This window comes from Hetaerina americana, unplaced genomic scaffold (genome assembly GCF_022747635.1).
Source record: "Hetaerina americana unplaced genomic scaffold, ioHetAmer1.1.p SCAF_89, whole genome shotgun sequence".
Lineage (NCBI taxonomy): Eukaryota > Metazoa > Arthropoda > Insecta > Odonata > Calopterygidae > Hetaerina > Hetaerina americana.
The window spans coordinates 1,240,294-1,477,183 of record NW_027287527.1 but is presented as its reverse complement, the minus strand read 5'-3'; the positions used below and the strand labels follow the sequence as shown (position 1 = coordinate 1,477,183).

General features: G+C 40.8%; 4 protein-coding genes across 7 annotated transcripts; 2 read left to right on the top strand and 2 right to left on the bottom strand.

The window, feature by feature from the left end:
- Positions 1-29,632: 29,632 nt before the first annotated feature.
- LOC139698579 (AF4/FMR2 family member lilli-like) lies at positions 29,633-136,267 on the top strand. The gene is made up of 17 exons (XM_071597422.1): positions 29,633-30,104; positions 31,574-31,657; positions 33,361-33,501; positions 45,921-45,975; positions 95,309-95,339; positions 119,790-119,838; positions 120,482-120,537; positions 121,688-121,994; positions 123,180-123,317; positions 124,372-126,290; positions 127,527-127,932; positions 128,904-129,226; positions 129,480-129,674; positions 130,321-130,398; positions 130,513-130,609; positions 132,214-132,742; positions 133,694-136,267. Exons 1-17 carry the CDS (start codon positions 29,646-29,648, stop codon positions 133,801-133,803), a joined length of 4,977 nt encoding a protein of 1,658 aa, XP_071453523.1. The 5' UTR covers positions 29,633-29,645; the 3' UTR covers positions 133,804-136,267.
- Positions 136,268-136,503: 236 nt separating this feature from the next.
- LOC139698578 (uncharacterized) lies at positions 136,504-163,982 on the bottom strand. 4 transcript variants are annotated; one of them, XM_071597420.1, is made up of 10 exons: positions 163,935-163,982; positions 158,514-158,585; positions 155,440-155,627; positions 153,838-153,904; positions 152,699-152,953; positions 151,248-151,349; positions 145,700-145,917; positions 145,251-145,308; positions 138,509-138,754; positions 136,504-136,656 (listed from the first exon to the last, which is right to left on the bottom strand). In XM_071597420.1, the coding sequence occupies exons 2-10, from the start codon at positions 158,555-158,557 to the stop codon at positions 136,569-136,571; spliced, it is 1,266 nt and encodes a 421-aa protein (XP_071453521.1). In that variant the 5' UTR covers positions 158,558-158,585; positions 163,935-163,982; the 3' UTR covers positions 136,504-136,568. The 4 variants fall into 4 exon arrangements, with proteins under 4 accessions (XP_071453521.1, XP_071453519.1, XP_071453520.1 ...); XM_071597418.1 differs by lacking the exon at positions 163,935-163,982 and adding an exon at positions 161,069-161,178 and having other exon boundaries at positions 158,514-158,597; XM_071597419.1 differs by lacking the exon at positions 163,935-163,982 and adding an exon at positions 161,069-161,178.
- A 3,543-nt stretch (positions 163,983-167,525) lies between these two features.
- LOC139698575 (proline-rich protein 5-like) lies at positions 167,526-174,579 on the bottom strand. Its single transcript, XM_071597414.1, has 4 exons — positions 173,935-174,579; positions 170,639-170,815; positions 168,974-169,142; positions 167,526-167,694 (listed from the first exon to the last, which is right to left on the bottom strand). Exons 1-4 carry the CDS (start codon positions 174,577-174,579, stop codon positions 167,549-167,551), a joined length of 1,137 nt encoding a protein of 378 aa, XP_071453515.1. The 3' UTR covers positions 167,526-167,548.
- Positions 174,580-212,685: 38,106 nt separating this feature from the next.
- LOC139698576 (myeloid leukemia factor-like) lies at positions 212,686-227,471 on the top strand. The gene is made up of 5 exons (XM_071597415.1): positions 212,686-212,870; positions 214,018-214,237; positions 218,209-218,295; positions 219,754-219,955; positions 226,531-227,471. The coding sequence occupies exons 1-5, from the start codon at positions 212,824-212,826 to the stop codon at positions 226,755-226,757; spliced, it is 783 nt and encodes a 260-aa protein (XP_071453516.1). The 5' UTR covers positions 212,686-212,823; the 3' UTR covers positions 226,758-227,471.
- The last annotated feature ends 9,419 nt before the right edge of the window (positions 227,472-236,890 follow it).

Below are 236,890 nucleotides of genomic sequence, written 5' to 3'. Positions count from 1 at the left end.
TCACTATCTGAAACTAAAATGTCCAACAGGTAAATAACGATTAGGTCTATCGATTGGGATCAAATCACTATCGATTGAAGCCTGTCATCGATTTTCATGAAGCATTCATCAATTTTCAAATATACGGAGTCACTGGAAGGAATTATATTTTCATTCAGCAGAGGAAGATTTAAATTATTTTTTTTCTACAAGTGATCCTAAAAACTAAAATTAGCCGTGTAAAAGTGAGCCCTAAAAAGCGTGTGTATTGCATACATCAGGTGGACAGAGCAGTTCGTTCCTTTCTTTGTTCTGATTATGATTCACCAGGGAGATTTGGTACCCGAACAAATTGCACAGATTTGGCAGAAGCTTTCTTTCTTAGACACTTAGCTTGCATTAGCCAATGGTCTTATTCCTATGGGCAGCGCGGTAGGCAAGTGGGTAGATCATTCCTAGAGGGTCCTGGGTTCAATTTCCCGTTGATACCCTTGCACAACCCTATTTTAAATTGTAAATTGTGCGATTTAATGGTAGCTAAAACTTTGTTGGCGACGGAATGGTAGGCCAGGGAATGAAAATAAGTATTGCGTCCTTGAGTTCGGTCGGAAGTCTTCCTTGACATATCGAAATATTATCAATAGTTCGCCTGTTCCGGTGGCGAAGGGTTTACTTCTTCGCATTCTATGTCATAGATTGCGGGTTGGTTTCCATAAGTCTTGTGTGTGTTTTCCTCCACTCTCTACGAGCCCTTGTTGCTATTACATGCTCATAATCTGACATAAAGGCCAAAAATTGTCCGTTTTTGGGGTAGTGCTTAGTTGAAAAACACCATCAGTCAATGTTGATTATCAGTTGAATAGCGTATTTTGAAATATTTTTTAATGGTGGAGGAAAGGAGTTCGTTGGGAGAAATCCAAATGAGGCAAAAGGATGCGCACTGATTTGATTGGTGATGGAATTTTAAAGATTGTATTCAACAGATTCTGGCGAGATGTAGTGGAAGTTAGTTATTATGATAAAGGCAAATTTGAAGATTGTGATAGAGGGGAGAACGTTGGGCAAGCGAGGAAGGTGTATTGGATAGGCTCGTTGTACGGACTGAGGGGAAGTAGAAAGCGTTCGGAATTGGAGGAAATTTCATTTTAATAGTATGGTTTGTCAGTTTGATTTATTATGAGAGGTAAGGAATATATTAATGAATAATGCATCCATCCAAAACCTACCGTAAACGTTAGGAGGCAAAAAGTTGTAGAGTGCACGAGGATGAATCAATCATTTTTTGCCTAACTTTGTGGAATTGTTCCATGAAAAATAATGTCAAAATAAAACTTTGTAAATCCGCATGAAAAATAAATTTCTATGCATTAAAGTTTATTTTTCATGTGGATTTACCGTGGTTCATTTTGACATTGTTCATCTGTAAACGAGGTAGTTGCACGTATATCGGGAAATGCATTTTCTTCATTCTTGTGAAGGTTCCCAAAGCGAACTCAAGTGCCGCTATTTGAGCGTGGGACCCCGCAAGGAAGGAATAAATAAATATCTGGACGGGCTGACGGGTGTCCGTCTCGTGTACGTCCGTCGTCTCGCGAAGAGGCGCCCTTCCCCCCCCCCCCCCTCCCCCCGACCCAAGAGCCTCTTCCGCAGTAGTATATATCCTGTCGGCACAGCACGAATCTTGTTTTTCGGCGGCGGCATGGCACCGCCTCTATCTCCCTTCCTCTCTCATTCACATCCCCGGTAGCCGTCCCTCGGCCCCCACATCCCTCCTTTCCCCCTGCCCCTCATTTCCCTTTCCCCCTGCCCCTCATTTCCCTTCATTTTCCCCCGTTTCCTCCATTTTCTCCATCCCCACCTCCTGCCCTCCCACGAGCCTCTGAAATTCCCTTCCACTCACCCACCCTTATCTCCGTCCCTTGCTCTTACCCTCTCACTTCCCCCCTTTCCCCTGTCAACCCGTCGTCGTCACTCCCCCCACGACTCCCATTCTCCGTCTCCTTCCGCTCCCCTTTCCTAGTTTACGGGCCCCGACGCCGTCGGAGAACGCGCCCACCTCGCAACCTTGTTTTCGGAGCGAATTCCGCATCTTTTACGGTTAACAGGGTTGATGCTACAAGGCCGGGGAATCTTTCCGGAGGGCGTGGGTGATTCCGCGGAAATACTTCGGTATTCGGAGAGTTTAGTAGCGCGTCGGGTCACGTTGCTTTGCTTAAGAGGTCGATGTCTCACCGGAAGTTTTTTTTTGTGAACGCAGTCGTGGTTAATATTGGAAATATCTCGGTAGAGCAGTGCGCTTGGGCCCAGCGGTAATCCTTCAAAGTTTTGCAGTCCTGGGAATTCCGTAAATTTCTGACCAAAAGATGCCTCGAAATAGTTTTCTGTGAGTAAGTATGCTTAACTGCTATGGATGTATCGACTTCCATGCCATAGAAAAAATGGCGGGTATATACGTCCGAGACCAATATTAAGTAATGTATCGCATAAGATTCAAGGTGTGAATCTTATAAATGGTGTACGGTGGCATTATTTGGCTGTGTTCATTGTAGGTTAGTTATAGGGTTTCCACTAACATGTAAAACGAAAAGAATTGCGCCCTACTGATAAATTGCGGTTTATCTTGAAAAAAAATTTTTTTTTTTGATCGTATCAAGGAATGCTAGGTGCCGTGCTGCGTAATTTATTAATAAATATCCCTCGTGTGGCGAATAAGCAATTCGGTCACGATTGCCTTTTACTTTTATTGCGTATACGTTCTAATTGTTTTATTTTAGCCATTTAACCTATGAAGTATGATTTATTGTGAACTTTGTTATTTTGAGAAAAAGTTCAGATTTGCCCATTGGTCCTCTCTTTGCCTTTGTACTAGTGAATGAGACTACGGGAAGATTTATGAGACCACCTTTCGTTGAAGATGCTAATAAATTTTTGATGCGACTCCAATGATGCCTTCTTCACCCAACGCTATCGGTATTCTTGTTCGCTAAGGCTACTTCCTTTGAGGATGATTCACTACCTGTGGATTCCCCGTGTCGATTAGCGCGTAGGAAATCAGCCACACTGTGCGGAACGAGGTATGCGAATAGATTGTATCACTGAATGCAAGACGTGTTACTATTATCTTAGCGATTGCTGAGAAATTACATTCAAATAAATGAGTGAAATCAGTGTTGAATCGTTGATTTGTTAGGGTAGTATTTAGAATATGGTATTTTATTACTTAATGCTATGGCAACCTTGGTATTTACTAGTTACCCAGCATTTGGCTATCCCTTCGTTGCTTTGTTTGTCCAGCATACGGACTGGGGCGTAAGAAAGCCTAGAGGCTGAATTGAAGCATGCTTATTCAAGTGTTTTCTTTAAAATAAATAATTTCAAAGCCCTCGGGACACAGAAGTACTCAAAACTTATTTTTTCCTGAAAGATAAACGTTTTCCGGAAACATTTTTCTCATAGAAACGGGCGAACTAGAGGCGGTTGAGATCAACGTTGTTTTCGTTTTAAGAACGACACTTAGCCATAGATGGATCCTTGGGGGAGGGAGTGAATAGTGCCGTATGCTTGGGGAAATTTTTGGCTAAAATCAAATTGAAAATTAATATTATTTATTACTTGAATGGCCGACACCACTTATGAGTGAAACATGCTGTCCCCCAGCATAAAGTTGTCTATTAGTGCGTTGCGGCCTAGAAATTAGTGCGATAATTTTCAAATTGAATTTGATTTTCAACTTTCATACGCGATTGTAGCCCCCCTTAGGGAATTTCTAGATCTCCTGCAGTGCGTAGCACCGTTACCTGCAGCGAAAGGCGACGATGAGCGATCAATTCCGATTAACTTTCACTGTCGGATCCGTCCCATTCCGTTCGACTAAGTGGACGGCTTTTGCCTCACTTCCAGTCAAGTCGAACCTCCCACGCGTTGCTCTCTTTTTTTCTCTTTCCGTCGTAACTTTTACCCCTGCTTTTGTATCCTCTCCGAGATTAAGATTGGCGCGGCTCCGCCCCCTCCCTCCCCTCTCCCCGAGGTAACCCCGCCGAGTGACAGCTCCCGCTGCCTCGGGGGAGGTGGCTTTTGAAAGGTGAGGGGTGCCACAATGTGACAGTAATGAAAATTAAGGGGTCTCCGTATTCCAAGTCTCCTCTCCTTCCGGGCGGTAGAAAAATCAACTCAGGCGGGGGAGCATTGGGGGTAAGGAAATTCCTCTTCGCCGCGCGCCCGTGTCGTGGTATTTCGCCGTAGCCGCGTTTAAATACTCCCTCTTCGCCCTTATTTTCCTCCCTACTCCACCCCTCTCATCCTTCGTGAGCCTACTTGTGGTTTTTCGAGCCCTCTTGTTGCCTTCTTGGATGTTTTCTTCCGCGTTGTTTTTTTTGTTGACCGCGGCGGTCTTCTCTCCGGCTCCCTCGAAAAATTTGGCTCGTTTATTTATTTCCGGATCAATCCCTACTCCTTAAGTTCGGTCCGTTTCACCAAGGCTCCGCAGGAACGAAGCGCCGGGCACACGTTCGGGCGTGGGTCCGTTATGATACGTTCACACCGAACGCTTTCCGCGTGTCTCGTTCTACCTAGCGCATGCGCTACTCATTGATGCTATGCTCACACTCGGGCCTGGCCTGAGAAGGCGCAGGGAACACTCGCAGGAGGCTGGTGAAAGGAGAAAATGAAGTTGCGTTTCCACATCGAAAGCCGCCAGTTGATTTAGATTGAGGCCCGTACCGTGAGTAGTTCTTACAAAGCGAGCCTTTTAACTAAGGCAAACGTGAGAACGAAGGTAGGATTTCTGCACGAGAGTGGTAAGGCTCTCGTTTTCGAAGGGAGGCTGCACGAAGAAAGCGAAGGTAAACAAAGGTCGGTCCAGAGTTCCCACTTCGTTTTGGCAGCTCAAACAAAGGAAGTCTTCGAATGCGAAGGGGGCATTTTTCCACTCTCTCGGTACGAAGTAGGCGCGATCACGGCAAACGAGTGCGAAGGCAACTTTAGATAGGCGACTCTCGGTACGGCAGTGGTCAGGCAGTGATATGGGATTATCAACCTTGCTAGAAAAATATATTACCGGCGGAGATACCTGAATAAAATTGAACCACAGGGCAACAGCTCGTTTAAGTAGAGACGGAAAGAGAATTTTTTTGAAGGATTATACTTCCTATGGCCTGGGCGACGGAGTTGCCAAATTTACGAAATCACGAGCGATGCGCTTCCGATGGTTTTCTTCATGCGAAGCGCACGTTGATGACGGGTGCGGCTTTCTTAACTCAGAGGCATTATACTCGTCATCGGGTAGCGTCTGGTGTTGATATTTCTTTGCCGTTTTACTGCGGGTGGGTTCTCGATGGCGTACGCCTGGCGTGAAGCATTCACGTGACACGGAATGCGAAGCTCGTTCGGTATGAACGCACCCATTGGTGTAAAAGGCCGTGTCAGATTCCGGCAAAAATTCTTAACGCATCGTGCAAATATACGTACCTCCCTAAATGTTCTTTCGTGGAGACGCAAAACTGATTTTATTTGCTTGGGAATATAACCACGGAAGCACAAAAACACTTTTGACTCCCGATGAATTCTTTTTTTACGGCGAAGCGATTTAAAGTTAAATATTTTTCAGTTTTTGTCCCGCGACTTTGAAACACATTTCAAAATTGTTGTTCCTCTCAGCTTTGCCCTCCCCTAATGTGCTCCCTTTAATATTTTTCGTTTTGAAATTTCAAATGCCTCATATTCAATTTATAGTCTAGAAGTTATTTGGGGTGCACCTGTATACTAAGTGGTTTATATCGGGGGAGTATGAAATGCATCGATCATTCATGAATGGTTTCCCATGGCCAGTTTTCTTGCAGTGCACCATGCTGCTTGGAGCGGACTTTAACCTGCAGCCTCCAGTTATGCCCTAGTTATTAATAACTCATTCAAGCGAAGTATTCAACAGGTGGTTATTTAAAGAGATTTGTTGTATGCGTTAGCCAAGTTCTAGTAGGAATATGACTAATTAATTTCGTAATTTCAGTGAGGGAAACGTGTACTGGTTTATTACTAGTCTTGCGCGCTTTTCTTCACGTATTTCCACTGTCCTTAACCCCAATTTAGAACAGACATTGACTCACTGCTTTCGCTGGTGGCCGTATTAATCCCGTCCCCTATGTTTCTCTTACCTTGGCTTCTCCGAAAAAGTAGTACGAGAGATACAATCTTCCAACATTTTAAGATTAATTTCCAGTATTTTAAGATTAATAATTTAACGTTACGTTCCGTAGCCAGTAGTGATCCCTAAGTTATGAGCATTTCAGGAAACCCGATCAGCGAATTGCTTTTTTTTCTTTCATCACGTTTAGGTGTGATATTGCAACTTTGTGGTCACTCCACCATACCTATGTGAAAAAGGTAATTCGTGTGGTATTTAAATCAAGGTCAAATTTCACGGTAAACATTTTCCTGTTGACGGAGAAAAAGAGTATTCCACCTCCCGGTGAATGTTGGCAACAAAATAAAGCCCGGCCCGCGAATGTTTTTTAACATTCCGAATCAAATTAACGATTTTTCCCATTCTCTGTTCTTCCCTACTCAAAATCCTTGAGTGTCCTCTCCATGTATTCTCCCCCCCCCCTCCAAAAACCATAAATAAGAAAAAATTATAAATCGGGTTTCTGTCGATTCCTTTATTTAAACACAAGTACTCAAAATATTATTAAGGGAACTATTTCGAGCAAAGTCGAGCAAGTTATCCCAATAATTGTATACATATGTGGGATGCTGAAGGGCCTAACGGAAGGGAGAATAATATAGCTACTGTAACGGTGTCACTCTTAATTATTTTCTAAATACGAGTATTTGAGTAGTTATCATTCAACCTGATTGAAAGTCATCGCTGTTTTTTTCTCAAGGAAGATTTTTCAGTGAAATGATCGGCAGGGAACAGGATAATTTGCATAGTTGCTGGAAAGCAATCCTCGGATTGATGACCCTTGACGACTAAATATTTCGAAGTTCCCGGAGATGTGGCTGTAGGGAGATCTGGATCGCTTGCAGTTGGTGGGTAATTGACAAGTTAGTGCTATTGGGTCATCATCATCATATCAGTATCAGTAGTTATCAATCCTTGGATTGGTTTGACGTAGCTCTCCGCTTGATATTTCCATGAGCCGAGCTCTTTGTATGTTCATCTTTATAGCTTTCAATGTCTTTCACGAGGCCTTCGTGATCGCACGAGGAACCTTTGTTTTTCTCCTGCGCTTTGGGTTTCCGGCCGCAGTGGTCTTCAGGGGGAGTTCTCTATCGCCTCAAAACACGCCCAATGAGTTTTATCTCCTCGCCTTATCGGAGTTTTCCATAAGCTTCTTCCTTCGCCCACTCGGCGTAGAACTCCTGTAGTCATTCCTTCCATCCATTTCGTCGTCGTCGCTTCTCCGCGGCACCTCATTCCGATTGTCTGCAGTCTTTTCTCGTCTCTGGTCGTCTGGAACTTAATGCTAAACCTTGTGACCACTTGTCGACACCTCCTCCCCCACTCTAGTTACGTTACATTGAAAGCTGATGTAAGTGTCGGCTAATCCCCAACGTTTCAGCTAATCTGGCGTAAACCTTATTCGCCCCCCCCCCACAAGGATTACCTTTTATATTTTAATGTCCTCACCCCTTTCACTCCCTTTCCAACCGTTCTCGTTTAATTCATTTTCTCTCTTTCGATGTCTCTTTTCCATCCACGCCTCGTTTCACTCTGCAGTGTGCAATCTAGTCTCTTCCACACCCACCGCAAGGATTTTGTCAGTTTTTTAGTGTCGTTCATTGACTTTATCTTGTGCTGTATTGGATCCTCTCACCCAGTTATTTGTGTTTCCTTCATGGATTTAAGGACATTTATTTTTATTTATTTATTAGTACACCATGAGTAGCAACATAAGCCATAAGATAAAAAATACATAAGTTAAAATAATGAATCACAACAAAACGATGCAATAACAAAATGAGCTGTAACATTGGGGGTAACGGGAAAAACAATAACTTGCTTTGGTTTTGATGATGTTAGGGGGAATAAATCTTGGTTTTTTAAGAAGGTGACGCTTTTCTCGTCATTTTTACACCACCAATGCCTTTTTCTCTCTACTTTCAAAAACATTTCTTCAATTAACTTCGCCTCTTTATTCCGTTTTCATTTTATGTTGTATTTAAAGATTGTTGAAATGTGCGAAGAGTCGAATCCTGATAAATTCAGCTTAACGTTTTTCTTTCTTCTCCTCCATCGTTCAGAGGGTGTGCAAACATTAAACTAGTAGATTGGAATACCACCTCTGCTGGTTGGAAGTAAGCTGGGTCCCAACCCTTGAGAAAACAATGTCTATCGCCCATTAGCGGGTTCAAAACCAATCCTCATTGAAGCTCGAAATTCCTTCCAGTTCCGTACCTCTTGCTTTAAGTTTAACGTAGGCCACGCTTGATCCCTCTTCGCGATGTAACACAACAAAACCGGGTCCGGAGACCCTCCCTTCCCCCGGGGCTGTCACGTAATTTATTGACCATCCCTATGTTGTCACCGTACCAGTCACGCATCCATAGAGGAATGCGGGCGCAATCGCTTTTTGTGAAAGTGATTTTGCAAATTTGATAAAATTTTAGACCGTGGCTAGACGTTGGATAAGCGGGGTAGAGGAAGGAAATGAATTGGCCTTTTTAGGCAGCATGAGAAAGCAGGGAGAAAAAATGCGACGGGAAGAAGAATGGAACAATATAGAAGAAACAAAAGGAAGTTCTCGCAATCCTTGAAAATAAATAGACGTTCGGGACCCAGAATGAATGAATTATACTTAACCGAGTAAAAATTTCAGTTAATTGATGAGCACAACATTTGTTATGACGTATCGCAGTCATCATTCAGTGTGCAGAATTCTTAACAATTTGTTTATATTTGTTTATATATATATATATATATATATATATATATATATATATATATATATATATAGTTTATATTTGGAAATAATGGGGTAGGCTTCTAACACCCCCCACTTTCACCCAATTCCTTGAACCGAGATTTGTACTCGCCGCATCAAACAGTTGCATCGGTGCTATCATAGAATTACTCTATAGTTTTGTGCCGCTTCGAGCTGCAGATTTTTCTTTTAGCTTTCATAGATCTTGCTGTCTCGCCAAGTCTCTCCTATTTGATTTTGAGGCGTCAGGGTGTCGCTCGACCACGGCGATGTTTCCTTCGGGATGCTGAAACTCGTCTTGAGGAACCTGGTGAAGTGGGTGCAATTCTGAACACCAGAGCTGCAGTAACCCCGATGCGGTGATCCTCTCAACTTTCCTTCACACAACCCCTCCCCCCTCCTTCCCGCCCTCCTCCCACACCTCAACCCCTCCCGAGACTCTCCTGTTGTGTTTTCTCCCGTCTTCCTATTATTCGTCGACCTCTTCCCCCACCACCGCACTCCCCTCGCCCCCCTCCCACAACCTACCCCCCCGGCCTTTTTTTCCTCCCGTTTCCTCCTTTCCTTTTCGCTCTCCTCGCCTCTCTCTCCTTCGTCCCCTCCGCACTATACGTCGGGCATTTTGTCGTCGCCGATGCTCGTATGATTTCGTGCAAGGCGTCACGTAGTTGCGCGGACAGGCGCGCGGGGCGCGAGCGGAAAGCCCCCCAGCGCCCCTCTCCCCGTCGCTCCTCCTCCGCGTTCGTCCCCATTTTCAAGCCCGCCTCCCCCCTCCCTCCCTACGGTGCCGCGTCCAAACAAGTTGCTTAAAGGTGGCCGGGTCGATTTTTTTTGGGTGTGCAGTGACTTGGCTGAAATTTGACAAATAATTTCTTAAAAAGCCTTCGGTGTCTTTGAATACTAGCGTCTTGCGTTAAGCTGTTAGTTTTTTCTTGACTGGTGATTTGAAGAATTTTTAAGATGTAACCATCGCCGTCTTGGTTGTTAGAGATATTTCTGATTTTACGGAACGCTCCGCTTCGGTAGTTCAAGTGAGAGATGAAATAAGATCCTGTGTGTCACGTATTATTATTTTAAACTTCATGTTCGTGTGCTTAAAGCTTGCACTGGCAAACAGAGCGCTGGACTGGAAATGTATGCTCTAATTTTACCGTTTGTATCATAAATAAAATTTTTTATAACACTCACTTTGTCTCTCCTTGCGCCATATAAGCTGTTTGAGTTGCCAAAAATTGGAGAACCGTTCTGGGCCTCTTGTTTAAGGTGCTCATGTAAACGTTTGCTAACGATTGACTTAGCAATGGCTCTTACATCTTGAAGTTTCTCCCTAGACTTGAGATCGGATGTTTTAGGGAAGGAATCGATTCAATTAATGTTATCTTGATTCTCTACATTTGAGAAGTTACTAAAATCGAGTAAATGAAAATCACTTTGGATTGGCCTCAACATTTAATCGTATCTATGGAATTTTCTCTAAGGCCAGGTGGGCGGTGTAGACTTTTTGGACAGCGTGTGCGATATGCAGGTAAGAAGTTTGAAGAAAAAATAAATGGTGGAGGTCGAGCATAAGGAAGCACACGTGGTACGTAACACTTCATTGTTGTTATTGGACGCTGCTCTTAAAAAAATTGATTACTTACGATGATGAGATGGATGCGGACCGCTCTTATTTATTCGCCTCGGATGAGTTTTCTCTGGTGTTTCTAGCGCAAAAGAGCGATTTCCTAGAATCGGTAATTAGCCTCGAAAAATCTCTTTTTCGCCCAGTGTTATTAGCGTCGGGATTCTGTCGGTATCGCAATCCGATCGATTAACAAACCTTGAATATCATGTACCCCAAATACCCACAGATTTAACTGGCCGATTTTTATCGGATTACGTGCCAAATAGACTTCACTTGAAAGGTGGGTTACTCGTTAAAAGAACTACCATCAGCGTTCCTCATGTGGTGTCAGTGGTGAAAATAACTCTAGAGATCTCCGAGGATTTTATAAAACTCCCACAGTAGAGTAAATTGATGTTTTCATCAAGTTAACATTTACTGCATAACTGTGTGTAAATAAAATGAATGTAAGTATTTAAATAAAAATTGCAATTCACCCTGTCCATTACTCCGATTTGGTCAAAAAAAATCGAATTCACCCAGACCCCGACGAGAACGGCGGTGTATACTGTATCCAAGCATCGAACTCAGCCGTATTTGATAGTGAACTTGTGTATAGATAATGTGTGGGTGCGTGGTATCCGTAAAAGCCTTGCATTCCAAGTAGGCTCCTGTGGGACTCAACTTCCGTCCGAAATGCTGCGTCAGTCGTAGTCACTCGAAAATCGAATCGGAATCCCCCGTCTCCGGTGTGCATGTGTCATACAATGGCGGGGCATCGGAAGGGGAGGGGATGAAAAGGTTTTAAACGCGATGGGGTCGGTGGGAGCTTCCGACTCAAGGATCTTGTCTTTTATTTGTCCGTCACGCAGCGGGTCACCCCTTCTTTAGTATTTCCTTTTGTCCGTGCGTCGGGCGTGTAACGACCGCCCGTTTTATAAAGAGGTATCCTACCGCGGTTTCATTGCCCCTTGGTGTTATTAAAAAAAATGAAAATGGCAGGTGGGACGCGGATCCCTAGGCGGACGATTCACGCGGGGTCTTGAAAGTGTAACGGTGCCTACCCCCTGGGTCCATCAAATACCTTCCATGGCCTGTAGGCTAGATTGCCTACTAACTGCCCACCGATTCGGGTGTATGGTATGGTTAAGGCTATTCACATACTTATCTTCTTATATAGCCTATGCGTCTAAATCAGCGTATCTAATGTTGTATCTACGAGTAGGAGGGTAAATCCTGAGCGCGCGTGCGCTTTGGCACTCACGAGGGTCATAAACCCGAGTGAAAGAGTGTTTGTTTTTATTTATTTTTTCTTTATTATCATTTTCCTTTTTATTTATTTTTTATTATATCTTTATCAAATTCCGCCTTCTTCCCTATTGTGTCCGCGAATAGTACAACCATAGGTGTAATACTTTTTTGTTTATTTTATTTTAACGGCCGTAGGAACGGTCTCCATTCTTTACTTACTGTTTCCTTGCTGACATTTGATATTAAGTCGGGACATTCGAAGTGGCTCCGTTTGAATTTTAAAATTTAATTCGACACTACTAGTATGATTTCTGTGCCAAAAGTTTTAATGATTAACCCACTCATTTCCCTGTCTTTTTCTGTTTGTCCTCCGTTTTGCTCGGAGGCAATGGATGCATCGTTGAAAATTGTTGGCAAATAACTGGTTAATCAATCAAATTTGTATGCGCTATTTATAGAATGCAATTTCATTGCATTCTTGTTCAAAAGGGGAATGACTGAACTTGCCTGATGCTTTTACGACTCAAAATTTAAATGCGATTCCTCAATTGCACCATTCATGGGCCACCAATTAGTTACTTCTGGGCACGAATAGCTGTTTAAATGGAACACATTAAACATAATGTTTCAGAAGTTACTGGATTCAATGTATCAATGTCTGTAACTTAATTTTTATCGCCGATAAAATATAAAATCTCAGTTTAATTTACTCAGTACGAAATACCTTTAGCAACCAATTCCTCAACTTGTCGTATGGCTTGAAATAAAATTTTTATTCTTAACTTTTGTGCTTTTTCCTTTTCATTTTCTGTTCTTTTCTTCTTTTTGTTTTACTCCTACTCTTGGATTCACAGCACACATTTTGTAGTCTCTGCAACAAAACAATATGGCGGGAGCGCGCAAGTTCAACGATATCGTAGACGGCGCTGCTTCACGCTCGAGTCAAACACCGTGTAAATAGGTTAGGATGCCTCGAAATTCAATTCGTCTCCCGAATTAGGCTCCAATGTTGCCTGTGCTCATTCTGCTGCAGCCATAAGGCACCGAGATAAGAATCGCGTAAGAATACTCAAAGCACTTGATGTCATGCCCTTCGCAAGAGGGGCCAAAATGCTCCCCGTGGTTGTTTTCCAGGCACACACTCCAGCCCGCGGTGTTGTTCTCCGAGCGCGGCTGCGATTATGGCTTCCTTGGTTATGTAATTTTTATCTCGCATTCACACTCTCTCGTGTTTCGATGTATGTTTTTTTCATTTTGTTTGCCATCGATCAGAGTGGCACTAACGGTTTAAGGTCGTTACCATCAGCGGCGTGGAGCGGGAAGCGGAAGTAGGAGTGTGAGGGTAGGGAAGGGGCTTCACAGGCGGAAAGAAACCCGGCGCTCTCCGTTAATTCAATTCTTTGCCTACCCTCAGAGGTCACCCTATCAGGTGCAGGAGGGCTGACCATCAATGGGCGAAAGATAGTATCGAATCGTCAATGTTAAACGTTTCGCTGAAGTAACAATTCTCACTTCCAATATCATTGCTATTTCAACTAACAAAAGTGTTTCGAGTACCTTATAAATCTTACTCCCCAAATGGTAATATAAGATTGCATTGCTTTTATCCTAAATTACATTTGTTCTGATTATTAATGAATGCTTCGAAGAACTTTCGGGAGTTGCCGCAACAGTAACTTTTGACGGAGTCATCCGCTAATGCTCATTATAATGCACCATTACAAAGTGTAAAAATCATTGTAGTATCATAAAATTTCATATTTGATTCTAGTCCAGGCGTATAATTTTTATGCTTTGAATTTTCTGCATTAATTAATAATTACTTATTTCTTAAAATCATTTGACCATTTACATAGTTAATTGTAGTTACCTAGTTTACATTTTACATCCGGGGAAATATTATGGAATTAAAGTTTGTATAATTGCAATTTTTTTAAATTTCCAAATTTGAAAAATGTCTCTGCGGAATATGATTGGCGCCGGGCGAGGAGGTCATCGCACATACAGATGCTAATTCTGAAAGCCTTTCGAATCCTAATTTTTGGGCGGCTTAAAAAAAATGGAAAAACTCTGAGAAAAATGTGAAGGAGATAACGTGGGAAAATAAAATAAACTCCCCGAGATAATTTGTTTTTCTATTTTTTCCCAAGGACTTATTGAACTACCCACGTATATCCCATCTGCTTAGTCTTCGGCTCCTGAAAGCCTTCCATTTCTTGAACTACAAGTTAGACTTCTTCCGAATCCTGCTTTACAAAGTCGTCTTCTATCTTATTGAATCTGCTATTCTCTGGAAATTTTACAGACTATATGTAATCCTTCCTTCGGCCACTCTTGTTCTTAATTCTTCTTTAGTTGTTCATGCCCCATCGTAAGTCTTTAAATACTTTCTTTCCCTCAACATGGTCGTTGCACTCCAGTATTCGATAAATCGGTAATGTAGCCCGGATCTCTGTGAGAGGTTACATTTTTATGAAAACCGTTACGATAAATCCGCCACCTCAGTTAAATTAACCCCGAACTTCAGATGGATTGGGAAGAGTAGAGCCTACCTCGTGGGGTTAGGGTGGGCTATTCGCAGTGGGCAGTTTCCCAGTGGCGCCTGCCGTTGCCGAGGAAGATCTGGGACCCGTTTATCCAAGCTAGAAGTTTCTCTGAGCTGGAATTTGCATATCCTCTGAAAAAGATGAAAGAAAGTCATTAGAATATAATATGAATCATTCTGAAAGACCCCTTTTCTGGGTAATTAGTTGTGATACTTGTGAGTTGATTTGCAGCTTTGAGAAACAGTCCCCTGCCACTCGAAAAACCACGCAGCTTGGACGAGGGTGGTGTTTTGCAGAGGCATCACCCGGAATCGAATTTGCAACTGTTGTGCCGCGCGAGGTCCAGAGGATGCTTCAGTAGTTTTTAAGTAATCAATTTAAAATCAAGTATTAAATCGTGGACTTAGCGGTTGAAAGAAGTGTACGATGAAAATTCTGAATGGTAAACGTACGATTGAAATCAACGGGAAAATTTTATATTCCACTGATTTATTTGATATGTACGATCCTAGTTTCGTCATCCTCAGTCACACATCTCAGACACAAGATTTTATGTACCGTGGTGAAGAGGGGGCGGGGAGTAGGACACAGTGGGTTAAGGTTGTATATACTCTTGTATCCAAGGCAGTGCACCTGTAGATGTCGCTAATTGACGAAGCCCGACTCACGCGTATTAAATACATTTTGTGAGTACAAAGTTGTTGATTTAATTACAATATGTTGCAATTACGACAAGTGACGCCGGAAGCCATTAAGTTTATTGAGTGAACACAGAAGAAATAAAACTTATTATCTTTGTTTTGCCGTAGAATTTTACCAATTGGATTTTATGTGCCGTGATATTTATGAGGTTAAAAAACGCTGCTGTCGCGCGATTGGACTACAAGATGCCATCACATACCCGTTTTAAAAATACTTTTCTACATTAAGAGAGAGGTTAGGTTACTGTCTATGCTAACCCACAGGTTCTGATGTCCTTTATCAATCTCACCTAGTTAACCCCTTTTACTCATGCAACGGTATACCGCTACCAATTTTACCTGGCACCAAGTATCATCATCCAACGTCGGCGTCAATATTAATATGATTATTTCCGAAATCCCTATTTTTGACAGGTTATCGTATTGCTTATTTTAATTATCAAGTTACACAAATAGACTATACTAATGTATGTGGTAATATCGGAGTCAGTTTTACTCTTTGAGCACAGACGTCTAATACCGTATCAAAATTTGTAAATTTTATGAAATGAAAATTTTGAAAAAATCCTTAAATTAAAAGTGATAAAAAAATGAAATGCGGGAATGTATATTGAATCGATGCATGCGATTTTTTGTTGCCTATTTGCTGCAAAGAAAAAGAGTGCGTTTAATGTATAGCTGAGTCGAGTTATTCTCCGATCGCCTTCAGCTTCTCGCGGAGCAGGAAGCATTTCGCGGCGAGAGGGGGGAAGCGTCTCTTTTTCTCTCGGATGGGAAGGACCCGGGGCCGGCGAACCTGAGGAACGGGGGGCGCTGACCGCCTCCTCCCCTCTCGATCGCCATCCCCTCTCCATTCCCCTCCCGAAGCGCTCCGGACTCCCCCAGCTTTCACAATTGCAAGAGGCGCAGTAGCAAGAGTGTCGGGCAAACATCGTGCGTGTGTTTGTGCCGTAACTAGGGCGAGGAGGCCGACTGGGAGGGGAGGATGGGAAGGGGATCTCCCCGCGAGGAAGTGGTGGTGGTCGGATGAGTCTTAGGAAGAAGAGCTTTCGCGCCCGTTGAGTGTGAGAAATCCTATCATCCGGCGGCAACGGCAGGGCTCTCTCGCTCCCTTATAAATATACTCCTCCGTCTGTTCTCACGCAATCCGAAGGGGACAGGTGGGGGTGGTTTTTGGTGCGTCAATATTATGCCGTGCGAGCATGAATTTTGTTCAGTTCTTCGGATGCGCCTATTTTTTCTCCGCCGTCCTTTCAATTACCAGTTTTTTTCGTGTGAAATACAAGGGTAATTACAGTAAAACTCTTTGGAAGGCTTTCTCCTAGTTAACCGTTCGGTTTTTAGCGGCGAATCAATTAGTGGTTGGTTTTCTTTCCAATGCGACCAAAAACATTAAGGCTTTGGCTGTGACTATGACTGCACCCATTTTTGAATTCACCGCTTTACCTCATCTCTTTGTAATGTATGTTGGATGACTTTCCGAAGAAACGCAAGGGTGCAGAATCCCAATAATCTGACAGTAGTTGCCGAAAAATATTAAATGAGGGGCCATTTTCATGAAAATATTCCAGCAAGCCAAATGCAGTGCGAGTGATAGAAAAAATTGATTTGCGACATTCATGAGCAACACAAATTCCAGCTTCGAGGAAGAGCTTCCGATCTCACCACTCCCCACATCAAGACATCGCTGCTTTCATTTTTAGTTGAATTGTCTTTTGCCTTACTCTGTTTCCTTCTTCAGCCCTCCATACTTTCTAATCCTTTTAGTGCCATCCAAAATGCTTGTTCACGTCATCCCTCTACTCCCGTGTTTTCTCCCTTTTATATGACTTCAACCACTCAGTCTCTCCTCCGCCCATTTTATTTGTCGACTTCAAATGTTTTGCTAAAAACTTTTCTCTTCGTGAACACAATCTATGTATTACCGCTTTGTTTTTCTTCCTCTCTATCCAGATTAATTGTTTTTCATGAACGTCTCCATTCCGTCCACAAACCCTCAATCGACTCTCAACCCCCCTTTCTCGAAAAGCAAAGTTTTCTGAGTCATATAACCCTGTGATCTGTATATTATACCCTAAGCTTGTCTTTTGTTTACGCTTTTAGTTTTCCATATATGGGTTTGACAAAAAGGTCACTGAGATGGTCTATGAGAATGTGTTCGCCAGAGTGGAAAAGGTTCCTGCTCTCGCGAGGACCAGGCCGGATTTCTTAAAGAGAAACAAATTGCCTTGCTCTCAAGGAAGAGAAACACGTATGCAGCAGATCAGCCAAGGTTAGGTGGATTGGCTCGGGGGAAACGGTAGAATTATCGACTCCGCTGCTTTTCCTTCTGGGTCGTCGCCAGTATTTTGACCCGTTCGCTAAAAGACGAAGCTTCCTTCGCACGGGGAATTTCTCTGACGCGCAGTTCTTCCAGGCCATAGCAGGTGCCATTAATTATTTCCTTGAGATTCCCATCACTGTCATACTCCCCAGCATTCATAACACCACCACTCGAGCGTTATTTAATCGAGTGTCGAAGCCTTCCCATGACGTGAGGAAAATCGCGGAGGGAGTAAATAAGCTCGCTCGAATCGGGATTTTGTAATCCTCCTTCCCCCGTCTCCAAATGATCAGGCATGACCTTTTAATTCCGCTCTTCAAGCCGAAAAAAGAGAAACTGCTTCGGGAAGGGGATGGCTGGCGTATCCGCTTATTGTTCGCTCCCCTGGCGACCTCGTGAACTTTCTCTGCCATTCCGGTGTCTTTATCTCAAAATTGTTCCTCTATTGTTCGGATATTGATTTCTTGACCCGAGGATTGGAACGTTCATGCGAAAACAGGGTTCGAAAATGCCTCTCTCGCCGTTGGTGTGCGCATTAATGTCATTGGTGGAAGACTCAATGTACATGGAGTACTCTATGGCATGTAAATACGTTAGTGATGCATTGGTAGATGTGTTCAGGGTAGTCACTCAGTCAGAAAAAGCGGCTAAAAGGCTGCAGTTACTCAGTTTCGTCAAAATTTCGGGAAAAAAATGGAGGGAAAGAAGCAAATATTTTTTATAATTCGGGAGTATGATGAGCAAATCGGGAATTCCCAGTGAGAGAGAGATCTTAATTTAAGGTGTGTTTAGTTTGCTGTTGTCTAACGCTAGTGCCTACCGTGCAAAAACCCAAACTAGAGTTCGATTGATTTCAATAATATCAATGACATGCGAAGCGATTAGGGATGATCCACAAAAAAAATACCTGGCTACATTTTTAAAAATTCGAGAGAAGAGTTTAGAAAATTGGAAAAAAAACCGCGCTTTGGAATCAAGGAAATGAGTGGCTACCCTATAAATGAAAGCCGCCTTATCAAGCGACAACTCGCAATTTAAGAAAGCCAAGGAAAATAATCATTTATCGCACAAAAAAGGGATACTCGGACTGAAAATATTTTTTCCGTTCTCCGAACGCCTTGCTTGAGTCACAGCGTGAGACGACGAAGTAATTAGTCGGGCGGTTTCTTTTTTTCATGGGTACCACACCCGCTTTTAAATCCAAGGACGCGGGTGCGGTATGGTTATTATATAGACTGTGGTAGTCGTGTTCCTGGAAAACGCGATGACAATCGAATGTACACAGGGTAGCATCGCATCCGTAATGGCATGAACATATTTTTGATGCGAAATATATTTGGGGAATTGATGCTTTGATTCCTTGTTCTTCTGAGTTCACCACTCGCCCCTAGGCCATCCGTCCTACGAGTATCGCGTCCCTTGGCTATTCTACCACTCTACTGACTTTCCACCCCGAGGGCCTCGGTTCGAAACTCAGTGGTGGCAGAAATTTTTGTGGATATCCCGATCCCTACTTGGATGCAATGTGAGAAGCATTTCAAGTGGTCTACGCTGTCGTTCGGATGGGACGTTACTCTGTGTGGACCCCTTGGCGTCTTAATTTTATTAAGAATAGGCTCAATTCCGACGATGGATTTCTCTCTACTCTTCCTCCATACCCTTAAATTGCACAACCAACCAAATTACCCACCTATCCTTAATTACGCCAAAGACCTCGGGGTTTTGGTCGCCTCCCCTTATGGCTACTAATACGTGCATTATATCGCGTTCCGTTGACGTGGCGATTCAATATTCCGGGATTTCGTGTCGACGTTGCCGCTCTCGCCCGCCCAGGAACTCGTTCGTCTTGGGAGTTCACATCCGCTCGTCTCTTCGTCGACTCGCTCGTGTAAACATGGCGTCCACCCTGGCGCGAAGCTGTGAGGTCGGAGACGCAGTGACAAAAGGCACGCGAAGGGCTTCCATTTGCGCTGTCGCGAGTCCCCCGCCCTCAATGTTTACACGGGCTCTCGAAAAAGCGTTTCACCTCGGATTATGTACCTTCCCCACCCACCCCCTCCTTTCCCTTTAAAACCATATTTCTCATTCTTATTTTGCGCTTTGGGATTCCGCCTCGCCGGCCTTGAGATCCCCGGAGCTGCCACTGCACACTGCCGGGCGCGCCTGCCCGCGCGGTTATCCCCTCCCCCCCCCTTCTCCCTCCCGGCGGTTCGACACAATCCCATTAACCGAAATCCCCCCGTGATGACCGCTGTTTATCGCGGTGTCATTCGGTGAGGTTTGGCCCCCTGGTTCGGTCTTGCCGCGGTGCTAATAATATAAATCGGGAGTCCCGAAGGATTGTTTTTATCCCGTGATCGCCTCGTGTATGTGTGCGCGCGGCCGAGTTCCCCCCGACCTCGGCTATTTTTCGCTCTCTCGCTTCGGAGTTTCGGAGGAATTAGGTTTGTGCGAAGTTCGAATTTGAAGATCGCAGTGCGATATGCGAGATCGCATATTTCATGTGGGCCTTCGTTTTTCACGCCCTCATCATGGGTCGTACGATATTCATTTTCCAAATCGACCATCTATTTCTGATAAATACCGAGTTGGTGACGATGTATCGAAATGGGGATAATCATCTGGTATGTTATCATCTTCTATATTAGAAAAATAAGAAATATTATGACTATATTGTTCGATTTACTAAAAGAACATATCGTCTTATGATTATAGCTCTCATATCAAATTTCGTTAGTATATTCTGTATCGAATGTGGACATTAACGTCCATAACGTCTAATTGCATATAGTTATCGTCCCTCAGTATATCAGTTAACATAAATTTACCATTTATGCGCAGTCGATTCGAAAAATATCGATTCAACGTCGAGATATCGTAATACCCCTCTGTCCTAGTCAGATTGCCGCTATCGTATTTTCTGCGATTTCATTGAAACGTTTTACGATTTTTGCATTTGTAACCCGCCAGATATCGTATCTAGGGCGTAAACAGATGCCCCTCTAAATGTCTTTTTGTGCCATCTCCCTTTATATGTTTCGTCTTACGCTTGAGTCGACTTTTAAAGTGACATAGCGGGCCGAATTATGGAAGTGTTGAAGAAAGAAATGATATACTAGGCCTTACAAGAGAAAGTTCTCGTGATACGTAGAAGTAAACAGTCGTTGGGGGTTGTCCAAATCAAGCTGTAATAGGTACGAATGATTCGCAAATGAAGTCAAATTGACGCCGTTCCGGGATGCATCACATTGCTCGATATCGCAAATCGGGCATCGGAAATGGCAGTATATTTCAAATCCCGGAGAGGACGACTCCGGGGATGGGAGCGACGGGAAGTGGAGCATCGCTCGCGCTGCAAAAGCCCCCTTTTCCCGCGGTGTGTGGCGTGTAGGATGATTTTCATTTTCAAAGGCTGCGGGCTTCCGCGCCGGAAACGAAGCCGTCGTTATGGGCGGTTTCCGGCGCTCGCGAGCCGCCGCGCCGTGCCAGTGGGGGGGGAGGCGGTAAGGACGGGATGGATTGTGTAGGTCTCTGCTCTCAGATGGACGCCCCTCGCGTGCATTCCGTTGCAGGAGATTTTTGAAGTTTTCGCGGGTGGGAGGACGGGGGGTGACGCAACGGTAATCTCCCGTATTGTGAATCAATTTTCATTTTTCAAAATTCGCACGCCGGGTGGAAGGGGGTGGGGAGGAAGGGGTTGCTCAGATTCGAGCTCCACCACGTTTCGCGTGGGAATGTTCGCAATAAATGTGTTTGCCGGATTGAAGCGTTCGTCTGGACGTCGTGGGAATCATGCTGAGAGTCGAGGGAAAGGTATTTGTGGGAAACATTGTTGATGGCCTTAAGTGATAGCATACATTTATTTTTTTCGCTGTAGACTTTTCGCACCAGGGGAAAATGGCAAGGTTCGATTAATTATGAAGTTTCGGGGAGAAAATCGCGTTGTTTCCCCCTAATTAATCCCGTCTGGCTTGGATTCATGAAATGTTAGATGAAATTCCGAGCCCATTCATGATTTTTGGAGAGCAGAATAAGGTCACAATCTTTCCCAACAGTTATGCGAAGTTGATAATCGTGTAGTGTAAGTTTTCAATGTGTTTATAACAGAATTTGTCCGCTATGAAAATTATTGGCTTCTTTTTGGTGTTCCTTTCCCACTTTCCCCGAAAAAATGGCGTTTCATTCTCATGCAGATCCAATGCTCAATGATGATGCCCAATGCTCGTGAATGAAACTCATCTCCAAGGCAAATTGACCCTTTGATAGCTAATAATTTCCTCCGAGTAGTTGGTTGAGGTAATTAATTAATGAGCATTATTTTACGAAAAAAATCGGTATGCTTGTTTACTTGTGCTTAAAAATTTTAAAGATGGTATTTCTTGTATTCTCTCTTATAATGAGAGAACTGAACTAAAGAACTACCGGTGATTCGTCTGCGAATTTTTTTATGAGAGGCGTCGATTCCCGCAGCGCGGATGCTCCTTCGTTTCCGGTTAAAACGAGTTGTTGTGCAGGCAAAGTATATAAAGAGTGATGCATACGGAGAATGTTCGTACGAAACCCGCCGTCCATGCTGTACAATGTTTGCAGCCCGATTGTGCAACTTCTTTTCCTTAGCTTTTCCGGTGTTGTCCAAGCAGGACTTATTTATTCGGTCAGCGGAGAGGTATATAAATCTTGCCTTCAATGGGTGAAGCTTCCCAGTATCTATTTTCGTTGAGAGCGTTCCCAGTCAGCCGACAGGTTTCATGCTAGCCTTGCTCTCTCTCTCCGTTTTCTCGTCTTCGTCTCTTAATCCCAGTCAATTTTGTATTTTCCCCGCGGGGTGAGTCGTACGGGTTACTGAAATTCGACCCGGCGATTTAGCTCACCGGCAGTGGGATCACTTTAAACAAGGGGAAATGTTTCCGTGGTCGCTCTTCCAGGAAAAGCTTGCATTTGGCATTTATGGCGATATTTTGCATTTCTTAGTTGCTTCATTTTATCCGTGACATTTGATCGCCTTGTTCACGCGCGTTGTAATGGGAGAATATTTGTGGAATGTACCTGGTAAATATTTTGTGTATGGTGATATCCTAACAAGTAAAACATTGGATTGCCAAATGTATACTCTCATAAATCACCTTTAATAGAAATTTCAATCTGAAGCAATTGAAGTCCGCCCAGAAAACATAAAAAAATACAGAAAATACTTAGTACGTGCGTCCCATAATTATTATTAGAAATTATTATTTGGGTGGGTCGCTGTAGTCCAGGGGGTAGAGGGTTGGACTAGTGACCGGGAGGGCCCCGGGTTCGATTCCCAGGCAACTCTCTGGGCACCTGCAGCTCCACCAAAGCTATGTGACTGTTCGGGTACCAGATCTTCTGGTGAAACCATAATCGGCATAGGCAAAGGAACTGGCCGCCCTAACCTAATGTGTGAATTTCGCACGACATCGGGCTAAGTACTGGATGAACTCTACCTTCACCTACCACACCGACCTTCGGTTTGATAACTGTGTTTATGGTTATATATTTTTGTGTCAAGGAAGCAGTTAACTTCGGAATAAGGCGAAGTATATGTTATTTGCATTTGTGAGACGGTAGATTATTCGGTTCCAGTCTTAAGTTATTCCAACAATAGTTGTCAGTGTTACAGTATTGCATTTATTATACATATAGTCTTGAAGATATTGAACCGTGTCTTTCGTAGTAGTAGTTTTTATAGTGTTTATTTCTGGACGCTCAGGGCAGGAAAAGGTGGAAAGGTGGATTTCCTTTCGATCGCGCGTGAGTCGTGAGATCAACGCACTTGCGTGCGAGAAGAGGAATAATTGCTATCCGTTGGCTCCCGTCTCCATTATTAATTTTCCAGTGAGGGAAACTCACACTCTTTCTTTTTCCCTTAGTCGTTACCGTTGGAATCCCGTTTTTTCGGGCTTTTTTTTCGTCGCCGAAGACGACAATTTCCCACATTTCAGTCCAGCTACACGGAAAGTGAAAACTCGTGTGCTTTCGGTTTTCCCGGATTTAATAATAGACGCAGTGAGGATTCTTTCGGCTCTGCTTAGAGGGTGTCCCTGCTGGTGAAATTGAGGCCACTGGGCCATCCAGTGCGTCATTGAATTAGAAATCGCGCAGAAATGAATTTACAAATATTATCGACTGTTGAGAGGGAAGTAAATTTCAGGAATGGTGTCAATTAAGTATACGGAGTGGGAGAGCATGATAAAACGGCAATTATTTTCACGCAATTGAGTTGGATTCACGCAATAGTTGTCACTCGTGAAGAAGGAAATGGGGTGGAGTGGGTGGGTCAGTGAGCGTTCCGAAGATGTCGCGAGAATGGTGCACGTTCCCTTACGTGAAGAAATTGAACCTTGCTGCTTCTGTCGGTTGATAAATAAATGTTGAAATCAGTGTTTTGGGGTAATTATACCCGCTTGGTGGATTTTGAAGTCCCCTGCAGTTTGTGTGTTCACTTAGGTCAATCGAAAACCAAATCCTATCTGTGTTGTATGCGTCTTCGCTACCACTCTTATCGCATTGCTGATTTCTCCAGCGTATTGAATATCGGCAAGTCGGAAGTCACGCGATAGAACTATTTGGCAGAGCCTGCATTTGCCCTACGACGTGAAAATCAACCCACTTCATTTGTGCCCCAAGTTAAATTTGTCGTTCATATTTCTTTCTATTGGAATACTCTGGGAATATTTTATTCATAATCCTGTCACGGAATGATAAAACAGTTTGGTATTTAAGTAAAAAAGTTGAAACAAGTATTGATTCGTTGCGATGTTTATCACAAGGTCGTCCAATGTTGTCTTTGATCGCTCGACAAATTACTTATTTTTCGCCGTTGCAAAGGGTTGTGTCACACGTCGTTATCGCTTTCTAAAGTATGTAGCTGGTTTCATTTTTCGTCACAGCCACCTGCACACTTTCACCAACAGTTGGGTGCATCATAAACGACCGTAGTAACCGCGAATAGCGACGGCGTATAGTCAAAGTAGGGCAGGAAGAATTTGTTGTGCCTTACGCTGTACCTTTTCCCATCGCCTACCCCGCTCTCTCTTTATCTCTCTCCTTCTCCTCCCAATTGAGTACCTCGGTGTATGTAGAGCACTGGGCTGATTTTTAAAGCTCGCAGTTGATGCGGCTGTTAACTCCCGCTCGCAAATGTCACGAAGTGATCCGCCTGGGGAAAATTACATGTAAGAACGTAATTCCCTCGTTACACCTTTCTCGACTGACAGGATTTATATAATCCGGAATGCAAGATGCTTGGACCTTATGTCATAAAGCCCTCCCCCCCCCCCCCTGCGGAAAGTGAATAATATTTCTTATTTATTGACGGGAACCCATCCATCCTGACATCCATCAGTCACAATGGTTATTCATCATCTTTGACAGTCTTGAATTATATTAAAACGTGTAATATCGGTTTTACTTGATCTTCGGATGAATTGATGTACGAGTCTTTTTTTTCAACTACTCGTTTCAGGACTTTTTCCACTCTGGAAAATACATTTGTCAGTTTCTTCTTCATCTCTCAATTCTGTCTTTTAAATCAAATGATTTCTCGTGTTTTTATCATAATTTATGATCATTCTTGGCATAAATGAATAAAAAAACACTGAATCCAAAAAAATTATAAGGTCCCCGGGTTAGATTTCAAAATATTTAAAAAAATGTAAATGTGTTCATTTTGGTAAGTTTGATGCGTAATCGCCCAGAGTAATTGATACATTACTCAGGGTGATTGATTCCGGGTGCATCTTGGGTGCATCAATCGCAATTTTCTTTCGTCAATTATTTTACTTCCGCATTTCATAAGCGTTGTATCTCCTGAAAGGTCGGGAAAAACTTTCTCACACGATGACATGATGTACCTAGTAATCAGTTTTCAATGGCAAATGGTAACCAACACGCCATCGATAACCGCCTTCTGAAGACTAGGGCAAAAGAAAGGGCTGCTGAAGATAATAAGTATCACGTGCGAGCAAACGACTCCTCTATGGCTTCATTGAGACCACATGATGAGTCTTATAAACCGGTTTCGAAGACGGTCGTTGATTTGTGGGAACTAGCCACCACCCGCGTTCATTCCCCACCCCCTTCCGCCTAAAAGGGAATTGATTTAGACTAAACATGGTGCAGATAAATCTTCTAGCATCGTAGGAAGCCATCGGGGGGTCGGGGATGTTGTAGTTCCTGGACGATAGACGACCGGCTTTCTTAGGGGTGCATAGCGATCCCATCGTCGGTGTTGCTTCTAGAGAAAAGCAGTCCAAAAGTTAAAAATGACTTCACATTGAATTTTTTTGTTGCCAACTTTGCCGGACCTCGGTTTGTCCCCCCAACGTGCCGTCGGAAATCGTAATCAGAGGGGAGCTCAAGCGTCGAATTCCTCAGCGGGTTACACTTCATTGTAAGAAGACGTTTGATGCTGTCATGAAAATCTTTTGACGTGACTAATGTCGACTAACCTACTATGCCCTGATATGCCGTTCGCCCTGAGACGGGAGTGACGTAATGGATTTAATGGCCATATCTTGTCAATGCTCTAGAGAGAGCCTCGACCTCAAACGTTCCTAGAATTTCGAACTCTTGAATGTGTTTTGAAAGAGAGGGAGAGAGAGAGAGTTCCAGGAAATGTGTCTCTTCGGGGAAAGAATCGAGTGTTGATGCCACCCACTTCCATCTTATTGTTAGCGAGAACTGAGCATAAAGCTTTTTGATGGTTGGGCCGCACCCCTCTTACAGCTTGTAGACGTGAAATCCCGGGGGGGTGGGGGTAGGGTAATATTGCGAACTTGCGAATTGGAAGCATATTGAGTTTACGGTATTTGTATGAGGAAAAATATTGCTACACAGTATCCATGCAATCTATCATCATATATATCGTGGGTGAGGAATGGCTAGCACTCTACGGGCTACCGACCGGAGGCCTCAGGTTCGATTCCGGCTGATACCTCTGGGCACCCTCAGCTATACCCAAGCTCACTGATTTTCGGGTATCGGATCATTCTGGGAAACCGCCGGCTGCGCGGCGTTCGGTTTGATTGCTACGGTTGGTGGTGGTTATCACAGTGTTCAAATCATTCTTCTTTTGTTTTGTGTGTGTGACCTTCGCAACCAGTCTTATGACTGGTTAGTTTGTGTCGCGTTCGCGTTGTTTGTTTCCTATTTCCGACCCGGAAGGTCGAATTGAACGTTTCTGTGACTATAAAAGAGCACGAACCAATTTTTCCGAATCCGATAATCCTTCTTGCCCCTGCAGAAAAAGATAAAAGAGGTTCGTGGATTATAAATAAATGACTAGGAAGCGTTGTCGTTGAGGAAAGACGATAAGCACAATTTGGAGGCTTCTGAATGGTTTGTTTGCAGAAGGATGGAGAAAATAAGATGGGCGGAAAGGGAAACCGACGATTAAGCTCTGGGCATACTCTGGACATATTAATTCTAAGGTAGGGAAAGTGGAGGGAGGAAATAAATAATGAGAGGAAGTGGGATGCTAAAGATGATGACATGGGACGAATTTTGGGAAGGTGAGGTAGGGGGAGGAAAATGAGGTATCTTTTACGTAATGATTGGAAAAAAGATGGTATGCTGAGCTAGAGAATGAGCCCTTGTATAATATTGTATTGAGATTGAGGATAAATTGTGCCCTGTTAGTCAGGATTCAGAAGTACAGCAGTGTTTACTGTCAGGGTCTTTCAAAAACCTTTCGAAACGCGGTAAATAACTGCTAATAAGAAAAAACGTTAACCACTCGACAGTGGCGCGGAACTGATGACGTCGTCGATGCCTAGAGAATCGATGTCGGTATTGGAGAGGCGATTCCTCTCTCCCCTCCTTTACGAGAATCGGTCCATCTGAAGAGGGCCTCGAGGAGTGTGAAGAACGGGAGAGAAGAAGAGAGGGGTGGGACCAAACACTTCTTTTATTAGACGCGCCGCTGCGACGATACCGCTCATTTGGGTGCGAGCCAGGGAATGCGAGGTCGCGAAAGTTAGCTGTCAAAGGCATCCAATCCTATTACCCTTACCCCATTTTCCCGGCTGCCAAGATGATTTTCTTCCCCCGCGCTTCCGAAGGCGAAGTGCAGCGGGGATTGTCTTATTTCCCTCCCCGCCTCTCCCTCGACCACTCCCGCCCCCTCCCGCGCTGATAAGAGGCTCGAAGTCAAATCGCGAGAGGGGTAAAATGATAATTAAAATCCGACGTCCGAGATGCACCCGGTGTGAATTTGCGGGGGAGTATCGGGGGCCCTTCCGCCTAAGTCGGTAGGGGAGGTAAGCCATGTGCCGGCCGCGTTTCCACGGAGCCGTGACTAACAAAGTAATCCACACTTTCAAAGTAGGCCATCGTCCGTCCAAGTGGATCCGTGGGTGGGGAACATGAGCGTATTTCCTCGATCATGGAGGGAGGGATGGAGATTATGAACTGTGATGCCACGAGGCGATTGTGTCTGGTGCTATGAAATACCCGAAATGGGGGTTTTGAACGAGGTGGGATCATTATGCCCACCCGCGATGAATTAAAGAATGGAAATGCATTATTCTGCAAGGTGTGGAAGAAACGGCCCAGTGTGATTTAAGCTAATTTTTGGAATTCAAGTTGAAAAAAATTATTAACATCACGCTTCGAAGTATTTAGTTTTGTTTGAAATTTGAAGGTATCAGTTTTTGAAAATTAAGTTTGCAAAGTTTTGTAAAAAATATATATATCAGGGGTTTAAAGTGCAAAATTTCTAATTCTCCCCATGGTCATTCAGGCAAATGGAACTCTCTGCCCCCCTTTTTAAATCTCTTCGTTACATCCTTGGTCTGGTTGCTTGTCATACTATTTCTTTCCTTTAAAAACCTTCATTCCATTCATCAGAACTATTTTCAATTTACCCATGCATCATTATTTATTGAAATACTGTCTTGCTATTGTTTTTTGCCACTTATTACTCGAATGCTTATCTGATATCCTTGGTAAGTGGTTTTCAAAAGTATAAAAATAGGGTGTTTGGCAAAATTGTTACCAGAATGAGTGAAAAAAATCATTCCATTGGTGACACCGAACCAATGGTAATTTTGTCTTTCTTCTTTAGAGCTACAATTTGCTAATTGCTCTTGCATGATATTATTATTTATAATTTTTGCCATAGTGAGATTCTGCACAATGCAGTCTCTACTGTGCATATTCAATTTATGATCATAGGAATATAGCATGTAAGCAACATAGTATATATATATATATATATATATATATATATATATATATATATATATATATATATATATATATATATATATATATATATTGAATGCAGTGAATAAAATTTTGCGCTGCCCATTTGTATGACTCAGTTTACCCAAAAAAATAAACCCTATCGAAGAGAATTTTTTTAATTTTCTGTCATAAATTCTGTGGGGAGGGACTTTAAGGAAGTAGTAATTACATAGATAGATAAGAGGTCTTTATTTGGGCGAAATTGAGACCAAATGGTCCCTTCTTCCATTTAACCCATAAATTAGTAATAGTAATTAGTAAAAATAGCAAATATTTTTGTGACCTCATCTCATAAACTCATTTTTTATTGAAATAAAACTATCTGAGTCTTGCTTGAATTTTCAACTTATGTGATTGTTTTGGTGTGGATGCCATGACTTGATTAATTGAAAAGAGGAACTCATTTTGCTAATGCATCTTTATTTGAGGGATGGTTTATTGTTCCCAGTTGGTCAAGGTGAAATGGCCATGTGTTTATGGTTTAAAAAACTAGATGAATGGAATGGAAGAAAATTAGTGGTAATATGCTCCTATATTAGCATGCCAAAAATAATTGTCATTTGTGATTGCAGAATATAAATCATAAGTTGCTGTGTAATGTTCATCATGACACATTGGAATGAATTCTCCTTTTGTGTTATCAATGTGTCTCAGTGAGAACTCTAGAAGGTTCCCATTCTGAACCCTAACTGAGAAAATTCATTCTAAAGCAGGAGAGATCATGTAAATAAAATTATATAGATAAAGTGTAGAACAGATTAAAGATTTTAATTTTCCTATGGATGATAAGGAATCAATAACATTGTTAGACAGCATTAGGGAGAGAAGTATTTTGTGTCAAAAGTCAGGTGTGTAATCACCCCCTGCCATACATCCTAACGGTGGCTGTTAGGGTACCTTTCATGTACTCTTTCATCTGGTGCTCATATTCCTCACCATACACCCCTGCTTGATTATGTTGTATATTTAGCTGTGGTTTTGCCTTTGATTTGATTTTTAGGTTGAAATTATTCTTAATTTCTTCTTCTCCCCCAGGTGACTCCATCAGACAGCATGACGAAAGAGATCCAACGCAAGCTGGGTCACTTTGAACACGTCATGCCGCACCTGCTGGGTGAGCCCAAGGGCCTCTTTGGTGTGGACCAGCCCTTTGAGAGCTCTGAGTCTGATTTGGCAGCTGCCTCCTCCAACCACTCGTTGTCAACGTCTGCACCCACGCCCGAGTTCTCAGCGCCCAAGAGGCCTTCGATTCCGAGGGCACATGTGGAGAGCAAGAACCAATCAGTGCCTTCCCGAATGCCCAGTGGCTTCGTTAAACCCACCATAGATAGCAAGTACAATTCAAGAGGTAGCCACACTCGTCCCAATGGCGGTCCCATAGTTGCCAATGGGGCATCAAAACTCTCACCCACCCACCCGCCTGCTAACTCTTCCATTCCACACATGAGTGCTCCAGGGTCAAGGATAAAACAAATTGGAAGGGGCCTAACACGTTTCAATGTGGAACCACAGGTGAGGATCATTATGTTCTTTGTCTTTCATCCTAGTGAGGACCCTGCCTATTCTCTCTCTGTTCTTTTTCATTGCGGTCAGGAAACTTAAACCTGTGAAATAGCTGTAAATATTTGAGAATGAATCAAACTTTCTGACGCTAAGAATTTAAGTGCTTCGTGGTACTTTTTGAAAGGCATAAAGGTAAACATTACAATGGGCTTGGTTATAAGGTAGTAAAGGCAGTTGTGTGTAATCAACCCATGGACTTAAATTTGTCATGTGTGATGAAATTTTAATTCTTGTTTTTGTGGCATCAAATCTCTAGGTTTCTTATGACTATCCTAATATTTTGTTAGTTAAAAATGAAATTCTTTTCATATTAACTGTAATCTCATAGCATACAATACACCCTTATTATGTTTTGGCAAGTAACATATCAATATGGTCAATAAGAGTTTTTTATTTAAATTATTAGGTTTGTTTTCTATAAGCAACAAAACCTCTTGTTGTCAATCAATAGAGGATTATATTGCCTTGAAGGTAAATTGATGTAAATTGGATAAAAGAGATCTGGAATCAAAAATTAAGCCCTTTATTACCCTTATTTTTAAATATTTTTTTGCTTGTTTGTGCATACTTTTAGTCAATGTGGATATAGTTAATATGAATCACGTGTTAATGGTTTGAGAAAAACTGGCCTTTTCGGCGGCAAGTGACTGCTTAATATAAGAAAAATTTTCTGTCTTTGTGAATTATTGAGCGGTCATCATTTTCAGGATTCTTTAAAATCTCAGATCTCCAAGTGCCTCCTGAGGGGAATATGTTAATCATTTTCATTCAGGATTTTTGAGCTAAAGCTAATAATTAAGAGGTGTGTTTGTCTAGTGTTGCCTATCTATTTCCATCATTGTATTCTCCTTGGGAACAAAATAATGAAGCCATATCAAAATGTACTCTCTTTTAAATGGCAAAAATCTCATTTTATGATTGGGTATAGGTTAACTGCCACTTTGTTCTCCAAGTGTTTTTCATGATGAACTAAAAAATTTAGTGTGGGAAGTAGTCTGGTTGTATTTGTACTCCGTTTTTAGTCTTTACAAATCACTTATGCATCAAAGGATTTTGCTCATGTTGTTTGCATAATATGTCTGTTTTGGAAATGAAAAAGCTTGCCTCATAGGCCAACCAAAATTTAAAGCTAGAAAGATGTCTTTTGTGTAATTATCCCTGTTATTACAATTAATATACTGGGAGGAACAGTGAAAGAGAAAGTTACTTATGTGAAAAATGATTGTATGTGACAGGGGCCACCCTATACAGTTGCAACCTCATTGTTATAGTTTTCAGTGAAATGTACTCTGATACAATATTGAAGTGTATGCATGCTATACAATTAGTGACTTTATAGAATGGCTCAGTTTGGGTCCTTAGTTGTTGATATTGATATTTTTCATTGAGTTTCTGTTTCTGTCTCCCCTCTTATTTAGTTACCACCTCCTGTTGCTAGCAGTATTTCTGGAGGCAATGCTGCTTCTGGCAATGGGGCGGCTGAATTGGAACACATACTTAAGGTTTGCACAATCATTTCACCATTATTTCTATTTGACCAAGACTGAATGAGTCAAAAAGCAGAATTATTCCTTGTATTGTCTAAAGTGAATCAGTCCATATTAAATTGTAAAATTATCAGCACAGGTCTGTGTGCTTATCGTTTTAAAATTAGTTTTTCCAATTGTTAAAAGCTATAAATCGCTTTTCGCATAATTTTGAGGATTTTCCATTTATGTTTGATCATTACAGCTGTAGGAAGTAATCTCAAAAAACTTTTTATTGCCTTTATTTAGTAGTGCATGTACACATTTTCATTTATAAATGATGAGCCTTGTGCTCTTCATTTGTAATGGCAGCCGTGATAAATTGCAGCAAAAGGAAGTTATTTTTCTTACCATTGAAAATACGCTTCAATTTAAAAATATATTCAAGTGTAATATTATTTTCTTTCCTTCGTCTGGCATGGAAGGAGAAATACTTCTCAGTCAATGATATTGAATGTAAACGTAATTTCTAATTTTAAAGGTAAACTGTCCGTTGACCTCTGATAAGATAATTTCGTGGAAGGGCTTTTAATAGTCAATTTAATTGCATTTCTAATGCAAATTCAGCCTCATTGTAATTGGTGTATGTGTGTAAAAATCTTATTTGTTTGTTTTATATTTGCGTGTTTTTGTCCTTCTTCAACATTTCAAATCTCTTACAATTTGCAATGAAAGATAAAATCTATGACTGTAAATAGTTTGCTATTATTGGGGAATTATGAACAAGATTGTGATTGTAGGTATAAAATTCATGAGGAAATTGCATCATCATTATCAATGAAATTTTTTCATTTCTATCGAAAGCCAAATGTATCTTGCGGCTAAGCTTAGTGTAATGGCTATGGAGTTATTTTCATCAGGAATATAATTCAATTATACTTGATGTATCCATTCAATTTGAGAACTCTGCTGTTTTAATAGTTAACCTTAAAATTCTGATGATACTTCCTATTGCACACATGAAAATTCTATTCTTATCGTGAGTTCTTGAGTGATTTATCTCTCATGCTCATTCTCGGTAATTTTATGTATCAAGTAACTTACTGGAAAACGTTTCATGCATAATTTATCTATGTAAAATTCAAGGCATGAACTTATTATAAGGAAAATCACTAGAAGTCAATTTGGACTATACCTGGTTTCACTTATTTCTACAAAGTATTTCATGCCTGTTAAATTTTCCATTTTCCTTTACACCTCAGGAAAGTCAAACTGGTAAAACCTACAGTATTTGTATTTTTTAGACGAGTATTTCTTATTATTTGTTTGTTGTTTAATAGAAAATAAGGTTAATAAAGGATGGTGACAAATGGTGCCTATTGCATCAGCTTTCTGTCTTCGCTATTCTACATTTTATGTCAACATTAAATAATAATTTCTATTGGTGATTGCTCTGATTTATACGAAAAATGTTCATTCGGTGTAAAATAATGAACTGTGGTGTCATAGCATAATTTTGTACTTTATTTGAAAAACAATTTTTTTATAATTGGAAGGCTTTACTACTTAAAAAATGAATAAAATTTAGATGAAAGTAAAAATTTAGCCCTGCATTATACCATTATTATTGTTTCTTTCATAGTATGTGTAATGGCCATTCTGTTCTTGGTAAATGATTTTTCATAATTATGTCCAATGCATAATGATTGTTAATGCATGTTGTATTTTTCTTTTGTTAGGAAATGACTCAAGTGATGCCCCCACTCTCTGCCATAGCCACACCTCGCAAAGAACCCAATGACATCAAGTTCAACTTCAACTTGATGCCAAAAACCAGGAAGGCAGTTAGTCCACCTCCTGTGAAATCTACAAGCTCATTGGTAAGACTGGAAATAAATCACATTGATCATTAGTGTCTCACACAGAGCTTAAGTATTTTAAATCTCATCATCATCGAACATTCAATCAATAGAAACATTATTTAAGAGTATGTTTTTTGCCTCACATAATTCTAATTTCTTTCCTCCCGGAATATATTACTGAAGATTTTTCAAACCATTGAAGAATTGTCGTTGTGTCCCTGAGAATCTTCCTCAAGGATGCAGATACTTTAATTTCCATTTAACCCTATGCAATGAACAATTTTGGATTATCTTCAGTCTCTGGTATAAAGAGTGTAGGGTGTGATGGGTTGTGTTATTGGAGACTTGTAGAGAAATGTAGCAGTGGTTAACCTGTGAGTTGAATCAAAACTTACCATAACCAGCAGTCTACCATTAATGACAAATACATGGTAAGTCACAGCCTTTCTCTTGCTGAGATTTCATTCTACTTCAGAAAACTTTACTAGCATTTGCAAACAAATAATTCTTACACTTTGCTTGGATGACATCCACTTCAGATGTTGTTCAATCATTGTTAGGCAAACATTTTTTCAAGTTTTCAATAAAAATTATCATAAATGAAATGAGAATTCAGGCCTTTTCTTTTGGATAGAGTACTCTTGCTCATCTAAATTTTTAAGAAGAAAAAACAGTGAAATATATTTTGTGTTACGATAATGTAAAGTTAGGCAATAGCATAATTAAATTTGCATTTCATGACTTTGCATTTCGAATCCCATGCATGAAGTCCCTAGAGGTGGATCAATTCCTGTTTTTTTTATCTCCAGCACCAATTCCTTAGGCTGTCAATTTTTAAATTTTTTGATTCTGTAAAATTAAATATGATTCACCAGAACACATTTTAATCTCAACCTATGAAATAATGATGCATTTGGTGCTAATGGGGATTAAACTGTTGTTGAATGGACAGAATTTTCCTTAATGTTTTGTTGTGTTTCCTGATTTTTTTGTGGGTTTACTCTTCCTCTCTTATAGAAGGACTTTATTTCCAATCTTACACTTAGTATATCGTTCATTAACAACATCACTATTAATATATTTCCATTCTTCTGAAGACATTGCAGAAAGCTAAGGATATGTCATTGCATTCTTTTAAATATTGAACAATCACAATTTCAACACTTTTTCTATATTCTTGAAAAAATAAAGAAAATAATTAAGATTGAATCACAATAATAACATTTGGCTTCTTTCAAGAGCACTGCATTGCACTAATAGTTTCACATTACGTGTGTAGTACAATGTTATGGTAGTGAAAGATCTTTCAGTATCCACACCTGAGAGGGTGAAAGATAATCAAAGTACCATGTGTACATGTTCAGCTCGGGCACTGTTTTTGGGCTAGATGAAATGAAAAAATTACTGTGGTGAAAAAAATGTTGTCAATTAAAAAATTTTTAGTAAAACTGAATGAACCATATGATTAATCAAATATTGATTGGGTTTAATATGCACAGTCCTTCCCATTGAAACTCGTCTCAGCAAGTAATTAGGACAGGGTGCTAACAAATGGGACAGATGCCGTTCTTGCCCAGCATTTTTGTAAATCACCTCACCGTTATTAATTAATGACGTGTAAATCAAGGTTTTATGCCTCTGCCGCAGTGAAATTAGAGTATGCTCTGCTTCCAAATTGCTTTGCCAATCAAAATGCTCTCCATGCACATTTTCTGCTTCCTCTGGATATGTTGCATTAACCCTCTCTCCTCCCCCGCCATGTCTAGTGCTCCCTCATTTGTTATCCTTTTTATCTATTTATCTTTTCTATCCTTCTCCACACCCTCATTTTTAAAGCCTCCTATCTTCAGCAATAAAGTTTCCAAGCCATATATCCCGTATACTCAATACTGTTTTCAATAATTCAAGATTTTCATCTTAACTTAAGGTCCTTGTTGTCCACTTTTTGTTATTCACTGTCAAAGCTTCTTAACCTAGCAAAATTCTTCTTTAAATGGCCTTCCTAATTTGCCTATTTTTATCTAAAACGATTCCTAAATTGGTAAACTTTTCTACCAGTTATAGTATTTGCCCTCAAATTTAGATTCTTACCCTAGCCTTCCTATTTCTTTGAGAACTTCATTGCATTTGTTTTCCTATGATAGAGTTTAATTCCAGCCCTGTGGCACTGGTCTCAAATTCCAGCAATGGCTGTAATCCCATGGCTGAATGCCAAACTAAAGCATTATCACCTGCAAGTGTACCTAATTTCACTAATTTCACCCATACTTTTATTTATACCTCCAGCCCCTCTCATGCCTCCCGTGACTCAATCCCTTCTTACCCCCATAACATTGCCCATCCTGATTCTCCATCAGCGCTTTAATTCATGACTGATCCATTAACATGTTTACTCCTACCATTATATAATTCAGTCTAATTTTCCCCCAAGAATTCATTTGGCCTCATCCTTGTCCTATTTTCATGATCCTCAGTACTTACTACCTTTGCTCAATTAGAAATCAAACTTGTTGCCCTAGAGTATGTGAAACCTGTGAAATACTTTTCCATTGCATTCATTAATTCAAGATTTTTTCTATTGGTATTCTACTATTTAAGGAAGGTTTTGGATAGACGCTGACAATGCAATGGTACAATGATAAGTTTCTTTTCCTTTCGTAGCTAAACACAATATGACATCTGACATAATAAACCTTTCTTCAATTCCTCATTCTTCCATCCTGTCTTAATTCTTTCCAATATGCTTGTCCTATTCCTGCCCCTTCCTCGTTTGCCTAATGTCCTGCCCACTATCACAATCTTCAATATCCCATCAGTAATCAGAATGCTTGATAACCATCTTCCCCTGACTCCTTTTGATTTCTCGTGCCATGCAAAACCACGCTCCATATTAAAGTTCTGATGAGTGATTTCTCGACTCAATTCACTCCCCCATGTGTAAGTTTATTTGCCAAACACAATTCTTCCTCTTATGCCCTAATTGCTCTGACCATTTTTGTCCAAAACACTTCCAAGATAGGTAAACTGTACCACCTGCTCTAGTTTATGAACACCTGTTTTGATTTTTCTTTGCTTTCCTCTTTCTCAAAAACTGCATAACCTTTGTTTTGTTTACATTCATTCTCATCCCATGTGTATCACACTGACCCTCAAAATTCACTTAAGAATTCTTGCAACCAATATTGTTCTTTAATCCTAATTACTGACTTTCCCTTTTTTGGAACAGAAATCAATACTCATCTGATAAAATTTTGAGGCCAAATTCCCCCCTCATAAATTCTAAGAATTAGTCCGTAAAAACTCTTCCATGTTTTCCTAAACGTTTAAGTAGTTCTGTTTCAAAGTTATCTAACCCCATGGCTGTATATGATAACAATCCCCTTATCCTCTGTGTTGCCATCAAGTGTGCTTGGACCCAAGCTATCCTCATCTACAATTTCAGGTGTACTTTATGGCAAGATAGAGGGGGTGCGTTTGGGGAATAGAAATCAAATAAGGCCGTGGGGATGGATAACATTCCCATTCATTCAAGATATTCTACCCAAAGTAAACTTTCCATTATCCTTGCTATTCCCTTCCTAGTACCTCAAAATTTTTATAAAATTACTCTTAATATCTACTCTAATTACTTAATATCCTAAAGACAATTAAATGCTTTGAAATTTTGATATAATTGAAAAAAAACAAGTGTGAAATACGTGGGGTTTCTTAAAAGTTTTTAATTTCACTAAATAAAAAGTTATCTATAATATTCAAAACATTTTTGTACCATCCATACTCTCCCATTATCCCTTGCATTTATTATCCATGAAAATTACTAATTCTCTGTAAAGGCAAGTATTATACATAGCTTTACTACGCAACAAAAACAAGTCATTAATTATCTACCCAGCATTATTTTTATTTGGTATCGTATGACGAATATGAATCTAGATCAGCGATTCTTTGTCAAAAATTATCATTTGCCAGTTATTTGTTTTTTTCCTGGCTTTGTGATTGGTTTAGCTTTCACTGAGGAAAATATCCCCTGCTGATGTTTCTGTGTTTTTGTTAAACTCTAATTCCACCCTCATAAAAATGGCTGAAAAAAGTGAATTGAGGCAAAGGAGTCTCTATCTTGCTTTTTGTATCCGTTTTTATGCCAACAGCATTTTCTGCATATTTGTGCTATCCATGTTTTCTAGTTATGATCATGCATTCATAAACATGGATGTTTGAGAGTGAACTGTATTTAAAAATAGGTTTTGGGTGGCCCTTAATGACTATTTATATTTAGTGTTTCGATAATTAACTCTATCTTTTCCGTAGATAATTTCTTTCTTCATAATTTCCACCTTCCTTCATTCTATTTAAAAGGCTTGCTCTCCTCATTCCTTAACCCTGCCTGCCCAACATTCTCTAATCTATCTCAGGATTTGAATTAATACTGAGAAAATAGTTATCTGTCCAATTTCCTCTCTCATTTATACTTAAGATGAGACCATAAAAATGCTTATATATTTTTGTATATACCTGGGCAGTTTTTTTTTCAACTTCGGATGGGCCATGAAAAAAGACTAATGAATATTTCAAAATTATTGTATCACTAAACTTATGGTTACTTTTTGACACAATCCCCTTGATGATTGAGGCATTTGTCATACCTGTGGACAAGCTTTACATTACCCTCTTCATAAAATATTTCCGCCAATGATTTAAAGGAGTCTTGATATTGTCTTGAAGCTCCTCGTTGGTTTGGAACTGCTGCCCCATTATCCACTTCATCAAAACAGGGAAAAGATGGAAGTCACTCAGCATAAGGTCAGGGACTGAATGGTGGGTGGTTGAAAATTTCCCATTGAAATTGCTCAAGGAGCTGTTGGGTTGCACCAGCACTCTTAGGAAGGGTATTATCATGAATCAGAACAACTCCAGAAATCAGCATGCCTCTTTTGTTTTGAATGACTCTCTGCAAATGTTGAAATGTTTCACAATAATCAGCTGTATTAAGTGTTGTTCCCAGCTGCGCAAACTCTACATGAAACACCTTTCTCATCCCGAAACACCATAGCCATACCCTTTCCATTTTTGAAGGTTTGTTTGATTTTTTTGCTTTGTTTGGTGAATTTATAACTCTCCATTGTTGTGATTTTTGCTTAGCTTCGAGTGTGTCATATTGAATCCACGTCTCATCTCCGGTCTCAATTGATTTCTAAAAATCTTCTCTATCAGCTAATAGTCAAGGAACATCAAACCTGAAGTTATTCGGCAAGGTTTTTGGTTGTCAGTCAACATTTTTGGTATCCAGCTAGCACAAATGTTTTGCAGCCTAAATGTTCCGTACTGATAAGAGTAGAGAGAATATCTTGAAACTTCCAGAAATTCAATGGACGAAGCACCTATGGTGAACCTACAGTTTTCTTTAATCACTTCGTCAGCTCGTCATCTGTAGCTACAGACTTGCATCTTTGACCCCCCATTCATCATGCACATCAGTTCCCCCATCAATCGATGTTCAACACCATTGACGCCCAACACCATCACTCATTAAGTTTTCTCCATACACTTGGCTCATTCTTCTATGAATTTCTGCACCACTATACCCTTCTGCAGGCAGGAAACAAATAATACTTCGCAACTCTCACTTGGTGGAAGAATCAATTGAGGCAGGCACGTTTATGTGACCGCTACTATGCATAGACTGATGACTTAAGCTTGGCAGTGACAGAGAGTGTGGTACGGGAGATGCTCTGTTGCCTACTAGGCACACCACCTGCCTGTCGCTTGTCTGGCGTTTGTGCTGTGTGATCAGCAGTTGAAAGAAAAACTGCCCTTGTATTTTAACAGTTCTTCATGGATGTTATCTATGCATATGGTTTATTTCAGTTGTCTTTAATACTTTTTCAATTTCATGATGAAGTTACGTAGACCTAAGCTATCCACATCGACGTGATGCTCTGTTTCTATGTCAAAATCTGCCTAATAGCCCTACTGTATGGTGATTCCATCTATTCTATGGCAATTGTAAAGTTTCAGCTGTGTTATATTGTGATATTGGGGCATAGAGAAATACCTACATCAAGAATTTCATATGTGCTGGTATGAATGTATGTATTTGGGTGTAGAACTTATGGTTATACATCCCAAGGAAGGATGATTATATATGATAGTGGAATTGGTCTGTAATTACTGGCATAGTCCATGTTTTCTGCATTGTGTACTGTTGGCAATATAGGCTTATTTGCAATCCATAAGGTTTCGGCTAGAAGAGGGAATTAAAGTTAGCTGGAAACAATTTTGAGGAGGGACAGAATAAAAGATATAAATTACTATATTACTCAGGCTGACAAATCTTAAGACTATTATTAGTCATTAGGTATGCTTGGATTGTTTTATATCATCATAAATAATTTTATGGTGGTGCCTACCTACACTACCAATGCCAGGTACAAAGTTATGCAGAAGTAATGTTTTCAGGAGCATATTATAAACCCATTAATTCTTGATGTGAGCTGAACAATAGAAACTGGTCTTTAATACATAAAAGCATTTAAAAGTCATAGTTAATATTGAATACCTTTGAATGATTTGTATCAGCAACTGCAACAAATGACAAGCTTGCAAATGCAAATAGTATGTATCATAAATATGGGTAATGTTAACACAGAGGTGTGGTGGCTAGAAAATTGAAACTCAGAAGTTCAAGACCATATAGAATTCTATGAGCAGTTATTGAAGGCGAGCCAGGAAATGGTTAAATTCTGTGAAAGAGTCACTGTCGTCAACCACTTGCAGTTAGGCTATACGGGCAGGGAGAATCAGGATGAGAAAATGCACGAAGAAGATATTTTTCCAGTTGTCCGATTTTCTTCAAGAAATAATTAAACCACCGCCTATAGACAATACTGACATATACACTGTGCCACTAGTATAAAATAACCAGAATTAGAGCTTGTTATCGATGATGAAGTGACCTATCAAGACCAAGTAAAAAAATAGTCTGTGAAACTCACTGAAACAATCTCCAAAAAAATTATTGCCCAAGTTAAATTTGGGAATAGAAGTCCCATCACTCTAATGCCTATAGACGTAAGAGGTGTAGATATAAGCAAAAGTGACCAAGTAAAATTCCTTAGATTCATACAACACAGCATGGGACAAAATGTTTGAAAAGTTTGCCGAGTGCATTGAGAAAGAATTGGCTTCATCGAATGATTAAAGAGGAAATTTTTAATGAGTGGAAGGAGTGCAGGAAAATGTAACTTTCTTATTTTTTAAAATTCAAAGGATAGCTGCCAGGTTTGGTTTGTTTTCATTTGAATGAACCTACATTTTTTTTTTAATTTTATGAGAAAATCACATGCCTCCATGGGCATGTGATACAACCCTCTTGTGTCACACCACTGGTCAATTGCAGGGTGGTGTGTAGGTATTCACTTCTTGAATTCAACAAGGGCTGCTTCAGGATGTTCCATTGCATAAATTCTTGATATTTTATGTTTTAATTCTGGGACCCAATGTTATGCTTTACTAAATACAGCCACATCTTTTGCGGTAGAATGCTCATATCCCTCTTTTCCAACTTCTTTCATTAATTCCTCTGCCTTATTATTCCATTTACAACTTCCACCCTCCCATTTTTTAGCGTATGCCTTGACAAGATACCTATCTCCATGGTCATTTAGCACAGTGAGTTAGTTCTACCCTAAGTGTCTTCAGTATAATATGCCTTTGGTAATTGATGTTATGTTGGATGGTGATGCTGCATTGAAATAACGAGGCTTTTGCAACAATGTTTCATGTGTCTACTTTACATCTAGTTTGAATTTTCCCTATTCAGAGCGTTCATTGCATGGAATATATTTTGTGATTCATTACTACATTGTTTTTAAATGGAGTTGAGTCTCAGTCTTCCAATGCCGATGAGAACTTAATTAATTTTTAGGAGCAAATGTTTTTGCAACACTAGTATTTTGTATGGAAACATTATGTAAAGGATTGAGTTGCAAAAATCGTGAAAATATTTCCTATCTACTCAATGTGCATCAAGCCACTGTAAGGGTATGGAGGGTATTATGCAACTAGTTTCTATGCTCTATGGCCTTTGCTAAGCTGTTTTTTTATCAAATGAAGTTATGTTAAAAACTAATGAATAATATAAGTTTTTATTGAGTATCCATTATCACTAAAACTTTCTCATTTCAATCTGAGCTTTTCTGTGTGAAAAATCACAAAACATTGAGAGCCCGCCATTGAATTAGTTAAGTTTGCTTAGACATCGAGTAATGTTGAATCAGCTTTTTCAGTAGCAACACCTTCAAATGTAGACATAATAAAGGTAACATTATTTTTTTTATGGATAAAGAACCAGTGGTTGCCAATTTGATGATGGTAATGTTAGTGAAAGAAATACAGCAAACATTGGCATTTTGGAAAATTTTGAAACTGTAGATAGTCAAATTATCTTTAATGTTTCCCCCATTAAATCAATATTTTTACTATACCATTCCAAATAAATGGGATTTAACTCTAGTTGAAACCAAGCTTACCAACTTTTCATGCATAAAGACGTTTGGTAGTACTCCTTCGGGGTAATCGAAGCAATAAAAATTAGGATTTAGACATTCATTGTCATGTTTTGAATAAACTATAAATTTATAATAAATATAATTTTGAACTGTGCTGTTTTTAGATATGCAAACACAACTTGTGCTCACTGTTGCCCTCCGCTGTTTTCCATCCTACAGCTAAGTAAGGTGAAGCAAAAAAATAGCATATTATTCTTAAGTAATTGTAATAATTGCTAGAAACACAAGCTTGAGAGTAAGACTCTTCTTATTAAATCAAACATGTACTTTGGTACCCTTGGGACATCAGCAATATCAGTCATTTAGGAAACACTGTTCGTAATGGGAGACAAATGAAAGGTAGATTTTTAGGTGTTGTGTCAGTAACGAGATGAGATCTATGAATCACAAAAAGGATGGATTTTGGATTTAGATAGGTGGAATTGGGAAATAGTAGAGCTAGGAAAGAGAATCTGAGGAGAATATTTTTAGACCTACGGTGGCTACTCTCGAGTCAGTGGAATAATACTAGGTTTGATAAAATACGACATAGAAAGCAGAACACGAAAGCTCATAGAGGGTAAGCATTTTGTTCTTTGAGAGATTGTGGAAAATGTAACTCAGTAATTTGATTAATTGATTATGGAGGCCTTAATTTGTTACGTACAGTCAGTGATATTGTCAAGAAATACGAAGTATATTTTCCAGGGTAATCAATAATTGGAGGCTGTATTAAAAGTGTGCTTACATTTAGAGAAATAGTAAATATACTAAAACTTAATTTTTAACTGTGATAGTTCTAATTAATGAAAGTTAATTTTAATATCCAACTTATGCCATGCATATGTTATATTTCTCTTATATATTAGTATACTAGGAGAAAGATGATGGAAGGTGTCTGTTATGCGATCATATTGTGCTCTACCAATATAACCTTGAGATAGCTTAATAGTGAACAAATTCAATGGTACTCAGCTCAACATTTTAGAACTTCATGATGAAAATGGAAAATAAAAACTTAGTTTTGAATATAATTCAGTGGAAAAATTATGAATTATTTATTTTCCAATGAAATAGTTGAAATGATTTCCAACTAAAAATGTGGCATCCAATGCTTTTTGTATTTAAATGGGGCAGCCAGTGTTTTAAGTAGGATAACATGAAAAAGAGTACCATCAACGCTAAGTAATTACAGCTTTGTGTTGCATTTATAGACGTCGGACATGATTTTACAGAAGAGTTATATCCACAAGCCCTGGCTTGCAATCCACGTAACAGGATTATTAGAGAAAGGAGGGAGTGCTTGCCTGTCACCTAGGAAGCATTTCCTCAATCTGTCATCAACATCACCCTCTTGAATTTAATTAAATGAGCTTCAAAATTATTAAACATTTGAATGCTACTTTAGGCCCAATGCCAATCCTAAACTTAATGTGTCATGATGGTTATGAAGGATATTAGTTAATTTAAAAAATTATGAATAGAAAAAAGTTGTACTGAGTTGTAACAAGCCATGATCAAAAAAAATGATGAAGGAAATCTAACTGTGGATTAATAGAGAGCTGAAAACTCTTTTTGAAAAAATTCTAAAGAATTTACATTCAATTTGCACTCACATTTTAAGTACTGGCTGCAAGTAGAGAAATACCTTCAAACATTAGATTGTGAAAAACATTAAGGTCTTTTTGCCATACAGCCATGTCATGTAGTATGGTTACCTAAGTTGCCAATTATTTTTTTCCTGAATGCTGAATGTGTCACAAGCAGGAAACCCCAGGCATCTGGTCAGATATTAGCCCTGCTTTCTTTTTCAAATAACTGAGCACAGTTTATTATGTTGACCATGCCCTTTGGATCTATAATTTTATATAAATGAGGCTGAGAATTTCTACAATGACCATTCCAGGTTACCAAAGGGTCAACTCATTTGAGGAATAGTGGTATGCTTGTAAAAATATCATGCTACAACATGGTTGAGAAGTGAATGTTATTGAGTGCATTTGTCATAGTTTTTATTGGTTGAATCTGATGAATAATAAGGTTGCTTATACAATGGCAAGTAGTGCAAAGTTTTAACAATTTTTAGGAACAGTTATTCTGAAATGCAATTAGTATTGATAATAAATGAGAAAGCGTAATAGTTTTTTTCTTCACCAATAATCCATATACATCAGCCATAAGATTTCATCTGAATTTCCTGTACCTGTTCATAGCATCTTCACTTTGACCATTGTGTTCAATTATCAGTATATAAATGGCAGACCAATGAAAATTGTTTCAAATGTTTGTACTGATTCACTCGTCAAGCTATTAAGTTTTGTAATATCATCATATTTTTGCTGATTCACTCATCAAGCTACTAAGTTTGGTAAAATCAGCATGTATTGATTCAATTTCTGTCGCAACTGGGTATATTTTTTTCACCATCCATTAAAATAAATCGGTAACTAAATTGAACCAAAGAACGCAAGGTACCGTTTTCCGCGCCAGAATTGATAAACAGAAATTAGAATTGGCAGAGCATACTATTAAATTAGATCTTGAGCTAATTTTTTGTCCTATCTTTGTGGCACTGAGACTAGCATGGCCTTCGTGAATGTTTCGGTGATATTGTTTTGTTTAGGGACAGAAACAACAACTTGAGAATGTTTCATCTTGAGTCACAGATGGGTTCATCTGTAAAATTCCACAGAGTTCATGGAGTTAGATCAACCTCATTTATCTCATATACCGGAGATATTTATCCATTCTGTGCATACCTCCACAATGGTTACAGTTCATATTTTTAACATAATTTGTCATGTTATTTTTACTGAAGTATTTCATCCTGTGACCCTTAACAGCCAGTATATCCATTCCTTTCTCTTTTGTTCTGTCTTGACTACATCTTGATACCTTGGAATTTATCGGGAATGATGTAGTGTCAGCTGCTTTTAGCGTCCTGATATGAGTTTCTTTACAAGTCAGAATGCTGGGAACCCTGGCCAGAAATTGTCTCATTTTTGATTAATGCACCAACCCTAATAAACATCAGAGAATAAGAAATGTAATATTCATCCTTCCTACCTTTGTAACTACACTATAAGTGCTTTATCAAAATAAGTTTTCGTTGTTTTTAAATTCAAATTGTGCCTGAAACTGACATATCATCATATCCACCTTTTCAAATGCTACTTGTAGTTATATTGGTTAGAAATACGAAATCGTAAATATGGCAATTCATTTATCACAATGTATTTCAGGTGAATATTAACTTGTTGATCTTCACCATCCTTATATTAAGCGTATGCTTTGATATGTATTTGGAATATATAAGTTCTTAATTTGATATTACTTCCCATGTTACCTTTGAAACTCAGTGCCTTGTCTCTCAAAGAGATAGCATTTCACTCTTCTATGGTGAATTTCAACGTGTCATATGTTTTTTAGTCTTATACAGGTATGTCAATGTTCCTGATTTTCTTGATTGCAAACATGTATGCAATGATGCAATAATAAATTAATTTTATGTACTATCACAATACCATAAAATGAGGGTCGAGTTCCGAACCGATTTTGATTCCTTTTGTCCTCGAATCACCCCTGATTTAGTGGAAGAGTTAAATCAGTGGTGCACAAAATAGTCTACACGGAAGATTACTGGTAGGATGGAGTGGGGGAAGTTGATTTGAAATGTCAATGAATATAAATATGTAGGTAGATTTATGTATTACTGGTGTATGATGCTAATGTTGAAATGGTCATCACGTTACCTGCATAATCTCTATCTAGTCTATGTATAGTCAGAATCACTGCCAGGAAAGGATTACTGTATCTATTCTTTGATGATCTGTGCATGGCAAAAATTAGTCGTTGTCAGTCATTAACCTAATTTGTCTTTTTTTTTTACAGATTCCAGAATCCATTTTACAAAATCCTCCTCCACCAATTGAGCCCATCATGTCTCGTAAGTATCAATATTTTATTTATAAAATTATAAACTTCTTCCTGTTGTGCAGTTTTAGAATGTTTTTTTTTCCAGTTGATGCTTCTATAAAATTGCTAAGCCGCATTCACCTTTCAATTAACAAAGGAATGTTTCATGTGATGTTAAAAAAATATATGGTGATGTTGTGTGAACCTTACCTCATGCATTTTATGAATTTGGAGTTATGGGTGATCTAGTAGTTGATCATTACAGCCGACCACCATTTTTGGAAAATGTTCTAGGCATCAAAAAACTCTTTTAATTGCATAAAAGGCAAAACAAATGAAATTATTGTGGTCAAATTGTTATAATCAATTCAGCACAATTGATGTTTTGCCATTGATAGGCGGAGAATACGTTTTAAGAGCATTTTTTTCATTCACAAATTCATTTTTTGATAGAAATAATAATTTTTTTGTCAAATTAAAAACATTTGAACCACATTAAATTAAATGTGCTGTAGTTAATTGATTAGAAGAAGGTTAATTATTAGAGTCGTGGTAAGAAAATTATACTTTTTTATTAAAATATGGTAATTATTTTTTCTTATTTATATGAATACAGTGTGGTATTTCCATGTTAATGCCATGGCATTAATATTGAACTATGAAGTGAAGTGGTGCAGTTAATAATGGAATTCCATCAGATGTAACTTAGCGGAAGTTATAAATCAATATTTTCAACCTCTTGTTGATTGTTGGTAAAAAATTACTGGTTGACTCGGTAGACATTTCCTTGTACTGCCACAGAGTAGCATTGTTGTCTTACTGGCAAAAGAGATGAACTATATTTCAAGTTGACAATAGGCATTGAGAGGGAATATTGCGGCACTTGGTATATCTCTTTCATTAATTCAGTTCACCTCTGTAATTTCCTTTAGTTAGTTGCTCCATCCATTTCAAAAGTTTGTTAATAGTGTATGTATCATGTTTTGTGTACTTGTTTGGCCATTTTAGTCAATCTGTGCGACCACTAAGTTTGCATTTCTCTTCTTTCAAAAGCAATTGCAAGGCCTGTAATGAAATTTCCTTCTGCATATTTAAGATCATCAAATGGCAAATATTTTCTTAACCTGCCATCAAAATTTCCATATCAGTATTTATTTTTTTATTTAATTGAACGCCCTTTATGTGTAAAATAATTTTTTAAACTGTCAATTTCCATCTTGAGAGGTGATTGATGCCAATTGTGGGTGTAAAATAAATTGTGCCTGCATAAGCGTTTCATGGCTCACTTCCTTGCTGACTCTGATTACTGCCTAAGAACTCGTTTCTGATTCCAAAGCGTCATTGTCCCTTAGTGTTTGTTGAACAGTGAGTTGTAGATAAGATTAAATTGTTTTTTTTGCGGGGCCAACCCTCTGGGCACCAGTCAATGAGGCTCAGGTTGGAGTTAAATATTTTCGGTGAGCTGTGGATTCCTTTAGGCGAAAGGGTTCCGTTCGTAAAATCCCTTTATGGTTAATATAATGAGGTCTTGAACGAAAAATATGTTGGAGTGAAACGGGAATTATGCCGAAACTGTTGGAAAGCAAAGAAAAGAGAAGGTCAAACAACGTGATGACAGCAAAAAATCCGGCAATTGTTGGATGCTATAAGGTGGTTTTAAACGTATCTATGCACAATTCATAGCCATAAAGGCCGTTAACGACTTAGTAGAAGGTATTAAAATCTGACGATCTAAATTAAGGTTGCATATGGAAACATGGTTCGATCCAAGATCTACTTGAAACAGGTACGTATACTTAGGTTGCAGGTGCGAAAAAATCCGCCTTAGCTATTCAAATCAAGTTACGTAAATCGTTGTTCATAATGGTGTTCTGTGTGTACAGATACATACGGCATTTCCATTAAACGGCCCGTCATATTTTCCATCAGATTCTCGTATCACGTATCCACGATGCAGCGTGCTAAGTATTTAATTCAAGGGATTTTTTTTGTTCACCCTGATTTGTTCCACTTGCTTGCCATGCGTTCCGAGGCATTTGTTTATTTCATTAATGTAATTTATTCCTTGTTGAGCATGTTCTGGAACTGGAATTTTTATGGTTTAAAGTTATGTGGGTGGGGGATAAAAGTTTAGTCGATGAAGCAATGTTATCTTTCCGCCAAACGCCTGTTGCGCTCGTATTTTTTTACCCTCGATGTTATTGCAAATGGCCCCATTGCATGCTCCTGCCGTGCGCGTTCAAAATAGTTTCCCGAGGGTGTGCTAATGGTTTTCCTTCCGTTTGAGTCGCTGGGAGAGGGCGGGTGAGGAGAGTTTTAACTATGAATTCGTTTGGCCTTGGGGATTTAGGTGTCTGAACCCTCCCTGCATATCAATTTCTTCGGGAAATGTTCCAATTTCAGGCTTCCCACCCATTGTTTGCCCGATGCAATGGCACTGGGTTGGGGTATTGATCCCCGCTCTACCTCCCGTGGTATTTTTTTTCCTCTCCACCGTTTCCCGAAGCTCTCGCAGACGCCGTCGCCGTAGACTTCGCTTAGCAACATAGGAGATTTACGCCCCGGAACACTGTCCTCCTCATCCGTACGCGGCAGTCCGTGACGCAGCCGGGGCGGCGAGGAAATTCTTATTGCCGTTCCCTCGGGAAGATTTCCTCCGTGGCGATCCGTCGTGGTCGATGACGGTAGTCGTGCGTATTTGTGGATCCGCGCCGTTAAAAATTACCAATCCCGACGAAAAATCAAAGTTCTAGGGGGACTGGGGAAGTGGGGGGAGGAGAGCATTTTCGCCCGTTTTATTTCGCGAGGCCATGTACGCCCGCGCGCGCGAGACGGTTTCTCTGATGAGTGTTTTATTGACCGCGAGGCGGAGAAGGACCACGTTAAGGTTTTGGCGTCGTCTCCCCGCTAGCTTCTCGGTCTTATCGCGGCCATTTCGGAAAGGCTCTACGATTCATTCCACCCGCCCCCCACGCCCTTCCTCCCCTCCCCCCAATTTCCTCGGTCCATTTGATACACCTTCCTTTCCCCTCCCCCCCTCTCCATCCCGTGAGAGTCGTGCATTTCCTCCGTCTTTCCTGTTCAATCATCTGAGGCCTCCTCAGTCGTCCCCCGCCTTCGACCCCCTCGCTTCCTGCTTCTGACTTCCATCCGCCCACCGCGGTCTTCCCATTCCTTCCCTCGCCCCCGCCTGAGACCGTAATTGCTTTCAATTTGTGGTGCCACCGAGTACTCGCCGTAAACTGCGAGGTCCCCGCCGCTCCTCCCTTCAGCAACTTTCCCTCATCCCTCTCGCGTTTTGCCAGTGCGAACCGGCGTTTGCGGTGTAATGAATTTTTTTTCCGTCCGCGGCGGGCGGAGTCGTCTCGGTGCTTATCCGTTAAATTTGTGGTGTGAACGCGTGTTAGGTCGTGGGAGACATGCCTTTTTGTACGAAAAGCGATCGACGGTCAAGAGACGCGGCAATGCTAATTGTCTCGGGGGACAGTTCTCTCGCTCGAGGAATTGGCGGGTGTCGAGTTTCATCCGTTCTGTCGTTGAAGTTCGCTATTGCGTCAGTCGGGACGAGAGTAGTTCCGTCGCTTGTTTGCTCCTCGAAAAATACGCGATCGTCGAGAGAGTACGATGAGGCGGTAACGTCCAGAAGATTAACTCTGGTTCTTATGTGTGGTAGATTTCCGGTGTCTTCCCGTCCTTAGCTCTTACGAACTCATGTTTATAATTTTTTTTCTTCCTAAAGTAGTTGAAGGGTCCATTGCACTTAATCATCCCTTTATGAAAATTCAGCCTTTGTTCTCCGTCAAGTCGGAAAATTCAATATGTCTTGGGTTTTTTGACAATTCGAGGTTGCGTTCAACTCGAGGACCTCTCTCCGTGTGTTTCGCCGTTTCGTCCGCGGTGACCTAAAGCTAAAAGGAAGGATTGGCTCGAATTAAAGTAATGGGATTGTGCAATGCCTGTGGTTTCTGTCGAAAGAGTTATGGGCGTGATGAGGCGATCCCTCGTCCATTACAAGTCATCTCCGCTTGAAATATTTTTTTGCCCGAGCCTCCAGAATAAGAAGACGCCAATCGATGCTTTTCTTCCCACTCCACAAGGCCCCTTAACCCCCCTCCCTCCCCGCGCCCTGCCCCCGTCTCTGCGCGCTCCCCTCCCGCTCGCGCTAACCAACGTTCTCTCCCCCCCCCACTTCTACTCACCCCCTCAGGACTCGACATACGTGTGGACGGCACGTTATCCCTCCCTCCCCTCATTTAAGCCCGACTCTGTTGAGACTCGGAATTTCGAGTATCGAAGTGCGATGTGTTTTTGTAGCATCGCAGATCCGTCCAATGCGGGAGAACGGTTGTTACGATGTAGAATAGCGACAACCTTCTCGTTTTCCGATTCGATCGAAGTGGTGCTATTGGGTAAGCAGGATTACATATTCGATTTCACTCCTGAAAATCGTACGTTTTCATCTTCTCGATACTTACGTAAAAAATCGATTGTTGATATTGCAATTGCAATATCTCACATTCTAGATTTGTATCGCACTTTCAGCGACGTGTATAACATGACCGGTAGCTCGATATCGGAGTGCGGTGTAGTTTGAATATCGAGCGTTGCAGTAGATATATCGCAGCATCGTATAGCCCTTCCCTTCCTGCGAGATCCAGTTTCACCCACACCCCTTTACCGCCAAATCTCCCTCTCCCCTCCCCCGTCTTGTCAACCTCAAACCTTCCCCTTCAACCTCCACCTCCTCCCCTCCGCAGTAATACGTTAACTACGTCACAAACCATGCTCGACAGCCAACCCCACTCCCTCGGACCCATCCCGCCTCACTCCATCCCCCTCCGTTGTTGCATTCCCGCCGCCCTCACCCCCCAATTCCCCTGGACAACCCGCAAAACCCTTCTTTTCCGCATGTTCCTCGACCGTGCTCTGACCCCCTTCCCCGAGCTCTCATACTCCCTCCTCGGTCCTCCTCCTTCCCTAACCCTTGAAAAAAAAAATTCCTCGCTAAACTTCCCTCTAATCCTCTGGGGGGGGGCATCCCTCGTCCCCGATCGCCATTTCTCCTTTCATCTCCGTTTCCTTCCTCTCCCCAGGCCGCCCCTTTCGTCGTGCCCCCTGCCCTCTCCACCCTCCCCCTCCACAATCCAAGAGGGAGCGAGAACCTTGGGTGAAGAAGGGGGGGAGAACCATGCCGTCCGCGCCTTTATAATGCAAGCAACTCCTCTTTCCCTCCCTCAGCGTCCCCCTCATTCCATTCCGATGTACTGAGTGCTCACGGATACCGTTCGGTCTTTGGGCCTTTTGGTCCGGTCTTCTTTTCTTTCTTTCTCTCCTCCCCCCCCCTCCCTACCTCTGGTGATGGCGGACACCGGTCTACCGTCCGCATGCATGAGAGGTTTGGTCGTAATTTCGCCCGAGCGTGAGCGTCGCTGCCATTTCGTGCGAGCACGGTCGGTTCGGGAGAAGTTCGACAGTTGGGTGGCCGCGCGTACAATTATGGCTGCGTAAGAGCATCTTCCGCTCCCCGCCACGAGGTGGCCTTGCGATATTTCGAAGTCCACGCAGCACCGCATCGCACTGTTTCTATGCACTTAAAGAAGTGAACTTCGCGATATAAACTAGCATTTCAAACACGCCTCTAATGTTGAACAAATGTATCGCTGGCGAAGGGAAGAAAATGCATGTCTAATTTCACCCCATTTTCCAAAACAACGGACGTACTTATCGTTATATGCATGTAAGTGCATATACATTCATATATACATGTACGTATCCTTTCGATATCATCAATCATGAGGTAGAGGACATATGAAGTTGAATACACTTTATTGCATTGTTGATAGTTTGGTTATTTAGTGTCGTGTTATAGGCAGGCCTTATTCTCTGTGCCCATCAAAAGTCTTCCTTGAACGGCAGGGGACAGCCAATAATGCACAGCAGTACGGCAGTATAACGCGAAAGGTATTAGTTGCAAATGGAATGAATGCCCGTATTTTGCATTTCAACAGCTATGCGTAGAGTTTCGAAATTATTTTACACGGCGTATCAATGTACATATTTGCACAGTTGCGACTGGCTTGTTGTGACTGCCGAGTAGGTGTAAACAATGGCATAATTATTTTGTCGACGAAATCGAAACATTATTATTCCCAATTGGGGGATGGAACTGGAGATATCTGCGTTTCGATCTGGGAGAATCAACCTCGTGGGCGCATATTTTGTTATACATTGGTTCGTTGTGGTGTTATTTCGGATAAGGGAACTAATCTTTGTTTTGTAATAAAAAACGAGATTCCAAAGGGGGAGAGAAACGTGTGATTACATCAACCCTAAGGACTTCCAACAACCACCACCACCCCTCGACATTTTTTACTCAACGGCATTATTCGTTCCGACGTTCCTATCTGCTCCACACCTTTTGAGGATGGAGCGTCACTTAGCAGATGCAAGCTAGTCGTTTATGAGGGGTTACCTCACGTGATCTTTCATGGAAAGGGAAGGGACCGGTAGACTTAATTCGACGCAAGAAACGCCCATACATGAATCGTGAGGATTCTGGCGTGTTTTTTAAAGTAAGACTTAAGAGTAACATCGCTTTTTCACTTCCTTTCTCTCGTCATATTTCGACCGTATGCTATCTGTATCCTAATATTCGTCCCAAATTCTGACCTTCGGACAGATTTTATGCATGAACCCCATGGACGTTCTCTTGTGAGTGATTGGATGAGGAAGTTATTTTAATCCTAGAGTGTAATCCTTATTTGAGACTAGAAGAAAGGCAGGGTGATGAGCAGTCTAAATGACACCATTTTACTAAGTCATAACCGTTGGGGAACAGTCGCTGTGTCAAAATTTCTCTGAAGATTCGATGGTGCGCCACAGAGAGAGATAGCAGTTAACGGACGTTCCAAGAAGGCGTCGCTTTACTTTCTCCCGGCGGCGTTGTGACAGGTTGTTAAATATTCTGTAAAAAATCCTCTTGAAACGAGCTTATTACCATCAAAATAATGGAACTACGAACGTTGCAGATAATGCACTCCCAGGACTGAATGACTTAAATCCATGCACTTCCACAGGGTCGATGGGCCCTGCCGTTGTCTTAACGGCTCCCCTTTTTACTCCTTTTAATTTATTTAATTCTAATAATCAACGTAATTTTTTAAATTACATATTTTACTCCCATTTAATTCACTTTTCTTCAAAGTTAAGCCGATAATCTTGTCGATATTATCTTAAATGCTCATCGAGGGAAACGTTGGGATGTTATCATTCCAGTCATCCAAGCAGTACTTTCCAAAACTGTAGCGTTCCTTTTATGGGTCATGACTCACTTGCATGAGTTTGCAGGGTAACTAAAGGTTAAACGAATATCTTCACTAGTATCCTTAGAAAAGTGCATAGGCCACGTAATTAGAGAAGCTATCCGAATCGCGTGGATGCGCGAAGTAATTTCCTCTCGTGCCGTTCGAAACTTGGGGATTGACGTATCGCTGGCCGTGGAGAGTGTTGGTTGCTTTCCCCTCCATTTCTATCCTTTGTTCGGAATAGATTTCTATCGCCGCACCGCTGGAAGGGAAACTCTGGGCAAGACGCTTAAAAAACTAGGTAAATACGTCCTTTTTGTTCTTTAAGGAATCGGCCTTTTTTTAACTGACTTTTTTTTTATTAACGGCGAGTGTTAATTTGTAGCCGGACGAAAGCTGGAATAGATATTGGCGACCATTGGAAACAATGTTCGGCCGTGCAAGGTAGATAGATCCCGCGTGAGTTTTTAACAACCCCGTAATGCCCTCGTTAAAACCAATGCTTGCTTCGTAAACGTAGTGTCTGTTCCACTCAATATCCTCTCGTTTCTTCCCTCTCTCTCCCTTCCGCGTCGTCTTCCCTTGGCGTCCTTCCGCGCCCACCCTGCCGTACTCGGTGCCCCTCTCCCCCTATCTTCCTCACCCTTCTCCCCACCTTCCTGAGCCAGAAACCCTCTTCCCATTCTCTCCCCATCTTCTTGGATACTCCTCACCCTTCCTGGCTTTCCCTCCTCTCTCTTGATCCCCTTTCCCCAAAGAGCAGTCAGTCCTTCCCTCCCTCTCTTCCTTCCATTCCCCCCCCCCATACTCCCCCGTATAGACGGTCCTCTTCCACGCTTCGTGTCGCCCCCTTCGTGACCTCCCCCCTTCTATCTATCTCCCCCTTTCTTCCCAGCCAGTTCCCCCCTCCTGCCCCCCATGGGCACTTTCGCTCCTCGTGGTAGTGCGCAGCTGCCACTCTTTCGCCACGGCGCTTCACCGGAAGGACCCCTCTCTTCCCGCCCCTCTCTCCTTCTTCCCTTTCCCCTTTTTCTTTCACTCCCCTCCACCCGCCTCTGGACGGGGGGAGCGTCCTGCTCGCGCGCAGTAAGCGAGTGGAGTGGCGCGCGGCGTGGTCTTCTTCTGTTTGTGTGTCGTATTTTGAGTGAGGGAGAGTGTGTGTGAGAGAGAGAGAGAGAGAGATCTCGCGGCTGAGTGAGTGTGTGTAATGCGCGCCAAAAGTGTTTCATCTTCCTCGCCGCCGCCGCGCTTAGCGCCACTCTTGTTGTCGTGGGATATCGGGGAAGCTCGTCGCGGCGGGCAGTCGTCGGAGGCGTCCCGGCGGGGAACGAGGAGCGTGCGCGTGTTGCCGTCGGCCGTGTGACGTCTCGCCCTCGGTGTTATTGCGTGCGTGTGTGTGTGGTCTTCTCTTCAGCTCGTTCCACCCACCCCTCCTGTGGTGTTCTGATTTTAAAAAATAATATAATTGAGTTTCGAAGTAGGAGGGAGGAGCGACTTCGTCGTAATTTTAATACACTCCCCCCTCTCTCCTGCTCTGAATTGTTGTTATCTGGATGTAAAGGAAAAATAGGGAGAGGGGGGATCTTTACATTCGGGTGTGGGGGGGAAGTTCTGTTTGGTGTCCTGGTGCCGTTGGATGGTGGTGGCAGCGGTGTCTGTCCCCTCGACTGCGCACTCCCGCGGTACCACGGGGGCGGTGGGAGGGGACGGAAGTGGTGGCGGCACCGGCAGTGGAGTGGGAGGAGTATACCACGCCCTCGGAAGGAGGATCTCCCCACCTTCACTCATGATTCGGACTTGGTGGTCGACTGGTAATAAGAAAATGCCTTAAAAATCTCTTTCTCCAAATCTTTTCTTTTGACTTCCCTCTCTCTCCCGAACCTTTCGTCCCTCCCCGTCTCTTCGCTGCTGTTGGCGCCCTCTCTTAATCTCCTTCCTCCTCGTAAACTCGACACTTCCATGCCCTCTCCCCTCCCACGCAGTTCTTCCCCTCCGTCCCTTCCCCCTCCCTCCTTCCCTCCCAAGCTCCCCACCCTTTCCCGTGAACACGACATCGACGAGCAGCGGGGCGACCTTCGGATCTCACATTAGAAATCACAACATCTCCTTTCCCACTGGCGCGAGTTGTTTGTTATCGGTCGGGCGTTAGTACATTTTTTTTGTTGCTGGCGCGCATTGTGCTCGGAGCGGCGGAGTGTGAATGCGTTGTTAACGGCTTCGTTTTCTCCTAGCATTCATATATTGTGACGTGCCGACGCTGGTCATGACTTAGTATTTTTTTCTGTCTTCTTCATCTTTCCGAACTATGGGGATATTGACGTTGGCAGTGGCGTGCTTGGTTTTATTTTAATGATTGATTTTATATATTTTGCGGGTAGGCGTTACGATGTTAATATAGCGATTGAGGTGTAATTCAAGGTGTTTTTAAGACAACTTAAGCAAATGATACGAAAGGCAGTCGTGACAATGGCTTGCACTAATGGGGGCCTCGAACGCAATGATACCCGTCAATAATTCTTGGTATTAATCTATTTTCATTAACTAAACTTAAAAAAAAACCGAACCAATTATCCGTGCAGTTGAGGTACAATGTTGATTTGGATGTACATTTTTTAAGGACCCGTTATCCATCGTAAATTGAGCCGTGGATGGATGTAAAATAGTTAATATTTGTTTGGGTGGCGATAAAGAATAACTACAGATTTCTGTTTCTGTTTACGGTCGAAAAAATGCATGAAAAAATGGTAATGATATTAAATACTTGCTAGGTACCCGTACAATATGCTATCTGCTCGGTCCTATCTCGGCGAACGGCGTGTTTGCTATAACGCATGACGTCACAGCTCGCAAATCATTTTGGCGCCTGGCGCGATCCTTGAAGAAGTGCGGAATTATTATGTAGATATGCATGTTGACGGAAGCATTTAATGCCACTTATACACTAATCGATTTCATCAGAAGCGCTCGTTTTCCATGCATTCGATGGCACTTTCCTGCAAAGCCCAAATCCCAAAGTTATAAACTTAAACCGTTAGCAAAATTGTAATTTTGTTCAACTAATGTTTGTAAAATTGCGGGTTGTTGATATAGCGGCTGTAGTTTTCCCTAAAACAAAATCGAATAGGTAGTCGGAACGGCTAATTGATTCGATGGCCACGGGGAAGAGAGCTGCGTCTAATACGCGAGTTATTCGATTTTGTACTGTACTAAAACCATTTCTTAAAAAAGGGATTCGTAAGCCCAGTACTTGCATTTTGCAGTGACATTAGATGGGTTGTTTTTCCATCTAGTATCTTGAAAACTCATAAATTAAAGCGCTTTTTTTGCATGTCGCGTTTTATTTAAAATTGAAATTTTGTCATAATTGTCGTGGCATTTGAGGAGTAATAAGAGAGGGATTGTGGGTAAGCTGATTTCCCTTGTCGCACTTGTTACTTATCACGCATGTGATACAGCTATCTACCATAATCCGGGGCAGCGAACTGGCAAAGCCAGGTGGTCGTGTTTTCACCTGCTCACTGTCGAGCTCGTTTTCAACAATTTTTCGTATTAAAAGCGTGTACATTTGTTTAGTTTTCTCCCATAAGGCCCTCATGCATAGAGGTTCCTGTATCATTTCTTTTCGCGTCTTTCACGTACATTTAATCGTATGATATAGCCTAAGCTGTTGTATAATTTTCGAATAAGCATATCATTACCACTAAGTTATTTGCTTTTCTTCATGCTGTCAGCAGCCACATAACTACTTTTCCGGGCGTCCTAATCTCGATCTCAAGTTCAATGTATTTGTTGATGTTCTCAAAGTTAGTTAGGTTATGTTCTTTTTGTTATTATCTTCTGGTTACATTCTTCGGTCACCGCTGGGTCTTTATTTGTTGTAGAAACGCGTGAAATCTTAATAATGATATCGTATACAGCGACAGCGATATCTTGTATGATGCACTGAAGGATTAAGCGACTTAATTGATGTTTTATGCTGTCGGGAATGAGGTATCTAGGTGATTTTATCAACGAGGCTAATTTTATAGGACTACGTAAAGATTGGGTATTATTTCAGTTGAAAATTACGTCAATGCGCCTATTTTACACTTATCTGTCCCTGAATTGGCGAGAGTTTATTTGTAAAATTTGTCGTTAGAAACGCAAGTAATCACGCCAGCCCAACAGCCGCGTATTACGAATTGCATGTTCGCGCGGTGCCTCTCTTTAAATTGAATTAATTTCGAATGACTGTCGCTGGGTGAATGGCGCCCATTATTTACCAGGACGCAACCGCTCTTACTGAAACGAGTTCAAATGGGAAATGCCTCGCCCCGCGTCTGGGATGTGATCATGTAAAAAACGTACATACATTCGAAGATCATGCCGCGGCTTCGTGTGCCAACAGGTCGAGTCAGCGGCAGAGTATGCTAATTACCCTTCCGGCCTGTCCGCTCTCTGAAATTCGCCTTTGTATTGCGCGAAGCAGTTCTTTTCCGGCCGACCACCACGCTTGCGTGGTCGCACGCCACTTCTCTGAAGAGCTTAAGGTCATGACTGCTTATTGATTGGCCCTCCTGATACGAGAGAAGGGAACACAGCGCTGTGTTGGTTTTGCCGTGTGGATAATCTCAAAATGGTTCCGATAAGACCCAAGCTATCTGATTTGTGAGACTCCTCGGTATCGATTTAAATTGTTTTGTTTTTGTTTTGGTGGACTCATGAGGTGGGAGGAGGAATGCGGTTCTTAGCCCAAAACGATCGTCACCTGAGGGTTCGTATGCTAGCGGGGAATATTCGATCGAGCACGATCGCGGCAGCCAGAATTACGAAGGACGGATCTCAAGACCCTTTCGTCGCTCTGGCGGCTGGTCTGGACGAACTTTGACCTCCCACCATCGGCAAACTGAGCGAAAAAACGAAACGCGCGTAATAAAAGCTGTATTTTAGTGGATATTCGGTTTACTTGTTCTAGATCTCCATCATGCACGCAGAGCGAATTTTCTGTGTAAATTTTTAATATTATATTTGTTGGTGAGTTTAATTTAGAGCAAGGGTTAAAATTTAATGTGGGCATTCCATGCCTCGCAAATGTGCAGGCAGCCTTTTGTCGTAAACATTTAGCCTTTGTTTGGAGCACCTCGAAGATATCTCCATTCCGAAGCGCCATATCTTCCGTCCCAATCTTATCTTTATTGGGTAGTGCTCATCTAAAATGTCTTCCGTTCCATATTTCCAGAGTAGTGTGTGTGCAATGTCAGTTTTCTCCAAGGACACCAGCCAGTCCTTCCGTGACGTCTTTCCCTCGTCCTTGTGTCGAGCACTTCTATTTTCGACCGGTGCTCGCAACTTTGCCCCTAATGTTTAAGAGTATTTTTTCCACTTAAAAGTGGTTGAGCATTTTATTGTTCCAGCTTGTTATTTTTTTCTCGCTTAATGTTTATTGTGCTCTTTCAGGTGTAAGTATCAATTAGTATTAAGTTGCAATTTCGGTTTAATGTTAGCGAATTTTTTCGCGGACGACTCGTTCTAGGAAGTCATTGGCCCTCGTGATTTGTGACGTTGTTATTGTTGTTGTTGCAGTGTTGGCGTTGCGCGTCCGTCAGCTGTTTTCTTTCTTTACGAGTACAAGTGCGTTTCCGCTGACGGCATTTCGTCATTACTTCGAGAAAGGATAAGGCACGGAGCGTAGAGAACACTCCATTCTCTGCACTCTACGGAATAAGGCTAGACCCCATTCAGCAGATTCCAAGGTCGTGGTGTGGAGGACGGATCGCTGTACGCATGCAAACTAGTGGCGTCACCACGGCTGTTCGCTTCAATCTCTTCAGCATTCCCGAGCGTCGGAAATCCGCTCACAAAAATTCATCTTTGCGGGCCGCGACTCACTAATGTAGCCGTTGGCAAAATCAAATGTTTCGGACGAGAATTCGCAGTGTAGCTCAACGGAAAAGGTCGTAAACATAGTGGAATTACAGCGCAAAAGAAATATAGGTTTAAAAAAAATGAATTTTTTAAAATATCACATTTGATTATAGCACGCGACCGTTTTCGATATCTTATCAACTGGTAATTATAATTCGTTCAGGAACGTCGTATTGTGAGAAAATTCTAATGAGGAAGTTTAAAGTCAATTTCAAGATTTCAAAAAGGGGCCTTCATGTTTATCTTTTGGATTCGCAGATTTTCCCCATGATTGGGTCTAACGTTTTCCTTATTCTTATCCCCGAAAATCAATTTACAAAACTTGAGTGTTTGTCTCAATTCTTTTTTTTTGCTTCTCTCGTAGATATTCGCCGGGGAACACCCGTGAACTGCAATTATCACCGCTTGAATATTACATCCCCATCGAATTCAATGCTTGACAAATGATAAAATATTATAAGCTAACTGGAAGGGTCATTAACCTCGCGGTTAATTATATGTATTTTCCCGGAAAAAAATAACCCACAGATCCTTCTTAATTACCACCTACAGTTTTGCAGGTGAAGATTTTCGTTAAGTTCATACAAGATTTCTGCATCGTCCGAGCACGCATTAACCAGGCATAACTGTTTATGAAAGCTGTACTCGCGTGATGGCCTCAGGATATTTTAGGATAATTTGCACACTGAGTCGCTTGAGTCAGTTCTCCGCATTAATCGTTTTCAACGCGTCACATTTGTCATTTTGCGTTTTTACGCGCCAAATTAAAAAATCTTTTCGGTTTTCGTTACTTAGAGAACACGTTTCGGCCTCCGCCCAGGGAATAACAAACATGGTGGGAGGAATGTAAGATTATTAGGGTGGGCAAGGGAAAGTTGACGCTAACCTACGAGAAGTCTTACGAGTGTTAGGTCTTCTATCCGTTGCGGGAACTGGTGATCTTAAAAATTAGATAACATTTCATTTTCGGGCATTTAGAACCGCGGTACGTGGTAATCCATAATTCCGTTATGGTCACAAATTTTTCGAAGGCAAAAACGTTTTCGTATATCGTGACAAGTATTAAGTGAGATTTAATTAGACAATCAGCCAAGGGGCTGCAGTCATTGTGAACGAGAAAATCCGTGTGGTAGGTTTGGGATGAAAATCAATATAAGCAAAAGAAAAGGCTTCGAGGTTTTCAGGAAGGAGGAAAGTTGAGTTAAACGTCATAATAGAAAGGCATCAACTAGAGCCAGTGGAAAAACGTTTACGTGTCTTGGAAGTGTCATGGATAAATATGATCACAATATTAAGGATATAAGAAGAATAACTGCGTTAGACAAAGGAGTTTCGCGAGGAGGAGAATATTGATTCATGAATTTTAGTAAGTTGCTCAAGAACAGATTAGCGAAAACTTTCATGTGAAGCGTGGTTTTGTACGGTGCGGAAACATGGTCGTTAAGGCAAGAGGATAGACGTATCTTTATGGATGTTGCGGAGGTTATTGAGATTTGGGTGTGGAGGATGGAAAAGGTAGATCCGACGAAAAGTGAAATTAAACGAGGAAGTGCTAGGCTTGGTGTGGTTGGGACGACTTTGGTTGGAGTATATTCAAGAAAGGTAGGAGAGAAGAACGTAGAGTATTTTGATTGAGGATGAAATGATGACTTAGACGGTGATAGAAGGGAGGAATCTAGGCAAGAGGAAAATAATAGGGATGTCGAACGGAATGAAGGGAGATGGGAAATATGCGGAATTGAAGAGCGGTTTATTGTAGTGTATGGTGTAAGCTCATGGGCGAGGCTAGGGAATGTAGGAGTGCAGCCTTTGTCCATTCAAAACATTCAGTAAACGGTACACGAACAAATGATGATATTGTTGTGTCCGGCCGTCAAGGTTCACTTTTCATCGTGGTCTCACCCGCTATTGCAATGCTATGGTGAAATGATTCCCTCCCTTAGTAGTAAGGCTCAATAAGCATGTGGACAAGTACCCTAGGATTGCGAACGCAATACATTCGTTCACTACGAACATGTCCCTCGAATTGTACACAAGTTGTCGCGTGAAATCTCGGAATTTTATGGAGCGGCTTTTAAGTTCCCATGGGCGGCGTAAAACCAGAAGGGAGGGTGCAGAGGGAAAGAGGGGCCTGGCGGCATCCGCCTGTCCCCCCTTGCGTCTCCCCCGTTGCAACGGGTGTCGTCGTTCGGAGGGACGCTAAGACAAGGTCCCATACGCCACCTTACCTGCGTTCCCACCCGTCCAATCCGAGATTTCTTAAGAGTCGCCCGAATTTCCAAACAAAAACGCTTCACAAAGGGGATTCGGTTTGCGCGGTGTTGCCAACTCGGACAAGGATTCGTCTGTCGCTGGGTGCGCCTCCGGGATGGATTTACTGCGCGGACGAAGATTGGCAGAGGATACCTTCTTGTGGACCTGCAATTAATTATTTGACCCTTGCATGCCGCATATATCACTGTAAACCTAAATTATTTAACACCTTTTAGGAAAACAGTAAAGCAATGTGAAAAAAAGTGTCGTAGAAGGTGTTATTGTAGGTTAGGGTGTAAGGTTTTGCCTTGATAAGCGGGTCTAATAAATGTAGCGCCGTTCTCTGTGCACCCTAAACTGACTTTAAACGGTAGACTACTCTATGCTTTGAGGAAAACTGAGCGCGAGATCATATACGAAAGCTCTTCGTGCGAACCTGCAGCTGTTTTCCCAGAGATTCGTGTCAGTTCTAAGGTTCTCGGTTCTTTGACCCGTGGCGCCAGTCCACAAAGCAAGCGGCTGGTTTAGGAAACGACTTAAATAATGGAACATGGGCTTCAATGAGCTGGCATTGGGAGTTGAGGTGGGCTGGTTTAGTGGAATGGGAGTGGGCTTGACCGTCGGCGTTCGTCGAAGACCCTTCTCCGCGTAGTGCGAAGCGACGTGTTCGCGTTTCTCGGATTCCGCACACACCCTATTCCGGGGGGATGGTAGACGCTCGCTTGTGTTTCAGCAGGAAAACATGATTTCTCGCCTTTCTTGCCGACGTCGTGGGGGTCGTACGATCTTGTAGCTGAAGCCATCGCATCCGAAATATTCCATTCTCTTGTGTATTTTAAGGGACGAATGAGATCATGTTCTGGAAATTTCTTTCAATTTACGCTAATACCGGATTTTAATTCGTTGTTTGTGGTTTTCCTCTTGCATACGTGTTTTATGTTTTGTTTTTTTTTTTATAATTTTTCTTGCTATACTTCTGTCTCTCTTGAGTCTAACTTTTCACTCAAATGAGTTGTTGGAAATAACGTAGGATTAACCTAGCCGAACTACCTGTGGGTGCGCACACAATTGCGAAAATTTTTGCGGTGGCAAAAATTCATTTTTTCTGGACCAGGCTTTATTGGCCGTTCACGTACCGGTCTCAGCTAATGATGTTTTTCATCCTAAAATTCTCGTAACTCGTTCATTCATGTTTCTAGTAGTCGTGGATTTTCCCTTCTCCTGTCATTGCTACTGTTCTTTCTCCCCCTCACGTTGCACTAACCGAAATACCTGGACGATCTCTCTATGTACTCTCCCAGTCCCGATTATTGTGTTTAATCATCCCGGTATTAATTGTCTTTACCTTATCCGATACCATCATGTCTCACTTTTCATTATTAGGACTGGTACAACATGAGTGGCAACCTCACGATGTTGTGGCTGAATGAGTTTTCACATTACAATGGGAAGAGCATTTTGGAATTCAGAAAATTGCTGAAGATTACAGGAGATGTAGCTTTACGCTTATTGATTCGACCAACTCGGTCATTGTTAACGAATTACGAACATTTGGGCAGCTGTTGTATCCACGAAAAAAAAGGGCGAGCTTGACAAAAGAGCGTCGAATTGGTCGTAGATAGCGTTAAATTGCCCATGCCGATCGTGCGAGTCACTGCTCCCGACGCCTTAAGGTTTCCATGAAAATTAGTGTTTTTTTGTGGGCAGTAGGGAGTGTTGCGTCATTGTTCTCTAGCGTCACACTCGACGTCAATTAGTTGATTTGCTGCTCTTCGGGCCTGTTTCCCCACGGCGGCGCGATGATGTGTGTTCAGCAAAATTAAATTTTTCCTGTTTCGAGGGATTTGATATTTATAATTCACCGGCCAATAATCAAATCGTCGTGGTTGCTCAGATCGCCATCTCCTTTTCCTCGAACACTTGCCCACAGGCTTTTTCAGTAGTGCTTCCAGTAGAGCCCGTAAGACGCGCGCGGCCGCGCGTTTAAATTTAAAATTCACGGCCTTCAAACGCAATTGGGCGTCTGTCAACCGTTTATCACCTTGTTAAAGGGTTTATAATATATATTACATCATCGTCGCGCACTGGAATGCACCATTGGCCATTTGCCGAGGCAAGTCAATGAAATACGTATTCGTTTTTGATTTTGGAGGAAGTGTTGAGCACTTAATATTGAGAATTGGTGACGTGCCAATACTGTTCTCGATGCAGTAATGTTATTTTTTCGGGAAGGGTATGACGGGAGCACAATTAACTATTAATAGCGAGCGAAATACTATTGAATCGTGATAAAAGTTGACCCTGGGTCCGACGAAAACCTACCGTGATCGGTAGACTATTGTTTTTTGAAGTGTGATAAATTACTTGATATAAGCCAAGGTTAACCGGGAGTATTGCAGTAATTTATGCGTAGCGATTTAATGGTATCGATTCATAGTATTAAAATTTTAATGGCCGCGGCGGCTGATGCCTCGGATGTGGCATGTTAAGGGAGATCAACCAGTCCGTGTTTGTATGTATTTGCCTTAGAAAATATGCCATCGTGGAGAAAGTAAAAATTGTCTGCCAATATCTTTAGGGAAAGGCTGAGAGAGTTGTCACATTTAATACGTTAATGGGGTTGTGTCCATGTTCACCAAGCTTGGAGTTAAGATACATTTAAATCACTCGACAAATTTAATGCTAAATTCACATTTTTATTTAAGATATTTAATCGGAATGAAGAATATAATTTCCCAGAGAATAATATTATATCGAATATTATGTAAACACAATTGTATATATATATATATATATATATATGTGTGTGTGTGTGTGTGTATATATATATATATATATATATATATATATATATATTAGTTGTCGCAAAATTCCTTAGATTAACACATCATACCATTACTTCCAGCGTGGTTTTTAATTAGTTTCGTTATTTCAAGTACTTAGATGTAATTTTCGTGCTTACACGTAACATTAAATTGTCCGCCAGGGTATATATGCTGTTTCTATGGCGTCCGGGGGTTCACACTTGCATGACGCAGTTTTTGAAAACCATCGATATGAGTTAAATACGGATCTGGGGGCAAAAGTTGCATTAGTTCCTCGCCCATGCTTTTGCAATGGCAGATGTAGTATGACGGAGTCGATCGCTTGCTTGTCTTGCCCAATGACAAAGGGATTAGGGGAGAACGGCTTCGGGAGGCCGAAAATAAATTTCCATTGCAAACGCGATCTTATCACGGTCTCACGTGCGGTCTTGTACCGCGATGGGGAATTGGGGGGGGGGGAGTGAGGTGGGAATCTGGAACGAGAACTGGGTTTGGTGTTTTTCTCTCCATCGAGAGAGCAAATTCCTCATCGAAACATGATGGATGCCAGCTTTGCCAACCCGACCTTGTTTTAATCAAAATGTTCGCCCGCTACCCGATGGGTGGCGTGTATCACTGCTGCGAGGACGGAGCCTAATTGGAAATTCGTGACGGTCGCCGAAACGCGAGTTTCGACGCCGCAGCCAGGGGTACCTGTCCCACGCGATCGAAACGGTAGCCGACCGCTCGGGTCGTTTTAGTAGCAAATAGGCCCAGGAAATGGGAAATTTGGTGGGAAAATGGCTGAAGAGGAGACTGAGGCTGGTAAACCGTGGGGCGGTCGTCCTTGTCCGAAAATTACCCCCCTCCCCCGATGGGAGTGATGCATTTTAGGAATGGTCATCCCTTTTTGTATCATCAACACTTCTTCCCGTCCCCTCCCTAACTTTTGTCGACGGATTGACTCTTTACGTTCGGTCGCCTAGGTCCTGTTATCGAACGGAAGGGGCTGTAGAGAGAAGTTGTTTTCCCCTTCTTCTCCGCTCTCCGTCTGCGCACCGGAAGTTGTGCGATCCGATTGAATGAATTCGAAGTCAAGTTGACTCGCTTCGCGGAAGCTTGCGCGTCCGGCCATGCTTTGTGTGCATACAAGCCTTGCATATCTTCAGGTGTGGCCGCGTGTGTGGAGTTGGCAGCTATTTGCCACTCTTGGACATCGCAGGTCCGAGTCGCGTTGTTGATATTCCGTTCTTCCGCCATCCTTTCACATTCGCGGCGAATCTGTTTCGTTGCACGAGCTACCACATTTTACTTGACTTTCTATCAAGTTCGGCGACGACCTCGCGTAATAACCATGCCCCTTCCATGATGCTTGTATACTCCCATATCAATTGTCGTCTAGTTTTTTTAATTTACGTTCTCGCGTTCTGAATCAACAACGAATATCTGGCGGAAATGTTATTTATTGAAAGTGAGTAAATCATATTTTTTCTAATTGCTTTATTCAAAACTCGTTTGTTCTGATTTCGCGCGTATTTGTTTTCTTTGACCGAGATGGAACTTGAATGAAATTTTTCCTGCAATGGAATTTTGAAAACCGCGAAAGAGGTAATTTTAATACCATTCCCTTGGTTATCTTTTATTATAACATGTAATTTATCGAGTATTATTGGTTACTTAAACATTGCCACTTTTACCATTCTCCAGAGCGTATTTGGATTCCATTGGTAATGTTGCTCTAGTAATTCAATCACGGTTCGTGCATTCTAAATGTGCAGTATGACGAAGTGTGTATTGAATTATGCAATTCGCCGGTAACCATCCAGAAGTTTTAACCTTGTTTATTATTTGAGCCATTTCGGTTATCAATTCGTTGTACTGCACTTTTTTCTGAGATAATTGTGTTGCGCCGTTCAGTATTGATTTTTTTTTCACTTCGAACGTGATCCTTCATATCGTCGGATGGAATTAATTCCAGCCGTGAGCTCATCCGCAGTTCAATATGAATTATGGAGAGCGCTCAAGGAAAATTATGATGGGGCTATAAGGCGATACGCTTACATTAATTCCGATGATGAGTCCGTTAGCTGCCAACCGGCTCCCGGTTTGGTTTTGGTAGGGGAGGGCGGTAGCTGCACCACGCTGACTCTCCAATGGAAACCTGTTTGTGCGAATGATCGCCTCCTCGGGGAGGGGTGCGACCAAAAATATCTATCGTTTCCCCGCAATCATTTCGCGGTACTTTAAAAGCGTTGTCGATCAGTGCTTGCCCGAGCAACCCTAAGCCTGGGCGGCTAAATTTAGTGCTATCTATTGAAACGTCTGAGTGTTTTTTCACCCCGACGCCATTGATTTATTTTTAAGCACTCGAAACTTTTTACAGTTTTGTCACTAGCCTTTGAATTATGGTGCGGGGCTCGGTCGGACTCTCTCCACGTAATTGGCATTCAGGTCGGATGTAAATTGCCACCGAAGCACGTGTTAACACTCCGTGAAGGGTTTCATTTAAATAAAGGGCCTCTCACATTCCGATCCGTTTGAAAACACCTATATTATAGACTAATGAGTGAAGGACGCCTTTCTCTCTGTCCGTTAACACGTAAACAATAATAACAACAACGTTCGAAATGCCATTATGAAAGTTAAAAAGAGTAATGGGCCGATCGTTAAATGAAGCGAAAATGAAACTTAAATATTCAGTCGCATAAATGAGTCAGATTACTGAAACATTTGTACGGCAAATATTTATTGCATTGATAAAATTCTTCTATATCATGGATGTGTGTGTTTATGTATGTATGTATGTATGTGTGTATATATATACATATATATATATATATATATATATATATACACATATATATATATATATACACATATATATATATACATATATATACATATATATATATATATATATATATATATATATATATATATATATATATATATATATACACATATATATATATACATATATATATATATATATATATGTCGATTAACAATTTGAACATTATGACCAAGTTATAGTATATTTTAACTAGATAAAAAATACTACTGACCAGGTTTCTTTATATTTCATCGTCTTCCAATTGAAACCTGGTCGGTTATATATTTTTATCCTGCGTAAAAAGTGATATTGTTTGGTTACTTTGAATTAAATTATCATCTGATTATCCTGCATGATATAATACGGAGTGTTGTACATCGGCTTGTGGTTTTTGAGATAACGGGCACCGTACAAACACATAAAATGAAACCTAAGTGAAAATCGAGCTCTTAGTCAGTCCTTTTGAGACTTTTCAAACATTTGATCTCGGTGCGAATAGCGCCTCAGCCTTCTTCTGTTATTATTTAGTCAAGTGAGTTGTGTTTCCGCTGTTATCCGTTTGAGCGTTATGAACGCGATTGTAACTCGTAGTACTGCTTGGGTTGCATTTTAATATGCTCACTCTGTTCAGTTGTGACAACGCACAACTTGGCACGACATTGATGCATTGTTTTCGTTCGTGCTTCTCAAAGTGTCCCGATGGTTAGGTTGCTCTATCACCTGCTTCACTTTCGCCATATCCTCAAAGATAGCAAAACGTGTTTGACAGAATTTCCGCGGGGCAAATATCGCCTGTGTTTCGCGGGGGGCTGCACGGTTCAATAAAACTATCGGTTCGTGCCCGAGCAATAATTGTATCCAATGCTATGGCTTAATTTGTGGACAGCCTAGCCGGCTGTTGTAAGTGCTTATATTCGTATTGTTGAATTAGGTTTAACTCCCTTTCACGCATAGAAAGTTTGATAAGAATAATAGGGCCAAAGTGATCCGACTGCAAAACTTGTCACTAATTTGTCGAGGCTTTCACGTGATCAGATAATTTTTTACCATGAGATGTAGAATATTACTATATTTTTAAGTTAATGCATTTCACCATTCTCCCGTTTCAAAGATAAAAACTATTGTAAGTATGTCGCCGAGCAGAATTTTGTGGCGTGTGTAAATTACGTTTTAACATTCGATTGAAGCCATTTTGAGTTCACGCTTACCTTAAAATTGCGGAATATGCGCGCGTGGCAAAAAGCCATAAATGATTCATTTTGGCGTGCTGAAGGAAACAAATTTAACGAGTTGAAAAGAATCAAGAGAATCATCATGCATGGTCATTCCATTGGTTGCGCATCGCTCCGTCTGTTTCCCGAATGCGAGGGCTTTTGTTAATTCCATTCGGTAGCATTGTATATCCAAGTAATCATCTTGTGGAGTTCTTAACGAGATATTGATAAAGAGATGAACTATATAAGTCGATTTAGTTGAAGATGGACTATTGGCGTAGTCACGACGTCAAGACAGTCTGATAGTAGGCGATGGAAATGACGTCAGTTATGTTAAAATTACTCGTAAAGATGCTAAAAGACGGTCTTCCTATTTTTTTCAATCAGAAACCAGTTAGTTCCTTGTGTTTCCATTTCTTTTTTATGTGCTCCCGTACACTATTTACAAGTCTCACCTGCGGTGAAGTATACGGACATTTATTCAATGGATATTTTCGACATGTTCCTCCGAGTCCAACGTTAGGACAGTAAATACTTTTTGAATTCGGATTACGTAACGTCCGAAACTAAAAAAAGAGTGAACCCGAATCCCAATGCACCTCTTTGTTCTCTTTTCATTTTTTTCCGCCTCATCTCAAGGTTATGCAGCAGGTCCTCGCCACCAAGGGCGGAGGAGGGTTGAAGAACCTCGCCAAAATTCAGGCAGTCATTCATGTTTAGTAGGTGGTTCTGAATCATCCTGGTATGCATCCGGTCTTCCCTGCTAACAATGAGCGCGGTGGAAATGCCAAGATGGCGTTTTGTTCTCAACCGCAGCGTCTTAAATATAGACAATCACAAGGTGTCGCGTTCTTCTGAAAACTTCCTTACGGCGTTTGGCGATTGCATGTTAATGGCATGAATTCCAATGGTAGGATATACACCAGAAGCATAAATTTGGAGGATGGATTTTTTAGTTTCGGCGGGGGAAATATTTCTTGAGGACTTGGGTATTTGGTTGATTTTTTATGATAGCTGAAAGGTAGTAAGTTTTTTTAGCGAGTGATTTTTGCGTAGCCCTATGTGGAATATGAGCGATGAATTGAGTTCAAGACTTAGTGAAATTACATTTGTGATGATGAGAAAGTAACGCAGGAGATATAATTTCCGTACCGCTGAAAATATATTTATTCTTCAACTGGTTTCATTACACTGTAGCATTTTGAAGAATCTTATGGCAGGCTCTCAGCAACCTCATTAATAATTGCTGAAGAAGCTAAGAGTGTAGGGGAGCTATTTGCAGAACGAGTGTATTTTCTGTAGACTCGTCTTCCACGTGCTATTTCCCTGAAATTAGTGTGCATCAGTGTAGATCTGTTTTTAATATATTATTGCGATTTGAAATTCGTTCTTATTCTTTATAATTCTTGAAAACGTGAAAGTGTTGGAATTTCCCATTTCTTATTATCACCAGACTTTTCGTTTAATCGGCTGCTCTCCATGTTCGAGATGAAGTATTGTTCGTAGTTAACTTTTTTGAGTTCTTAAAATGTTAAAACGTGCAATATTTTTATGTATACGTTACAACACGCTTTCGACATTTTCCCCGCAAAAAATACCGAAATGGGTGGGAGAGAGCTGCGGGAAATGTTCTAGCGATAATTTCAAAACTCCCCCAAGTCTCATCGGAGAAGTCTGTTCTGAATTATTTGATTATGGAGTGGGCCGTGATGCAACGCTCGCGATAAATGGTTGCCATTAAATGCCATTTCTTATCGGGAGTCGAACGCTGTGGCGCCCAATGGGTGGGTGGTTTGTTAACATTAACTCCCCTCTCTTCCGCAATTATTTCGTTTGCGCCGTTGAAGATGACCAATCTTCGACTATGAGAGCCTTCGCTTGTTTTCTAATCGCCTGAAACTTTTGTATATATGGCCGTGTTTATTTTAGATCTGTGGTAATATTGCGTTCTGATATTAGGTGCATTTTTTAAGAGACCGTTGAAGACTCTTTAGTGTTGAAAATCCATTTTCTCATTGTTGGTCTTCATTTTTAGCTCAATAGTCTGAGCTTTAAAATTATATTTGTGCGAATTTTGTCTTCGAACAACGTCGTGAAAATTGTTCATGTTTTAATAAGTAAAAGCACGCTCATAAGCCTATTTTTTCCGGGTAAATTCAATTTCATCCGGTTACTCAAAGAACGGTGTTTGACATCGAGTGTGATAAATTACTTTTTATGTTACAGTTTCTTGTGTCATAAGTTATCTATTTTTTGATCGGTATCATTTGAAGGGGTTTGATGGCTTAATTACCGCACTCTCACGAGTGGACACTCGTGATTCGGAGACTATCTTGTTTGGTGGTTTCTTCTACTTCTACCTGGTACTTTTGCAAACACACCGCCAGGGTGTGTGGTAGGGTATGATTTCACCAGGCGTGCAACATCTAAAAGTAAATTATTCTTAATTTTTAGTCACAAAGTATGTTTGTGAAATAATTAAAATAATGTAGATCATGGTAAATAAAGGTCCGTGCTCCACGTTATCCATTTTCTACTTACACGAGAGGAGCTGCTAGTTATGTTTTAGGAAGTACTACTTATCTGTTTGCAAGTGCGTACTGTCAACTTTAAATTTCATGCAGAATTGTATTATTAAGTGTTTTATGTGATTATTTTAGGCGATTCATTTATCGTCGGTGATTTTTGTTGCGATCTTCGCAATTCATCTTTCCCCGCCAAGTGCTATGCAATAACTAGGGGTTCAGTGAGGACTCTCACTTTTATTGATCATATTTTTTCTGAGCGTCTTCTTCCGATCACGGAGGGCCACTCGGCCGTGGCACTTGGAAAACTGTTATTCTCCGTCAATATCGCTTTCAAACCGTTAAGTTGAGAAAATAGGTACTTCCTTCCCTCGATTATCCTTCTGCATTTGCGATTACGCTTCAACTACTCGTTGGTCTTTGATATTATCGCCGTGCCAACGTTTGAACAAACGAATACCTTCCTATTGACCCCAACCATTTGTTATTTTCAAAATATTTCCACTATTTCGTGGTTGTAAAATTTTATTAAATTTTTTATTGTCGCTCCCCGACGTCTGCATTAGAGACCTCCTCCTATTGTTTTGAGCATGCATTAATCTCTTCAAGATTAAATTATTCTCATTAAGCTATCCCAGCCACCGTTTTTTTTCCCGAAACTCTCTCACTTCACTGACTGAGGTCGTCCAGGCCCTCGGAACGTATCGAGAATGCCGGCGATATTCATCTGTACTCGTTTTCGTCCCGAGGCGGCCGGGAGCGGCGTGATGTATGTTCGTAGGAATTAGTCAAGACTCTTCTGAGTTGGTTCAAGTCGATATTTTCATTGAGTCCTCGAAGATGAGCTGGGGTGTGATAAATGCCGAATGTCCATTAAGTTCACCATAATTTTGTGGTGTAGGCTATTTCTGTGAATGAGGCGACCGTCATCGCGTGTCCACCAATTGTGTGGAAACGCTCGCAGAAATGTAAACACTGAGAAGAATCGACTTGTTTGGTTGAGGAATTATATTGGAAAGCATCGCGGTTTTATTCCGTCAATTTTTTAACCGATTGGCAACATTTTTCTTTGAGGAATGGTGTGTTCATCTCGGAATGGGAGAATAAATAGGCCGTGAAAAATATCGGCGTATGTTCGATGCCTTAAATCCCGCTTCCTGGCAAAGGAGCCCTGGCGACATCTTTAGTGAAGCCCTTGGATTGAAAAAAATTGAACTTTATCCTATTTAATATTAACAAAGTATTGATACGGACATAAATTTTGATGATACCATTCTGCTATATGTTAGGAAGGTTTTTCGCGTCAGGCGTAAACCGTGCAGTGCACGGAAAGTCCTCCTTTCCCGAAGAAGTGTTGATATCCGTGGCTGTTTTAAATATTCACAGAAATGTATCGCAGATTACGAAATATTTTGCAATCTTGTCTCGGTAATAATTGTCCCCGATACGCCATTGATGCCCAAGAAGATTTGTTTCATCGGAGCGAAACATTAGAATTAGGCCACCATCGTTTTTGAATAAAGATCATTATTTATGCACGGGATTCGTGGAAAGCTATATTTTTTTGTAAACTGTCATTCTTGTGATTAAAGAACATTGGAATCGTGATTTTTGTGTGTCTTTCAGCTGTGAAGGAAATTCTTTTCCTCCGGTTGGGGATTCATTTTTTACCAGCGGTCCACAAAGATTCCTGCTCATCTTCCTTGGATCATGTTTTCTAAACTTGCATAAGTGAATGACGCATAGGCGTTAACTTTGGCAAAGGTTCCTACCCGCTCATGTCCAAGAAAACCGCGAAGACTCATTTTCGTAAGTGCGCAGTGATTTCTTCGCATGAATGACAGAAACCCAGCCATTAAAAATAAAAATAAATTTACCGTTGACATTTTTTTGAAGAGTCGAAAAAGCTCCCCGGATTTAGGAGTGAATATTTCCATTGAATTTCGAATTGAAAAAATGTAATAAATGTTGAGCATCCTTGACATTGAATGCTTGATCATCGCTTGGTCTCTGTTTTTGATGTGGTTGTCGTTCAGTTTATGTTCTAGTCATACGCAGCAACGAGTGCCTGTTCGTTTACCACCCGTTAATTTTAAAGTTTCAATTAAACTCATCAAATGATTCTTTTGAATTACATCCCAGCAGCTTTATTCTCTCACGTCACCGAGTAATTTCAGAGATGGCTCACCAACAAGTTGCTATTGGTTTTATTTGGTTGAATGAGTTCTCCAATTATGTCTCATTTGCCGACACGTTTACCCCGACGCAGTCACGCTTTTATAATTCCTGAATTAAGTTTTAGTGTGCTAACATATTCATTACACGTTGAACTTCATATTGTTCAGAATAAAACCTGCCCAATGACTGAGAGAAGTGAAGGTTTTTTTTTCAAATGAAAAGCCGAGTGACTAACGGCGAACTAACGTGCTATCCTATCGGGGAATTTATTTGGCATCGCCTCATTTATTTTGTTTCTGCGGTTTTAAAATCGTTTTTTTTCGCTACCTGTTTCGACACGTGCTAGACGTAAAATCCGGCTGGGAATTTTTTTCTCGTTGGAACCTGGGAGGCCTCGTTTTGGTACGTGAAAAATATTAGTCCGGGTAGACCGAGGACGATTTGGGTGGGGAGGCATTTGGAAAAATCCCGCGGTAATCCTTTTGGAACGTCGAAGTTTATCGTTTCATGCTCGCATGCGAAACCGGATTTGTTCCTTTTATATATTTTTACAAGTATGTCGTCGCCTCTCACGGACGCAAAAGGGAGGCATTTCAAGGAAATAAATTTTTGCGCATTCCGATTTTTGCGGTAGTATTGACACGTCTCACGCATTGTTTTGGTGAAACGAAGGCGATTATTGCCCACCGTCTTAGGATCCGTGCGGAAAGGGAAAGAATTCCTTCGCGGTCGCGGAGGTGTGAACGGAGCGATTTCATTTCCACGGCGCCGTTCTCCTCGTGATCTCCCCCGCGAGGGTACGCTCTTCGCTCTCGGCTGCAAAAACGGGACGCGCTCGCGTCGCCGACCGTAGTAAGTTGGCCGAGAACCAGGCTGTCGTGATTCACCACCCCGTGTTTATTTCCACGGTGGATTTTTATTCGCGCCGGTCGGAAGTCGGAAGACGTTAGCGCTCGGCCCTTTTTATATCCCCCTTTTAATCAAGTCAATAGTGAATAACAAGACTCCTTACCTGGAACCTGTGTGGCATTCCGTTTCTTATTTATTTCTCCTGAAAAAAATCCACACAGCAGTTACAGAATTTCACACGACATCTACTATGTTCATGTGTAACCACTTTAACTCACATAACTCAGTATCTTGTAACACGACCCTGAGTCTCAATGATTAAAGCGTAATCGGCAACTTAATGATAATGCTTTGTGCTGAAACCAGTCGCGTGTGAAGTTATGCGACTTTGACCTGCAAATATAGATAAAACTGTGAATAATCATGAAATCAAAAACCAGAAGATCCTGAATATTTTTCGTTTGTCTATTACTTAACCATGTTTAGTGTTTGTAAGATTATTATGCTTCAGTTTAGTTCTTCGTTTCCCATTCCTGCACACGGCAGCGTGATGTTGAAAATTTGATTTAAGAGACTCGGGTCGAAGTATTAGTGGCGGTAACTTCCCATGTGACGTTGCCAACGGATGTATGTGTATACCGATGGTATGTTCGTTGGATGTCGAAGATGTCGTATATTATTGGGTGTCGAATGTCGGTGGATGGTGATGCGGATATCGGATATCGTTGCCTCGACGAATGTCGATAATGTCACACACACCTCCAGCTCCCGTCCTAAACAGCCCATGCCAAACCCTTTTTGGAGTCTAGCGGGGTATGATGTACCTTCAGGTAGCCTTCTTATTCCTTCGACTGTTCTTTCATTTATTCATAACATCTTCTCATCGCTCATATACTCCGCGATCCCCTATAATTCCACGCCTTTGTTTTTTCTTTCATTAATGTGTATTGTAAACCTTGCCTATGTCAGGTAAAAATAAAGGAAATTGCAGCTTTTGTGATTCTGTTTTTTTAGTATTTTAACTACCCTGCTAGTCACCGCTAGGGTATGTGGCAGGGGGTGAATACACCGGACTAATTTTGTGCCGAATATTTTCCCCTTCTTTTGGTCGGACGTTATTCTGATCCCTTATCGTTGATGGAAAAAATTGAATCATAGGTCTATCAGTTCACACTTAATCTCTCTCTAATTTATTGGGCATAATCTCACCTACGACGGGCGTAATAATACATTTTTAACATCATTGCTAAAGAGACATCTTTCCAATTTTGAATTTTCCTTGGGTGAATAATTATAGAATATTACGTAATTTTAAAAATTGCGAAGTCAGACTCTTAGTAGAAAATATATTTGTAGGAAATGTATTTGTCAGAAACTTGAGGAATATGTAGATGATTAGTGTGTGCAGTACTGAAGTTGTTCATTTTTTGACCATCTAAAAAGTCGATGATTACGAAGAAAGCAAAATATCCACAGGACTGTTGAAGGAAGGAAGGAATCGGTTGGCTGAACCAAAACCTCATGGTTGTCGCGTGTGCCACTGGGGCCTTATTTCGGAATGACTTCCTCGGAAAATGGCCAATGAGTCCTTCCTTTCGGATCATTGTCCTCAGCAGATCTCATTTCGTGAATCCCCCAGTCTAATTAATCCTCGTCACTTCGAGTCCTGTCGTCTTCACTGCCGTGGGAAAAATTTTGTTTCCAAGGCTAGCGGTTTTTTTTCACAATCATCCATTTTCCGTCGTCTTGAGTCGAGGCAAACTGACGAGAAATTTTTTAAATGCAATTCCCTTGCTATCGCCCTCCTGACGTTGTTTTCGTCGTATTCGCATTATATTTTGGACGACCGCTAGAACGGCGGCGTTTCCGAGCGAGTTGGATCAAGAACGAGGCCGCGTCGTCCTCTGGAGAGGGGAGAGTTCGAGGAAGCGCGCGCCATCCGCGATGTGAGTCGCACCAGTTAGTTCCGTATGGAGGAGAGCTCTCAGAGGAGTTCCGTGACGCTCCTGGGGAACCACCTCGTCGTGGTCACATGGTAGCCATGGAAGGACGAGAGGGGAAAAAAAAGACGGCATAGAAGCGGGCCGGTTTGAAGGGGTCGAATCTCACCGTCTGAGAATCTCGCCTCGGCACTAGACATGAATTAAGAATCGGCGGAGATCATTGACTGTAATCGATTCGGCCCGGGGTCAATCATCGTGAACGCTCAGTGGCTATATCAAGCGGAGGCGGAAGGAGGGGGGGTGCGGGCATTGCGTCACCGAGGGTCGCCGGGCAACAGTTGCCGTTTCGGCGAAAAGAGCCTTCAATTTCCCGCCATCCGATCGGGTCGTTCCTGTGGACTCCCCGACATACGGAGGGAAACCCTTCTCCCTCTGAACCCCCCATCCTCCGCCCCGGCGAAGGGTCGATTTTTATATACGGGGGTTGTTTTCATGGAAAACGAGATTTGAGAGGTAAACAAACGTAGCCCAGGCAGTGGAGTAAGGTTTTTTTCCAGATACTTCGGCGTCCCCTGCGATTCATCGGGTTGTTGTAACTCCGAATGTGAAAAATCCTGGAAATGGTTCCCCTTTTACTGGAGGCTTTTGGAATCGAGAGAATCGGGAATATATATTAAGCGAAGGAAAGAATGTACTTATACTGAAAATGCCATTTTTTTCCGGTGGTTCATGTGTAGGAAGTATTTCACTTCGGAGATTATCAGTGAAGTCATAAAGACAACATGGTGGAGACTTCATTACAAGGTGTACTTTTTTCGTCAATACACGTTGTGTGGTTCCTAGTTTCTGGTTTTTGAGGAAAGAGGATGGGCGAATTAAAAGGATAATTGTTTAGGTTTGAGAAAGTGAAAAGGATGGCAGAGTAAGAAATGTCCATAGGGAAGAGGGGAAGTTATTGGGAAAATTCAAAGGAGAAATAAGTGCATGTGGGAGGTGTTGAGAAAGAGTGAGAGGCCGTGATGGGGGGTTGAATGATGGAAGCTGAGGAAGAGAACAGGGATGTAGATGTCACGTGGGGCGGTATGTAGGAAGTGTTAGGAGTCGAGGGAGGAAATAGTTGATGTGAAGTGTTTATGTTATGAGGAAGTGCTTCAGAAGCGCATGTCGTTGTGCGATAGTGTTCCGAGACCATCCGAAAGCACTTGATATTCTATCGACTTATTGAAATGTAATGAAATAATTGACTTTGTAATTCCACACACTTTTGTGTGGAATTTTGTGGTGGAAAGTGTGTGGAATTACAAAGTCAATTATTTTATTACATTTCAATATGTTATGCAAATTCCATAAAGTTACGCCTGAGGCAACAAATTCTATCGGCTTGTTTCAAGGATAACGTATTCTGGGAGAGCCAATGCCCAATCGGCAGCGGCGACTACACCCGCTGTTCGACGCGTTATCTGAAATAAATGAAAGCAGCCGTTCTTTCTCCATCCCATGGTAACAGCCTATGAAGTAATTATTTTTTCCAAAATCTGGTACTAGTTTCGAAGGAGAAATGCAGGAAAGGCGTATTGAAAGTCGATTCCTGACAGTTTTTATTTATATTTTCATTATTACCATAATCACCACTATCGTAATAGTGATGTGTTTAGTTTCAAAATTAAATTGTTTTTTTAGTTAGTAGCAGATCTTATCCCCTTATTAAAACTTATTCTTTGGCCACAATTAACAGAAATCATAAATTTACCAAATTGTGGTTTATCCATACCCTTTGTTGAAGATATCTCTTTCGTGAAGAATACACGTGGAAATATTCACCTTAACTTATTATTATGACTTTAAAACATAAGTTGAATCGGTTGTTGGGCGAAAAACTTAGCTTGTAGCTGTATAAGCTTCGATTATAAGCGATGAGGAGGTGCTAACGGTAGTATTTCACTAATTATAAAGCATGCTCGGGGGCGATTTCCGCTCGGATCAAAAATATTATTTTTAACCTGAAGAAGTCACGTACAACAATACGTCCGGAACTAGCAGTTCTGTTGTGATACAAGATAAGAGTTCTTCCAGAAGGGCGCCATCCAGCGGCGACAGCGTAAGAAGAGAGGCCGAAGGAATGAGCTATGCCACTCGCCCCCTCAAGGCAAAGGGTTGGGGATGAATGGGATGATTCATCACGTGCAGGTGATAGGGTGAGAAAGAGAGGGACTCTTTGTTCGTTAACATAAGAGACCTTCGTCGGGTGGGGGCCTAAGTAAATACATAATATGATCGTCGGCAGCCTTGCTTGAATTATCCATTCAAGGAGAGCCTAGCGCGCGCTGGAATAGCTGGCGAGTCGCGCAATCAATTCACTTATATTGAATAATCCTCCTTCCGCACAAAAGCGGCCCAAGAGTTCTTCTGTCGCCTGTCGCCGTGGTCGCTTGAACTTGGGGAAATTTCATGGAAACCAAATCGATAGCCCCGGGGAGAATGCAGTCGACAGTGTGAGACACTCGCAAGGACGGGAAGTGGGAATGTGGTTTTTGATTGGCGCTGCAGCCTTTGGGCGGGATTAACTTTCGCGGGTTTTTATTTCTGCCGATGGGAAGCATTTGACCGCATTGGGGGCATTGTTTCTTAGTTGACGGAAAGGGATGACTCCCCTCCTTTCCCCCCTCACCTCCCTTGACACTATTTGGTGTGTTACTCGTTTGTTTTTACGTTTCCCCATCATAGATTTCGTTAACCAATAATTTCCAGCGCTATGACTGGACAATTTGCCTTTCCGCGCGAAAGCTGAGTGATTAGTGAGGTATTCTGAAGAAGGGGGCTTCCTTCGCCGAGAATATTTCGAAAGTGTTGAGGTTTAACGATTAACTCGCAGCACTTCGAAAACGCATTAATAACCTAGCTTGTTTTTGTCCCTTGGAAAAAAGTCATGCGTTTGAAAGAACTTTCCCAGCACTCGTGTGGACGAGAGTTGAGAAAGAAAGTAAACCTTTGGAGATGTCGATAGGGAAGAGACTCGAAAGGACTCAAGGGAAACCAATGTAATTTGGTAATCAAATTTGCGTGATTTTCCGCAAATTTTGCCGTTTCGAAGGTGTCACCCCTCCCGTTTTCCATTAAGCGACTTTCCGGGGTCCAAAAAAAAAATGTTTGCAAGTATTCCAATCATCCGCGAATTGTTTCATTTTTTTATCAGCAGAAAATGTGCGGTGGGCTAGGAGCACTCTACTCTTTATTCTCGTAATTCAAGCGATGTATAAATGGAGCCACCGCTCGCTGATCGAGCGGTTTCGATCGAGTTTCCTGCGATATTCCATTTCCACCGTCAGAGCTATTGCGTCGAAAGTATCACTTGGGTGGTGCAGGTCGTGTGCTTTCGACCTCGCGTCCGTATCGATGTCACGAAATCGATACGATGCGTACCGCCGTGAGCATCCATGTGGTTCAAATGAGGACGAAGAGGAGGGTGAAGGTTGACAGGCCGTAAAAATATCACGAAAAGTATCACGGTCCGGATGTAAATGCGCGGAAAATGCGTTGTTGCTTTTTAAAATGGGTTTCCTTCCATTAACAATCACATAGTCGACACGTACAAGCTATTGTGATATTCAATTTACATCATGCCACAATGCTCGGATTCGAACATTTGTCCATTCCCCCCACCTCAACCCGCTTTAAAAAAGGGATCATCTCAATGGGTTTCACTAGTGGCTCTCCGAGGCCAGATATCTGCCCCCCCCCCCCCAAATCCACAATTTTTTTTAATGGATGTTGGCGTGTTTCTATGCTGCACCCTTCCCCCCCCCTTCCCCCCACTTTCCACCTTGTGTTTGGTGTTCACATGTGACAACTCCCCGTACGTTTTTGTTGCCCACCCCGCGATTATTTCCGCGGCGCGACCCCCTGGACTGCCTGATTGCCGGAAAACGAGTGTGAGGATCGAGGGCGATAAACGATGAACGGGCCGGACTCTTGCATTGCGGTAATGCTCGGGAGGAGGCAATGCGGCGAAAGAAGAGAACGAAACGGTGGGGGAAAAAAACAACTCGATGTGCGGAGGCGGTGGTTTTAATAGATCTCTCCCTTGACGTAATCGGAAACATGCGAGAAACTTGTAACGCCGCTCCGTCTCCCCCTCTCTCTTTTTTTTGTTTATTTAGGTATTTCCTTTTTTTTGTTCTTCAAATTCAACCTTCCGATTGCTCGCCAAGGATGCTCGACTGCGATTGGGAAAGAAACCGGTGTGTGTGTGCGCACCGTTCTCACGAGCGTTTGGTTCGCAATGGATTTCTTCGCATTTGGCGGCATGCGGGCGATTTTCTCACGTTTCGTCGTTTGCAAAATCCTCCGCTCCCGGGAAGCGTTGACAATTTTAGTGTCATGATTCGAGTTGTATTTTTTTTCATGACTCACCCGTTCCCTATAGGCGGAAGCCGCTCGCCGGTAAGGACTTCATTAACGCGAAAATCCCCCGGATGAAAAGTGATCCATTTTACTCCGTTCAAAAAGAATGTTTGGATCATGAATTTCTCAAGGTTTATTCTACTCGTATTAGCGTTAATTACATATTTCGATCCTATTTGTCGTGACATTCACGTCGACTTGTGCAGAGCATAACGTTCATACGACAAGTGCAGTGTATAAGAGAAATTGGGGCCTTAATGCTACAAGTCACGTGCAAGTATTGCACAAACGGTCGCATTAAAAGCAATGTCAATAATTTAAATATCTTATCTTATAAATTGTTTACAAGTTCAGTGTTGACACTTTTATTGTAGTATTAGTTATTTGGGAAGGCGACCGACGGCTAAGTCGGTCGCAATGTCGGCTATCACCTGAAATTACAGGGGGGTCGTAAATTGAATTCTGCTATATGAGGTACGATCCTGCCCAGTTCGTACAGACGAGTTTGTTTCCATTTACTACGTTCCCCTCAACATGAGTTACTGTTAGCCTTAGTGCAAAGTCAGTTTGCGAGTTTTCTTAAACAGTATTGGATGCAACGTATGACCAGCACCCTAGGTCATGTTGTTACAAATGATAAATATTAGGTTGCGACGGATTTGCTAACGTTGTAAGGTTCTCATTTGTGCAAACAACAAGAGCTTGTAAATTAACGTGTTAGCCGCGGAAAGGCAGGTCCCAGAGGTCGGTCACACGTCCCCAAGTGTTACAACAAACGCCCACGTCACCGTCTCATCTAATCTTTATCGGGAGAGAGAGAGAAAGAGAAACAGGTCCGAGAGGAAGAGCGGTCGCTTTTATTTGTTCGGCGTCCCATGGTGCACGCGCGTGCACGCCTATTGCGTCCACGCCGGGGCGCTCACGCACTGTTTTGTTGTAGGCTCAGGGGGCCGTGGGGATGGATAATGGCGGCCGTGTGCCCGCGGAGGGCTCGTTTCGTCCTTGCTTATATTCTCTCTCTTCTCTCCCTCCCTCTCTCTCTCTCTCTCTCTCTCTCTGCCCGCTGCTGCTGCTGCCGTCCGGGAAGCCTCTACCCGAGGGGCGCCTCTTTAAGTATGCGGCGTAGCCTTCCTCCCTCCACCCACTTAGCCTCCTCGCCCAGGGTCTCGGCCAAAGAATTTTCTACCACCCGCTCTCTCTCCCTTTCCCTCTGCAACTCCTCCCTACCTCACTCACCCTCCCTCTCGGCTCCCAATCCTCCTCCTCCTCCTCTCAAGCTCGTTTTTTTTCGTTCACCTCTGTCCCTCTCTTTCTCCCTCTCTTTCTCCCTCCCTCCCTCCCCGCTCCCCGTGCCATGTCTCATCTCACGCGACTTCGCGTGTTCCCCGGAGACGGGAGGAGGTTTCAAATTTTGTTTGGTTTGTTATTATTGTTGTGCGCCGGCCATGTTGTCGGGGCAGGTCGCCACCGGTCTGTGTTGTCTTCTTCCACATTGGCTTTGTGAACTCCGAGAATGTCGCGGGACTTTTATTCAGCAACGTAGAAGAGCGGCGGTTTATATATAGAGTTCGTCTTCTCTTTGGATTGATTCCGAGAGTATTTAATTTATTATGTATTTTTTCTCCTCCCCATCTTGATGATTGAAGGCTCTTCTGACGTAATGGTTCCTACCATTGAATTAGAGGAGGAAGTTTTTCCCTCCCCGATTATCGCGCTTCGAAATGTTTCCTTAGGCCATTTTGGGAAAGGGACGCGCGTTTTAGTTGCGCTTTCGAAATGTCCTCGCGTATACGTGCTCGGGGTGATTGTTTCGTCGAAGCGGTGGTTTTAACGTCAACGAACGTGAAACCTAAGGTTTCAAGTGCAATGTTAAAACGAAAGGGTGGGCGCGAATTATTTCACGGCTCTACATTTAACTCCGGTTTTTTTGTGACACTGGCGGTCGTGTTCCGGAAATTGAGAATAATCTCTCAGCGGTTACTTTGGGCGAGTCAAAAAAAAAGTCGACTCCATTGGAGTTAAGTTTTTGACGTAGTGTTCATAAACGAATCCTTTTCATCGAATGTATTGGTAACCGTATTTGTTAAAAAAAAACCCTGAAGTGTTTATGGGAGCGTTTAGTAATTATGATGCGTGTAGGAGCTATCATCATGACCTTTTCCGTGAAACTCAGTTACAGTTGTTTTTATCGTTTTACTCGCGTAAGCGTTGTCTACTGCAGGTTGTATGGTGTTCGTGTATTTTTATTTGTGTTTCATGGATTAGGAGCCCTCTCTATGTTTCCACTCCCATGATAATCGGAGTGAGGTAGCATAACTTGCGGCTTCAATTCGTTCTCTTAAAATCCTTTGTACCTCGCATTGACAATGGCCTCATGTAATCTGGTGCGCTATGCTATCGACCGTTGCCAAGAGACCAGTTGACTTTCGATTGGTAGCGTAGTGGAAGGGTACCGTTCGCAGGCGACCAGTTCCCGCTGGATCGTTAACTCGGCTTTATGGTAGACCAACTGGCCGGCAGGCGGAAAAACACGAGTTCAATGCTTGGTGGTCGCCTTTATCAGGAGTGAATGCTCTTTGGTAACTCAGTGGATTATATTATAGCTGTCCGCAGGCTAGTGATATTTACAACAATGTTTAGGTGTCGTGTGGATAATCGCACGCTTAAACGGATCGTTATTGCCGAGTGTAGCGCGACGTCATCTCCAATATTTACTGTTGCGTTGGGATGGGGACTATTCCATTCGCCACATTGCGGTATATTCTCGTTCAGTTCGCTTTTGCGAGGAATATTATTTTCGCACACGATTCGCGAAATTCTCGTTACAATCCTTATTTGTTTTAGCACCACGGAAACAACTGCGTAATCATTCCTTAAACGATTTGTCACAATTTTAATTGTGCTTCTATTTACCCATAGGTTCGTAGACGGAGCTAGCCAAGATCTAAATTCTTCGGGTGATGTTCGCTGCCGTTTTTCTTATTCTTTATTTATTCAGCATTTGAAAAATCCACGAATGTGCTCCCTTTGCCGAACCTTCGACACCGAGTAATCCATAGTATAGGTTGTTGATATTCGTATCATTCCGTTTGTACTTGTATACTTAGTTCCAGTAGTATCTTCGACCTGAGTCGTAGATCTTCGATCATTGTACTGTGATTTAATCATGCTTATCGGTTTTCCAGGAAAAGGAATCTGAAAGTTTGCATTCACCTAAACTCGGCAACAACGGTATGATGTTAAAGGTTGAGAAAAATCAATATATACTAATTATTGAACCCAATGTAGTAAAAACTGGATAACGATTAAAAAATACATTTGCTGTCAAAAATTTGCTTCATTATGGCTGGGTTTTACGGTTAAATAGTCCATAATATGCATAGGTTCACTGATTAACAACGGACTACATAAATCGATGCGCGAACAGCAGACTTATTAGAAGTTGTCTACGGAGGTTGGCTAAACTAAAACTGTATTAACATGTGTGTGTATATGTATTAGTGTATGTATATATATATATATATATATATATATATATATATATATATATATATATATATATATATATATATATATATATATATATATATATATATAGAATTAGGCAAAATACAGAATTAGGCAAAATGAAGTACAAAGAATTGAACAATAAATTGAGGCGGGCAACAAATAAGGCAAAAGACGCATGGTGGAAGACGCAGTGCGAGGATATGGAAAGTCTCCAGAGGAAGGGTGAAATCGGTGCGCTGTACAGCAAAGTTAAATCGTTATCGGGAAATAAGAAAGCTCTGCTAACAGTTAGAGATAAGGCGGGTAAGGTAATAGTTGACGCAAGAAAGATCCAAGAGAGATGGAAGGAGTATATAGAAGAACTGTATAGTAAGGAGCTTAGACCAACAAAGTTAGACATTGAAAAAGAAAATGACGTAGAGGAAGACAGCTTAGGTCCAGGCATACTAGACAATGAGATAGAAAGGGCATTAAGGGATATGAAACTAAATAAGGCCGTGGGGGTAGATAACATTCCCGTGGAACTTTTAAAATGCTTAGGAAAATGTGGGAGGAAGAGGCTATATGGGCTGATCCGTAGCATTTATGAGGAGGGAATCTGGCCGGAAGACTTTGTGAGAGCAGTTTTAGTTCCGATTCCGAAAAAGGTAAAGGCCACGGCATGTGAGGACTATAGGACAATTAGTTTGATATCCCACGCAGCTAAAGTTGTTCTCAGGACCATAAACAAAAGGATAGAGAATAGGGCCAATGATTACTTAGGGGATGACCAGTTTGGGTTTAGGAAGGGGAGAGGTACGCGTGATGCCATTGCAGTAATGAGATTATTAATCGAGAGGAATATAGAACACAACCAGGATGTATTTGCCTGCTTCGTAGATTTCGAAAAAGCGTTTGATAGAGTGAATTGGGAAAAAATAATGAGTATATTGCAGAAAATAGGAATAGATTGGAGGGAAAGGAGGCTAATCCGCAACCTGTACATGTCTCAGACTGCTCAGGTGCGGGTGGGAAACGGGGAGTCAGGATGGGCAGTGTTAGGAAGGGGTGTAAGGCAGGGTTGCCCATTATCACCGTTGCTGTTCAACCTGTATGCAGAGGAAATGATCAAAGAGGCATGGGAAGAACTAGAGGTAGGAATGAAAGTGGGCGGGGAATTCGTAAAATCAGTTAGGTTTGCTGATGACCAAGCTTTAGTTTGTCAGTCAGCCAAGGGGCTGCAAGCATTGCTGAGTGAATTGGAAATTCAGTGCGACAGGTATGGGATGAGAATCAACATTAATAAAACAAAGGTTATGCGATTTTCTAGAAAGAAAAAGGGCAAGCTTAACATTAAAATAGGAGGGCAAAAACTAGAGCAGGTAGAACAGTTTACGTATCTCGGTAGTGTTTTGGACCAACACGGTCAAAGTAGTAGGGACGTAAGGAGAAGAATTGCGCTAGGCAAAGAGGCTTTCACGAGGAGGAGGGAGTTGATGACGGGGACTTTGAGTAAGGATGTTAAGAAAAGACTCGTAAAAACTTTGATATGGAGCGTAGCTATGTACGGCGCGGAAACGTGGTCATTGAAGCAGGAGGATAGACGTAGACTGGAGGCTTTTGAAATGTGGGTGTGGAGAAGAATGGAGAAGGTGAAATGGACAGAGAAGAAAACAAATGAGGAAGTACTTGGTATGGTGGGCGAAGTGAGGGGTTTGTTGGGAGCAATCCTATGGAGGCAGGAAAAGTGGATGAAGGGGGTGTTGACCGGCAGTGGGATGTTGAAGACTGTGATAGAGGGTAGAATGTTGGGCAAAAGAGGAAAGGGAAGGAACAGGATAGGGATGTTGGACGGGATGAAGGGCGGAAGAAAGTACTCAGAGATGAAGAGGGACCTGGTGTAGAGTAGAATTTAGGGTTGTGTTTTGTTAGTAGTCACAAAATATTTGTTTGGTAGTTGTGTCCATCGAAAAACCTACCTTAACCGGTAGATTACCTTATAATAATATATATATATATGTATATATATATATGTATATGTGTGTGTGTATATATTTATATTTGTATATATATATTTATATATATGTATACGTGTATGTATACACACACACCGCATATCTCACAGAAAAGAAATACATAGCAAAGGAACGCACCATAGAAAAAAAAACGGTTCGCGTTTAATATTTCTGTGGCCTCGGTTACCTTCATCTGAAATTATTCGTTTGTCGATGATTAGGTGGCTGTGACTACTGAAATATTAAAGGTAGGTTGTGTTTTTTTTCCTTTGAGTGTGTTCCTTCATTGTGTGTTTCTGTATGATTGCCCCGTTAATTCGTGCGTTCGGTATCCAGCCCTAACTTTTAATCCTGCATCCTGCCAATGTTGCCAGTAGCGGGAATTAGGTCTCTTGTGTATGCTCTAGATTAGTTTCCCTCTGTATGCATGAATTATTTTAGGGTTCCACGCGTATTTAATATGAGTCGTCCGCATTAAATTGATCACAATTTGCAGTATTCGGCGCAATGATCATAGATTCACTGTGTTACTAGAGGTTAATGGCAATCCTGCGAATTGAATAGTTTGTGATTGACTTGACTGCTCCGTAATCATCCTCATTACGTATATGTTTGTATTTTCTCGATTTCATTTTCAATAACGCATGAGTATTTTTCAAGTTAGGCATGCTACATATGTATTTTGGCCCTTAGAATAATTCATTTATGATGTGAACTACACGCAGTAGAAGTGTAGTTGATAACGTTAATTAGTCAGTGTGAGTAAATTATTAATTTGTCGTATTTAATTTCGTACTGTGGCTAAAAAAACACTGAGAGATGCATTAACAAAATTAACATTTGTTCGCGAATGGAATGTTAATGAAAGTTTTTATTAACAATGCTCTTTTATCAACAAAAGCTTTTTCAAAATTTTCAACAATGTCATCTCGTGATTTATTCGATCCCGGTGTTTTCGCAGTACTTCTAATTAAATGGATGTGTCGCGTGCGGGAGTGAGTGCTCTCCACTCTTCCTTTAAAAATCGATCGCATTGCAACTCCACCACGCGACAAATCACCTAAGCTCGCGAGATCTCGTACATTACGGCGTCGGGAGGATGGGTTGGGGGCGGAGGGGGGGGGGCGTAGGGACGTGTTATTTTGCACGGAGCGGCGCGCGCGCCAAAGCGACAGAAATGGGGACGAGGATAAGTGAACTGCTTCTTACATCCTTCCTAATTCACATCCTCATTCACGATACTTGCGTTAACGCGATACAATACTTATGTTCTCGAAATATGGCGGTGTGTATGGTACGGCAGAATTGGTTGGGTGCTGCGCCTTATCTTGGCAGGCTATTCGGGGAACTCTGTGGCATTTTCTCCCGCGCGGATGGCAGGCTTGCGGATTTGAGCCGTACGAGAGTATTGTGGTCCACATAACACGGCCGTGGTGGTTGTGAGAGTGGAGGAAAGAATAGTGCTTGCTACGTATTTTTTTTTCGTTCCGGGACGTCAGAATTAGAAAAAATGAAATTTCAACTTCCCGTCGCAATCATCCGGCGAAAACTATTTTTATCCCATTATTGTTTTTTTTAATTTCGTCTAAAGGAATGTGAGTACCGAAGTGTAGGACGTATAAGGCAAAGCGATAAGTAGTATATCAATCCCTCATGGTACATAAATGGAACTTAATTTGAAAGCTTAGACAAAGAAAATTGATTTTATTACGTATGGGCGCGTCGTAGTGGTAGTGAAAGCCATAGTCAACATGCGCGTATTTCAGCATTTGAGTAAATTATCCCCCTTAGGAATGGTATTTATAATTTAATATATTCACATGCCCATTGTATTTTTAATCTATTGCCTGTTAAATCTATTGCTTATTAAATCAATTGCATTTAATTAATTCCTAAATAATTGTTTGCGCAGTGAAGTCTTAAGGGATTTAGACAACCACTAGAAACATGTGCAGATATTAAGGCTGTTGAAAGGTTTAAAAACGTGTCCTTATTTTGCTTGCCATTGTCTTAGTACTAACAACACGAGTTGTGTCATTAAATTCTGCATGCCACTCATTGATTACTATATAAATAAGCTGGACCGGCGGAATTATTATTCATTCATAAATTTCCTCATTTCCCTCTAAATCCTGAGTTTGCACGCGGTGTGCAGCGGGTCAGAATCGAGCAAATGAGGAACGTTTGTCGGGTCACTTTACCCGGGGAGTTTGTCCGGCGGCGTCGGTGCGCTGAGCCACAATCGCAGGAAAAGTATATCTATAAGCGTTTGTTATTAACTGAATCGAATTTTCAAAGACTCTTGCGGGGTTTTATTTTTTATTTATTATGTGCCTTGACTTCCTTAGTCGTTAATCATTTGCTACGGCATTATTTAAAAAAAATCACGATTTTGGCGGGATTTTGGCCATCCGTGTCGAAACTTTGTGGTATGGGGGACCCTACCCAATGTGCCTATTGTGTTCAGCAGCTCATGAAACCCGATGTTTTCTGTCAATATTGACCCCTTGAATACCGGAAACAAACGCCATCAAATCCTTTGTTGGTTAGGAAGGAGAAAGAGAGAGAGAGGTCATTGCTCTTAAGAAAAGGAAGAGTGTGAAACGAGGTTCTAACACGGCCCACTTAATTTCTTGAAGTGATATCTTGCCGTAAAGTCTTTCTCAAGCCTAAGCCTGTGCTGGATGGAAGCCTGTGGTGGATTCCAGTACGAATTAGTTTTTTTCATTATTTTAATCTTCCCGCAAAAGCTCATTAAGAAATAGAGTAGACCTTTCGGTTCTCTCTATCTCTCTCCTCGCGGATGCGGAGTCTGAAAATAATTTTTCGATTCTGACTTGGAAATTTAATGAGTGGGACTCACAGCGATTCACAGCCCCATGGACTCATTCAAGGGTAAAAGAGTGAATTGCCCTCGTCCCACCGTAGAAATTCTGAGCGCTCAAAAGTACGTGTATTTCATTTTAAATATACGTAGTCCTTGATGTGCAGCGTGTTAAGCTTTTTGTTCCTGGCAAACGTGATCAATCGCGTACAACTACTTCCATTCGCGCTAGTATATAATCATTGCGTAGAGTAATAAATGCTATTGGAAAAGTCTATGAAGAAAGGTATGCCCCCCCTATTAGGATGAAAGAGAGCGACAATGGCTTTAAAGCAGGTCTTAGGATATCGCAATGAACCTCTATGTAAACTCATCCTTCCTGTTTTTCGTCCGCCAGTTCAGAAACGCTTGGTGCTAAAAAAATACCACCAATGTAATTAATTACCATATTAACTTTTTGTAGTGAAAATGTGAATTGAACTCGTGTCGCACTGAGAAATGTCGGATGTATTTTGTTCAGTCATTAACAGCACAAGTTAAGTCCCAAATATTTCCACTTCGACCTGGTCGATTATTAATTTCATATGATACGATCTTTGATATTCACGTTAAGATAACCGGAAGAAACTTCGATGCTACAACAACATACATTGTTGGGTGCACGCTATTAGAGATTTAAATTGAGTAGAGCATTGAAAAAAGAATCGTATCGATCGTCACTTCGTGAAAAGGTTTCGTCATGAGTCTGAGCAGGGACTTGGTGAATCGGCAGAGGAAGAAAATTGTTTAAACGACCCGAGAGTCGATTAGGGTAATTTTATAACCGAAATCCCGTTTATTTTTTCACATACATTTCTCTGTGGAATCGGGTGATCCTTTCATCTTTACCGTTGCTGTTTTAATTGAAGTGTTCCCGAAAAGACGAGTATGATTGGCGGGAAATTTATTGGTGTCAAAAAAGAATCCGAGGGGATCGTGACCGGATAGACTACGACGTGTGTCCACCCATTCCCACCAAACAATTCCGAAGTCGCCGCCGCGTCCATCGCGTACCCGTGATTCAATTTTTTTTACCTTCCCCCTCACCCCATAACCTCCCCCCGTGGTTTCCGTAGTTTGCTTCCCTTTTGGCCGAATCTTTTGACGAGGTTTGTTCCGAGTACCAACACTGCACCGTCGCGCCTCGTTAGTCCCTCCCCCTCTCCTCCCTCAGATGGCGTTAGGACATTTAGAACATGCGGGGCATAGGGAAGAGGAGGGGGAGGGCAGAGTGAGGGGGGTGGTTTCAGGGGTTTATAAGAGAACCCCGTTGTTTATCGTACGCCGCGGAAGCGATTCCCGCGTGGGCTTGTTTGTTTTTTTTATGCCCCACCCCCTCCCCGTCCTCTGAGCGGGTGCCGTGGCCAGCCTTCAAAGGGGGTTGAAGGGGAGGAGGGGGTAGGATTGGATAAGCGGTAGCCTATTTGCATTTCACTCCACGCGAAGGTCCTTTTGATCCCCGTTTCCGCGACTCGGTGCAATGGTTCCCGGGAGGAGGAGGGAGGGTGTAAAAAAAGGGGGCCGCACTGCTTCGTCCAGTCCTCTCTCGACTCTCTGTCCCCTTTTGTAGTCCAGTGATTCGGGGGTAGTGTTTTGTGCATTGCATTGTGCACCGGTGCTTTCCGTAGCTAACCAGCCTATTATTAGAGCCGTTGTAAAAGTGCGGCCAGGCTTTCTCTCTCATATCTCTCTCTCACTCGCGTGCCCGAAAGTGTGGCAGAACTGCGGGAAGTGGCGTCAAATCGGCCGGCCGGGTCGAGGACTGCGAAGTGCGTTCCAAACCCGTTCCTCCCGTGCTTGAGTCCGCGGGGACATCCTTCTTTTTTTAATCCACGCATATTTAAACTTAAACCGGAGGCATGCTCCCGTACGGGATTTGACGGGACTCCGTATTGCTCGTTCGTATGTGCAAAGCCTAGGTAAACGCTGTGTCGACGCGACCGTCGGGAAAACTTTTACAAGGTCAGCGGACCCAAAACGTACCGTTAACCTGTAGCGTGGGAAATGTAATCGTGCCATACCGGAAGCTAATAATGCCCGTTTGATCCAGTGGCACATCCTTTGTACGCTACGACTTCCATTGGTTGTCGCGTTTCGACCAACCGCGTGATAATATTTAGGAGTAATCTTTATAATTGCCCCTGAAATGGAGGGGGTGTGTTTGTGAAACGTGCATTCTGAAACTCTTTGTTTGTTGTTTTAAGGTTCCTATTCACCTGTCTGTCCCGAGTTACGTTGACTCAATACCCTGGCCGAGGAGTGTTTTTGTAAATGACCCTACAGACATCTTTTGGAAAGAATAATTCGGCTCGTGGAGAATAATGGTTATTATTATTTTGGTTATTGGTCATTTGGGAAATTGCGCTGGAAATTTATATTCACACATCAGGGTCGGAGAGCATACTTCCTTTCCCGGTGCCATCCATAGTTTTCCAGTAAGATATGGTACCCGGCAAGTGAAGCTGATAGTGCCCAAGAGGTGTCGCCTGGAATCGTACCCGGGCCCCACGGTCAGCAGCCCGGCGGTGTATCCACTGGGCTGACAGGCCTTGAAAAATAAATTAGCTGATGAATTTCGATTTTGGTTTTTGTGGTACAACTGATCAAACCGTAAAGCAAAATTCTTTACGGTTTGCGCAGATTCAAAACCGTAAAGCATCGTTTCCGTAGCAAATAACGAAATTATTTAGGATATGTAGGCATAGCTGCGTAGGATTTCCAGCAAGCGAATTTCTGCGAATAATAGTGATCATTTTCGTTAAGTGGTACGATAGGTAACCAGTGCCTGCCTGAATTGACGTTCAGCTTTTAAGAGCAGCGCGACAGATCTCAGGTGTTCCTCTCTGTTCTTAGTTCCATTCTGCTGTTTTGTGGAAAACATATTCCTGCTGTTAGAGACTTCACGTTTGAAGGAGCCGGTAAGCATTAAGGCTCTTCCGATGCATAAGTCATATCGTGCCGTTGGTGTGACATTGGGAGTAGACGTTCCGGGGTGAGCATTATTAGGTTGGAGAGCGTGTTCCCAGTTATTACGCTGTTGTAAACTGTTGCGCCCAAGTTTATGGTGCATTTGAGTATCCCCTCGAATGGTTGGCGTGGACGAGGCGCCGGAGACGATTGCCACATGCCCTCTTTGTCTTTTCTTCGCCTTAAATTCAGATTAGCTCCATTTACGGCCGCCGGGTGTGTCGCAACGAATTCCCTCCCGAGTTCAGCGCGAGGAATCTCCTTCGGGGACGACCAAAGGGGAGTCAGGCGGCCATCGGAGCTGTTTATCCTGCACTCGACGCCATAACGATGAGGCTTTGCACGGAGCGCGGGGGATGCGCCATTTTGCCAACAAATTTGCGCCATTTTTGATGCGTCGTTTCGGCTCGTCGCGAAATTAACATGGGGCGCTTCAATGTTCCTTCCTGCGGCACTCGCTAATGTGCGCCCTACGTCGGTGAGGAGGGTGGCGTGTTTCATGATACATCTCCTTCGTCACCTTGGCCCCCCTTTTTTATATATCATTACTATTAGTTTTTGTCGTCCATCCCTTTCTGCCAGAAGTCTTTCACCCGTCGGAGATCTCACCGCATACGTTCTATCCGCGATATCACCGCGGGGCGTTTCCGGCGCAGAAATGTCTCCACCCTCTTCCCTCCTCGTTGCGTTTTTGTTTTTTTCCACTTCCTATTTTAATGTCGTGTGTTTCACCGATGACCGTTGGCGTTGTGGTGTTCCTTTCGCGCGCGCACGTGTGTGTGTGTGTGTGTGAAGGGTTTCTTTTTTGTTATTTAATGTTTTTTAACGTACGACTGACTGCCTCTCTCCGTTTTGGGTGGAAATGTATTCTTTTCCTCTGTCTCTCTCCCTCCGACCTCTGCTCTCTCCTCCCCACTTTGTAATTCCAACGCAGCACAGCTCTTCACGGGCGATGCACTCACTCCACCGAAACCCCGGGTTCCAAACCTCCCCCCTATTTGCCGTTTCTCTCCACACAACCTCTCACACCCCGTTTCCATCATCCACCCCCGCCCTGCGATGCCGGTGGAACATGCCTTCGCCGCCCCCGCTCGATGGGGAGGGAGATCTTTTTCCTTTTTTCTCCCCACAATTATGGGCCCTGGGGCCCTGCACGATTTTTTCCCTTCTCCATCAACAACCCCCCCCCCCTCATTCCATTCCGTCGTTTCAAGTTCGCGCAGAATGGGTAGCGATGGGATCCATGTTGCATTCGGCGGTGTGCGTGCCCGGGCGGGGAGGGGAGAATTTCATTTGTTCGCCGTAACTCCGTAACCGTCCGTTTTCGGCGGCGGAGGGTTCGGGGGGGGGGATGACTGAGAGAAGGTTGGTGCACCGACGGAATGTCAATAAGAAGTCGGGGGGTGGGGGGTTCTTTTTTTCCCTACCCTGCGTGAAACTGTACACTTTTGTCTGTTGGATCGAGGCAACTTCCAGGAATCTGTTTCTTTACTCCTAGATCAAATGGGATCTGTTTTCCGTCTTTGTTTTAGTATAAGAATGAGCGTAGGGCAGGGCGAAACTCACAGTTCGTTGGCTGCAGTGGACCGATTACGGTAAAATTCCCGAGGGCCGCATTCATCAGACTCGGCCTGAGATTTCACCAACAAAAATCAGTGCTTGATCGACAGTGATTTCCTGATTTGACCATTGCTTCACCAGCGTGATTTGACAGTGATCAGTTAATTGGAAATTTGCTGTTTTTACCTGAGTGCCTGCTTTTATAACTGCCGTTACCTTACCGATTAGCTCGACTCTTCTAAAAATATGTTTATAGTCAACAATAAGTGAGAATAGGTGACGTTATTATTACTAATCAGCAATCTTAATAAAGTAATGATTTTTAATTTTGTTAAAGTGCTTATGAATCGGGAGGATTTCGTTGAATCCGGTCTTAAGCACACATCAATTTCAAATAGAATACGCGTTTCGGTCTTCTTTATTTCTTGTAAACGTAATATCAATTAATCTATTCGTGTTTACTGAAAGTATTGAAGAAATATATTTTAGTGTTGTTCATGACTCGACTATATGATTCCTAGGTAATATGAACACCTATGGCAACCCAAGAAAATTTCCCCAGGAGACTGAAAACATCACAAACGGAAGTGTAATATCGAGCCGCAAACAACGAGGCAGAGATATGATGCCTCGTTATTTTTTGCATGGGAAACTTTCTTGGCTCGTATGCTCTCCAAAATGGGAATTTCTAAGCGTCCTATCACAAGGAATCCTTCTCAAAATTCTCTCCATGTGCATATATAGACGCTTACCATTTTGTATTGTGCTGATGCCCAGTATTCACTTCCTTAAAAAATAATGCTTAAGCCATCTCAAGACAAAAAAATTCTCCGCAATCCCCAAGAAGCGCGATTGATTAATGGGCCACCTAATTTTCTGGGTGTTTTATTTACGGCTATGGTCGAACGATATGTGGCTCGACGGTGCAGTTTCTCTTTAGTTTTCCCGGGGGGAGCGGGGTCAATCGAAGCTGCCGAAGCACGACAGCTTCGATTGACCTCGCGCGTCATGAAAATCGGGAGAGCTTGATTGGATGGCCGGAATAGGTGTTGGTTGTCGCCTTTGTGCGCCTTTTATTGCTTTGCGTGTTGAGGAAACTTGGCCTCTGCTCTGGGTCGAGTCTAGTAGACGTGTATATTGCACAACCCCGACACAAAATGAGGGAGGGAGACTGTATATATCCCGGGAGTCAACAGAAGTTAAGCAGTCCTCCGCCGCTCACCATCTTTTATTCAATAGCAAAGCAGCCGTTTGGACTTCACGGTACGGTACCTGCGGGGTAGCGTGCGGAGCATGTGGAGGCCCGCCGAGGGGAAAAGAGACAACAAGAGTGGTCGCTATTGGTTTTGAATTTTTTTCTTTCGCTCGTTGGAACCAATCGAAGGGCGTCTCTGGTGCCTTATGGCTTCGCTAGACGTTCCCGGGGTCGGCATCCGCCTCTTGTCACCACTCCACAAAGCGGCCGCTAAGTGTTTAAGCAGCGAAATGAAAGGCAGGCCCCGGCTGATGCCGGTCACTTTGCCCCATGTAGTCGATTCCGGCGCGATCTCTTTATAACATGGATTAAAATCGTTTATGTCGTCATGAAAAATTCACACGAGATAAATCCGTGCATTATAAGTTTAGATGCTGGCGAAAGATTCCGACTCTACGTGTTATTTTACGCCTAAATTAATTCCATTCACTTTTATGTTCCAATCTTATCGAGATATCTGTACCTGGGAAGGAATTGGATTACTTGCTTCCGTGGATAATAAATGTAACCCTGCGAGTCATAAAAGAGTCGATCGCATTCAGTGAGATGCTTGAGTTCATGCCAGCAAAGATGGATTCGTTGTTGCGAAAGGTGGTTTAACCTTGATTGTGGCGAAACACTCGAGATTTGCCATGCATGTACGAATACATACCCGTTTCCATGGCAAATGATTTGATTTTTTTGCGGATCACTCGCTTAGTGTTCCCCACTTGTTTATTTATTCACTCGAGGAACTTGTTTTGCTGTGGAGCAATTAGTTGTAATTATGGTTTAATGTATGAAAATGTAGCGGCTATGACGAAATGGAAGGACTTCTTCATTGGCATTCATGTTCTCATGAAATGTGAACCTTGGTTTTAATTTTTTCTCTTTGTCATTTCTCTTATTGTTGCCCACTCAGTCAATGCGTGTCTCATATCAATGCACTGCATATTCATTGATTTATTGATGTTTTTTCCTTCTTTGAACCAATAATCTGAAAAAAATATTTTTCTCTCTCTTTGCAGAGCGGGTGGTGGCGCCAACTCCTCAATCATCGTAAGTACCCACAGGAAATGTTTCGTTTATTTTTATTGTGATGCTTCGGGAAGTAAATAGAAGCGGCGCACCCCGCCCTGAGCCCAGGGCATGTGCCATTGCTCCAGCATATTCCTCTTCAATTACGTCACTACCGTCATAGATGTCTCCATGTTTCAGTACAGATTTCCCTTGTCAACCGTGTTTTTGATAACCGTGTTATTTGCCAATGCGCGACCGGTTTGGTGATGCTAATCAACCGTCTATTTCACCAACGTGAACCTATTTCTTGGCCAAGAAAATGCCGAGAGAATTTCTTTATGGTAAATTGCATGACTGCTGGGACTTAATCTCACTAAAAGAGGCCTTCTTGTTTTTTTTTTTTTTTAAACCTCCGAAGCAGCGCAAAATGGTGATGGTGAGGCGGCGTCGAAATGAAAGATGATTTAAACAACTATTTAACAGGCCACTGGATGGGAATCGGAAGGAGGAATCAAATGTCACGTTAGCGGAGTGGATTTGAGTGGTGGGTTCGGGAGGGGAGCCCTTCCTATGGGGTCGCAAAAGAGTGGCCCAAGTTCTCTTGGTAGCCCTTCGTGACGCCAACTGTTGGAAGTATGCTGGGGTACTGGCCTCCGGGGGGCGGCGTTTTTGCATTAATTGCTCGAATATTATTATTATTATATTAATCTCGTTGCAATTAGGCAATTTTCCTGGTGGTAACCTCCTGCTGTAATTCTCCTGCTGGTCATTTTGGTCAAAGTCACGTTCACAGCAAATGTCATAATCCAACGCCCGGAATCTCTGCCCTCACAATGTGGAGTTATTGATTGCCGATGTTATTTCTCAATCAGGCGATGGACTTTTTCACCAGTTTCAATTCTTTTAACGCGTCCACCGGTGCTCGGCGAGGAACTTGACGTGAAATAGGACGCAATGTGGATTTATATCTCTCAGGCCCAATCTGGTCCCGCAAAGCATAAAGAGTTGACATCAATTTGAAACATTTATCAGTCAAGGGGAATGGTGGTTATGCCTCGTCGTCAGGGTAACATCTATCCAGGGTATAATCGGCCGTCTGGCCAATAACTGTAGCATCATGAATTGGAAAGTTTTCATTTTTTTAGAATTTTGGAAATGATTGGGTGCGTGTATTTAATGTATTTTGCAATTAACAGCCGATGACAGTAAATTATTTCCCGTCAGGCCCGACGAATCAGATCGAAATTGTTTCGAAGTAAAACTCTAGTCTGTGTGCACATAGAATATAACATTGTGGAAGTTAAAAAGGTGTTTTACATTGCAATTAATTATTCATAAAACGGCTCTCTGTACTTTACGCCTCCGCTTAATTATTAGTCACTGGAGTTGCTTATAGCAGTGTTGGGACGTACTTAGGGATCAAAATTCGGGACTCAGAACTTTCCCTCCGTGTCCTCTTTGTTGAAATTGGAATATCCGAACTTCATTCTCGTGTTTTTCAATCTCGTTGGACATCCCTCGAAAAAAATGTTATTTTATCCGGGTTTTTCCCCTATTAAAGAACGGTACCATGCGTCTTGAATTAGTTGGTCAAATTTTCGATGACAGGATCATTAAAAAGAAAACCGTCGTGAGAAATATTCGCTCTTCAGATGATAAGATGCGAGGATAAAAGGGTCCTCGCGTGACGATCCTGAAGAGAGATCTGTTCCGCTTTTACGAGACTCCTCGTGGTTGGATGAACGGTCATTATTATATTTTCGCGTTCGTGCCGTGTTAGGGAGCGAATCTCGAAAGGGACGCCGATCTTGGCACAGATGCTCGAAATTACAAGAAAGTGGTTGAAAAAGTCGCCCCGCGGACGACTGTTCCAATGAAACACGCATATTTTCGTCGAATAAGAGCATTCAATAACAGCTTTTTTAATTTTTGATAACATCGTGTTCGTGCGGCCAAGAGGTCGCCCCTCCGCTAATCGGATGTCTGTGGAATAGATTGAGGGGGAGGGGGGCTGCCGTGAGAGAACTGAGATAACTACATGAACTAATGCATTAACATGGGGGACATCATCTCCCGGGGCATGGGGTTATTTCGCTCCCCCCAACCGGGACATCGTTAAGCACTCTTCCCCAGAAGGGGAAGTGGGCTGTATATTTTCCGGATTATACCCTTTGTGTGTTTGGTTAATTCTGAAGCGCGTTCCTCCGCGGAAGTAGAGATATATCTGAGTCGATCCATTTTCCCAAGTTTCTTCATTTGCGCGGTGCGTGTGGTAAAGCTGTTTTTTTTTAATGCGAAAACGTAATTGAAGGTGCTTGAAAGGGTTGTTCATTTTCTCCCGGCTACTTTTCCAGGTCCCCCTTCGCCTTTTGCCGGTGTCAGGAATAAAAAACATGTTTGTTTTCACGATCGAATCTCGGCGTAAACGATGTTTTTTGCACCATTGCCGCGCCCCCCCTTTAATTTGGGGACGCGCGCGCAGTTGGCTGGGAAAAAATATGATTGCGCCCCCTCGCCGCGTTCCTTGCCCCCGATATGTTCCGCGGTGGAAGTGGATCGGTCGGGGATGTTCGTCGGCGCGTTTCACGGGCGTGCGCTTACGCGCGATGGCGAAGGGATCGGCAGGGGAGAGCGGAGAATGTCTCTTGAGCGGAATGCTTCGCCCTCGCCGCTCGTTCAATGGTTGCTCCTCTAAACCCTCACTGGATAGAGAGAGGGAGACACGCGCGCGCGAGGATCGTCAATCGATATCCGCTGAAAGATTTGGAACGCGAACCCTTTGGGGCGGCAGAGAGAGAGAGTTGGGAGAGCGGGGCGGGGCGCAGGCGTCCCCGGTCTTCTCTCACCCGTGCGTGCGCTTGGGGGCAGGGGGAGAGATTTTCATCGCGTCCGAGCCGGCCGGCACTGTTCCGGGGGAGGCGATATCCACGCGCGTTCCCGTCGCTGCCGGCCGGCCGGGCAGATGGACGGCCGGTCGCCTTTCAGACTCCCTCCTGGCGTCCATACGTGCGCTTTCCCCTCAGGGCGGAAGGAATGCAACCTCCGCCATCTCCTCGGTTGCTCTTTTCTTCGGTGAGGTGGTGGCGGGATGGAAGAAAAAATGAATGAAAAGTGTTTGGATGTGGTGGAGGGGAGAGGAAGGAATCAATGACAAGCACGCTACACATGTATGAAGACGTAAAGAAAAAGATGGTGCTGTACTCGAGGATGATGCGTTGTATTCTTCTTGACGTATTTTTATATTCAAGAGGGTGGGCATAGAGGCACTTGAGATTTGTGTGATTTGTGGAGAAGAATTGGGGAAAATAATTTTTAATGTAGTGGGTGGGTAAACGATAGTTAAACGCATGATGAGTGAAGAGAGAACGTCTGTAGGTGATGCACATCCGCAAGGAAGAGGGAATCGATGTGAATTCGTGAAGGAGCACGAAGAGAAGCTACGAATTGTACGGTTCTGAAAGCTGATCTTTTGATGCAAGAGGTTGAGGGCAGGGTATGGATCTTTTGAGATCTATCTGTGGCGAAGAGTGGATAAAATAAGTTGGCTAGTGAGTAAGACGAAGCACAAAGAGGAAGGGAGGAATTTCCTGGGATAAATTCGAATAAAGCAGGAACGGTAGCTTTGTGAGATATTGAGAGGTAGTGGGATATTAAACTGGGGAATATTACTTGAGCGGGGAGAATGGAGGAAGAGAAGTGGATTTTCTGACCCCAGAAAGGGTCGTAGAAAGAAAGTATTAGAAATCTAAAGGAAAAAATAAGGTAGGGCACAATAGTTCTGATGGAGGAAGTCCTCGATTTCTTAGAAACCAACAAGTCTAATTCTGATCGGTAGACTGCCTATGTTAATGGTGACGGAATGATGGTAGTTGACGAGCTCAAGGTTCTTCGTGAGTCGGCGATGTCGAAATATTCAGGGTCCCAACCTCTTTCGTGCGCGTTGACAGGAGGGACCTTGAACACCGTAAATGAATCGGAAATAACCATTTATTTTGAGAAAAATATCAGTTATCGTTTCGATATTTATCACTCAGTCGTCGCGTGCATTCCTAAATAAGTATACTAGTAGGTGCAGTATGTGGTAATTAGTTTTATAAAATCGGTCAATATTAGTTTTAGATTCTTGTATAATATCAATTTCATGCCTCTTTTGTAATGTTGTACGCAAATTTGCTATGCACTAGAGCGATATCAGTGAAAATGTGATAAACAGTTAATGAACAACTGGACAAGGTATTTTTGTGCGTATTAAGTACGCATTGTTAAAAAAATTAATGTGAAAATTCCAATACGATTTACTGCCCATGTATCTAAAGTGAAAGAGAGTTTAAAAGATAATATATTTTTCTCCCGCCTAATGACAGTGAATTTTTTTTCTACATTAATTCTTCTTCAAAATTTCAGAGTATATATTATGGTGTACGTTTCAGGGAATATAATAGTGTGTAATAATAATAATATAGTTTGTGACGAATAATTCATTGCAAATTAGCTTTGACATTCAAAAGTTAGCCCCCATTGGGTGGCTGCTTTTCGGTAAACGTCAGCACTTCGGAATCGACGGCATTTGACTATTTCTTCAGAGTTGTCAAATAAAGTTGCGCAGGAATATCCCAAATGTTTCAATCCAGCATGTTCAGTTTTTTATCGGTCAACACGAATCGTGCCCCTTCTTCATACGGTCACGAGCTGTCATTTTTTTTAAATGATGTGTTACACTTTTCATTTCTATACGGATTACTTCACTGTACGTATTGGTTTTCTCCGTTTGAAAAATTAACCGATAGTGAACGCTTTATGCGTAAAACGCATTCTATTCTGTCGATGATGCATTTTTTTGCACTCGAGAGGACATGTTTGTTTCTGAAGCACAGAGAAATCCATTGATTAGAAAAAATGTGCCGTTGTGGTGAGCCGGAACGAACGACGAGATCGCAAGTCTGGTTCGGTTACACATTCCGATGTCGCGCGAAAACTTGTTGGATCAAGATGCTTCGCTTGTCGGGGTTTTAACTGCGTCGCACCGGTGCGCGATACATCAATCTCGCGACCCGTGAAGGGATTAACCGCGTCACACCTTCATGATGCGTTAATGCGCCCGCACGAAAACACTCGTCGCAGCATTGATGCCCGCGCCCGTTTTCTTTTTTATTTTCGTTGGGCACATTGTTTGCCTTTTCGTTTTGTGTACCGGAAGCCTATTGTCACATCGGATACCAATGTGCGTATGTTCAGGTCTGCTGACGGTGTCCCTATCCTCTTCGGATGGTCATAATATTACCCTCTACCGGACCAAATAATGTGAAAACAGGCCTCGTTCCTGGGCAGCTAACTAGCTATATTAAAGTGGTTTATCCAGGCGCTGAAGTTCGGAATACCTGGTTATTCTAAGCAAGTATCGTTAAGGATGTTCTAGAAACCGAGAATTCTGTCGGAATACCTCGAAAGCAGAGATGTGATAAATTGATGTAGCCTAGTCGCTAGGAGTCGCATAAAATATCTCGAAATATCATCTTGCAATATAATGACAAAATAGAATTATTCATAGAAGACGGAAACAATTTAACATTTGTTTTATCGGTCTTAGGCTTGGTTGTCCAGTGCGTAGAGCGCCGGGCTACGTACCGGAGGGCCAGCGTTAGATTCCCCGTTACGCCTTTGGGTACCTTCAGGTTCACCCATGCCGAGTGAATATTTCGGCTGTCGGATCTTCCTGGAAAGCTATAGGCAGCACGTGAACCGACCCACCCACCTATCTTGATTTGTGAATTTCACACTCCGTTTAATAAGGTCTTAGTATTTTGCGAGCTTCATCCTCACATATCTAACAACCTTTCGGGTTTATTACCGTGGTCACCCATGCCGAGGCGTGTTGTGTCCGCGAGGGAGGAGTAAGGGAAGGATAGAGTTTTTTTTCAATTAGATGAATATCAGTATAGCTTCGGAGAAATCCGATGAAGAATTGTCGAGGTGGTAGTAGTAGTATTATGTAATTAGCATACAATGAGAAATAATCGGACGGCGCTAGTAAGTTGCTTGCGATATGATGATTCATGCGCAACTTCAAAACGTTTTGATTGAAGCGCAAAAATCCGATGTGGTCACAGCGTTATATTAAGCCAAGGTTGATTCTAAAATGTGAGTTGTTCAATTCGATCCAAAGGTTTTAGGACGAAAATGGAAACGTCATTTTGATAGCATGACAAAGAATTGTTTGTTGAGACATGAAGCCACGCTGTAAATATTGTGTGACAGGGTTCGCAGCTGGACGCCTTTCATACATAACGACACAATGGTCGCGCTCTTGAAAGGGACTCCAGAGTTGGGTACCAGAGGGGGGTTTTCGTCCCCTTGAAGGAAAGCAAGACCGAGGATTTTGTAAATCTGTTCTCGAGTCGGGAATGATCAAGATGGGGAGCCTGGGACAAGGCGGCGGAAAGCATTCCGTTTGCTCCAGTATTACGGTGCGCGCATTTCCCTCGTTTCCCCTTGATCCTTTTACGTCTGCTTCCCCCTCATTCGTTCAAGGATGCAACAGAATCTCGCTGCGCAGTCGTCCTTTTTTATTTTCATGCCCCTGCTCCATCGCGTCGTTCCTTTACTCCCTCCCCCCACCCCCCTCGCTCCTTCGATAGGCGGGTGGGACGAGGAGGGCGTCGGGGCGGGGGCGTCTCTCGTCGGCTGCCGTCCGACGTGCCGTAACTCGTGCCGGGGCGTTCGCGGTGTGCAGCGCCGTGACGACGCGGGGAATGCGGCGCGTCACCGCGACGCGTCACGCGAAGTTTGGTGTTGGGCGATTGTTCGCCTTCCAGAGTTCAAGAGGGAAGTAAGATATTTTCTTGGAGATGCGTCTGGCTCGCCTTGCGATGCACCTCGATCGTCGTGGATACGAAACCAAACCACTGTTATTATTTGGTAGTCAACCATTTGAGGTAGGTCTGATGGACACAAAGATAGCCGCCGCTTCTCAATCCCGCATAACAAGATTCAATTTGACTCATTGGGTCCTACAATAAACCCTTATTCAATTCCGCATACTTTCCACCTTCCGTCATTCTTTCTCTCCTCCCCTCCACCTCGCCTGACCCACGTTCTCCCCCCTATCACAGTCTTGAACATTCCGTCGCCCATCAAAATACTCTGAATCAACTTTTCTTGCCTCCTTTGGACTTATCCCAAAAAACCCGCTCTCCATCTCACCACGTCTGATACTTCCCCGTTTGTTTTCCTTTCCGCCCATTTTATTTTTTCCATCCTCCGCACCCACATCTCGAAAGCCTCCGTACAATCTACGTCTATCATCTTGCATCAACAGCGACCCAGTTTCCTCGCGCAACAAAACCACACGCCGTATCAAAGTTCAAACGATTGTAATCAATTAAAACCTTGGTTTTGGTGGGTGAGGAATTTCTGTAAAGATATCGTGAAATCACTCTGCTTTGGTCAAGCTGAAGGTGGGCCGATTCACCCGGATTTTGAACCCAAGATTCCTGTCAATGGTCGAATGCTGGACCCACTGGGCTGACATGCTACCCAGGAAATAGAAAACATCTTAGAGGGGTTCCGCGTAGATGTTTCGGTGTGTTCCTTGTCATTGTGCCATGGGTGGAGTTGGCGGGGCATTATTTTATTTGCCCAATTAACCTCCCTCGATTTCTATTTTTGACTTGATAGAGTTTATCTTGTCTATGTTTGGGATGGAAAGGACAAATGGAGCTTCTTACGTCATGTATTTAGACTTTATAATAAACAATATTTCCTTAACCCGTACGTTTAACGGATTAAGGAAATATTATTTAACATAATCAGTCTAATTATTGGGATGTTGCTGCATACTTTTCATCGTGTGAATTACGAATAAATTCGTGGAAATACAATGTTTACATCGTCAACTACAATGCATCTTACCTTGAAAGCTTTAACAAGGGCGTTTAGTTATGGTACGTAATGTTTTATTTTGAGTTAATAGTTATTGTCGCTCGGAAAATTTTCAACTGCCGTGATCCCGAAATGTGTGTGGAGAAAATTGATTCATTAACTCTAACTGTGTGGCAGTGTCTCTCCATGTTGCCCGTAGCTTCTTTTCCTTCTGGTCTCACCAATGAATATGAGAGCAAAATTAGTTAATCTGTCGCAGCGTTAATTCCATACGATTCGTTTTTTTTATCTCGTGGTTTAAGTCGTGCGTGTAAATCTCCCCGATTCCCTTGTGCCCAACCGTGGATTTCGGATAATGACGCGACGCTTTTCTTTCGCTCCTGAAGATATCCAACGGATCAAGGAGCTTTTCTCATTATCTTGTTCAATGCAGCTCGGCTTCAATTTACATGAAATCGCCGCCACCGTCCGCCATCCCGTATTGATAGCAGATGCCTGTTGTCGGTGACAGGAGTTAAGTGAATTCGAAATGGAAGAAAGGACAAAATATTTAAATTTACTCTTTTGACGTCGCAATGGTTGCTATATTTTGCAGTCGGTGACCATCATATGTTCACAAAACAGCCTTATTTTGACGCATTGAGTGATGCGATCCCTTTACATGGGGAATATATAGTCACAACATCCATCAACCAATAGATTCACGTCAAATAGGTCAAAGAACGTGACATTTTATGCTTCCTAAACGCTTTTCAATTGATAATTTTTGGCCGATGCCAGGGTCTCCGCTGAATTTCCATTTACGTGAATCTACACCCATTACCATAACGTTTGGTATTTTCCATCCATTTCCAAGATTTGAATGTCAACGTATTCTAGTGAGTGCAAGATGGCAGTTGCCTTTGGAATGGCAGGTGAACGCTTTGCTGTTGAGCTGAGTCATAGGCGCGAAATGAAACTCGCAATCTGTTTCGAGAAAACAATTCCTTTTTTGTTTTAAAAAGCCCAGTGTGAACTAAATGTGAAAAAGTCTTGGATCGAGTTGTTCATTGCTGTTGAATGTGGATCTACTTTCGAAAGAGCAGGGTCTCTCGCGCTCTCTCAGCCCAGTCGCTTCCCACAAAATTTGTCGCAGCTGCATCATTTACGTGCCCGTTCTTAGGGAGGATGGAGACCCTAAATAAGGAAATGGTGGCAAGGTTTTGAAGATAGCCCATTGAATAAAACGTTTCAGAGTTTGACTTTATAGTCGAAGTTATTCCTCTCTTCCAAAAAGGATCCAACCTCGCAACGGCAAATAAATACAGTTTGTCTTGTTTACAAATACAACGGATAAGACTCGAGACGAAGTAGAGATATATTTAGATACGCACGATGTTTAGACACACACACACATATATATATATATATATATATATATATATATATATATATATATATATATATATATATATATATATATATATATATATATATATATATATATATATATATATATAATGATACGTATATTTGAGAGGGAGGCGTGGTAGTCCAGTGGATAGAACGTCGAGCTACTGCGCGGAGAGTATGGGTTCGGCTCACACCATCCTATAGCCTATCCCCCTATCCAGACCGTTTTTTCCGGGTAGCAGATCATCTTGGGAATCGACAGGCGGCAGAGAAGGAAACGAAATGACCCTCCTTAGTACCCTATAATGTGTGAATGCCGAACGTCGTATAGGGATTAATATGAGCTGAGTTCTACCATAGTTGTGGTTTATATTAAATAATGCTATGATTCTTAGACTTATTTACGTTGAAAGCCCGGTGTTTTTTTGTTTTTACAAATATCGAAAATGCTCGTTGCCCTAAATTTTTCACCATCACGCGTTGTATTTTATTTCATGTCAGTAAGTGTGTATTTTGGACCACCTCCACGCACAAAAGTGGGGCATTCAATTCTGTGAGGAAAGTGGACGAGCGGAGATAGGAGGCGGTGTAGGAGTGGAAATAAATGGATGGGAGAAAATAAACTCAAAAAGAACGTGGCAGAGGAAGGTGTGTTAAATAGGCCTGGAGAATATTCGAGGGAGAATGGGATGGAGGAAATATTGGCTGTTGACGGTTGTGGTAGAAGGGAGAATGGAAGTAGTAAGGTAAATCGGGGAAGATAGTGGGAAACATTTAGTACTGCTATAATGGAATTAGATTGAGAAAATAGTGAGGGGAAAATATGTATTAATTTCTTGTGAGTCCAAAAAGGTACGCAATTTTTTTCAAGTACCGTCACCCCCTGCCACACGCCTTGGTGGTGGCTTGCAAGGGTCTAAGAAATGACAAAATACAGCGTGAGACTTTTTACTGTTGTAGGAGTACAATAAGATGAAACGAAACTCGCATCTTTGTTGAGCGGATGCGTGGACGCCGACGGTGTGCACGTGTTGAAAACATCTCGCGCGATGAAAGTGGTAGATGCCAAGCAGCGAGAATTTCGTTGTGCCGTTTCGAAATTGAAGGCGATTGAAACTGGGGCGAGTTTTCGGATAATACCCCGCAGATGCAATCGGACAAGGTTGCCCGTGAAGTCGGCCGGGAGGTGGCGCGATCCTAAGGCGCCCCTGGGCCACACCCTTCCCTCCCCAGCTCGCCTTCCGAACACCTTTCGCCCTCCACACACCTTGCCTCTCGCAAACCAGCCGCGTGCGGCAAGACGCGGAAGTGAAGCCCCCTCCCCCCTGCCGCATACACCCCCCGTTGGTCTTCTGGGGCTCTGTAAGAACCGAAAAGGTGGGCGCCCGAAGAAGGCTGTTCTTCTTGTTCGGCGCTGGGAAGAGGGGGGGGTGGACGGAAGTCGTTGGGGGAGAGTCCCGGCGTGGAAGAGGAGTGTGGGGGAGGGCTGCGGGGAAGACGTGCCTTAGGGCGGCGGGAAGGGTTGGGAGGGCCCGTCGGCTGATAATCGGCGGAAGCAGGTGATCTACTTAAAACGCACGTGCCCACCGACGAGAGAGAGAGAAAAAAAGGTGGCAACTTTTAAGTCCCTTTTCCTTACCAAAATCGAATTGGTGACGGTTTATTCCCCTGCCGGTGTCTCTCGTTGATGCCGAGATGAGCATGATCTCAAATGGGGGAAATTTATCAATCTAAAGATGAATATTAGGCACGAAAAAAGGACGTGAAACAACATTAAATTGTTAAGTGCAACTTCAGGGTGGTCAGAGTTGATGTAATTGATATTTCTCTCTCTCGAATAAGCAACAATCGGCATTATTCGTTACGTCATGGCAACGAGGGTGCGGCGCGACGAGTTATTTAGAGTTGCCTCCTATGGTGCGCTTTTACGGGGTTGAAGTATCGTAGAGGCCTGTAGAGTAAAAAAGAAATTTGTCCTATATGTCTTCAGTGTGTAAACATCATTCCCTATGGCTTCTCACATTCCGTAGGAAATGGTTGGAGGTAAACTCTTAACCTTGTATGTCAAACCAACCTTATGCAGGCAACCTACCTGTATATGATTGCTGAAATTTTATTTTGGTTGGTTCTTTATTGCACCTAAATTGTGCGGGTAACGGTGACAATAAGTGCACCCACCTAATAAGCCGCCGGAGTATACAGGAACAAAAACCAGCCAAGTTCATTTCTAACTAAGGTGCTTTAGAATCGGTGGAGGCTTCACCTGTAGGAATTCTATTTACCCTTCGACGCGCCATTGGTTCGGCGACGTCAATGGCGAGTGATGTGACGAAATTTGTTTACGAGAGGGTTATATTTAGCGCGAGGTGGATTGGCAGTGTCGTCAGTTGATCGCGTATTATCTTGTGGAAAGAAATCCTATGCGTAAGTCGAACCGTAACGCGGTGTTGTGTTTTGAAGTGAGCACCAAGTCAAGTAGAAAGAATTTTGTCGGCGTTTCCATGAAAAGGAAGTTTGCGCAGTCTGCATATTTAGCGAACTTAGCTACCGTTACCTGGGGAGTCTTGATGTAGGCGTCGTGATAGGAATCATGCTTTCCGCTGTGGATGCCTTTGGATTTTAGGTTGGCGTGTGTGACTTTCCTAATTTTTTGAGCGAGTCCACAAAAAAATAAAGAGAGCCCATTAATGTCATTAGCGTTCGATTTGATCTTTAAAATGCGTGAAACGACCCGAGGGCGATTTATTTTAATTTTGACTTGAAATGGGCGGGAGTGGGATCCACACAAGCGGTAAAACAAAAACGAATTGTTAAGTGCTAATTCGTAACGTAGGTAAGACCAGTTATCAAACTTATTACTCGATGAATAATGAGATTAGTAATGGAACTTCTGTATAAGGAACGTAGTAATCATTGGCTAGACCAAGAATTAATTCCTTTTTTGGTAATTGTCTTCTTTCAGTTTCAGAATATAATCATACAGTCAGAATATGAAATTGATCAATGTGGTCCACCTTTCGTCGACGTATGTTTTTTTTAAGTTGCTCCTCGTAAATTCTGCTGCGCAAACCATCTCATTTCGTTAAATAAAGTTAAATTGAGATTCGGATGCGTAGTTTGAGCGCGAGAGCAGATGTTCCTTCGGGCATTCCGCCACCGTTCTTCCTATAACGTGGCATAGGGAAATGCGTTCAGGCCATCCGGACTGAAAGAATGAAAGGAGCGGCCATTGAAAGCAAAGGAACGAACGTGTGGAAATGAATTCCATCATAGGTAATGCTTGGCGCTGCTTGGAGGAACCAAGGATCGTGCAATACGCTGAACTAGTCCGCGTGACGTCTTATTTATTTAATGGTTGCCCAACTTACACCTTAATTTCGACATCGATTCCCCAACTTGGCCGGCCTTGTGCTGCCCTCTGAGGTCGTCGATAAAAACCATGGCGTATTGAAGGAGCGGTGAGTTTCCATATATTTTTCCGGAAGAAGAAGAAAAATGTGTCCTGTTAATGCCGCCCACCAAAATGGCCATTTAAAAATGTCCTTACGTTGTTTTCCGAGGGGCAATTAAGACTTGAGAGCGAGTAAAATTTTACGATTCTCCTTCGTGCGGTTTTTTTTTAGATAGTCATGCCTGAGAAAGAAAAGCAAGGAAGATGGCGAAGTTAGTTCTACTACTTTCCCGGTACTCGGACACATGTCGCGCCCCCATTATTTCAAATTATTCTCAAAGAAATTTTTATCAAAGTGGCTGAAATGCATCAAATTTTAAGGAACCTCACTGCTGTAATTCTAAAGAATGCAAGTCATGCGCATGAAAAGGACATTGTATGAATTCGAATGGCATTGGACGATGACCAGAGAATTATTGCATAAATGTCGTGACGACGAGCTCTCCACTCGTTCCATATTATTTGGAGTGAAAGTAATCACCAGCGTTACCAAGGAACATGGTTGTATTTGTAAGTGACTTTATATCGCTGAATACAAAAATTTCTATTTACTCGGCTACCCAGTTTATCGCGGGTAAAAACTACATAAAATGATTGAATGTTAAGTTAATATCAGCTAAATTTTGGTTTGCGATTAAGAGAACTTGATTGACGGTCAGATAACATAATAATTGCGCCTGTCATTGAAATGTTTCGGGTATTAAAATATGATACTCTTTAGTAATTCTCTCGACTTCGGGTTACCTAAATCCTCGCATTTAGGCTATCTCCATGGTTAGTAAGAAGAAGAAAGTAATTCACTTTTATGTCAATTTGAGGACAGCGGATTTTATTCTCCCCACTTTGGTTTTTTTAAGCACGTTTGCTGTGGTTATTTGTTTTATATTGGAAGGTTTCGGTCAAATCGAGAATCGCATGGATATCTCAAAGATAAGCTGTAATTGCATATTAGCGTCGACAAGAAGCCTGGAAGGCTTTTGCGGCATCGTGTTTCGGACGGTGTTTTGGGAATGATTTTATTGTGAGGGCGATGATTGTTAATCGGTGGTAATACTTGGAGGAAGCTTAAGAAAGGAAATTGATAGATTTAATTGCTCAAGGCGTCATGTCCATTCATTCGGCGGTCCTTCCATCGGGTCTTTAAGAGCCCCTGCGTGGGAGTAATCTAAAGAGATCGACTCTTAATTTTCGTATTATGCTCGGGTGATCACATCTGCCGCCGTGTGTTCAAACGATTATATCCGCGTCGGGATAGTATGCACGCGAGTGTTTTTTAGGCATCGTACCAACCAGAGTTTCCGACTCGCTCGCGAAAGCACGTCAATATTGTGTGGTCTCTCATATATTTCCTTCCATTTGTTAACTGCACGTCTCGATGCATGCGTTCTTTATTTTTGCATTCGCATTTCGTTGACCCAGTGTAAACTGTCCTTTTCCTGCAGCATTTCGTTTCACTCGAGCACCCCGAATGTCCTGCCCAACCTCGGAAGCCTTCAAACCTGTCTCAGTTTGACCCTGCTATCCCATCATGCATCGCTCCCCCACCCAGCAAACCCTCACCCAGCAAACCCTCACCCCCTTGCTCCCCCCCGCTCTCCTATCCGCTATACCCTCGCTCGGAGTCTTCGATCCTTCCGGTCCGATCCCCTTGCGTCAACCTCTCCTACCCTTTTTACCCCCTCCCCTCTTTCCCATTTACCACCCTGGTATCACCCTATCGCCACCCTATCTTCCAAGTCTTCTCTGACCCTCCCCGAGTCCTAGCATCTCGTCCCATATCTAAAATACCGTGGTTTAAGCAAGAGAAGAAACGGAACGGTGTAGCAAGGCGAATGTTGTGAGGCCATTACGAATGCGCAGTCGGCCATGTTGGGTTGGTGGGATGTGTGGTATGTGCGTATAATACAGGGCCGATGGAAAGGAAAAAGGGGTTTTGCCAAGAGGATTTAAGTTCACTGCTAATAATAATTATTTGAAATAGATAGTCGTTCTGTGTAGGTTCTCCTCACGTTCGCATAATGATCAAACCGACGCGATTGTTTTTTGCTTAATAAGTGATTCACTTCGGTCTCACTCTCATTTCATGTAAACGGTGCACTGGCGGTCGCCTCTCGGGCATGTGGCAGAGGGCAAGCTAACACCAGACACGCAGCATAAAAATTAAATGTTAGTTACATATAGCTATATAAAATAATTCCGATGATGGATATAATTTTTGCAAGTTTATTTGCGTGCATTGCTGCGTCTTACGTTAAAAAAATTTCTTTACGCAAGCGAGACGAACTATTAGTCAGGCATACAATACACTAAAACAAAAAAAATAATAGCCACGAATTGGCTGGAAAGGTTAAAAATATTTATATGTATATAACTCCGGCGGTTTCAGTTATTCTAATCCCTCGTCGCTCGGGTAAAAACGGCGTCAAAACTCGACTATAGCATCAATATATTATCTTCAAGTGAACTATTTTATCAGAAAGAGTATTCCCTGCACTCCGTGCTCTCATTTTCAGCTGTCCCTCAAGTTGAAGGTGGCGAAAACAGGTTTTTAAGTGACATTGACAGATATTATGGCTTGTTCTTCGTTTTATTCGCTTTCGAAATCCAAGAGGGGTGGAAGGGGAGGGAATTTTGGCGTCTACAAGCTTCCCTAGAGCTCTCCTACCTGATAGAAGGAAGGGTTTGATGTCGACGCGAACCCCTTGATGTCACTGGGAACAAACGGCGCGCGGACTTTGAATACATGCATGCATGTACAATGCGGCCGTCTCTTACATTACCGCGTTCAGATCCATCCTCTTCTCGTAAGACCTTTGCCCTGCTATCTCTCACGCTCGCCAGGGTAGTGTCCCTTGCCCCGTGCCCTTCCACCCCCCCCACTTCTCCCCCTTCACCTGCGTCCCCCTCCTTAATTTCGACCCTCTGGGTCTCCCCCCCCCATTAAACTCCGCTGTCCAATCCAAGACCCTCTAATCTTCCGAGTACCTCCCTCAACTTCCCGTCTACTCGTGATCTAACCACTTTTTTCCGGCTGCGAAAGGGGTAGCAAGATCGGTACACGTCGGTTCATTTGTAATTATATGTTGAGTCTATTCATTGGAGATTTATATTTCACGATTGAAAAGAAAAATGAAGAAAAGAATAAATGGATTGCGGCAAGGGAGAAAATAATCAGGTGGATTAACCTCATCTTGAGACGTAATGAATGTTAAGAATTTGGTTGGAGGTAACTTGCCACGAGGCAAATGAAAGAGCGAGGTTAATAATCCTTACATCAAACAGAAACTCTCAGAGTGGACTAGGAGCTAGTAAGAGAAAGGAGAGAGTGGGAGCCCCTAGTTAATCAATCTCCCGATTGAAACTACTCTTACCGACGATGGTCTACTCATTCAACCATCTACGGCTCTGGGTTTTTCCATTTAGGTTTTGAAATAGTTTATAAATGATTGGGTTCATAATTTGGCCGGCTGCTTTGTCTCGAATATGAATCAACGATCAATCATATAATCACGTTCGCCTCTCTTTCCAGGGAACTTATTCTTCATAGTTAATGAGCGATTATTTTTCGTTCGTATGTATTTAGATGCGTAATTCTCAGGGTTGCTCTGCGAAATGAGCTTATTTCGTCGTCCCAGGCTCAACTTTTGAGAAGGCAATTAGTTGTGAATTGAGTCACGCGCTTTTTCATCCCTTACAAGAGTTGTTTAACATGACTCGCGCAGTTACCCATCTCCCCAAGACTTGTCAACCCCCTCACTCCCCCAACCCTTCTTGATAACGCTGGATACATTTGTAGATCTCTGTATGGTGCCACACCCGGTTCACAAATGAGGAAAGCTTGGTAAAGTCTGAATTTAAGGTGATTTATTCTACCCAGGTGGGTCGTGGTAGTCCATGGGTAGAGCGTTGGACTACTGACCGGAGGGCCCGGGTTCGATTCCCGGACAAGCCTTTCTGGGCAACTGCAGCTCCATCCAAGCGATGTGATATTTTGGGTACCAGATTTTCCTGGAAAACCATAGCCGGCACAGGGAAAGGCACTGCCCCCCTACTTCGATATGTGAATTTCACACACCGTCGGGCTTAGTACTGGGTGAACTCTATCATCACCTACCAAACCGACCTTCGGTTTGATTTCTATGTTTATGGTTTATTCTACACAGGGAATAAACACGAAGTTCTCACCGCGTCTCCCACTCCCTCTTATTTTCACCTCTTCTCTATATTTTTGTTCGAATTTAAGGTTACGCAAAAGTTTATAGAGTACAACTTTAGGGAGATTAGAAGTGGGGTTAAGCCAAAAATGGAAGGGGAAAAAGGGTGTACTAGCCTGCATCTAAATCTCACCCTGCCAAGCCACGGCTAGGAATGGAAAATGTTAACGATTATAATTATGGAAATTAATTTTGCAACACGTAATACTATATGCTATATTCAAGCAAGTACTAGGTTTCCCAGCATGAAAAGTCACGATGACGTTGACACCTACTCGTTCGTGGACAAATTATATTTAATACCTTCAGGTTCTACAATTAATTTCTCTAATTTTCTTTTCATGAACGCTTTTGAGAGAGAGAATATTCTGTAGGGTAATATGCATGGGACCAACTCTTTTGCGAAATATAGCACGCTCGCACGAGGTGTATAGGCGAGTTGGTATAAAGCTAATTATTTGCTGTGTTAGCGTCTAGAGATAGTTTGGTCGTCTTCCGACTAAATCACAGTTGGACGCCTGTGAGTCACACATGCTCTCGAAAAACTGTTTGGCAACGGCTAGATAGGGTTCTCGAACTAACCTTATCGCGTTTAAACGACCCTCCGTTTCAGGAGCTCAAGGACCACGTTTATTTCCCTCTGCTATTATTCACTCCTGGTTAAAAGTCTCAGAGATAAAGCCTCATTTGTCTCATCTTTCCAATCTCCTCTTTATCTCGGGAGGCAAGCCCGTTGTGGCTGAAATTCTATGCGAATTCTGACGCAGTAAGGAAATAGTGAAAGCGAGCTATGGGAAGTGCTTCGTGTAAACATTGATTTGAAGTCAGATTTACGAGGTAAATCCGTGCGTGCTGGCTTTATATTCCCGGGTCAACCGTACCTGATTATGAAGCTTTAAAATCCTGTTTTGCCTTAGACTCTGCTAAGAGTGAGTAATGCTTCTATTGCTAATTCCTCTCATCTTGCCTATACCTCCACAAACTTGCTTGAATGGCGCGAGGCAGTGTGAATATATTGCATCACAGACTTTTAACCTTCTCCGCCACCCTCGTCTCACCACATGCGACACTTGGTAATACATATACTACCTTGATCAATAATTTCCCGGAATTTATTCAGAAAATTAAAAATACAAGTTTATTCATCTAAATCTATATTGTCCCCTTCAAAGTAATCCCCATCGACTGCAACACACTTATGCCAGCGCTTGATCCAATCCTCGAAACATTTTTTATATTCGGTTTTCGGTATGTCCATCAGTGCTTCCTGCGATTTTTCCATTACTTCCTCTCGGCTGCTAAAACGCGTTCCCCGTAATGGTTTTTTAACTCGATTGAACAGAAAGAAGTCACAGGGAGCCAAATCAGGTGAATTCGGTGGCTGTTGGATGGTATTTGTTGCATTTTTCGTCAAAAAATTACGAATAATGATAGCACTGTGCGACGGTGCGTTATCATGGTGCAAAATCCACGAGTTTTCTGCCCACATTTCTGGTCTCTTTCGGCGAATTGCTTCACGCAAACGTCTCATAACGCCCAAATAATACTCTTTGTTTACTGTCTGGCCTTCTGGCAAAAATTCATGATGCACTACACCGTTGTAATCCATGAAAACCGTCAGCATTGCCTTCTTTTTTGACTGAAAACGACGTGGTTTTTTTGGTCTCGGCTCATTTGGTGAACGCCATTCACTTGCCTGATGTCTGGATTGCGTGTCGTACTCATAAACCCACGTCTCGTCTCCAGTAATGATCCTTTTGATGAATGTGGGATCGGATTCAGCCTCGCAAATCATGTCTTTTGCGACGTCAACACGGTCTCTTTTTTGCATGAAATTGAGGTCTTTTGGCACCAACTTTGCTGCTACACGACGGAAACCCAAATCATTAACCACAATGTCTTGGGCGGATCCATAGGCAATGTTCAAGTCCTCCGCTATTTCTCTGATGGTTAATTTGCGGTTATTGACCAACATTTCTTTTACTTTATCAATTTTTTCACCGACTTTCGATGTCGATGGTCTGCCACTGCGTTCATCATCTTCGATTGACTCACGACCACTTCTGAACCGCTCGTGCCACTGGTAAACGACCGTTTTTTTTAGAGAATCGTTGCCGAAACACTTTTCCAACATTTCCAACGTCCGTGCGCCACTAAATCCGTTTTTTACGCAAAATTTAATACAAGTTCGTTGTTGCAAATTTAAATCCATTTCTGCAATTGTAAAAAATCGCCAACACACACAGAGATAGATGTACTCTTGGCTACGTAACTTTTGCAAATGTCAAGTTATGACACTAAGATTTAAAGGGAATATCAACAACAGATGTACCAATTTAACAAAAAAAAACAGAACTCAAATCGGAACGATGGGAGCGCCACACGGTGGTTATTCCGGGAACTTTTTGATCAAGGTAGTATATGTATATATATATGTATATATATATATATATATGTATATATATATGTATATATATATATATATATATGTATTGCACCCCTTACAGTATTACGCCATGCCGCCTTCCTCTTTATCCCTATATGAGTTAGCAAACAAGATTTAATCATTGTTGTCAACCGTAAAGTTGACAGTCCGCCCACGAACGCATTTTGAGTTGAAACGGAGGGAACCTAATTTGATTGGTAGGTTTCGCGTTTTGTCGTGCAAAGTTCGAAGAACCCTTTGTGGAGCCAAACTTCCTGTTACGGACCCTTTTCCCAATGTTACACTTTGACGGATTCTCCCTTGTCGGGTGCGACTTTCTATTAACCGCATTAAAATTCTATTAACTGTGGTGCTTCAGCAGTCATCAATGCCGATGACTGTATTTTGTTGATGGAAACACCAGAGCTACCCAGGGCCCGTTTCACAAAGCTATAAGTCAATACATGGACATTCGCTAAAACAGAACCTTATATCGGAAATCTGTTCTGCTTGGTGATCTCGTCATATCTTCAGAATATCCGTGTGCTGTAACGTTATTGCGCGCATGTACGTGCGCGCAATAACATTACATAAATATGTTGTTAAAAGAGCGCTAACCCTTAACCTTGAGACTCGGGGACCTGACGTCCGTCCGGTATCCGGCGGCCTGGTGTGCCGCGTGAAGATGTTGCCACCTTTACATTAGTGCTGACACAAAGAGGCGTATGCTTATGAACACCGAGAATAATTTTACTGGAATTATTCGAACTCCGAAATCGTAAGGTAATGCTTTAGGTGGCGTAATGACCCTCGGTATTGTTGCCCCGACGAGGGAAATGCTTCGTGCCGTCACATTAATTCCCCGCGTCGTCGTCGCGTCCGCTTAGGATAAACACTATCCTCCAATTTACAACATCCCGCGACGCAGCATCTATTTTTGTATCGCCTTTCACGGCCACGTCGGCAGCAATTAAAAAAAAAGTGCATTATTTTTCGGCATTTCTTATCTCTGCGGCGGAAGTGGAGAGAGAAGCGAACCGGAAAGGACATGACGCCTACTTGACGAACGATCGAAGGAAGTCGATGGGTCTAGTTTCTCACGGCGGACGGAAGCGTCATCATCATGTTGTTTAAGCCGCGTCTCAATCGGATGCGTGGCCGATTGAAGTCAAATTTCAGTCGTAGTTCCCGATTCCCACGCGGTTCGATCGTAGCATTCCCGGGTTTATCCCTTCGAGTTATCGCCGGTTTCGAGTCGCACCCAAACGAGCGACGATCCCCTGCGCGCGAGAGCGGCTGGTGTGAATTGGTGTACACGGGTGCGACGTAGGTTGGCGTGGTTGGCGGGAGGAGGGGGTGTTCGGCTATCGATCGCTGGGGTCCCGGGTTCCAATCCAGATGATGTGTCTGTGCATACTAGACCCAGTCAGTGCGTGATTTTCTGAACACGGAAACTGCGGGGAAACGCTGGCGGTTAAGGGAAAGGAATCTGTTTTCGTAGAATAAAATCTGTTTATATTTTACTAGCCGTGCATTACCTACCTGTAGTGCGATGTGGGATCCTATCCCATTCGGTTATCAAAATTAATGCCGGTTGCACTGGCAAGCCTACCACTGTGTTCTCATTCGGTTAATACATAATCCTAATTGTTGAAGTAATGCCATGTTCAAAATAGATTTGAAGGCATAATGAATGATGAAGAAAAATTAATTTTTAAATTTTTAATTATCTTGCGTTTACACTACTGATTGCGTTACAACTGTTATTAGTGGTATTTAACGCAGTCGCAGGATAACCTTTGGGTTAGATGGTAGTCCTAATTACGTAACTATAGAGATAATGTAAATATGACTGCATTAGTGGTAAACCTCCTACACTGACCGTTAAGCTTTTAGTGGAAAATATATTCTGTAAGTAAATGGTAAACTAATGTTTAAAATGAAGTCTCCTCGCATGCTAAAGGGCAGAACGTGCTTCCGTCAAAATGGACAATTCATTTCGAAAAAGCCATTGTGCGTCTGGTCATTGATTTTTGTCGTCCCACTTGTTTTATTGAAAGGCTCTTAGAATTTTACCCTTCCAATTTTCATGTAGCTATTGACCTCAACAACGATAAACTGTAATTTTTTTCCATTCGGAGTTATTGCCAAAACGATGATGCTTGTCGTTGTAAGGCTGTGCTGAAATAATTCATGATTTCGCATGGGCGATTTTTTTGCGTGGTGATTTCCGGGAAGTTCGCGATGTGTAGCTATTCACAAAACAGATTGAAATCTGTGCATCATCATATGTCCGGGGATCGTTTCGCTAATTGTCTGCGTACTTGGATCTCATGGCACGTTTTCCTTTTTGATTGAATCAGCGAATTCGTTTTGGCTAAGATGTGGTATGCCGCGAACCGATGTTTTCCTGCCGTCAATTAATTTAGCCACACATCCGTGCGCGTGTTTAGTTTGCGATTTTTGCTGTCGCAGAAACATCCCATTATTCCGGTCTCGCGTCACATTCCGGGAAATCAAGGGAATTCGGTGGAAAGCGAATCGCAAAATTTCGCGTCGCGACACTTCGCCCGGAGAGGAATGGCAGTCCTTAAATTTATCGTCCTCGAGGATGAATTCAATTATTCCGGGCCAAGGGCGTGGAATCACGTTTCCAGCTCGCGTTTCCGGACCCTCTTTGCCGTGCCCAAATCCGAACGCTCTCCCCGCACTAAATAATAGTGCAGTAGTCGAAGGTACGCCTTTCCATTGAGAGGAAGTATGGGACCCTACTGGTCATTGAACTTGATCTTCAAAAACTCATTCGTCTTCAGTTGTCTGCAATTTTTTTCCCGTCCAAATTCCTAGTAACAATATCAATCCAATCACAACTGAATTGGTGGAAAATTGATCTAAGATAACTGGATACTTAAAAAAAAAAAAAAATTACCCTCTTTTTTTGTTGGGATTTGCTTTTTTGTTTCAAAAGTTTTCCTGTTTATACCACAAACTATACTTCTACGACAATCGTTACCACTCAACAGTTACTGAAAAAAATTCCTCGGAGGTTACGCTAACATCATTCCGGATCACAATGAAGATTGAAGACATAGTAAAATTCTCGGCAAGTCGCAGAATTTTTCCTCTCACCAAAATGATATCGCAATCGATTGATTTCAATAAGTAAGGTGAATTTATTGAAGCATTCCATGATTCTACTGTTCCACAGACGTTGAATTATATAATCTTTATGTCGTGCACTTTGAATGGTGCTGAAATCAGTTTTTAAAACCACGCAATGAATTGGAAAATGTGATGCGAATGTTTTAATATTCATTTATTCGGCGTGTGGTGAAAAGTGGGAAGAGGAATCATGTCATAAGAATAAATTTTCCTAGAATGTTTATTTTTTTGATCGGAAATGTTAACTATTAGTTCCCCAAAGGACTTCTTTTAGTCAGCATCTCAAGGAATATTCACAGTCTTGAGTGAATGTTCTTAATCTGCGAAGGTTTAACAATTGACGATGCATAGCGCGGAATGACTGCGATTTCCAGTTTTTCATTTAATAATTCTGGGCATGTTTCGAAGTCTAACAAAAATTATTTCTGTTCATATTTCGATCTGATGATAGTTATCCGGGAGTGTGTCGGAATAAAGGGGGGGGACGTAATTAATTGGACCAACATTTAGCATTATTGAAATTCGGTTTTTTCGTCGAAAAAAAATTCGCCGAAGTCATACGCCACCATTTTTGCGAACTACCTGGGAAGATACCTCAACCTTCGTATTCCATTCTCCCGCCTTCATGATCTGATATTTTAAAAACTGCATTAGACATCCTTGGAAGAAAAAGCACATGAAGTTAATCAGGAATTGAAATCCAGTGATTGACTAAGGCCGAGGTTGATTTATTGGAAAATGCCCTAGAATGGGGAAGAATCGCGGAGATAAGGTAATAGTTTTTACATGTGTAAGTTTTCAGTGATGACTAAATTCGTGGCTAAAGCACAATAGGTATGAGTAAAAATGCCGTTTGAAGTGTGTCCCTTGGCCAAGTCGGCATCCGGGGATGCTCAATTTTTTCACTAAGAGTTAAATATATTGTTTCAGTGGAGAACGACTGTTATCACCCACCCCCTTCAACCTTCTATCAACTTCGATGTTGGTATCTTGTAATTATGTTTATTACAGTTGAAATTTTCCCGGTGGCGGAGAAATTTTTTTCTATCTTTATTGAGACCTCATGTGGGGTAAAAATTGAATCCGTCAGTCGTAGGAGTGAATACTCAATTCTAGTAGTCACTAGTTTTTCTACCATTAGACTATTTGGACTGCGGAAACAAGTACGTGTCGGGAAAAGCAGGAATGAGCGCAAATTTATTAATTGTATTGTTGATCGTACAAATAATAAATTTAAAAACCCGATTATATCAAAATGACAGCCGTGCTGATCATTGAGACAGTAGTAGCGTTTCTGTGTGTGTGTGTGTGTATACCTTTCGGAGTTTCCCCTTCCCCCAATCGTTTCTACGGAACAACCCCACCTGCCCAATTGGACCATCCGCCTCCCACCCACCGAGGTCTGCCCCCACCAGATTCCCCAGTTTCCCCAACCCCCTCCTGTCGAGTCTACTACCTCAACTCCTTTCGACTTATCATCCCGCCCATCTCCTCGTCTTTGCCCATTCTAGCTCACTGCCCAACCTCCCCGGACGTTCGCCCTCTCGCTCCCCCTTATCACTCGTTCCCCGTTTGGTGCCTCGCGGGGCTGTTTTCTGGCGGCTTGGAGCTCTTAGGTTTTGCCTCGCGTCCATCGTGTGTGACAGTTGGATTACTCGCCAGTGTGAGGGGGGTCTTGCATTCCCGTTCTCGGATTTTGACGTGTTCTCGACGTTGTTTACCTCGGGCGAAACCCGATAATTACGCCTAGCGAGTGCGTTAGTCCCTTAAATGACTAAACTACTGGAATTGAATGCTTCGATCTCGCTTTTAGCGGCACGGTAATTCTTCCGCCTTTATTTTTCAAAGTGGGCCACTAGTAGTACGATTTTCAATGAAAGAATATCCCGGTTATATTTCTAGTTTTAATGTTGCTGTCGTTCTTTGGTTGAGTTTTTCCTGATGTTGTTTTTTTCTTCTTCTCTCAGGGACCTTGAGAGGGACCTCAGCCTCTCCGAGGACAGCGATGACAGTGAGGTGAGTGTGCATATCGTTGATGTTTTGTTAAATTTAATATTGGCGGGATACATGTATTCAATTAACTTCTTCAGACTGAATTCTGTTCAATGGCGCCGCTGTTTAGTCTTCTGGAAATTTTTGTGGGTCTTCATAATGGTTGAAATCGTTGTGAATTATTCATCAAGAGAAAGCTTGGCAAGTTGTGTTAAGCTTAAAATACTTGGATTTGATGCGCATATATTTGTCAGTACTTTAACATTGGTCATTCTTTTGTTATTGGTGCTCCTGACTTACATTAGTCATTCTTTTGTTATTGGTACTCCTGACTTTTAAATCGCCCGCGAAAGGGTTGTTTTGGATCCACGCGCAATTTCTCGCATTCCTGGGTTTTATTTGGGCTTGTGTTATATGGGGCCCATGGATCCATCCGACCCCACTACACAAATTGAATTGACTGAATTGTTCACGATCCACATGGGTTAACTGGAAATCAAAAGTCACTTAGAGGCGTGATACTAGTGGCACATTAAAAAAAACCCGCCACTGTGTAATGGGGGATTCAAATTAAAATTTGATAATGGCTTCAGTTTTGCATTGCTCAAATTCTTAATTAGCAATTTTTGGGAAGCTCATCCATGTTGTTTCCTCTCTTTTTGTGTAGGCACCCCCTAAAAATGATAGAAGTGGAGCCTCAACAACCAAACATAGTGATGCCTCGTAAGTATTTAAAGAATTTTTTCACCTTTTTCTGTGATTGTTAATTGTTTTTAATGCATATATTTGCTAATAAATGGGACCGAGTTGTTCACTACGTATTACCTCCACCATTATGCTTGGTGATATTTTCTTGAATATTCCTCCCGATGAGATATCTTAATAGTTCTCAGTCATTGTTGTATCTGCATATCAATATTTATGAACTAATAAGTTAGTGAAAATGAATTGTAATGTCAATTACCAAATATTAATTGTATTTCCAGTTCTTCTATGATTTCTTTGGTTATGTTTCTCACATATTGTGCAATGAAACAGTCATCCTTTGTTTATCCACGAGGATTTTTAAGTTACTCTCTTCTTATTAATGACGTTACTCTCCCATGACTGAAGTAGTCAGCCCCCCTTATGCTTTTTTGCATAGTGAAGTTGTTAGTTCTATTACATTTTATTGTATAATTCCTAACATTTAGCCTCACAAAAAAGTAGGGTTTGCATCTCATTTTTTGCAAATGTAAAAGTTAATTAATTCAAATCTTGAAGTTAAAAGATTATTTGTCACAAATATAGTTTATTTCCAGTAATGCATTCTTAAACATTAGTAAAATCATTTGGAACTTATTCTTAAATTGTGATACACACATACACCCCCAACATGCCCTTCCATTTCCGAGTTGGCACTGCCAAGAAAAGTCGGGCCTTAAGTTTTGAAAGAAGACTTACTTCCTCTTGCTTCCCTCCATGCTGCCCTATCCTTTGGAACTTACTTCATTCTTCCTTGTCACATTCATACTTTGTTTCATGAATGGTTTCCTTTTCCCTAGCCTTCTAATAATCTTTAAAGTATTTGACTGCATTCACCCATATCATTCTCGGTCCATTCCCTCACTCAAACCCTCTGGTAACTCCACCCTCAATCTATTCTTTCAACATGACCCAACTAGCAATGGCAAACATCTTTCATACTTCTCCATTATCACTGCATCCTGCCTGCATTCTTCTATGATCCACTTGTTCCTCAGTTAATCTCTTTATTTTTCCACTTAAAAATTATAAATTAAACAATCACTCTTTGATTTCACTTCAAGAACCCAGTTTGGATACTTGTGGGAGAAGTTCTCTGTGCTCATTTTGAATTTCCTTTAAACTCCAGGTCACTGTCGAACAACCCCTTAATCTCGAGGTCAGTGTTAAATCCTCCTGCCCTCCTGGATCGCCTGCCATCACCAATTGGTGAAGGATCCATCGGGGATGGATGTGGGAAAGTGCCAGCAGTTGAGGACCCTGGGGGGGGTGGCGGTGGAGGGGGCACAAGTTCCTGCTCATCGTCATGCACCACAAGTGAGGATGAAGAGGGGGAGGTGATTGATTCACCGGATGAGGGGCCTTCGCAGTGCAGGACCCCGAGGCCCGAATCTCCTCGGTCATCCCCGCCTCAAAATCCCCCACTTGAAGCAGAGGTATGTGGTGCCTAGTTGTTGCAATATGGGTCAGATGTGCATCATCATTTGCTGTCTAGTGATTGCATTTAAGGTCACCTATGTTGCTTGTGATTGAGATCAATATCATAGGTCTTATTTTGTTAAATTTCAAGTATGTAGTATTTTTGGAGATTGGGTCAAGAAATGTTGGTTGATTTGTTGGTAATGGTTTCATGTATAAATCGAAAGGCTGAATAGTGTTCTGGTCCTCAGCATTTTATTTAAAATAAACTGAGATCAGGATGTCAAATCTCCATAATTGTTCCAACTTCAGTGCAGTTAATGCTATGCCATTGTCCTAACCTTGACTATATTTCTCTCACAAATGAAGGGGGATTGAAGAACATTATTGGCATAATTCAAGATTGTCTAATTGAAGAAATAGGAATATAAACTTCAGCATAATAATATTAATACTTTCACACTTTGCCTTCTGAATTTTCTTAGACTTCAAAGTTTATATAACACTTCTTTCATTTGTAAGAATCTTCTTCCATCAAATGAAAATGTCATTATGAGGTAATTTTTTTTGTTGATGATTGCTGCAGCCATAAGCAGAAATATTCTCTAATCCTTGATAGGATTCTGAGAACATCTTATCTATGGTATATTGGAATAATATGAAATACAATAGTACATTGCCATCATATTAAATTTGTCCATTTTTATTGGAGATTACTGGGGTTATGGAAGCTACTTCTGCACTTTATTTAGCTCTGAATTGAAATAGCTGTTGAAATAGTCCTTTTTATCAATGCATACATTTATTGCTAAACCTGATGCATTGAAATAGTAAATATTTGATGTCCAATAAGTAAAATCCATGAAATTATAAACATGTAATATTTGCAATATTACATGGCATGCAGAGCAATTGTTCTGTAGAGAATAAATTTTTTCACATATACTGATCAGATATTCTTTTTCTTTCCACATTGTAGTGATGGTAACTCTCATGTGGTTTTTTTAACAACCAGAGAATTTAAATGGAAGTGATGCCTGATAAATGGTTGCTATCCTACTCTCGCTTGCATTTGCTTTGAAGTCAGGTGGTTAATTAAGATGTTTTAATGTGGATGATTGTAGCCATCGCAAGGGTTAAGCATGTGTTGATGTCGAAAATGGAGATCCAGTCACAAGAATCTTGGACTCTGTTGTTTCTAGGAGGAGGTACAGCGCCCGCAATGGAACTTGCGCTACTTTCTCAACTCTTCCGTCACACCAACCTCATCCTCTGGTGCGCAGAACGGGAGATCCCCACAGCCACCATCCACCAATACAACCCCTGCCAAGTCGTCTCGGGTGAGTTCTGTGCAAGGGCTCCCTGTCTCTCGACCAGCTTTAGACTTTGGCTCCCCATATCATCGTTCACTCCATGCTATCATTTGTATCCTCTTTTATTTATTTCATTTTCATTATTAACTCTACCACGCCTCGTAACCATTCCTCACCACCACTTTGTATCATCCTTCATTTGCTTGTTTTTTTTTATTTCTTCCAAATTCCTCTCGTCACTCTCATCATTTCATTGGGGTCACTTTCCATAGCATTGTTCAATGCTCAAAATATTATTATTGTTGTTTTTTGTGGCATATCTTACAAGTCTCATGTCACTGTACCTCATTTTAAACTCTTGCTGCTTCAGACTTCAGTTAGTAGAAATGTTCCATTGAAAGAAAGCAGTCTTAATGTTCTACCATAATGTTTCTGCGGAATAATAAGTTTGTTCTTTTTCGATGAATATCATCCCATTTTGTTTCCTGCTGCTCTTCTGTTTTTTTCAGTCACTCAAGTTCATTGCTTTTATTTTCCATCTGGATATTATAATGAGAAATTCATTTATTCATTTACATCCATTACTTTCCTTTATTCCAGGAGGAATAACTACGTTTTTATGTAAACGTCGGTAAATTTGTTAGATTTAAAGAATCAGGTAGTTAGTAGGCAATTAGGTGTCAAACCAAGTTACTTATCCTTCTACTTTCAACCATTAAAGTTCTCATTTTATATTAGAATTTTTAAAATCATGAGGGAATCATGAATACGTTATTGTTAGTCATTGAAAGTACTGGTAATTATACGAAAACTTAAGCAATAGAATTGTAAATATGAAGAAGTAACTAGTTCATATTTTACATTCAATATTTACCTTTTAGTTATTTTTTTTGTAAACTTGGGAGAGAAATTCTAATTGAGAGAAATTCCATCACCTTTTGGTTTGCTTTGAAATGAGCTTCTTACTGAAGTTCTCATAATTCACCTGATTCCATATAGTATTCATTTGGATAATGCAGAGTCCCTAATTTCTTAGCACCATGTGGTGTCACATATTTATGTTTTGTTAACTTCCCCACAGCCACCAACTAAAGAGACCTCCAGCAAAGGGGAGAAGGAACAGCACGTCACTAAAGGGGGCAGGGGGCAGGACAGGTCGGAGACGGAAAAGAAAAAGAAGCAGCCGCCTCCCCCACCGCCGCCGCCGCCCAAGGAGGAGCCCGAGGAAGGGGAACTAGAGGACGGCGACACGGATGAGGAGGAGGAGAAGGAGCTCCTGGATGAGGTCAAGAAGCCCCCAGAGCCCCTGCTCTCGGCTCTCTCCGACTCGGACGACCAGGTCCCCGTGCGCGGACGGAGGTCTTCGGGGCCCAGGAGGACTCCGGTCACGGCGGTGAAGGACGACGAAGACGGTGAGGCGGTCCAGCCGGCGACCAACCGACGCACGCGAGGTGCGGGCCGCCCCGGGGGACCCCGACCGGGGCCCCCGGAGCCCTCGAGGGTCCCTCCGCCCAAGCACCCACCCATCTCGAGCGACTCGGACGATTCCGACTGGGAGCTGGGGTCACCGCCGCCGCGATCGCGGAAGGGCGCGCCCCGCAACCGCGGAGCTGCCGAGCCGTCGCCCAAGCGGAGGCGCCGGAAGAAGGGCGCGGCGGACGGGGAACGGGCATCAGGGCACCGGCGGAGGGGCGGTAGCACCTTGCGGGTGAAGAGCGTTGAGGAGTGCCTCTCGTCTTCATCGTCAGCGGCGGAGGCTGTGGAGGGTGGAGGAGCGTCGAACCGGAGGGTCGAGAGTGACTCGGAGGATGTGGACGTGGTGGTGGAAGTGGGCAGACGGACTCCGGGCTCGTCCCGGCCCTCGGTGGCGTCGCCGCCGCTCGCCGCGCCCCCTGTGACGCCCAGAAAGTCGCCGCGGGGAGGCCGGGGGCACGCGTCGGTGCGACGTAGCCCCCGCGTGGGCTGGACAACATCGCCGTCCCCGTCCCCGGTGCGCTCGGACCACGGTCCTCCCGAGGGGGGCGTGGTCAGTGGGGGTGCTAAGGGCGTCGGCAGCGGCCACAGGGGTCGGGGCAGCGGGAGGGTGCCGGACGAGGACGTAGTGGAGGCACCGGCCGCCTCGCAGTCGCACCTGGGCAAGGGTAAGGGGGGGAAGGGAAAGAAGGAGGAGAGCCCGCCTAAGTTGGACGTGGATGGGAAGGTGATCCAGGACAAGAAGAAGAATGACACCTTGATGAAACTGTTCTGGAAGGGAGGGACGACGGGGGGTGGGGAAAAGGGTGCTGGCATGGGAGCCAAGGGTGGGGCAAAAGGGGGCGCCAAGGGTGGCGCCGGTGGGAAGGGGGGCGGAAAGGGGGGTGGGAAAGGGGGTGGGAAAGGCGGTGGGAAAGGGGGAGCCAAGGGTGGGAAGTGTGGTGGGGGTAAATCATCATGGGATTCAGTGAGGACTGGGGAAGAGGATGTTGACCCTCCTGAGACGAAAGCACCATCGGATTCCATAACAAAACCCCAGGTGTTGCCTCCCCCACAAATTGAAGTGGTGTCCCCCAAGGTTGTGATAGCTCCCTCCCCAGTTTACCCCACGGACCTGAGGCCGCGAGATGAAGTGTTACCTATCCCTCCCCTCTCTTACACCGAGGAGGGGAGGCCTAGTATCATCTGCAGGATATCCCTGACAAGACTGGATTCTGTTCTGCCTCAGCAAGGTGCAGCTGCATGGACTGAGAGTGAATCCAGTAGCAATGCAAGGTTGCTCTCGCGCCTGATGGAGTTGGCAAGGGGCAGCTCCAAGAGAGAAGCCTTGTCCCCGACTGATAATGGTAAAAGTTCTCTGTTGTTTGGGGGGCGTGGCAGTTCAGAGGAGAGGTTGGACTTAATGGGCAACATTCAGTCAGTGGAGCCAATGGATGTTGTTTTGCCCTCTGAGAAACGCAGGCCAGCAGTTGTTGAGGTGGAGAGTTCCAGTGCAGCTGTAGTCACATCGTCTGAACGAACAAAAGGGTTAGTGGCCATTATTGTCTTCTTTTTTCTTTATCCCTTTTTAATTCCCTTAAATATTTTCTCCAGTCATTCATGCCCTTTGCATAATGGTTTGTATGGAAAACATGTGGTTCCCTTAGATTACTGTTATAATTTTAATTAATTGCACGAAAAAGTTATTTTCCTGTTTTGATATTGAATTTGGGATGAAAGATAGTCTCATTTGTAATGCATGTATAGGATTTTTTTAACCCCTATCTTAAGGGCATTGCAGTCCCATGACCATGGATGTTATGACAAATGGTAGTTTCCTATTATTCTGAGGTTTTATAATCAGATTGAAAATTAACCAGAGTTCCTATTTTTCTTTTTTCTAAGCATTTTTGGTACATTTATATTAACAACAAATGCATTTGGAGGAAACTATGTAGAAATTGGTGTTTACATTTTGTATTGTATCTACTCCTGTGTAACATGGAGTTCTTTTGTCCGCAATTGCTATTTGTTTACATTATAAAATAAATATGATGAGAATAAAATGTTAAGAAGCATTATCGCAATCTTTCATGATATTTGATTCAGATATGATTCTGGAAAATCTCTAAAAGTGAGGAAATACTTAAAGTAAAATATTAAGACATTCCAATTGAAAAATAATTCAAATGCTTCGTTATTAATATAATAATTTTTGATTTTGTTTTATTTTCAATGGCATTTTAAGAATTGCAAGTTTTGAAATGAAAATGAACATAGGAAATTATCATCAGGTTTTACTTTGTTTTTATTTACGTTCGTCATGTTATTTTAAATCACTCTATTAAGTTTTTACTCTCAATTCTCATATTTAACTGACTGTGGTTACAGCACTCATAAAGGCCAAAGTGTCAAAACAATGGTTGGTTAAATAAATTTAATGTGATAAAATCAGTTGCCGCAGGCCTCATAGCAGGGTGCATGAGAGCCTTGGGGGGAGGCTTAGTATATGGCGTGCTCCATCTTCACCCATTAAGCCAACCTGTGTGTTAATTACTCTGTGGTTATGGTTCCATTAATTTCAAATCAGGTTCTGAAGTACTAACGTCTTTGAGCACCATACTTATGAATATATTTACTCGTAAGCATTGAGACTAGGGTATGTATATGCATGATATATGCATAGTCTCAAAAGCATCATGGTCACTACATTTTGTGCTTGCAGCGCTTAAAACCTAGCAGTCGTGCCATGCATATTAGAATGGTGTCCACTTAAATTTTCAGGGAGGGTATTTCAAGGTTAGCAGAGGATGATGCTACTCCAGTGTCATCGCGGTTGCAGCCATTGAGTGGGGGGGGTGCCAGGGAGAGGAGGCCAAGCTCTGGCTCGGTGTCTTCAGCCTCAACAACATCCTCAAGCCGGGTCTCTCGTTCGTCGGGGACGAGCCGTCGCAAGGAGGGTAGCGTAAGGTCATCTCTAGGTGTGGACGTGGTCAGGCCAGGGGGTGAGAGTCTTGGTGGGGGTCGAGGTTCCCTGGAGAGGAGTCATCGCAAGGAGCGGGAAAGGAAGAGGAAACACCAGGATCACTCGTCTTCATCGTTGGGCATTCCACACCATGCGGAAGGGGCTAAGAAGAGGAAGAGTGAGGAAGTGGCAGAGGATAACAACACATCAACGGTCTCTAGTCGGGTAAGCAGGACAGTGTCGATCCACATTCGCTGGCTTTGTTTTTCTAAAATTGGTGGTAAAATTGCTTGTGTTCAGGTTGGAGTAGTGTTTGTTGGTCACAGGGCCCTTAAGGTTTTAATTATGGATATTTTAAATATCGTGAATAATGCCTTAGGAAATATACAGTTTCATAGGAGTAATTGTAATGTAAGAATTTGGAAGTAACATAGAGTTTTAAAAAAATTTTCACATGCCCTGATTTCCTTTGAGAAACAATTAAGACATTTCAAATGAGGTATGTTTTCCCTCTGTTGAGTTTGACTCAGCAAGAGATGATTTATTACAGATTTAATAACTTCAATTTTGAGTTTTGAGCATTTATTGAGATTAATATTTAATGTTTCATGAGTAATTACACTTGTATATAGGTTGATTGCATTGATATTAATGTATCTCTCTTGGAATACCTGCCCTTAAGGATTAATAAATACTATTTAATTAATAGTGTCCGTGTTTTGACTTCTGGTCTTAAAATTTTTTTTGAACAGTTCTTAACAAAACATTGGTTTTTGAATCAGCTTACCAAATACAGTTTGTAGATAATCATGTGTTTTTAAACGCTTCATTCACATGGTATAATTGCAATGTGACATTGTAATGCAATGCATTCAGTATAACTTGTTGTTAGTATTTGAATTCCTTATGCTTTTGACAGCCATTGAGGGTATGATGAGAGTTAGTTTTTGAAATAATGGTGTATTGTAATAATTCTTAACAGAATGGTAAAATTAGCTTTAGGGAAATTTTTGGAGCTGGATATTAAAATGTTTGCAATTTTTAAGTAAAAATGTTTGATCAATATTAAGGTGATGTGGTAGGCTTTGAGATACATGCCACATTTAGAGCGTTTCTGTCTGCCATGGTGCATCTTGTTAATGCCAAAACTGAACCTAATGGAGAACGTTCTCAACATTTGTTTTTCTTCAACTCAGGTCCTCATGGAACTTGGACCACGGCCAAGCGCATCGACAGATGCACCATCCACCAACCATGACCGGGAAGGCAGTTTAAGTTGTGTCACGGATCCTGAGGTACCGTGGGCTGAGGAGTCGAGGGCTCATACACCACCGTCTCATCTTCCGGACTGCTCACCTCACGTGCTGCCTTCATCTAGCAACAAGGAGGGTGTCGACAGTATGTGGAGGGATTCAACCACTTCCCACAGCAATCGCACCTCTGCATCACTCCCGTACCAAAAGGTTTATCATTCGTATTTTGAAAGGTCCGAGGAAGACTTCCCAGAGTTACAAGAAAGGTAAAATGTTCTTCTGCACTTCTTTATTCAAAATTTAGCTTGGATTATATTTTGGGCTGTTTCTGATCATCACAGAGTCAAAATTGAATGAATTTTGTTTTAAATTTTGAAATATTTTTGCTATTACTGTAACGTGTCATGGTTGAAATTTTGGGATTTGTAATCTCAATAATTTTTTTTGAATGGTCAGTCAGTGTTCTTGCAAAACTTTGAACATTTCCAGTAGATAACCAAATTTTATGTTCTGCTTCAGGGACCAGAACAGGTACTTGACTGAGGCGAAAAGACTCAAGCATGGAGCAGATCGTGAGACTGACCATACAGCCCAAGCCATGCAGTATCTGGAGGCAGTGCTGTACTTTCTCCTCACAGGAAATGCTATGGAACATGAAAGCATAACAGAAAAAGCTGCGTTCACCATGTACAAGGACACTTTGAGCCTTATCAAGTATGTATATTTGTTTATTCCCACGTGAGATATCTAATTATGAAACTTTTTTTTAGCCCCTTATGTTTATGTTATTCATATTTTTTTAATAATCCACCAAAAGGAAAAGGTTTCCTTACAAAAGAATTTTTCACAATTGAAATAAAATTTTTTTTAATTTGGTGTTTGTTCCCATCAGTGCCATGGTTTGCATTATGCCTTGGTTTTTTAACACCGAAAATTTGCCATGAGTTTCATTCGATATGGGATATGTTGCTTTGGAAATTGAAGATGAAATAAATTATTTAGTTGTGAAACTTAGATGAATGCTATACTTGTTAAAACCTGAGTATATATGTTTCAATTTTCTATTTATGTTACAAAGTAACTGTTAATGGTGTACTGAAGCTTTTTGTTGAGAAGATGTGATCCTATAAAGTGAAATAAGTGGTCAAATTAAAATCCTATAAAAAATAATTTTTTTTGTAATTGTGGCAAAATAATGTTTTAGAAAACCATCAGATAAATGTCAATACTTAAATCTCATGTAGCGTTGTTTATTTGATAAGTTACCATAAAAAGAGATTAAATTAACCTAAACAGAAAAATTTTAGGGTAATTTTCAAATGTCTTTAGCACTTGAGATAACTAACTCTTTTGTTTCCAGATATATCTCATCTAAATTCCGAAACCAGCAAAATAACTCTCAGCAAGGCAGTATAGACAACAAGCTGGCAGTATTAAGGTATGGCTTTATTCTTTGTCAATTATGTAAGATCAAGTGAAGACTTCATGTGTGAAACGTACTTCATGCATTGCTCTTACGTGGAGTCTAATTGGTTTTTTCTCCTTGATTTAGTCTTCGGTGTCAGTCTCTCCTCCATCTCAAGTTGTTTAAAATGAAGAAGCATGAAGTGAAGGAGTACCAAAAGATCTTAGCAGAATATCAGCAAAAGGTAATTCTTAGTTTTTGCTATCTATGGCTAATGCCTATTGATAACTATGCCTAAATATATTGATGTGTCCTAGAGTGTGCTTGGTTATTTCTCCTGATGTTTTTTCAAGTCATGGGTTAATTAAATAGCTGTAAAATCTATAAGGAAAGCTGAGAATGTTATCCGCAAGAGAGATAATGAGAGCTTAACAAGGTAAGGGAGAAATAAAGGTATATTGCCTAGCATTATGGTGAGCATGAAATTCTCTGTGGTGTCTTTCTTTATGTTCACACATGCATTAAATGCTTCATTTCGTTTTGCAATATCATTATTGTGACCAAAGACTGTGCATCTAATCACAAAATTGGATAGTTTGAGTGCATGGAGGCATGTGTGTGCAGAATGTTTACATTGCTAATTGCGACTCATGTTAGCGGAGCATTAACTTATGTTTAATGAGGCTAACCTATTTTGAGGGATAGTAAAAGTTTGCGAAGCTTAAATCAATGTGGGCCAATGATTATTAGACTTTTGATGCGTGGGATATGAGTGGCATTCATTTAAAGTAACTCTCAAATTTTTAATTCTTTGATACCGTGAGATAAATAAAGAGTAAAGATGTTGAAAGGCATGCACGAGGTATCTGTTTCTAAATGTAATAGTGTTATTGTGAATTGTTGAACAAACTTCTGTGCTCTTTCTACAGTGGATCCAATAGATGAGTATTTGATGAACACTTTAGTGGTAGTCACATTCTACCTTATTTCTACCCCTCATTGTTTTGATTAACTGGATGTGTTTATATAGGTGCTCCAAGAAAGGTACAGCTTGTGAAACTATGTACATTGGAATCGCAGAAAAAAGAATTTTGAAATTTGACTCAGTTCCTCTCTTGTAATTTGATATCGAAAAACAATACCCTCCAAACTACAGAAAAAATCATGATAATTATTATGGAGAGTTGCACAATGCACATGGTGAAGGGTAGAGGTCTAGGAATCCATAGTTAAATGTCTCAAATGATCATCTTGGGGATTATTTATTCTTAGAAACAAGTTGTTTTACTACATTGGTGTATTGGCTCCCCACTAGCTGTAAGATAGGCATAATTAGTCCCCAACCTTTGGGAAATTAAATAAGGGGGAAAGGTAATAAATTGATCACATCCAATGTGATCCCTCTGTGCAACCTAAACTCAAACCTGTGTTTTCCCAGAATAATGATTTGCCAGCTCTTTTCAAACGTGATTAATTCCTCAAGTGACATGTTATCTTCTGCCTTTACTATTGTATGTATATTGCATTGTAAGTAGGGTGATGGGTTGTTTTTGTCAGGAGATATTTATTTGGTAGTTGTGTCCATCCAAAACCTACCGTAACCGGTAGGTGACCTTAAAATTGCCTTGTGTTCTTTGTAAAGAAAATTTGCAAAGTTATGTTTGCTCACCAAAATGGCCAAATGTATTATTTATGCAAAATGCATTATGCATATGTTTTGTAGGTAGTGCATATGTTATCTGTGGCAAAACAGGCTGTAATCATTGTGCATTGCACTTATGGCCTCACGTGGTTCTGCCTTGACTGTAATAAATGTTATTTTAAGTGCCCAACTGTTTCTATTCATAGCCACCAATGACTGCACCACCAACACTGCAGCAACCCCTACAAGACCTTCCAAATGGTCAGGCTGGGGGGCATCACTTGGCGGGTGTCTCGTGTGCCTCAGCACAGTGTGGAGGTGGTGCCCCTTCCCGTACCACTGGCACTCCCTCCCCCCTGTCGCCCACACCATCACCAGCGGGGTCGGTGGGTTCTGTTGGCAGTCAGTCGTCTGGGTACAGCAGTGGTGAGCTGGCGGTGGGTGTCAGTAGAACGTGTGGTCCGAATGGGGTTGGCAGGACACCTCCCCCACCCCCACCGCAGGGGGTGGTGCCATATCCACACAATCAGGCAGCAGCATCTTCGTCATCGGGGATCCTGGGTGGGGGCCTGCCCCCCCAGCAACCACCGGTGGCCAATATGGGGCCCTGCGTGTCAGTGCCCCTTGGCGTTCACAGTGCCATGCAAAAGCAACACCAACATTTCAGCTACCTGCTTAGCTGCCATGACTTGTGGGAACAAGCAGACAACTTTGTCTACAAAGGGAACTCGAGAGGTTAGTCTCTAACTTCTCTTCTTTTGTTGTCTATCACTCCTTGAAACACTGAAATGTTAAAGTGACGACATCATCTTCACATTTTCCAAACCTTGGTGGAGGAAGGATTTTCAAGCTTTGTCAATATTCCAAACTTAAGTCTGTTCTCCTTGTTTAGTTTGTCACTGAGGTGGCTAAAACAAAGTTCATGGTCCTAGAATGAGAACTGACTTGGGATATTATAAAATAGTTGACGCTCTTTCAGCAGAAAAAAAAATTGAAACCAATCATGTTAATAAAGGGAAAGAGAATTAAACTCAAAAGTAAAAAAAAAAAAATTTCAAAATGTTTCAGTATGTCACCGCAATGAATTGTTTTTGCTGGGATAATTCAGAATTCAAATCAGTTTATTCGTGACCTTACAGGCAACGAGTTTCAGAACAGTCATCACTAATAAAATAATGAATGAAAGCATCCAGTTGTAGGTTTTTCAGGGATCAATTTCTTATCTGCAATAGTGTTAATCTCATAACAGGGAAGGCTTCCAATTCACTGCCCACCCAGTAACTTGTACTCCCAGCTTGTGCACCAATTTCAATCAATTTCCTCACTATGTGTCATATGAGTATTAATAATTTTAAAAACTTTTAAGTAATACAGGATTTATTCGGCTATGGATTATCCCCTCAGAAAGATTATTAATGATAATACTGGAATGTTGTGGAAAAAGACAGCTGTTCAGCTTTAAGGTTACATTTATATCATGTTAACAATTAAAAGCATGTCATGAATCCAATTTGGATAGGAAAAGATTCATTTATCGCACAAATGTTGAAAGAAAGAGTCCTCTCCATTAATCTCTGAATTAATCATGTGTTAATTGGTACATAATCTGTGTAACTAGATTCCCTTAGTGGTGAAAGTGATGTTCTGATGTGTAATCCTCGACTCTCTGCTCTTTGTCTTTCCCAGAATTCTTTATGGAACTTGACCAGTGTTATGGGCCTTTGACCTTCCACAGCTCTCTCCATCATCTGGTAAACTATGTTCGACTGGGGATAAGGAGGCTGAAAGGTGTATAGTACCTAATGTACTGCAGTGAACCCCACTGGAGTGACCAGATGAGAGAGTGAGGGGGTGATAGTTCAGGAAAAAGGATAAATGAACACAATCACAAAGAATGCTCTGTATATTTTTGTACATATTAAAAAAAACTGTAGTGTTGATTGAGAGTTCCATGTTGACATGTCAGATGGGGGAGCTGGATTGGGCGTGACTTGTAATGGTGTGCTGTGAAAGCCATGCCGTGCCAGGCAAAAGAAGTAAACCTCTCCGTGCCACTTGTCATCCATCCCTCCTCGATGGGTGATGCATGCGGCATCACCTCTGTACAGAGAAACACCAACAAGGTGGCTTTACAAGAAACACCAATCTTATAATTCTGTTCTGTGATTTGGTAACGGGAGTTGAAGAAGAACCAAGACCCTAGCCATGAGAGAGAACTACAAATTGACTCCTTTTTTTATTCATTCGACAATTGCATGACTTTGAAGAAAGAATTGTCATAATGGATTATGAGATAAAAACTGTTAGCGTGTGAATGTGTCAGCATGGACGTGAGGGAGTGTGTGTGTGTGTGTCTGCATGCATCTGTGCATAATTTGACTGAGTCAATAGAAAAGTTATTATTTATATAGGTTTATACACATGGCAGAAATGTGCCACCACGTTAACAAGGTTGGTTTTGGCATGGGAAATGGGTTGTAATGTCGATGAGGAGGGGGTATTGTACGATGACACTTGCAATGCTCAATATTTATTCCCAAGACCTCCATGAAATAAATGCAAATGACCCTGAAAATTTGATTATTTGGCCCTTCTTGCTCGATTGCTGGGTGCAAAATTTTTTTCTGCTCTGTGTCTCAAATTACATGAATTTTGAATTAAGTTCCTCATTGTATGACACTTAGTTACATCCTGGTGTTGCCATTAAGCATTTAAAATTTTGTTTTCTCATGCTCCGAAAATTATTTTTGAGGGATTTTAAGAAGTTTTATGTTGATCACATTATATGTGTATGCACAATACATGGTAACTATTTTTTTATTTAAAAAAATTTAGAACAAGTCTGATGATCCATGGAGGCTTGGAAAGAGCTCCTAGTTATTTATTCATATTTATTGGCTTTTGAGTATTTATTGGGCAGTTGACATGACGAACCAAATCCCTCCTCCATCAGTGCAGTTATCCTTAAGAAGAACCATGTCAGATGTGCCGCATATGGGAAGAGGTATTTTTCTCTTGTGCCTTTGTGATTTAGCCATGCAATATGCAATGACATTTGACTGCGACAAAAATCCAGTGTTTGTTTCAAAATGCTTGATCCAGGGCACTAGTTGTGCCTTGGCAGTGAAAATACTTTCTTTTTGAGGCCCAACCTGAATGACTGATTTTGAAAAAAAAATCCATTATTGTGAAAAAGAGCAATTTTGTCAAGAACTGAAACATTTTATTTTTGTGCTTTACTTAAATTTTTGGTTTTTTTATACGTTGTTTTAGGTCATTGATTTAGCACAAATGCCTTAATACTTGATCATCAGTGTTTGGAAACCCTTGTGACAGGTTTTTGACATTGCCCGAATATCTCATTCTCTTGCTGGATTTTCCAATGGGATCCAGGTAGATTATATATATATGGTACTTAAATGACACTTGAGTGCTTTTTATATGCATGCATTTATGCGTGTATATACATAGATGTATATATGTATATACTCTAATATTTATATACGTATATATTTATATTGATATATACATATATATATGCATGTATATATGTATATGGGAGGCAATGGACTTGAAGGGTTACCTTAGGTTTATTGTTGTTCTCTAGTTGTTTGGTCTAAAAGATGGTTTGGGTCATTTACCAATTCATCAGTCCCGAAATGATGTAAAGGCTTGGCTATCTCATATGATACCTTGGCCCACATATCTCATGGGTGAAATTGAAAAGTACATACAGTACCAGGCCAACGCTTTCTCAAATAATGAGCATTTGATCCAAACTTTTAGGTAACTTTTTGTTGATGAATTAAATGGCATATTTTTATAATCATACTCAGCTCACTCAATTTGTGTGTTTGAACTAAGGGATAAAAACTAGGTCACTTGGAGACAATGTGGATATTTTTTTTTCCTTTTGGGATTCCCCCCCTTTAATAAAAAAAGGTCTGTATACAAAGTATATGCACACACTATCGAATCAACTGTGCCTGACTGGAAAAAAAAATGTACTGTACTTTGCCATCTGTTCGGCTGGGACTCAATATATTTATAAGCAGATTGATTAATAGCAATCCTGTTTTTTTTAAAATATGAATTGACTAATCGTAAGGGCATAGAAAGAGCCCAGAAATGGTTATCAAATTGAATGTATTCAAAATCTTAAAACGTTTTGGTACAGTATATATATATATATATCTGGGGCCTGCACATAACAGTTGCTATATGGATGCTGTTGCCTTGGTCCCATAGAGGCCAATCAATCAACGAACTGCCCAGGATGATTTTGTTATTTGAAAAGGGCATAATGGTTTTACAAATTGAGGGATCGATGACGATGGGTGTGCCGGAGAGTATTCACAAATGAAATTACAATTGCCGAGAAGTGACCTTCTTGTATTAAAAAACAACCAGTACCTTGTGCATAGAAATGAATACATACAATATGTAAGACAGAAAGAGATCATATATTTCATCCATGGAGGATCAAAATTGTTTTACAAATTTATTATATACATGTAAATATATAACCATTATTTAAAAAATTATGATTGTTTTTATTATTTCAATTGTCTACATCCCACAGGTCGGAGTAAGCATCGTTGATACCCTTCTTGAATATGGATACTGGTGTATATTTTTGTATCACAAATCTGAAAATGAATTGAAATTAATTTTATTAGTATATTCTCAAAATAATAATGAAATAATAATAATAATATGGAAACTCATTATTAATGCCAGGAAATTAGTTAGCCCAAGTATTTTTGTAACAAGAGTCATCCATAGTTTTGTATTTATAAAAACACCTCTTGTATGGTTGTAGGTCAACACTGAAAGCATCTTTTTATTTTTCTATAGTTTATTTTTGAGAGCTTGAACAGTGGTTGTCAAATTGTCAAAGGATTTGCTGTTGCGTAGCGGAGTCTGATTCAACTCAAATAATACAGAGTGGATATTTAAATGGTTTTGCAGTAGAAACTAGATTGAAGATGGATGCTAATGGATGTAACAATGATGACAATTTTTAGCAAGGTAATAGATAAGAATAGTTAGATGGCTTAGTTTGCATTATTTCATTGCATCTACTTCATTTATTTTGTGACTGCATAGTCAGTTTTACATAAGAGGGCATAATTTTCATTTAAGGAATTCAAATAGAAGGCATTTTTCAAATAAAAGTATCTGGTGAAAGGTAAGAATAACATTTCGGTTAGGTTAAAAAGGTTTTTCGGTTAAAAAAAATAGGATTTTGGCATAGAAGGACTTCTTAATGATTTTTGTTACATTATTTTTATCACCACACTTATCTAAGATTTACTCCACGATCTTTGATGAAGAATGCTCTTTGGGTAGTGTTGTGAAGATGTCTCTGAATTCTGTTAGAATTTTGTAAGATTGGTCACCTACTCACAAATGCTACGTGTTAATTAGGCATCAGAATCGTTCAACTTGAATTGGTGGCCGTAAGAAATTGGTAGTCTGGTGCTATGATTTTACTGCAATGTGAAAGAATGCTGTCAAGTAATCATAATCACTTAAAATTACATTTGTCATCGGTGCTGTCTTGTTATTATTTCTACAAGTTACCCAGTCTGGTGGTGAAGTTAGGTGGTTTTTGATGAACTATGAGACTAAGCACTGCTACTTTTCAAAGTGTCACCCAGCATGACACTAAATACGTTAACTCCGACCTTAGGTGGAATAATTTCCTAGAACATGGAAACATGCTTGAACTGTGGTAAATTTTAATTCAATGTACATTAATTATCACAAATACTTCCCTCAAACACCTTCCTTTTTTGGTTGTTCTGTGGTTGAGTCATGAAAAATTGTACAAATGGTATATGAATCCGGAGGGAAAAAAATGAGCTGCAAATTGCTTCCTCTTTGTTTTCCAAAACATGAAGATGTGATGGACGCTCAAAAGTTAAATTGATTGGGGTATTATTGAAATTTTTTATATGCAAACTTTTTAAATAATATATTCACATGTTGTAACATTAATTATCTTCTATTCCTGAAGAATATATTTCCTACTTTAAAGTACCATTCATGTATAACATTTGACAAGAAAGCATAGAAGGCATGTGCGCATTGTCAAGAGTGATTCCTTTTAGTGCACTTTACCAATGGGATGCAACCACATCTCTATTTACATGACTGATAGAATGTTTCAATTAATCCACTTAAAATGCATTCAAAAGTTATTAAGTCATGAAAAAAAATGGTAAGTAATTTCACAGGATGGGGCATTGTTTGTTGCAGGCAGAGACTGCCGCAATAATCCTAGAATATATGAATAACGCTTGTCACTCCTCAAACAGTTTGGTATTATTTTGTGTTGGTGAAAATGTTGTGCACGTTTTCTCATTAATTTAATTTTGCATATTGGAAAAGATGTTTTATGCTGTATTGTGGTTAACTATTTCGGCTTGTTTTCTATCTGGAGATGGCAGTTTTTCAATAAATGTCATAGGTTAAAAATTTGAACAGTGTACTTACAAGTCGGGGAGAGCTATTGCTGCATTTGTAACCATATAAGCTGCTTCATATGTGATTTCATCCCCCAATTGGTATACTGAAGCCACATTTGCCAGCTTGAAATTGGCAGGGAGATAGGCTAGTGGTATATCAACTGCAGCAGACCATATAGCAGGATCTGGCGTACTTATTGTGACATTTAGTCGATGCCCCCGGGAAATCAAGTTGTAAGGTGCACTGTACAGCTTAACATCATATGGGCCATAGCTGTGAAAAAATTTCATTACAAGTAAATCAAGATCATTGATAGAAAAATGAACGATTCCTGCCACCATTGGATTGACCTTAGGGTGCAAGCATATTCATACATAGTTAGGAGGACTATTGTATAGACTCAAAGTCTTGTTTCCTCCATAAAAGGAATCCGAACAATGAACAATAGTTAGCCAAATACTTGCTAATCATTACTTAGGAGATTGCAGTGGCCATGCGATAGACATAAAATGAGAATTAATCCAAATGACCTCGGCTGTCGGTCACCTCCCCTAAATACTACCACTACTACTTAAGGAAATTAAGGTAATAAGATTCTCAAGAAATATGTATATATATTTATGTGTGTGTGTATATATACATATACATATATATATATACACACACACATATATACATACACATATATATATATATACACATATATATATACATATATATATATATACATATATATATATATACATATATACATATATATATATATATATATATATATATATATATATATATATATATATATATAAATGCTTTCGTAGACGTAACACGGAAGTGTCGAATAGTACAATATACAGTAACACACAATATAGAAACACAAAAAAAGAAGAACACTCACATGTTATTTCTTGATATTTCGACGGAAACAATCTGTCTTCATCTGAAGATATAGAAGTAATGACTGCTTAAATTGTTGAGGTGAGGGGTGCGAGAGAAAGGGAAGGGGGCCAGGGGAAGGGGAGAACGGGAGGCGAAGGAGGGGTGAGAGGAATGGTCGGGGAGAGGAAACAACGGCCCTAAGGAGAATCTTTCCCCCAGGGACATCTCCCTCCTTTCCCCTTCCAAACCTTACACCCCTCACCCCTCAATTCCTTCATCTCCCAACTCAATGATTCCTCATCTCTGTCTTTCACCTCAACCATTTCATCCTCTCAGATTACCTTCCTCGATGTTAATATTTCCCTCAGTAATAACAAATTCCTTACCTCTGTTCACACCAAACCTACTAATAAGCAGCAATACCTTCATTACAGCAGTTGTCACCCCTCCCATACCAAGCACTCCCTCCCTTACTCCCTCTCTATCCACGGTCACCGCATTTGCAACCATCCCGAATCCCTTAACAAATACCTTAACAACCTTCACCACTCCCTCCTCCAACGAGGATACCCTGATTCTCTCCTCCATAAAAAAATACTTAAACATTCCTACACCCCCAAGCATGCCTCAACCACAGACTCCCAGCCTTTCTCAATCTGTACTACCTACTTCCCAGGCATTCAGTCTCTCAAATTCATCCTCAAAGACCTATTCCCCATCCTCAAAAATCACAACACTTCCTCCAACCTTCTTCCCAAATGCCCCTCTGTCACCTTCAAACGTCCCGCCAACCTAGCAGATATCCTCAAATCCACCTGGCTGCTCTCAAAATCCCCTCACACCCTCAGAGCCATACCCACTCCATGTCATCGAGCAAGATGCAAAACCTGCCCTATTTTCACCATTCCACCCCACTCCATCCCACCATTTAACTCTCTCCCGCCCTTCCCCTATTCCTCTTGCACTTCCAAGAATGTTGTTTATCTTCTTACCAGTAAACTCTGCCCGTCCTTTTACATAGGCCAATGTTCCACACCACTTAACATTAGGATTAATAACCACCGCGCCTCGTGCAATCCCTCCTCCCTGTCCGCGGGTCTCCCCATCCCTAAACATGCTTCCCATCATAATACCTCTTTCAACCAGTGTTACAATGTTTCCGTCCTAGCGTCCCTTTCCACATCCGATAACCCTATAGAATTAAAAACTCTTGAAATGGCATTCATTTACATCTGTATGGCCTATCAGCATCTGGGCCTCAATGTCGTTCACTGATGGGAGTGGCCTAAAATTGTTACTTTATGGAAGCAAAGCATATCGGGGGGTGGACACTGTGTTTTTCCGAATGAGTTTTGGTGCACGTTGCCTTTGTTTTGACTTGTGAGGTCTTGATCAATACTTTGTAGGTGGAAACCGGGGTCTCGTATGTTACAATAGTTGCGGTGAGCATGTTGTTCTATTTTCCGATTTTGTGTCAATTCCACCCCCTCCCTCTCCCTTTCCTCTCCCCGACCATTCCTCTCACCTTCGCCTCCCATTCTCCCCTTCCCCTGGCCCCCTTCCCTTTCTCTCGCACCCCTCACCTCAACAATTCCAGCAGTCATTACTTCTCTATCTTCAGATGAAGACGGATTGTTTCCGTCGAAATATCAAGAAATAACGTGTGAGTGTTCTTCTTTTTTGTGTTTCTATATTGTGTGTTACTGTGTATTGTACTATATATATATATATATATATATATATATATATATATATATATATATATATATATATATATGTGTGTGTGTGTGTGTGTGTGTGTGTGTGTGTGTGTGTGTGTGTGTGTGTGTGTGTGTGTGTGTGTGTGTGTGTATATATATATATATATATATATATATATATATATATATATATATATATATATATATACATATATATATAATTATTATTATTAGGTAATCTACCGGTTAAGGTAGGTTTTTGGATGGACATAATTAATTACTAATGAAATAATTTGTGACCCCTAGCAAAACGCAGCGTCTGTTTCTCAAAGAGGCGGCTGCAATGGCATCTGACCCCAGTGGGGCGGCCAGTAAGTGATGGTGTCACGTTAAAAACACTATTGAGGAAGGCAACGGGAAACCATCTCAATTATCATTCCCAAGATTTAAATGATGGAACAAGTAATACACGGGTAATATATTTCTTAGCAATGTATGCATATATTAAGCTATTGAAAAACAGTAATGAAATCTTTAATGTTCAATTGCATTTAGATTGGCTGTTGATGAGACTTGATGTGACTTGTGAAGTATGGACTTCAATCTGGCCCATTGATTTGAGCATAATGCCATCCCTTACTTATAGTGCAAATTATGTTTTTTTACAATTGGAAAGTTCATCAAAGAGGTATGCAGAACACCAGGACTTGACTGACTGGCCTGAGAAAAAACAAGTCTACTGTTCTATAGTTCAGATGATGGAGAATGTGAACTTGGAAGATTGTGGTATAGGATTCAAAGGGGGATCGAGATGGTGAGGTTGCTATTGTACTGGCTTCCCACCCAGAGGGCCCGGGTTCAAATCCCGGCAGTGTTGAATATTTTTCAGTGGTAATTCGATCCCTACTTGAGGTGCTTTGTGGAGGGTACTTTGAGTGAGTACGCCATCCGTCGGATGGGACGATAAGCTGTGGACCCCTTGGTGCCTTTCGTAAAGAGTAGGCTAATGCCGATGCCGGGTTTCTCTCCACCCTTAATCCTTTCCTGTCCATTCCTAATGGTGCAAATGACCTCAGCTGCCGGTCGCCTCCCCTCAAAACTACTGGGATTCAAAGGTAATCTTATTGTATTAACTTTTCCATAACTTAAGATATACATTCCTGAAAATTTTCATCATTTCATGAGCATTATTCTTGCACTCTTAAAAAAATTAAAATATCAAAAGATTTGATGACCCTACAAGTGTGCACTTTCTGAGACAACCAATTGAAGTGAGTGAGTGAGATAATCATAAGGTCTTAGAACGGAGATTCTAAGACATTAAATGAAGAATACAATGTGTCTTTCCACTGTCTTTTATTCACGTAAAACTAGTTTCAAGGAAATCTTACACCAGATGGAAAAAGGAATGAGGATGGACCAGTGGGAAGAGCTGGAAATCGGGAAGAATTTAAAAACGGGTCATTTGGTAAACGATTTATTGTTTGAATACCTCTCCCCAATCCCGAAAGTACCCCTTTCCTTCACAGAAAGACCCAACAAACACCCCACCCCACTGTAAACCAACCAATCACCTTTCCTGACGCTTAACCCCCCTCTCCCCCCCCCCTCCCCATTAATGCCGATCACAACCCCACTCTCTTTCCCCTCCTTCTCCCCCCTCTCTCACCCACCCCTCCTCTCCCTCATGAATGGTATATAAATGGACTGCGACTTGATTAATTTGTACCTGATGATGACGCTTGAGCGTTGAAACTAGTTGTATGTGAATACAGGACAGTGGAAAGATACATTGTATTCTTCATTTAATTAACATGAATTTCCACAAAGTTGAGCTGGGAATAATTGAATATTCTAAGACATTTCCATCCTCTCCCCCTGGACCTCTTAATTCCATGTGTTGCCCAAAATTCACCAGCTTAACAGTCCAGGCTGCCCAATTGTGTCATTAAAAATCCTCCAAAGAAAGAATTTTCATCTTCTTGGACTACTGTGTATTTTCAATGCCTTATCCGTTCCTTGCCCACCTTCATCCAGGATGGTTATGATTTCCGCAACCATCTGCATTCTATCTCATTTCCATTATTCAAGCCTATTCATGGCCACTGCCAAGTCACTTCAGCATGCACATGCTCTTTTGCAAGGGTGATTAGCCTCCCTGAAGTATTTCTCCCAATACCTGCACCTCATTCGTCTTCAACAAAGTTTCTACTGTATATTTCAAAACTCGTATTCACAAAAAAATGTTTCCCACTCAATAACCACTTCTTTCAGACAAAATTCACTGCCAACGGTGCCATAATATTAGCATATGGTGAATTCTTCATGGGCCAACTAAAATATGCTAACTTTCTGAGTAAACCCTCATCATTGAAGTCTCTTTACATTGAAGTCACCTTTATTATCTGTATGGTCAAGATTACTTTAATGCTTTATTTCAATCCTAAACTCATTTTTCTCCGAAACACCCTGTACTTGTAAAACTGAGAAATAACCAACTATGTGTATAGGATAATGCTGCCACCTCATTAAGACCAAATGGTCTGATCCCAAGCTCCCAATCCCAATATAAAAGAAATCGAATTATTACATTGAAAAATTAGCAGCTACATGCACAGTAAAGTTTATTCATGGTATGGTCCCATAAATTTGTCATCACTGCCGGAAAATTATTTCTGCAGTTATTTTCCTGGAATTTTCACTTTCCTTTTACACAATGTCATCTTCACTTCTATGAGGTGCAGTACTTATTTCAAATTTTCAAAAGACATGATAACCTCACTTGTATCTTTGTGCCATGACTTTTTCAATCATAAAAATTAGAAATCAACAACCATTTCATTCTTCTCATCGTGATACCATCATGAGTTGGTGCCTTATTACCTTAATTTCATATTCAAGTGGAGGTTTCAGTGAAAGCTTTGATCATGTAGGAGCACATGAATGTAAATTTATACTCCTGTATATTATTTTCATTACTGATGGTATTCTACCAGTTATGGTAGGTTTTGGATGGACACAGCCTATACAATTGTACAGCAATAGGTACGTTTACTTGCCTCTCCTAACAAAAAAAACCTGAGATCAGACGCTAGAGTTAGTCCCTTCTAAATTCTGCATACTTCCTTCTTCCCATTATTTTATCCTATGTACCTATCCTATGCCTGACCATTCATTGCCTGCTTAACATTCTTTCCACTATTATTATTAGGTAATCTACCGGTTAAGGTAGGTTTTTGGATGGACATAATTCTAATTAAATAATTTGTGACCCCCAGCAAAACACAACATCCTACTTTACATCAGGTCCCTCTTCAGCTCTGAGTACTTCTTCCCACTATCACTCATTAATATTTACTTAGCATTAGTTGGAAATATAGTACTTTTTTTGGCCTTCACGTCGGACTATTAACAATGGGCACAATTGCAAACACCCAGTCCCTAGGTGGAGGAAAACCCACCCGGGTGGGAATTGAACCCACAACCCTTGGGTTGGTAGATGAGGACTTTTCCCCCTGCCACTGGGGCTGGTGGGCTAACGGGCACAATCTTAAATTGCCATCATCAATGAAAATGCTCTGTATCCCTGTATATTCCCTGTCCTTAACATCTTCCCAACCTTCTAAGCACCTATTAAAACTAATTTAGTCCTCTTCTGTGCTGCTAATGTAACTTTTGCTTTGGTAGGATTTCTTGAGATAACACATATGGAAGCCTTGCTTCTCCAGCTGCTGTGGATGATAGAATTTCAGTTAAGAAAGCATTATTGTGGAATTTATCTTCTTTAATGGTGTTCTTGATTACTCAGAATCACTTCCACTGTCAATCTTTTACTTATTGATACTATGATCAATCAATGTGTAGAAGCCTGCCATAGTTTCTTTTATCAATTTTTCTGAACTATCTTCAGATAATGTTAATTTTTATTGCTGAGAAATTTCTTGGTTTGGTTAAAATCCTATTTCAAAACTTAATTTATCTGTATTCTTGAGAGAAAATGTTTTGTGTATATGTGTGGCAAATTGTTGATTGCACTTTTGCAGGAATGATTTGGCCAGGGGAATTTAAGATGATTCACTTTAATTTACCGATAAAAATTGGTCGGTTTAAGGGGACATGCATACCTACCTGCTAACCTCTTGCCTGATAGTAGCTAGCATTTAATTAATTCCCTTTCATCAGTTGTTACTTACGGACTAAAAACTAGCTCCAAAACTTTTCTTTCTTCATTTGCAAGATATGCACGTACAGCTGTAATTAAAAGAGATTTTACTATTAGAATAATAGTTTTATTAAGATATTTTCTATGGTCTCCTATTGTAATTTTTATGCTGTTGCATAATTAGTCATTACTGACAGTATGGTCCTAAAATGAGGATAATTGGAAATTTATAATTAATATGTACTGTTAGAGTGTTTTTTACATCAAAATGTTTAAAAGAAGTATTGCATGTATATTTTTTTATCCTCATATAGTATGCATGTTTTTATTTATTTAATGCAAAATACTTTTTTGTGAATATGTGTATATTTCAAATACATTAGTATTTTAATGTTGGAATTATAAGTGGTTTTATCAATGTTGATCATGCGTTGCCCATTGGTTATCCGTGATTTCTTTTAATTCATTTTTGTGGCTTACTCTCATATGAATCCAAATTAACATCAGTTAAGGGATCGTCACTTGATCCACCAAGTGGAGGTGCCCCAGCATTCATGTAAATTGCTGACAGTTTGAGGCTCAGCCAAGTATTTTCACCCTCACTTCTGCCTTCCAAGGTCAAATTGGCATGTGACCTTGATGGTTCTAGGCCTCCAATTGTGCCAGTTACAGTTACAAGCGTTGTGGTTGGTGAAGACCTTAAATAGTAAAGCATTTTTTGCATCATGTACATTTCAGCAGGAGGAGAGTGAGTCTTATGATTGATAGTTTGGAGATGGGGGTCGTTCAGATGTATGAGTCAAGTGTTGTTGAGTGGTTGGGATAAACAACTATTCTGTAGGAGCAACACCAGCCTGAAATTCATCTTCTATGTTGCTCATGGCTTTAAGCATGAAGGGAAAAGAGGGGAGTTCATGCTCCTCTTCACCCACTAATTGATTTTTCGTGCTCTCAATAAAATTTTGCATACCTAAAATATGAATAGATTACATAAACTTAGCCTTTTAACCAAAACAAGTACATGTGTGGAAAGCAAATGGATTTTCTCCAAAATGAGTTTTGGGAAATTGAGGGTTTGAGAAAGCTTTCCTTGTCTTTGCACTTCTCATCCCCTTATTTCTAGTTTCTAGTGTAGGTATAGGCTTTGGTTCTTGAGATTCTGTGTACTCTTATAGCCTTCAAGTGAGTGATGGCAGTGATTGTTGGCAGAGAACTGAAACCAGCCATATTAATGTATTAATACCCACTACTATGATTGAATATTCAGCTGTGGAAATTTGTGAAGTGTTGGTAAATGGAATGATAAATAACAATAAGAATGGACTTAATCCTAACAATATTGACTATTACAATTCCTATGTCCTAGCATTCCATCAATATTTAATTAGTGTTCAGTCTTTATTTTCCTGTGTCAACTTATTAGGAAAAGTAGAAATAAGTCCATCCCCACCGGCATGAGGTCACATATCTTTCATTTTATCTGATTGTCTTAATCTTCTGATAATTAGAGTGGGGCATTAATATTTCACTTTATTTCTGAAGTACTCATGAACTCCCTGTCAAATTCATGAGGGGATACACTGCAATACTTTTTGTATGTTTTATAATGTGTCATAACAAATAGAAAACATTACATTTTAGCATTTATTTCTTTTCTTTTAAGCGTCAATTTTGACGTAGAAGTCATCAATTATAAGCAAACACACTAATTATGAAGAACAAACAAAATATGGCCCATACCGAGAGTTATATGACTAAGGAAAACTTATTCTTTGCTTGCCATGAATCATGGCTAATAAAGGTGAAGACCTTAGAGTCTGCCTTTTAGTATGAGCCTAAATTTCAACAATAAACTCATTAGATATGAATAATAATATACACATTAAAGCAAATGAACAAAGTAGAAGAAATAATCACAGTATAAAAAATACAGTAATCAATCCTAAGGTCGTTTTGGTAGATGATGGTAGAATTCACCCATTATTAAGCCTGACGGCATGTAAAATTCACTCATCAGAGTAAGGGGGCCAGTGCCTTTTCCTGTGCCAGCCTATGGGTTCCCAGGAAGATCTGGTGCCCAAAAGATCACAAAGCTTGGGCGGAGCTGATGGTGTCCAGAGAGGCTTGCCGAAGAGTTGAACCCAGGCCTTCTGGTGAGTAGTCTAACGCTCTACCCATGGATTAACGCAACCCAACCACACTATATTGTAAGAATATTAGTTACTATTCAAGTATTCATTGATGGATTAAAAAAATTCTGTCAATGGCTATCTATGCTTTTAATTACCAATTAAAATCAAGTATAGGTTGAGCATGCCTAATTTCTAGAGATTGGCACTTTACGCTATAAATAATATAAGTTGCATGGTGGAGACCAATGCGTTGAGGATGACCCCAAGTGTTTGGACCACCTAATCACGGCACCAGCAGACTAACTTTTACTCCTGAAAGTGAAATCTTCCCTCAAAGGACACCATCATGGGACCCTGAATGCCATCAAAGAAGCTTGTACGCGTACCCTTGAGGATGTTCTGGAACCTGCCTACCAGGGAGTCTTCGAGTTGTGGAAAAAGCGCGGTCAAAAGTGTGTCGATGCTCAAGGAACGTACTTTGAAGAATTTTAAGGTATCGTCCAATATCTGAAAGCTATTTTAACGAAACTTTTCCCAATACTTATTATACAAGCCCTTAATGGCTAGTGAGATAAAACTTTGTCATAAAATATTAGCATGAGAGTGTTGAAAGAATCATGTCATTAATTTACATATCATGAAAACTACAATTTAAGTCAAATGAAATTTATATTAATTTTCCAGTCGTCACTTTTGCTTAAATGCAAGTGTAGGAATTTAGTTTTATATTAAAATCACCTAGCTACCACCAGCCTAATGAATCAACATTTATTTGAGGTTGATCTACATTTTCTCCTAATAAGTCTTGCCTGACTTGATGCTCTCTAATCTATCTAAAGTGTTGCATAACCCACATCCTTTAATCCAAAAGTTCATCTCTCTGCTTCAGTTGAGGGTTTATTATAATCACTAGTTTTTATGCTTGGCAGAAAAGTCTGAATAAAGGGAAAGATTAACTTTTTGCATTTTATATACATTTCATCACTATCTATTACGACTTTGGCAATTGACTTTGGCAATAACTTAAGTGTTCTCAAATATTACAGCAACAAAAGAAGTTGGGTGATGTTTGGATGTTTGAGAAATTCCAACTGGGTCAGGAAATTTCAGTGGTCATTGAGAAGTAGGGTGGAGGTGGAACTGAGGGGGTGGGGGGCCCAGTTTCTGCGTATAGATAAAAAGCCCTGAAATTTTTCACTTGTTTTCAGAACTTTATTTAATTGCCTCCATCTGTAATTGCATATAATTGGAGCCAAACAATATTTTTATTATATTTTTGGTGTGTTTCTCGAATAAATCATCCATGCTTTGAATCAGAGACCCTCTATTTGGTAGTCCGGTCGTCTACTCACTAAGTTAACATAGTACCATTTCATAATTATGTTCATTTATGGACTTTCTCATTTCTGCATGGCCTCTGTTGCAGCGGTGGCTTTCTCACCTTCTAGGTAACAGCTCTCGACTACCTTTTTCCATCCAGGAATTGCATTAACAGAATCATTCAGCAATCTGTTTTAAATATTCTGGCTTACTGGAGTAGTAAATAGGGAGGTTTTCTTTACTTAGGAGTGCTTGAGAGCTTTTTGGTAGATATTTTAGCATTGAAAATATCTGTATTTGGAAATGTGCATGAAAAAGATTACCACCAGTTTATCATTTAGGTTTGCCATCAGAATCACAGGTCTTTGAGACCCACACTTGCCTTGATTCTTTCACTTATGATGGATCTTGCTGGGGCTGGTGTCTATTATAGAAGATTATTATGTATTTGAACCATCTGATTGAGATGTATTTGCCAAAACTAAGTCAGTCTTCCAAATATCATGTGAGGGTAAATTTTCTTCTAAAGTAAATATCTTGTCTGCAGTCACGAGAATCACTGAGAGTTCATATTTTTTTGGTTGATTGATAGGCTTGGGTTATTTTTAAGGCATTTGAGTTAGGAGTTCATAATACATTCCGCCATACTCTCTCACTATGCAAAATATTTCTCTTCCCTCACCATTTTGAAAGAATTTCATGATGTTTGGGTGGCTCTCAGAGATTATGATGCCAGTATCCCAATGAGTACCTTGCAAATCAGTGGCTGGGGCACTTCATGAGGCAGGTTCAAATATAGCAAGAGACAGCAGTGGCAGATCCATGGGAGGGGCCATGTCCCCCATTCCCCCCACCCTCAAAGTGGCCTTCCTTGATATACTATTTTGATTAAGTTTCAATAAATTGTTTAAAATTATGAAAAACGATAAATTTAGTATAAACCAAACTTTTACTAAACTGTCAATTTTTACTAATTATTCCCTCCTGAAGTTGGCCCTGCATCTGTCCCTGAGATATTGTATGTATTTATTCTATTTGGAAGGTTCCTATATTCCTCAAAAATCCCCCCAGGAGTACTCTCCTTGGGTTACACATAACCTGTTCAATAGTCTTTTACAATTGCTTGATGTTAACCTTTCATACCGGCTTTTTCACAAAATGGCTCTATGACCTCATTTGAGTTGTTTGCTTGGTGGGATAGAACAAGATGGGGCATTTAGTGGGTGACTTAATTTACCTTAACCAATATCTTCATCTGTGTAATAAGAGGGTGGCGGATAAGCTTTTTTTCATGTATTTCTCTGACTGGACAGAGATCAATTAACCTCAAACATACTAAAAGCATGTAGCACCCAATCCAAGGAATACTTGGGCTGATGAATTAAAAAACAATTGGCTGAACATCAAAGATGTGTTTCTCATTTCTGCATCCTAGAATGCCTCCCATAAAGAGCCACAGTACCATCATGCATATTTTGCTTAATATGGATTTAGCTAGCGGCTAATAATTTTGTAACTTTCTGTCAAAACATTCCTATTTCCATGCTTTCAAGAATAAGAATGTCTACCATGGATTATTCATGAGGGAAAATCAGTAATTAGGTCACAGATAGGTGTTTAAAAAACTCTGTGAACTACTCACCTGAAGTCCATTTTTATTTTCAACATAATCTCCAGCAACATTTAAATGCAGTTGAACAGTTCTGAATTTTTTTGAGCTGAAAGCTTCCCTTCTTCTCGCCATCTTAGAATTATTATAATAGGTAATCTACTAGTTAAGGTAGGTTTAGGATGGACACAGCAACCAAATAATTCTCTTGTCTGTTTCTAACAAAGCACAACCCAACATCCTACTCTACAACCAGCCCCTCTTCATTTTTGTATTCTTCCTTCCTCCCTTCATTACTTTGGATGCACTGCTACTATTCATGTCTAACAATTATACTTTAGATCTTCAACTTTATTTTAGAAACATATCTCTTGTTTTTTTGAAGAATTTTCTTTATATTCACATATTATTTGATTAGGGGGACACTGCTAAGTCCATGAATAGGTATTTAGAAAAACATGTAGGGAAGGAGAAGTACATTGAACCAGAGATTGATTTAATAGAATGCACATGTTTTTTAGACAGTGCTAAGAAGTGCCAAGTTCCTTGAAAGAACATATACTGTGTAGTTAATTCAAATTTCAACTACAACTGAGTTTTGACTGGTAGATTACTTCTAAAAACCGGAAGCCTTATATGATCATATTGATTCCTTTTCAGTATAACATATACAAACTCAATTGTATTGAAGATATGTGCTTTAAATTGATAACTTATATTGTTATAATCCAGCCTCAGTAAAACATATTTCTTATAAGAAATACAACATTTAATTCCTCCAAAAAACTTATTTCATGTGTTTATTGTAAATTTGGAGACCAGCTGAGCCAATGCACTTTAGGTAACATCACAGAATACAATAACATACACTAGACTTGAAAACTCCAAAATACATTCAGGACACCATGTGGAAATGAATAATTCACAGAGGGGTAGACAAGCACATGAATGGTGTCAGTCAACTCACGCCTTCGCCAAAGAGCTTGGCCAAGCATCGGAGATGCTAGCATCATTGTTTCCTGGCTGCAGCAGCTCAAAGTTTAGGGGTTTAAAGTAATCCAAGCGATGGCTGAAATTGATGGAGAGTAAAATTATTATTATTACATTAGTGAATTGGAAACATTGATATATGTCAAAGCAGTCAATTTTAGTAATAATTACATTTGTATCAATGCCTATGCGGCTAATACATTATCTGTAAAATATATCTTAAATATTTTAATTTTTCCACCACACTAAGAGCAACTGAATAAGTGATAAGCAAGAAATCATTAAACGTTTCCTTGAATCCTCTATAACAATGAACTCCTTCCTAATCAGTTTTGTCTGGAGTGTAAATTGGTAGGCCTCTTTCACCTGAATCTTCATAGACTCTCTTTTATGGGATACTTAGAGTACCTTTAAAATTTGACTGATTGATTTAGTATCCCATTAGATCACAGTACAGGGTCCGTACAATAAGTATCGTGACTGGTTCGCTGTAGATGGGGTTCCGACCATTCGGCTTGGTAGAGGGGTCCCCCACCACTCAGCTGCACTTTAGTTCAGTCGCCTCCGGGCATGCATCGAGACAGGAGGTGGATTTTTTATGACGTATGATTGTTTGTGGTGTCATCGCGCCAGCATGGAGCGAACCGTCGAGCAATGCTACGCTGTGAAGTATTGCATTAAACTTGGGCAGGCTTCCAGTGGGATTTTGACGAGTAGCAGACGCGCTGAACTAAGTGTATCGAAGCAGGAGGAATGTATTCTCAAGATAATTAAGTAATTGTAATGATAACTGCAATAAATTTTGATTTCTGGAACCAGTCCTGATACTTACTGTACGGACCCTGTAAGTTAATGAGTCCAACAAATAACATTTTTTTCTACTGAGATCTTTTACATATTTTGCTAACCAAATGTTCTAGATGTTTACCAGTTATTTTCAACATTGCTCATCTTAGTGCATACATATTTCAAAGTGCCATTTCTTGTATCAGGGCAACTAGATTAGAAATATAATTATTTCTCATAATTTTGCTCTGCATGCTTCTTGTGTGAAGAAGAAAGCAAGAGGAATAATGTGTTGCATAGCTCAAAAGCATGAAGTACAAATGAAAATTGTTTAATTAAAGGCAGCAGAAATAAAAAACATTCAATCAGGAAGATAGATACAAGAATGGACACACTTGAAAATATCCATTCCAATACTTAAAGAAAAGGGAACCTTTTTAAATTTATAGGAGAGGGGAGAAATTTATTTACTAATAGCTCTTGGGTGCAACCCTTGGCAGGCTCACAGTAAACATAGCCCTGGGCAGATCTCAAAGCTCAAACAATTACCTCGTGAACCAAAATATTTGTTGAGCATTAAGAAACATACATTAAAATCAATTAATTGATAAGCATGCAAATTGAATCTCAATAGAAACTCACAAGTCTGCATTTTCGTACTTCCCCCTGGGAACAGGGAAGAGAGCTTCATATCTTCTGGGATCTCCCTCAATGCTGGTGACATCATGGATGGCATACCCATTGAACCGTGTGACCTTAGGTGGGAAATATTTAGCCGGTATGATGGCTGAACCATTCCAGCGATTTCCATTTATGGATGCAGTGAACACGATTGGGAGAAGTTTGCGCACAGAGTTTTTAACACCATCGAGGAGTAGTACCAAATGCTGCCCCCACCTGTAAAAGACATCAGAAAAATTTATAGGATTTTTAGGGGGGGGGGGGGGAGTTTGGGAGTGTAGGGTTTGGGAGGGTAAGTTTTGAGAGAGTAGGAGGGAATGAAAATTGTGGAGGGTGGAGTGTTAAATGCCTGATGTTGATTCCCAGAAAATGTTAAGTATCTAAGAGGCATATGTATGCCTACTTTAGTAGTCATTAGTTTGAGTGGAGTGTCAGGAGATGGGAGAGATGTTATAGAATTGATTAAAGGGAGTGTTTTGGTGGGATTTGTGCTTTAAGATTGGGAGCATCACAGATAGGGAAGAATATTTGCAGGAAGTGCAGTGAATATTTCATATGGATATATGTAGATATAAGGGAAAATATATGTACAATCGAACAAATATATAGCTTACAAGTTTTGATATTTTTGCTATAGAAATCAAAGCAATGGTGTTATGGGTATATTAATTGCTTCTTCAATTTTAAATATTATTTTTTATCATTCATTCCGGTATTGATAGAAACGAGAGTTTAAAACCATTGACAAATATATTCATAAAAATGACTTTTCACTTGGCTTTTTGCATACTTCATGCATTATTGGTATCCAAAAGAATATATCAGTTGGTGCTTATTATAGTTTAGGCATTATTCAAACGAGGCAACTTGCATAAAAAAAGCATTCCAATTAAGAGTGGAAGCATACTATGATAGATTTGCAATAAATTTTCTTTGGCATTCATTCATTAGGTGTAATCCACTAGATTTACACTAATGAAGTACAATTTCCAATCAAATGATTGCTCACTATATTAATACGTTAAATTCATTTTTTTTCTAGTCTGGATTTGTGCGACTCCCAAATTTGGAATCTAATGGCTGGTTAACAAATTACTCACGGGCAAAGTTCCACCTCAACATATTTCGGCTTGTCTGGATCACCATCAGCAAAAAATACCTCCACAACTGTGAATAAAATGAAAGGTCACAAATTATGATTGTCAGCTTCAAATTAGATGCTCGAATTTTCAAGGTAAGAATTATTTTCTTATTTTCATATCAGATGTAGATGTAGAAGGTAGTGATTCTATAATATTTTAAATATATGTACTAGTCGCTGCATTTTCTCTTTCATTTTTTTTAGATCTTTTACTTCTATATCATATTCAATTACTATTGTTGTAGTAATTATCAAAGATAATGTATGATATTAGCTTTTACTTTTAAATTAGATTTAGGTGATTAACACTTGTGCCAAAGTTTGTCAGCCATAATTTTAAAACTCTGGGAGCCTCCAAAGTACACAACTCCTAAAGAGCTCAATATTTAGGAACCTCTGTGCAAAAATTATTCTAACCAAAAGAGAGGCTAGTATTTACCAAGTGGAAGTAACAAATGAATCAAATCTTTGAAGGATATTCATCTATATCTACATCTACACCAATACCCTGCAAGCCACCATGAAGGTGTGTGGCAGGGGGTGCAGCACCAGGAGGAAAGGGTAAGGGATGAGGGGGTTAGGGTTTTTCAAATGGATGGGGAAAGGTAAGGGGAACCTGCAAAAAAAATATATAAAAAAAGAATAATAATAAAGAAAGAATAAAGATATTGGAGCAATTAGTATTACAGGAAAAGCCATCATTTTTAGAGAGACTGTTCAGGCATTAAAATGCACTCCTATACTCCCTCCATCGCCATAGTTTTAACTTGAAAACCATTCCAAATTCAAAGCTAATTCTGTCTCTATCCAGGTTTTATTGACACTTAAACGCTCAGTTCCTACGACTATGATATGCTATTTCGATGCAGCAATGATGATGAATTTTAGACAGTCAGCCTAAGGTTAATCTGAGGATTTACAGTACTAGGCCAGGTGGCATTCTGATAAAAACTAAAAAAAAAAAGATAACGATGAGTGGCCTAAGGGGCGTAGCAAGGTTTCTATAAAAAGTATCGAAAAACGTTTGGGAAAAATAGATTTATTTCAGACATTGCGACAATGCCTCAAAATTCTTCAAAGTAAGGTCCTTAAGCATCAACAAGACCAGGACAGAGTTTGCATCTATCCTTTAATAACATATCCTAAATCTTTACGGCAGCCAGAATGGGTTCGTTGCTGAATGTGAGTACGAGGTTGCATTGCTGGTTTCTTTTACAATTACAATTAGTAATGTGGCTAATTTGATACCTAAAAAATGGCCGATTATAAAAATCCAGTTAGAAAGTGTGGTCTTTAGACAACCCAATCAGAGATCAATTGAATTGAATACGGCCCTCGGGCTACGTAACCTGAAAACTGACTGGCCGTAAGCGACGAATTTTTAGAGTGGAAACTTGAAAAGAAGAAAGCCACCACTTATGATTTCGAAGTAAGGTGAATGAATTCTTGTAATTTTCCAACACGGGAGATAGTGGAGTACCCGCACGTTAGTACCGAGATAATGACCCGACCAGGACAATAAAAGAGCACAAAAAAGTAATAATCAAGTTCAGTCACGCACCTTCATATTCCCAGAGTTTGTCGAAGGGCTTTCCGACCTCCCCTCCGGGATTTCCCGGCACTCCGAAGAAGGGGGCGTCAACCTTGATCTCCACACCTTCTTTCCCCCTTCCGACCAAGGTCACGGCCACGGGATCGTGATCCAGGGGTCGATCATCCCAAGTTGTCTTGATCTGGTAAGTCATCTCGCTAGCAGTGCAGAAAAACAACAAAGGTAAGCTTTCAGTTCGAGGTCATGAAGGCTCCTTTTCACCGAACCTGTGCCCTTCGTAAGAATATCATGATCATAGCTTCCAATTTTTTCTCGTCAAGTGCATGAATATCACTCAATTAGACTATCCAGACCGTTAAGTACGCACGCCTTATGCATTCAATGTCTTGGAACGCTTCAAATATTTCTCCTTAAAGGGGTTAGGCGGTAGAATAAACACCATTGTCTCAATCTCGCCCCAATATAAAGGATACCATCTTATCCCTCTCTGCTGATCGTGGGCACTAGTTCGGATTTATGCTAGGTTTGCATAGATGAATATACAGACAAAAGAAAACGGATAGTTATACTTCCAAAGAGTTCGTTCTGTTTATAATAACATTTTCCCGAGGGAGTAAAAGGTCAATGGTCAACTGTTCCGTCGGGCGGTCGTGAAATGCGGACTTTGGGGAAGCAGCAGAAGGATAGGAATGTAACTTTTGACATTAGGGTATGGATGAGGATGAAGAGAAAAAAATTGGCGAGAAGAGTAAGGAATTAGGAAGTGCAAATTAGAGCTAGTTAGGTCAAAACGCAATTGAAAACTGTTCGGCAGAGAAAAGAAAATTGGATCGACCAAGTGGGAACCGGATTTTCCGAAGAGAGAGGGAATAGTAAAAGGCGACGAGGAAAGGAGCCTGAAGGCGATGATGATAACAGATTGTTGTGAGAGGGGGTTTATAGAGAAACCGAAGAGAAGGCTTAGGACAGATGGAGACAACGGAGGTGCCCGGGGCACAATGATGATGAACTTGCTGAGATCAAATTTGCAACCTTTCCCTGTTTTGACCAATTTCCTTCGGGACATTGGTTTTTCAATTGCATTTCCGGACGGAAATTTACGCGTAAACGTTCAATTCATGCGTACTGAGCATCATATTTACTAGATCACGAACATCATGTACATCAGCACTCTGCACGCACGCACACGCACAAAATCCGTCCGACGTCAAAAACATATTCCTAAGGATATTGGCATAAGGAAATGGATGAGGCAAACACAGTTCAATGAATGTGGAAGAAAATGGATTCCATGCGGAAAAAAGTTCTGAGCTTGAAACGTTTTCCTTCTTGGAATCTTATTCCTACCATACCCCTTCTAACCTTGTGTCCATACTTTCTCTAGAAACGTTTTCCTTCTTGGAATCTTATTCCTACCATACCCCTTCTAACCTTGTGTCCATACTTTCTCTAGACTTTTTTCATACCTACTTTATAAAAATTCGTCCAAAAAGAACAAAAATTGGATGAAATAAGCTCTTTTGATTAGCTCCACCACATTGCATAAAATTGATGGACAGTGATCAGCATGGAATTCCTCCTTAACGGAACGGAGTATTGGCATGCATCGTGAAGACATATTTTTTTCTAATTCCATGATTGATTTCTTAATATTTTTATTTTACCGCTTGGCTGTTCGCTGATAACCAAAATAGTAGTGTTCGGGCCTCCTCCTCCTCAAGTTATTCTTCTCGATATGGCGGGCTTGGATTAGTGATATTCAATTTATATTTCATTTATCATTATTTCAAAAGTGAAAATTGGATATACCATTGTGTGTGTATACAGAATTTTTTAAGAACATCAATACGCTGACGAACAGCTAATTAATCATCCACTTCGAACCCATGGGCATATTTATTCTCATGAAAAGTCGGCAATTGTCCTTTGTGTATGAACCAATACGGGATAGAGTGAAATGGTGCATATTAAAAGTAAATTATTGACTAATATTCGAAAGCGAACTGCGAGTTAAATAAAATATACCATATAATAAAAAGCCCTATTTATCAGTTAAATTTTTACCTTTGAAAGCATGAGGATCAAGCAGAAATGAGTTTACTCATACTCTGTTCATTTTATGTCAAGTTCAGAGTCATGCAGTTTTACGACGGCACTATGCTCTTTCTCAACCAACAGGGAACTTGTGAAGAGCCTCGTTGACGAGCTTCCTTTCAATATCAAACGCTCAGAGAGTGCGGGAGAGAGAAAAAAAAAGAGATCTTGAAATTTGACAACATAAGACTAGTGAAAAAAATTCCATGTGATGTCCCTGGATATATTGCCGAAGCAGATGCGTACAAGGCGTAAACCATATGATGTAAAAGCGTAGGAACAAGATGCGTATCGGCTAGCTCGGATATTGGCGCATGCGCTTTCGTTAGGCTGTCTCAACCGTCTTGGCCAGCGCTCAATATACGACATCGTAAGCCCGCCACTTTTTTATTAGTGGCTCTGATACCGTCTGGTTTTGAAGAATTATTCTCGCCTAAATTTTCAAAAATTTCCAAATATTTATCACCGAAAATGAAAAATGCCTTCCAATAACCCGCATCTTTAGGCTCCTCCAAAAGATAAACTTTTTTGTTGGAATATAGTATTCGTTGTTCCTGTAAGCTAACGTTCGCAAGTTCGATTTTCGTAAAATATTTAGTAAAAACTAGTCATTTCAAAGAGAAAATACATGCATCATTAATGAAAGCAATAGTTGATGTGGAGAAAATGAAAAACAACAATTTCTGAACAGATAAATGGCTAATGCTGCCACGTAAAAATTAAGACTAATGAAATAATGAGCAGTTAATGAAGGATAATTTTGTTTTAGAAAAGTTATAGCAACATTTTAAACGATTTTGAAAAGATATGAATTCAAATGTCACCCAAAGTCTTCCAAATTTCTTTGGAAATATTTTTAACTTTTGATTGTAGGGGCATTGAAATTATTCTCGTCCAAATCCGCACCCGTTCTCCTCACTCCATGGGCAGGTGCTTGTTTCATGTTCATAAGGATGGGGTGAATGAAAAAATAAACCAGGGTCACTCACCTGTTCTGGGTGTCGTCGCTCTGTCCGACCGTAAAGGCGACCATTAACAGGAGGATGAGAAACGATGTATTCCTGCGAGGAAACCTGAATTCATTAGAAAAAGATTGCAATAAACGAGACAACAGTAATAATTGAAAATGGGTAGAATGTTAAGGTCAACCAGGGGAAAAATTCAAGGGATGGGGCACCGATCTCCATTTGAAGAACATTTCGGAGCATCGACAGTCTTTATGCGTACTTCAGCATTTCCGAATGAAAATTTAGCGAATAAATTATTTTCAATGAAAGGATGGACGGAAATCGTATCATTAAAACGTTGTCGGGCTTAAATGTTGCAATTACTACCTCCATCTAGTAAAGTTAATTTACTCTCAGACCTAATGGGAAAGCATGTTTAGTTATCCACCCAGTAAATATGTAAATACGAGTATTCTCAAATTTGGTACGTCGTATGTGAGAGGAGAGCCCTGTATTTTATATGAAAACTTTTGAGAACGAAAATGTGCTACGAGTAATAAGTTCTCTATTGGTCAAACCATTAACTTTGCCTCAGAAAGACTCGATAGGAACTTCAATACCGAAGGGCATATTTTAATAATGATCACAGGAGAGCGAATTCAAAGATTATGTAGATTTTACGTCAAAAAAAGAAATATGCGCATTGATTCATAAAAAACGGTCAAATAATAAGTCATAGTTTAGTTCTTGAGGAATAAAAAGTGAATAAATACGAATCGTGTGTAGGTAGCACTTTCTCACGAGTTTTGGCGAACACTGTTAAAACTAGAGGACAAAATCCAACCCCCTAGGAAAAACATTATCTTATTTTTCATATTTTTTCAGATGAATACAGGGCCTGTATAACTAAATTTAGGGTAGCATATTTAATTAGTAAAAATTGATTTTTATTCAAATTTAAGTAAGTGTTTTGGATTTAAATATACTCAGTAATAGTATTAACATCAGTGTTATCAACCTAATAAGCTTGTACAACTTTTTTTCTCGGCCATTACAGACCTTTTTTGAGTCCCAATGCCATTTATTCCTAGGAAAGGGTGAGACTTAATAAAGAAACTCACCTAAAGTCTTGTCAAAAGTTAACTTAATTTCTTACAAATTATTATACATAGAACTGAAAAGGAACAATGTTAGCTTTTTTAAATGTCGCAGTATTGAAAACCCTCTCTTACGTTATTCAATGTACCATCGTATGAATTATAGTCAAATACTTTTCTAAAATTTTACCCAGTTGCTTAATTTATCCTCCAAATGAATTGAATTTTAACTAGGAAAAACTTAAACAATTAATATCTAATCTAGTCACTAAAAACTTTGACGAGGAATGGAACAGTCGTTTAGAACGGAAACATACATTAATGCGAGATGACAGGCAAGGACATTTTGAGATGTTAATGACGAGGAGGATGGAAATTGTAAAATGTACAGAAAGGAAAACGAAAGAGGAAGTTCTAGGGATGGCGAGGGAATTGTTGAGAGAAATTCAAAGAAGATTCACAGCGTTTCGATGGAACTTCGTTAGACTCTGATTGAGGGGAGAACATTCGGCATGCGAGGTAGGGGAGGAAAAGAATTAGGTTGGATGGAATAGAGAGGGAGGAATACTTGTTAAATTGAAGAGGGATTTATTGTCGTGTAGGGTGCCACGTTGTATCGTGCTGGGTGAGGCTTAGAAATGTAGCAATGGTTGGTCATTGTGCCCATCCAAAACCGATCTTAAACGGTAGGCTATCATTAGTATTAACCTAGTCTAAAGTTCATAACTCTTGAATGCACGGTGGCAATTTGATTTCAGCTTACATTTATCGTATACTGTTATCACCCGTTATTGCAATCGAACAGGGATTTAAAATTGACTACCCGCATATAATCTCTTTTTCATCAATGATAGAGGCGGAAGCCTATCGAAGAGTATAATCCTTCGGAATAAAAAAACGTTATTTATTATCTTAGAAAAGTTGTTGCGAGCATTGTGTATACATAATGTTTCTCTCTAGATAGGATCCATACGTGTTGATTGAACCTATAATTTTCAAAAGTGGTTCAATGTATATGGACGTTAATGTCATGTAATGATCTCGTTCAAACAGGAATGAAACGATTAGTATCCATTAGCATAAACAGGTGCGAGGCCGCAACAGGGGTAAACATCTCATAATACTAACACTGAGACGGAAAATACTACCGTATCCTTATAGTGCTTTAGCGCATCCCGACGGCAAAATGAAATACATCGAAATAATCAAAAGATTTCCTACACGCTAGGGCTTCATTTAAAAACACCAACATTTGGGATTTATTCAATCGAACGCGAACTGGTCCAGGTAAGTAGGTCGATAAAGAATTCGCTGCGATATAAATTAATCGTACGCACCCGATCGCTACGACAAGTTCTCGCAAAGCGAAGGAAAGGTTACTGTTTCAATTCCTCCGTAACTACCATTCTCCTCTACTGACAATTAGAAAGGTAAAATACGAATTTAAACTTACAATGAAGGGAGAGAACGCCAGCAGAATTATTGAAATCGTTTACTTACATGGCGGCGCTGAGCTGTTCTAACGGCTGTGAGATCCCGTGAAAGGATTTGGTGGATGTTATCTGATCGACCGACCGTTCCTATCTGGCTGATGTTTTCGCCGGCATAACCTTTTTATCGCCTTATCGTTCCTCGTGTTTTTTTTCAAACGTAATCTCGACCTCATCAAGAACCTGTTTTAAATTCAAAAGCATGAGCCTCTTGCCAGCAACCCACTGATTCATTTTTTTTATTCATCCGTGACCACAGGAGAAACCCTTCACCTAAGTAGATCCTTTCTGCAGGACATTAAATAATTGGCGTAAGTTTAATTGGCTTATGTATGATGTAATGTTTTATGTAATGGAAAGAAATATCTGCGATTGCATAACTTTGAATGGGATGGATCACAGAAAGTTGATATGCGATTATTTACGAGTCTAGAATTTATCACGCGAAATAAACATCCTTGACATGTAGTGCCAATTCCCGGGATTTATTTAGCAAGCTCTTGAGGGATACTTTTTATATGCAACTATTCTTAGTGCATCCTTATCTGACCATGGCATACTATCGATGTGAGGTGATCTGACAGGCCAAATGTATTTTTCATCAACTGAGTCATCTTGGTGTCAATGAGTTTCGGAATGCATATAATGGGAAGAAGTTGAAAGGAGTATGTGCGGTCTGCCACACCGTGTGCACTATTTCGATTTTTGGAAGTAGCGAGAATTTTTGCCCTACTCCAATACCGTTTGTATGCAAGTGTTCACGTTTTAAAAAATGCTCACAAATCCTAGAAATGATTTTGTCCTCATTCAATGCTCCTGCTGCGGGGATTTTTTTAGTACCTTGCAAGCCACCACCAGGGTGTGATCACACACCTGGCTACTATTGGCACAAAATATTCCCCCCCTCCCCCCTAGCGGGGTCGGGCAACGTCATTCTGATGCATTATCGTTCGCGGGAAAAATGACATCTTAAATCTATCTGCTCTACAATAAATCTCTCTGATTGTTTTACGCGATCTCTCCTACCGTAGTAAAATTGAGCTAATAACAAATTTTCAGCATCACCGCTAAAAAGACATCCTTTTAATTTATGTAACAGATTTGATCTGCAATTTAACCTACGCTCCTTGAGTTATTTATTCCCACCCTAATTCCTCAAATAATTTTGATACGCTCTTCAGTTTGCCATGACAACGTTTCACATATCTAGCTCCTCTACGCTGGACGCGATCCAAATCGGCAATTAATCCAACTAAATGAGGATCCCATATACTACGAGTACAGCATATTCTAAATGATGCCTAAAGAGCGAAAGATTTGTTTTGAACCTTTTCTTCAAGTTACCATAATACTCACCTAATAAATCCAAATTTGTTGTTAGTTTGCCCACATAATCCCCGTGTATGTTTCACCCAGAAAAGATTGTGAGTGAGGGTAAAGCCTAAGCATTTATTCGAGACTAATTTCCATTTCGGTGTTTTTGATTCAGAAGGCATTCAGGAGGGAATCTCTCCCTTTTCCAAAAACTCATCACTATGCACTTTTTTAAGTGTAAATGTAATGGCAGAGTGTCGCACCAGCTTAGTATATCATTTAGGTCATCTACCAAATATGCTTCATATGCTTTATCCTCGGGAATACGGATATCGGGTTGGTGTGATGGTCAATGGTCTTCCTTCCCATAGAGTTCGGATTCGAATTCTGACGCTGGTGAAATTTTTCAGAGATATCCTAACCCCTACTTGGGTGCTATGTGGAGAGCACTTCAAGAGAATAAAACCTTCCATCGGATGGACCATCCAACTATGGACCCCTTGGAGTCTTTCTGCAAGAGTAGGCTTTCGCTGGGTTTCGCTCGACCCTGTATTTATACATTCCCTGAAAAATGCTATTTAATATCCATCTATCCCCAATGGCGCTACATCCACTCTCGTCCGCCTACCCTAATAACTATTACGACCGCTTTGCTAAGCTTCAAGCGGACCAAAATTCATAGGGTTCGAATTTCATCGTGAATTATCTGCGGACGAATCATTAATTGCATACCTTAATTTTCGTTAGAAATCAAGTAGCGCGTCTACCGCAATAAATATGATTGACTACGCAGTATCTTGAGTAGCAGACTGTTGTTTTGGTACAAACTTGGCGAATGAAAAGATACCAACATTGACAATTAGATTTATCACTGTTATTAATAATTCTTACATTTATAAACGAGAAACTTCATATTTCTTAGGTAATCTTACCCAGTGATGGCGAAAGCGTCGAACCAATGAGGATGAAGGATCCTTCCGGCACGGCCAAAGAAGGACAGAGTAGGCATGTTTTCTTAAGTTAAGCGTTATAAAGCACCCAAAATGGCGTAAAGAAATAACTGGTGTGACCTAAATATTTTGGTGACAACAGCTTCTGTGGGGCACAGCAGTTTTCGTAACGACAGCTTAATCTATCTATCGCTGGATATAAAAAAAGTCAGCGATTTCCACCGGTAGAAAAAGGTTCGAGAGCATTCGCGATTAACTACAAGAAGAGAAACACAATGGTCGCAGAGATAAAAATTCGTTATGAGTGTGATTCATAACCAGAAGCGACTTCCGCACTCCACCAAAAACTACAGTAATTCTAAAAGCATCTGCGAGATTTTACTGTCCACCAGGCATCGCCGACGTGGTGGAATCTGCTGGCAGTTTTAAATGAGACGACCGGGTGATAAGGCTGGCTAGAATTTGTCGAAACACCACTGCCGCTTAAGGACGTGTTGCTAGCAGAGGCAATTAACGCCAAAATCATTGCCGTTCGCCCGCCATGGGTGTGAAGCAACACATTATGAAACTTCTTAGTGTTAGTTATCCGTTAGTATCAGTCGTATCGATTACCTGAAGGACGTTAACTGCTAATGGGTTGGTAGTACGCCGAGACCGTTGATACAAAGTCGAATCACAGAGTATAGATACACGAAACTCCCTCTGGGCATACTGTTTCAAATGTAATTGGTTCTAAGTCTCATACTAGTACCAACTGCAGCAAAAGATGGCACTTAATGTCTCGAATTGGTCTCTATTCCTAGACTTGCCCTTGGAGGCCGATTCTCCAACTTAGCCGCACGAATAGCAGCAGGGCGAAATGTAAGAGGGGCGGCAAAAGACAGAAGGAACTTCCTTATTAATCTTTATCTTTCCTTTTGAGGGGCTTCTTTTCTTCTTGCCCTATGCTTTGAATTAGGTTTTAATGTATGGGCCAACAGGTGGAGAAGAGGGAGACCTTTTGTCTACCCTGTTGGCGCCGAGTTAGTGCAAACAATGTCTTTAGAAATAATGCATGGTCTTTGATTCACTGTGTATCGAATGAGTACCTAAATTAGCTTGACATAGAAAACGAGCCAAAGGCATTTTTTTCCATTTTGTGGGAAAAAACAAACATATTGATTGGTTATTTCAGACAGCAGCCTGTACACTGGGAGTACCACTTACATTTGTAAACTACCTAACTGCAGGGGCTTATATACGTTTTTTTCTCTTGGAATGAATAACTTCAATAGTTTATTGGTTTCATTCTTTTTTATGGCCAAGGCATATTTCAGTTGTACCTTTAGCTTTTTTATCTATAAGTTAAGGACCTAGTAATGTGAAAAGGGTGCAGGCAGTCGGATCCCAAAACAATGAAATAACCATAAACATTTAAAGACAAGAATAAGAATAGTTCAATAGACAATACCTTCAGGATCCTATGAATTTGCCCATTTCATCATGTGTTTCCAAGTACAGCATTATCTGTAAAAATATTTGGCTCTTGGTAAGCTCTATAATATGTGCAAAACTGGATTGTGTAGTATAAGGCTTTTCTTAGAGTAGGTATGGAATTCTTTTGCTACAGCTTCCCTAAGAGTTGTTTGATCTTTAATACATACCATATACATGCCAGAATTATTTCCCTGTGGCTCTGAAATAAACACATCAAGAATATAATAGACTAAGAAGATGAAATCACTCTCTTTGACCTCTATATTGTTGTCTCTGCCTAGTACGCCTTTCATCAGGGGCAGGTACAGTGGGTGAGGGGTTGATGGGTTTATGTATACATTTGTATCCACAGTTATCAACCTGCAGGTTGGTTTTTACTTGTATGTGTTTTTGAACTACTTGAATCCCATAATCATGGATTGTATTGCCATTTTTGAATGAACATAGCTTTGCCCATGACCACAGTCTTTACCCAACTTTACTCAACATTACATGACTAAGTGATATAACTACAAATATCAGCAACTGCTGTTGCCAAATAAGGAGGGGTGGTAAATTGTGTAATAATTTGTCATTATTTGCAAAATGATATGGGTATTATTAAGTAATCTACTGGTTGAGGTAGGTTTTGGATTGATACAACTACCAAATAAACATTTTGTGACTCCTAACAAAACACAATCCAGCAACCTACCCTACATCAAGTCCCTCTTCATCTCTGTGTACTTCCTTCCTCCCTTCATCTAGTCCATCATCACCATCCCTATCCTCTTTTCCCAATGCTTTTTCGAAATCTACGAAACAGGCAAATATATCCTGATTGTATTCTATATTCCTCTTGATTAGTAATCTCATGACTGTAATGGCATTGCCCGTGCCTCTACCCTTCCTAAAGCCAAACTGTTCAGCATACAAAATCAAACTTATTGTTCTTTAGTTCTCACATTTGACTGCCTTTCCTTTTTTGGGATAGGATACTAGAACTGACCTGAAAAAGTGTTCCAGCCAAGTTCCTCCATAAATGAAATGAAATAGTTCAAACAATTCTTCCCTCTAGGTTTTCCCAAACCCAGTGGTTTCACGTGAGGGTTATCAACCAATGGCTTTATTTGATTTCAATCCCCTTAATATGTAAATACTATTAATGAAAGTGAATTAGAACCTAAACCATCCTCATGTATGTCACATTCTCTTTCCATCACTAAGCTTGCTCACCTAATGACCACATACAGGGTTCGTACAATAAGTATTGTGACTGGCTCACTCTAGCTTCAACGAAGCTGTGGATGGGGGTCCGACCAGTCGGCTCAGTACAGGGGTCCCCCACCACTCAGGTGCACTTTAGTTCAGTCACCTCCGGACATGTCTTGAGATAGAAGGTGGATTTTTGTGACGTGTGATTGTTTGTGGTGTCATCGTGCTAGCATGGAGTGCACCGTGGAGCAACGCTACGCTGTGAAGTTTTGCATTAAACTCGGGAAATCTGGGTTGGGGACCCTGAAACTCATTAAACAGGCTTAAAGGGATGATACCTTAAGCCGGACATGAGTTTTTGAGTGGCACAAAATGTTTAAGGAATGCTGGGAGCTCGTCAGAGACAAGTTGGATGCCCAATGACTGCCGAACCGAGGCTCGGGTGGCCAAAGTGAAAAAAGTTTTGGACTCTGACAGGTGTTTAACCATCGCTCTTATCAGTGAGGAGACCGGCCTTTCAGTCGAAACTGTCCACACCAATGTAACAGAGGATCTTGCGATGAGGAAAGTGTGTGTGAAGCTGGTGCAAAAAGTCATGAGCAAGGAATAAAAACTGTCGCGGGTGGAAATTTCACAAGAAATTTTGGACTGCATCCAGGAGGATGAAGATTTTTTTGACAACTTTATTACCTCAAAGGATAGCTCAAAAGGAGCTCAAAGGATATCGGTTTGATTTCATTGAGGCAGTTCAAGCGGTGATGACAAAGGCTCACAACAGTATTTCGGAAACCGACTTCCGTGGACTTTTGACAAGTGGCAGACGTGCTGAACTAAGTGTATCGATGCTGGAGGAATGTATTTTGAAGATTACTAAGTGATTGTAATTCATTTTAATTTCTGGAACCAGTCCCAATACTTATTGTACGGAGCCTATAGGCCCTCAATATATATTTCTTCCATTTCTCTTGAATCTTCCCTGATTCATTGTATTAATTTTCCTGAGTTTTCTTTGATTCTTTGCATAGATTTTCCTTTCCTATTTCCTAACTGAGCTTTCACCATCCTGCATTGTGCACCAATCTCACCTTTCCTATGAAAACTTTCCAAATTCTTGCACTACATCTTCCACTACACTTCTTTCACCCTATTAGTTTCCCAGTTCATGTTATTATTCAAAAGTTATATCATAACATGCGTAGTCAATTGAATTTATAAGGCGATGTCAATTTCCATTTCTCAGTCTTAGGCATTTGTATTTTTTTCTATGTAAATTATTTGCATGTTTATTTTTGTAAATTCATCTAAAATAAAGACTGTGAACTGTAGGTACCTAAAACAGCAAAAATGCGTCCACAAAAATAAAATGCCATTCAGGAAGCCAGAACAGCATTTGGAGGAAATTATTTGAGACAGATGGATTATAATAAAATCATTTGAAAATTTTATTCTATAAATTAATTCAGTAGAAACACAACATATTTTTCAGGTACAGAGAACAACATAAACTTTGATTCATTAGATTTCCATATACCACTTAATTTTATCACATTTTATAATTACAGATCATAATGTGTATTGTTACGGTGGAGAGTCCTCTTGTGACGAATTCGATCTGCTGAGAGGGTGAATAATTCACTAAGTGTCTCTGCATGTCCCACTCCAACAATACACAATGGTCGATTTAGACGGCGTGGATCAACAACTGAAATGGAGAATAATGAATGCCTATCAGTAAATTTGTTTATTCAAAGGAAATGGGGGCATATTACCTATCACCACTAATGAGGGCAAGAATTTTCAAGTGCCTATCTATCACAAGTATGGATTGTTTTCATTTTTACCTTTCTTTGAATATCAGTAGACTGACAATGATACATTCGAAAAGAAACTGCAGTAGATTCTGCAACAGTTACTTTAAATAAAGTCATCCACTAATGTGCATAACAATGCAACAATTTCAAAGTATTAAAATCTTTTACCTTGACCAGGATTCGAACCAAGATCCCTCTGATTGTTTTAGTCAATTAAATTTTCTAAAATTTCAAAGTGTATTAGGATGTCTTGGTAGCTTAATTGGCTAAAGCACTTGTCTAGACAACGAGGGATCTGGGTTCAAACTTGTTTCATCCGGGTTGAAATTGCTGCATGGAAAAGATGCATTCCTTGAATGCTATGACATTTTCATAAAAAAATCATGTACAACTGATATTTGAAGGCATTCATGAGTTAGAAAATGTAAGATAAGAATATATGTGGGCGGTGTGGTTGTATAAAAGTATGTAGATAGTATATATGACAGGTAGTAAGTAAATATGTGATAGGAAAGTATTTAGGATACAGTTTGCCAATGGTTAAAGCCCTTATGCCACTGGCAACCAAACAATGCTGCTCTTAATGGTGATCCTGGGAGTATGTATATTTTTAATATTACAACTACTTATTATATTAATTACACAACTTATTATAAGTGTTAACATAAATTTTATTTTTTGTCAATTTAAGTGAAGCCCAAGGCAAATTAGCCAAAATCTAGTGCGGTTTCCGGAAAAAATTTGTCAGTGAAAAAAAAACACAATATCGATATGATTCTTCTGTGTATTTATATAGTTTTACCTATGGAAAATTCATTGTAGTCATGACTTAAGCTAAAAAAATTCTAAACATCCCAATGCTTAATCACAGTTGTTTTATAAACAAAACTTCAGTCATAGAAAGGAAAGGTTCAAGCCTATCCTCTGCCAAAAATGTTACTTGGAGAATTGCTGATTTTTTCAAATGATCATTTCTAAAAAGTTTAATCAAGATGGTTTTGTAAAGTAGAAAGTTGAAAATTGATTTCTCAGGAACTAAAATGAGAAATTCAATTGAGTTCAATTTGTACTCTTAATGCTTTCCTTGTTTTCATGAAAGTAACAATCAGAGCTTTACAGGTATGTTCACTTTTTTTATAAATATCTTTTGCTGATTTGCCATTTTCTTACCACTTGGCCTTCGCTTGTGAATAACTTCGAGCTCTTGTGAAGGTTTAGATGGTTCTGGATTACCTCCTTCATACAGCCCCTTGAACCCAAGGTATGGTGTAATTGCTCTTGCAACCAAATTTTCCAGCTTCAAACGTTCACTGCTGGGAGGGCAAATTTCATTGACTCCCTGGAAAAGGAAATGCAAATAGCTGTAAGATTAGGTAGTACTAGAATTTCATATTGAAACCTAAGCTACTTGACCATAGGTAACATAGTTGCAGCAGAGAGAAAATGACTGAGGGACTGAGGCTAGTGAAGGCAGTTGATTAATTGAGATAAGGAAGGGAATAGCAACAGGGTAGGAAGGTGACATTAGTAGAGTGGTGTAGTAAGGGGGTGTGATCATGCTGCAGCCCCCTCTCCTCCTCCCTCCTGAATTTTCATCCTGAAAGAATATTTAACAGTTTTTATTGGAAGTTAGTGCAATGTTCATTTTTATTATCTTGATACATTTACCAGACACTTTCAAAGAGGATAGTTTAATCATATTACATGTTTTGTAAATTTTCCATCCCATATCCTTGTAAAATATTTAACTTTAAAAATATTGTAAGTCATAGATCTTAAGCTTAGGTTTAAAATTTTTGACACCTTTAAAATGCCTAACCTATTCATACCTAACATCAAGTGCGTATTTCCCATTCCCATTTTTAGTGAAATATTTAACAATAAAAATATTGTTTTTCATAGATTTGAAGTTTTCATGGTGTGCTATGTAGCTGATGAGGTTGTTTCCAAAGTTTTGCAATAAGTGGAGCCATAATAAGCTCCGCACACACAGACAAATCTTAATAGCCACCACAGCAAGTTGTTAATAACCTCACCTGAATGGGGGAAATGAAGATAAGTAGGTGCAGATGGGAGAGAATATTGCCACGAAAGAATTGAGCATACACTGTTGAGAACCTTTGAATGAGAGAAAATAGTTCTCTGAGTACAGTGGGGTTGGAAATGAAGAGTCAGTATCAGCCCTTCAGTCTTTTTTTTTTGCTCCCAGGATGTCTCTGGTGGTCCATATGTACCCCTTTGGGATTCTAATAATTCTTTGACTTATCATCAAGTTTCCCATAGGTTGAACTATCAGAGTTGACACAACATGAATGTCTGAGGTGGGACTCCAACCCATGTGCTTTGGGTCAATAGTAGGAATATTTCCTACCTGACCAGTGATATTTACTCCAATGTTATTTACTAGGGAGTTTGCCTGTAGCCACTCATTCAAATTATCATTTCACAAATTAATTGATAATACAGTCCAGTCAATAAAAATTGGCAGTGAATAAAAATCATATTAAAAATTTAGGTTCTTCACCAAATCCAAAAATTAGTGATGTGATTGGTGAAAAGTATGAAGTATTTTAACAATAGAAAAATAGTTTTATGACTAAATCTTCATGTCAAAATACAACTGTGCTGACATTTTAGGAAGAATTAAAGTCTTGATTATGATTCTCACCCTCTGCTTTGGAGAAATGTGAGCATATTCCATCATTGGAACTGCCTGCTTAATATCCCTCCCCATTTATCCCTTTCCCTCTTCCCATCATTCCAGAAGTGTAACTAGGAGATAACAAAGGAATAGGGGATTATGAGGAAAATTAAGCATGAAGCATGGGTATTTACCTGCAAAATCAAAAGCATCTGCTTTATCACTGGTGGTACTTCATTTTTTGCTGCCTTGTATGTTTCTCCCACTGGTTTGTATCCATCCAGAAGGACCTCAAGTTCAGGCTTTAACGGAAGGACAATGTAGTCCCTAAACATTATTAGCCCAGCCTGCCGGATGCCTAAATTTCTTGACTGCAAAGCAAGGATTCCATAAGTTAAAGCCATTGCACAGTTATTTGGAGTGAATTGTAATATACTAAATTGAGATTTTTAAGCAATAATATAATGACTTATTCTAGTGAGACAATAATTTTGCCTCATTTGTAACTTAGTTGTGCTATTAGCTTTACAGCCACCTCACTGAGGAATAGATGCTGTGTGGACTACCTTTCATGTGGCTCCTAACCTGCGACCTATCTGGCATGGGTGGTCTTACCAATAGCAATAATCAGCAACAATCAATGGTGCCTATTTATTTGATCCCACCAGCAAAGCTCTAGGGGTCATCAGAATGCATGAGCCATTCCACCATGTCAAGTTTGTCGTCCATGGGGAGGGCACATGATAATAAAAAACTGATTTTTTGAAAAACTTTTTGTTCAATGAGTGATAAAAAACTGAAAATTAATGACAATATAAAATACATATTACACACTAAGCAAGATGAATAGATTGGAAGTTGGTGTCTACTACATCTGGGCCAATAGTTTATGGGGACTGATATGAGAACATTTATACCCTATTCAAACATTTGAGTTAGCATATAACATTTTCATTCATAGTTAGTTGTTAACAGTTTGCATGAGTAGAGTGAGCCATTTCAATTTACTGATTATTTCCCTTCATTTATTTTTTCCGCTGAGGTATCACTGCATTTTCAAAGGAAAATACATAGATACCTTATTGATACTACCCTATCTTCTCTAGAATTTATCTGAGATGTCCCACTCCATGAACTGGGCCAAGAATTAGTTTCAATGGGTGCTATGTAATAAAAATACATAATCATCTGGAGCGTACATTATAGGGATTGTTCAGGTCAGAAAGCATCAACCTACGGCATCATGGATATCTAAACACAAAAAAAGCCAGATTTTAAAACTGTCATTTCTTCGAGAGCCTTAGAACAACAAAAATTGTCATTTATGCCTCAAAATTCTCCTTTACTTTTAGTTGAAAACCCTCATAAATGTCAAAGGCATTTTGTAACTGGAGACTTAAGTACTTGTTTACAAATAAAAATGATGGAAAAATGGCCACAGATTGATTAATGGCCATAAAATGATTGAACCCATATGGATCATATGATAAGACTGAAGGCTCGAAAGATAGTGTAGAAGAAAAGAATGAAGTTTTATTGTGTGATAACTGATTGAATTTCTTTTGTTTTCAAACATTCGTTTTTAGGACAGATTATAGTTAAACGAAGTAAATTTAGAAATCATCTCTTGATGGGTAAATTTAAGTCTTTCCCTCTAATTAGGCCATCAATGAAGTTTAAGTGATACACAGAAGTGCCTAGGTCACTGACGTGTAACTTGCAAGCATAAGATAAGAGATATTTATGGACTCTCTTATATGATAACTGAGTGTGTTTTGATACCATTAACTGGTGCTCATAATGGGATAGCCATGGCAGGTGACAAGGTCCAAGTTCAATTAATGCCAACAACTATATTCCAACCATAAATATGACTTCAATGTATGTACATAGCAGCAATCTACAATTAATGCTTGTAAAGTGTTTCATACACACCCCGATTAGAGTAGATTTTCAACATCATAAATAATGAGGCAATACTTTGCACGTCACAAAATGAAGAATTGAAAAGGTATAACAAGGGAAGGTAGGATAAAAATATTACTGTTGAGTGGATACCTTTTAAGAGATTGGTAACTTTTGGGGGGCTGGTACACATTGAAAGACATCAGGACTTGTTTTCCAATAAAAAATTTCAAGATCAAATTTATAAAATATATGTATTCAGATTGGGCATACTTGTTGTCCATGTATTATTATCTTCTCAAATTAGGCTCATTAAAACAATTTTATGGCAATGGGGCTCATAGGTGAAGTGGAGAAGAGAAGGGAAGCCAATCTGGTGAACTATTAGACACCCCAATAATATTTCACTGTCAAAATGATATTACTAAAAAATGCCTTCCACTTACTTTTGATTACTCATATAATAAATTCAGATTGCAGAATTTTTCACTGGGAAATTTACATGAAGGAAAGATGAAGTATCAGTAATTGCTTTCAAGATTAACCGTGAATATTCATAATCAATGGTGCATATTTATTTAATCGATAACATATAACACATTTAAGATAATAGTGTCAGTATGAGCTGCCTTGTCTCAATGGTATATGGGTATAGTGGTTAAATACATTTAGGTATCAAAATTGATGTAACTATTGAAGATGGCCTTCAAATCTTGGATGAGGAAAGCCATTGGATTCTATTTTGAAGGAACCAATTAGATAAATACACCCAAATTTCATTAAATTGGGCACAAATGGTATAGCTAAAGGTAATTAGAAGCAACAATGAAGAATTTAACAAAGATTTCTTATGAAGAAGGAAGTTATTACATGAAAGAGAAAAATAATGGATTGCTTCTTGCCGATGATAAGACAACAGACTCATAAATATTACTTTTGTCTTCAAATACCCACAGAGAATTTTAGAAGATGGGAAAAGGAATTCATAAAAGAAATGCTTAGTTTATTGAGGAATTAGGGCGGCTTAACATTGCCAGTTGACCTCAATTACTCATTAACCATATTTATTTTCTTCCTAATCCATCTGAAAGCAACAAGCAATTTCATTGCTCATAAGAAGTACATAACTGTCAATTGGTAAAGATGTGTAAAGTGGCATTTTCTTGAATGCCTAAGAGTTACTGACACACACCAACTGGGAACTAATGTTTGTCAGCATTTCATGATTATTCCATAAGTTATTGCCAGTCGTTTGCTTTGATTGTGACTAATCAATCTTAATGCTTATGTCACTACCTCAGTTTGCTTGTTTGTAGAAACTGCAAATTTTGTTCTCCTGATTCTTCTTTAAAAGAAGTTTGGTAAGCACTGCTAACATTAAAATCAAGTGTATTTGTTTTTTAATGAATTAACCTCTCATTGTTAAGAATTGTCAGGTATTCCATTTGTCGTATTTGGAATAATAATATATTCAGGAACGTTTTACTAGCGCTTTTCACCACGAAAATTGTCCAAAATAGCCGAAAAAGCGAAAGGGTAAAGGTGATTTGTGATCTGTCAAATGTTATGACCTAATCTCCCTCACCTTGACCTGGTAAAAGATGGCTTCCAGCAACGTGAGCGAATGGGAGTAGAAGTGCTCCCACGTGGTGGACAGCTCCGCGGACAGTTTCCGGGCGTCCAGCTCTCCCTCCACCGCTCCGTCGGCTGCCCTCCTCTCCGGTTCCGTGCCCTTCGGCATCCCGGTGCTCTTCCTCTTAATCTCCGCGAGCACCTCGGACGCGGCCACCGGCAGGAGTTTGTCCTTGAGGTACTCGAAGATGAACGCCCCGGCCTCCGTCCTGAGAAGGACCCTCACATCCGCGTGCAAGGCAGAGAGCTCGCCCTCGGCCAGGGGACTAGCGGCCTGTTTGTTCCCCCTGTGGCAGTACCGGACCACCCTGTCGACGGCGCTCCGAATGTTGGCCCACTGCGCCCCGCACTGGCCCTCGCTTCCCCTCGGCACCCCTCCGTCATCTTCCTTCTGACCACCATCCGCACCCTCCTCCTCGGGTAGCCTCGTCAGGGAGTAGCGGAACATGGGATCGAACGACCGGAGACCCAGGACTTCTTTTCTCAGGAGCGTGGCGAACGTGGGGGTCCGCTTGAGTAACACCGGAAGCTTCCTCTGGGTCTCCACGGCAACGAGGGTCCCCTCTCCCTTCGGAGACGGGCGAAAGTGAAGAGGCATTGTTGTCGCTGGCTTTGCCTCCTGCGAAGGGGCGACCTTAACCCACACCGCCGAGGCAGATCCTCAGCGCAGTCGGCCCCCTCCGACCTCCTGAGTCACCCTTGTACACCCCCCTCCCTCCGGGTTCCCGCCAGGGATGATGATTAACCTGTTGCGTCTTGTTATCCCTGGGTCAGGTTTGCACATTCAGAGGCCGACGCCAAGGGTGGACGTAATCTTTACGGAGGATGAGCGGTCAATTAACACGCTCTTCCTGTCGATACGGGCCCACGGCGCTCAGCGGAAAAAAAACTCGCAGGGTATTCCTCCAGATGGATAATACTCGTCGTCTGAGCGATCCCATTTTCCCGCCAATTTCAAAAGAGATCCTCGCTGAGGACCTTAAACGAGAGTCGTAATCCGCCCAGTTTGGCGATTAGCCTATCAGTTTATCCCTGTCCAGGCGCGCGGGAAACGGACTGGGAGAGATAATAGCTGGATAGGGTTCGTTGGGTAGGGTGATATTTTGACCTCGGTGACCGAGCTTGTGGGTCAGTTCATAGTCGATTTCGAAGAACGCCCATCCTCGCCGTCGTTGCGTTGGTTTGTATCGCTATTGCCTGGCGTTCGTGTCCCTCTGGGTTTTGATAGTTTGAGGGTAGAGGGATCGGTGGGACGTAAAGGAGACGTCGCTTCGCCCTGATGTTTTGACTGCGGCAGGCGGCTTGTTAGTGTTGTGACTCACTTCCTCCCACGCGCCGCCGTTTCTTCGACTGATGCAGATAGAGAGAGCACCGGTTTCCGAGGAGCCCTCGGGCGGAAGGAGTCCTCTCGGAGTCCGCTATCTCCGTGTGCACTGTGGAGATGTGTGCATGCGTTCCGTATTTTTTTCGGGTCCTCCCTCTCCCTCCCTCCTTGCCCCTCGTGAACTGTTTCGAGAGTTGCGCAGTGTGGGTGACTCCTCTCTGTCTTGCACGAACTGGGGTGGGGGGATTCGAAGGAATGGAGCGGGGATTGGGCGGCATTCGGAGGGGCTGGAGGCGTATATCTCACATGGGTAGGGAGGAAAGCGATGGGACTGGTTGGTAGGAGACAAAGAGAGGGACAAAGGAAGGGTAAGAGGAGGAGATAGTGACGGAATGTGTCGTCCTTTCGACCTTCTCTCCCACTACCCTCGCCCTTTCCACTTTTCTTCCCGTAGTCATTTGCACCCCAACCCCCTATTCCCTAATCCCCCCCCCCCAGCTTCCCAAATGCAACGGCCGATCCAAGGGACATTCTTCAAAGGGGGGAATGGATAAAATCCGCCAGTTTTGTTTGCATCTGCGAACTTTGTGCGTGCTTCTTCAATCAAACGTTCGTTTATCAGCAAATATTGGTGTTTGGTAGTATCCATGTTGTTATATCTTGTTTAGCAAAACGACGTCTCGACCAACTTGGCTGTTTTCGAATTGGTCGTTAAAAAAGTAACATAAATAAACGCCTATTCCTGTAGGAGCCTGTATTTTTACGTTTGGCGAAATCCGAAGATTGCTTGACTGTTGCAGTCCGCCGCTCTCCTTCGTTTTCTGATGCTTAACTCCCTAAACGCCCTGAAAGATCTCTCATAGCGATTCTCTAAGCGTAAAAAGTTGTGGAGTATCGCATGAAAATTCGCAAGGAAGAAGTGATAGAATAATTCTATTCAAGTCAACCACTTATTATTTCTGGGATAAAGAGATTTTCCCCTCCCCGGACTATAACCTTGACGTGGTGGAAGGGCTTGTGCGTTCCGATGACCCTTAGAGCTGTGCTGGCGGGAGTAATAAAAATTGCTCGTGGTAGGGTCACCCATGCCAGATAGGTCGAAGGTTAGGAGCCAGACGAAAGGTAGTCCACGCAGCGTCTGTTCCTCAGTGAGGCGGCTGCAATGGCGTCTGATCCCAGTGGGGCGGCCAGTAAGTGATGGTGTCACGTTAAAAACACTATTGAGGAAGGCAACGGGAAACCACCTCAATTATCATTCCCTAGAAAAATATGATGGACAATAGAGATATTTTGAGTCCTGGCAACCACGGGGCCCGGCCCAATCGGCCGTGTGTCGTGCCCGGCAGCGGGGGAGGCAAGGCTTCCGCGGTCGTCATCCCACGAAACCCTTGCAAGGGAAAACCAGCAGCAGCAGGACAGAAGACGCAGGAGAAGAAGACCACATTAGTTAGAATAGGAACGTGGAATGTTAGGACAATGATGAGGACAGGGAAATTGGAAAATGTTAAGCGAGAGATGGAAAGGGGAAAAATAGATATTTTAGGTCTATGCGAGGTGAGATGGAAAGATAGCGGGGATTACTGGAGTGATAAGTATAGAATAATATACAGCGGCGGGGACGAGAGCCAACGAGGGGTTGCCATTGTATTAAATGAAGAGGTAGGGAGAAGTGTAGTCAACATAGAGCAGGTAACGGATAGAATACTACTAGTGGAGATAAAAGCAGAACCGACGAACTTAGTTATTATTCAGGTATACATGCCACCGAGCAACCATAAGGAAGAAGAGGTCGATAGGATATACGATCAGTTAGAGGACATGATCGCGTGTGTTCCTGCAGGGAAACATTTGATAGTGATGGGGGATTGGAATGCGACGGTAGGCGAAGGAAGAGATGGTGATGAGGTGGGGGACTACGGTTTAGGCACGAGGAATGACCGCGGGGAGAAAGCAGTTGAGTTCTGCAGGAGACAGGGGTTAGTTATCACCAACACTTGGTTTAGACACCACAAAAGACGCAGGTATACAAGGAAAATGCCAGGTGACTCGGGAAGATATCAGCTAGATTATATCCTGGTTAGACACAGGCTTAGGAACAGTGTGATAAATTCGCACAGCTTCCCGGGAGCGGATGCGGACTCTGACTACAATTTAGTTGTTATGAAATGTAGCGTACGTTTCAAAAAGATAAGGCAGGGGCGGCGAGTTAGAAAATGGAATGTAGAAGCATTAAATGGGTTGAAAAGGAAGGAATACAAACGTGCGGTAGAGAAAATCATGGAGGATGGTAAAGGGCTTATAACTATCGAAGAAAAATGGGAAATGATCAAGAAAGGGTTGTCTAAAGCCGCAAAAGACACTATTGGAACCGTTAACGCTAAAAGGACTAGGAAACCATGGATCACGGATGAGATGATCACAAAGATGGATGAGCGGCGAAAATGGAAGAATATAAATACAGAATTAGGCAAAATGAAGTACAAAGAATTGAACAATAAACTGAGGCGGGCAACAAATAAAGCAAAAGAAGCATGGTGGAAGACGCAGTGCGAGGATATGGAAAGTCTGCAGAGGAAGGGTGAAATCGGTGCGCTGTACAGCAAAGTTAAATCGTTATCGGGAAATAAGAAAGGAAGAGCAATGCTAACAGTTAGAGATAAGGCGGGTAAGGTAATAGTTGACGCAGGAAAGATCCAAGAGAGATGGAAGGAGTATATAGAAGAACTCTATAGTAAGGATCTCAGACCAACAAAGTTAGACATTGAAAAAGAAAATGACGTAGAGGAAGACAGCTTAGGTCCAGGCATACTAGACAATGAGATAGAAAGGGCATTAAGGGAGATGAAACTAAATAAGGCCGTGGGGGTAGATAACATTCCCGTGGAACTTTTAAAATGCTTAGGAAAATGTGGGAGGAAGAGGCTATATGGGCTGATCCGTAGTATTTATGAGGAGGGAATCTGGCCGGAAGACTTTGTGAGATCAGTTTTAGTTCCTATTCCGAAAAAGGTAAAGGCCACGTCATGTGAGGACTATAGGACAATTAGTTTGATATCCCACGCAGCTAAAGTTGTTCTCAGGATCATAAACAAAAGGATAGAGAGTAGGGCAAATGATTACTTAGGGGATGATCAGTTTGGGTTTAGGAAGGGGAGAGGTACGCGTGATGCCATTGCAGTAATGAGATTATTAATCGAGAGGAATATAGAACACAACCAGGAGGTATTTGCCTGTTTCGTAGATTTCGAAAAAGCGTTTGATAGAGTGAATTGGGAAAAACTAATGAGTACATTGCAGAAAATAGGAATAGATTGGAGGGAAAGGAGGCTAATCCGCAACCTGTACATGTCTCAGACTGCTCAGGTGCGGGTGGGAAACGGGGAGTCAGGATGGGCAGTGTTAGGAAGGGGTGTAAGGCAGGGTTGCCCATTATCACCGTTGCTGTTCAACCTGTATGCAGAGGAAATGATCAAAGAGGCATGGGAAGAACTCGAGGTAGGAATGAAAGTGGGCGGGGAATTCGTAAAATCAGTTAGGTTTGCTGATGACCAAGCTTTAGTTTGTCAGTCAGCCAAGGGGCTGCAAGCATTGCTGAGTGAATTGGAAATTCAGTGCGACAGGTATGGGATGAGAATCAATATTAATAAAACAAAGGTTATGCGATTTTCTAGAAAGAAAAAGGCCAAGCTTAACATTAAAGTAGGAGGGCAAAAACTAGAGCAGGTAGAACAGTTCACGTATCTCGGTAGTGTCTTGGACCAACACGGTCAAAGTAGTAGGGACGTAAGGAGAAGAATTGCGCTAGGCAAAGAGGCTTTCACAAGGAGGAGGGAGTTGATGACGGGGACTTTGAGTAAGGATGTTAAGAAAAGACTCGTAAAAACTTTGATATGGAGCGTAGCTATGTACGGTGCGGAAACGTGGTCATTGAAGCAGGAGGATAGACGTAGACTGGAGGCTTTTGAAATGTGGGTGCGGAGAAGAATGGAGAAGGTGAAATGGACAGAGAAGAAAACAAATGAGGAAGTACTTGGTATGGTGGGAGAAGAGAGGGGTTTGTTGGGAGCAATCCTATGGAGGCAGGAAAAGTGGATGAAGGGGGTGTTGACCGGCAGTGGGATGTTGAAGACTGTGATAGAGGGTAGAATGTTAGGCAAAAGAGGAAAGGGAAGGAACAGGATAGGGATGTTGGACGGGATGAAGGGAGGAAGAAAGTACTCAGAGATGAAGAGGGACCTGGTATAGAGTAGGATGATGGATTTTGTGTTTTGTTAGGAGTAATAAAATATTTGTTTGGTAGTTGTGTCCATCGAAAAACCTACCTTAACCGGTAGATTACCTTAAAAAAAAAAAGAGATTTTCCATTTTATACGGGCAAAAATCTTGTGAATGCATTATTTTATTATATGAATAAGCCATGTGTAAATATGTTTGCTCATGTTTGTGTTAGACTGACATTTTTCCTATAAAAAACACTAGTCCAGGAAAGGCAGAGATTAATTAGGGGACGGAATTGTGAGCTGCAAAATGTTTACAAACGATTAAAAAACCAATAGGGAACATGGTAGTGGAATTTCGCCGTATTACTAATCAAATGCTAGCATGCACGTTATTGGATACATTTCTTACTGCATCTTTAGGTGCAATTATTTGTTAGATGATAGTGTATGTATTTGCATGAGAGTAGAATGAAAGGATTTTTGCATGAATGTATATGCCACTGTGGGTATAGTTTTGTATGCATGTGTTGATTTTGCATGTTGTTGTCTTCCTGTTTACGGATGGTGACCTAACACCCCCCGCCACACGCCCTTTCGGCAGCTTTCGGGGTATTATTCAGATGTAGATGTAGAAAAATTTGTTTTTAATCTCCACGAAAAACGGCTTTATGACCGACTGTGATCTCGCTCACACTTTGATATGAGCGAAACGAGGGCAGTTAAAGCAGCGGCCTGCGAGGTATTATGTAAATGTATGTGAAACACTTGCATCTTTGACGGGTTGCCGTCTTACCCCGCTTCCGTTTTCGGCAGTTTTCTTGCCTCAAGTTCATTCCGTCCTTGGCAGGTTCCTCTATATTCAGAACCAACAGCTTGCTCCGTTCTGTCGTTCGTATGCATTCACACCATTTTTTACGAGAATAAATTCTTCCCTCTCCCAGTCAAGAGCCTTTTCCCCGATCAGTTCGTCCTCCTTCCGCCTTCCCTCGACACATAGAGATTAAAGGGCGAAACTGAAGAGATAATGAGGAGGACTCTTATCTCCGTGTGATGTATGTGTTTGTACTAATAAAGTTATACCTCCATGGACGCCATAAGATAAAGCAGAGAGACCCAAGCTTGTTTGGAAATGAAATCATTCCCGGATGATTTAGGACACTCGTCCGCGACCTCTAATGCTTTTATTGAGCCACGTTTAACCATTTGCCCAAGCGTTCTTATTATTGGGGCACGATCGTGACGATTCCGGGATCACAATCCAAGATTTGTGCGTAGAAAATGTTCATCCAAATATACACTTTTATCACAGCCTGACATCTTCAATTTATCAATTCCCTTCCGGGGCATAGTTTCTTAACCTTATTTGAACCCCATACGCGTTTAAAGAATTGAAAAATCATGACTCCAACGGCAGAGAAATGCGCATGAGGGAATGGTATAATATTTATTCTAATTAAATTTATTTATCGGTTACTTAGTATGTATTCAATCAATATACGTAGATTACTGCATAAAAATTTCAGAGCGCCATCTAGGAAACTTGGCATTAAGTAACTTTTCAACAATGAGTTCGAATTTCCTTGGATGAGCATTTGAAATTATATACGTTTACGAAACGCAACTAATGTTAATATAACGCTATGAAATTTCACAATTGGTATGCTAAACGGGCCCTGGAACAGACTTACACTTGAGTTTCGACTGATATATCCATGTCATCTAATATTTCCATGATATCGCAGTTCATGAGATAAGAGTGAATCTTATCATTGGCATTCAGATTGTTGGATGCAAACTTCACGTGAAAGAAAAGCGACCTCGAATCGGTGGCCTCCGTATTTTAAATCCACAAATCACCCTGCAAACCTCCACGAGGATGTGTGGCGGGGGGGGGGGACTACCAGTTATTAGAGTAATTAAAGTAATCTACTTTTGGCGACGCGTCATTAAGAAAACCGTTTATGTTTTTTTTCGCGGGCAGCGACTAAAAGAACTTTGGTACCATACTACTGTCTTTGCTAAAAAAAGAGAGCTTTCTCAACAAACACAGCGGGTTGGTTTTGTTCGGAGCCTAGTGGAAAACGTTTCCCTTTCGGAGACTCAAGTTGTAAGCGGAAAACGATGTCGTCGTGAAGTGGTGATAAGAAACCCTAGTGCGTGGACGAGGGTGTGGGCTGTCCATCTATTCTATCCAGTCACCTGATGATAAACACTTGTCCATGCTGTGGCTCTCCTCCATTTCTCTCTCTTGAAAATCTTGTGTGCTATGAGTGGAAAGTTTTTGGTTAGCGGCGAGACTTTCCATTTTTAAGTCCCCACGGAAGAAAAAAGCATCGAACTTGCGTTTCGGTACATTTTTATACACACATAAAAGGTATTCGCCTTTAATTTACCCATAAATATGCACTTATAGATGAACGTATAGTGCATACACATACAGTTGCATGCCTACCTACATTGTTCAATAATGGGTGTGTTTGACTGAAGCCTTATATTTTGCCTTTTTAATAAAATTCATGGAAGTGACTACGTGAGACTTTTTTAATTATCCATACATCTGTATACACCTTATGTAATATACATCTGCGTAATACCCTGCAAACCACCAGGAAGGTTTGTGGCGAGGGAGCCTACCCTGCAAGCCGCAAAGTGTAAAATTCTTCTCTAGAAAGCTAGACGGGTTTAGTTAGGAAGAGCAATGGAATTAGGCCAATGACATAATCGCTCTTGTTACTCGTTTTTCCCCCTTTCGATACGCTATAGTTATAGAATTGAATAATGGACAAAGGGCTGCCAGATTCACGAAAAAATCATTCAAAAGGACGCGAAGCATCACATGTTAACATCAAGATCTGAAATGGGGACCTTTAGATATGCCAAAAGTCAGAGATAGATAAATCCTGTTGCAAAGAGACAATTGTGTGGTTTCCCATTTGAAACAGAAGAAGTAATTCAGCCCTCCAATCATATAGGCAGGACAGAAAATTATCAAAAAGTAAGAGAAATAGACTGCAAAACGAATGAATTCAAGCATTCGTTTTTCCTGAGAACTATTCGCGACAGCAGCAAAAAAATTATTTGTTAGATGATAGTACATGTATTTGCATATATGTGGAATGAAAGGATTTTTGTATGATTGTATGTGCCACTAAGGGGCCGTTTTGCATGCATGTGTTGATTTTGCATGTTGTTGTGTTCCTGTTTACGGGTGGTTACCTAACACCCCCCGGCACACACCCTTACGGCGGCTTTCGGGGTATTATGTAGATTTAGATAGACGTTAAGGCTATAGGTTAACCGTTTCTGTGGACATAAATGGTGCCTGGTCACCTCCCTCACAGACGCCCTTCGCGGGATGCCATTTGTTTGTGGATGTCGTTGAGTAGAATTAAGAGAGAATGGCCGATGACCTAGCACCATCTGCCACACGACCTTGTGACGCCTTCCGGGGTGTTGTAGAGATGTAGATATAAAATATCACCTCGTCTGTCTCTTTCACTGGCACAATCTCCGACTCGCAAATAACCCATCTAGACATTAACATCGCCCTTACTGAAGGCTGATTTCATACCTCTGTTCAAATTAAGTCAACCAATGCACAGCCATGCTGATAATTGCTACAAGGTTTCTATCCGGTCCCCCCACCTCACACACAGCCTCACCTTGTCAAATGAAACCGTCCATGCATTTGACTTCTTGCCATCGTATCTGTGTCCCGGATTAAATAAGTTGCATTTAACAATTCCCCACGGCTCCCACCATACACAGCCATAACAAAATCTAATCTAGCCACCCAAATATTCTTATTTAAAAACCAAATTATAACGATTTATTTAAACATACCAATTATTGTATGATGTGAAGAGGATTGCATGCGAGATTATGCGTACGTGTATTAGTGGATATGAGTAAATATATAGTAATATGCATGCATGATCTCATACTTTCGCACGGATGCCCTAGCACCCCTTGCCGCACACTCATGCGAGGCATTGTGTACAATATGTAGACGTGTGTTTGACTGTGATATAAACTTTTCATGGAAGATGAAAAGTATTCAATTTTTTGCTGCATGAAAAATATTCCCTAGAGTTCAATTTTATAATGATTTTGGTATATCGTGCGTGTAAAGAACGAAAACTTGAAATTGTCAGTGAATTTGTCTTACTATTTTATTCTATCTCGCTGGTTCAATTAAATGATGTAAATTGAGGCAAAAATAACTCACTCAGTGTTACAAGTAAACTCGGGAATCCTGTACCTTTCCAAATGTTTCAGTCGTGCCTACTTTCTACGTGAATTAAGGGATTTACAACCTGATTCCTCCGATATCGAAGGAATTAGTTTAGGAGACAGTTATTATGTCAGATTGGGTCATCAAGGGGTGGTCAATTGAGTGAGAAGCCGTGATGACGAGGGTGTGGGAGACCGATTCAGGATTGCATCCGATTCCCAGATCGCGTCGTCTCCTCTAATTTTAGCGAGTTCATTTCGGACTGCACCCTCCCACGTGCTAACTCCCCTCTAATCCGAGTTGGCGCGGGGGAGAGAGGACCATTTGCGACTGGAACACCCTTCGCCATCGTTTGAATCCCTTCTACCTCATATAGCTGTTTCTCTGATCCCCCGGACGTAATTTTCTCTCATTCAACATTGGTGTATGTAGCATATACATCGAATCAGAACTTAGTCATTATCAAAATCGAACTGTTACATTATAAAATGTGTACCATAAACACAGTAATCAACCTTAAGGTCGGTTTGGTAGGTGATGGTAGAGTTCACCCAGTCCTAAGCCCTATACGGCGTGTGAAATTCACACATCAGGGTAGGGGGGCCAATTCCTTTCCCTGTGCCGGTAATAGTTTCCCAGGAAGGTCTGGTCCCCGAAAATCACATAGATTTGGGGGAGCTGCAGGTGCCCAGAGTGCCTTGCTCGGGAATCGATCCCTGGACCCTCCGGTCAGTGGTCCAACGCTCTACCCCCTGGGCGACCCACTGTGTGTGTATATATATATATATATATATATATATATATATATATATATATATATATATATATATAGACACTGTGGGTCGCGGTAGTCCAGTGGGTAGAGCGTTATACTACTGACCGGAGGGTCCCGGGTTCCATTCCCGGGCAAGCCACTCTGCACCTGCAGCTCCACCCAAGCTATGCTGTTTTTAGGGTACCAGATCTTCCCGGGAAACCATAACCGGCACAGGGAAAGGAACTGGCCCCCCTACCCCGATGTGTGAATTTCACACGCCGTATAGGGCTTAGCACTGGGTGAACTCTACCATCACCTACCAAACCGACCTTTGGGATGAATACTGTGTTTATAGTTTTTTTTATATATGCACAGTCTTCAGTTGAAAAAGGTGGTCGGGCCACCGAAATATTCAAAAGCCGATACTGTGAGCGTTTCTTTATTTAATGATACTTAGTTTTATATATATATATATATATATATATATATATATATATATATATATATATACATTCAAACACGAAATCCCGCCAAACGGCGAATAAATACTCATATATACAGAAACATATATAAGGAAAAGGGATAGGAACACGTATAAAGGACGAACACAATAGAGGTGGGGAAGGCGGAATCGAACGGATCACAAGAGTAAAAATATTTCCTCAACCGGGACTCGAACACCGGATCTTTCCACTTGCCGGGCGGATGCTCTTAACCACTTGAGCTATGATATAAATTATTTTATTCGGCTCAGAATATTACAGAGTTTGTTAGCATTATGCATAATATCAGGTCACAGATTATGGGTACATCATGTTTTTCTTTAGTATAAGTGTATACATGGATAAATACATGATACATATACCCCACATACATATCCACTTGTACATACATACGCACACATGCACATCCACACGCACATACATAAGCATATGCATACAGACGCATACTCGTACATTTGACCATTAACATTTAGAAAGAAAAAAGAAAGGAAGACAAGGTCCACAGATATTAGGAGGGAGATTTTAGCTAGCAATGGAAAATTATGTATTGTAAGAAATTATCAATGGCAGGGTTGAAATTATCGATTCAATCAGTCATTCAGAAAAAAAAACTCTTCAACGATGGACGAAATGTGTCCGGCACCGGGTGGCTACCGGACATCACTTCCCAGAGCTCTGATCGTGGCTAGCGTCGCTCCGGTCGCGACTCGACCCCGGGCGACGAGTGCTTCGCCGTTTCCTGGGACGCCTCGTCCAACGGGTCGACGAGCGAGGACGCGGCATTTCGCTACATCCCTCCCCCCCGGCCTCGTCCGAAGAGGAAGAGCCAGCCGTGGTCCCCACGAAGACCGGGTAACTCGGCAGCGTTCCACAGGGGGCCTTCTTCGAAGGAGCACCGCTGGGGGCCGCCAAGGGGCAGGAGGTACCCTCGGGGAGGGTCGGAGTGGCGGGCTGGGGCTCATCTGCGGAAGGGTTGTGGTCGGGAAAAATCAGGGGCGATAGTTGCTTGTGGTCCGTATCTTGAGAAGCGCTGGGAAGATCGTCGACACCTTGGCTGTCCTTAATGGGGAAAGAAGATGGGGTATGTGGGATTTTTGACTTTGGGAAACTTGTATGCGGGTCGACTTCCGGGGTCGGTGACGCTTCCTTTACAGTCAATGATAAAGGGGTCGAGGGATGAGCTGTTGGGGACGGGAAAACATCGCAATCAGATGCATCCTCCTCACCTGTCACCAGAGGTTCTCCGGGTGTTTGAAACCCGTGATGCAAGGATCGCGTAGCGAGGGCGTCGATGGCGTGAGCGGGGGGAGGGGGGGCGAAAGACCATCCCTCCTCATTTGACGAGCTCACGGAGACGGGGGCTGGAGGTCGTGTGATATTAGGCGAGGTGGTAGGTACGAGAGCCATTTTTAGATCCGTATTCGAGTCCAGGAGCTTGGGTTTGTCAGCCCTCTTCTTTTTCGGTTCCCTTTCCTCCGTTGACGATTTTCGCTCCCGCTGACATTTCCCTCCAATTGAAGGGAGATGCGGGGGACCGACGGGAGCAGCCGGGGCCGCACCCTCGATGAGTAGAAGCGACCGCGCTCTCTCCTCCACAGCCACTTCGGGCTCGTCCATCTCCACGGCGGCGTTAGGGTTGGAGGGCATCGTCATTGCCTCCACATAGCTCTTACCTCCCTGGTTCCGAGGGCAGGTCTTGCGCTCGTGACCTTCTTGGTTACAGCGGGCGCAAGTGCGGCGCTGACCCTCATAGATGATGATGGCCCGGTTGCCGCCGATGTGGAGGTACGAGGGGATATTTCTCTCGACCGTCATCCGCACAACCCTGGTGCCAGTAAGCACCCGCGCCATATTTTCTCCCTCCCACCTGTTCTCCCACGAGCGATGTATTTTACCAAAGCGTTGGAGCTCGCCTGTTATGTCTTCCAATGGGGTCTCCACGGGGAGACAAAGAACCCTGACATTACACGGGCTGCCGGAAGTCTCGTCAATTGTTATTGTCGTCCTCTGGTCACTTAAAGACGGAAACGGTAGTTTCCGCGGAGTATTGTCTAAAATCCTAGTCATTGTAGCTTCGGTTGCCAACTTCAGGAATATCAAATGGCGATTGTATCCAAATTGGATCGCCACAATCTCTTCGGGTGTGAGGCCCAGCGACTCTAACGTGAAGAGGTGGACCTCCAACGGGGTAGGGGGCTTCGCCTTCTCGTCAACTTGCAAGGCGAGCGTGTTTAAGCGGCGCACAGCCATTTGAAGAAATCAAATTCAGCACACTAGCATGAAGAAGGAAAGCGCAACAAAAAAAAACGAGCACTTTAAAGGGAAATAAAACACTCACGAACGCTCCCTCCCCGCCACACGCACCCGGCGGTAGCAAACAAAAGGAGCCTAAGCTCTACACCAGGAGTCAAGGTCAGTCTAGATCCACTAAACAAAACAAAAGTACGGCCTTCCCGGCGGAAGAAGTCGAGAGTCAAACTGCACGCTTCTTGATGAACTAGGCGGTCAACCGCCGCTCGAAACAAAACACGATCGGAACCTCGATTTCCGAGAGAGTCCGGCAGTGCCGCTCTCCAAACCCCGGCGGCCGAAGCCTCGGACGCCGGCGATTTTAGACACTCGGTGAACACAGGCACGTCCTGCTGTCAAGGCAGCTATCGAGGATATGTAATTTACCCTGAGATCCGTGGGTCTTATATGTCGCCAAGCGCCCCGATTCTTTAGCCAAGAGATGGCGTCAGGGGGCTGTTTCACCCACCAAAGGAGAAATAGACAATACACAAGAGGAAAGGACAGTGGTTAGAATTCATACAACATCATACAGGAAAAGAACAGTGCGTTTCGTGGCACGCATAGCCAGAAGAAAGAGATGAGCCACATTGGCCAAATACACATTTGAACACGAAATCCCGCTATAATATATATATATATACATATACGAGGGTCATCCGGAAAGTAGTACCCGTTCGTGAAATAAAGACACAAAAGTAAATATTAACAAACATAAAAAAATTTATTTGAAAGAGGATACTTTAAACTACTTCTCAACATAATCTCCAAGCAAATTAAGGCATTTGTCATAACGTGTGACAAGTTTCTGTATTCCTGCTGCATAGTCCTTCGCCGCCAGCTCATTGAGATACGCGAGGGACCCATCTTGCACAAATTTTTGCATAATGCAGATGGTGTTTAACAATTTCATGAACAATTGTTCGAGAAACATTGGGAAAATGCTCACAGATGTCATCAATTGTGACGCGCCGATCGTTCCTCACGAATTCGTCAACTGAGCTCACCAGTTGGTCTGTAATGACAGACGGTCTCTCCGAACGCTCATCGTCGTGTGTGTTCCCCCTCCCCATGTTGAAGTTGCGACACCACCGCCGAACAGACGACTCGTCCATTACATTGTCTCCATACACCTCCTTTAATTGGCGATGAATATCACATGGGCGAACGTTTCTTGCATTGAGGAATTTAATCACTGCCCTCACTTCACAACTGGCGGCGTTCTCAATTTTTTTAAACATTGTAAACAATCACAGAAACAACACAGGCAATGCTAGCGTCACGCAACTTGGCTCAGAGAAGGCAGACAAGCCACTGAAGCTATCTGACCTCGTCCAGCGGCTACTCGCGTCGTCAGCACTTCATGCGGCACGAACGGGTACTACTTTCCGGATGACCCTCGTATATGTATATATATATAAATATATATACATAAATATATATATATATATATATATATATATATATATATATATATATAATTGTCATTTATTTATTTAATGCAATAATTTGCGTGTTTGGCCATTTCGACAAATTGTAGCCTCGAATGTCGATACATTCGGGCGCTTGGGTTGAATTTCTTTAATGATTGTGTACCAGATGAGGGAAGAACAAGTGGTTAAATATGTTAGTTACGGTGTCCATCCCTCTTTTTTTCTCGGTGGTGGTATGTATCAAATTTTAAGAAAAAGAATTTCCTCGGTTTTTTGAGCAAACTAAGTTGTCCTTTACCTTTCTTGAAGTCTTATTCATTCTTGCTCTCATTGTGAATCAAGTGGCTCCCAACCGTTTTCCGCCAACATATCCATCACGCTCATACTCTCTTCTTGTAACAATATTGATCAAATCCAGCGTATCATCCCTGAATATTTTTCAGTTATTTATTTAATGTGTCAGTCCATCGATCCCAAACAATTGCCACGTGTTCCTGTGTCCTAACAAAAGCGGAGTGTTCTTATCAGGTCTTCTTTCGTCTCCTCAGTATAGCTTCCGCAAATCGCGTGTGTAATCGTGCACTTGAAATTCCAAATGGGACTTAGAAACTAGTAGATCGTTAATGTGCGAGGCTCACAGAATTAAGTCAAATGTTTGAAATACTTTCATTTAGGAGTTTCCAATTTCAATAAATAATCAATCATTCTGACCGATATGGCCGTTACCCTTTACTCATTCCTTAACATATCCTTGTTCATTGAAGTGGATTTGGACACGAAAGCAACTTTTTTTCATGATAGAACAGAGGATGGTATTAGCAAAACTTATATTGACAAGATGATGGCATCTTATTGGTAATGTATTGTGACATATATGCAGTTCTATATTCTTACTGTGACGGTTTTATTTTTTGCAATATTTCGTGGAAAATGGAAGAGATGGCCAATATCATTGTTTCTTTGGATGCGATTGGCTTAGTTTGTTTAAAACTACCGGCGAGTTATTACTTTCATGTCTGTGGCACATTGTGAGGCCATAGTCTTCCCCTCCCACCCTCCCTTCTAAACGCGTATCATATTCATATGATCAAGTGGATTGCGAATACCAAAAGGAGTCAAACGTTTGATCATGCTATAGAATTCGTACTCAAGCTATCTTTTATTTTTCTCTGGAATGCGAGCGATGGAGTGTATCTCTTCGTACGTGGGAGATAGTAGCATTATATAATATTAAGTATTTCTCAGTGCGTTGCAACGGGGAAATTATCGTGCTCATGAAATAAGTAGAATTTCGAATTGCATCAGAAATACATTCAATCCGGCCCCTTGAAAAGGTTTTATTGTTTTCACATTTATGTCTGCCTATATGTGTTTATATGTATGTGATTAGGACTTTATGATTTCAAAGCTATTAATATGTGCATCAGAAAATTTGGCTTCGAAAGTTTTTGATAAAAGTAGAAGAAATTATAGCATTTTGTTATAAATGGATCCACCGGACGAAATACTTTGCTGAGTTTTACTTTACAATTTAACTTACTCATTAACATTTTGTAAAAGTAATGATTTTGGAAAGTGTAGTGAAAAGCCCTTCTGCGACTTGTATACAGCATCATTTTTCCCTCCCTAGCATTTTGTAGAAAGTAATTGAAAATATTCTACCTTATGTTAAATATTTCCGCTTTCGTATTTTCAATTGTTTTTGGATATTCTAAAATCGAAAAACTCGGAGATATCTTTCTGATAGCGGTGTAACACCTCCCTGTAACACCTATTCATTCCATTTGTCTACTCCCATCTAATAAAACCTAGCTTCTTAAATGCTGACCAGCATATTCTTCAGGTGTGAACCCCATGAAAGGTTTGATTTTATATTAACATCCAAGAATTTGACCTGTTATGAGATGCTTAATGCATTCTCATTTATTTTATATTTTACGTCTTTCTCCTTTATATTATTGCAATATTTCACATATGTGCTTTTCTTTATTCTAACTCACATTCCTTACGCCACTCCTATATCCTGATTTGAATCGCTACAGTGTAACCCGTAACATTTAGGGATCCATATTTCTCTGGAAACCACTGAGTCGTCGGCAAATAATCTAAGGTTGCTGCTAACTTGGGAATTTTGTTATTCTATAAAATATACCAAGAGGAGTACGGTCCCTGAAGAACAAATGATGATTACTAATTCAGGTAATGGCTAATTTTAAATTAAATGAGGTTTCAGCAATAATCTTGACCCTGAGCTGCAGCAGTAGGCACACATTTATTCCCGTTGGTGTTACGTAAGTTTGTCGGTCAAATCATAGAGATTTCGTTTCAGCGAAATCTTTGCGGTCCGGTTAAATGGATCATTCAATAATATATTTCCACGTGGCTGTCAATATTCATCATTCATGGGATTCTTGTCGACTTTTTCATTCTAGATTCTTTTCCATCTCCTGATATTCTGATACCTATGTATGTATGACTTCGTTTTAACACACCCTCCTATCTTCAGATATCTGGTTAATATATATCTCAGGTCCATTAATTAATGATTACTCAGCATGTCATAAACGTGAGGCCGTGTTGTGGATAGCCGAAAATAATTATTCCCATGCCACACTGGCCGGCTTCTATACTCGCGTATCATCGGCTCTGAGAATAAAGGCCAAACTTTTGATGTAAATGTATATAACTACTTATAAGAATTGCAATGAACTCGGAAAATACGAGAAGTTTAGTGTAAGGTTTTATTTGTGCAGTAGATATAGGGCTAAATAGAGGGCTACAAGTACCGATTGCTGATGCTTCTATCGAAAGCCAGTGTCGGGCTATGAGCGACATGGCAATTATCCCTTAATAAGAGTCATTTAAGGAAAGCCATTCTATCCGTAAAAAATACTTTGCGAGCCACCATCAACATCAGGACAATTTCTGCATATTAAGTAATTACGTTTTTTGACTATGTTGAGGAGGCCCAGACAGGACATTTTCCTTTGTGTTCAACAGTTCGTGAGCGGGATAAAGAAAATATCTCTCCGACGTAGACATGCTGATGATCATTTCTTGAATAATTGATCTGTGGAATTCAAGGCAAAGTGACCTCGGCGATCAATGGAGCATAGCTTTGGGGATAAAAATAAATCTCAATGTCATATTGTATCGCTCCTGTCTTTTTGCTTTTGTTTCCGCGTCCTATGTTTGGGAGTGTTTAACGGGGCGTGACCAGAATTTCCACGCTAATTGGCGGTTAACTCTAACGAGAGCGGAGTGGGAGCAATCTTGGTTATTAATACTATGAAGGGGCTATACTATAACGGACACTTCGCTGCAGATATTCTGCTAATTAATCCCATCACACCAATGAATTGAAGTGAAGGAGTATAGGCTATGGATTTTTGGCTCAGAACTAGCGTTAGCTTAGCGTTGTAGGAGTACTCCCACAGCGTTGAAAAGTATACCCCATGGAAGGGAACTTCTGTTGAGGATTTACTGAGTGAGAAAGTGCCAGTCCGTTGTTCGAGGTCAATTCCTTCACCAACTCAGTACTCTGATAGTCACTCATTCGGGAGAGAACCTTGCGAATGACGTCAGCCATTATATTTATTTCAGAAAATAAGTGTTTGATTTTGCTGAATCTTTTTATATTCCTCACTCGAGCAGGAAGGATAAAGTTAATTTTGTAATGGTTATATGCTCAGTGAGGGAAGAACGAGTGCTCGAAACTGCCTGCCTCTCTTATTTTATTTTGTTGATCCGATTTAGGATCTCGCCCCTCAGATGTGAGTCTCATTAAGTTAAGCTTGTAATTTTGAATACACTTTTAAAAAGTTAAAATTGAAAAAAATTAAAGTTCTGTGAAAATGTTCGAGTTTCAAGGAAAAAGCATAAGGTAGGACTAATGAAGAATATTGTAAAGCAAACGACATAAATGTTGGTGAAAAGTTGTAGTTGGAACGGAGATGACAAATCATCACACTAAGATTTCCAAAATTCGAATCTCTTCTCATCTGTTTATCGGGCGTTGTACTCGGGAAGATGAGCTGATATTGTATCGTACGAAGTGTATCTCCTGCAATGAGAAATAGAGATGCATCGTGGACATTTCACACTGCTAAATTTTAATTTTAAGATCAATAATTTCCTTGAGATTGATCGTGTCATGGACACGATTGCAGAGTGAGCAGGAAAGTTTTGTGTGCGAGTTGTCGGTTCATATTTATTACATCTAAATCTACTTTCAAACACCAAAGAGGCGTGCTATTCCAGTGGGTAGGTCGCTTGGCTATTGATCGGATGACCCAGGTTCAATTCCTACTTAAAACCAACCTTCGGGTTGATTATTGTGGTTTTCTTTAAACCCACCAGCTTCTTGCTGCCTTAAAATTGCAATTCCCAGATAAAGGGGAAAGAGGACGGTGTTTTCCGATCTTCTCAGCTGGAAGGGTCGGCGCTAACTGGTGAACCTTAGGTCTCCGAAATCGAATCCCAGATGAGGCTTGAGTGCTGTATTTTTGTACATGCTCTGCAAACATGAATCAACTTAGTCATCGATTGAAATCCAAACACTGCGACTGGAGGAAATTTAGTCGCAAAATAGGATTTAATTTGTGGTATTTTCCAAAGAAAATACTGTATCAAGTGCCGTGTCTCAACAGATAAGAAGGAAGGAGTTGATTATCCGCCAAATAAAATGATTACAAGATTCGTATGAAATGTTGTCCTATATCACTTGGCAAAGCTTTATAGATTGCCAATATCTTGATTATAATTTCGTGTTATTTGAGATATTCAGAGTAAAATTTTTAAGTAATATTTTAACGTCGATGAAAGATTTATTGGCTTACCCTTCAGTTTAACATAGCTTTACGATCCACGACCAGTTAAAGCTTGAAACTTTAAGTTATTTGAAGGTCCGTCGGTTTCCCCTAGGATTTGTAATATTTCCATTTTAATTAGAACTGAACGGTATGAACCCCACAGTTCTATTGAGATTTTGATGGCACTATAATAATAATAATAAGGAAAGGTGGTGAAGGAGTTTCCTCAATCACAACTTTCCTTTTCTTATTGCGGAAGCAAATACAAAAAAAATAGCATACAGAAAAATAGCATGATATGTTGAGGGGGTTCCTGCTCTCGCTTAATCCCCCTTTTGTGTTCTGATATAATTAACATCAATTACACAATATGAGAAAAAGAAATATCAAACAAGATGATACAGTAGCATTAAAATACAGAAGTAATGTACAACCCAAATTTAGTACAATTAGAGATAATAATTATTACAAGAAATAAATATATTATTCTATGATAACACTTCAGTTTACAGAGTCATACAAGATTTTTTTTTCTTGATCGTATACGAGGCAAAATAGTACACGTTAACTTAAAATAGCAATTACATACAATTTTATTTACACAATAAACGAGCAATACAATTACTAGTTTTATCAAGCTTTTAATTTACCAACTTCAAATGTCACTACAATTATCAAATTTCATTGCACCATTTTAAATAATTGGTCGTTGTTATGTTTAAGGCAAAATAGCACAATCTCACGCATCTTGGTTTTCTTACAAGTCATACTGTGCCAAATTTCATGTCTGGGTTTTTCATACTGTAGGCACTCCTCTATTCTATGCTTAGCGGTGTCTTCTGTTAGGCAGGTACTACATAGATTAGTCCTTGATTTTCCTATTCTATTGAGGTAGTGTCCAAAATTTCCATGCCCTGATAGGAGTTGCGTCGCTTTCTTAGTTAGCTTGAATTTTATATTTAGCCTTTCAATGACGTCTGGGAATACTACCTTGATCAAAAAGTTCCCGGAATAACCACCGTGTGGCGCTCCCATCGTTCCGATTTGAGTTCTGTTTTTTTTGTTAAATTGGTACATCTGTTGTTGATATTCCCTTTAAATCTTAGTGTCATAACTTGACATTTGCAAAAGTTACGTAGCCAAGAGTACATCTATCTCTGTGTGTGTTGGCGATTTTTTACAATTGCAGAAATGGATTTAAATTTGCAACAACGAACTTGTATTAAATTTTGCGTAAAAAACGGATTTAGTGGCGCACGGACGTTGGAAATGTTGGAAAAGTGTTTCGGCAACGATTCTCTAAAAAAAACGGTCGTTTACCAGTGGCACGAGCGGTTCAGAAGTGGTCGTGAGTCAATCGAAGATGATGAACGCAGTGGCAGACCATCGACATCGAAAGTCGGTGAAAAAATTGATAAAGTAAAAGAAATGTTGGTCAATAACCGCAAATTAACCATCAGAGAAATAGCGGAGGACTTGAACATTGCCTATGGATCCGCCCAAGACATTGTGGTTAATGATTTGGGTTTCCGTCGTGTAGCAGCAAAGTTGGTGCCAAAAGACCTCAATTTCATGCAAAAAAGAGACCGTGTTGACGTCGCAAAAGACATGATTTGCGAGGCTGAATCCGATCCCACATTCATCAAAAGGATCATTACTGGAGACGAGACGTGGGTTTATGAGTACGACACGCAATCCAGACATCAGGCAAGTGAATGGCGTTCACCAAATGAGCCGAGACCAAAAAAACCACGTCGTTTTCAGTCAAAAAAGAAGGCAATGCTGACGGTTTTCATGGATTACAACGGTGTAGTGCATCATGAATTTTTGCCAGAAGGCCAGACAGTAAACAAAGAGTATTATTTGGGCGAAGCAATTCGCCGAAAGAGACCAGAAATGTGGGCAGAAAACTCGTGGATTTTGCACCATGATAACGCACCGTCGCACAGTGCTATCATTATTCGTAATTTTTTGACGAAAAATGCAACAAATACCATCCAACAGCCACCGAATTCACCTGATTTGGCTCCCTGTGACTTCTTTCTGTTCAATCGAGTTAAAAAACCATTACGGGGAACGCGTTTTAGCAGCCGAGAGGAAGTAATGGAAAAATCGCAGGAAGCACTGATGGACATACCGAAAACCGAATATAAAAAATGTTTCGAGGATTGGATCAAGCGCTGGCATAAGTGTGTTGCAGTCGATGGGGATTACTTTGAAGGGGACAATATAGATTTAGATGAATAAACTTGTATTTTTAATTTTCTGAATAAATTCCGGGAAATTTTTGATCAAGGTAGTATTTCTTTAGTGTGAATACCCTTATCGGAATTCAGCCAGTCTTTATTCCACTGATGAATTGTTTGTTCCCTGAGTATTTCTTTTAATTGTTTTTTGCTTAGGGCGTGATTGTGTTCGATTTCGGAGTTGAAGTATTTTGTGCCTTGGCCCAATTTGACTTCGGTTATGCTAATTCTCTCCATAACCTCGTATTTTAGAGGTGGTTGTCCGGTAATTAAACATAGTGCGTCCGTGCTGATTGTCGAGTAACCTTTGCTAATTGCTAAGAGGCAGGGTCTTTGTGCTTCTCTAAGTTTTCTTTCGATTCTGCTGTAGTTAACCTTGTGACCCCAAATGGAGCAGCCGTAGGTAACAATGGGTATTGCTACAGCTTTGTATATCAATTGAAGGGAGTCCGTTCCAAAATTAGTTTTGCAATACCTACGGGCAGCTTGAAAAACTTATTTGGTTTTGCTGGCTATGAAATTAATGTGGGCCTGATAAGTTAATTTTTCGTCTAAAACGATGCCCAAATGCTTAAAAGATGGTGTGCGTCGGATATTGCTATAGTAGATTTTGACAGTGGGGTTCCTAGACATTTTATTTCCGAAGACCATGTATTCTGTCTTGGTTGTTGAAATTACCAATTTATTAACTATTGCCCATTGTTCTATTTGTCCAATACAACTTTTTGTCAGCTGCTCCATTTTATCTCTTGAGTTAGCTTCAATAGACAAAGCCATATCATCAGCAAAAGCTATTAATCTACATCCTATGGGGAATTCTTTCCTTAAGATCTGGTTAGTAATAAGGTTCCACATTAACGGACCCAAAACAGATCCTTGTGGGCAGCCCCTGGTGAGGATTTTCTTTGTTGAGATAGTTTTCATTTTGTATACGACCTGTCTATTTGTAAAGTAATTTGAAAAGAGTCTAGTTAGGTTCGAAGGAATTTTTAGTGTTTTCAGCTCCTGAAGGACAGAAGGCCACCAAACAGAGTCAAATGCACCTTTTATGTCAATGAAAACTACTAATGTATATTTGTTTTGATTATTTAAGTTATTTAAGAGGGCCTTGATTGCGTCTGATGTACTTCGGTTTTTCCTGAAGCCATATTGATTAGGATGATATAGCCTGTCCTCGCGAATTATTTGTATTCTCTCTTTAATTAATCTTTCAAATATTTTCCCTAGGTCAGGTAGGAGTGTGATAGGACGAAAAGAGCTGGAATCTGCGTGGTCTTTTTCTTTTGATTTTAAAATTGCATGTAGGGTCCCTGATTTCCAAGTGTCGGGGAAGTATGATAGCAGCAGACAGTCGTTGTAAATATTTGCTAGAAAACTTGTTATGTTGTTAACAAGTTTTTTGATAACAAGGCCGTGGATTTGGTCATGTCCAGGCGCTTTTTTCAGTTTAATCTGACCAATTGCATGGAGAACTTCTTCTTCCGTGAATGGATCAAGTTTTTCAGACTCGGGGATTATTTTAGATTCCTTCCTGATTTGCTCATGCTCCTTGTTGTCGAATGTGTCGTCCGGAAGCAGAGTGTCAAGGGATAGCTTGATTTTTTCCTCCAACAAAGGGATGCTTCCGTCGTCCCTGAGGGTAGTCCCTTGGATGGTTGGTAGCTTCATTTTTTCCGAGAACAATTTATAAATGAATCCCCAGGCATTTTCTTCGAGGTTTCGGGAGCTGAACTTCTCCCAGGATTTGTTTTTAGACTCTTTCACTTTAAGTTTATATTCCTTTAGTTTGGCCTTGTATCTACTTCTTAGGATATTTTTGTCTTCCGTAATACCTTTCTGGTATTCGGAACGAAGTTTATTGACCTTCGCTTTCAAGTGTTCCAGCTTCACGGTCCACCAGGGGTGTTGGTTTTCCGTTTTAGTGTATTTTGGTATGATTTCATTCATGGTTTCTTTTATTGCTGTAGTTAATCTGTCTATGCGGAGGTCAATATGCTCAGTTGTTGGGGTCCATAGTAATTCTCTATCGATGATGGTTAATTTATTTAGAAATTTTCCATTGAATATTTTCCAATTTGTGCTTCCAAAATTGAATCTTGTTTGTGGAAGTGGTGTGTTTTTATTGTTTCTAATATTAAAGGTGATTAGTCTGTGGTCACTAGTGATCTGGTCTTCTATGACCTTCCATGTTCTGACTTTTCCTAGTAATGATGCGCTGATCAGAGTTAGGTCGATGTTAGAGGATCCGTTCAAGCTATGGAATGTCTGCGGTTCGCCGGGTTCATTTAATATAAATAAGTTGGATGATGAAATGAGGTCTTCGAGTTGGTTTCCTCTGGAGTCTGTTGCTGGGTTGAACCAAGTTTCGCTCTTCGCATTCGAGTCCATAGATATAATAATTTGTTTGTGCTTAAATTTTTCAACTATAGCTTGGAGTTGGAATAGAAAAGGTAGGATATCTTGGCTTGGTGGGAAGTAGGCACTTACTAGGATAAAGGATTCTGAGGTTGATCTTAATTCTGCTACCGCTATGTACTCATCAGTGAAGCTACTTATTTCCAAAAGATCCAGGTCTTCGTTGAACACAATTATTGCGGCCAAGGGTCTTGATACGGGTCTTGTAGGGATGATTCTCGTCTTCAGCCCTTGTCCCGGAAGGATCCAGTGGTTCTTGGGTGGTTTGCACATATACGGTTCTTGGACCAGGAATATGTCAACGGCTAGTTGCTCCCTTACCATTCTGATTTCATCAGTTGGTGTTTTAGCCCGTTGAAGATTTATTTGAGCTATATTCAAGCAGTTTTTATTCGGTTCCATAGTCGATGGTCTCAATTAGATTCCGAAGTCGCCTCTGGTAGACGCTGCATGCATGGTCGTTTGCTTTGTGGGATATATCTTCTATTTTCGCTAACTGGCAATTGGCACAAGCTGGAGCTTTATCTAAATGTGTGCAGTCCTTAGATGTATGGTCTCCAGAGCAGTGTTGGCATACTGAGGTAGAGGCATTACAAGCTTTGGAAATATGACCGAACTTTTGGCATTTGTAACATTGTGTGAGCCTAATATAATCACTGATCCTATGTGAGTTGTAGCCGATATATATTCGTTTGTGGTTGTTTAGAATGTTCCTAGAAATATGATCAACTTCTATGACCCAGTTTGTTCTATCACTTTCTCGTTTCCCAAACTTAAAAAGTGTTTTTACATGGGCAGTCTCGGTGAGGTCATTTTGTTTTATGATGCAGTTGACCAGTTCTTCATCGGTAACAGTTATTTTAACGCCCGTTATACACATTCTCGGTTTGTTCTTCTCCTCCTTCTGTATTTTTAGCTTGTTTTCCCTGATGCAAGGGTACTCTTGTAATTTTTTTTCCAGGTCAGGATTTTCGGATTCAAGTCTTATCCCTTTATCTTTAATCCTACTGATTTTTGTAATTTTTATTCCTGAAATACTGGGGTCTATTAATGTCATGACCTCCTTCTTAGTGTCCTCACTGGTTTCTAAGGTTGTGTTGTCTTCGGGTGGGTAGATCATAACTGCTGTTCGGCGCTGTGTGGTGATTTTTTTCCCGCCTGGTAGTGTTACTTTATTGTTTTTCTCTCTTTTCTGGGTGGCTACAATGCTGGCAAAAGACTGTGTTTCTACTGGTTTAGGGAGACATAATTCTAATTCCTCTCTAATAATTCCCCTAATTAAGTCACAGTTATTTTTGGTATGGTTTTCATTGGCTTCAAGTTTACCTAACGTCCTCTGATGTGTGTCCATTAATTTCCTAAACAAATTTACGAGTTTTTTGATTTCATCCGTAATTTCACCTTTCTTTAAAGAACTAATTTTCTCGTTACCAATTATGCGGCGAACGGTGTCACTTACAGTACTAAATTCGTCGCCCATGCGCGAAAGTTCCGCCTCCCCAGATGGGGAGAGTGGGTTGTCAATCATGGCTGAAGGTATTGGTTACAATGTTCTGTGCATAGAGAGAAAGTCGCACAAAATGTACACAAAAAATCAAGGAACAATCGTTAAAATTATCGACTTAAGCAATGGCAACGCCATGGCTGAAGTTATCGGTTACAATGTTCGGCATCACATAGAGAAAGTCACACACAATGTACACAAAGAATCAAGGAACAATCGTTGGAATTTTCGACTTAAGCAATGGCAGCCGAGAAAACAGGCACTTCCTTCTGGAACCTTGTGTTTCGATTATCGAAAGAAAATCTCTGATTGGCACCAAATTCACACTGATCCGACAAATTATTTGGAGGAAAAATCACACAAAAACAATGGAAAATGGGCCAAACGAGGCCGAGAAAACAAGCACTCCCGGTTTCGATCAAGTGTACCAGTAATGGATCACAGAAACGATTCGCACCAAAATCGCACCAGAGACTCACCTTCTATCTTGGCCCCTACCCTTGAGATATTTCCCAATTCAGGGGTGGCATCAAGATATCGAGCACTTCCGGTTTCCGCCAAATTTTGCTATCTTCGGAAGTTCTGCATTGATTTCGTTGAAAATCGCTATGGACCTAATTATCTACAACACAAATATTGTTTCAAAATTTCAGTACGAAATAACAGCGCGTTTTTTTAATGGTTCCCGGAAAACCGGATTTTTAACGCACTTTTTTGCAACTCTACCGAGCTTTCAAAGATGAATGAAGGCACTTCATCAGCACACAGAAGTAGCAGGACACTTTCACAAATACACACAGAAAATTTCTCAAAATTCCGACGAACAACTTATCCACAACTTGATTTTGATGGCACTGGGGAATATTAGATGAATCATTTCGCCAACGCTGAGTCTGCCGTGGGTTATAATTGAGGTACCATGTGCAATCTTTCCACTGATCGCGAGTCAATTGACTTCTTTTCTGGACGAATTTCCTCATATTAGTGCATAAATCCACGCATGTACGCAAGAAAGTGTACACTTTTCGTAATAGGATTACTCTGGAAATTGCAAAGCTTAGCCACTTCCTCTCGTAGGATTTAAATATTCCCCAAAATATATAGACAAATCCTATCACTCACAATCTCTGCTCACTGGACGTTTCTATCAAGAGAAAGCGGAGTTGGGGACCAATGAACCGTAAAACACTTCACAATTAAGGTGAGCGGTATTGGTCTGGGATTATAAAAAAAAAATTAATATTAAATATTGGTAAATTATCCGGAAACAAAAGCCAATTCATTATTTGTAATTGAACGCAATAATGTGATATTCTATGTACTTATTGTTTTCAGCAGCTCGTCTCGCACACGTTGTGAAGTATTTTACATTAAGAGAGCTTAGCGCATCAAGGCATTTTTAGAATTATTTCCATTATTTGCACTATTTCACATACGTCTTAGTAAATAACAACTAATTAAGACTCAACTTTGTCGCTGCATCCCTGGCGTGGAATTCCAGCGTGTTTTAATGCTGTATCCTTTTTACTTCTTGTATTGGACTTAGTAAGGCGACATTACACTCAAATTTGACGGGACTGAATTAAGTAGTCATTCGGAACATGTCGGATCATTGCGATTCACTCTTAATCTGATCAATAATTAGTGCACAAACACGAGGAAAAAGCATGGGTCCGCCACAAGAAAATTAGGATTAACGACATGTATTATGGTGAAACGATATGAAAAAAGTAAAGAAGAGATATTATTTGACAATGGCCACGCTTGAAATATACGAAATAAATCTGGGACCTATCGAAGAAAGTGTTAATTAAGACATTAGAGAAACTCCTGAGGAGGTCGGAAAGAATTTTGAAAATTTTTTACAAGAATAAAGCACATGTGAATAGGTCACTAGAGAAACAAGGATGGAATCCCTTAAGGCATGGAATAGGAAAACAGAGACTTTATTAAGATTTATATGTTTCCGTGATGGTATTAGAGCTGTTTCTCTAAAATATTATCTATACTTATTGATTTGGACACAGATTCTCCCAGTTATATCCTTGGGATTAATAAAAACTGCCGCAGCATTCCAGATAGATAAGATAGCGTGTTTCAGTAACGGTATTTTTTGTACGCACCCCTGCCACACGCTCTAGCGGTGGCTTGTAGGGCACCATGCAGATGTAGATGGATGGGTTCAGCCATTTTGAAATGTCGTTAAATAGGATTCATTTCCTCTTCATCCTTCCGTATTTCGTTTGATTTTTACCTTGATGCTGTCGGCCATAGGGTATTCCTGCCTCTTTTTTCCTGCCTATTCCTTCCGGGTAATCCACGAGGAAGCATGTACGTTATTGCCGATGCCCTGCTTAATTCATTCTCTTGCTTTGTATGGTCTTTAATATCCTTTTCTCTCTCCCAACTCGGTTTAGTACTCCCTCATTCCTCACTGCTTACACCCAGCTAATAATTTCTCCTTCACGTCCCAGCTTACGAGCGTTTCCGATCTTTTCCTTGCCTTGAGCAATAACGTGGGAGCGTTTAAATCAGAAAAGGCGTAACGACAGACTTATCTGAGAGTATTGTGGAGGAGAGTGGATATCGGCGGTAGGAAAACTGAGAGAATACTTGCGTTATAAAGAGAACCACTTACGAAATGGAGGGGATCAACGACCGGGAGTCTTAGAGTACAAAGTTAAAGAAAAGATACGGTCATGCCTCGTTTAGCGCGATGTTGGCCGTCGCAATTTCTCTATACAGCTCAAAATGGTCTTTCCGCAAAAACTATATATTTTTCCACCGATGTTATGGGGACATACTTAAATCGCGGTACAACGAACTTTGCGCTCGTTTTAAGCGTCGAAACATACAAAGTGGCTCTAGTCACTCGCTCTTGTTTATATTTGTTCCTCTTTTGTTTGTATTTGCGTCAGATTGGTCAGATCCCATAACAGTCATTGAACCTTAGAGCTATTACATCACCAACAGTAAGTAAGCAGTAATAATTATCTGTCCCTCAGTCGAGTAATAATGAGTGAAATACGGAAGGTATAGAACGAAAAATCCTTCAATGTTGTAGAGGGAGAGTAAAAATATCGGGAATAAATTGAAAGTGATCGAGTGCTTTGAAAATGGACAGCGTCGGAGTGACATTTCTCGAAAATTTAAGTCCCCCAACAGTTTGAACCGCCATTTGGACTAATGAAACAATATGTTCATTATCATCTACCCCGGCTATTGTGAGGAAAAATTACTCACATGATCTAGGTATCGTTAGAAAAATATAAAACTTCTAATTTCAAGGATTGATTCAAAGCGTTCGAACACTAAATGAAACCTCACCGCTTGCAGAGGCAATAAATTTGTACCAAAGTTTAACAAAAGAAGATTTCATCGCAGGACACGGTAATTTGCACACAAATTTTCATTTAAAATAACTTATAGTTATAATTATATATAAAAAAGTTATAATTATAATTACAAAAGTACGTTTACAGGGCTTGAAACACTGTATTTAGTTTCCATTATTTTAACGAATGAAATTTTGTGGCATATAGGACGCCTCCTTATCTCGTTTATATAAAATTCTATCATCATACGCAAATGTTCATAGAGCAAAGAATCTTTGAAACACATACGAGTATATTGCGCTGAACGCGGCGTGGCTGTACTGATGATTTCAATCCGTCGAGTAGAGCTATACGGTTCAGAAAATTGATCCATGAGGAAAAAGAAAATGTGCTTGCATTGGAAGTTTTTGTTATGTAGATTTGAAGAATGATGCAAGGTAGGTATAGGCTGGATTGAGAGGAACACGACGGAAGAAGTGGTATAGAGCGTGAAGGAAGTTGATGGGGGAATACGAGGACGGCAACAGAAGATGCGTATATGTATGTTCCTCTTCGAAAACTTGTAGAAGGGATATTGTTGGTTAGTTGGAGAAGAGGGAGGAACGAAAGAGATATTTTGGACCAAAGGGAACCATTAGAAGATAAAGAATAAAGAAAGAAAGTCAACAAGGATGTGCAGTAGTTACCCTGGATCTTCCAAAGCCCTTGGCAAGGTAACAGTCTTTGCTGTAGCTATAAAAAGAAATCCTTTTTCATACGCGTATTTATATTGCCATTAACCGCAACCGTCTCTATCGGACAGTCAACGTTTCTGGTGGTCATTTATAAACGCCCTACCCCTTACCCGTCTAAAGTTGCGACTTCTTCACAGTGCGGTTTACGCCTCATTACAGCGAAGATTGAAGATTACTATAAGAGTAACACAAGCAAAATAACAACAGCAATCATAGAAACTCTGTGATGTCATATTTACAAATGCGTTCAGCTTTGAAGCCTCAATCAATTCGATTTGAATCACTTGTTTGACATAAACGACGTGATATACGTCACCTCAAAGACTAATAAAAATGGGATGCGTGGGTAAAGGAAAGGTAAGAGTGAAGGAAATTACACTCGCGTTTGCCACCCTGATGTAGGGCAAAACTTCTTCTTTGATGGGAAATGAGTTAAGAATGCCCAGTCATATTGAATCCGCTTCATGAGATATGGCTGTGCAGCTCCCGTCCGGATAATCCCCTCCATTCTTGGCCAGATACAAGGGCAGACACGCAGCGCAATCCTCAGAGGAGATCAAAAAGGACTGCCCAATAGATTTGTAAATCTCTTATTAAACACTAATCGCGGGTATCACTCGCAAACCCCTTAGCTTTGCATCACCTATCACGACTGTTGATTACTATTCAACTCGTGATTCGAATTCGATTTCATTTGAATCTTACATTCATTTTTAGCATCAATGGGTCAGGTGCGTAGTAACTATAGTTTAGGTAGTTACGATCGATTGTCTTGGAATGCTACGAATTCATTGGGATTAAAGGAGGGCGTGAATTGGAATCACTCGAAATATATAAGTGACAACAGTGCATTTCGCGTTTCTAAAAGTAACCAAGGCTACTTCTCTCGGTTCATGCGTTGCTGTAAATTTAAATTTCCCGCAAGTTTTACCGAAGTGACGTGGTATTAGTATAGTTCTATACCCTTAGTCTTGAATGCATGAATCACCTTGATACCCCCTCCGGTCTTGCAACGCACCAATAAACTAGCCGATGACGACTCGCGAAAGGGGAAGGAGAGAGAGAACATTTGAGAGGAACTTGAACAGACCCTGTACAGCTAGACGCTATTCAGGGTCTGTTCCAAAAATGAGTTGAATAAATCCGGGAAAAAATTTTTGGGTTGAAACACATATTTATCTTCTAATATTACTCTACTAACTCTTCAAAACATACGTAGCAACTTTGTGCGTTGACACACCGATGCCAGAGCGCCTCTGCCAGTTACGGTACGCTTCTTGGATGGCGTCAACGGGAACCTCGTTGAGACACCTCGTCACGCCCCGTCTGACGTTTTCCAGCGTTCCAAAATGGCTGCCTTTCAAACTCATTCTTGGGACCAAAAATAAGTGCGGTGGTACATCGGGTTGTAGGTCACTTTCACAGCTGTCCAAGATATCACGCGAGGTTGTCATATGAACAGCCTTATGATCTTCCGACAGCACCTAGGAGACCATCATGGCACACATTTCTCATTATTAAATCTTCTGTTCGAATGCGATGCACTGGGGTTTGCGGAATATTGCACTCTTCTTCTTACATTCCACTGAGACATCGACGACATTGAGCATGTCTCTTACATTTTGCACATTTTCACCGCATTGAGTCGTTGACGGACGTCCAGGGCGTTCCTCATCGTCAACCTCCTCTCTACCCTCCCAGAACGTCTTGTGTCAGTGGAAAACCATTTATTGGGACATTTATTCATCTTTGTAAGCATCCTTAACCCTGGTTATAGTCCCCGAAACCGATTTTCCAAGCTCAACCCAACATTTTCAGCGTATCGTTGCTCAATGGAACTTGGCATCGTGGTGAGACCTTCAAACAGGGGTTCAGACTACCAGCGATCTTTACACCGTAACGGTTCGCAGACAACTGACACAGGTCGCATTGCTTTCCCAAGACTTTCCACCCCCTTTCCCTCCAGAAATTGCTCCACTCCAGCCGTCCGCATTGGTGGGAAAAAATCATTCGACTTATTGTCAGCGCAGGCTCTGTACGCAGGGCACTGATTGATTTTCATTCGTGGGAGTGTACAAAGAACGTTGCCCACCGACGTCATTGTCTTTAAGTTAGCTGCGGCTGTTCCAAAATCTATTTCTGACCAGGGTACTATATCTTCAGAAAAGATAACCCGGGTACATCTCACACAGCCGCAGGCAGCGTGGCCCTTCTAGTAATAAAATGCAATTTCACATGAACCTTCCACGCTCACATCCCTCCCGTCACTCGAAGCTATCAGTATCAAGCTCCCAGCACGCCCATCACAACTCATCATCACTTTTGCCTACCTATATCCCCCAAAGAAATTGTCCCCATACGTTTTTACACCAACCCCTCTTCCCCTAAAACACACCACCCTAGGTGACTTAAATACTAAGCATGAATCTTGCAAATGCCGGAAAAACAATGCCAAATGCTGCCATCTACGGATATGTATAACGATATAAAACATTACAGTAAATTCCGCTTACGAACCCACAGACGAGCACCTGGATAGTTTTGATATCCTGAACACCTCACTCACTAATCGCGCGCTACGGTGTAATACGTAATGATACTTCATTAATACGCGCGTGATCTTCAGATCACTACCCAGTCCTAATGTCCATCGGCTTCAATCCTGTTTGTAATCCCCTAGCCTCGAACTCACCTCGAAACCATTTCTCATTCAAAAAAGCAGCATCAAAAACGTCCGCTCTCGTTCAGAATACACACTGAATTTCATTCCTATCTTGTATACTTCTAAACAATAATGGAAATTCATTCCTATTCAACTTATGTTCCTGCCTGTATACATATCATACACACTTTCCTTACAAATCAAACCTTCTCTACTTCACACGAAAACTTTCTCATAAATCCATTTCCAATGGCAGCCGGTGTGCAACAAGGAACGGTGATTTCTCCCAAACTATATGATCTTTATATTAATGATATTCTCCAGAATTCAAGAAACAAACCTATATCTTTTTGCAAACGATACAACCATCCCCGCGTCATATAAATCGCTCCAAGTAGCACGAAAAACACGTACAGACACATTTAAACAAAATCTTGTCCTGGACAGAGTGATTGAAAACTCGCAATTGGCGGCTGAAATCGTTTTGAAATTCCCTTTTTTCACCGCAAAAAAATCTACAAATTTACTAATTCCCCATTAAATTTCAACAGCTTGCATTCCAATTAAAACTTTTACGAACTTCCTTGGAATAACTCTAAACCGCCGCCTGAAAATCCACTCAGATTTTCATTCTATTGTCACCTTCTTCAAAGCCATCTCAGCCGCACTGCATTCACCCCTAAATCGCTGATATTCCCTTGATCTCTCATTAGAACAAATTTTTTTTTATGCACCACCATCATCCGACCCGCTGTCCTATGCGTCTCTGGACATCTTTCCCCCACTAACATTACTGAAAAAACTGCAAACTCAGTAAAAATAAGCTAATCTGCCTACTCAGAGAAGTTTTCCTTCCAAAAATCCATGTACGACGACGCACCCAATCTTTGAATTGAAGACAAAAAACTTCAAAGCATCCCTTTCCCGAAATCCCAACTATAACTTATAGCCCTTCGGAACGTAAAATTAAACAAAATTCGAAATCTCTGCAAGCCATTCTGGATGAACTTCTCCGTATCCTTGGCAATACCAAAAAGAAAAATTCACATTCATCCTAGCATCTACCACCTAAACCGTTCCTATCGCCATCAGTCTTCCCCAAACCCTTCTGGCCGCAACAAGCAAACCGCATGATCCCAAAGTAATCTCAAATTTTCCACCTCATCTCTCCTCGCCAAAAAACCAGACTAGCCTAGAAATAGACGTAATTAAAATAATAAATCCATAGTCATAATTAACAAATAAATTAATACATATATCAGCTTAATATTAATGCTACCTACTGCATCAGGAATACCGAAATAGAAAATTTAGACTCGACTAAATACTTGGCGTTACCCTCACTCACAATCTCTCCTGGGTGAAACATATGCGAGGAATATGTGGACAAGCTAACAAAAAATTGGGATTTATTATAAGAGTACTTAGGGAAATGTGACGAGGAGGTTAAACAGCAATGTTATCTTTCGCTCGTCAGACATAATTTGGAATATGCTGAGTGTATATGGGATCTTTTAATTAGGCTTGAATCCCGAATTTGATCGCATGCAGCGAAGAGGAGCTACACGTAAATTCTTAAACCGTTATTATGATAAACTGAGTGGCGTATCAAAATTATCAGAGGAACTTAGTTTGGAATAATCATTCACGGAGGGAAGGTTAAATTAGAGATTGAATCTCTACCATAAATTAGAAGGATGGCTTTTTGGCGATGATGTCGAAAATATATTATTAGCCTCATCATACGACAGTGGTAGAGATCATGTAAATAGAATTATAGAGACTAAGTGTAGAGCAGATAGATTTAAGAAGTCATTTTTCCCTCGAATGATGAAGGATCCGAATGACGTTATACGGCTGCACCAGGGGGGAAAAGTATTTTGTGTCAATAGTAGCCTGGTGTGTCGTCACCCTCACACACACCCTAGCGGTAGCTTGCAGGGAACCATGTATAGACCCAGGGATAGCCACAATATACAATCCGGAAAACCTACACTCAGTTAATCCAATTTAAAAATCAATATAATTGAAAAAAAATAAAAATTAAAAAACAGCAGTGCGTACAATATCAGCGAACAAGCAGAAAAGCCGTTAGGTCAAACAGAACAGTCCTAAAGAGCCATGCCGCCTAGGATAAAGTCCTGAAGAGAAATATAGAAGGCAGAACGCAGCTACTGCTCATCGAGGCGACTCACATAGTCAATGTAAACGTACTCAGGTGGAAGAGAGAAAACCGGCGGTATTCCTTTCATACGCGGTCTACAGTCGAAATCAATAGGTCGTATTTTGTCTGCAGTAAACATTTTTCACTTTAATCCTTGGCCATTTGAACTTTTAGATTGTCAAAAAAATCATCGGTCCCATCTTCTTGAATGCATGCCATGTGGCGCGGTTTATATGTAGGGCGTGTCTGTATTGTGGCCTGCTTATAGAACAGAATCAGTTCCATTCATAGGACGTCAAGTCACTCAATGAAGAAGGGTGTTACGTCGATCCCGAGACAGGTTCAAAAACTAAACTGATCGAAAGAGTATGGGAGTCGTTAAAATTAGAATTCGTTGAGAAAATGCATCGAACCTTAGATGATTTTATCACGACATATTTCGGAAGAGAGATTGAGGAGGTTAAAAAATTAAGATGTCCTCGATACATTTCTGCGAAATACATAATCAGCTCATAGAAGCTAATTGTTATTCAATGAAACAATCTTTTAAATATTGAAATTACAAAGCCTTTTCTATTCCTGTTAAATATTTTGCGTGAATAAGTAGTATTTGTTCAGGTAGAATATTATTCTTCTTTCAGTAAATTATTATTTACCATTGTAGACCATCAATAACCTCGCAGGCCGCAAATGACGTGAGCATGCACTTAACTGGCGAGCTACTCTCTCTTTCCTCACTCTTTCTTCCCCGGATTTCTGTTCGCGCATGTCTCCTCTCCGTGTTAGTGCTACCCCTTCTATTATCCGATATGTATTAGAACCACCTGCGCAGTAGAATACTGAGTGTCGGCAAAATCATCGCGAATGTTCTATAAATAGGATCACGTGAACACTTAGAGCGTGTTATGATTCCGGAAGAAATTGCCATTCCGCTGGGGAGTACACGGAAGGACGGCACCCGCTATTGTGAATGTGATTTGTCTTTAAATTTGACATTTTTCTTAATATCTCACCCACTTTGGAGAATATCTCTGCCGTATGCATGAAGTGTTCGCGGGGTTTTTCTCTAAAGATGGCACCCGTTGCTGCTCGCTCAAGGCTTCCATTAGGCATCAGTTACGTGAAATGGCATCTGTGACTATTCCGTAAACGTCACCGATATCATTTCTGGATGGTATCTGGGTGTCGGTCTAAAGAGGACGTGAAATCATGACATCGTTGAAATATGGTCAACAAACGCATGACCCTGTGTTCGTCATTTGTCAAAATCGTCATCTCTCATACTTATAACACGAAAATGAAAGAGAGTTCAGGGAGTTGATGCCGCTGATTTTTATCTGCTTGCTACAGGATGCAAAACGATGAGTTGCAGCCATTCGAAAGAGAAGGCTACGTAGTATCAATCAAAGTGTTTCACAGTGTGCGACAAAGATTTTGTCCGCTGTTTTAGAGTTCCCTGTGAACATTACACTATATCTATTTAACTCTTCCTGATATATCTTTAGAGTTCCACATTCGTTTAGGAAAATAAAAATTTCTCAATCAGCCAACCAATTTTGATTTAAATATGCCCATAGTTGGTTGCTGGCAGTTTTTAAGTCGAAGGAAAATGCATTTTTATAGGCGCAAATAGTAAAAGAATTAATTTTCTGTTTAAGCATGTCCACATTCGGAATTGGCAACGATTATTTATGATTTATTTACGGCACAAATTACATTGGGTGATTGAACCTCCAGGATTAAAAAGGCGAGACTGACATAACCAGTGAAAGATTCAAGTGCTCATCCTTCCTTCGCATAATACACAATCGACAAAATCGGTACAGACTGCCTAACATTTGTAATTAAAAAATTAAAATGTAATGATCCAGTAAAGCACACCCATTAATGCATGAATGTATGTAAGCATACGCGTTTGTGCATATAAGAAAATATACATTCAGATTTACCTATGGGTCTCGTAAGTTCATATTTTAGCTTGCATGACTGGTGCCATAACATCCTCCGCTACACTCCCTCGCGGCAACTTTCGGAGTATTTTGTTCCTGTAGCTGTGATTAATGGAATTAATATGATTGGTCCTCGAAGTTTTCATCCCAATGGAGAGAAATGACTAAGAAACTACATGTACGTATTTTTTAAAAATGTATGGTCACTATCTGACTTCAGTGTAATCGATGAAAATACTTTCTTTCACATACTAACAACAGCTAATGATGGCTTCGTCGTCTTTTGATTGCCTACTAACATTATAGTTAGTGCATTACAAGCAAAAAAAAAAGAGGTTTTCAAATTAATTTTTCTAATGCAAAGCATTTTCATTGGCGAAGGTTTGCTGAAGATTCTGATAGATGGGAGAAGGTCAGGCAATCGAGGTATGGGGAGAAAAATAGGCTCCCTGGATTGAATAAAGTAAAGAATATTGTAAGTACAGTAAAGAAGGAGATAATGTTAAGAATTAAAGAAGGATTTACTGTATGATAGAAAGTCATGTTGTGTCGTGTTGTGTAGAGGCTTAGAAGTGTAGCGGTGGTAAGACCATATTAATTCAAAACCTACCCTAAGCCCTAACCTACCATATTAATAATATTTATATGTTCGAAATCACACCAAAAATATCAGGAGGAAGAAATATGTGAGATTTGAGTTACCAGCACGATCATCCCGCTGGAATTGTGAGGCTGTGTCACGGGCACATTTAAGAAGGACGAAGGAGCACTATCGTCCGTATGAGGGGAGTGGAGGACAATGAAATAATTGTTTGGTATTCCAAGTGGAAGTTTATCCTGGGGAGAAGACAAGAATATTTCTCAAGGTCAGAGCGGCGTGATTTTGCCCAGCAGTTTTGGTGTGCCATTTGTTGAAAAGTAATCAGCCGACATAGTTAAGCGTAAATTTGGGGCTTTTGAAAAGTGAATGCGGAGAAGAATGACAAAAATTAGACAGCATGAAAGAAAAAAACACGGAGTAGTAGGCATGGTAAGGGAAGAGAGAAGATGGTATAATTCCAAAAGTGGCGGGAGAAAATGAGTAGAGAAAAAAGGATCCTCAAAGCGGTAACAGAGGGGAGAATTTTGAGAAAGCTAGTTAGAGGAAGGAAAAGAATAGGCAATTCGAATGGCATTAAGGGAGGAAGAACATGTGATATCTTTGGTTGGTAAATCTATACATTTAGCAAACCTGTCATGGTGCACACACGCAATAAAAGCATACGGGTCGACTTAATATTACGGGTTCTTAATGATACTAGATTTCCTAGACTGATTGCAGGAAAATGCAGTTAAAGAGAAGTATTACTTGGCTTTAGGCCAGTCATATTTGGAATGCGCAACAAATATTTGGGATTCATGGGAGAAAAAGTTAATTCTGCAAAAAAGGTTTAGAGAAAATCTGTTAGATTTGCTTAAAATTGCTATGAGAAGAGAGTAAGCGTGAGGGGTGTGTTTGAGGTATTAGAATGGAAGCCCAAAGAGTTACTAAGAGATCAAGGAATACTAAAACAATTAGAGAGGTACAAAATAACAGATTTTACTGATGACATTAAGGAAATTTTATGATACCACATAAATTGGCGGACTGGACCACTAGGGTAAATTGAGAGAGATAGATACCAGCACTGAAATGTTTGTTCTTACCCCACAGGCTAAATAATCCCAAAAAATCAGATGTAGGTCCTACTTTTTAAATTAAATCGCAATATTAAAAAAAATTCTAGGACACAGTCACTATTGTATGATCTAGATAGGCATGTGTCTATGGTGTGTAATATATTTTACTTATAAGTGAATATGCATTTGAAAAAGCCCGGTGTCCTAACACCATACACCGTCACACACCAACACAGAGTAACGTGTTGATAGAACAGGAAATAGAGCTAAATAACGAGTGATTGTAGAATAGGCTTTAAGGATATTTTAATCTTGTATTAGTCAAAGCTTAAAAGTGCAGTGATAGGTGCTTAGGTCCATGGAAAATCCGCCCTAAATCTTTATTCTTCGTCGTTGGGTAAGTCTTAGTTTTGTTCACTACCGCAGCGAGCGCGGCAAACGCTTGACATCACGCTTACTTGGCGAACTCCGTCTGTTAGTTTGTTCCGTTGGTTCCAATTTTTGACGTGGAGAGTCATCCCAATGCATTAATCAGCTGTTAAACGGGATTGTTGCAGTGGTTCCAGTGGTTTCATTAGTTCGTGAAGGTTTTGGAAGTAAATCATGAATCTCTTTAACTTCAGACCACCAGTTGAAGATGAATCTTTTTAGTAAGTACTGTGAAATAATTGATTGCCATAGTTGATTCAATTATTTTTGTGAGCTATTGTATATTGCGTAACAAATGTTTTATTCGTTCGTAATTAATCCAAATCGCTGCTTTTGAAAGTACTCGATTTGCTTATCTTATTAGATGTACATTTATTCGACATTATCTTTTAAAAATTATTCAATGCTGTATTCTAAAGTGGGCTAATCGTCATTCGGCAGCTTGTTATGGCTTCTGACATTTGACCAATTTTTCGGATTGATTGGGTTATAGAGGTAAGATCTGGCGAATTGCGCAGTTTTCTTGCATCATTTACCAATATAATTCGAATGAAATGGTATTGAGGTCTAGAAATGGTGACGAAGCCCAGTAACCGTTAATAAAATCAACATTTGAGCTCGAGCATTAATAGGTTGTTGGAGGTAAATCGCGGTCTATTGCTTGAAAAAATTGTGATGGAACTTACAGCATCATTAAATCGATTTAATTTATAACTTGATGAGAGAAAAATTGATGATTTTGTTATCAATTAATTTAATACAGCATCATTAAATCGATTTAATTTATAACTTGATGAGAGAAAAATTGATGATTTTGTTATCAATTAATTTAATAACTCTCTTCAAGAAGTATTAATGTACCTGGGTACATTACGTGTATACTTGGGTAAATCTTTATTCATCAATAGTAGTTTAGAGATTAATAGAGTAGTCAAACATGTCTCATCAGATTCTTTTGTGAAAAGACGCCGTAAATGATTCTAATTGTATAAGCTCGTAACCTGTAATTTGACGGCATTATTTAAAAGTAACTTAGAGGAAAACGACGGACTGACAAATACTCTCTTCGCATTCCATATCCACGCTTATGTATGTGCATTTATGTATATATTTATTTATTCATTTATATACATGAAATTGTTATTTAATTGTTCAGTGAGCTATTTGAAGACCCATTTATAAACTTCACAATAACTCGGGCTGAAGCAACGTGCTTGTGGTCTGAAGGTCTTGGAAAATTATTCAAACACCAAAATGTATATGGTGAAATAAGTTATAAACTAGAGGTTAACAGTCCATCTATTTACAGATTTGAGATGATTTTTTAAAAATATTCCCTCCTAATTTTTTTACTACTTGTTTTTACAGTATGCAGATGGCGGCAGCTAATCAAATGTCGCAGATGATGCAAATGCACAGTATTATGATGAATCCACTGGCTAATATGGGCGTGAATCCATTGGGTCTAATGGGAATGGCCCCTCAGGCCATGTTGGGACCTGCAGTTGGAGTACCAGCCATCCATCCTGGTTCGGTTCCTGCTAATCCATGGTTTTCACCTGGTGGAGGTAGCACCTTTCAGTGCATGGTTAGTATCTCAAGAGTCTTCAAAGCTTATGGAAATGTAAATTTTCACAGTATTCTTACATTTATTCCAATGTCTTGAATCTTGCTAATGGTTGTCTCACTGCTGTAACCAATGTTCCCTACATGCCCCTAGTGGGATACCTTGCCCCAGGTTCAATGAAACTTAGTAATGTGTGGCAATAGTTACTTCTGTAGAGTCATTCACTGGTTTGCATATATGGTCACAGTCATGGCCATTCCAAAGCTGGTAGTGGTTAGCTGTCAATCCATTTAAATACAGAACCTCTTTCTTGGTGACCATCAGTTGCATGAAATTCACAATAACCTCAAATCTATTTTAGTATGGCTTATTCATGTTTTTCTGTTATTGGAGCTTACAATCAATCATCTCACAGGGTCCACAGTCATTCTCTCCTTATTAATGGGCCTCTTGTGAATCATGTAGGCTGTCAGCATCATTACCATGTGCAGGAAGAAGGTGTGTATGTACATCTCCTGTCATTACACATGCCATCATGCTGCCCTCTCTTGCAAATGTATTGGTAAAACCATTGAATGCTAAAGTTAACATAGTGTATCCTTGTTTTTACACCATCCTATATTTCAATCCAGTCACTCATGGCCCTCCATTCCATTTGATCCTTACCATTCTATTTTCATAGGCTCATTCATTGAACTCCCCTAAATTATCTTCTGTAATCTTTTGGTCAACAAGTCACAGAGCACTCCACATGCTCAAAGGACTAATTGTTCTGTAATTCTCAAATGCTACCTTAACTCCCCTCCCCTTTATAGTAAGAAGCAATTGCTGCGTCATTGCAATCACCTTGTGTCACTATAGTTTGTAAGTGTGAGTTAGACATTTCACATGGGTATGAATAAAGGAAAACTTGAACCTGCAATATCATATTATCATATTTTACTAAAATCTCCACCTCTGCCTGCAGGTTTACTGCTCTTCAAAATTGTTGGTTTGGTTACAATCCATTGTTGCACGTATTAACTCCCTACATTGTGTGTCACCAACAAATGCATTTAGTTCATATTTATACTCCTCTCAATGATCATACTAGAGTCATTCAAATACTTAAAACCTCAAACAGTCACACACTTCACATTCTTCCCTGCATTAATATGACTACTAATGCTCATTATTGCATTTGTTCCTTTCCCCTCTCCTTTTCCTCTTTAGATTCCTTTACAATAATTCTGTATTTTGGTGATTCTGCAGTTTATACTATTTCTTGTATATGGTATCATTTTTGCATTTACTTTTTTCCATTTTTGCTTGTTTTATAATATCATCAGATCTTAACTTTATTTCCCAGTATATTTCACTTTTCATTCCAGTGAATATTAGATGTTTTCAATTATATTTTCACTCAATTCAAGTATGGTTTATTGTGGAACACTTTTAAACCATGTATTGTTGCCTTATTGTTTTATAGCTTTTAAAAATTTACAATCATTTGCAGTGGCATTTTCATTTTCTTGATGCCTAGTTTTTCTCTGAATATTTGATTATGGTCATTTGTTCAAAATTCAGCTCCTATCATTGCCATTACACGCTTAGTTATTGCTCACAAGCTTTCATTGTGTACATTGAATTCTATAATTATCATATTCTATCCTAGGCTATTCATGCAAATGGATTGAAATACAAGGTTGTATGCATTCAAAACTCCATTTTCTGTGCCTATGTTCAACAGGTATTCAACATTAAAATTCACTCATGATTCAAAAAGGTTCTCTCTCTTTCTCAGGGGTATTTCTCCCTAACTCACGCATTTGTATTATTCAATACAGTTATTCTTCCTCAAAGTTCATACTCATTCTTATCTTGTCTTCAAGTTTTCCCCAGAAGTTGAACATTCATGCCATCCTGTGTTACCCATTGAGCTCCAGTCTCAGCTCTTTGAATACCAACTCTCTCATGGACCCTAAAATAAGTAAGAGGCTTATCACCTTAAATGTAGGTTAGCCATCTTATTCAGAATGATACCGACACCTCGACCACTTTGCAAACTATCATAAACTTCTGACCCTTTTCCCATTGCCATCAATTTGAATATCACTCCCTATATAATTCAATCCTAATGCATGCTGCCCATCTATTCCAATCACAGGCCTATTTTGTTCCTTTCCGTGAACACCCCTGATATTCCTAGTTGTGGCTGTAGTTGTTGCAGAGCCATGTTGTGATGGGTAGGGAGATGACCTTGACAGCTTCTCATGGCTAAGGTTGTATGAGACTCTTGTCTATTTACTAGCATGTGAAGTAGAAGACTTAGGATAAACAAAGTCACCAGACTTCATAGGTAGGTAGGTAAAGAATATGCATGATGGATGGTGTGAAGGGAGGATCAGGAAGTATGCAGACTTGGACTAATTATAGTGTAAGATGTCAGGTTGTGCTTTTTTAGAGAGGTAAGGATACTACCTTGATCAAAAAGTTCCCGGAATAATCACCATGTGGCGCTCCCATCGTTCCGATTTGAGTTCTGTTTTTTTGTTAAATTGGTACATCTGTTGTTGATATTCCCTTTAAATCTTAGTGTCATAACTTGACATTTGCAAAAGTTACGTAGCCAAGAGTACATCTATCTCTGTGTGTGTTGGCGATTTTTTACAATTTCAGAAATGGATTTAAATTTGCAACAACGAACTTGTATTAAATTTTGCGTAAAAAACGGATTTAGTGGCGCACGGACGTTGGAAATGTTGGAAAAGTGTTTCGGCAACGATTCTCTAAAAAAAACGGTCGTTTACCAGTGGCACGAGTGGTTCAGAAGTGGTCGTGAGTCAATCGAAGATGATGAACGCAGTGGCAGACCATCGACATCGAAAGTCGGTGAAAAAATTGATCAAGTAAAAGAAATGTTGGTCAATAACCGCAAATTAACCATCAGAGAAATAGCGGAGGACTTGAACATTGCCTATGGATCCGCCCAAGACATTGTGGTTAATGATTTGGGTTTCCGTCGTGTAGCAGCAAAGTTGGTGCCGAAAGACCTCAATTTCATGCAAAAAAGAGACCGTGTTGACGTCGCAAAATACATGATTTGCGGGGCTGAATCCGATCCCACATTCATCAAAAGGATCATTACTGGAGACGAGACGTGGGTTTATGAGTGCGACACGCAATCCAGACATCAGGCAAGTGAATGGCGTTCACCAAATGAGCCGAGACCAAAAAAACTACGTCGTTTTCAGTCAAAAAAGAAGGCAATGCTGACGGTTTTCATGGATTACAACGGTGTAGTGCATCATGAATTTTTGCCAGAAGGCCAGACAGTAAACAAAGAGTATTATTTGGGCGAAGCAATTCGCCGAAAGAGACCAGAAATGTGGGCAGAAAACTCGTGGATTTTGCACCATGATAACGCACCGTCGCACAGTGCTATCATTATTCGTAATTTTTTGACGAAAAATGCAACAAATACCATCCAACAGCCACCGAATTCACCTGATTTGGCTCCCTGTGACTTCTTTCTGTTCAATCGAGTTAAAAAACCATTACGGGGAACGCGTTTTAGCAGCCGAGAGGAAGTAATGGAAAAATCGCAGGAAGCACTGATGGACATACCGAAAACCGAATATAAAAAATGTTTCGAGTATTGGATCAAGCGCTGGCATAAGTGTGTTGCAGTCGATGGGGATTACTTTGAAGGGGACAATATAGATTTAGATGAATAAACTTGTATTTATAATTTTCTGAATAAATTCCGGGAAATTTTTGATCAAGGTAGTATGTATAATTGTACCATTGTTAGTCTGTGTCCAGCCAAAACCTACCTTAATCAGTGAAATACCAATAGTAATAATAATTGTTATTATTTTATCGGTTCATTATTCTGAATGAATATAATCTTCCTCTCTTCATGAATGATGTGATTCTTGCAAAAGTTTTATGCACTGCTTTTTGCTTAAGCTATTTACAGTTATTATTACTGTGTTTATTTTTTCTTTCAGAGTGTGCTCGGTGGAGGTGCAAATGTTCATTCCTACTGCTCCAGTACCCAGATGTCCATGTCTACTGGTCCTGATGGCCGCCCAGTGGTGTGTACTTCTCCTTATATAAATCAGCATAATGCTCTTTTTGATAAATTCTGGCTTAATATTTGTTATAGTTTATCTTGATCCTTTTAGGGCCACATTTCTATTTTATGACTGTTAAGTTTCTATTCAATGACTGTAATTTCCTTTCTATTTGGCAAGGTATCAATGTTATGATTGCCTACTGACTTTCTGCCGAATCCTTCGGGGAGTATGAGACCCATTTTTTAAAACCCTACTCATCAATTACCATGGATTTCTGCCCTAAAATTCCTGTTTAACTTCTACAAAATTTTCATTTGAAATTATTTTGTCTACGACTGTCTGTAGGCTAGTCATCAAAATGGAATTTTTTTCAGTAGATTTTTTGCTGTATTTGAAAGAGATAAATGGTTAGTTCAATAGTTTCAGCCTCAACTTTGTGGAAGTTCATTTTAATAAATGAAAAAGAAACACTTTGTTCCAATCCACCACTTTATTACAGGTACGACTAGTTTTGACGCTACGGCGTCATCCTCAGTACCTGAGGATGACACCGTAGCGTCGAAACTAGTCGTACCTGTAATAAAGTGGTGGATTGGAACAAAGTGTTTCTTTTTCATTTATTGAGATAAATGGTAGTTAAACCATAATCTTGAGCAACAATGAATTTGTGGGTACTGGGACCTGTGATTTGCTGTCACTTTTTCTCAAGGCAAAAAAAGGTGGGCCAGGAAATTGCTGGCCATTTACCCCTGCGAGTTGAACAGGTCTTTAACTTTTAGTATCACCAAGGGTTCCATGCGTCTATCTGGTATAAGTGTACAGGAAATTAATTGAGATGAGAAGTGCAGACAGAGCAATAAGCAGTTTTGGTGTGGTGGAATGTATGGGTAAGTTGTGATGGACAAAAGGCATCTAAGGAAGAATCTAAGGGCCAGAAGGGACAATGAAAGGAAGAGGCAAAGCCTTTCTGATGGCAAGGCCATATTCATCAGGCAAAGAATGATTTTGGAATACCTTGATGAAAAATGATTAGTGGAGAGGCTACTGATTCAGAAATTTAAATATATTGCAATATACATATTTACCTCACCTTGTATGTGATAATTTTTCCTTTGGGCAAGCCCATGCTGTCCTCAAGCTGCAGATAGTGCATGGCAGGTAGGGACATCCACAAGCAGAATTTGTTTGGAAATTAGACAATTATTATTGTATATTCTTTCCAGTATTATTGATAATTATGGAATTTTCCTCTTAATGTAATGGCTATGTTATTCCCTTTAATATAGAACTATTATTATTCATCAGTGTTGCATGTTAAAAAAAGCATTTAGATTTGTGTAAAACTGTAATGTTTTCCATTAAGTGTCAAGAAAAAGTTTGTGAATGAAATTTCTGAATGTTTAATTTGCGTGAATTGTAAGGTGTAAGTGGATTTTTCAATATATTTGATTTAATCAAGCCATATCTTTCTTGCAGGTATACCAAGCCACATCTTCCACCAGGTCTGGACCAGGGGGTGTTCATGAAGTACAGAAATCAGTGTGTGATAATGTTACAGGAACTAAAAAAATGCAGATTGGCAGACACATTGGAAACAGAGGTCATGTGGTGGAGAGAGAACAAAATTACATCTCTGGGGAGAGAGAAGAGAGGGAAGATTTCATAAACATTGATGAAGGTAAGAAAGAGTGCTAAAAACTAAAGTAAATTCATCTGTATAAAGAGTAGTGCTATTATTATTATTTAAAATACACCATAGGAAACTACTAACGTGGAGGTATTCTGATTTCTCAAATTTTGGCCTGTGGAAGGACTCTTTATTTAGGGAAAGAATTGTGTGTTAACAAAACATCCGTGCTGAACCAGAAATTATTTAAAGTGACTTATAATTTGGGTCATTTTTTGCCTTTTTGTCGAATGGTTGGAGATAGCGGTGTAACTTTGGGATGTTGCTGGAAATGTAATTTAATGTTGTCACTATGAAAGGAGAGTTTCATTGTATCTGTGAAATTGTAAAAATCTGGATAAAAGCATATTTAAATGAAGTGCTTTTGAATTTCAGGTTTTATTTTTACAAATTTTAACTCTATCAATAAAGGAGCAACATTTTATGAAAGATGTGCAGTTACATGCAGGAGATAAAAGGCATTGAATGATAAAATCTGCCTCCTCTGATTTCGTTTGCCTTTTAGTTTAGCATAGTCGGCTACTCTGTAGTTGGCAACACTTGTCCATGAGAGATCATGGCTGACAGGTACACTTGTATGGCTGTAGTTTTACTGATGTACTGCGGACTTGAGGAATTTGAGGTGGGAAAATGTGATAGGTGAAATTGTGGAAATAGGGTCATTGGGTCATTAAAGATAAGGTTGAAGTGGATGATTAATTAATAACAATTTTACGAAAATTAATTGAGAAGAGACTAACGGGTGGAACTGAAAGACTGAAGTAGGAAATGTGAAATTTTCAAGGCAGGCAATAGATACACCAGAAGTCCAAAAAAAGTCGCGAAAAACAGTTAATGCTGAGCTAATGGTATTTTTATTTTATCTAAATGCACTGTATCTGTCCAAATTGAAGTACTGCTCAGATTTAAGATGAGCCCCTCCAAACATTTGCTGGATTTATTGGATGAATTCATTTTTTATAGATTTATATTGCAATCTACGAGGGTTATCGCAGAAGTACCCAACCTGACTTTTGGATGTTAGTTGTGTGTGAAAAGAATGACTATGGTAGACTGTTCCTACCTAATAATGCTTAAGTTTGAAGGTTGACGACACTGCTTTGTTAAGTATTTATTTGGCAGTCATCTGTGGTGAACGCTTTCAGTGAATTTGCAAACATGGATAAGTTTGGTTATCATGTGGTGATGCAATACTTTCTTTTAGAAGGCCCCAGTGCAACTGATGTCAAAACAGAGCTAAATTCTACTTTGGGTTAGTTTGCTCCTTCGGTGGCAGAGTTTAAACGAGGCCGTACGAGCTGCCAATACAAGCGTCTCAGTAGTTGACCAAATGAGGTGACTACGCCAGAAATGTTGATAAAATCCACGAAATGGTGATGGATGCCCGTTGAACAGAAGTGCAGACAGACATGGTAGACATCTCTGAAAGCCCTGAAAATCGTATATTGGCTGAAAATTTTAATGTGAGAAAGCTATGTGCATAATGGGTACCATGATTACTCAAAATGATACAAAAACAGCATTGTGATGATTTTTCAATCGAGTGTTTGGCATAGTTTCAGAGCAATGAAGCAGAATTTTTCATTGATTCATAACCATGGGTCGACTGCTACACACCTGAGAGGAAGGAATATTCAGAAGAATGGATTGAAAGGGGAGAATCGGCTCCAAAGAAGGCAAAGTTTTTCATCTTCAAGGTCATGGCATCAGTTTTTTGGGATGCCCGTGGATAATTTTCATTGCTTTTCTTCATATAGGAAAAACAATCTGTGATAAGTATTATGCAAACTTATGGCAGCATTTAATGAAATCAAGAAAGAATGGTCACTTTTGGCAAAAAAGAGTTTTGTTTCATCAGGATTATGCACCAGTTCACACATCCGTTATCGCAATGGCCATGTTAAAGTTCAAATTGCTTCCTCATGCACCCTATTCACCAGTTTTATTGTATTCTGATTATTTTCTGTTTCGGAGCGTGAAAAAATGGGTCAGTGGTTAAAGATTTACCAACAGTAAAGAGGTGGAGTCTGCAGTTGATGGCTATTTGGAGGAGCTTGATGATTCTCACCATAAATAGCGCATTGAGGCTATTGAGCATTGCTTGAAAAAGTTATCAACCTAAAAGAAGACAATGTAGAAGAATAAAGATATTTTTTCCCAAATTTTTAATGTTTTCTTTGCTAGGATGGGTACTTCTGGGACTACCCTCGTATACTATGAATGCATCCTCTAGGTCTCATATAGTTTAGTCAATTTGATTGTTAACAATCAAACTGTACTTCAAAAAGGTTTGTCATCACTTTTTAATCACCCCTCATAATTATGAACATTTCATTTTGTTTTTTTCTGTTCTGCAGCTGAGTTGAGGTTCACAACGTGGCTTAGGTTGTTGGAGCAGATATGCCCAAGTTTATTTTATCGGTGATATCACAACTCAAACCGTTAAGCATCGAACGTACCAGAGAATTTGAATGCATACACCATTTGAATAGATCCTGTAAACTGGATGAAGTAATGTCAGTGATAGGATTCAAAATTAATAGGAAGTGCTTATAATAACAGTGATAAATTACAAAAACTTGCTTTCCATTATATGATACATTGCATAGCTCTGGGATATGAAAAGATTTTCAATTTTTTTCATGATAAAGGTATCATTTTAAATGGTGTATTTGGACAGATATGGAAGGTCTTTTAATTCCTTATGAGAAGCTATGTCAATTCTTTCAATGCCATAATTTTTTATGTAAATTTATTTCACCTGTTTGTATAAATGAATTATCTGGTTGACATTGTTTATTTTTTTTGCATATTTTACATATTTTTATTAAATATTAACACTTGATTATAGCCCAATGACCAATTAAAGTCAAATCATGAAATAAGTACTTATTTAATTTTTTTTCAACGTCAGTTTTCTGTATTTCTCACTGATTCACTGTCAATGCAATGTGTCATTTAATGGGAAAAGAAAATATGCAGTCAATAAAACATAAGTGGGGTTCAGAAAAATAGCATTTTCAGCCAATTAAAGTAATCATTTAAATAGTGCAGGCGAGTTGAAAATCTGTCATTCTTCCTTTAAGCTCAGTGGTGTAGCCTTATGTTTTTGGGTATTTGTGACAATCTGTATTATTCTCATTACAAAGCTCCATTTGGTAGTGTTAATTCTTTTTTTGAAATGTGGAAGTTGTAATATTCATTTTGATGTATGTTACCAAATGAGGCTGTGGAATAGCTAAAGTATTTTCCTATTTAGGGCTCACTCTCTGGATATTGTTTCTGAATAGTAGGATTTCATTAATAGCATTTGCATGCCTTGGCATAATTAATATGCTAACACTTCAAATAGACAAAGTAGTCTTTAATAATCCTATTTGAAGGAGAATTTTTCAACTATTAATTTACCCATGAATTTCTATACTGCTGGGGAAAATGCTGAACAAAAAAATAATATGTAAATTTTGCTGTATCTATTGGACTACACTGAGGACATGGGGTAGTAAATATGACAATACACAAACTAGAAAAACAAATTTTTATCCGTGATAACTTCGGGAAAAATGGAATCAGAAATCATGTACATAATTGCTGACCACCTTGTCAGCAGATTAAATTTATTTTGCATGCCTTAGTTCACAGAGAATAAAGCTGATCAGGCAGTTAGGCTTACATATCTTTAGGTTAAAATTTGGATTATATATTTTCTCTCCTCAAAATTATGGTACCATAGGATTGATCAAAATTTTAATTTTTGTAACATAAAATGAGTTCTGACCTAAGTATCTAAAAAGTGCTACAAAAGGAATGCAATAAGTATTTATGTAGAAAGTGGAGCTCTACCGATATGCCTACAGCAAATGCAGTATTCTGTAATTATTTGTATTTCTTTACCAGTTTTACTAATTAGTAATGATGGTGCTATCTAAGCAACGTCCTCAATATTAATGTCATGCTTTTAGGAATTAAACTCTACAAGCTCTGTGAAACTTTTGAATGTTTCCATTTGGATTTGAAGACTTATCCCTGAGGTTTTGCAGATTAAACATGAAAAATTAAAATTGCTGTCAGAAAAGTTTAAAAAATTACTGAAATACTTTACTAAAAAATTACCTCTGTATTTTATAATAGCCAAAGCATGGACAATCAATTCTCCCATTCTAGAAATGTGAGGGTTTAATTGATAATTTTTGTAATGTATACTATTTTAATACCTCTTCTATGCCTGTGTGCAAAGTATCATAAACAATAAATTACAGTAAAACTTGTAAATGAAGCAAAAAAACCCAAAAAAATAAGAATTCAATTCAAAGCTCTTCAATGGACAATCTACTTGACATATGTGTGTATATTTATTTTAGTTACGGTGAATTTCACTTAGCCCTTGTATTTAGAGCAAAATATATACCCATTGTTTTTGCCCATAATATACAGTGGTAGTAAGCCTGTACTGTATATTCTATGTAAAGTATTAAATATGGTAGATTTTCAGAATAATTTCAAAATGCAACAAATTATTGCAATCTCTTGAACCAAAAAGTCACTCCGTAGTTTTCCCAGCAAAATAAGAAAACCTTTTGAATTATAAATTTCAATAGCTTTTGTGCTAAATTGAGTAGCTTCAGGCGTGAAGTGGTGGAAGTCGAACATAAGTTTTCAAGTGGAAAAGTGCTACAATCAGTTATTCATTAGCTTTTGTGCTATCATACAAGAAGTAGTAGCCTCTCTCTCCTTTTGGGAAACGCTGGTTGGGTGGAAAACGACTTGCCCCTGACTCCAAATCGCCAATTCAAATTCAATTCCATCTCTCACAACCCGAGAAATGTGAGGGTATCAAATAACACTTCAACTGCCTCCACTGACTATGTGGTTTACTCACATCTGCACTCTTGTGGTTTGCCGTCTCCCCCTGCCTACACCCATCTGACATTAAACTGTTAGGGTTACGTATACTACATGCTATGTTAATCATGCCGCTTAAGAGGTGGAATCAAGTGCTTGTGGAAAAGGCACTGGAAGGAAAGCTATAGTTGTGGTTGAAAGGGAAGGCCTTAAAAACCTTGAAGAACCTTTTGCCTCTCATCCCTTGAGACAAACAGGTTGTTGCTTCTATCTTGAAACTGATGGCAAAGGAGGTTATCTTTGGAAATAATTAATAATTGCTGGTATTCCTGCTTCATGTTTGCTATTTATTTTGCCAAAAACCTTTTGAATGACGTTTGATAAAGGATCATGCCAACATCAGGCACTATATTTACTGCAAAAAGGAAAAACATTCTCCCCTTGAATACTATCATGTAAGTAAAAGGGATTTTTCTGCTACGGTTGATTGAACAAATTGAACCTTGTAAAAACAATAGTTTTTTATGAGTACTTCATGGAAGTTTTTGAAGCCTCAATTTTGGGACAAACATGGAAAAGACAGGGAATCTTGCATTAATAATCAAGTGACTACCCCGATTTTTTCTTGTTCAAATGTGATGCCTTGCTGTTAATATTTTCATCACTTGAGTTTCTATGAATAAATGAAAGTTCATCCAGTGAGGATTGATTTTTGCCATAAAATTATTTGTCTTTCATGTTGTAATAATAAGTCCTGAATGATGCCTTGCTGTGTTTATAATTTCTGCTGTGGAAATTAAAGATTGCGCTCAAGCTCAGTATCTTAGTAATAATAGATGAAAATGTGTGGTTGGAAAACATTGAAGAATTATTGGCAAAATTCCCAAGCCTCTGTAAAATTGTCTGTAATATTGTGCTGGAGTGAAGTGAAACCAGTCTTACAAGTGACCACCTATAGATGTCATGATTTCTGGCTTCTCAAATCTTACCCAAAACCTTTTTAATCATGATCAAGTGTCACAGATTTAATGCCCTTTACTTTTAATGCCATTGCACACTCAATAGATCAAATGCATTTTTTTGAACCTGTGAGAATTATTATTTCCTTATCACTCAGGGAAATTGTTGTACTCATTTTTCTTACTGTAGTTACTTTTTCAAGCAAGGTTACTACTTAAGTCAATCTCAAATTTCCCTGGGAAATCCATATTTATGATGTTTTTGTCTATTTGAATCATTTCAATTATTTTTCCTGTGTGCTATTTTATTCATAGGTGTGTTGATTTGGATAAATAATATCTTTCCACTTCTTTGAATAAAGTATTTGCACCTGTGAAGTCCACATGCCCTCTATGCATGGTGGGGTATCTAAAGTCAGCTTTGCTGCCATTTTCTGTGAACTAATTTCATGCAGCAAAGATGAAGTTATAAGAGCTCATCGAAAATTGGTCCTTCAATATAAAATTTTATTCAAGGATGTCAGTCCAATTGATTACTTGAAATAAATTTTATTCTTTCATATAAAATGAGGACGAGTATACTATTATTAGGTGAGATTCAATATTAGTCATTTTGGAAGAGATTTGGGTGAGAATGTGCCAATGGCCAAGTCAGATTTGGAAAATATATTAATGCGCCAAGTTGAAACCATGCTTTTGATTTCATCACATGTAATCTATTGCATTATTTTCTATTTATATGAATTTTGTTTTTTTTTCCTTTAGATGAAGCTGAGAAATTCACTGAAGAGTTTGAGTATCGAACCCAGATGCATAGACCAAATGTATATGCCACTCCACGTGCCATAACTTCAGGTCAGCCCAGTGCATCTGGAACAGGAGCCATGCTTGCTCTGCCACCATCACAGTCATATATACCTGAAGAAAGTTCTACTCCAACCAATGGATGGAATAATAGTTCATATGGAACCACTTGGTATCCTAACCAATAAATGTGTCAGAATCAACCTTCATATACCAAGATTCCACTGGTTCAACATCAACTTCCACTTGAGATGCCATTGGCTCTAATTCCAAAATAAATTGTTAAATTAGGGCTGAAATCAATACACTTTTTTGGATTTAATATATTTTACCTGCTTTAACTCTGATACTCTTTATCTTCTAGTTAGATTTTAAATTATTGGTATGCAATAAAACATTTTTGGTTGTATAAATGATGTATTATTCAAATAATTTAATGTCAATATACAAAAGACTCTCACTTTGCAAAATGGTTTGGACAAAACAATATTTGCCAATGAGTTTTGTATGAAATGTTCGTCAATAATTGTGAAAGTCATAGTTTGCTTATTTTCTTCAGTTTATTTAATTTACAACCAAGTACATATATATAAATTGTTGCCATTTGCTAAGGGCAGAATTACTATGATTATCAAAATATAAAAGCATATAAGGGAGTGAGAAATTTAGATTCAAGAATCCAACTCTCACAGGGCACCAGTACATGTTGGTTGTCTATATTTATTCAGTGTTGTGCAAGGCTACATATAGGAAGTGATTCTAAGTGTATTATTCTGATTGTCAATACTATATAATTTTGTTTTCTTGACCTTGTATTATCATGCTTGTACGAAAATAGTGTTGATTGGTTTTAAAGCAGTTTTAATAAATAATGCAGTTTATTTCACCTGTGTGCAAATGTTGATCCTTGTATTATTTAATCAGCTAGAGTGAGATTTAAGGTTTTTCTTATCCATGGATACATTTTAGAATAGTTAAATTATGCATCGATAAGTATGTACATCATTATCAGCCTTCATGTTAGAGAAGCAGAAAATCCTAGAAATGACTAAGAACTTGGGACATTGAGAAAGGCAAGTTCAGATATTTGTTGATAATGGAAGTTTTTAGAATTAAAATGGTCTAGGTTTTAGTGGTACAAGGATAAGAATAGTGTTCGGCAAAGAAGCTTCCACAAGTAGGAGGGAATTTGTGATGGGCGTTGAGTAAGGATGTTAAGAAAAGGCATGTCAAAAACTTAGGTAACGAACACAGTTATGTATGGTGTGGAAACATGGTCATCGAGGCAGGATGGTGATAGGCGTAGATAAAGATTTTGGAATTTGGAGGTGAATAGACTGAAAGGAAAACAAATGAAATGCTAGTCAGGTTTGAGGAGGAGAGGGGATTGTTAGGAGAAATCATAAGGTGGGAAATATGGATGAAGGGCATATTGATCACCAGTGGGATGTTGAAGACTGTCATAGAAGGGAGAAGTTGGGCAAACAAGGAAGAGACAGGGAAAGGATAGTGATGATGTTAGATGGAATAAAGGAAGGGAGCAAATCGAAGGAGTTGAAGAGGGGCTTGTGGAGTTAGATGTTGGGTTGTGTTTGTTAAGAGGAGGGAATTGCCGCTGTGGTGTATGGAAGCTTGTGTCCATCCAAAAGCTACCTTATCCGGTAGATAACCTCTAATAATTGAATTTCTCTGTGCAAAGTTTGACGCTAGTGGGTATAAAAACATCGAACCTCACCTTGCCCAATTGCGCTGACAGAGCAAGATTGGTTTGCAACTTGGCACAGGTTTCCACTATCCCAGTGTGTCCGCTAGGTGTACGCACGTCCCTAGGTTTGTGCAGTGATTCATATGGCTGAAACAGTTTTCTAAGCTCGTTTAAAATCTTAACATGTCCTTGGACAATTATGAGCGGCATTTTTGTCCGCGAATATTTGACCAACGTCGCTTTTTGGTGATAGAGGCCCATAAAGATTTTCTTCATTAAAATTGCAGAATCAATGCAGTAATAAACATATGATAAGATTTGAGGCCCGTGTCGAGAGTCGCCTATCCAAGGTTGTCTTCGCACTCGTTTGATGTGATCTCTCCTACTGAGAGTGGAAAAAACCTCATTAGGATTCGAAACTTCCATTGTTTGAGCTACCAAAACGAAGGGAGATCTGGGCCGACCTTGCAAGTCTTCGTGTGGACTATCTTCGTAAAAGAGACTCTCGAACAGAAATCCTTCTTCTCTCTCACGTGCGCCTTAGCTGAGGCTCGCCTCGAAGGAAAGATTTGGCACGGGGCCTAGACCTCCTCTCACCCACAGTAAGGAGACGCAATGAAACGACCAACACACCACCGTTCCCCTAAAGCCTTGTGTCAAATTACAGCACCCCCAATGCACTCCGTTAGGTAGGGCAGCCTACTAAACTTGGAACTCGGGAGTGGACCACACTCAGTCGCTGCGCTTGGCTTGGTCGAATGTACACGCGTTCATTAAAATCACTCCTGCCTCTCCTGTTATTTCGCCTTTCACGCACGATGTCATCGGCTAGGTCAACGCGAAAGGACCTCCACCCCAACAAACTTATCCTCCCCCCTCCTCTCATTTCACCATCACAGCACACTCATCGGTCAGGTCATCTAGTTGACGAATTTTTGCTCTTTTTCATTCTTTGCCCCCCTTCTCCTTTCTCGTCCTGACCCTATCTGATTTTCCCGACCCCGGAAGTCGAAGTCTCCCATTTCACTTGCTCGCTCTCCGCCCCTTATAACGCATCTTCCAGCTCTTGATTCCTTCCATTCCTCCATGTCGCCTTCTTTCCCGCATTTATCCGTTCTATTCCCGGCAGCCTTCCGTCTCTCGTATGGGGGCGTGAGTCGAGTTCTGGGGTTGTAGTACCTTTCACAAACATTGTGTACCAGGGTTAACTTCGATCAAAATGGCAGAATTAATTTGGGGCCCCGGACACCGCGTGCTCGGGGCCCTCGTCCATCTTCCTCCGTGCATCGCGGCGAAGGCTTCGATTCACACTACTCACGGCCGTGACCTGCGAGATTACTCCGCTTAAAAAGACAGCGGGCCAGTGGCCGCGATTTTCAAGCCCGTTCTCGCGTGGTCCTCTCCTCAGGACACAGCCTACGTCGTTCACTTGCTTCCAAAACCCGTGAATCCCCTCACGCAAAAACAGTGAAATCCTCTCCGAATAGTGCCCCGTCCCCCTACGAAGGAACGGAGGACGGACGTCTTCTCAAAACACAAAAGAATATACCACCGTGCTGTTTCTTTCCTTGCGTTCGATTGGTGAGAGCGTGTGCTCAAGGATCAAGGCCCGCTATGTTACCCGGTGGCATTGGGCTGGCTGGCGGCTTATCGAGGACTGAAGGCGCCTAAGTTCCTCTCTGGGGGAATCAACAGCAGCAGAAAGGTGAGTTAATTCCTAGTGCATATCGAGTCGCGCTGCCGGATGGATACCCGGTGGATGTAGCATTTTCGGTCAAATGGGCTCTCCACCCTCTGTTCGTTCGAACCCGTGGCCTATAATTTGGAAAGGAGGACGCATCGGGGTAGGTCCACAGCCTTCCCCAATCCCGTGTGTGTGCGCTCGGATCTCCCTCAAGTCGAGATTTTGACCTCGCAGGGCATGGAAACGTGTCCTTCTGCGTATGCAGAGCAGCAATGGTATTCGACCACCGGTAATGAACAGAACCTGGATTCCGATCGCGACCCCGGAACGAATCATACAAGCATAAGCTGCTGCCATCGTCTCCTCTTTTTTTTAATGGCTGTTTTTGCCGGGCTCGGTCCCTAACTCAAAGTCCAAAGGCCACGAGGGACATGTTAGTATGCGACTTAAATTGGTTCCAACAGCGCATAGCAGTTTTCTGGTCTAAAATCGCTGACTTGCTACAAATTTGGCAAGTTAGCGGTGACTTTAGCGATAAAAATAATGAGGTTTTTTATTCTTAGTAATGTGGCCATTTTTTTGGATGAGCTATCTTCTTGAACGGCTTAAGACCTAAATTGATATATCCACATGGGATAGTTAATCTGCTTCTGCGAAAACATTCTAATTAGTGCTCCAGTGTGTCCTACCCGGACTCAGGAAACGAAGACGAAATAAATATTCAATTATTCTCAAAAAATCGAAAAATTAATTGCTATTCGAATCAGAAAGAGTCACGTGATATTTTAAGGCAACAATACCAACATTTCCTAACAATGCCAATTCCAAACATTGCCCGGTTACGGTCGTTCCTGTTGAATTGTGAGTCGAGTGCGGATTCTAGAAAAATCGATTGATTTTCTGAAGTGCGCATTGTGATTTTAGCCTCTATTATTAATGTCTATTTGTCTGTAAAGTAAACCATTCACTTAGTCGCTCGAGTCAAGCCGAAGTGCATCGGGAGAATGCGAAGGACCGAATTCAATACTTGAAGCAATACGTGAGCGCATATCCTCGTGAGGAATGTGATTCTTATAATATCCACAGAGAAGTATCAATCAACGAATATATTCGCGATTAGATATAACGTCAGCGAATTAAAAAGGGAGATATAGTTGACCGAATCGGTTCTCATATCTCCTTTTTTTCTTTAAGCCACGTCTCGTAAGAGGTAGATGCTTCTTGCATTTGGGCCGAGTTCATCCGCCACTAGTCCGCGGGGAGGTTTTCTACCGAGTGATGACGGTGAGTTTCACTCTGACACTTGAAATAACTTTGAAGACGTTTCAACGTTATTAATTAAGACGACATGTAGTCCGCACAGCGTCTGTTCCTCGGTGAGGTGGCCATTTAGTGATGGTATCACGTTAAAACTACTGTTGAAGAAGGCGAAGTGATACCAAATTATTATTCCCAAGATTTCTATGATGGACATAATAAAAAAATTAAGTCCTGGCAACTCAGGAACTTGGCTCAATTGGCCGTATGTCGTGCCCGGCAGTGGGAGGAAATCCTTGCGAAGCTGACAGCAGAAGCACAAAAGACGCAGAAAAATACCGAATTAGTAATGAGAGAGATTTGGAATATTACGAAAATGTTGAAGGCAGGAAAATTAGAGACTATGAAGCGAGAGATGGAAAGAAAAAATTGAGACAATTTTGGTCCATACGAGGTGAGATGGAAGGATAGCGGGGATTACTGTATTATTAGTAATAAAGTAATATACAGCGGAGGGGACGAGAGCCAGCAAAGGGTTGTCATTATATTTAATGAAAAGGTAGGATGAAGCGTAGTCAACATAGGACAAGCAATGGAGTAGTAGTATTTAGGGGAGACGGTCGACATCTGAGGTCATTTGCGCCATTAGGGATAGACAGGAAAGGATGAAGGATAGCGAGAGACCCTGAGTCGGCATTAGCCTGCTCTTCACGAAAGGCGCCAAGGAGTCCGCAGCTAAACGTCCTATCAACGGACGGCGTACTCAAGAAGGCCTTCAGGAATCACCTAAAATAGGGATCGGGACACCACTGGAAAATATCTGTCGTCGCCGGATTCGAATCTGAGACCTCAGGGTGGGAAGCCGGTAAGTTAGCCACCACACCATCCGGACCTCCGTCGTCCATTCCATTTGGGACAGCCCGAAAGATAATGTTTGTTTATATTGATGTTTTGGTGAGAGGGTCATAAAGATTTTCTTTATTAAAATTGTTGAAACTTCGCAGTAATAAACCTTTGGGAAGGTTTAAGGCCAGTACCGAGAGCCGCCTATTTAAGGTTGTCTTCGAACTCGTTTGCTGTGTTCGCGCCTATTTCCTACCGAGAGTGGAGAAAAGCCTCATTCGGATTCGAAACTTCCTCTGTTTGAACGGCCTAAACAAAGGGAACTTGTGGCCGACCTTCCAATTCTTCGTGTGGACTACCTTCGTAAAAGAGACTCTCGAACAGAAATCCTTCTCTTCTCTCACGTGCGCCTTAGCTGAGGCTCGCTTCGATGGAAAGATCTGGCACGGGGCCCAGACCTCCTCTCACCCACAGTAAGGAGACGCAATGAAATGGCCAACACCTCCGTCCCCCTAAAGCCTTGTGTGAAATTACAGCAGCCCCAATGCACTCCGTTAGGTAGGGCAGCCTATTAAACTTGGCACTCGGCCTGAACCACATTCAGTTGCTACGCTTTGTTTGGTCGAATGCACTCGCGCTAATTAAAACACTCCAGCCTCTCCACTTATTTCCCTTCCCACGCGCGATGCCATCGGCTAGATCAACGTGAAAGGACCTCCACCCTAACAAACTTATCGTCCCCTCCTCCTCCTTCACTCATTTCACCATTCCAGCGCACTCATCGGATAGGCCGACGAATATGGACGAATTTTTCCCCTCTTTCAATTTTGTCCCCCTTCTCCTCTCTCGTCATGACCCTCCTCTCTCGTCGTGACCCTCCTCTCTCGTCGTGACCCTCCTTCCTCGTTTCTCCTCCCCGTCCCAGGCGGGCGTCGAAGTCTCCCATTTCACTTGCTCGCTCTCCATCACTTCGTACGCACACTTCTTCCAGCTCTTCATTCCTTGCATTCCTCCATCTCGACGTCTTTTTTGCATTTCTCCGTTCTATTCCCGGCAGGCTTCCTTCCCTCGTGAGGAGGCGTGAGTGGAGTTCTGGCGCGGAAAGTGGATAAGAAATGAGTTGCGGTTTGAGGGAAGATTGAGCCGTTTTGGGGGGGTCGATGGAGTTATTAGACGCCGCGCCGCGTATTCCAAGTGGGCTTAAATAAATTTCACCTCCTCTCGCCGTGGATTTATATATTAGTAATCGATCTGAAGGGATTTTTTGAAAGCTGATGATGATTGTAGAGCTCGTGATGAGCACTCATAGCCAGCGTGATACTCAAGAATCATTTCAATCCAATCAAGAACCGAAAGTTCATTTCTCTGCCTAACAATATTGTTTTCCTCAATTTATGGATGCCAGATAATTTTCCTATTTTAATTTCAAATTTTTTCGAAGATATCGACCAAGATTTCGACCCGGGAACAACTTATCAGTGGGTAAAATCTCGGTTCTCAAGACTAAGAAATCGCATTGTTCTATTAAGAATCTTAATTTTATACGTATATCAAATGTTTGGTGTGGTTGCTTGGCAAGAAAAGACCCAGGTAGGCAAGTTGCTCACTTATTTGTCTCTGATCATGTATTAATGATAAAATTCGCTCTAAGTGAAGATTATTACTCGTAGTCAAGATATATATGTCATTTAAAACTGGTACCACATAATTATTAACTGGAAAATAGTTTATTAATTCTAGCAATCAATGCATAATATCCAATTTTCATAGGAATGTTTTGCAATTTTTGTTGCTTGCCAAATAGCATGACTTCAATCAAGGAGATTAGTTTGGTGTGGCAGCTTGTGTATTGGCTTCCCATGCTGAAGGCCTGGGTTTGAATCCCAGTTGTGGCAGAACTTTTCTAAGATATCCTGATACCTACTTGGGTGCTATATAAGCCATAGTGGAGTAATCCATCCATCAGATAAGATATTAAATTATTTGATCCCTTGGCATCTTCACTAATAGTAGTCTGATGCCGACATAGGTTATCTTTACCCATCCCCAATTCCTTGAGTGATATCCTAAGGTATTTATTCAAGCAATAATGAAGATTCTTATGACTGCATACTTCCAATATTGGTCTTGGAGATAGCCCACTCAGTGATCCTGATATTTGCTTAATGGTCATTGAGACTTAAAATGAGATATTTCAGATATTCCTAACATATCTGACATGGATTGTATGTAGTGTGCCTGTCTAAAATTTATGCAGCTTCTGCTATACCGGAACTCTCTTAGACCAAATGTATGTACAGAGAGTGATAGTATGATTTCCCAGGGAGATCTAGTTAATTGGCAAATCACACATGTAATCAATCGGTCCATAACACAATGTCTATGAAAATGTTTGAATGAAATAGTGTGTTTTCCAAGATGTTCATTTCTTATGCTAAATTTTGTTCTTAATCCTGATAAAAGGTATTGTTTACGGAAACTGAGTTAGTGTCACCTTATAAACTAATTGCTTCTAAAATTTGTGATAACTGGGCCAAAAATTCACTCTAATATGATGGCAAAGGAAAAAATCAAGTGATCATATCAATAGGGGACGTGGTAGTCAGGAGTAGGGTTGGACTGCTTACTGGAGGGCCGGGTTTGATTCCAAGTCATGCCTCTCAGGCACCCTCAACTCCACCCAAGTTGTGTGATTTTTTGGGTACCAGATCTTCCTGGGAAACCATAGAGCAGTAGCAGAGGAAGAACTGGCCCTTCTATCCTGATGTGTGACTTTAACACACCATTAGGAATAGTATTGAGTGAACTCACCAACATCACCAACCAAATAGACCTTTGGGTTGATTATGTGACTTTTTGTAGTTTACATCATAGTGGTGCCAAGCATCTAATTATTTAGTGGTCTTAATTGTGGTTTTTTTACTATATGTGGCTTACTTAGTCTTTTGTTTTTATAATTACTCAATTTATCCCAATTTGATGTAATCCAATCCCTAATATAAAGCGTGTAAATAAAGAAGACTTTTCCTGTAGGGTTTTGAAAAATATTCAATATCCAGCTATCCATTTTTTAACTGCCAGAAACCAGCTGCAAGTGGCAGAACAAATGAACAGAACGGTAGGTGCCTGTGGTTGAAAATATATGAATTTCAGCTGATTACATTGAAGTTTCATTTAATATATTAAATCATTTAATAAATGTGAAACTCCAATAGACGTAAACAGTTTACCTTTCTCAACAAAGTAAAAATGAAATTAGTTGGCCAGCGCCACAAGTCCAGAAGGGGTAAAAGGTAAAAAAGGAGAGGATAAGAAAGGTGAATACGAATACACGTATTTTGGCCACAAAGTAGCCCTCTTCAGTGTTCTGAAGGGTAATCGTCACTACAACACAAGTCGAAGTGAACCTCATTTTTACTTTGTTTAGAAAGGTAAACTGTTGATGGCTATTGGAGTTTCACATTTATTAAATATTACTAGCAGTAAGAGCTCATTTCTATCAATATATTAAATCATCCAAGCAGGAAAAACAGTAAACAAAAACCAATGAGTTTAATGTAATAAAGTAGCCATATTGAAGTATCTGTTATTGAGTGAAATTTGGAAATGGTCCTTTAAGAAATATGAAACTAAAAAAGTCTTAATTACTCACTCATATGTCGATGGCCTATTTTCATTTTATCATGATTACGAATAATTCTTCAAATTAAAATTTACAAGGTATAAAGACACAAATTGACTAGTTTCAGGCATGATGTGGCATAATTCGAACATGATAAAGAAAAGACAGTCGCAATTTTCCACTAGATAAGTTTTGTACTACGACTGGGTTTTGATGTGTTTTATCATCTTCAGGTGAAAATGATGTGACACCTTGAAACCCAGTGGTACTATCAAACTTATCTAATGGAAAATTGTTACTATCTTTTCTTTATTACAAAAGTACTCCTTCAATCCTTCTAAAGGTGTTTTCTCTCCTATTTTTACCACTTAGGTTTCTCAAGATCCAAATTCTAAATCTTCAAACTAGATAATTGAATCTGAATTGAGGGGGTGAGAATGCAAATATGAAAAGAATTGATTGCATTTTGGAGTAATCTAATATTCTCCATTCCCACTTTGAGTCACATTTTATTTTCTTAAGCAAATGAAAGTCCCCATCAAATTGTTACTCACAGCAATCTCCTCTTCTTTTCCATGATGCATAGTTCTGCCTAGTATGTGGTCTCATAATATGCCATTAAGAAATACATTACAACCTTAACTCCTTATGCCTGTACAACTAAGTAAATAAATCATTAGTAGGTTTTTAATATGAATCTCATTGATAGGAACAATTTTATTCATTAGGAATATGGCATATTAAAGTGAAGTATGGAGAAGTACTTTGCTACATTTTTTAAGAGGAAATTATGGACTTATTTAGTGGACATTTTTGTATTCTATAATTTTGAAATCAATAAAGATTTTGAATATATTCTTTCATAAATGATTCCTATGTGTAATTACAATGTGAATTACCATGACTGCAGCAATATAGAGTATGTGAACCAGTGCATTGGATATACTTTCATGGATCATATATACGAATGAACAGTGTAGAGGTAAAATTCTAGAAGAATGTTTAGAAATTTATATTATCAACCAATATAAAAGTCTGTTTTAGATCAAACCTATTGTACCTCTTCTATACTTCATATATTGGCAGATTTCATTCATATAAAAAATATATTAATTTGAACATGAAATAAGAGATAATTGTGGCCTAAAAATTTTGCTGCCACATTTTTAATTTGGGCAGTCATTAATAACTAGTTAACATTTAAATATAT

Bases quoted from the DNA above. Each gene is read 5' to 3' on its own strand.
- LOC139698576 (XM_071597415.1), top strand. From the start codon at position 212,824: ATGAATCTCTTTAACTTCAGACCACCAGTTGAAGATGAATCTTTTTA. The intron at 212,871-214,017 runs GTAAGTACTGTG...TTGTTTTTACAG, and splicing joins GTTGAAGATGAATCTTTTTA to TATGCAGATGGCGGCAGCTA. The intron at 219,956-226,530 runs GTAAGAAAGAGT...TTTTTCCTTTAG, and splicing joins TTTCATAAACATTGATGAAG to ATGAAGCTGAGAAATTCACT.
- LOC139698575 (XM_071597414.1), bottom strand. From the start codon at position 174,579: ATGCCTCTTCACTTTCGCCCGTCTCCGAAGGGAGAGGGGACCCTCGTT. The intron at 170,816-173,934 runs GTGAGGGAGATT...CTTGCTTTGCAG, and splicing joins CCATCTTTTACCAGGTCAAG to TCAAGAAATTTAGGCATCCG. The intron at 167,695-168,973 runs GTAAGAAAATGG...TCTCCATTTCAG, and splicing joins TCACAAGCGAAGGCCAAGTG to TTGTTGATCCACGCCGTCTA.
- LOC139698579 (XM_071597422.1), top strand. From the start codon at position 29,646: ATGACGAAAGAGATCCAACGCAAGCTGGGTCACTTTGAACACGTCATG. The intron at 95,340-119,789 runs GTAAGTACCCAC...TTCTTCTCTCAG, and splicing joins GCGCCAACTCCTCAATCATC to GGACCTTGAGAGGGACCTCA. The intron at 123,318-124,371 runs GTGAGTTCTGTG...ACTTCCCCACAG, and splicing joins CCCCTGCCAAGTCGTCTCGG to CCACCAACTAAAGAGACCTC.
- LOC139698578 (XM_071597418.1), bottom strand. The intron at 152,954-153,837 runs GTGAGTAATTTG...TGTCTTTTACAG, and splicing joins GTTGAGGTGGAACTTTGCCC to GTGGGGGCAGCATTTGGTAC. The intron at 151,350-152,698 runs GTGAGTTTCTAT...CATCAATTTCAG, and splicing joins AAGTACGAAAATGCAGACTT to CCATCGCTTGGATTACTTTA.